Source organism: Larus michahellis, chromosome 5, assembly GCF_964199755.1.
Source record: "Larus michahellis chromosome 5, bLarMic1.1, whole genome shotgun sequence".
Taxonomy (NCBI): domain Eukaryota; kingdom Metazoa; phylum Chordata; class Aves; order Charadriiformes; family Laridae; genus Larus; species Larus michahellis.
In genome coordinates, this window is record NC_133900.1 from 11,667,167 (window position 1) to 11,950,446 (window position 283,280).

Below are 283,280 nucleotides of genomic sequence, written 5' to 3' on the forward strand. Positions count from 1 at the left end.
GTCACACAGCATCCCCGCATGGTTTCCATATGTCCAGTAATCTGCGGCATACCTTGTTTTCACAAACCTAAGCAATGCCCTACAATAGGAATATTACCTGTGGAAACATCGGCTATTGCAACTTGAGACACACGAGCACATATACAAATGAGGTCAAACGCATGTGATTTGAAGCCTGAAAAATCCTCGGGGCCAGGGGATCTCGGAAATATCTTGAAATCTCATCTCCCTACTCCTTATTTAGACCTGTTGGGTCTACTAACAGCTGTCACTCTTCCCACACGCCTTGCATTGCTGGTTCCGTTAGGGCAGCACAGTTGCAATAACATTATAAACCAAATATCGTTCAGGTATATGAAAAGAGCTAGTCACTACGCATGAGGACGCGAGCTGCCAGCTCGTGGCGGACACAACTGCGAGATAGGTATAGCACAAGCGTATGTGTGTATGGGGCAAACGTAGCTGACCGCTTCAGTGACTGCACTGTTACAATTTGAAATGCAATGGAGAGGTAACAAATATTTTTCTTTTTCTGGTAGTAGGAAAAGCAGGGCCAAAAAGGAACTGGAGGCTGTGGCTTCAGCTGGGTGAGGGTTTTCAAATTCAGATGGCCACCGTCAGTACCAGCTACCATATATAAACGCCTTATTTTGTTCTGCTTGTTTTAAAATGACTCCTCCTTGATACGTGAACCTGGTAAGTCTAGAGAACTTAACAAGGAGAGCGAACATCAACGAAACGCTGGCTTTTTGGTCCAGCAGGCTCCAAATGTCTCCCTCCGCTCCACAACACACACTTTAGTGCGCGGAATGATCTTGCCGTAAAGACATAGCCTTTTGGTCTCAGTGCCAAACTTTCAGCTCAAGGCTGCTGGGAGCCCTGCCTTGGCTATATAAACCTAACAGCTGTTCACATTAGTAAAGCAGGTTCAAATTTATACTTGAAAAAAAAATAGCGGCTCATAAAAAAGAATATGGAACAATGACAACCATGGGGAGAAGGTAATAATTTAAGTCATGAAAAATTAATCAGGGAGTAATACATTATTTTTTTTTTTTTAAGCAAAATGTGTTGCAGTAAGAAAAAAAAAAAGCCTGTGGTTTTAATTAATTCTGCTTAGCATTAATAGAATAAGGTCAGGCACACCAAAAACTGTTGAATAAAGCAAAAACGCGTGAAAGATATATTCTCTGATGTTACTCATAATGAAGGGTTATCTTGTGGTCAATACAGCACCATTATTTTTAAGTTAGAGGTACAACTGCTGAAAATATACAGTGGCCATAACAACTTACCTAACTAGATTGTGAAAAAGGGTTCACATAAAAAGCATTTTATGAAATGATACTCCCATTTAGATGATCAAAATTTATGGCTATTTTTAGTTCTTAAAAAATGCCGATTTTGTTCAGTTCAAAACAGGGAGCCTTCCTAGCATGGATGAACCATGCTGTGTCTTTGAAGTCAGGACAAAATGATGAGAATATATATTTTGGAATAATTTCTTGCTGAATGCCCATGCTCCAAAAAATGGCTCTCAGCGCAGCTGTTTTGTGGGTCCGCAAAAGTAGAAGCTGTTGGGCAAAACCTGTGAAAATATCGTTTATACTCAGAAACAACCTCACACGGTTTTCCTTATGGCGTTGCATGGGCCTTATGGAAACAGCAGCTTCCGGAAGAAGGAAAATGCTTTTAAAAACATACAGAGACATGTAAGAAACAAACAGGTTCTCAGACAGTTCAAGGTCCAGCTGTCTTCCTTGTTTGTTCCTGAGGCTGGACTAGCATTCTCTATAGCATACGTGTCACTGGGAGGGATTCATCTCTACAAAATTTAGATGTCCGTGCATCTCCTAGCTGTCCAGGTGCCTTTTAGTGTCAGTGAAGTGATGCTTTTAGATAGTGATTTTTTGGACGTGTTTTAAGTGACTGACTTCAGTTCCCCTCCAGCCTGGTAGGAGGAACTCACTTGAAGAACAGCTGACATTAATTTGATGGTTTGTGTCTGAGCAAAGCTCCGGCAGGTCCTGAGGACACCTGGAGCCTTAATTGCCCTGATCAGGCTCACCTGCCCTGACCTCATACTCTCTGCCCACAGGCTTGGGACCTTAGTTGCTGTCACCAGTCTGCTCTCTTCTCTTCTTTTGAGTGCCGTGGTCTTCTCCGTCTCCCGGACTGCCTGACCCTGGGGTGTGTGCAGCCTTGCTCCTGCTGCTCTAACAGGTACTGCCAAATATGTTGCTAACGTAATTTTCTGTTGAGTTAACAAAAGGTAAAAATATTTAGAATCTCATAGACTATATTCGTCATTGTTGAATTCCTGGAGCTTTTATGTTTTATTTAAGTGTGACAAAGGAGACAAATGTAAATAGCGTTCAAAACGTGTTTGAGGAGCTGCTACACAAAGACTCCGCAGCCACAGCTTCGGTTCAAGCGTCTCTGCTAGTTAATCTAGACTGAGCTTTTTCAGTCATGTGGAGGAATTCTCTCTAAGAGGCATTTCTCTCAAAGAACAGGGATGCACATGCCCATGACGCAAACGGGCAAGTAGGTCTGTGCCGTCAGCCGCCTTGGCCACGAAGGCTGCGACTCTTCAAGTTACTAAGAGAGCAGTCAGTTTTGGTATTGCGAGAGAGAGCAGTGGAAGCCACCCACTCCATTAAACAAACAATCTCCCTGTTGGGAAAGTGCCTGGATAGTTGAATTTTGTTGTTGGTTGGTTTTATTCCTGTAGCTTTAACTTTTTCCTTCTGCTTAGGAAGATCACAGTTGTGCATAGTGGGATCTTGCATAGGCAGAAAGTGTGGTATATAGAGAAACTGTATCTAGGATTTTGTTGCTTATACTGCTGGTTAGTTTGGATGAGTTTAACAGCGTATTATGTAGGGTCCCTTTACAGTTCAGTTACAACTTCAGATTTGATTTTGAAAAAGGGATTTTTTTTTTTTTTTTTAAATCCAAATATTGGTGACTCATTGCAAATTTTCTAATGCTGGATGTGTTCCATAATGCTGAAGTAACAAAGCGGATTTGAAAAGCAGTGTTAAACTCAGATTTCACTTATCAAAAAGTTACGACTATGTGAGTCTTGAGGAAAAGCTTTAAAGCTAAGTAATTGTAGTTTGGTTTTGTTTTGTTTTTTCCCCTAGGGTTTGAAAAATAGAAGATGAGAGAAATAAACTCTTTTTCTACTGTTTTAAACCTTCGTGCTTCTTTTTGGACAGATATTTCGTTTTTGAATGTTGCAGTTGAGTAATATTGAGAGCAATTTGAGACTGAATTATTAACTCTCATCTTTAAGTGACTTACTAGGAATCAAAGGGTTTACCTCTTGTGGAAGGGCTTGTGAACCGATGGGTTTTACAGCACAGCATACTTCTCCTTCAAATCCACTGCTTGTATTTTTGGCTAACTTATACTGATGTAGAGATTTTGGTTGATATACTTAAGGTGCTGAAAGGAATTTGCTGAATGACCTGTAACATGCTGGTTTTGCTCTTGCTGAGTGTACGTCCTAAACGTTTCAAAGGGTGTTTAAGAGTTATTAAGACATTACATTTGTGCAGTTTTTGGACAAAGTAGAAAAGAAACTTCTCGAACGGTATGTTAGAGAAATTAGTTTATCTGTTGGTAAATATGATGGCTGTGGCATCTTCTTTGGAAAAGGTAAGTGAGTGAGTGCAGGGGATGTCACTAGAAAGCAACTATGCTGAGTGTCGGACTTTGCTCCTGCACTCGGTGCAAGTGACACTTTGCTGCCATGAAGTATTTTGCTTCTTTCCCTGTCCCTAAATTCACGCAAGTTAAATTGCTGTATGTTGGGTGGATCTCAACCCAGTCTGCTCCGACACTGATGCAATGCTCTTCTCCTGTCTGTGTCTGAATAACCGATGTGCTTATTCTTCAAGGTATAAGATAAGGTTACCTGACCATCCAAGGGTATTTTTAATGCTTTCTAGCTTTATAAAGCAGTTTAAATATTTAGTGAAGAGTCAACTGAGGCAGTAATAACCAAATGAAAAAATTGTTACTAATCACAGGACAAGATATTAGGAAAACTTAATGATCCGCTCCATGAGAATTTAACTCACGGTGGGATGGTGGCTCTCCAAGGGGATATGTGCCATCCTAATGCCAAAGGTGCACAAGCACTGTGATTTGTGTAAACCCTGGGCTGCCGTGTGGATTCTCTTGTGCTTTTTTATTCTTAACTGTCCCTGCCACCTCTGCCCTCTGGATGTAACATTATCTCAATTCTTGCTTAGCACTGGCGAAATAAAGATTCGTTACTGCTGAGCTGACCCCTTTCTACAATATCCTCTTCATCAACAAAGTAATGCGCTAAGCCCGAGTTCACTGACTGCAGCCATGTTTATTATGAAGACACGCTGAATAATTGTGTGTTTACCAAGTCCAATTTAACCTCAAGGTTTGAGTCTTTCATCCTCGCAATTTGACTGTTTTTCTCTCTGCAAAGTGAATCACATGATTTTGCCGCTCCTATCGTGTTTCATTAGCACTGCAGTTGTTCCCTTGCTGAAAGCTGTTGTCTAAAACTGACGGCCATTGGGAAGGAGGCACGCTTCATGGGGGGCTTTTTCCAGTGTATTTCATGCTGACAACGGATGTCTTTATGCAAGGAGTAGGACAAGTGCATATACATCTTCTTATGTGCTTCAGAGGGGCACCGTTTCATAGTGTATATATTACCAGGGCTTTTTGTAGTGTTAATGGAAAGGAGGAAGACCTTTCCAGATAATGTTTTGTATCCAGATTCAGTTCTTCAAGCTGGGCTTTTTTTGCCCTTTCAGTTAGGGAATGGACCTTAAGTGTTTGCATGGGAACTGGAGCATCTAAAACCCGTAGTGTGTTGCTCTTTAAATGGGGGCTGTATTAGACTTTCTTCTCTCCTTTGCTTCATCAGTATGCTTTTCCGTTGCCACTGCCTCAGGTAGAGGGAAGCTGAATGAACTTTACTGCTAATATTTATTCCTCTGAAGGTCTGTGAATCCTGGTATAGCTTTCCAAAGTAGGTGGTAACATTGGCTTTTCTCTCCCAGCCTTCTCTCAGTAAGAAGCTGATAACTGAGACAACCAATTGAGCACTAACAAGCTTATTTTTTATTTCAGACCACTGGAAATGACCCTGGTGCTCATCAACATTTTTATTTACAGTGATCAGCTGCATCATCTTTGAATGTATCTATCTTCAGAAAGCAAAAGACTGTCTCCTGGGCAGTGTGTGTAGGTTTTGACCCTATTCAACTACAGGTGAACTGAACAAAACCTAATAGCTTCTCCTGCTGGTAAGGAGATCCCACCCTGACACAATGAACAGAAAGCAGTGCTGTGTGTGTAACTATGCTCTGTTTCTGCTTCTTAAAGCAATGGCAAAAGAACCTGTCCAAAATGGCTCTACTTAAAGTGAGGTCCTTATCTCATTCCATAGTAAATAGGTTGCCATTGGCTATGTGAGTAGGAGCGCTCTCGATGATATTCAGTGTGGTATTCTTCCCCCCCGCCTTCCCCGCCCCTGTTTAATTCATTCACTGAAGCCACAATTCAGTATTTCTGACGTCAGACTTAATTCCTATAGAGGCCGTTGTGGCCTCAAAAGCATTGAACTGTGGCCTTACTGAATGAATCAGGCAGGAGAAATAGGGATAGTCATCAAGGAGGAAAGTGTATATTTATACATGAATTGTTGTGATTGATAATAACTGAAAGGCAAATGCAGGAGAAATACATAAGGGTTTTAATGAGGATTTTGAGTAGCAGTTCTCTAACCACACTGCAGGAATAATTAATTACTCATCAGAGCTGTGACTGGGGAATTATCGTAACGCAGTTTTGTGAAAGTGAACAAGAACCCTTTAAAAAAAAAACCCCACTCCTTTAATCAGCGTTTCCCTTTGACAGCAGGTGCTTTAGCCCTGCCAAGACATTTTTACTATGAAGTCAGTTCAGCATCAAAGATCTAAATGATGCATAGGATTTCATGGCTAGCTCTGTGGTTTAAATGTTATGACTGATCAGAGCAGAAGAAATGTCTTTTCATTTCACTGTGATAGTACAGGAAAGTCTCATGTTGTGTGGAAAGAAACTACCTTTTTTTTTTTCTATACCCTTTCCTCTTCACCACACATCTAAAGTTTTTCCCCCTACTGTTAAAACAGTTCAGTCTAAACAATAAAGCGCCATAGGCAGGCTGTACAAAGATCAGCCCAGTTCCCGTGTTTATTAGCCTGAGAGGGCTGGGGTTTAATAATGGCCAAAGGACAGGCTTTCCTTGCAGAGAAGGGAGGCATCAGCAGCCTTCAGCCTTCAGGGGTCTGTCTACTCTAACAAATATCCCAGTGGTGGTATCCATCTGTGTGGTTTGAAACGTCGTCTGTCTTCTTGGACTAGCTGAAAGGAGCAGATGGCAGAAGCGCTGCTTTTCACATGAGCTAGGCCTCAAACCAAGCTAAAGCTTGGGCTTTAGACTGTGGGGCTTCGTGCCTTCTGGGCATGCAGAGGGGGCAGGGTCCAACCTTTAAGTACCCAAGGAGCGTTATGAACGCCTAGGACAAGAGCGAATTGCTTTGTGTGCTCTTGAGAAATAATGAAACTAGATAGAACAAGGGAAAACTTGAGTTGCTTACCCGGCACAAAACATTCCTGTATGATATATTAGATGAGAAGCTGTCTCTCTAGTGATGTAGCTCATCGCTTCCCCAACTCCGTAGATATCCTCATCTGGCTGGCATAGGGTTAGTCTATGATAGAGGCCAGTAGAGCAATTGGATTACCATGGGGATTGATTTTTTTGGTTTTTTTTTTTTCATCTTTTATTTCTGTAACTTCTAATAGGAATGCATGTGGTAGAGTGCTGTTTATGTGTGGGGCCTACAGTAAGAGGGATGTTTGTTTGAATTAGTCAAAGCAGGAAAGATTCATGTTTAAAATCAAACATCTGGGTATGACCGAGATGACATTTCCTAACAGAAGATTCAGTGTTAAAGGTATATATTTATAAATACTGGGGAAAATGGGACACGTGTAGATCTAGCTCTATTGGATATTTATGAAGTGCCATGGTTTTATTTGGACAAAAGTTTGGTAATTATCAACACTAGGGCCATTTATTAAGTTTGAAAGTAAATCAATAACAAATTGGAATTCCATTTATTTTGTGACCACTTTGGGGCTGCCTAACATGCCAACAAGGTGTAGCAGAACATACCTACAGGACTGTCACACGTACCAGATGTGAGGAGAGACATGCATATGCACACTTTCCACTGGTAGTTGGTTTCATGAAACAGACCGTGTTACAGTAAGGAATTTTCAGAGGAGAATGAGGAGGAAACTCCCAAGGTAAAGGAAAACCCAGTGCAACGTGTAGGGTTCAGCTGATGGATGCCAATGCTAATGGAAGCTCTGTGGTAAGGTGCTCATGTTATTGTGTGTTCTGCTTAGTAGTTAAATGCCTTGAAGCTTTTGCAAGTGTCATGAAAGACATTTGCTTCTCATCGTTTTGGGGGTTTTTTTTTTGGAAAGCTGCTAAATATGCAGAGTGCTACCCTAAACCAAGAAAAGCATTCTGCTCTTGACTTGCTGTCAATGATTGTGATCGTAATAAAAAGCACATCATAAAAAATGACACCAAAAATTGAAACCTGTATGTTTTTACTGGCAACACCAGTTAAATTTCTGATGATACAGGTAGAACGAAGAAAGTGATTAGAGAAGACGAACCTCTGAGGGCAGGTCTTGCTTGGGCACATTGCGATTCTTTGAGGATGGCTTGTCTCCTGATAGCAGTGTAAGTTTTGTGGGAGATTACTACTTTTGTGCTCAGTATAGGTGTATCTTTCTCCTCCTTTAGCTTTGCACAGTATCACCATGATGCTGTGATGGGCAAGAGTTGACGGTGTGGTTCCCCTGGAGATGGGAGCATGATCTTATCCCATCTTATGGACTTGGCTTCAGATAAGCTCACGTAATGCATGCTGTGCTTGTGAATGCACAAGAACTAACGCTCCTTGTTACGTACCAAAAAACAGAGAGAAAATAAAGCTATGCTACGCGCAGCTTGCAAACTGCTTTGGGTTTTGTGGCAACAGTATGAATGAAGATCTTGTGTGCAATGGAAGGATTCAGCACTTGAAGCCTGCCATTGGGCCTCTGCCTGAAGGGATTGAGCCAAAATCTGAGACCCTGATCTCTACTAATAGCAGTGTAGCATCCAAATACAAATCCCTTGGTGCAGATCCATCACTGTGCGAGTGTGCCCTGAGGAAGGTAGGAAATTTTTCATAGTCTTAATAATATTACTCTAATTAAAAACAAAACTGACGGAAAGAGTCCAGACACGGAGAAAAAACTAATTGCCTGGAAGCTGTTAAGAAAGCATAATGATCTTGAAACAATCAATCCATAAGAATTCGTGTTTTTTCAGATTTTCCTAAAGGTCCTTCAACCTTTGATCGTGCCTACTGCTGGTCAGCAGGTGGAACACACAGTGTCCTGTATTTGTGAGTTTTCAGGCCTGACTCTGTCGTTAGGATCTAGGAGCTGCCCAGATGAACTGCATTTTGTTGTACTGAGCTGCTTGAGGAGGAGTCTGGTATGCCGCATGTGACAATTCATGCCAAGGTGACAATTCGACATGAGAAAAGGCGGCCTGCCTTCTGCCTTGAGAACTTTATTGCATAGGAAGTGGAAGCTGTGGCTGATGTCACCGGTGTGATGACCCTTGTGCCTGATGGTCTGTCAGTGATACTGGATGAAAGGATCCAGATGTTACTAGCTAGATGTGGCTATTCCGTGGAAATGTATATGGCAGTGCCAATATACATGATTGGTGCCTGAACAGTCAGGTTCAGACTGTGTGTGTATTTGGGTGCGATTTGAATCTCATTAGTTAAGCAGGTTTTTCATTTAATCTAAGTGGCTTTGTAACTGTATCGTGATCACGAAGTGGCGTAGGGTTTGAATATCTCTAGAACAATATTACTGGGTACATGGAACAGCATATCCGATTTCCAGTGGAGAAGAAAATTCAGTCCTGTTAAGTGGGTGCTGCAGCAAGCAGTGAGAACTGCCTTCAGGACTGATGCTGTGATGTTTACTAACTTTTCCCTGTGCTCAGGGAGGCAGGCTCGGCCAAATCTTTACCTGGATGTAGAAAACAGCCTGGGGGTGTGGGTGTGGGGGGGCGGTGTCAGGAAAGCAAACTAGCAACCTGTTACCGATGGATTTGTCTTTTATGGTTGAGGCCCTGGCAAACTCGCTCATGCCCAAGAATTGATCTGATGGTTACATACCTCTTAAAAGCTGTGAACTTTATTTGACAGAGGATGCTGTCAGTCATGTAAGCAACATACTTGGGTAGCCTCAGTCTTGCCTGTCAAGGATTCTGTAGTTAAGTATTTTATCAAAGCACCCTCCCAGCTGTGAATATGTTGCCTTAATAAGCACCCTTCTGGTGGACAGGAGGGTGACAGCCCCGAACTTCACCTGAGGAATAAGCCAGTGTTTCTCAGCCAATGATCGCCAAGGCTTTAATGGGAATGTTGGCTCGTTGGGAAGTATGAGAGCCATGAGAGCTGTGATGAGGTGCCCCGTTAGCCTCACCCTTCCGCAAGCCAGAGTTTTATTTGTTAGAGGAGGAAGGAGTAAAAAGTTCTCTTTTCTGCCAAAGTTGCCATGTAGGAAGAGTACAGCAGATAGTGAAATATGAAAATACAAATAGCTTGGAGCCAACAAACCATTTAGTTGAAAAGGAATGAAAAATAAATGTTCTCCTGTAGAGCAAGCAGGATATGTTATGGACCTGTCTTTCCTGTGACCTACAGGATTTTAAGAGAAGAGCTTCAGAATTTTATTGGCATTGCCACTATTAGACGAACTTTTCTTTCTGTTCTCCCCAGACTGGGGTCAGCTTTAAAGAGAGCATTAAGTGAATGGCTAATGGAATTAAGGGTATAATAATAGAAGGATATAGTGAGACAATTGTATTAACAAGAAATAAATCATGTTGAGTGTAAGGTAAGTGTTTTTTAATTGATTGATGGGAAGGATGCTTCATAGGGGGTTTTTTTGAGGACTAACAGCCACTTGCCTTCACATCTACAGTAAAAAGCCAAAAGTGAGAGAGAGATAAGAAAATTATGCAGTGTGGAGATAAATTATTCAGAGAAGATAGCCATTTTGTGCTGACATCACTAATGTGAAAAAGCATTAAATCTTTGACACTAACTACATTCCTCAGAGGTTGTGGTGGCTGGAACGAGGTATTAGAGATTGCAGCTAGAACTTCAATATCCCTGGATGGCCTTAAGTGGCTTTTCAAGGTGATCTAGTAAGTAAGAGGTCACCTTTTACTAGAGGTCACCTTTTCCAAAGCAATCTAGTAAGCTCTTGCTCTCAGCAAGAGCTGTGGGTACCAAGCTCCTATGACTTTTTGTTTATTTGTATTATTCTAGTGACTTCATCTCTAGTGAAAACAGCTCTGATGTCCTACATAGTATGGCCTGAAGATACAGGCGGTGTATCTAGAGGTTGGTGAAAGCTGGTGGCTATTTTAAGTGTGGAGCTTAAATTTTGTGTGTACATAAATTAAATCTTGTGTGTCCCTCTGTACAAGAGGGACATTGAAGTGCTGGAGCGTGTCCAAAGGAGAGCTGACAGGCTGGGGAGGGGTCTGGAGACCAGGTCACATGAGGAGAGGCTGAGGGAGCTGGGCATGTTTAGCTTGGAGAAGAGGAGGCTGAGGGGAGACCTCATTGCCCTCTACAGCTACCTGAAAGGAGGTTGCAGAGAGGTGGGTGTTGGCCTCTTCTCCCAGGTGAAGAATGACAGGACCAGAGGAAATGGTCTGAAGTTGCGGCAGGGGAGGTCTAGATTAGATATTAGGAAGAATTACTTTCTGAAAGAGTGGTCAGGCACTGGAACAGCCTGCCCAGGGAGGTGGTTGAGTCACCATCCCTAGAGGTATTTAAGAAATGTCTAGATGTGGCACTTCAGGGCGTGCTCTAGTGGCAGAGATTGTAGGTTGTTGGGTTTTTTTGGTTGTTTTTTGTTTGTTTGTTTTGTTTTGGGTTTTTTGTTGTTTGTTTTTTTGTTTGTTTTTTTTTGTGTGTGTTTATGGTTGGACTCGATGATCTCAAAGGTACTTTCCAACCATGAAGATTCTATGATTTTATGATTCTATAACCCCACTGAAAAAGGGGAGATGGCAATGTTAAGTATGAAGTGAAAGCTTTTAGGGCCAAATCTTCATGCTCTGTAAATCATCTGATTTTTACAAATAGAGGCATAGCGCCAAGTTTGCACCTTCTCAGGATTTGGGTTTCTTCAGTCAGGGGGTGCAAAAATTAGGTCCAAGACATAAGCTGATAAGATACAACTGAAATGGAAACTTTGTGAAAAGGTAGTTAAGGGTAACTACCAAAGGTCTACAGAGTATGTGAGGAAAAGCAAAACAATGCGAAGGGAGAGAGTTTATTTCCTGGCTTTTTTAAGTTGAGAGCTGTTAAGCATTGCAATTAAAGTGCCTTTCATTGTCAATAATTCAGTAGAACCCTCCATGTGATGCACGACCTTAAATATATCCTCATTTTATTCCTCAAGGCTTTAATCAACTGTGCCCCCCATCAATTCCCCCACCTATTCTGTGCCTCTGCGTACAGCTTTTCCTGAGGTCTGAGTTGCAGCTGGCAGTCCGCACGGGGGGAGGTCACTTCTGTGGCCTAATTGCTTATGTGGCGTTCTCTCGTACTTTTCCACCAGAGAGGCTGTAGCGGCAGAGGAGGCCACTGCACAGACTGGTACTTGCTTCAGTAGAAAGAAAGAATTCAATAGGCTTTGAGAAAGACTTTTTTTTTTTTTTTTGAAGCCTTGATGCTGTGGAAACAATAGGAACCTGATGGGAATATGGGAGTACGTGAGTCACTGAATTTAGGCTCACTGTATTTTTACAGAGAGGCTTAGGGAGGTGTGATGACACACTGAACCTTTCAGAGACAGTCAGCATAAGAGGTTTTTTTACTTCAAATAGGGTAACCCCTAGCTTCCTATACCACTTAAACCCACAGATTTCACATACAACCCTTTAGTGGGTGTTAACAATTAGTTTAATGGGTCCATTAGAGTTCAAAACTCTGTATCAACCTCACTGGGCAACTTGAACATAACTGTGGTGTTGCTGGTTGCAGCCAATCTGAATTACATATGAATGTGCACTGTTTTTCAAATGAAGGAACAGAAGCTTGTGTAGTTTTTTGTTGTGTTTGTGTAGCTCTCCAATAAAGCAAAACAAAAACATTTCCAAACAGCATAAAATGCAACAAAACTAAAATTGAGAGCTCCAATTAATACCTTTTTTGAAAGGCGGCGCTTTGTTCTGTAGGTAATTTTCCAGCAAAATACACAAAACTTGCTAAATACACAGCTTTGGATGTTGCTGTTGTCCCTGAAGAGCACTTTGCTGTGGTGTTGCTGTTCTGCAGCTTCAGAACTCTCTAAATGCTTGTCTTTGCATTAGTGATGTCCTGTGGTCAGCCTGTCATTGACTTGTCAGTAGCCAATCGCACCAATTTTTGACCATACCGTGGTGTCATTTGCTGTAAATTTACTTTTGCCATTAACTACAGACAGTATGCGGTCAATTCAATTTTGTCCATTAAAGACAATAACCCTAGCCAAGCTCTTTGATGCTATTCTTAGTTCACCCCTTGGGACTACTCTACTTACATCTCCAGAGGTACTGGTAAATTTATATTATCGTTCCTTGTCTAATATTCGTGATTTGTTGGCTTTGCTTTAATACAGTTTACTCTGCGCAAGAGCCTTTGCATTTAGACTTATCTCAGGGATGTGAAAGTTCCGAGAGGACAAAGCCGAGTGCAATGGAAATGAATTGCAGGGTTATATCCTCTTGCATAAGGGAAGACTTAACTAAGCTGTATACACAGAATAAGGGACGTGCAAAGTTGGCGTGGGACTCCTGTCTGTCTCTGTGCTGTGGCTGCGGTGTATTTCTTTCCTAGCCCTCTGTAGGGTAAACACCCCAAAGCCTAGCCTGCTGTAGAAAGTGGATGTGATTGTGTATAGCAAATCTAATCCTTGTTGTCTGGTATGAAGAGTGGTCGTCTTTTGCGTCCTTATTCCCAGGCTGACAGAGATGACTTGTTTTATGACAAAGTACAGCAGAGTCTCCTAGGTTGCTCGACACAGTCTTAGAGTATCCCACAAGCTGTATATGTATTTAGATGCTCCACTGATGCAGGTCATACTGCAAATAACTTTGTAAACCCCTGATTTAAAGGAGAGTTATTATTAAAGTAATACAGGGAGATTTAGAGATGCATGCAGTTTGTGACTATTCCAATGGCTTTATCAGATATCGGAAAATCTGCTAATCTGTTTCCTTGGGCTCCTTTTATATGCAAAGACGTGTGGCAAAAAGGAGAAGGAAATAAAGAAAAGAAAACTTCTTTGTAACCTGTCCGTCTTCACTCATTTGGACTCGGGTTCTTGTATAAACCCTCGTATCCAGGTTCCCCACAAGTTGTTTCCTCGCTCTCCTGTGACATGATGTAAAAAGCGGTGTTACTGCTTATGTAGATGTGAGATGCTTGCTAGAGATGTGAGTATTACACACCTGTATTGTCTTTGTCCCTGACTTACCGTGAATGGCCAAGTGTTTAGTTTTGGTCTTACGAAGCAGCATCAGTGCCTTCTGTATATTAGCCGCTCACAGTGTGTATACGTAGTAGGTACTTTCAGAAGTCATGTTTTCTACTAGTGATTTAGAAAACTAGAAACCGTATCAAATAGTGCGTAATGTCTTGTGGTAGTGGGCTCACTTTTTCTTCTGCTTGTCCGGTGCAATGAAGAAATGGGTTTACTTCAGGCCTCGTTGTAACAAAGTTAGTTTTCTTTACAGGACCTTCTTATCTAAAAGGTGGATCGCACACTGGCTTGCTTAACGAAAGAGCTGGATTAAGTGGAAGGCAGTTGTGATTTTGCAGTCCAGCCTCTAAAAGAGAGGAAAATGCACAAGGAGTAGCATTTGTGGAGGACGCAGAGGAACTCTGTTCCTCCAAGAGCACATGCGTTCTGCTCCATGTGTGGTACAGAAACACTTCTTGCACTACTTCATTGCTATACTTTGGCTGTTTGCGTAGAATTAAAAGGTGGCACGAGGCATTATGCATTGGTAGTGCTGCACACTTTTGGACAGACTGAACAGAAAGATCTCGTTTTCCAGTTGTGAGCCTGCAGCATTCATGGGGTGGAGGAAAGCATCATAATGCTGGGGAACATGGCAAAGTCTGAACTATCAATCTCCGAAAAAGAGGAAAGCAAAACCTATTTATGTGATGCCTTGGCCAACAAGAGGAACAGAGGCTGCATGTTAATCATAGAAACTTGAACAAGCAAGAGACGATTGGAAAAATATCTCCATTTCTTTGGGTTAATGCAGTATGCTAGCCTTTCACCCCGTGAGACGGTAGGATCAATTCAGGTTTGGGTCACAAGTGGAAATGAGGTTAGTGAACTCAGGCTAATCTCCAGTGGACATTTGTCTACATTACAAAGTCACCGTGTGATATGGTACGAATGGCCAGCAGTGTTTTCAGAGAGGCTGGAGGAGATGCGACAGCCTTAGCAGTTGTACCTGGGGAAAAAACATTATCTTTGTTCTGCTTAAAGCTGCTTCCCAGGTATTTAGTCTTGCTGCTGTCAGAAAAACCCAAATGCATGCTTGAACTTGCAGTGAGGCCCCACTGTACTGCTGTCCAAAACAAAGCTTATCTTGAAATGACTGCTATAGCTGAAATCTGAATTTAATGTATGCGCTCTGCGAAGCGCTTAAGCAAGCGCTGGTGGACAGCAATTCTGGCTCTCAAAATATTGTGACTTCTACCTTCAAAGCATGGGGCTCTTGACAAACAGAAACGTGAAAACAATACTTTCTCTAGGGAACCGGTACCTAGGGTACAAAACCATAGTGGCAAGAAAGGAGTCGTGATGTTAGGACTTTGCCATGTCATGATGGTTAAAGGGGTGTTGCTCTAATTATATCAGCTGCTGAGGATGACGGTACCCTTTATGGAGCTGCACAAAAAGAGGGGCAGGAGCAAAATTACAGTGGGGAAATCAAGTTTTCATGCAGTGTTGTGGCAGGTGTGGGAGGTCATTTGAACGGTTGATACTTTTCGGTGAGTAGGACAGCCAAAAGAAGAGGCTGTGGAGGATAAGAGGAAAAATAATAACTTTGAATTTTAAGGAGAGGAAGTAGAGGTGTGAATGCTGCAAAAATGGGAAAGGGATGGATCAGAAGAGCAGTAAGTGACAATCTTTGAGTGATGGGCTCCAAATGATGGGGGTAGTGGTTGATGCTGGAGGATCTGAGGTGGAAAATAAATACCTTAATTTTGTATTCTAGCAATTGCCAATTCAGGATGGAAGCTGCAGGCAACTCAGGTAAACTTGCAAGTTAGTAGCTTGCTCAGTCTCCTGGTACAACTTTTTCTTACTTAAATGGTTAAAGCAAAATTACGTCAATGTTGCTGGCTCTGTTGCTCTTGGTTTGAAAGTGAACAAGCACAAAGTTGGAACGAAAAAGGGAGGGAAGAATAAGAATGTCAATGTTGTGCAGAGCTGAAGCTGTTTAAATGTCTCTCACTATAGCCTGCTCCATTTCTAAGCTTTAAATTCACCCATTCCTTAATTTAGCTACAGGAGTTGCTTCTTGTGCCTTGCCTCAAACACACCTGCTGCTATTGTGTCTTTCATGGGGCTTTTTCTTTGTTAACTACTTTGCAAAACCTTAGAAAGAAGTTGTCCTCCCAGGCTAAAGAGCCATGGTGCCTTGAAAATGTGTTTGCTGCTGTGTTAAATTACATACCTCCCGCCCTTTTAATTTCTCCAGCATGAGGACTGAAGTGGGAGCACAGTGGGCAGCCCAGCAGCGGGAGAGGATCAAACAGCGTATGGCGACTGTGCCTGTTTTTCTGCTAATTTTAGGGATTTTAAGCTCTTCCGGCCAGCCCACAGTTGGCCCTTGTGGTCACGTAGCCAACTCGCCATGGACTGACTCTGTAGGCGCAATCGCTATATGCAGCTGGCCAACAGCTGTCCGGCCCCTAGGTGGGAGGTAAAAATTAGGCTCAAAGTAGCTTTCCTGCACTATTTTGTACACTATTAATTTGCAACAGTTTGTGGTTGTTTTTTTTTTTCTTAATCTGGGAAACGTCCATTTTCTTTCAGACCGATAACAGTGATTACCTCTGAGCGTAGAGCAAAGACTGGATCCCCTGTGTTAAACACTTCAATGCCTGGAGCTTTGGGGAGTGTTACCACGGTGGGTGCACGTGGCCCCTCTTGCTGGCAGGAGCCCTGTGTTCAGTCAGTGTTTCTGAGCCCTGGTTTTGCAGCTTGACAGTGTTTGGGGTTATTGGCTTAATTGCAGGGTGTGGTCTGTATTGGGATTTAATTGTTTGACATTTGCGCATCCTGATGAGGAAGATATGCACACTGCAGGTGGAGGATGATGAGCTGCAATTCATCACGCTCCTTTCAGACGGTGAGTGGGATAGAAGGGAGATGTCGGAAGGGGAGCACAAGGGTATGCTCTGCTTTTTTGGTTGGACTCGATGATCTCAAAGGTCCCTTCCAACCATGAAGATTCTATGCTGTTGGCTCCTGTTAGGTGCTTAAGGCCCCTCTGTGTTGGCAAAAGATGGAAAGCCCTCGCTTTCTTCCACTGTTCTTTCCTCTCTTCCCGCTTTGATATCAGCATATATTCAGGCAGCTGACACCTGCCAGCCTCACTGCAGGCCTTAGTGAGCAAGGCGATTGTCTGTAAGCACCGGCTCAAAAGTAGTTCTAGAGATTCCCTTAGCTTCATCCAGTGCATAGAATGAGTGTGAATGTCAGGAATCAGACCTGTAAACTGCTAAGGCTATCTAACAGAAAACAGTTAGTGGAAGGGATTGGTATAATTGTTGTTACTGATGTGCACCTACAGGCTTTTGAATGGCCAAAATGGGATAAAACCAATGATCTCTGATCCCAGGGAGGAAAGCCTGCTTCTCAAGACTTCTTTCCTATATACCGCAATAATGGTAACTAATTTTCTAAATGCTAGGTCAATGAGGGTCATGAAAATTGTTGGTTGGCAAACGACTTCCAGTAAGTGCTTGTGTAAGATGTTTACTTGAAGGGTCTAAATCTCACTCCTTGGTAGTCTGTCCTATTAAATACAGAATAACCGCTTCCTGGTCCAGGAAATGACTAATCCAAACACTACCAGAAGCTGAGAGACTATTCCGGGGAGAAGCCCCAGCATACTTATACTTTTCACTTTCTTCGTGCTACTCCCTAGACCCTCTCCTACGGACTAGGATCCTGGGCGGATCCTCCTATGGAGGTCAGATCCCGGGCTACACAGGCCTGGATTGGATGCAGCAAGGCTGTTCTTGCAGTCCCTAGGCTGCTCAGAGCAGGCTTAACTGAGCAAAGCCTACCAGGTGCCTCTCATGAGGCCTGCTGTAATTCACTGCGGCTCTTGGTGATGTGGGTCTGCTCGCTGGAGTTCTTGCAGGCCATCTTCCCACAAGTCAAGCCCATGCACCCACGCTAAAAGGAGCAGGGGAACGTCAAGAGCTTTGAGCTGTGCCTTGGAAATGCGGGAAGCATTGTGTCCATTGAGGCCCGGGGGAGTCCTGCTAGAACAAGTCTGGGGCAGGGTTTAGACTGAAACTTGCCAGTTGAGTAGCCCTGTTAACCTTCCACAGGCTGCAGGGGGCCTTGCAAAGGCAGCAATGGCAGTGTGAGCCCTGCACCTTAAAAATAAATGCTGGGCTCAGACACTTTCTGCTTAAAACAATAGTATTTGAGCACTGAGCATTTGTCCAGAGCATTCAGTTATGCCACAAGTCATGGGGGTTTTCTGCACTTTCTTCCTGATATAATTTTTTGAATTGCATTTGTAGATATTGAGACTATGAAATGCCTTGAGTTTGTACATTAATATCCAACTCATACTAATTGTAATGACATGTTTGGTGTAATGGCCCTCCTGGTTTTCTCAGAGAAGGAGGTATTTGCGTTGAAAAGGGGCAGAGCTATTAATTGCATGGTTTGCTGCCCAAACTCAGAGCAGGCTTTCATCTAGACAACTGAGATAGATATGACACATCTATCTTCTCACTACTCATTTCTTTTTCACATATGTAGAGCCAAGAGCAAGAAAAAATATTCTTTTAAAAGCTGTGAAGTGCCATATTATGAACGAAGCATACGTTATAAAAAAATATGTTTTGGAAAGTAGCATCGCTGGTCTGAAAGGAAAGGGCACCCTGCTGAGAGGGAGCTAGCAAGGGCATATCACAGATACAATAACCAGACTGAGACATTTAAGCACATGTTGTCTCTCAAGCTGCCAGCGGAACTTTTGTCCTTGCTGCCTTCTCCCTTCATCTTGCAACCATGTGATGGCAGGTGAGCTATTCCTTCCCTGAAAGGCTGCAGTCTAAGCGATGGTTGCAATCAAATGCTCTGGAGTGTGCAGCTGGATGCCGGATCAGTGAGTGCTGCCGCACTGCTGGTGACCCACGGGCAGGTTCTGGGGTGGGTGTCTCGGTTCTGGCACTCAGGAGTCGTCTGCTTTTGCCGCAGCTCCTGCATGCTCTCAGAGGAGTCAATTTACTGCTTGGTTTACTTTCTCTGCCTATAAAGCAGAAGTGATAGTATGTATTTGATCCCTTGAGGAACTTGGTCTAGTGGGAGGTGTCCCTGCCCGCGGCAGGGGGGTTGGAACTAGATGATCTTTAAAGTCCCTTCCAACCCAAACCATTCTATGATTCTATTTTCCTATACTCTCAGAATCCACGTGCATAGGTGAGGGCCATGTAATTAAAAGAGGAGATGAAAAGAGGATCTGTTCTCTAGAAAGTCACAAAACCGCCAAGAAAAACTCCTGAAGACAATTTTTATCTTTATGCTTAGACCCAAAATAAACCTTTCCAGCTTTACCTCTAATTAATGGAAGTTCAGTTTAGACTTTGCCCTGATAGTATTTGGATACCAGAGAGAAAAGGAGAAACTCCTAGTCCAGTTGTGCAAATATTGCAGCCTGGATTCTGCTGATACTCTTTTATAGGTTGTCAGTGTTTTACCTGAAATACTGGGATGCTGGTCACAGACTCCCTGGCAATACAAAATTTCTACCTGCTGTTTCTTGGAGGCCAGCAGATGAAAATCCAGGAACCAAGATTACAGTATATTGAGGGAGATTCTAATAGTCTTTGAGTAAAATTAATGGACTGCAAAAAGTGGGGAAAATATTTTTGGGTTTTTTTCCTGAATTTTTACAGGTCCCTGTTGAGCTCTCCCTGGCCTCCTTGAAGCAAAACAAGTAACAATCAGCCTGTTGAGGCTCTGAGCTAAAATGACCACAAATTTTGTTGCTGTGAAAGCCGCTAACATGAAGCTTTAAAATATTGCCGGGAAAAATAGATAATCAAGACTTGTTTTAAAGAGTCGTTCAAACCCCAGGTGAATGGGTTGACTAGATCAGCTGAAAGTCGATAGTTGTCTCCACTGCGCTGCTGAATTAAGCTGTTGTATTGGCCCCTTCGTAAATCTTTTCTTTGACTCCTGTTGCAATCGGGTACTGGAAGTGTTGGGGAGAAGTACGTATGCCATTGCCCTACTGGAGTCTCCACTCCACTCTGCTCAGCCGTTGAAAGCTGCTTTGTGCAAACGGTTGTGGGCTTTTTGGCTGCCTGATCTTCCCGCAGGAGTAGCTGCCGCGCAACGCCGAGAATAAAATGCTTGGCTCAGGGGAGGGCTGAATTACGAATTGCTTTCCCAAACTGAGCAAATCGGGCAAGCAGGCTCCGGCCTCTTCTCTCACAAGCGGATGGTTGGCTTGACTCGGAGAAGTTTATCCCACAAAAGGCAGCTGCTTGCATACCACCTGCTTCCACGTCACCCCCTCGAGCACCTGTCTGAATATGTGAGTAAGTGTTTCTGGCAATTATCGTAAGCAATCCCTATATTAGAAGAGCTCGGGGTGCTGCTAATGTGAAGTAGTCGTGGGTGAGCAAGAGATGGGTTGCCCCCACCACTTTGTTTTTCAAGTTCCTCTGTGGGCCAGAGAAGTGTGAGGGAGTAGCTTTCCCAAACTGAAACAGCAGGAGAACAGATCTGCGCTTTATGGAGATGCAGCACCCGCATTCATGGTATCCGGGGTGAACTTTTTTTGGTCAGTGCCTCTTCCCGACTGGCTTCGCTCCTCCCCTCGCACTCATGCAGCCCCGTGCTCCCGTGATAATCATCCACTCGCAGCTATTATAAGCAGTACAAACAAATGACAAATCTCTGGGTGCAGGAAGGTAACAAGAGGCTGATCAGTAGCTTTAGTTATCTTTCCTTCATGTTTATTGCAGTCTGCTGCAGTTATTTCAAAGGCACTGACATTGATCGACAGCTTCTATTAAGGCCCATCCAAGGCAGCTGGATTGAACAGATACATTAAATAAAGCAGTTATTGCTTTTCATTGCCTTTCTGTAAAATATCACTGCTAAATAGCTTCTGCCATCAGATGCAGTTAGGTACATGGTTTTAATTTGAGGGACTGCTTTATAACACTGCACAATTGACACTGGTCTTTGTTTCCCCTACAATAATGATTGTGTACATCCTGGAGAATTGATGAGCTGTCTTCTGAGGGGAGAGGGGGGAGCCCGTGGCGGGGGGGTGGGGGGGCAGCCGCCTTTGTTGCTCTCGCTCTTTTTTTATCCTTGCCATGCTTGTCAGTTGTTTGCAGCACAGGCAGAAATAATGTCAAGCGGGGCCCCTTATCTCAGGATGTTGTAATGTAGCTGCTGTAAGCCCTCGCCTGGAGACGAGATAAGAGCAACCTTACAAGCTTGTGGGGGGAGTGAGGAGGGGGGGCCAGCAGTGCCATCGCTGGGACAACAATGGCAGAGCTGTCACTTGCACGTTATGACTCTTTCTGGTGCCAAGGAAAGATATGTATGCTGAGTGGTGAATAACAAGCATGAAAATAAAAGTCCCGAATGTTCATCTAATAATGATGTATTTGTTACAGGATTATACTGCCCAATGATATTCTTTCTTTATCTCCTCACTAAATGGTGGGGCAGCTGTGTGCTTTGGCACGGCACGATGTCCTTTCTTTTGTGTGCTGCATATTAATCCTTTATTGAAGTAATTAAATGTGTGCTTAATGGCAATGAGCTGGCAGAATGAACGTACAATTGAATTAGCAGTTATGATGGGGACCATGCTACAAGATGAACTAAATGCAATTACTGTAGGCATTTTTCTCCAAGTCGAATCTGGCTACATGACATGACTTAATTACAGGTTGTTAGACACACTCTCTGATCTCGTTGTGGTGCATGTGGAGGCACAGCTTCAGCTCTGTCATGTACCCGTAACACATGCACGGGCAACCATTTACGAAGAGATTTAGCCGGGCGAAAGGGTTGATGCAGATTCCTGACATTGCTGCAGGCAGCTCTTGGTTGTGGAGGGAAACACAGATTAAAAACCAGGCAAACAACAAAAGAGGAAGGCCAGTGTTCTTCTGCTGGGAATCTGGTGGGGTCTTTGACCAGCTCCTCGTTGTCCGGTGATCGCCCTCCTTAGGAGATCCCACTCTTCCTCGTGGACAAGGTGGACAAAGAGCAGGTAGAAGAGTCTTCTGTGGAGTCCTCTTGTCATGGGTGCCTCTGGTCAAACTGCTCTCAGCAGGACTACAGATCAACTTGCCTGACCCCAGCTGGATATCTCGAGAGTGGCAGGAACAGAGCTTGGGAGTTGATATTTGAAACCATTTTGGAAACAAAAAGGAAAAAGGCAAAACGATGTAGAGCTTTTGATTTGCGATGATAACTGGGCTCTACAACATGACCTACAGTTGCATCAGGACAAAGATAGTGCTGTGATTTAGGATGTGGTCAGCCGCTATGATTTCTGACGCTAGGGGGACTGTAACTACAGTGTTGCAAGGATGGATTTGACAGCTCTTTAGTGATCTAAACCATCAAATCCTGGGTTCCCAGAGGTGTTTCGTCACTGGTTCAAAATTGGACTAAGCTTCAGCTGTCATCAAGGAAAGATTAGGTCTGTTTTGATAACTATTAAGTCTGGATTGTTGCTAGCAGCACACAGACATCTCCACTGTCAGGGCCTGCCTTGCATTACTGACACACGAAAGACAAAAAAACTGCCTTGCCCCAAGCTCCTCCGTGCTCTTTGGTGCTACGTGCCTGTCGTAGTCAGCATTGCACGCCTTTGAAGAAGGCAAGCTCTGAGGTACGAAATCTCTTGGAGAAGGTTCCGAGACAGAAATGTGTTGTCTGGAGGCAGCACAAACCTTTCCGTACGCCAGTGAGTGCTCCCCTGTCAAGTCAGTGCATCCTAGAGCTTCCTGAGTCTCAAGCTGACAATCTCGTGTGGCCTTTCCAGGTGACACAAAACCTCGCAGGGTGCCTCTGAGTTCCTGTGGAGAGGGGCAGGTGATCAGTGTGGCGTTTCAGTGCCTCACTGCCTCGTTCGTGCCCTGTATTAACTTCTAAATCTGACACAGCAGCACAGAGGGAGAGTACGGTGACAGAAGCGGCAGTGAAACTGGCGGTACAATATGCAGCTGTTTATGAAACAAAAAATGCGGGTGTTTTATTTTAACGTAATAAGGCAAACCTTGGGTCACCCAGGCTCCCAAGGTTTATTTTATAGCCTTCATTCTCTTTGGGACCATAAATGAAACCCTTTCAGCCCTAATGACCACAATGACTTTCCTCGATCATGTTATTGCTACTTTGGCACATTTATTGCTTTCACACGCACTAATGGATGAGTTTGGATATGTTAACAATTTATATATCATTTGATCCTTAAAAAGAGCCCCCTCCCACCAACGAAACTAACTTAGCCCTGAGGATTGAGTAGCTTTTAAGGAGTATAAATGAATTTAATGCTTTAGAAAGAGCTTCTGTAAATTATGAACATGACACCTATTACATTAAGCTGCATTAAGCATTAATACATCTTCATTACTGGCAGGTTGCCCAAACCTCCAAGGTTGAAAAAGCTGCCTGAAATGCCCAATGTGGTAGTCACCTAAGCTGAGATTTATGACCTCTTTTTGGGAGGGTGGGACACCCTGACTCTCAGCCTGCTGCATTTGCCCATGAAGAAATGTCCTCGTGATACCTGTTGCACGGTGGCTTTTCTCCTAGGGTTCTGTTGGCCTGTCCGCATCAGAGCGTTAGACTCAGGTAAAAAGGTGCGATAAATCTTGTGGGGGCCGCTGCAGAAATAGAAACTAGTTTCGCTAACCTTTTTAAGCCACTGGTACTGGATTGCTTGACGGATTTTTCTAACTACTGGCCAAAAATTATCTCACTGAGCATGTAATAGTCATTTCTTATTGTAAATCCTTTCTGTGCTTTCGGCACCAAAGGCTGGAATTGCTGAATTAGTGTTTCCAATGGTTGCGGAGGAAGAAAGTCTAAAAAATAATCACAGTACATTAATGAGAGCCTGCTCTACACGGTCAAAGAAAGAAATAAAAGTGATTTTAGTGTCTTAAAAAGCAATATCCATTAGACTCAGATTTGGCTAAAAGTGGACTGAAAGGCTCTTATTTCAACAAGATGTACAGGCTCAGGGAAAAAAAACAAGCTAAATGCTTCTGACATTGTAATTGATTTTACGTGGTACATTTATGAGACTTTCAATTCATGTTCCATATGGGATTTAGCACTGAGGTGTTACCGCAACTTCCGAGACGGTTACGCTGTCGTTCTTGAATTTGGCAGTTCCTCTGTTCCCAGAACAAGTACTGACTTGGGCTCAATGTTTACACCTTGCAATGGAGGAATACTTAAACGAGGGACAGTTTTTTCACAGGTGGGAATATGCGGCTTGTTTTGTGAATCTGGGTGCCACAGGATGCTGTAATGAGGCTCACGTTGGCAGGGAGAGGGTAATCCACTGTCTCGGAAAGGCTGTAATATGAGATTGCAATCCAAGCATAAAGCAATGTGGTCAGTATATGAGATGGAGATTTAATGGATATTGTTCATGGTGTTGGAATATATGAAGCAATAAATTGCTTTTCTGGATGATTTGATGCTGAAGCAAGGTTGAAGACTTAGGTAACTGCGCATGGTTTACTGCAAATACACTAGCTTTACAGTGGTAAATGTATAACCTCTTAGACAGCAGAGGAGGGAAGGAAAAACAAGCAAGCCGCAAAGTCTTTTAATCAAAGCAATATTCCAAGGTTCAAAGTCAAGCTCTCGGAAGTTGAGAAATACCATATTTAAGGTAACCCAGCCTTTTAAATCACACACTCTGTGAATGTGCGTGTGTATCTGTGGGTGCACATTTTGATATGGGTTTCAATTATATAAAAGCATGTTTTTTTCTTCCAGATACTACCAGCTTCGGTGCACAGCATGAACCATGCACAAAGTGTGAAACAACTCTACAATACTTCTTCCTGTAGCGATGGCTCAATGCCAGGGGTTATGTAAACTCTGCAATAAATATGCATTTAATAATTTCCTGATGTTGTTCTTTGTGGCAACCATCACTGCTGTAGACAAACATTAATGAATTTATCTTTATTGCTTTCCTGTGAAACAGCCAACTAGCATACTTACATCATTGAGTATAATTTGCCAGAAGTCAGTGAGAAAGTTCGAGTGCTTTGAGTTAAGCATGCGCTTAAATCTCTGTGGGATCAGGACCTCGAATGCCTTTATGGGATTTGTGGCAATGTGAAAAGGAAAATAAGTAGTAAATGACATCAATGTGACTTCTTTGAAATGTGACGCTTACTAATGTATCCCGAAAAGCTCTTTAAAAGGCAATAATTAGACATGCAGAATTTAGATAGGCACTTATGTCTGACTGGAGCTGTGCTTGCTGTTCCTTGGCTCGTTTGTTTGGTTTTTTGGTTGTTTGCAAGCAAATGCAAGAGGTGTTAGTATCATCTGTTCTCTTAACTGAAACTTAATTTGAAAGGGCATTGAGTTTTAGGGAGATGATCCTGGTTCTATTGGTGTCTGTGGCAAAACTCCTATATTGAGAAGTGTGTTTCAGGATGTCCCTGAAAATGATATACCATAAAAAGCTCCCTTCTTGTGGTAAGGTGCCCTCAGAAAGGCTCTGTGCTTTTGTCACCCTCTAAGAAGTTTGGTGCCTCTGAAGAATGTACTTGTTTGTTTCATTATCTCATCTTGTGTAGATTGTCCAACCTACTGTATGTATCTCAAGAGAACAAATAAGATTTCTTTTAAAATATCTTTCCAATTTTTATAAAAGCTTCTTTCGTAAACAAAGTCACGTTAATTATTTGCCCAACCCTTGTCACAGGTTAAATGTTTACCAGAATAATTAAGTTTGCTTTATCATTTATCACGAGTTCCTACACACTGTAAGCTGTGCAAGAGAATATGGTCTTCAGCCTTTTTGGCTGTTGTTAAATCCTCTTGAAAAGCTGGCAGAAACTAGAGGTCACTATTAAAGTTATGCAAAAATCTTTGCATCTCCTTGCTTCAAAGGAATTGAAGAAAACTATCCTTAGAGCTTGAATAGAATAATTGAGCTTTTGAATCAACTCTAATATTTAAGCTAAGAATTTGCAAGTGTATTTAAGCATGGGAAGATCAAATACTTGAGGCTTCTCTGGAAATTGGAAAAGACTATGTGTATGAAGTTAGGATCTCTCTTAATTGAAGGCTTGTATGATAATTGCATCCAAAGACAAAAGATCATTGTTTTTTTTTTCTTGTACTAAGTGCTGTTCTGACTCTAAAAGATGTCATGGTATGTTACAGGAGGTAATGCTTCCTATTAGGCATAGGGATAGAAAATATGGATGTACTTTAAAGCATATGAACTGCTTTATTCTGGGTATAAAACTTGTATTTCGAGGTATTCTTCCAGGCTATAGTAAAGAGCATAGTCGATTCCTCTGCTTCACAAGAAAACTTGGTGAATGTACAACACATTCCCTGACTTAGTAAGTGCGCAGAAAGCATTTTGCAGGTTTCAAGGCCTTGAAATCCTTTCTTGCGGAACAAGTATGAGACGGATAACTATTTGTAATGCTAGAAACATGTACAGTAAATTGTGTGTGCGTGTGTATTATTTTATATATATATTATTTTTTTTTTCTATATACACAGACTCTAATAGAATAGCATGGATTAGGGTGGTAAACAGTTTTAATGTGACACTGTACCTTCTGTAAAAATATACAAGCATTGTAGTCAGCTTAATTTTCTATACCTGTCAGTGATTCATAGCGACGTTACATGGAAGAATTTCCTATATGGAAAATGTACGTATTTTAGAAACTGTGTAATTACCAAGTATTTATCAAACATGAAATACTGCGCTTCATGGGCATGAAGTGTCTAGGAGTGCATAGAGGTTGGGAATTCTAAAACCAGAAAGTTATCCATATTTAAGTTTAAGGACTTCTGGTTTTTCTTATCTCCCAAGTAAGTAGACGAGAAGATAAGATGTACGCATCTTAGCTGTTGCCGTTGTTAAGCCCAGCATCTCAATGCGTTTTCCTGTGTATCTGCAAGGAATGCAGAACGGCCCTTTGAGGGAGCTCACCTACATACTTAACTAAGTATAGATAAAGACCTCTGAAAACGTTAGCTCCTGTTGTTGCAGCTTCAGTCTTAACCAGTGGGATACCAAACGCATTGAAACCAAGTCATAGTTAAAACTGTATTATTTGATTGTTTTAATGCTGCTAGAGCACATGTTTGCTGGGGCAGGGACCAGCTTGATGTCTCTTTCACAGCGTGAAGTGGACATTGTTTTTCTGTTGAGTGAGTTAAGTAGGAAAATGTTCTGATATTATAAGTAAGAACTGCTTTTCCCCTGTGTAGCCATTGTTTGATGTACCTAAATATCAGAGGTGAGATTAGTTTAATGTAGTAAGGTGCTTGTAAGGCACATGGGACTCTGTTGGTTATAGTGCGTCTCTTGATGACCTGCTCAGTGTGTCCCGTTCAAAGCACAGGGCAGGGACTAACCTGATTACCGATTTCGGTGCTGTTCGGTTAGAAATGGACTGAGAATTGGGAGAAAGGTGCAGGAATGCACTCTTTGCATAACTGGTTTTGTTGCTGATAATGCCCAAGCCACTTCATCTTCAGGGCTTCAATGCTTGCTCAAGATGAACTAGCAGAGAAAGGAATACTTTTTTCTTCTCCAGTTCAAGAATAGTCGGCCCTCGATTTATACACATTACTCGGCACTGTATGCACATTTTTATTGCTGTGTGTGTACTTGCCCGTGGTCAGTTAGAGAAATACAGACGTTCTGTAGATGAATGTGCTTCAAGTAAGACCTCGGCATCCGAGGGCGTGAACTCCATCAGTTCCCTTTCGCTTCCAGGTTTTGGGAGGGAGAGGAGTCTGGCACTGAGCTGTGCATGGGACGCTTCTGCCGGTGTGAGCTCTGAGAGGAGGTATGGGCGAATATGGAATGGTTGTAGGCAGCGCTCTACCATGCCACGTGGATGTGTTTTACAAAGTCTGTTGTGTTTGACCATTTCCAGTGCTTTTGAATGGGAAGGAAGATATGAAGTCAGGAATGGTCTGCAGAGTTAGCTCCTAGATTTGTAGCTGTATTTTAATGGTTTATCAGACTCTAAGGTTGGAGACATTAGTTCTTTCAAATCCCAGAACGTACCAGCGGCTTTTGCGTTTGTCCCTGCCTGAACTTAGCCAGAATCTGCCCAGCTCAGGTATGCGGGATCCTCTTGCTGTTCCCATTAGACAATTTGTTGTCATGATTGCTATGAGTTTCCTGGATGATCTGACTGCTGAAAGTTTTAACGAGCCTAAGATTGCTTTTACAAATGAGCACTCAATATGCCATTAAAATTGTTCTCTCACTGGAAGGCATCACACTTGAGAGGCTGCTGGGGTAACCACAGGGTAAAATGGCTCGGGCACCAGCCAGTGAAGTCAGTAAATAAAAATAAATAAATGGAAATGCCAGGGGCTATGAGCGTGCACTTGATGCAGTTCAGAGCAATTACTGTTACCTGAAGGTGGGGAATCCATCATAGAAGCAGCCCTACCTGTGGGTGGAAAACCTGCTGAGATCAGCGTGGTTCCAGCCACAGCCTATCGGCGGCGGGCATTGCCTCTGAGGGCACCACTTGAAAGCTGAGCTTGACATTTTTCGAGGATTACAGTCATTTTTTTGGCTTGCTATTTTTGCACCGGCATCTCTCTCCCACTAGAAAGTGATCATCCCAACTTCTGTCCGGGAAGGACGTCATTTTCTTTTGGACCATTGAGAGCAAATGGGTCTCATGATGCTGCTCATTTGCAGGGGCCAAACATGTTCTGCATGTAAAAAATGACCAGTGAACATGTGTGTGTTGGTGTAGGGTACCTAAACTCTGCGATGGTGGAGACTTTAAACACTGTTGTGAATTAAAGTGGGATTCCTCCATGTATTTCCTTGTTTGGTATAAATGGTGGTATGAAATTCAGCCTAATTTCCCCAGAAGGAAAATCAGTTGACCCTCACATTCCTAAAAGCTGAACTAAAAATTTGGAGGCTCACATCAAAGCTCTGTAAATAAAGTGAGTAACACTTTGGACGCTTCTGGTGGGGACCGGGTGAGGGGGAAATTCCCTCTATAAAGAACACCCAAGTATTTAAAAAGAAATGGTTAGGTTTAAATATCTCACTGTTTTTCTTCTCCAGGGCTCCATGCTGAGGATTTTATTTTCCTTTGCAATGCTTAGGCTGCTAAGCCCTTTTCTCAGAGGTAGGCTGACGTTAGCACACTAAAGCGACTAGCAGGTTCACCAGAGCAAGTTTATTTGTAGTGTGGCCTGAGTTGTGTTTGAGGGTGCCATTACGATTCAGAAGGCTCCACAAGGTTTGAATATCAATGGCACTTCAAAGGGCTATAGCTGTGAATGAGCAGATGTGCTCCCTTGCAGGCCCCAGAACGGGGAGGGAGAGAGAGAGATGGGCTCGAAGGTAGGAAATGGGTAGCATTTGTTCAAGGGCACTAATAGTAAAGTAGGCACCCCAGGTCTTCATAAATGTGGTGGAGTCTCTCTGGGACCTGCAGACTGTGAGGGCTTGCAGCAGCCAGACTGCTCTCCTGGCTTCGCTGCCCTGTATGCCCCTTTAATCCAGCCAAGAATTGAGGAGAAAGAAATGCATTCGCTTTTCCCCTACAGCGATTTCTTTTTTTTTTTTTTTTTCCTGAGAGAGATATAAATGGAAACCATGTAATTTATCGTAGATTTTTCTCAGGTATCGTTTTAGATTTGGGGATTCTTTCCTAAGCCACCCAAAGCTCCTTCTTTCGCTTGGTCTGTCTAAGCAAAACTTAAACTTGGGGTAGTTCCTTTTTCTTAATCTTGTATTTTAAAGTAAGCTGAGCACTTAGTTTTATTACTGGGGGATGAGTGAGGAAGAGACCTATGGCAGTTTTTGGTCTTCACTGCTGATGCACTATTAAAAATTATGTTAGAGATTAGCGAAGCTGTGCAAAATCTAGGGCTTTTTGCTAGCATGATCAGAGTTACTTGCTTCTCTAAGAAGATCGCATCTTTATCAATAAGTCTGGTGGATATGGGAGAAGGCTAATATCCTTGTATTGGTGTTAAGTGACTTGACTAAGGTCATTCAAGCAAACAGTGGCGGGAACAAGAAATTGATGGCAAAACAATGTGATTTCATTCTGTAGTAATGAGCTACAGCAATAGCGTGGCCTTGGTACCTTTTAACTAAAGTAACTCTGTGCAGGCAGCTTGTTTCTATGTTTTTTCTGTCCATTTTATTATTTCCAATGGGATTTTACCTCCCTACCTTTCTCTCTGTAAATATGCTATATCAAAACTCGTATTGTAAACTTCATGAGGTAGGAAAAACCACCTGTGTGTCCATGTGGCAAGACATTGGCAAAACATACTTATGAATTTTATCCGGACCTGAACAGGCTTTCTGGTTACATCTGCCCTGTGTTGTGAGGAAGGCAGAATACTTTAACATCTACTGCTACAACCTCTTAGGAGATGGTTATTTTTCTCATGAGTGGTTAAAAAAAATCAATTGTGTCTCTTTCTGGTGGTGATGTAGGTGTTTTCTATGTAGAAGTGGCTGTCTCATAACTGGTGACCCTGCTGCGCTCGGTATTATCCCAGACTGTTGCTGAGATGCTTTGTGTGGTTGTGTGGTGTGCACGACAGCCCTGTGCTTAACAGCCCTCTGCTGCTGAGAGACCATGTGTCATGCTCGTGCTCTGAAAGGAAGGACTGGAACTGGACTTTCTGCCCTAACTTTGGCTGCGCCTCAGTTCAATGTGCTTAGACTTTGGAGAACCTCAGCAGTATCCTAGCAGTGTTTTCAAGGTAACTTTTCCAACTTCCAGACCTTAAATGCATGGACGGAGCACGCTGTAGGTTTGGACTGGCTGCATCACTCGCAAGTGCAGGGCTCTGGATGCGCTGCCCTGTAGATCTTGCCAAATGAGTGCCAATAACAGCTTCATATGGGCTACGCTTGAAGATCTCTAATGATTTCACGCCAGGTAGGCAACGCACTGATTTACTTAGTTGATAAAATGCTATGCCCTGGGTTCCACCAGGAAAGTTTTCTTCCCTTTGTGTTTATAAATATAATTAAATCGAACTTGAACATTTAAGCAGTTGGTTTGCAGAAATCAGCACATAATTTTGAGCACTGCTAGTCCATCTGCTTATGAAATGTTAGACTAAGTATGATACTGAAGTATGTGTACAGAATAGTATTCAGCAATGCTTTTAAGGCCAACAGCATTCTGGCTTGTATCAGGCATAGCGTGGCCAGCAGGAGCAGGGAAGTGACCGTGCCTCTGTACTCGGCACTGGTGAGGCCTCACCTCGAGTGCTGTGTCCAGTTCTGGGCCCCTCTGCACAGGAGGGACACTGAAGTGCTGGAGCGTGTCCAGAGGAGAGCTACCAGGCTGGTGAGGGGTCTGGAGACCAGGTCACACGAGGAGAGGCTGAGGGAGCTGGGCATGTTTAGCTTGGAGAAGAGGAGGCTGAGGGGAGACCTCATTGCCCTCTACAGCTACCTGAAAGGAGGTTGCAGAGAGGTGGGTGTTGGCCTCTTCTCCCAGGTGAAGAATGACAGGACCAGAGGAAATGGTCTGAAGTTGCGGCAGGGGAGGTCTAGATTAGATATTAGGAAGAATTACTTTACTGAAAGAGTGGTCAGGCACTGGAACAGCCTGCCCAGGGAGGTGGTTGAGTCACCATCCCTAGAGGTATTTAAGAAATGTCTAGATGTGGCACTTCAGGGCATGCTCTAGTGGCAGAGATTGTAGGTTGGGGTTTTTTTTGTGTGTGTATGGTTGGACTCGATGATCTCAAAGGTCCTTTCCAACCATGAAGATTCTATGATTCTAAGGTGCGCCCAAAAATCTATTAATAAAATGTGCCACACATCTGTGCTTCCTGCTCTGCGTAGTCAGAAGCTGAGGGTTCTCTCTTTCTTTGACCGACAAACCACAACGCTCCAAATGGCTGCTTAAGATTGGGTGTTAAATTTTTCTAACTGGCTTTGCATTAACCACAGTAGAAAAGGGGCTTAAGGACACCTAACCAAAAGGTACTTACAGACTGCATCTGCATCTAGATCCTTGTCATAATTTCTTGTGAATCCTTCCAAGGAGGAGATGACGATATGCATGAACTGCTGGGGACAGGTCCCAGTTTGCTGCTCTGCTGCAGGCTTTTTCTGTAGCCAGGAATGACATCCTAGCTGGCCACGTTAACTACGCTGATTTGGGGAGGGCAAGTATAATTCAATTTCAGCTAGACAAATGCGTTCTAATTTTAGCTTGTTTTATGCTAGCAGAAGGCTGCCTAGCTATGTGTATTTCTGTATGTAATTATTTTTGGAACTTTTATTTTTATTCATCTGTATCTGGTCTGAGACATATTTTCCTCTTTAGACTGATGGGCTGCACTTGTTCTATTCACAAGGAAGTTCTTCCTTCAGACCAAAGGCCCTATTTTATGTTAATATTCCAAATCAGTTTACCTTCAAAATTGTTGGAGCATGCTTTTGTGTTCTAACCTTTCTATATTTAATCTGACCTTGTTTGGTTTGGAGGAAACGTCTTTGTTAGCCATTGTTTGCTCAGGACTTTGATAATACGGGCACTTTGCTAATGTTAAGTATTTGGTTTTCTAGTATTTGGGGGTTTATTACACCAGACTAAGGCTCAAAGCGTATTACTCCTGGACAATGGCCTATGTAATACACAGGCACAGTTTTGCTATTGCTTTGGCTCCACTGATAGACCCTGTGTGAGAATCGCGGCTAGTTTTGGCCGCTCAAGAACAGTTGCCTGTCCTAGTGGTGCTATGCTGCTCGGTGGGGTGCATGGGACTGGAAACACACGCAGCACTTGGGGTTTGGGCTTGCTCTGTGCTGAAACCTGCGGAGCAGCCAGGGGAGGCTCTGCCCTAGCAGGGCAAATAAACATTTGGAGGACAGAGAAAGAGATACCAGGGGTGGGTGGAAGAAAGCTGGTGGTAAAAGCAGTTGTCGCAGCTGCTGAAGAGAGGCTGCAGATATGGAACGTGCCTCCAGCGTCAGTACAGATTTCTTGCCCCATCTTCTAAGCGCGCAAGGAACTGCCAAGAATCTGAGCATCACCAACGTGTTGAGATGGAAGAGAGTTCATATCTTCGGTACACGGGTTGTTGCTTTTGTCCTTCTTCTGAAGACCTCTCCTCCAGATTTTGTGCAGCATCTATTCACTTCTTTGTGGTGGAGGTGCGGAGAAGCTCCGAACATGCAGCAGATATCTGCACCCCAGTTGGTGGTGCAAAGCCACATGAGTCAGTCCGAACGTGTGCTTTGTCACTTCAAATATTCTCCTGTCTGGCGTGCCCGTCCCTGCCCCGCGCGAGGGCTGAGACCCTTCCAGCATGCCCATGCATGAAGCAGGAGTCTGTGACTTCACAGACTGCGTTCTGCACGTGCTTTGCTGGTGGTGTATTAGCGATTCAGCCATCGTACCAGCCTAATGACGCAGTATTGCCATTTTGTGAACTCCGCTGCGCAGACAGCAGCTTATTAGTTTCTGCAAGGATTTACTTTTTTCCCAGACCCATCACTTGTTTTATAAAGCTATCACGTACCATTTAAATACTTACCGCTGTTCTACAGTCGTCTTACAGTACTTTTTGCTCTGATATATTGCAAAATGGTCTATGTTAAACCCAGGGCAATAATGATTCAATATCAATCATTATTATAATTTTTTTCTTCAATGATACTTCATGAGATCTGACTAAGATAAAAGGAATTATTCTTTTAGAGATAGACTGTCATTATTTTTCATTATTTACTTTATTCTTGGAATAGTCTCATTGATTTTTTTTTTTTCAGATCATTTGCAGTGTTAGAATGAGTAAATAGGGTAAGAGTGAAAACATACTGTGTAGAAGAGCTCAAAGCTGGGAAAGCAAATCAAATATGATAAAATTTTTCTCTGTTACAGTGCATTTTCTATGGCATGTTTTTACTGCTCTTAGGTGGCTCAGGTTTCTCCGTGGCTCTAAATATACTTTTTACGTGCATGCATTATGAGAGTGCATTCTAGACTCGGTTGCTCGCATTTTCTACAGTGGCAAGTGGTTTTGTTCGGGTGTTTTTTTGAGGTCCATAACCATTCTTAACTTGGGCTTCCATTTTTATAAGTCTTAATTCTTTTTATTAAAATTCTTAGCACCTGTTTTCTAGTGGCCAAGTGATATGTTGCACCGCTTAGGATGAATGAGCTTTAATAACCATGATTATATCTGTCTGTAACATCTCTTCTGTGAGTGGATGGCTGCGTACAGTTGTTCTTCCATACTCAGCCATTACTGTTGACAGCATAACTGAGGGCATTTTCTGCACGGGTTTCTTTGGCAGTCCAAGTGGCTGCACAGATTATATCTCATCAGTCACAGGATACCACAAGAAAACATTCAACGCTTTGAGTTTAACCCATAACTCCAAGGTATTAAGTTACTAATTTGAAAACACGTCAATGAAAATTGATGTGTGACTTTCTGTCTGCAAAACAGGCCAGAAAGTACCATGGACTCTAGATCTTGAGCCACAGACACGGCCTGTAGGCCGTGCAGTTTCCTGCTCAAGAGGAAGGGGGCATTGGGTGCGAAACCATGGGAGTATCTTTCTGTTGTAGTTCTAGCGTCCGATGATAGCAGTGAGTAGGTGACCTCTGTTTACCCAGTTTCTTGCACTGGAAAAGCTTGCTTTGGGGATGCACCAGAAAAATGAAACCACCTACCAAATATGAGGCCAAATCATGGGGCTGACCAACTGATAGGAGCTTCTCCGCATAACGGGGTCGCTGGGACCCAAGTGGGACTGCTGGTCTACTATTTATCCTTTGAGACTGGCGCGTCAGAGGTGGGATATCTGGAACTCTCTGCATTGGAAAGGGACTGTAGGATGACACTCGTGTTGTATACGTGGCTAAAACAAGCAATGAAAGGCAAAGCCCTTCTGGAGATGATATTCCATTTTGGCAGTCATATTGGCAGACCGATTTTTTCAGGGGGGATTTTTCATGGCTCACTGTGGCGCAGGTAGGATCAAAATCAGTTTCCCCTTCTCTTGAAATGCTGCTGTGGGTCCCAGCGGAAGCAGGGTCAGGTGTGTGGTACAAAAGATGACCTCCTCTCCTTCATACTGATTTCACCCAGCTGCTTTGGCTGGGGTGAGCAGCAGGAGGAGCAGCACCAAGTGATGAGCGTTAGCCCCAAGAAGCTGTTGCTCGGGGGAACTAACGGTGTGAGAGTGAACAGCGGGCACACTGCGAGCTTGGAGGAGCTTGCTGGACTGAATGTGAAGCTTGAGTGAATAGTTCACCGCCACTTTTTGGTTTGGACACGTAGTCTACACAGCCCTATGGCTCAGAGAAACAAGCTCAGCAGAAAATAGGGTTTGTGTTCTAGCTTTGTGAGTATCAGAGGGGGGAAGATATGTTTCGTGCCAGAGACTAAGCAGCCAGCCCAGCCTTTTGTGCCAGAGATGACTGGAAAGTGCCTTGCCTCAAGCCGTGTCAGCAGAGAGGCTGCATGATGTACACACGCAACATAAGTAATACCCCAAATTTACTGGGGGGGGAAGGAGGAGAATGCTGCTAAGTAATCATTGATTCTATGATTATTCAGTGTTATCAATGAATAATTTTTTAGCTTAGTTTAGTTATGGCTTTCACATAATTAAGTCCCTGAGAATGAAATCTCGATATATTGTTTTTATTAGAGAAGTGTGTACAAGTTCCACAAACACATTTTTGCCAGGATAGCGAGTAGAGTGAGCGACCTTACAAACAAGAACAAGGTTATTCTGTAAGGTTGTGCGAAAAGGGGCAGCGCAAGGTGTGAGGAGCTCATCTGCTGTAACAGAGGGGAATAAGGGAGTAGCTGTAGAACAGAAAATCAGTTTTAAAAGGACTTGCTTGAATCGCATAATTAGATGGCAAATAATAACACAACTGTGTGACGCTGTCACACCTGGCAGCTGCTGATGTTTAACAGGAGATGTTCTGAATGTTTTAAAGCTTTGCTTCCTTTCTCATGTGATAAATAAAAGGAAAATCCTCTTTTAAATTAAGCTGGTAAAGTTCCTTTTGACTTGAATAAAATCAGGACCCAAATCTAGGAGTTGAATATACAATAGAGCTAAAAGTAGGAAGGAGCCATATTCTAAAGTACTTGAGGTGCTCTATTTTTTTATTTTTTTTAAGTCCTTTATTCAAAAAATCTTTGAGAATTCCTCCAGAGGCAACACACCAGTTCATTAGGTATTTTTCTTACCATAACCTTACCTTTCTAGTTGACAAAAAATTGCTGAACCTTTGATACGGGTTCAATGCCAAGAATAGTAATAGGGGAAAAAACCTTACAGTGTATTTATATGTTCACGTCATTCATTTACGTAAATGGTTGTAGAAGCTTCTTTGATTTATATGGCCAGCAGATGTTGGAACTTAAAGCACCTGCTAAGAAAAGCAGATTCTTTACAGCCGTGGCCTAGCCCTGTCTCTGTAGGTTTTTATTTTTCCCCTGGCCTCCTTGCTGTGGCCCAGCGGTATCTGTGCTATTAGTTCATCTGTGCAGGCAGCGTCTGTGGTGGGTCTTGGATGCTCTGTTCTGTGTGTCTGCCAGGCCCGCTTTGATAATGCAGCCAAGCCACTGCTGGTTGAAATGTGAAAAATGCCAGAAGCTTCTTTTTCTGTGTGTACAAAATCAGCCCAGGAGGCCTGTGACATGAGGAAAGCATAACTCCTTCTACTATACTGCTAAAAAAAAAAAAAAAAAAAAAAAAAAAAACAGCAAAAACCAAAATAAATAAAGGAGGCTTACTAGCAACACCTAGGCAGCACTGCAGCTCAAAAGCAGGCGCTTGTATTGTGTGAATTTGATACAATTGCCCTAGCTGGATAAAAAAAGTCCTATTAAGAAACTGCGGAGGAACTAAATTAATCCTAAGCAGACAAACTGTTTACTCTGCTGTTTGTCTTGCGCCCATCGGTGCGTCTGGAAATGTCTTGCCCGCTATTTCTAGGAGCTGATGTCCCAGCAGCATTGCCCAGAATTACAGTCAAAGCGCGCTGGTTTAGCCCGCGTGTATTTGGATACACAGCAGTAAAAACAATCTATTGTTCATAGCTGTTCTCTTCCCATCATAACCTCTATTGATCTTGCCTGTGCCATCCCTGGCTTGCAAAATAGATGCACAGCAGATGTAGAGCAAGCGGGCCAGCATTTCCAGTTTGATGCTAGGCATCAGTGAGCTGAGTGTTCCTGCAGACGATGGGAAATCTGCCTGTAAGGGTCTTTGTCTCCTTTTAGTGTAACTCTGCTGTATATGAAACTGAGAATGGGCGATGTATGCCTCGTCAATAGATGACCTGTTGTTGGGGAATTCGTAGGCTACGGGGTGAGGCTGATGTGGAAATTACTGCATGACGCTGGAAACAGCTGAAAACCTCAGATATCTGCACCAACACTCACACAGAAGGGTGATGTCCTCTTCCTTAAGTGAAGAGCAGGCTGTACCCCTTGAAGGGAAAAGGCAAACGCTGTAGATGTGGCACTCCTGGTAGACAGGCTGGAGTAGCCAGCCATCATCGCTGTGAGATGAGATTAATTGTTTTGGGCACATTAGGGTAACGGAGTAGCAGGTGACATTTGGAACAACAGTGAGATGTTTGCAATGACTGTGTTGCAACTCCTTCCCTGGTCAACGTCCATGCAGAAATGCGTGCTTGCCGATCTTCAGAGTGCAGTGAAGAGCTGTGCCTCATTGAAGTCTGGGTAAAGGACTATAATTTAAGTGAGCGTGGATGATGTACCTGAAACATGAAAATAAGGCTTGCTTACCGTAAAAAAAAAAAAAAAAAAAAAAAAAAAAATCACATCACAGTTAAAAATCCACCAATCATAAGGTTTTAAATTCAGTTATAAATCTCTAAATTATAGTTAGATCACAATTACTCCTTTTATAACACTTTTTGTAATGCTATGAACATTCTGCCAAGCACAGAAGCTTGAGTGTTAAAGGAATACATCACACCAATTAGTTAATGATACAGTTTTGTCTAGCCAAGTATTGTTTAAAAAAAAAAATAAATTTGGAGAGCACTAAAGGAAGTGACATAGTTTGGCATCTTGACTGATGCTGCGTGATCCTCGACCTCATTTATTTGAAGTAGTAACTGATCTGAAATACAGTATTTCTTTTAGCTCCTAATGACTTCTGTAATATCTGCTTGTAGAGTCAGTTCTCTGCCGTGGCTGTTTAATGCTTGCTTTTCAGTTCTCAGTAAGTCTTGACTTGTGCCCGATCCTGTGTTGCCAAAGTTGATGCCCTGCCATTTACCTCAACAGGTGCAGAATTAGCCCCTAGCACAGGGGGTGCCCTCCGAAATGTTGCTCTGCCCTGCTGTTACTGAAGGAAGGATGAGTTCAAGCCATTCCCCCAGGGATGGGGCAGTTACCTCTAGCTTCACCAACACATCCCACCGTTTGTATCAACAGTAGTTCTTTCACCTAGTCTGGAACCAAGTCCCTTCCAACTGAGAGCGCAGTTTCTCTTAGCCTTCACCTTGATCTGACACGCTTTACAGTTGTTACCTCCCCTCTTCTCTAGACAGCCTGCAAGTTAGAACCGAGGATTGCTGATGTTTGTTTGTCGGAACGTAACTTTGTCATTTTTCCTGCTGTCTGGCCTGCCAGATAGGGAGAAGTAGTAAAGACAGACTGTGAGTTACAGGGTGGAAATGAGAACGGGGCATTTGCGTTGTTCAGCAAGCTGGCATGCTATCCTGGCAGCAGCCAGCTCTTCAGATGACGTTCTTTGGCTTCGCTGCATCTCATTCACTAAAGCGCTCTCATTTGAACACTGACCCAACCCGATTCTTAGAGCTGAGCGTTTAATCTTGTGTTTGGCATTAAATTGCAGCTTTACTGTGAGAAATTTCAGAGAATAGCCTGCTACGTTGTAACGGACTCCACTGGGTGAGTTGGGATGGACTGTCTGAAGAGAGAGTTCCCAAGTGCGTTAAACGATTGCAAAGAAAATGAAGGAAGAAGTTAGACCTGCGGTCTGTAAATTAAGTCAGATGAAATGTTGTCTTAATTGGACGTGACAGTCATTTATGCTGCCCTAGTTTATTAGTGATAAGCTAATATAGGCTATCCATAGCTGATGGAATTGGCATACCATTCCTCATTGAAGTCGTTCCTACTTTAAGGCAGAGGTATCTACTCCTTGACTGAATGAATGTCTTGCTGACGTGAAGCAAGAGGCTCTCTGGCTTTAGGATTGCATACAGAAATAGGCCTGTTTGTGAGTGACAAACTCAGCTTGAAAAGGCAGCGTCAGGAATGTGAAAAAAGCAGAAGTGACTTGGGCATCGGCACAGCTCAAAATTGGTGTTCTGTATCATGATGTAAAAAGAAAAAAATCCCTTCAGGTAATTATACAGTATTGGCACAAACCTGTGCAAGGAGAGGCCAGTGCGTCACAGGCAAATCCCCTCGCTGAACTAGAGAAATAAATCCATTGCCTCAGCTGGCAGAGGGGACCAACACAAGTGAGCATCTCTGAGGCACCTTGTCTGGTGGAGAACGCGCGTCTGAGGACAGAAGATACAGATGACAAGTGTGTGGGATCCGGTGAAGATGAGGGAAGAGAGTCAGGTCCCCTCTGTGGAGAGATGATCCTATTGACTGGCCCTGTTTTGTTTCACCCAGATGGCTACTGAAGCAGAACACAAAAGTAACCGGGGAAACTTAGGTTGGAGGGGCTCTGGCATCCCGGTAGAGTCTTAGAAATATCCTACAGCTTCTTTCTGCTTGAAAGGGAAAGATAAGACACAGGGGCTTGATGAATAGAGGACGACTTATCTCTAGAAGAAATGATTAGTTATACTTAAAATTATTAGGTTGGAAATTCAAATCTCATCGCCTTAAAAAGAGTGAGGAGAGGTGAGGGGTGATCAGACTTGAAACAGTAAGGTGAATTTAATCACGTAGGTACAATACAGCTCTAAGGGACAAAATGCTGAGGAAGAAGGTTTAAGATATTATTTAACTTCTTTAATGATCTTGAAAGGTACTAGGCAGTACATTAATGAACTGATAATAAATTAGGAGGATCTTTGGATAGATAAATGATAAAAAAGGGGCATTGATTTCTTAATACAGAAAGAATAGCAAAATGATTTCCAAGCAATTGCCACTGAAGACAGCTGTGAATGCCAGAGAACTCTAATATTAAAGAATTACTTGTATAAAACAGTGGGTGTTCTGGCTGCATGATGTTTGAAACTAAAGTTTTTGCTCGAGCTTGTTCTTCTAGCAAGTGACAGAAACAACTCTTCTACGAATACTTCATAAATATTTAAATTTTGGTAGTTTATCCTTGATAACAGGTTTTCCAAAGCTATTTAAGTGTGAACCAGCAATACACCGCTAGTATGATATTGTAGGTGTGTTTCCAAAATATTCTTGAAAAATTAGCCATCCTTTTCCCATTCACATTTATATGTTCCCCTGCAGTTGGGCCATCAAACTAAGGGAAAAATTATCAATTTCAGAATTTTTCCTGCTACTTCTTTGACCGCAGCTGACAAATGTTGGGGGGCAGCATTGCACAAGATAATCTGTAATTCCCTCTCTCCGCACAAACGACAACAAAAAAATTAGTAGTGTCTTCAGTTAAATGTGAAAGGTACCTTAAAACTCGATGGCTAGCAGCATGACCCCCTTGGCCAGGCCAGTTGCAAGAGACGGTCCCTGAACGAAGGCAGTATATGTATAGTTGAATCACAGAAAAGGAACGGGAGCACCCCAGCTTCTGAGTACGTGCTGTGCCATGGGGAAATTACATGGTTTGTTTCAGGCTGCTGAGGTTGAATGTGGTGGGAAGCGTTCCCTTTGCTCACAGACAAGATGTTTTGGTTACAGGCCTAGAGATGAAGGCAGTTATCTATTAATAACATAAAGACTTTTTTTTTTTTATATTAAACTTCTGTCTAGGAACCCCGGCAATCATTTTGGTCAGAGACGGAGCAAATATTTGCTGATGGTCTAGACAAGCTAAAAACACATGACAATTTGGCTTTTTGTTATGCATTTATTGAAAAATAAGATACTTTTTACTAAGTACTGTAGAAACAAGATCAATCATAACACGAAATATAACTAATTTTAAATAGTAATTTAATAATTTAAGCAAAGCCCAAGGAAGGCTTGAAAAGATGTGTTGTCTTTTAGGGGTTGCTGTGTAGGTATCATCTAGTGGCACAAAATAGGGCCTGGAGGGTTTTTTCTGTCAAGAACCTGGCTTCCTCAAACTGCTAGAAACAGCAGCCCATAGCTCATGCGGTGTGTCTTATAGGCGTTTGCTCCTCCGTCTCTTATGTCCTTTACAAGTAGGACTGTAATTTTGCATTGCTTTTACCCGTCGTGTTATCTTGAACTTGCTTCATATTAGAACAAAGTTATCCAACCAGTATAAGCAGGAGAGGTTTCCAGTGAGGAGCTCTTGATGATCCTGGAGAGCTGGGTATTGCTTAGTGCTGGTCCTTCTCCCTCGCCCTGCAGACTGTGGCTTTTCGCTCACTGAGACGCCAGGTACAAAACCAAACTGTTGGCACATTAGCCCAGGCAAATATTCTGATATTCTCACTGAAGCATAGGCGCAAAGGGCTCACAGAAGAAGCTGTGTTTTTTTTTTTTTTTTTTAGAGGTCTCAGCTGCAGCTGTGGTTTCTGGAGGTAACATTTGACTAAATGCAAGCTGCTGCTCAGCGCAGCTTGTTGTACCATCCCCTGCTCTTTATGCTTGCAGCTCCCCTTGGCGGTGCCGAAGTAAGGAGTCTCTCATAGCAAGATGCATGCGTGCAGCAGGAAACAACGGCATTGCTGGTAACACGGACAGCTTCGGGAGCCCTCAGCTGCCAAAACACTGGAGCCGCCTCTCAGCGTTGTCCTGGGAGCTCACAGACAGATGTTGGAAAGCATCCTTTCCGTTAGCCAAAGATCATAGAATCGTAGGGTTGGCAGGGACCTCTGGAGATCATCTAGTCCAAGCCCCTGCCAGAGCAGGGTCACCTTAGAGCAGGTTACACAGGAACGCGTCCAGGCGGGTTTTGAATGTCTCCAGAGATGGAGACTCCACCACCTCTCTGGGCAGCCTGTGCCAGGGCTCTGCCCCCCTCAAAGTAAAGAAGTTCCTCCTAAGATGTATCTTCGCTATAGAGTTATCCTGAAAAAATGCATACTACTGAAATTAAGGTGACTGGGCGAGCCCGCTCTTGCGGGGGGAAGAGGCAGCAAAGCCCCGCTCCAGATGCCAAGTGCTAGGCAGGGACCCTATCTAAGGTATTCTCTACGCCCTTGCTAGGTATTGCTGAAATACAGTACGGAAAAAATGTTGCGGGAAACTTCTTGGGTGAAAACTATTGTCGCTGCTTTGGTCCATTTTACTAACTAAGTATTTAATTTTCACATGGTTTTTCATTTTACCTAAAACTGTGTGCTTGTTTAAGTTCTTTAGATTCAGTAACTTCAGCTTAGTGAAAATTCCAGTGTCCTGAAAAAAAGGGACCATTTTCTTAAAATGGAAACAAAACTTTGTCATTTGTTTGCTGGTAAATCTAAGTATCAAGCTATTTTTTTTTTCTTGATGTGCAAAGTAAATGACTTTATACAGAGTTAAACAATGTTATCTGCTGGGATTTTAGGTATGGTTGTGTGTGTAGTCTTGTTGTAAAAGTACATCTATTTATGAAGACAAGAAACCTTGTCAGTTAAACGCCAAATACAAGATAGAGGGTGATGTCTGTGATGAGTGAGCATTTAGAGGACTGAGCCAGGAATGGTAGCCAGGAGTTGGGGCATCAGAATCTCATCTTCCATATTCATTATTACTGGGGCAAAATAAGTGTAAAAAAAAAAATAATAATATATATATATATGTATATTCCATTGAACATCAGTGTTAAACTCATTTTTTCCCAAGCTTCCCTACAGTGAAAGGGGATTGCTTCTCGCTGCTGCTTGTTAGTTGGTCCCAGGGAAGTTCTGTCAATGTAATTATTTTGTAAATCTGTTGAGGTGGAGACTCTTAATTTTGTACAGTGTTCTGTTGGTATCCCTTGGGCATAGCCACTTACCGATTAACAACACAGATACAATACCTGTAATGCACAATACATAGTCCGTAGATATCGACATTGAAAGCTACAAATGTCAAGCGCAAACATGGCTCAAGGCGACTGTTAGCAGGGTCTATTTAGACATCGCTGGCACCCTCACCTACTAGGTCAGATCTTCAGTGAAAGATTTGGTTCCGAGTGCTTTTGCCTTATGAAACTGTCATTTTTTTTTTAATCCAGGCTTAATACTCTCCCTTCTGAATAAATTGGTTAAATGTGCCATGTTAATTTGAGGGAGAATGTAGCAGTAAGAGGCGATCACGTGCAATTGGAAAGAAATATTTACGGTCAGTTTAGCAGGATCAGCTATCAGATGACCTCTGACATCCACCATCATCTACTACAGAGCTAATTAGCTGTAAAAGTAGATGACAAGTCAATTGCATCAGCACAAAGAATTAATTTGTCTTTTTGGGTTTTGCTGATAATAAAGTCTGCCGGACAAAGGTAGGCAGAGAGCCACCGGTGTGTGAAAAGCAAACTTCCCTGAAGGAAGGTTAAAAGACGACGCAGCTGTAAACAGAAGCATAAAGGCAAGGTAAAGGTACAGAATGAGGGGATGCTTGTGGCAAAATGGGTGGAGGGGCTTCTAGCTACAATGAGGTAATGAAGTACAGGAGAAAATTCAGTCTGTGGACACTAGGTTTAACCCTATGCTAGTTTAGATTATCTTGATTTATTCCCCCTCGCCCCCCCCCCCCACAGCTGCTCATCCTCATTGCAGCTCTTGAGGATGCTGTTGGCTATATTCAATGGCATGTTTACCTGGGAATGAAGTAAAGGCAGCTTTCTCGCATGCCTGAACACCTGCTTCTCAGCACGCAGCTTTGTGCTTTCAAATACGCAGCCCGCTTATATTTGTGCACTAGTTTCCAGTGGGACTTGCTCCAGGCTCGTGCCTCAATCTTAACTTCCCCGTTTCTGTGCCTGTAGCCTTGAGACAATTTAAAGTCTCCTTCATGTTGGCACAAGTTGGAATTAGTTGTTCTGTGGCTTTGAAATCTGCTGCAGCTAACTGGAGGGAATGCTTGACCAGGTCAAGTGAAACTCCCTGTTTTGCCTTCTCGGCTCTTGTCTGCTCCTTGACATGTTTCTAACTGCTGCAAGCGGATACAGGGTGGTGGAGCTGTCGTATGGCAACAGCCTGTCTCTCATGGCAGTCTTGGTGGAACTAGTGCTCCTCCTCTCAACTCCTCAGCTGAGACCTTCTCAGCAGCTTTGAGAAGATCCGATGTGAGGGATGCTGCAGGGAGCTGTTTGGCCCTACACTGCACAGAAGACCTTCTGGTCCGTACTCATCCTTTTTTTCCTTTTGTGTTCCTTTTTCCTACAAAGCTCCCACCTGTGATTTAGTCTGTTTTTCTTCAGTCAGTCCCGTACCGTGCTGTTCTCCGCATAGCCATGTAACATGATGCACCAGTGGCTTTCCCCAGCAACAAGTCAGGGTTACCCCTTCCCTCCTGTTCCTTCTGAAATGCTGTTTGTCATTAGGACCGGTGTTTATGGCATAAAGCCATTTTATGACTGCTTCTGCTAAGAGCATTCTCTAGTGGCTTAAAAATAGTAGTTACTAGTTAAAAAAAAAAAACAAACAGTGAGGGGAAAAATGGGAAAAACTGCACTTTCTGGTATATAACACGGGCTCTGTGGGGTATAATAAAACTAGTTAGCAAAACTGATTCCCATTCCTACAGTAGCACAATTAACCACATTGACTATAAAACCATCTAATTTAGAGAACTAGAAAAGATGAGATAAGGAGCACTTACTTAACCCCTTTTGAAGGGGACCTGCAAGGAGTTATGCTCGCATGCAGAATACAGTTGGTGGTTTATGCCACTCTGGACCCGGCAAATGCTTCATCTGTGTTAGCAGGCGGGTAGGGGATGGTTGCCCCTATAATTTTTGTAGAGAAGACAACTGTGTAAGCAGCAGGCAGATGCTGAGTGTCTGGAGCGCTAGCCCTAGCCCAGGCCAGGTTGTTCTCAATTGTCTTCTGTTGTTGAAACGCTCTGACAGCTGTTACAATTGCGGCAGCTGTTTTGTCTTCATTATGTGATTTTAAAAAAAAAAAAAAAAAGACAACTCAGGCCAATTTCTAAGGTTCATATCTGGGCACAAATCTCCACTGAAGCTGAGGGGAGTTTATGTGATTGTTCCACAAAACTGGCTCAGTTTATAAACTGTAGCTGTAGGGAAGTCTCAAAACCCCTGAAAGCCCTTATTCCACGATGATTTAGCCCCACTGAACTTGGCGACTTCTGCACCACTGTGGAGTCTACTTAACTAGAGTACCTTTAAAAAGGCTTCCCGAGAGTGTGTGTGTATGTGCATGTGTGTGTGTAGAAGCCACCAGGAGCTTTGCCTAGCCTTCTTGCACCCGTTCTCTCATAGCTGAGCTACTTTGGGCATGACGTTAGCCCATTGTAATTGTACACCCTGCAACATATTTGTAAGCAGCAAGGGAGGCAACGTGGCCTACTCAGTTAAGGAGCAGCTTAAGATGCGAAGCTCTGAGTCTGTTTTCCATTGGTACTGCTCATTTGCTGTGGGACCTTCTCTGAGCCTAGTTCCACAATCTGTAGAAGGAAGATAATTACACTTGGAATTTATTAGGAAAATCAGGTAACAAGCTAGTTATTAGATAGGCAGCTACTTCCATTAGTGATGTTGAGATGTGGTGAGAACAGAGTTTGCTTTGGTTGAAATGATGTCCTCATAGCTTTGTGTTTCCCTTATTCATTGCCTGCCTCCTCCTGTTTTCTCTTCACTTGATGTACGTGTTGACATTTTTTGGAAAGGGAGTCTCTCCTCCTCCAAATGAAGAGCCAAGCAGTCCCGGCTGAGGGACAGATTCAGTTTTGGACAAAATGAGATGCTGTTTTGAAATGACTACATTGCTTTCTGGTAAAGCAAACCTGAGCTTTCCACGTAGGCTTGGACAAGTAACTATTGTCAGCAGCATGTCGTGTGTTGGCATTGCTGTATTGATATGTAGTGGATAGCTGAGGGCTCCAAGAGCCATGCAAGGTCTCAGCTGCCACCTGTTTCCACTGTGATGAAGAGTGTAAGCTGGTTTTGAGATACCTATGGGGGTTTTTTCTTCCACCATGTGTCCTAATGATCCAGGTGATAAATTCAAGGTAGCAATTTGGAAGGGAAGGATCAATCTCCTGTCTAGTCACATGCCAAACAGAAGTATCCCTGAGGCATTCAGCCAGGGACAAGAGTCACGTGGCAGAAAGTAGTACTCTAGTACTGTACTACGTGCTTTAATTTTTTTGGTAGAAATGCTTCAACAATAAAAAGAAATCAATACGAAACCAAACTAAAGTCCAGAGCAGATTGCATTTTTATAAATACGAATAATGCAAGTTTGGTTAGATTTATTTTATTATTTTTTTTTTAGTTTGAAGTCATTTGAGGATGTGGGGTACAGTACAGATCATCTATCAAAGTCTGCAATACTCAAGTGTTTGTGTTGCTTTTCATATTTTTAATAGAAATCTTTTTTAACTATTTTTTTAAATGATTTATTAAAAAGGAAAACACTTTCTTTTGCTGTTGTGCCCTTGTATTTTATTCAGACTCTTCTGTCGTGCCCACTTCTGTGATGCACGAACGCTTAGCTATATACCACTGCACTACGGCAGACCAGCGTGAAACGACATGAGAGACTATCGCATCAGTGAGAAGGCATGATTGAAGATTTTGAAGGGCTGTATAGGTCAGGGAGAGCACCTCCAAGCTAATGTGAAATTTGACTGGCAACCGGTGGATGATGGAGACAGAAGTGGAATGACGTGCTCACTCCACCTGGTGCCAGTCAGAATCTTGGCAGCAACATTTGGTACCGGCTGCAGCCTGTTCATGGTGTGTTCAGGGAGGCTGGCAAAAAGGGCATTACAGTGGTTCAAACTGAACGAAACAAAAGCAGGAGCAAAATAGCTCTGCTTCCGCAAGGGCAGGTTGCTGGCACAGTCGGGTGGCGTTTCTGAAGTAAAAGATGACGCATTGCTTGACAGAGAGCTTCAGCTGCATGTGTTTGATTTCAGGTGCAAGGAAAAGTCTGCCTCCTAAATTTCTTACTAAGGGAATAAATTGCAGGGATGTTTTCAAAAGATATAAATAAAAGGAATCGAAGGAAACATAACGTAGATGACTTTCGCAGTACAGTACTTATTTTTAAGTTTTAATTAAAGATCGCTTCAGATGCTTTGTCCAGGCTTTGGTATGGCAAGAAGGCAGCCTAGGTGGAAAAGAGGAGGTATGTAATAAGTATGAGCAGAATATCACAGTGGCGATGGTTTGGTTTGACTTGGGAATTGATGTGAAAACAAGATACCTAGGAAAAGTGTCAGAGTTCATGGATCTACAGCTCAATAGCGGCCAAATGGAGAAGTAATAGAAGTGGGACAGATTTGGACCTTTTTTTTATACCGGATAACATGTCAGAGGAGAGAAGTGCAGAGGGCCCAGTTCAGCTTTCTTATGTGCCTTACCTTCCCATGTAAGTGAGATACTTGTGCACCAGGAACCCAGAGTTCTAGTCTAAGCTGTTCTAAAATAAACGAGTTTCGGGAAGCAGTGTGTGACAAAGGCACACAAATCTTAAATGCCCGAGGCACAGCATATAATATCAAAATACCAGGAGGGCCATAAGAGATGAGTTTTAGCCGCACCTTCCTGTCCTGCTCATCACAAAGGGAGTTGGATGCTCTCTATATCATACACTGACAAAGCTCATGCACTTGGCTGTACGCTCGATGTACCTTCCTGGAACGCTTTGCCTTTCAAATCTGCAAGCAAACAGCTGACTCTGCATTGCAGTGTTTGCTCTACCTGTCCTCATCAGGTCTGTGCAAGCTGGAGGAAAGATGTTGACGAAAGTAATCGATAGAGTAAAGAATGATGAACCAATGGAAGGAATCTGACTGAAAGGCCACGATGGAGACCACAACAGTCATGACAGTATCATAATTATCATTTTGGGGGATGGCAAATTAAAGTGCTAGCACAGAAATAACGGGATCAATAATTTAAACCTTGTCAAGTGTAAGGTTATAGAAGAAAAGACCAAAAGCAGTAACTGTTGTGCACAAAAGAACACTTTCTCTACTATATAGTTTACCAGCATAATCATCAGTCGTGATGCGATCCCAGGCCTGTTTGCAGACTCCTTCAAGTGCTGATAATATGCCAAAGAACTGGAGAGTGTGGGGGGAAAAAATGTTTTGATTTGTAGCGATTCCAGAAGTCGGGTTTCTTCTGGGTTGTATTGCTATCAGCTGCTTGTGTGACCTTGAGCACAAGACAGTTCACTTCCTAATAACTCCTTTTTTCAACTAAAACTTAAATTTGTGTTTTGCGAGTACTTGGCTATACTTGCATGGAAGGCAACTGTAGATGTTCATGGGCAACTTCTAGATTTGCATTAGAATAGTGCGAGTTACTGTCAACTGTAGTAAAGCTGTGGCTTCAGATCTTGATTCACAAATTCTCCTAACGTTAATATTTGCTATGCTGGGAGTTTAGAGCAAGAATATGACTAAAGGTTTACGAGACTTGTGTAGCCGTGTGGGACAGTGTCCTTATGGATAAGCAAATTAGCTCTGTTTAAATCTGTGACAAAACTCCAGCATAGAAGCTGAGTTTTAATTTGCATGAGTTGAAAGCTCTGCTTTCATTTGTGAGAAGCTGAAAGACTGAAAAGAGAAGAAGGGTGGGGGACAGGGAGCCCAAAATTTAACAGGAAGAAAGGAAGCGCAAAACAAATACTGGAGGTGAAAGAAGTAAAAAGGAAAAATGGGGAAGGATATATAATAACTTTATTAGGCGCCTTGCGGAGCTGTATTTCTTAACATAAAATCAGAGTGGTTGAGGCTGGCAGGGACCTCCAGAAGTGGCCACTACAACCTCTGACCAAGCAGGCTCAGAGAGAACAGCTTGCCCAAGACCACGTCCAGTTGGGTTTTCAGTATCTGCATGGGTGGAGACTTTACAATTACTCTGGGCAAGGTGTCACAGTGTTCAACCACCTTCATTTTTTCTTGCCTTAAAAAGAAATTTCCTTCTATTTTGTTAGTACCAGTTGAATCTCGTCGTGTCGCCGAGCACTACTCAGAGCAGCCTGGCTCCCTCTGCTTTTTATACCCTTTTCTTCTCCCTGGCTGAACAGTCCCAGCTCTCAGATTTTCTTTGTGTGAGCAGTCCCTTCATCACCTTTCTGAGCCTTTGCTGGACTCAACACAATAAGTGAATGTCTGTCTTGTACTGGGAGCCCAGCACTGAGTCCTACACTCAAGATGCATCTCACGGGGGCTGAGTCCAGGGGAGTCATGTCTCTTGACGTGCTGGCAACCCTCTTCCTGATGCAGCAGTTCTCAGGGACTAATCTTTGCAAAAGATCAGCTCTTAAAAAAATAAATGAATAAATAATTTTTTGGGTGACCGTGCCAACAGAGACTCCCAAGAGCACTGTGTGGTCTTGAAACTGTGGTCACCAGCACGCTGGTTCCTCAGTGGGGGCAAGCCCACTGCCCACACTATTTGGTGTCTGAATCATTTGAGTTTGAGACTTGGATTTCTGAAGAAAGTGTTTATGTTGCATCTAAATGTTAAGATGTACTTCTGAATATTTTTCACACTTTTGTTTTTTTTCCAGCTTGTGTATTACATTGCGCAGAGCAATTGTACTAGCTCGGCTCAGTGCACGTTACAAGCTCTGTAGGTGCTCTGAAGGTGGAAAAGAATGCTATTTTGTCCTAAACCTAAAATTTTAGTTGGTGGGCAGGTTTTGGCTGCAGCCTTACTTTGACATCATGCCTAATCAGGGCAAGTAATTTTTAAAACAAAATTTAAAAGCAGTTCTCTCGGGGCTACCTGTGATCAAATCTTGCAGCTGTTCAGTCCCTACAGCAAACTTTGCATGGTCGTTGTTATTGACTCTTCTCCTGAAAAGATCAACAGGTGAATGTTAACGCAAAAATTTCAGTGAGTGTTCTTCCAGTGCAAAATTTAATTCCGTTGTTGCTAGTTTGCTGTGTCTCAGCTTGTCTTCCCCTAACACTTCTGTGACCAAAGAACTTGCAAAGAGCTGGGGAAAACGAATTTCAAAAAGATCTCCTTGGTTTCACTGAAGGATTGGGTTCAAACTCTTGCATGTACATATATGTATGAGGAAAAACACTGGATAACCAACTAATGCAAAGACTGACCATAAATGTATTAAGGGAGAATTCATTATAATTACATCAAAATGCCTAAACTTGTTCCAAGGAATTAGGTTTTTTTACTAAGTCTGCATTTGCTGTGAAAGGAACGAGCTTGTGTTCTTAAGTTCTTACCATTTTCTTACCCGATTCTGTACTTCAACTGCATCTTAGTGCAGAGTCTCCTATAACTTAGATTTTTCTGTACTCTTCTGCTTTGCTTGCATTAAACTCAGCTTATCCAAGGCTGAGTAACACCGTGTGACATGCACCAATAGCTTTTTGCAGATGCATTCCGCTTTAATTGCCATGTGTCAAATGTTTCCAACCAGCTTGTGGTCTGCAGAACAAATTAAACATCTCCATGAAGCAGTTAAAAAAAATAAAAAAAATCCAAAACTAGACTAAACTTGAACCATGAATATATTAATGAAAATCTCAATCTGTTCACGGACATTTTGTGAGCAACAAAAAGCAGCATTAATCAAGTCAATTACTCGCTTTGCGGTTTTCACTTGACGATAGGGAATGTCGCAGCATTTGTCCCTCTAAATTCTGGTAGTTACACAAGCAAGGGAACTTGATTTTCAGTTTTCTCTTCAATATGTCTATTTCTTATAACTTTTACTTGAGCACAGACCTTTCTACCTCTGTAGGTCATAAGGAAGAAAGTGTCTTTGTTAGCTTGGGCAGCGTTTGTGTTAGAAAAAGGAGCCTGGCCAGACAGTTAAAAGGCGTATTTCCCTGCTCCTTCTGGATGAAAACAAAGCCTGGCTCTGAAGCATGCATCCTGCCCATAATTCATGCTGAGGGTGTCAATCAGTAAGCTAAAATGTCCACAGGTATCTGCATCGGGGTGTGTAAGATAATATTGCTTTTCATTTTCTAGTGAAGGGCATTATTCTAGTAATGGCACCATTCCCAGTATCCTTGTGAGCTTGCCTAGGAGTACAGCGTAGCTCCTGAATATAGGTCAGAAAAGGACGCTGTTATAACTAGTGTCCTTGATGGAAACTGATATGTGCTGAATTTGCAAAAAGTCTTGAGTTCAGTGTCATCCGTTTTCAGTATTTCCCGAACAATTGATTTATTTCACATTATTAATGAACTTTGCAGCAGTTCCACTTGTCAGGCCTACTCTGCAGGGGTCAATAATGAGAGGAAACCTGATGTTAGTGGATCCAGCTTAAGTGATTCTGTCATGCTAACGATTCAATATATCAGGACAAATGTCAGCTCCTTCCAATATGTTAATTCCTCTGGTCCTATTTGCATAAACTACAGTCAATGAAATACAAGTTCCCCCTCTAGGATAGTTAATGGAGATTTGTAAAGGATTTTTAATTTTTTTTTTCCTGAGTTTCTAAGAAGACTGAGGAGAATGGGACCTCATTCCTGAGCTCCATATGTAGCCTGGAAGCAAAGATGTGGTGTTACTTGAACGCGAGCTCTTCAAGGAGCAGGGTTAGCTACCTGATTAGGTGACAGCAGAGATGAGGACTGGACAACCGCTGTACCTGATTTTGTAGGTCTCGGAAGGGATTGCTCGTGAACCAACCAAGCAGAGCTTGTTGACTTCTGCCCTCCTGTGCTCAGAATAGAGGATTAATAGAGGATTAACCCTTCAGATTAGTGTACGTGTGAGACTGTATTTTCCTAGCCTTTCCAGAAAAAATGTTGCCAAATTCTGTGTCCTCATAAAATGAAACTTGTTGTCAACAAAGTACCCTCAGTAGCTCTGCACTAGCAAGCTTTCAGAGCATGCACTTCTGGCTCTCCAGTGTCTTGTCCAAGTTCTCATTTGCTTCATCTGAAATTTTTTTCTGCATTTAGTGGCATGAAATTTTTACCTGTGGCACATTCCAAGTTCTTCAACATGGCCGAAGTGGGGCTCCCGTGGTTTGCACCTGAGTTTACCACAGGGATAACCTTATTTTCTCCTTATAGTGCTGGGGTTTTGTGCACCAGTTTGCCTTTAGGAATGAATAAATAATTTATGGACATTAGAAGTAGAAAAAAATTTCCCTATATAGTCGTGGAATAGATGTTACTTTTCATGCACTTTCTTGTGGCCCACACGCTGCCTTCCTTGGTACCTGAAGATGCTACAACATTTTAGTAACTGAAACATTTGTCTCCACAAGCCACTTTAAAGGCATGTATTTAAAACAAGGTTTCACTGAGGTTCTCTGTCATTACTTTGCTTCTACCTAGATTAAATTAAAAATTGAAGGGTTTTGTATTGTACTTCCTCTCTTCCTTGGATTTTTGAGATGATGCTCCAGTGTTTAGCAGCAGCAATATACATGTGGAATACTGATGGTTGCAAACACCACGAGGGGAAGCAGTCTTTCCCACAGAGTGTTAAAGTTTCTCAGGACAAAAAAAGATAAGTAGCTACTGCTTTGTTTTCTTCTACTTCCTCTGTATATGAAATCACTTTGATAGATCTGCAGGAAGAGATTTAGTTGCAGATGGCAGAGGTCAGTGTATTGTGTATTCAATGTAGTCAATAATAAAGTCAGGACTTATGCTAACTGAATGTTAATAAGGAATCACAAGGACCTTGGAAAGTCATTACGTCTGGTCATTTGCTTCACAATATTGCTCCAAACAGGCTCTGGAGGCCAATGCAAGGGGATTTAAAAAAAAGTCTGAAGGAATAAGGGAAAGCAGAAAGGCTAAAAATAGAAGGTTCATGTAATGTGCAGCAGACCATTGTAAAGACAATTTCAGAGTACAGTTGTTACACAGTGAAGAAAACCATATTACTTCATTAAATGACTTCAACATTGAGCCTCATCCTAGTCATCCTTTCTCCCCCCAAGGTTGCTGACCTGTTGTCCTAGGAGATCATGATGAATCTACGTGTCTTTCCCATAACAGCAGAAATCATAGCTATGGTTATAAAGTAGAAGTGACACAAACTACGTTCAATAGTCAAGATTACAGATGAAATAGACACAAAACAGAAGTGGGTTAATTCCTGTAGCTCTAGATACTTGGGCAAAAATTTTGTTTGCTGGGATTTTCATGTCTGAACAATTCAAGATTTATCCTAGGACATGTCTGAACAATTTTCATGTCTCAACAATTCAAGATTTATCCTAGCTTTTGTGTTGGACTCAAAAGGAAAAACCTTTAGGCTACAGCAACACTCAAGCCAATAGTCTTTCCTTCCTACAAACCAAATATTTAGCATCACTTACATTAAGTCATCATTACTTTGCTCCCCGACCTTGAAATGACCAAAACCGGAACAAAACCCCCAAATTGAATCATTTAGTCTCACCCAGACAGAGCTCTCTTTGGAGAAGTAATGTCACTGTACTTAATGTAGGATCTTGGCGTAGCTCCTCACCTTTATTTCCTGAGGCTGCTAATGAAGGAAATATCTTTCACGGCATTATCAATGTAGTCAGTGAGCACCCAGCGGATGTTGCTGCCCTGTGACATGTGGTTGCCCCACTTCTTGCTAGCTGTTCAGCTGAAGCTCCAGCCTTTATCATTTCAGTGAGCGATGACCAGTCCTGCAATATACCCAGTTCTACTACTTGGCTATGCATGATACTGTCTCTGTGCCACTGAGCTGGCCTCCACTAGTTAATTTATTGAAAATGCCTATAAAATGCATGCAAAAGGCAGATAGGTCTGTCGTAAATCTCAAAGAATTAGCTTAATGCTCTTATTGTTTGCTGGTTGGGTCCATGGGCATAATGCCTGCGTGTTCATTATAATTTGGTGCAAGGGTAAGAGTTCAGTAGACAAAATTGCTGGTTTTGCAGCAACATTCCAGTATATTTACAGTGGAAAGGACCAGTGAAGTTGTTAATATTGCATTGAATTCCATTAGTGGACAAGTTTCAAACCCTTTGCCTATAGGGCACCTTATTTTCCAGCGATTTTGCAGTAATGAGGAAGTTCAGCCTTTGTACAGAAAGTCAGTGTGGGATCGTAGGCTTCAGATGACTTGGGGTTAGGAAAAGTGATAGTCTCAGGTATGAATATGCTCTAGTCAATGAAGCTATGTCCACGGTTTAGATGAAGCAGATGGAATACCAGAAATGTGCAGCCTGGTGAGCGACAGGGATTCCGTTGGGATTAATTCATTTTGCTTGTCACGTAGAGTCAAGATTTGGGCAGAAGTCTTTGCTGCTGCCTTGTCTTCCTGAGCCATGAGGGACTTGCACACTTTAAAAAATGTTGCTTGTCATCCAAAATATTAGGACCTGCAAAGCATAGTATTTTATTTGAGGCATTTAACTTCCTCACTCTGCTTCTATGCAAAATTGAGATAAATACAATTCAGGCTGAGTTTGACCAATCCATCTTCTTATAGATGTGAAAACAGGGAGTGATTTAGCTCGTTATCCTGAAGACAGTGTGAATGTTGAGCCTTTCCTTTGAAAGCGTTGGGTATTTCTAGGGAGATCCACCATGTCGGATAGGTTAGAACAAGAAAATCTGTAAAACATCTCCCAAGGGCTCATCTTGTCAGTGCTCATCAAAGCAGATGGTAAATATAAATAACCTGTGGAGCAGTTTTTCTTTAACCTATGCCTTCCACTTTAATCTTCACTGGAGCGATGCTGGTCCATCACAATTTAATCCTCAAATACCACATCCTTGTTATACTGAAAAAGCCTTTGGGAAATATCCTGCATGCTGATCTACAGAGGGAGTAAATGAATAAAAAAAATTACTGAGTTGTCCCTCAAAAAGTTGATATTAACTTCTTTGACACCATTTGTTAGTGCTCAGAGGAACATGTCCAGAGTACTCAAGTATCGCAAGAGCTTAGTATTTTGGTTTATGCTGGAGTCTTGATCCGTCAAAATGTTTAGTGCCCTCAGCTTCTATACAATTTCCTCAGAGGAGAGAGCATGGAGGCTCTGGGTTGCAAAAAGCTTGTGTTTTCAGTGACGTTGTCTTCATTAAATTCTTACACGTAAATCCTGGATTGTATTGTGTGTGAAGGGCAGTGAGGGATGGAAGCTTTAATGAGCATGCACATCCTTTTCTTGCTTTTTTGCTCAGTGATCCTTCATTGGTTAAGGAATTGCAATGTTTCAGAGTTCCAATATGTAAAACTATGTGCATTTTTAACAAACTCGGAAGCACAGAGATTAACTGCCTCTTTCTGCTCAACCCCAGGCTAAACAACACATGCATGGTGATAAAATTAGAATGAAGTACAAGTTTCTATACTGCAATCAAGGTATAGAAAGGGTATTTAGCTTTTGTCACATCCTAATACTTATAATGAAAATGTGACCGCTCCGTTTCAGATACCCTCTATCTCGGCATAATATGTTGGCATACTAGAAAACTTTTCAGAAAGATCTTACTCTTTATATCTGTTTCCCCATAAGACTCTGGATGACAACATATTTAAGCTTTGGAGATGCAGCTGGACTTAAATCAGCATAGTTTCATTGATTCTTTTTTTATTATTATTATTATAATTATTTTTTTATGGGTCTGATTTCCATGCAGTGTGATACAAAACAGGTACCAGGCTTTGCATCTACCCTAACTTACTATGGAGAGCCTTCTGTCATTTGAGAGGAGAACTCAAATAGCCCTATAAACATTTTGCGAACATAGCTAATGAAAACTAAGTCTTCACCATCTCTCAGGTAAACTCCAGTTGTACAAGATTCCTTTTACTTTGGGGAATTTTCCCCTTCCACCCAAATTGACCCAATCACATAACCCTTTTCCTATTCCTTCAAAAAAAACAACACTGCATTGAGACGCTGCAGGATGTGAGAGGCCACTATTGGACGTCTCACTTCTGAGTCCCAAATTGTGAATGGACTGAACTGTCTGTGACTGTGGGTCAATGCAGCCTTGGGCAATCCTCCTTCTACAATTTACTAGTGGGAACTCTACAATTGTCTACTGTTCCTAAAACATGGAAATTATCTAGTACACTAAATATATGGCTCTGACATACTTTCATGCTATCCTGGTTAAAATAAATTTAACTGTTTCAAATATTAATGCTCTTCCTCTACCAATTATTAGAGTCAGTGGGACTTAGATGGGAACTCCTCACGGGATGCAGCTTCTTAACAAATGGAGACATGAATTGTGGCAGACTTCATGAGGAAGTGCAGCACCAAAAAAGCTGCACAAGCCTCCAAATGTGGCATGGTGTTCAGCAGCAGCAATTTGTGTATCAACACTCCCTGCACAAGATTGAAGAGCAAGTTTCAATTATAGTCCTTTTAAAAACATTTGGAAAATGCTGCTACTTCGTGCCTATTGATTTCCTTCTTGAAATCAATATTCATATAATGAGGTCTGACGCATTTCTGACCTGTGTAAATGCAGTGAATTCTTGGGGTGGGGAGTGGTGGGGGAGAAAACGCTGGTAATGGAAATTTAAGGATCTGTCTTAAACCTGCATGAGAGACAGGCACTTGAAAGATGCCTCTCATAAGGCAGAGTGCGCTATGTTGTACTTAGTCTTGACCTTGATTACGTAGGCATTTTTAGGTACGAGACAGGGTCTTTGCTTATGCAATCACCTAGCAATAATCAATAAAATATATTGAGGTCATATTTACTTTGCAAATCCTGAATGGTACAAAACTGGATAAATGCTTGGATGATACAGCTGGTCACCATCTCCACTGCTGAAAAAGTGAAAATGAGGACAGTGAATATAAGAGCCCAAGAACACGTTGCCCTAGAGGGATGAAGAGAACCTGAACATAGTCTGCAAAGCTGTGCAAGGTAAACTTGTGAAAAAATGAACCAAACCAAAATGTTTGGTTCAGAATATAGCAGGAGGTTCTCATGTGTACATGGATCAGGCTGTGGCTTGTTTGTGTCTTTTTTTTCTACTGTGGTCTTGTAAATAAAGCACTATAGAGAGATCTGGCGTATATGTTTGGCACTGTTACTGCCCTTCTGGACAGATTTGTTCTGTGCTGCTGTCTTCATCAGTAAAGATAGAAACACTCTCTTTGTAAAGCTCTGACAAATAAAAATTGTGGAGAGGAGTCAATTTTCACTTGTGGTCTACCTAATAATCATAGAATCATAGAATCGCCTAGGTTGGAAGGGACCTTTCAGATCATCTAGTCCAACCATCAACCCAACACTGACAAAAACCATCACTAAACCATATCGCTAAGCACTACCTCTACATGTCTTTCGAATGCCTCCAAGGATGGTGACTCAACCGCTTCCCTGGGCAGCCTGTCCCAATGCTTAATAACACTTTCAGTGTAAAAACTTTTCCTAATATCCAATATAAACCTCCCCTGGTGCAACTTGAGGCTGTTTTCTCTTGTCTTATCGCCTGTTACTTGGGAGAAGAGACTGACCCCCACCTCGCTACAACCTCCTTCCAGATAGGTGTAGAGAGCGTCCTTTTCTCTAGGCTGAACAACCCCAGCTTCTTAAACTTTATGCTTGTTTAATACCTCTTCCTCTTCCTTTCTTGTCTTGGGAACCAACAGTTGTCTTAGGATTCTTCTTAGTGGGTTTTGATGTTGACTGTGTTTACTGCTAGCCTGGCACGGCTACAGAAAATAACCACTAAAGGGCAGTTGCAAATGAGAGAGCTATAACGGAAAACGCTCACTTCCTTTTTTTGCCCATCAAGCATTTTAGCAAACCAAACAGCTAAAGTAAAAATGTGGGCCTAAATGAGACTTCTGGCCATACAAGAATGTGCAGGTCCTTCACTAGTTTAGGCACACCCATAAATCCTACATTAAGCCCAAGATTGTGTTGTTGATTTGCAGTTTCTCTTCTTAAGACAACCCAACTCTTATTTAAGAAAGTGACATTAACACAATCTGTCATTTCAAAGGAATTGGTTTTAGCGGTGCTTGGCCTCATTGCTAAGAATGTGAAGTTCATCAGTAGCATGAGTTTATCATGCTGCAGTGTATAGCAACCAAATTTTTTGGTTTTGACTAAAAGCTAAAAATTTACCCCAAACCTCTGTGTTCTCTTGGTAGGTGATGATATTACTCCTTATCCCATTTTACCCTGCTGCTAATTCCTCTTAGTCCTAAATCACTCGTATATGTTGAAAAGCATAATTCCAAAAATAGTTTTGGGAGTACCTGTATCTGTTTTCAACTTAAACAGCTGAAAGTATCTGCAAGGAATAAGTAGATCGGTGTCTTGCACTACGCATCCGGGGCTTCCTCTTTCCTGCTATTGGGGATATTTGCACTACCAAGATCTCCACGGAGGAAATATTCCAGCTTGCTTCTAAGAGATAGGTTTTAGTTAGGGAGTAGATGATACAATTATCTTTATCTGTAGGGCATATATAGATAGTCAGGAGACCCAGGAATCACATGAAAGAACAGAATCAACAGCTCCTTTAAAGCCTCGTTCGTAGGAGAAGTTACAGTGGGAATAAGATTGTTGGTTATTTCATGCAGTGAAATAACGATGCAGTGGTAAAATATTTATGCCATTTTTAAGTGTACATGGAGTCATAGGTCTCAGACAGTGCGTTGAGGGTGGGGCAATCATATATTTGATTTTATCCTGATAGAAAGTAGCTGATGAGGTAAAGGTGACTTGGTTATTTTTCTGCCTTAGTACTGAATGATTGGATAGCAGTAGGTGTAATGTCTCTATTTTCTGCTTGGTAGCAAGCAGCTTAAATTACGACGTTCTCAATTACAACAGCCTGAGCTGTTGATCTAGAAGTAGTTGAAGATGGAATGAAAAAGCTGAATGGGATCAAAATTGATATACGTTTATTAATGCCAAATTGTGACAGACTGACCCGACACCTGTCTGTAATAAGACAAGCTCACCGTTGAGCAGACAAAGGAAGTACAACAGGTTTCCCACGTGGGAAATTGTTAGTGAAGGCAGACAACCACAGCGGCGGGTAGAGATGCACGGTGGTCAAGAAAGCAGTTACGTGCCACAGATGAAAAGGCAGCGTAGCTATAAAGCTCAGAGGAAGGTTGCTCAGGGTTTTTTCCGTCTAGGATTGGTCTTTGGTGGCTCTTGCTCAAATTTGCATCAGCGACCATGTCGGCACGTTCACTTTTTTGTGCTGAAGCTGGGAAAAATGTGGGAGTTAACAGGAGAGCTGGGATATCACAAGGCAGAAGAGGAGGCTACTGAAGATTGGAATAAAAAGAAATAGGTGGCTTTACAACAACACAAAATGCACTCAGTGCCTTGTATACCAAGTACATCTATAATAAGGTGAGGAAAATATGATTTGTGGATGGCTGAATATAAGGAGGGAATGAATAATAGGATGGCTCTGGGCCATCCAACGTGAGATGGCTGTAGGAAAGATGACTGTTGCTCTTGCCAAGGTGTCAATTTGTGGAGGGGTGAGGTGATGCTGTTGTACCGGGCGCTTGGGAGAGCTCACGTGGAACACGTGGTACTGTTCAGGTATAGTGCAAAAAAGATGAACTCTCAGTGAATCAAACGCAAAAAAGAGACCTGGGAATAATTAAAGAACTGGTCTGACTAGCATCCTAGAACTGAAAGAGCATGGCTTGCTTAGCCTAGCAGTATTCAGAGGTGATATCATTGTTTCCTATAAATCTATCAGGAGAGTAAATTTCTGAAGGAGAGGCTAGTGTCAGCACAAACGCGTGGATATAAACTGTGAACCGATTTCAGCTGGGAACCAGGAGACTTTTTCATTGTGCTACTGCTCATTGGGATAACGAGGGCATTTCTCCTTTCAGCTCCTTACAGTTCTTACCTAGGGGTAGGACGGAGCTTGGCTGATGTGTGAGAGGCGTGTACCTGAACTACTGGGTCTGAACTCCATTGCCCAGTGGCAAACTTTAAAGGCATGTGAGGAAAATACCTTAAACTATTAAACTGTTTAAGAGCCCTTTACTGAGTGGTCAACTCTCTCCTCCCCAGCTCTTCAGATGAGGAAGAGCACAGTTCTAATTGAAAAACCAGCCTGGCTCAGAAAGGGACCTTGAAAGCAATTAGAAAAACATGGACATCACATGGAAGAAAGTGGAAAGCTGGTGGTAAATCACATAAATCAGAAGATAAGGATGGTAGAAAGTTGTCACAGAAGCAAAAAGGTGCAAGGAGAAATGTCTGGCTGGCATACTTAAGGTTAGTAAACGCATCTTTTTTAATTGTATTAGGAATGAAAGATATCTCAGGAATAGCATTGGTCTGTTGCTGGAGGGAGAATAAAACTGGAGATAAGAAAGCAGAGCTTATCAAGAAAAATATCTATTCTGTACTTGCAGTAAAGGTCAGATGATCATCATGTGATGTTGATCTGGCTTTCTGTTCCGGCAGCGTAAGGGTTGTAATACAGCAGCGTCGAGGGGGATGCTTCTTAATTGGTGGGGTAGGGGGTGTCAAAGCTCCACTAATTTGCTTTCCAAGAACAGTACAAGAATTGACTGATGACTTCGTTTGGTAATAGTCGTGAAATATATACTTAAATTATGGTGACACTCATGCTTGGTATTTGCATGAGAATTTAGAGAAACTAGGATGATGTGAAGTTAACGCGGCGCTTGGTATTTTGCTTGAAACACCGGTAAAATTTAAGTCTCGGGGGGTATTTCTGAGCAGCTGCTCGTTCCTGAGTAGTGAGGGAGTTGCCAGAAGGATCCATTGTGGTTGATTCTTGGCTCTGAGACATTTAACACTGGCAGGAAGAATGAGCCATGGCCCGTAAAATTTTCAGCAGGGGACAGAGAGAGACCTGAATCACAGGGGAGAACGTCACTATGTGGGACTGAATAAATGGGACCATGGGAGAAAATAGCTCTAGTAGCAATTCACCAAAACTGTTGTATTTTTTTTTCCACTCATGCTGTTTAAAATCAAAGCGTTTTCTTCAATTAAGCATGATTCAGACAGCAGTCATGTCTGCCTTTGTGGAACATATAAATAATAACTCTGAAATCATCTGCTGTGGGTTCAGCTTGTCTGTCACGTGCATCTCCTCCAGATGCTTGAATATCTCATGTCAGTTGAGAAACAAACTGCAAGGGTTGGTGTTGACCTGCTGTTAACACAGTAGCTATTTGGCTACCTAGAGGAGGGGCAAGCGTGCAAGCATTTGCCTTGCGTGACTATTAATGCTATAGATGTAAGGAAAAATGACTTTAAAACTCTTTCATGATGATACTAGTTAGCAGGGGGAAACAGTTTACTGAAGTGACAAAGACAAGACAATTTCTGATCTATTAATGTTGCTTTCAGTAATAAATGTTGAAAATCATTAATGCTCTCAAGGTAATTGGGATGTTTGTCTGTCCTGGCCTTATACGGTACTGCAAAATCATTTTTTTGGCGTCATAGACAGCAACTGATATAATGAGTCTCGGTCTGAAACCTGACTGGGACTGAGCTGGTTGGTCTCTGGCCAGTTCCCACGGAGTTGTGGGAATCAAAAAGCAATCCCAAAAAGCTAAGTTTGATAAATTTAAATTCTGCAAGGGGGAGATTTAAGCAGGGGGAAAAATAATCCAAATTTGATAAACTGAAAAAAATTGAAAAGCATCAGGGGGCTAGCGATTTGGTAGAAATCAGTATCTTTTAAGCAGAAGGCAGTTAACTGAGATACCTGGCATGGCCTTTCTTCTTGAATTGTATTTCCTATAGTATGGGGACTTCCTTTGCACAAAGCTGACTTAAACTGCTGTTTCTGAGCACGGTCAGCGGTACTGAAAAGGCACTTGAATGTATGACATTGGGGACTGTTGTAAAGACAGTCAGTTCTGTGGGACCTTGTACTGACAAACAAAGGTCTGGTTGGGGATGTGAAGGTCGGGGGTAGCCTTGGCTGCAGTGACCATGCAACAGTGGAGTTCAGGATCCTGCATGGAAGAAGCAGGGCAAAAAGTAGAATTACAGCCCTGAACTTCAGGAGCGCTGACTTTGGCCTCTTCAGAGACCTACTTCGAGGAATTTATTCCACGGGCTAATGCTCTAGAAGGAAGGGGGGTGCAAGTGAGCTGGTAAATATTTAAGCACCACTTCCTCCAAGCTCAAGATCAGCGCATCCCTAGGAGCAAGAAATCAGGCAAAGGAAGCACCTGCATGGATGAACAGGGAGCTTCTGGATAAACTCAGATGGTAGAAGGAAATTTATAGAATGTGGAAGAAAGGACTGGCCACTTGGTAGAAGTATTAGGGGTGCTGCCAGAGTATGCAGGGATGCAATGAGGAAGGTTAAGGCCTGCTTGGAATTAAACCTGGCAAGGGATATCAAGGACAATAAGAAGGGCTTCTTCAAGTAGATCAGCAGTAAAAGGAAGACTAGGGAAAACATGGGCCCGCTGCTGAATGAGGTAGGTGCTCTGGTGACGGAGGATGCAGAGAAGGCAGAGTTACTGAATGCCTTCTTTGCTTCAGTCTTTACTCCTAAGGCCAGCCCTCAGGAACCTCAGACCCTGGAGGTAGAAGAGAGAGCCTGGAGTAAGGAAGACCCTCCTTCAATTGAGGAGGATCAGGTTAGAGATTGTTTAAGCAAACCTGACACCCACAAATCCATGGGCCCTGATGGGATGCACCCGTGAGTGCTGAGGGAACTGGCAGATGTTATTGCGAAGTTGCTCTCCATCATCTTTGAAAAGTCATGGAGAACAGGAGAGGTGCCCGAGGGCTGGAGGAAAGCTAATGTCACACCAGTCTTCAAAAACAGGGCAAGAAGGAGGATCCAGGAGACTACAGGCTGGTCAGCCTCACCTCCATCCCTGGAAAGATGATGTAACAGCTCATCCTGGATGTCATCTCTAAGCATCTAGACGAAAAGGTCATTGGGAGTGGTCAGCATGGATTTGCCAAGGGGAAAACATGCTTGACCAATCTGATAGCCTTCTACGATGGCATGACTGGCTGGGTGGATGAGGGGAGGGCAGTGGATGTTGTCTACCTTGACTTCAGCAAGGTTTTTGATGCTGTATCCCATAACATCCTCATAGGTAAGTTTAGGAAGTGTGGGTTAGATGAGTGGACAGTGAGGTGGATTGAGAACTGGCTAAATGGCAGAGCTCAGAGGGTTGTGATCAGTGGTGCAGAGTCCAGTTGAAGGCCTGTAACTAGTGGTGCTCCCCAGAGGTCAGTACTGGGTCCGGTCTTGTTCAATACATTCATCAATGACCTGGATGAGGGCACAGCAAGTTTGCTGATGATACAAAACTGGGAGGGGTGGCTGACACACCAGAAGGCTGTGCTGCCATTCAGTGAGACCTAGACAGGCTTGAAAGTCGGGCAGTGAGAAACCTTATGAAATTCAACAAGGGCAAGTGTGGAGTCCTGCATCTAGGAAGGAATAACCCCATACACCAATACAGGTTGGGGGCTGACCTGCTGGAAAGCAGCTATGTAGAGAGAGACCTTGGAGTCCTGGTGGACAACAAATTGACCGTGAGCCAGAAATGTGCCCTCATGGCCAAGAAGGCCAATGGCGTCCTGGGGTGCATCAAGAAGAGCGTGGCCAGCAGGTCGAGGGAGGTCATCCTCCCCCTCTGCTCTGCCCTGGCGAGACTGCATCTGGAGTACTGTGTCCAGTTCTGGGCTCCCCGATTCAAGAAGGACAGGGAACTGCTGGAGAGGGTGCAGCAAAGGGCTACCAAGATGATGAGGGGACTGGAACACCTCTCTTATGAGGAAAGGCTGGGAGACCTGGGTCTGTTTAGCATGGAGATCAGAAGAGTGAGAGGGGATCTTATCGACACTTACAAATACTTACAGGGTGGGTGTCAGGAGGATGGGGTCAGGCTCTTTTCAGTGGTGCCTGGGGACAGGACAAGGGTCACCGGACACAAACTGGAACACGGGAAGTTCCATCTCAACATGAGGAGGAACTTCTTCACTTTGAGGGTGCCGGAGCACTGAACAGGCTGCCCAGAGAGGTGGTGGAGTCTCCTTCTCTGGAGATATTCAAAACGCACCTGGATGCGTTCCTGTCTAGCCTGGTCTAGGTGAACCTTCTTTGGCAGGGGGGTTGGACTAAGGTCCCTTCCAACCCCTACCATTCTGTGATTCTGTTAATGATACACAAAGCTAGGGTTGAAACTTGCACCCCAGTGGTTGCCATTCTACTCTTCCTTTTTCAAAATTTCGACTTGTGTTTGTAGCTAACATGTTCTTGCTTGGCTTCTAAAGTTCAGAGTTGTGGTTTTGATTTTCTGCCTTTTTTTTTTTTGGTTCTTCTTGAACAAAGTTGGTTGCAGAGCAACAGCTTTTTTGTTCTTACAACAAGGTTGGGTGCAGCTTCTGGGGACCTGTTCCCTGCAGCTACCCAGGAAACAGGGTCATACAGCTGGAGTAAAGCTTTGCATGGACACTAATTAACAAGCCAGCAAAATGCATCTTGTTTTTAAAAAGCTGTAAATGCTAAACATGGGGTCAATCTTTTAATTTCAGAAATTAAGGGATAAAACGTACCACAGTGCCCTTAGGTATTTTTGAATGGCTTGTGAACGCGGGTATAGGTGTTTAATCCCAGAATCCATTTAAAAGGGCTTAAATCCATACATATGTACAAATGATGAATTAAGTGGATCAATTTTGCCTTATGTGTATTCATCACCATACTGTTCATTAGCTGAACAAAGAAAATAGCTTCAAGATTTCAGATCAAGAGTCTATCAAGGTTTGGCAAGCTGAACAACTTATGCAGAAACTTGGCCTCATGGGACACAAATGCTCCGGAGTGACCTTGAAAGCGTGATTTTGCAGGACAGAATGGGCGGGAGTGTCATGGCTGTAGGGCTGTGTGTGTAGGTGGAGGGGCTTGGGTTTGTGAGCTGAACTGTGCAATCAGAAAATTCTCTGTGGTCAACCCCAGAGTATAAATGCCCTTACTCAAACAGAATACCAAAACAAAATGGGAAAAAAAAAAAAAACACCGCAAAACTCTATAGGCTTTTCAAAACATTTTGCAAATATTACATTTTACTGAACTGTGACACATAACAGGAATTTTAAAAGGTATTTCTATACGTAAGTTCACAGCTTGCTTCAGGAAAATAAGGTGAAAACGACATTATACCTGACTATGTTCCAGCCAGATGCCTAACTTTCTCGTGTGCACCTGCCTACAGCTGTAAGATAGCAGGTGGGGCTTAGGAACAGGCAACAAGGGATGATTTTTCTGAATGTTGAGTTTAGCAGAATGTGCAAATCAAATAAAATGGCATTATCGTGTAAATCTTCATTCAAATACAACTATATTCCATCATTGTTCAGTACTGGCAAAGGGAACTTGCATAACTTACCCTGTACCATTGCCTTTCGCTTCTGGTTTGGACCAGATGACTGTAAATGGCTCTGTGGCTTTGTCTAGACCGATTTGATATAGACTGTATAAAAAGTCTTATGAGAAATCATTCGGCTGGCATGGTGAATTAGGAAACAGTAGCGCGAGCAATTATTTCTATTAAAGTAGTAATAATGCCTACGGGATGCTTGAATTCAGTTTTTCGGGTACTACAGTAGAAGCGGAATTTCTGCTCTCAGTCTGGGTTGTGTAAGCTTGCTAGAGGGCAGCGGGGGGAGGAAATAACGGAAACCAGGGGTTGAAAGGAAGGATTACTATTGTTCTTGTGTTGATGGGAGTGGCACCCGAGAGTGCCACAGCATAGGATGAACTTTCATCCTGACTGCGGTTAGTTCTTGCCCTGCTTTTTGACCTTTGTCTCTTCAACTCTGTATTGTGTTCTACCCGGATCTGAAACGTGGAAAGGTTTGGGGGGAACCGTTCAATGATCTACAGGGGTTAAGGGTTGCTTAAATGGGAAGCCTTATTCTCACTGAAGCTCATCTGGTGCTGCCTAGGCTGAGAGACAAGAGTGGAAACCCTTCGACAGCGTTTGAGGAGCGTAACTTGAATATGCGTTGGCATGAAGTTTGGAAAACTTTCTCCTGGTATTTTCAAGCTTGTTTTCAGAACTAAACGATAGAAGTAGGTGTAGGTAACTGAAAACGGTCTGTCGAGCCGATAGAAGAATTTTCTGTGAAACTGGTGGATAAGCTCAGAAAGAACAGCACTATTCTTAATTGTTCCAATGAAGTGCTGCTACCAGGAGGCATTCAACTTGACCCACCAGCATCTATACTCTGTAGCGGTACTGCAACTCAACCAACGTCTCTCCATTTCATTGTGTAATTCATCCCACCATCATCACAAATCTAAACTACACTTGTAACCTCAATATGCTGAATTGGCGATAAAATCAAAGTGGGGGGAGAAATATTTTTTACAAAGAACAGACATTACTCCCTTTTGACAAGAGACAAATGTTTCATTCAAATGCTGCATTTCGCATATTGGAAACAGTAATGAATTCTTGTGCACCTTTCTCCCTAGTTCACAATGTCAGCCCCAGGCGTAGAGGCACTTCAGGCTTTTCTTACAAAATTAAATTTAATGTTACACCCTCCAGTGGAATGATGCATAAATCAAGTGTTTGATTTGCATGGACTCTAGTGAACAGCCCCATTCTGTGCAAATATAAACCCAGTCTTGAATATTATGTCAGGGACAGGAACAAAGCAATCTAGGGTTTCCAATGAGAGTCTGGTACCAAGTGTAATTCAGGCTGGTATTATGTTGCTCTCATGTCAAGGCTGTTATTAAAATTCTTAGGTTTTGCCTCCTTTTTTTCATCTCAAAAGAAAATGTTTTTTCTGACCTTCTTGTATTTTGGCAAACCAGTATACACCAGTGCTATTTATACACTGTCTGTGAGGAGCTGAGATAGAATTGTTGGAGGTTTTTAGTTTCCCCTTAGATAAGCAGTGAGGCTAGCAGGGTAGAGGGGTAATGAAAGAAGGCAAAGCAAAGATGATCATGGAATAAAAATGCAAACGGGAAGCAAAAGATTAGGTAGCTTTGCACCCTTTTGGGAAAATAGGCCACCTTCCATGTGAGTATTCAGAGCCTGGACTAGGTCGGCAAAGTTAAGGGACTAGAAGGCAATAGATACGTTCTGCTTCAACATGCAAATGCATTTGTGTTCAACACAATAGAAATCCCTCGGCAGGGCTCTCTCGTGGAGCCAGGCTGTTAGGTACTGCGCTGCCATATGTTTGTTACAGATGGGTGTTCTGAAGTTCTTCATAATGGCGGTTGTTTTAGTCCTGTGAATTGTAAATACCGTTCCTCACAAACTCGGCTGAAATTTTGATTGCTTTGTGAGCCTGAAGTTTGTCGGTGGGAAGCTGAGCTTCTGTATGACGAATAAAGTGTTTCCACGGTACACGTGCGCTGGGATGGGGTTTCTTTATGTGCCTAAATAAGTCAGAGTCTCACGCATTCACCTTTCCCCACCTCCCCCAACTTCAGTTAAGTCTAGGAGCTCATCGTTTTTCTTAGCAGATGCAGCCTGGGGGTACCCTACGGGAATTCATTGTGTGGGTACTAGTTTGTACTTGGCAAGGATCTGCCTCCTAGAGTTGCAGGACTCTAGGTTATGATAATGAGAGTGCAAGCAATAACTCTTATGATAAAAAAGAAAATCTACAATTCCATTGGTGATCTATTTTTCAGCCTCGGTTCCAACTGAACGATGCCTTCCCCTCCAATCTGTGGGTAATATAGTAAGTGGTGGCATGTGTCATAACTTATTAAACCTTCTTCCCTTTAGCTTCAGCAATTAGGCTTTCTTGCATTTACTCACTTGTGCAGTAATCTTACCTTAGACAAAATCTTATCACGGTGTTAAAACATAATACTGGATTACTAATATAATTTCTATTTTAACAGTAGGTATATAATTCTTAGCAACTTAATCTTTAGTTTAAGATTTACCTTTAGTTTTACCTTTGTTTCCAAACAAGCAGTGCACAGGTTTTTTTGGATCAATCACAAACTACCAAGAAACCAAACCTGAACTTTTTTCAATTGTTCTTCAATAATGGAGGTCATCTGCTCAATCTGCTTGCCCATAACCGAGATCTGGTTGGGGCTATGGTAGTCAATGGCAGTGTTGGCTGCACTGACATGAGTTTGTGGAGTTTAAGATCCAAAGGGTGGTGAGGCAGGCTAACAGCTGGATGAAGCTCTGATTGCAAGAGAGTAAGCATTGGCTTTCCAAGGATCTGCTTGGCAGCATCCCATGGGAGGCTGATCTGTAGAGCAAATGAGTCTTGGAAAAACTATCTGGCCTTCAATGACAGTCTTCTCAAAGCACAGTCAGCTTGGGTCCTGCCGTGATAGAAAAATGGCAGTGAAGGAAGGTGGCCAGCCAGGTGGATGCAATGGGGAAATCTTGTCTGAGCTGAAATAAAAAAAAAAAAAGAAAAAAAAAAATCCACACATGGGAGATAGAAGTAGGGACTAGCTACTGAAATGTACAGAAGCATCATCCGTAACATTGGGAATGGATAACTGGGCTAAAATTATAATTAGGATAAAACTAGGAATGGTAAAATTCAGTTGATTTTAAACTGGTGTGGGATGTGAAGGAAGAAGAAACAGCAAGAAAAGCATGGTCTCCCAGCTGAATGGGGTGGGCAAGAAGGTGGAGAAGGGTACAGAAAAGGCCGGGGTGTCTGACGCTGTCTTGGCATAGTCCTTGCTGGCAAGGTTGGGCTGCAGGGCTGGTTTAGGAAGAAAGAGATTACCTGCTTTAGAGAATTGTATAATGAGCTATTAACTGGATGAAGACAAGCTTCCGGGAGGGGATAGGATAGGATGTGCCTGTGGGTGCTGAGGGAGCAGGTTGATGTCACTGCAGTTACTGTCTAAAATGTCAGAAAGATTATAGCGATTAAGGGAGGCCCCTGATGGTGGAAAAGGCAAATGCCTATTTTAAAGAAGGAAAAATAAAGCAAGGACTAGTGTCTCGCCTAATTAGAAGCTTGTCAGCTTTATGTTGGGCCAAAAATGGCCTTTTTGTGCATCCCATGAATTAAGGGTCCTTCTGACTGCTACAAACTGGTTTAAATTCATATTATAACTTGCCCTGTTGATCTTTGTGTACAGGTTTTATAACTTGATCTCAGATCTTAGGAGTCTGTACATCTTAACTTAAAATACATTCAGAAGCTTTTTTCTGTTTATCTGTGAAAAAACGCCCCTTTTTTACCTTGCTGTATATATATCTCTTGTTATATGATTTCTAGCAGTATTCATTGCTCTCTTATTACCTGTACTGTTAAAGGAAGGCACTGTGAGATGGCTGTGGTAATACCATGCGGGTTACCTGTTATGCAGTGTAGATGTAATATTTTAGGCAGAGGAAATACAGCTGATGCCAACTTGTTAAGGCAAGATTGGGATTTCTGACGCTAACTGGGAAGATAAATCAGTCCTTCCTTGCTTGTATGCCAGCTAGGGTTCAAAGGTATCCGAATGGGAGTACAACCACTGTGGTTATTAGTGACATGAGAGATTTGTGGATGATTAAAGGCAACAGGGGAGTAAAATTCTTTTTCTGCCCCAGACAGGCTAACGTAAGGTCTGGATGCGCAACTCTGGTCAGAATTTGTTCTGGAAACCTCGGGCACTCAAACTCCTCCCAACCCCATATATCTCATGTGATACATCTCATGTATTTAGAATCCCCTTTTCTTGTGCCATTATGGTGCTAAATGATAATCTTTCCTGACAGTGTTAAAGCTCTTGTTCTGTGACTGGTATCAGCTTGTTCTTCATAGGACCTTTCACAAAAAGAAATATCTAGTTAGTTTGTTTGTATAGATCTTACCTTTTCATCTGAAAATGGAGTGCTGGATAAAGCACACTGTTGAGGGTCTGTCTGCTGGGCAGAACTGGAAAGACGAACATGAGTGCCACTGTAAGTGTTGAGGAGGGAAGCATAAGGCCAGATCTCACTAGGAGGCCTGAAATCCATTATCAGTTATTCCTGATGAAAGATGAAGAGCTCTCTTGGAGGGAGGGACTTAGACTCACCAGTGAAAAAGTGTATTTATGGCCATCTGGGTGTTTTAGAAGATACTGGATTCCTAGGAGCTTTTAAAGTGCTGTTGGGAACTATGCTATCAAATGCTGAACATCTGCGAGCGTACCTGCTTTCAGTGCTTAAACAATACTTACTTTTATGGGAAAATGCATAGGACACTTGTGAGGATTGTCTTTCACCCCCATACTGACTTCAAAGTCTGCTTTCTTTGACATAAGGACTGTTAAACTGAGGTATGGGTGAATACAGTGTATTATTATTATTTAAACAAGCATAAAAATAATTTTATTAGCCTAGGACATTAACAGTTGAATAAGGAAAAAAAATAAGATCCAACCCGGAGTATGGCACATACCTAGCATTATAAAATGGCAACAGGCTTTTGAGACTTGCTAATGCACTGAAGGGTGAATTTCCAAATCACTTGAAGCATTTTGCCTTATTTCTCCCGCTTTGTACAATGGATAATACAATGGAGTGCGTGATGTTTTCCTGCTGCCACATGGGCAGTTACACATTTAACTCACTGTTTCCAAAGCCCTTCATTGGGCAGTTACTATACAGGCATAAAGTAGCGCTACTGTTAGCCACCTACATTTTCCTTCGGTTAGCATTTTCGCTGTGAAACGTACTGAAAACATTCTAGAAGGATAGGGCTTCCACAGTATGACCTTGATACAGCAACTCACTTTTACTTAATTATCCTCTACGGATGTTTATGGAAGTTAACAGGACGTACTCATTTTCCCGTATTAAGTACAAGTTAAGTGTTTCGATGGGTTGGAATGCTTTTAATTGTGTATTTTAAGTTACATACCTGCTGAAGTGCTTTGCCAAATTGGAGCCTAGGCAACTTGCTGTTTTGATTGTCATAATCTGTGATGGAACTTGGAACGTTAACTGGATATTCTCAAGCAGGTGGGTGATATCAGGTGCTTATTCTCTTTGTCTTCAGGGTTTTTTTTACAACTATTTTAACCTCAAGTTCTTAGCTTACTGAAGTAGTTGCTGTAGTTGGCAGAGATTGCATCTGCAAGAGGGATGTGATCTGAGCAATGAGGAATAAGATGAGGGCGTAGGTTAATCTTTGGACTAATAGATGATTCATGATATGAAAAGGTTTGAGATCGCAAGTGCCAGGACTTGTGGAAAATAAGGGCAGCTCTGTTGCTTCATATCGGTGAGAAGGTTACGTTGCAATGGGGTTTGGTTTTGATTAGGGAGATGTTTTTCTTGCTACAGCTGTACAATTGGTGCTAACCAAAGTAAAAGCTTGATGGTTATCTGTCACCTTGTTTTATTACAGAATTGAGAGTGGCATTGGTATGATAGTAGTGTGTAGTGAACTGTCTTCATGTCTCTTGCCTGGCAGAAAGAGGTGTGCTATACTGGCTTCCTTGAACTCTTTCGAGTTGATCTGCTTAGACTGATGAAAATCTGTGCTTTTTTTGGCCTAGCAATCATGGCTGCAAGGTTAGGATGGGGGATCTTTCGGGAAAGACACTGGACTGCTTCACCATGAAAGGCAACTGAGTTTGTACGTCTGCCACAGACCTTCTGTAGAACTTTTTGGGAACTTCCTACATAGTTATGTCCGTATGTGAAATAGGCAGGTAATCATTTTGTCACCTTTGATCTGTTAACTAGGCGTACGCATCTTTGGATGATGACTTTGTGTCATGCCACACTTAATAGGGCTTCAGCATTTTGGGTCGGGGTCCCAAAGTGCTTTTTATGTAGATAAAGAGAGAAATAGACTGTCAGTCTCTATGGAGACCAAGATTTTAACTTTTAAGTTTTCTATCTGTCCATGAGTGCCTTTCAGGTAGACTTAAAGCATGCTGGAAATGTCCTGTCAAATTTTTCAAGGGCTCTTTTGGGGAGGACTTAGATACAGCAGAGTTGGCTCTAGGCAGTGCTCACTCTTTTGTTGTTGAAAAAAATTCATTGCTCTAGCACTAGGAAGGATGTATTACTTGGAAACTGTGTGTTTGTAGTCCATTTGTAGTCCCAATATGGCATGTAGTCATCCTGTTTTTAACCCCTTCCCCTTCAAACAGCTGGCAGCAGTTTGACACAGATTTAGACTAACATCTGGCTCAATAGAGTATGGTCATGCTTTAATAAAGGTCATCTAGCTCCCCACTGAGATCAAGCGGTCACCTTGAAAGACTTTATAAGCTTATCAAAAAAAGTGTGGTTCTTTATTTTATAGGAAATATTGTTGAGAAACATCCAAAACTTTATGGCTTACAGAACCACTTAACAGTAAATAAAACTTCAGTTGTTTTAGGATTTTTTTAAACATGTCATCTAGTTAATAACTGTGATAACACGAACATACCTAGGTCTGTAATGCACTTTCAGAGATTGACAGATCTACCTGTTTTGGTAGTCTTGTATGCAATTATGAGCGTTCTGCAAATTTTGACTTGTACAAAGGACATGACTGTTTCGATTACTGGGAGTGTGTAACCACAGGAACGGTCATATTGGAAAATCAACTTCATCAAATGCTTTGAAATTCTTCCATAAGCTGGCCATGTGTATACATTTCCAGGCTCCTGCTCTTAGCTCACATCTCTCTTCTCTGCTGGGTTTTTGCTACTGTTTTAAAAGGCAAGAGTTTGGCATCTGCACTTTGAGAAGAGGTCATCTGGTTGAAGATGAAGAAGAATTGGCACCCTTCTGTCAGGGCCAACAAGACAACTGTTCCTCAACGGAGATTAAAGATTTTCATTTTGAAGAAATCAAAGCTCGATGTAGGATTTTGTAGCGCACTTGGAAATCAGGACCACGTCAGATTTCTGTTGTCATCATCGTGATGAAGGGAGGATGTGAACAGTGACCCTTGTCTGGATTGAATACATAATAAATAATGTTGAGGGTGGGAATGAGGGTGGGGGAAAATTTAATCTTAAAAAGTTAATGTAGAAAAAATCCTCTGTTTTTATCCACTCTACCTAGTAATGTAATATCATAAAGTAGCGAAGGATCTCGTTCTTAATACAAATGGGGAGAATCCAATTTACTTCAAAGAACAACCTTAATAACATCCTTGGAAGGCCTGACTTGCTTTCAAATTTTCTCATATGAATGACGATGTAGTTTAGGAACGTCATCTCTAATAAGTTTGCTTTAAGTTGGGAATCTTAAACCTCAAAAAAAGTAAAATCAATTTAAAAAAACCCAAACCCTCCCATCAGCGTCACCGTGCAGGTCTAATCAATCCATGCAAGTGCTGGTGCAGCTGGCTGAATTGCATCCCCTGTAACCAAGTTTCTTCCTGCAGACAGAGAGTACTGTCCTTCCAGCTTTTTAAAGGGGTCTTTAGCGTATGTGGTCTTTAAAGTGGTCTTTAGCAGTGAATCAGAGAGTCCTGGCTTTTAGAGCTTAGAAAGAACTTGGCTCGGACTACGTAATGATTTTTGCCTCAGCAGTTTTCTTATTAAATTCTTGTGGAAAACAACTGCAAGGTTATTCAGTGAAACAAGCACAAAATATACCTACCCTGCTAGCTCTGTGCTCTTGTATTCAGTCATGAAGACTAATGAACAGGAGACAATTGCTGTGGTAAAAACCAAACGTAGATATTTGCTGTCCTTGCTAATGGGAGAAAAATATAGTATACCATTGGCCTACAGGCTCCAGCTGTGATTCCTTTGTAACTTGGAGTGCATTAAAAAAGCTTCAGTCAGCAAGATAAGTTAATTTTTTATGACCTTTATAAACTGTTTTAGCCTGGAACTTCGGAACATCTCTTTAAGATTAAATGCTTAAATCCTTTTAGCTCCGGATGGCTAAGGATCTTGAGGTCTCCTTTGTTTCAGAATAAACCTCCAAAATCTATATAGAAATTCTGTTTGTGACAATTATTGTCAAAGGGACGATTAGCTAACGTGGAACTCTAAGGTTTTTAATGGTCTCATTGCTACAATACCAACCTAATAGAGGACAGCTGTTTTCTCTTAATGTAGGACTTCTCAGGGTGTGCATGGTCACCAGTTGCTGTTCCCTACACTTGCAAACAGTTGGAGGAACAAATTGACTTGTCACCAAGAGTCATTTTGTCCTGCCACAGCCAAAGAAATTGAAGAAAAGGACATCCTTCTCTTCTGTGAAAGTGCGCAAGTGTAAAACATTGGGCTGCTTTGAGAAATTGCCCTGGAACCAAGCTCACAGCACATCAAATGAAACAGGTGAGAAAACGTGACTAAGACTTCAGGTGGGCTACTTGGCGGTCGCAGCTCAGCTCCTCTCTAGTGCTTTATGTTCAAAGTGGGCTTTATACGTATCTGCATTTCTTTAGTTGTACCAGAGGACGGATTATGTCTGTGATAACAGTACCGCTGGAACAGCCTACTGCGTTTCAGCGAAGCTAGCCTCCTATGTATAAAAAGCTATTGGCCTCTTGGTGTGTGGGTTGGTTAGTTTTTAAACTAAGCTATTTCCGTTTTGTTTTGATGCTTAATGCTGAAAATGACAAAGGCACAATGGCAGCAGTAGAATATTGGTGAATTAGGCAGGTATTGTGTGTTGCCCCTATTTAGGGGATAGGTTCAGCTAAAGATTCACTCTCCGGAGCTGGATGCTGACACTGTAATCCCCTGGGTACTTTTCCAGATCTGACTGGATGAGTTTTGTAACTTGAAATAGTATCTTTAATCAATCGACAGCTCTAAGTGGGAAAAATAACAGTGATGGGGAGAAGGTGGCTTTTCCTTGCCTAATTGAAATCTGAGATACGGATGAGTATATTAAAGTCTAATATTTTTCTCTCAACTACATCAGTTAGTCTAATGAAAGATATCATTCCACCTAAAAACCTTGCCTTGTCTTATTCTCTGCGCTGACCGTCAAAGTGGGCTGGCTTAAATAGAAACGTTTCTTTTTTTGCCATGTCAAGCTAGAAGAGGTGGATTCACCTGTTCTTTACGGTGTCTAGAATGTTGAGCAGCTATCCTGGATTGTATTCCATGGGATCACAGGCAAATAGTTTAGGATTTTGCTTTTAACTTAGCTGTATTAACTTCTTGGTTTCTGAGGTTGATGTTTTACTATCAATTGCAAAGTCAAGAAATGTGTATATTAATCATCTATTGGAAAGCCTGGTGGTTACAATACTGACCTCAAAGTAATTTAATTTTTCTTGCTGGTACTCTGAGATTCCTTCTTATTATGTTGGTGGGGTTTTTTTTTTGTTGTGGGTTTGTTGGTTTGGGGTGTTTTTTTTTTGAAGGCTATAAAGAGTATCCCATGGTTGCTATTTAATTCATTTGTAGTTTACAACTTGATATCTTTGGTCTAAATTGAAAAACCTACTTCAAGACTGAATGCCAAAAAGGACACTAAGGTTTTGTACCACACTAGCAACAAATGGTTGTGCATATTTTTGTGGAAATCTGCTTTTAATTTACATACGAGAAGCATCTCTAAATATAATTGATCTAACCAGGCACGACTGCTGCTTATACTTTCCAGGAGTGTTCTTTAGAGGACTGAAGACTGACTAGAAATGTACGGCTGCATCATTTTGTGCAGAAATTTGTACCTTCTGCACACTGCTGAACGATACAAAATGTGTTATTGATCATATACATGATTGGATGGAGGTTAGTGGAGGGAATACCCTCTGTAAATTTCCTTTGATCCTGCTAAATGTTGTTACCAGTGTGCTACAGGAAATAAGTGAGTGTAATGATTTTAGAGTGGTGATATTGTTGGCTATATCAAAGATGAAACACTGCCTGTGTTCCCTTAGCAGACTTTACAGTAGTGCCACCATGAAAGATCTGAAGATCATTATTTACTGGAAATAAAAGAACAAGGCAGAAATCGATTACTACGACACTAGATTTATGTCTCCATTGCACTCTATATACATCTCCTATTTGTTCTAACTTCATGGAAGGATATTTAATACATAATGGAAAGAGGCTTTTGCTTTTGATTTATTTTTTGTTTATTATTTTTGGCATTCCTTGGAGAAATTCTGGAAATCAATACTTGGATGTAAGTGTGCCTTGGATGTAGGTAGTGGGAGGTAGTGGCAATTGATGTATCTGTGCATTTTTGCACTGACGCGAGTATTTGGCTTACGCAGTCTTCTGTTGTCGCAGTAGAATGTGCTCAGCCTAAGAGGGGAGAAAGTCATATTTCTTCCATCATCTGTTTACATAAAATGATCCAAGAAGCATAGGTAAATTTGGGTATTTAACTTAAAGCTTGGAAATCAGTCCCACTGAAGTATTTAATTGCAAGTGTAAATATTTAGGGCATCAAGATGATAGGGGAAGACAAATGTTCTTGATGATGAAAAACTGCGAGCACAGATTGTCTTAAAATGAGGCAGGGAATGGGAGGGATGCCAAGTGCTGAGAAATTTCAAACGGAGTCACAAATTGCATGAAAATAGATGTGGTTTTTATTTCTTTACTGTCTTTTGACCTGTCAGGTGGCGCTTAGTTGACTTTTGCCTTTGCCCCGATTTCAGTTGAGCATCGTAGATGTTATAGGTCCTGCAGGTAAAGGAAAATGCAAAACACTGCTTTTCTTAAGCTAAAATAGTGGGATTTGTTTTAAAAATTCTAAAGTTGGTCACATGCTGCAGCAGAAGTTGCTATTGAATTAGACCTTATAGAGGTCTGAATGCAAAGTCAGCCTGTTGTCCCCTGAATACCTTTTGGTAAGGTATAACAGGTGAACTGTGGGCGAGATAAGGACAGGGTCAACTGTCCAGCTAGCTAGTGCATGGTAAGGCACAGACCAAAGGCAGTGGTGCAAGGTGTCACAACTCAGAGGGCCACACAAAGTATCCAAGAAAGACCACAACATGACCTCTAGATCCCCTCTCAACAATGCTGTGCTATCACAGGCTGCAAAACATGAGGTTCTTCACAAAAACAACCCTCTTCCCCAAACAAGCATGTGCTTTGAAGCTTGTTGTTAACCCCTTTTTTTTTTCTCTTAATGTCTCATTTGTAGAAGGGCCTGTTAAAGCTTGACTTGTCTGTATGTAGTCTGCATAAGATATGATCTTTAATAGTGTTCAAGGCCCTTGCGGGGGCTGTTGCTTCCCTCTGGCAGAGAAGATTTTACTGTTGAGGACCTGCAAAACCAGTGGCTGGACCAGTCACTGAGGTGTGGTAAGACCGAGTCTGATAATAGTCCCATTCCTGCTCACTGCGTGGTATGCAAGGTGGAAGGAAGGGAAAAAGCTTTCTTGACATCTTCACCCTACCCCAGTTTAAAATAAGGAACCTGAATGTTGTTGGTTCAAATTACGATAACAGCGAATGTAACCTGTGGATGACTTCTGACCGTTCAAGCTGTCAAGGACGGTTGGTTATGTGAAACAGCACTGGGCTTCACCCAGAAAAATATCTACTTTTCCAATTCAAGGGCAACTCAGAAACTTCGTACTTGCACAGCAATGTAAAGCACTAAAATGCTTCCCCTTCTGCACAGACTAGTTTGTGACAAGGGGAGAAAAAAATCATGCTGATTCCCAGGTTGATATGTTTATTTGCTTTATTCCTTGTTGGGTTTTAGTCATGAATATGAGCAGCAGATGGCCAACAGCAACAGTTTGGTGTTTTTCCTGTTAAGCACTGACAAGCGATTGCTCAGATTCTGGCTGTCCTCTGTGGTTGTGCAGTTCTGAAAACACCACTACCTTGCTAAAACATCTATCAATAACAATTTTTAGCTGATGTATATAGCTTTATGAAAAAGAGCATCAGCTGGGGTCTAACAATGTGTCTCCACCAGGGCTTCCTACAGCAGCGCGATCAATATCCTCAGTGAAGTTTATGAGGATGCTGTGGAACCCTCTCAATGCGGTGGCATTTTCTCCAACCTTTCTTGTTAGCCCATCAATTGCAGGTTAAAACGTCAGTCTTGCTGTAGGAAAAGTCTGTCTTCAGTAAAGATTTTTTTTTTTTTCTGCTTTTCATGCTGGGGGGTAGGAGGAGATGGTTTGTTTTGGCAGGAGCCATTCCTTTGTAGCCAGCCTTGCCAAAAGAGCCTATTTCTGAATCCTCTCTGGTAAGTCAGGGCTATTTTGAAGCTGGTGATTATCCGCTCCAAGTAGTGAAACAGCCCATGGTGATGCACAATCTGTACTCAGCTGGCAGGGGATAAAGGGAGCTCAAAAAGTAGGTGCCACATTACACTGTGAACAATTTTCTGCTTCTAAAATGATTCCAATTTTCCCTGAAGAACTCCACGAGGTTATGAAGCCAACTGTGAAGAGACCGCCTGTCTTGTATGTGCCTTAATGTTCTCTACGGTCCGTGAGTATGCAAAGCTGCTCACGTATTTGGTTGTCTGAATGCAGGCAAAGAAACAGCCCTGGTGTACGTGGCTTGATGTTTCTCTACTCCAGCCTTAGCTAGGCCAGGGGCGTGTCTCAGCCTCTTTGGAGCAGAGCTTTTGGAAACCCATTTCATTAATGGTCAGTTATTTTGAAAATTGTCAGCATTGGCGTAGCTCCATTCAGCCTGGTTCTCTGACTGCAAGTAGGAACAGTTTGCCCATCGCTGAGCGGTTTTGAATACAGCACTCTTAATGTTTTATTGAAAAACTGTCACCAAATGCATATGCCTTCATGTATATTCATAACTTGCAAAGTTCAGCAAATAACAAAGGGGATGGAAGGAGAGGAGGAAATACTAAGTATTTCCTCAAAAAAAAAACCAGTGGCAGTGTCAAATTACTCAAAAAAAAAAAAAAAAAAAACCAAACAAAACACAAACCAGGGACAGTGAGTAAATACGTTTTTAAAAAAAATGTGAGTAATTCAAAAGTAACAACTTTAGTACCGTCTTTAAAAAAAAAAAAAGGCAGTTTATAACCCTGAACTCTAAATGAAAGCTTTCTGGGCAGAGTCAAATCTCACCTTGGGGAAAAACTGGAGGAACCCTCCATGTTAGGCTAGATGTGAGTGCAGTGGTGATGTTCCTTCACTTTATTTTACACCCTTCCCCCCCCCCCCCCCCCACCCCACCCCCCGCAAAATAAATGGTTTTGTCCTGTACAACAGCTTTTAGTACTGTGACAATTTACCTGCTGTACCTGGAGAGTTCTGAGGCCCATCTTCCACCCTACACTCAGGGTAGTTGTCGGGTAGAGACATAACCAAAGAGATGGTCAAGATGGATCAAGTGCATACTTTTCATCTCTTCTTTTTTTCAGGCTGTACCCTTAGAGTCAGCAGCTGCCGGTGGGTTGCTGGCATTGCGCTGCAGGTAGGATTTCATTTGGGTAGCTTAAAAAATACAAGGGGAATGTATTGAAGGAAGGGATTTATGTAACTAGGACGTGTGTTGATGGTAATTTCGTATGAGATCTTATTGTATGTTAGGTTAAGTGGAAGCCGCTGTTTGTTAATGGCTTGCCAGCCTCATGATTCCACGAATGGATTTATTACAACTTTACTAGGCTGAGGACAAGTGCCCCGTTAGATTTGCTTCACAGTTCCTCTACTCGGGGAAACCAGGCATCAAACATGATGCCAAAACCAATTGGAGCTATCCCCAGGGCAGGCAAACAACTGTGCCATCTCTTCTGTGGGTGCCTCCCAGGAAACCTGCCACAGCAGCACAGCCGGACCTCTGCCCTTCACGCTTGTGCTGTTGCAGCAGCCTTCCTGTCTCGCAGAGTTTGCATTTTTGCAGAAATAAGCCACAGGCAATTGGATTCCAAACAATCCTAGCCTTGAGGTATCTCTAAGGAACAGATTTTAGCAGTTCATTCTCACTCAGGGGATGTCGGTACAAGAATATGAGGCGTTGGATGGGGGTATTGGCCCAACCAGCAGATAGGAACTGTGAAAGGACTGGGAGAGAAGGCTGTGGAGAAGCTCCTCCACCTCCTTCATTTTGCCTGTCACTGTGGCCAACTCATTGCACCCTTCCTGGGTGCTTACGCTTCAGAGAAGAAGCACATTTGCATTGCAACTGTCCTGCCTTGCGTGACAGTGATTAAATGTCCTTTTGGGGTCAGGCTGGAATGAGAGCTGGACACACATCATATGACCGGGTCAGGGAAAAAAGGTAGCCTGTTATTGTGCCCCATCAACCAGGGATGGGGCTACCACCCAACCTCAAGAGGGGAGGGTGCAGAAGTCCCTCCAGAAAGGTGTTGGGTTCTGGGTTGGTGTTTGTTGTTTTGGGCTTTTTTTGTTTCCTTTAACTAAATGCAGAATTTAGTTCTAGAGAAGCCTCAAATGACTTTACTTCAGTTTACCAGTTTTAAGGCAAGCGATAAAATATTTCGGCTCTATCATAGAATCATAGAATCGCTGAGGTTGGAAGGGACCTTTAAGATCATCAAGTCCAACCTTTAACCTACCCTGACAAAAGCCACTTCTAAACCATGTCCCTAAGTGCCCCATCTACCCTTTTTTTAAACACCTCCAGGGATGGTGAATCCACCACCTCCCTGGGCAGCCTATTCCAATGTTTAATAACCCTTTCAGTGAAAAAATGTTTCCTAATATCCAATCTAAACCTCCCCTGACATAACTTGAACCCGTTTCCCCTCGTCTTATCACTTGTCACCAGGGAGAAGAGGTCAGCCCCCATCTCTCTACAGCCTCCTCTCAGGTAGTTGTAGAGGGTGATAAGGTCTCCCCTCAGCCTCCTCTTCTCCAGGCTAAACAACCCCAGCTCCCTCAGTCGTTCTTCACAAGGCTTGTCCTCCAGACCCCTGTCAGCTTAGAGGTGACTGTAAACAGGTGAAAATGTAGGATAAAATAGAAAATTAATTGTAACCATTGTAAATTTTGCTGATACATCTCAAGTGCTATATCTGTGTGAATATCTCTGTGTATGGGCCTGTATGTTTTCCCCCATCTACACTATCGTCTTGCAGATGAGCAAATTCAGTTCAGTTCCAGGAGGGAATACATTACTGCCTCTAGATCATCCTCTGTGTTAGAAGCCTGGCACAGTTCCAACTTGGATTACTTTTGTCTATTTTGCTTTTTGGTGGGAGGAAAGATCCTTCTCTTGGAAGTACTGCCGTTCACGTGAGGGGAGACGCAGGCCTTGTGAGGCCCATGGCGGGAGGCAGGCTGTTACGTGGCAAAACATGGCTGCTAGGCATCTCCACGTGGTTTAATGAACTCTTGTATGAATGCGTTTGAAAAATCACTAGGTGGGTACGCTATTTGGCTGAAAGTCCTCTGAAGCATCCAGTCAGAAAGCGGAAATCACACAGTGCCTCAGGGAACCCATCGTGTGACATGGTGGCTGCTTTTGTAAGTGAATGAGTTGTGAATTAGTCATGCCCTACATGTTAGTTGTTTATAAGTACTTAAAGCTACTAATCTGAATAATTGCTATATTCTGTTTTTCAGAAGTCAGAATTCATTTTCTGGTCACATGAAGCAGTAATTGAAAACGAACACTGTATGTATTTTTCATAATATTTTACATTTGTAAGCTGCAGGCAAAAGCAGTTGCTCTCATAAAGGCTAAATTGTCCCTGCGTGGTCTCACAGCTGGGATGGCAGCAAGCGCTGGCTAAGCAGATCTCACTTGTTTGAAGTGCATCTGCCTCTTCATGTGGGTCACGTCTTTAAAATGAGAGATAGGAGAGCTTTGTCGGTGACGGAGTCCTCCTCTGTGTTGAACTTTTACCTGTAATGAATGACTTGACTGAGATGAGCAATGCTAAACCCTTGGAGCGAAAAGCAGCGGACTGTGCCAGCATGGAGCCCAGTGGCTTCAGCAGGTCCTTTACTAGGTATCACTGTACTCCTGCGTAGGTGTCAGTGCACACGGAGGTCTTTAAACATACTTGTGAAATGACAGTGAGGATGTAGTTTTAAAATACAATAGGCAGAAAGCACCACAATTTGAGGTGTAGATGAGTGGCACGCCATTTTCAGTACGCAAATGTTTGTGAGAGGAACTAATAGCAACTGGCTTCCTGTGATATGGTCCCAAACAGGACAAAGACATCCTCTGCTCTGGAGAATAACTAAAGTACCATTTTCCCCCAGCAGCTCCGGCAAGCAAGAAAAAAAATACCGCCGTAGCAGCCCCTTAATTCTGTCACTGCCTAAAGGCAGCAGGATTTGCTGGAGGATAGTTTGTTAAGGAAGGATTTCTGACAGTGTAAATGAAGGTAACTCTTCCCTGGCTCCCTCTGCTTGCAGGCATCCAGTTCAGGATGGACTGTCTGTGATACCATGGTCATAATTCAAAGCCTTTTCTAAATAAATTATAAATAAAGCCAGTGAAGAGTTAAATGCAGCATATATTAGATTTCAGTGATGAAGCCTCTGATTAATATAATGAAAAGCCTGGTTTAATTGCATTACCTTCCATTAGCTCCCCTCTTCCTTTTTTTATAATTGTTTCTAAGGCTCTGTGTACCTCATCCCTACTGGGACTTTCATCCCACGTTTAGTCAAGTGAGATTTCTGCTTTCAAAACTGCACCTTTCATCAATCTCCTATTAATTAGCCAAATGCTGCATCATATTATACATTGATGCATTTTGTCGAGCGTCTGCCATAATGAGAGGAGAGCCCGTGGTCCATCCAGGCTCCTCTCAGGAGCTGGTCATTGGTATTCCAGGATAAGTCAGCTTACTGTAATTTGAAATTGGTCTGCCGTCCCATTAGGAATCCGCCCGATCAATACCAAGTGAATTAGAGTTTCAGTGATCTGATTAACTCCCCATTATTTTCTACCCTGGCTGATTTAGAATGCATGATGAGACAATATTCCAGTTTCTTTGCTTTATCCCAGTTTAAATGAAATATAGACATCTGAGGAAGCAGTGGCTGTGCATTTGATTTGGCTGCGCTGTAATAAAGTCAAACACTGTAAGTGTCTGCCTCGCCGTGACAGCCGGGAGCGAGGGCTGCCATGCCGCACGGAGGCATGGCGGGTGGCCAGAGGGGACAGGGCTTTTCCTCTGCGCTGCCTCTCCTTTCTAGCTCGTCCGCTCTGTGCCTTGGTTGAGCCTAGCTGGCTAGATGGTACTCAGATAGCTACGCATTGAGTGGGGAGATGGCCATACCCCTCGTGGTCCTGTGCGAGTAATGCTCTGTGTGCGGGTATGTGCTTTCCTGAGTAGTAACCCAGGGTTCAGAGGTGGGAAGCTCTGTGTGCAGTCCCAAATTTTGTGTGAGCCTGAGACAGGGCCCAGGCCTGGAAGATACGCAATGGAAATGGGAGGTATGCTCTGAATTCATGCACGTTCATGGGATCTCTGCCGTCATGAAAGAGCAAAGTTAGGAAATCTCATCAAATTTTGTTAGGTTATACGTACTTTATCGTCAGGGCATGGATGATTATTTTGTGCAGCTTGTCGATGCAATCCCTATTTTGCATTTTATTGCTATTTTATTGCAAGTATATAACAGCATGAAACAGGGCCAGGAAAAAAGGCTTCATTTTGTGAGTCTGGAAGGTAGCTTTTAAGGAGAAAGATTGCTGGCTTTGGTTCATCTGCTAATTTTGAAGTGCTGTTAGTAAGTCCTACTTATCATCTCTTTTTTTTTTTTTTTTTTAATTCTTAAATTTAAATTTCCAATATAAAAAGACTCAGTGTTTTTACTGCCAACTTCCTTGGCAGTGCATGTTAAAATTGGCCTGGGGAAACAGTGGCGAAAGAGCAATCCTGGTTTGCTGTAAAGAGCTGAACAACTTGATAACCTTAATGCCTACTCTGTCTCAGTGTTCACTGCTCATTGGTCATGGAAAAGAAGACAGTCAGAAAAGATTTGCCTGTGTGATAGCCAGAGATGTTTCAACAAGTTATTCCTACCTAAAGATCTCGCCCCTAAAAAAATCAGGCCTTGCCAGCCACATATACGAAAGACAAAAAAGGGCAAGGTTTCTAATTATGCTTTGATACTCCAAAAGAGGATTTGAACCCAAAGCAGAAGATGCTCTGTGTTAAAATGTACAGTTTTAATGTACCAGTAGACCAGAATTACAAAATACTTGAAAAATCAGAAAACGATTTAGAGAAAGCTGTGGATGCGTTTATTTTAGGAGACAAAATCTTTTTTGCATTCCCCTTCAAGGTGTCATAGAGTCCTAGCCCCTTTAATGTATTTCAGGGCATAAAATAATGAGCGGTGTTGCACATTTTGTGTGCTAATAGGCAAAAAATGGGTCATAATCTGCTTAATATGTGCAATGAGTATATTAATATTAATTTATATCTTTTACAAATTAATATAGATTTGCTGAGTAGTACCTGTGTAATACATAAATACATACATAAAAGTTTAATGGGGGCATACTCTTGTACCTCCTGCCAGTATTCATTGATGTGATTTTAGTGTTTCTTTATTGCTGATTCATAGACAGTTTATAGGTTTGTTGGTTTGTGTTTGTTTTGTTTTGTTTTTTTTTCAAATAAGAAGAGAAAATAGAAAAGAGAAGACTTGCAAGTGCTGAGAATTTGAGTCATCTGTGGGCAGCGAACCTGGAAACGTTGACTCTCAAGGTTAAGCCTCTGTTAGTGCTCTTCAGAGGTCCTGGGGCAGGACACCACCGATGGGATAGTAAAGCTCTGCACGTAGCCCACTAGAGGGTGACAAAGCCTAATGTTAGGAACATGGAGGTGACATGCTCCCCTGGGCATCGGGGGTCTAGAGCCCCTGGCATCCTACTTGCTTGCCTGGGGTGCACCCTTGTGGTCCACCTGCCAGGCTTAAAATGCCTGCGTCTAATGGTATAAACCATCCCTGCCTGAGAAACATGAACTGGACCTTCAGCTCATGGGTAGTAACAACCTCATGAATCTCCTTGTAGCATCATGAGATGGAGAAAATAATTCACGCTCTACTTGTGCTAAAAGTTATGGGAAAAATATTAGAGCAAATGCACGACCTGATTCACAGTGCCATGCGCAAGGACTGAGGGCTGTGCATTGGAGGGTCAGTTTTGCCAGCAGATGAGACAAGGTGGTATGGAGAAGTGGCCTTAAACTACTTTGGTGAGGCAATAACCAACTGGGCTATTCCAAACCCACTGAAGCTGGTGGAAAGGTGAGCTGTTGACTTGGCTAGGCTTTCAAACATGACCGCAGCAGAAAGACACATCACAGCGTCCCAGCAAACCTAGTTGTCCCTTGGGCTGGAAAGAGACCCTGCACTGAGCTTTGGCTGTAGTGCTCTCAAGCATGTTGCCTCTGCAGAGAAATGCCATTTTACAGCATGATGCGTGACAGCTCTGTGAGAGACACCTTGCCCTGCAATATGCCTCTTAAACTAGAAAACTACACGTGTTGGTAGTTGCTACCATGTCTATGCAAGTATGATGACTAAATCCCACGTTTGCAACCTCTGTCTGATGCTCAGAGTAGGAAACTCCAAAATCTTCAGAGCAGCGGTGCTGAACTGGTCCAGTTCATACACCCCATGTGGGCTTCCACGTGTGAATGGGAGGATACCACATTTCTGGTGGAGAAACTGGAAAAGCAAGGTCTCTGCTAGATCGGAGGTGGAAGGAGGCACCACGGGAAGCTGGTAACTACCCAGGAACCAGGGGCTGAAGTGAAGCCTCACCTGACTTGCATTGAAAGCACCAGCAGGCTGTTAGGTGCCTTCCTCAGATGTCCTTTGTTGCCTGCTTATGCACTAGGCTTGCAGAGAGCAGCTGTGCCCACCCTGTAGGCTTTCATTGAACAGGTACTTAGTTGAGTGTTTCAGATGTCATTCTTAGGCTGAGGTTTCTTTAGTGTTTGCAGCATCATTCAGTGATTCGGGGGGTTGCAGGGCTTAGGTTGATGAATGTGAAAATAACAAATTTCCAGGAAAAATGTTGTGAGGTCTGGGCTGTGTGTAACTTACGTTCAAGTGCTATGGACCGCATCAGTATCTCTCAGGGACTGAGGAAAGAGAACTGGAAGGGGAGAGAAAAAAGTGTTGGTGAATATTCATGGAAAATGTTGTCTTGAACTAACAATAAAACAACATTATAATCTAAAAGGAAAGTGTTGCAGTAGCATGAAATTGCATCTCAAAAGGGCTAGCCATCTTTGGAACTGTGGAAATTGTGAAATCCTAAATAAAAAAATTTGTAGGACTTGAAATAAGTTTGTGATGGATTTCAGGCGTGATTTACTACTTCAATGTTTTATTATTATTTCTGAGAAACCCATATAGAACTCTATTAATTAAAACTCAGACCGACACTTTGGATCCATAAGATTTAGGAATTAGTGTGATTTTATCTCATTAGTGCATTTATTGCAGTGTTCGTCCTTTTAATTAAGCATTAAGTCCCTCCAAGGTGAGTTTTATCATCCCATAATGCATCTGGACTTTCACTACTTGCCTAAATATGCATTAGGGGATGACAGCCACTTTGGAGAAACCTTAATTGTGAAATTTGATTCTTTCATTTATCTATTTTTGGGTGATAGGTTTTAATTTCTTTACGGCCTGCTGCAAGTATGCAGGAAACATGCTGCGATGGCAGTTGTGTCTAATGTCAGTGTTGCCCTATGTGCGTAGGAAGGCTGCATTCAAGGGACTTGAGAGGGACCCGAGCCAAAGGCCAAGGAGGTCTTCTCACTGGTTGTGGCGGCCTTTGGAAGGGATCTAGGACATGGCGATGGGCTGAGAGCTGCTCGTCCTGCTTGCTTACTGTCCCAGGGAGAGGGCACACACAGCAAAGGGTGCTGGCACACCTCCTGTCACACTTGGGCTTTCCAGCCAGCGGGTGAGGCTGGTGGGAGGCTTCATCTGACAAAGGTTCGGGTTAAGGAGACCATAAAGCTCACATCTACTGAGATCTTCAGGCCACTGCTTTCCATGTAAAATATTGAGGGATGTGTCCAGGCTTCTGTGGTGACAGTCAGTTGTCATTTTCATGGAAATGGAGTAGGTGTCTTGTGTGTATATACATACATGTCTGTGTATATAATGTATCTGTATATGCATCTAAAAGAACAGACCATTTTTTTCCCAAAGAATTTGCAGGGTTAGCACTTGAAGGACACCAGGTGAGCACACGAAGTGATGTGTGGTGACCAAAAAGCACATTATAATGAAGCTATATCTACAGATACACTCAGCTGCAAATACAGTCCTATTTAAATAGTAGTTTTTGCAGTAGGGATGTGTATATTTATAGCAGGAGCAGAGGTGATATCGTCAGCCTATTTCAATAAGCCATTTTGCTGTCACCAAATGGCAATGTAACAATATTTCGTCATTATTTTGCCTAGATACGTCACTGCCAACTTGTGGTACTCGGTGTTTCTCTATAAACCCTCACTAAGGGAGTTATGGGTTGGTTTTTGTTTTTTTTTAAATCCATTTTTTTTGTTTCCATTTTACTTTGTTGCTAACTTCTTTATTTAAATAAACAGTTTCCTGAGCGCAGGAATTAAGAAATAAATTTTTTTGTGGGAGTGACCCTTGCAGGTCCAAATCTCCCAGGTCAAATAGAGAACCTCATGATTTATTGTCGTGACTGTTGTTGCTATTAGCATTAATACGTGAATTATTTATTTTTGGTAAATGCATTATGACCGCGAAGTGGAGGAGTTGGGCAGTGATACAGATTTTTCTCAGTAAACAGAAAAGGCTGAAAAAGGGCAATTTGTTGATACAAGTCAGACTAAGCACTCAGAAATGAGGCAAAAATATTGCTATTTGCCTGAGTTGTGTTACTTCTCGCTTAGTGAGAATTGTGTGTGATTTAATAAAATGAAATTTGGGGAGCTTGGGTAACATCTAGAAAATCTCAGCAAAAAGAGCTTCATTATTACTATGAAGCTTGGATATCCTGCGTTTTACTATCTAAAAAGAAAAAAAACTTATTAAAAAAAATCATTCCTTTGTATTTTTCTTAACCCTAGTACAAAACGTACCTTTAAAATAACCAGCACTAGTGAAAACTAAACAAGTATAGCAGTGTCAAAGTAGTATGTCTTCCATGTATAGACATAAACTACATGTGTATAATTTTTGTATAAAACCCTCTTCCCTTCTTTTTGTGGCTGGCTGACACTGAAGGACTTAACAGTTGTCTTATCTGCTTTCCATTGGTTTTTATGTTATGCTTCTGCCATTGCTTTGAAGGGATTTTTAACTGTTTCTTCTAGAAAGTCATTTCAAGTCTGAGGATGTAAAGATAAGAAAACTAAAAGCACAGTTAATTACCACGTGTAAAATCTCCTTATAAGAAAAATATCTTTTCACAGTCGGGTAAATTACACAAAAAAGAATTGTGCCTCTCGGAACTGTTTTGTCCAAGCAGGCTCATAGTTTACTAAAACCTTCTCAGGCTGGCCAGGACGTGTGCTCCTGAAGACCAACAGCGACCCATCCAAGAGTTGAACCCATCGTGCATCTCCACCTTTTCCCCCAGACTCTCCTTAGGGAGAGTGTGTCAGGGTGTCCAGAAGGCAGTGAGCAGGCACCCGAGCAAAGGTCCTTAGCTAGAAGCAGACCTGCTTATGATAAACCCAAATCTTAAGTTGAGCTTCAGTAACGAGGCCAGGTGTTGAGCGGAAACATGGCTGTCCCAAAGAACGGATTTCTCTTCCCATTCCGGAGACTTAAAAAAAAAAAAAAACCGAGAGTGAGCTGTGGGGAATATCTGTGAGGTGGGAGCATGGTGCCAGCTTTGTACGTCACCCAGCATGGTCAGCAGGAAGTCTGGGGAGCCACCTCTTCTGGGCTCTGTGCCACTTCACTTGATGTGAACCAATATTATGTTCACTATTGTGCACTGCTTGTAGCTGTGAATTGGGTGATTGGTTTCTGTCCAGAAAAAAATGAATTAAAAAATCACCCCTGTGATTGTGGCTCACACTCTCTTCTGAACAACTACAACCTGTACTTCCAGCACAGTTGGAAAGGCTCGTAACCGGTGTTGGTGAGCCTGGCAAGCCTGGGAGCCACAGCAGAGGTTAGTTGTGGGCGAGTGGTTTTAGGGATGTACCACATAAGTGGTTCGATTAAAGAATTTCAGTGGCATTTGGGTGCCTGATGTTGCAAACTGTTTAAAAGACACAGATGGAGGTGTTTGTTTATATCTTAAATTGCCCCTCTTGTTTTACACGTCATCTGAGGGTTGGGTTCAGTTTTGTCTTTTTTGGACAGATTATCGTACTGTATGTGAGGGTGCCGATCCCAGTCACCTGGTTCTTGGCCGGTCCTGGCATTTTGAGACAATCTAGTCAGAAAGTCTGATGCTCTTCTATGCAGGTAGAAATCAGAAGATGTTCTCCTATCTAGAACTGAGTTGAACATCGCTTGCATGAAAGTGCCCTGAGGAGAGACTAAGGCACGTATAGCAACACATATTAAGCAATATGGGGCATTTGTGATTTTGTGCTTCCAAATTCATTTCCCTAAATTTCAGTTTTCTCCTGCGTAGGCAATCCTAGTGCTGTCCTCTGTGACAGTGATAGGATTACTCTGTACAATTGCAGTGAAGCTGTAGTAGAGGTCCAGGTGTAGGGACTCGCCCCCTCCTATATAAAAAGATTAACAATTCTGAATATAATCTGAGGAAAAGTTATCTTGCCCTGCTTCAGTAATGAAAAGTCACCTATTTTTCCAACAAATTACAAGGAAAGGTTTTTTATTGTATGAGAAATCCACCCTACCACTCTGCAGCAGGGTCCAGGAATCACCTTTTGATTCCAAATATGGATGCTCAAATTTTTAAATTTAATAAAAAAGATAAAAAAACCTGTGGCAGTGCTTATACCAGAAGCAATAAACTCTGATTAGATCTCCCTATCTTTGTATCAGAGTCTCTTTGGCTTGCACAGAGGTGAGAGCTTTGGATGAGATAATAGCTTCAGACAAATGCTAGAGCATATGAAGTTTAAAGGCCCATTCAGATCTTGCACTGTTTAGGAAATTAAAATAATCAAGTATGTTTTCTATCATTGTCCCACATGTGCCTAACTGCCTGTGCCCCTCCATCATTCATCCTCGCAGAATGGAGGATATGTTGATACTTCTTCTATGGCACAACCTGGGTGTCTGCGTGCTATGAATATCTCCATCAGCACATCTTTATTAACCTACAAAACGGTGAAGAGTTCGAACCAAACAATCGAGTACCATCAACACATCAGAGATGCTTCTGGCATTTGTGTCGTATTGTTGTCACTTACAACTGAGTAAAATGAAAGTTTAAGAAGCGCGACAGCATTCTCCCCTCATGTATGATTGTCATGCATTTATCTTAGTGCAAGCAATTAAGCAATTGTGTGCCACCCAATCCAACTGTTACCTGTGTTTCTTCAGGTGGGCTTCATGAGCTTTAATTGATAAGAAAATGCAAGCTATCATTGTGCAAAGGTGACTGATGACTAATTGAACCTTGAACCGAAGACCTGGGTCAGCAACTTTCATAGAATCATGGAATGGTTTGGGTTGGAAGGGGCCTTAAAGATCATCTAGTTCCAACCCCACTGCCATGGCCAGGGACACCTTCCATTAGACCAGGCTGCTCAGAACTCCATCCAACCTGGCCTTGAACGCTTTGAAGGATGGGGCATCCACAGCTTCTCTGGGCAACCTGTTCCAGTGCCTCACCACCCTCACAGTAAAGAATTTCTTCCTAATATCTAATGTAAATCTCTACGCTCTTTCCATTTAAAACCTTTACCTCTCGTCCTATCGCTACACTGCCTGATAAAGAGTCCCTTCTCATCTCTCCTGTAGGTCCCCTTTAGGTACTGGAAGGCTGCTACAAGGTCTCCCCGGAGTCTTCTCTTCTCCAGGCTGAACAACCCCAACTCTTTCAGCCTGTCCTCATAGGAGAGGTGCTCCAGCCCTCTGATCATCTTTGTGACCCTCCTCTGGACTCTCTCCAACAAGTCCAGGTCCTCCTTATGCTGGGGGCCCCAGATTTGGATGCAGTACTCCAGGTGGGGTCTTGCCAGAGTGGAGTAAAGGGTCAGAATGACCTCCCTTGACCTGCTCCCACACTTCTTTTGATGCCGCCCAGGATGCGGTTGGCTTTCTGGGCCGTGAGCGCACATTGCCAGCTCATGTTGAGCCTCTATCAACCAACACTCCCAAGTCCTTCTCCTCACTGTTGCTCTCAGTCCAATCTGTGCCCAGCCTGTATTTATGCTTTCACTCAATCATTGTCATTGGTGAAACAGTGCCTGGACAGATTGCACCTCATCTTCTCACTAAGAAGCTCCTCAATATGCATAAGGGTGAGTGAAACAGAGCTTTGAAAGTCTATGGGGTTTTTTTTAAAGGCAGCGAAATGTTCTTTATTCAGTTTGAAATTTGAAAGAAGATGCATGATAGCTAATAAATACCTTTGCAGGGAATTTTCTTAGACTTCAGTTGGGATTTTGGACCAAAAAAAATTCCTCCTGCTCGCCTCTTCCCATTGTGCCAAGTTGATGAATTGGCAGAATATTAGCGGAATTTTTTTTTTTTTATTTCTATGCTATTAAAAAAAGTTAAAAAATCAGCAAGTGTGTGGAATCCCTTCAGTCCTGGGCTTATGTATTGCAAAGCCACTTCCTGGCTGAAAGGCTTGCTTATGTTGAGCTGAGTGCTGGAAGCTTTGGGTGCTTCTGCACAGCATGCTTCGAACCCTTTTGACAGTCACTTGTTTTCACTGCAGTTGGGCAGCTGCTTGTTGCAGAACGGCGATTTCTCTGTTTTGCCCGATAAAATCAAAATAATACAAGTTTATACTTAGTACATTTCCTCCGATGTTCCCCGGGCTCTGATGGTTCTGCCTGTTCATGAAGGCAAGTGAGCACCAAGTTCTGTTTTTCCAATCCGTGAAATCGTCACCCTCAGCAGTTTTGCCACCAAGCCGTTGATGTAGTGGGGAGCCCTGCTATGTCTAATGGGAGGGTGAAGCAGACTGGAGAGTGAGAATGGCTAGGCTTGAAATGATTTTGCTCATACTGGTAAGCCAGGCGCCTCCCAAACGCCTAGGACCACGTGAAACCCCATGCAGAGCTTTTAGATATTTCAAGATGTACGTTGTAAGTACTTGCAAAATTATTACCGGGTGAAGGTCTGCCTTGGGTAAACTTGTATGTTCGAAAGTATAGATATAACCTGAATGTTAGGCCATGTCATGTTGAGCTGAGGGAAAATGGGGGGGGCGGGGGCACACAACTGTAATAGCAATTCCTCAAGCCTTTAAAATGGTCTTCTTTTTCTAAGTGAAACGACTATAAAGCTTACCTTTCTTCTAACTCAAAAATACCTACTTTTTTTTTTTTTTCTAAATTGGAAGTAGAAATCTGTCTCAGCAAACTAATGTTCTGGATTTTCATTTCTTTCCTGTAAATGAAGTTTTTCTAACATGAAATTTGTCCTTTAAAATGAAATACATAAATCTAAGCCCCTGTGCTGGCCGCCGCTTGGACAAGGTGTAGTCTTGCGACAGCTTGGACTACTGTTTGAGCTAGAATAGTGTTAAATCCCAGAGCTTCAAGTGGCAAATCCCCCTCATCTACAGTGCTTGGAGAAGCAAAAGTCTCAGGGATGTTATAAGGGGATATATGTGTGAAGGAGGATTGTCCTTATGCAGCTTTTGGAGAGGTCTATTTGCAGCAGCAAGGATGGTGCCTTAAACTGGAGCAGGGGAGCGTATGCAGTCTTGTTTCGTAGACAGCATCAATTCAGTAGGGGGGAAAAAAGTGTATTACTGTTTAAGTGCAAAAATAATCACAAAACAAGAAACGCTTGTCTGGGAGGATAACGATATAAAGCGAGTCTGAAAGTCACTCATAAAGGACAGGATATTAAAGCCAGGGGTAGGGGAGGGGGCAGACTATTAATCTATGTGTCTGCGATGTCAAAGACACATGCCAAATGGTTCTTCTGCAATTTGGATACCTTCCAGCAGGGATGTTCACCAGGCAAAGTGCAGAGCTTGGCCTGTCTTCCCCCCAGCTCTCTGCTTTCTGGGGAAAGGGCAATAAATATTTTACAAGAAAGTGTAACTGGAGTAAACAGAATTGAACTCTGGAGCAGTTCAGGAAACACAGGGTGTGACAAACCCTCCTGTTCATGAGAGAACCGTGCTCTAAAAGACAGACTATAGGAGAAGCCTATATCCAGGCTACAACTGCATGACGGTCTGCCCATAAATGTTTTTTCTCCAAGCTTGATGCTGTCGGTCTCAGAAAGGGGCAGGTAGTTGAAGCTGCTGAGTGGGAGAGGTGGAGCCCTGCATTGCCTGGTGCTGTCTGGAGGGCTGGTGGAGGGGAGGTGGCAGGCATGATGGTAACACCTCTGCTAGGTACCATACACACTTAAAAGGAGAAGTGAGTAAAGAAATGGCCTTTGCCAGTAAATTATATGTTTTTTTCCCTTTGCACAGATTGCTTGGTACCATGGGGTGTATCTCAACGTGGAGCCTGAAGGCAACTCTCGAAATATTTTCTCTTCCCTCCTGACAACTTTCTCTGTAGGTTTTTGCTGATGTAGGAACAGCTTGATATTTGTATTGGAGCAGCAAACAGTTCACCTGTGGGGTGGTAGATTTACTCTGCCAGTTGTTAAGCGTACGTGAAGTAAGATGGATTCCTGCTTACAGCCTGCATGGGCAGGCAGGGCTATGGTTATGGCAGCAGCGCTGTTGGCTTTTAAAGACACCTATGAATGACTTGGGCAAGGTCACCGTGGAGGTATCTGCTGGAATCAAAAGGTGTTTTTAGCTAACCTGGCTCCTTGTCTGCCTCAAATGACAGGGGGTTGAGCTATCGGGCAGACAAAATCCCAGTTCCCTTGAATGGAGACTTTGCAAGTAGTCAGAGACTGCAAGGATCTTGCTTGATGCCGTTACCCCTCTTTCCTAGTTTCTTTGCATTTTTCCTTGTTTCCTTTGTTAGTTTTCAGGCATTTTGTTTCTGCCTTAAACTTGACAGACGCAGAGAAAGGAGAAATTAACATTTTGATGGCAATGCTTCTAAGGTATTTTAGGTTTTTTAATTTCAGAAATCAGCAAAGATGCATCTCATTACAGGTGCTAAAAATAATCACGGTCCTGCTAAGTGAATATTTTTTCTTACCCAGGTAACCAAGTTGGTGTTGCCTTAATCTGTGTCCTTCTAAAGCTGTTTAGAATTACCTCATCCTGAATATCTCAGAGACTGTAGGCAGAATTCATGGCAGACGCTGGTTATTTTCTCATAAATTTGAGGGAAATCTGGCCACGTTCTCAGGTCGTGCCAATGGACTCTGCTTGCTTGAAGTTAATGATGCAACGACACTGGGAGTCAGGTTGGAACCTGAACTGTTTGGCTGGAACCTGATCTGTGCCGTGTTCTTGCCTCTCGTTTACATCAGAGAGAGGCAGAGGTTTCACTTCACCTCGGAAGGAACAGAGAGATGTCTTTGCCCTTCCAGAGAAAGACACTTGCCAAATTTGCTTTTGCAACTTTTGAATAAAAAGGTACGGGAAAGTGAGAAGATGGGCTCCTGCGCAAACTAGGTTTTTATTCAATTTTTGGTTGCTCAGACTCCTGTTCGATGGAGAAAGTGGAGCCCGTGTGAACCTGTTCGAGTTAGCCGATGGGGCCTGGAGACTGCAAGGATGTAGCTGCGGCATCGTGCTGCTCGCCCCGGTGTTTCTGCTCTCCGAACAAACTGGGGGAGCTGTGTCGATGTGGCGTACTGCAGTGTAGATACACGCACAGCTGGGGCTTGTGCTTCACTTCCTGCCCCTTCCTATTAGGGACCGTATAAAAAGATCCTTTGTAAAGCAAGTTTATAAATAATTTAATGGCAGATATAAAATGCTTTTACTTTTTTTTTTTTTTAAACTGGCACTTTTCTGTAAATCTGTCTATATGAAAAATATTCCTAGCAAAGTTCACACAGAGAAGGCGTAAAGTTATTATTAGGCGTATAAATTGACTGCTTTCTCGTTTATATGCAGGGAAATTTCTTTAATTTATTAATCTGATTTGCATAGAAAATTACGGCCCTCATTGTCACTGAGAAGTCTTATTTAAGGAAGGTTTTATAAATGCTATAACTAAACAGAAATAGAAGAAAATACCTAAGTATTTTTCATTTTTTTCCCTTTCCAAAAATATTTTTGTTTAGATGGAACAAAAAATTCCAAAAATGTACCTATTGCAAGTGTCTGGAACTTGCTTGAAAATTGCTTAACCAATACGTATTTTGTTTTCTTATATTTAAATCAGGACAGACGAAAAAGATGATTGAACTTAAGTTTTAAAGTTCACTAGGGGGAAAAATAGCTTAGAGGAACTGTTCTGTGGTAACGTAGGAAGACACTTAATTAACTTGGGCTTCGTTTAAAACTGTGGTGTAAATCTTTTCAAAATGAATCAAAGTCTCTGCTGAATTATATCTTAGCCAAGTTTTACAGTCGAAAGGATCTTAAATCAGTAAGACCTGTCACAGTGAGAGCTGTGGTAGTGTTTTCACATTCTCTGCAAGCTCATCCGCTCTTGGACTTGAAAGTCTTTTCCCTGGGTCCATTTGCTCTAGCAACAGCTGGCTTTTTGAGGTGGCACATTAGCAGCTCACAATTAAACAGTATTCCAGCTAATTTGAGCTCAGGCAGATGAAGAACATCAATGACAGTGAGTTTCCTCCCTCCCACCCTCTGCTTGTTCAATTTAAAAAAAAAAAAATCTTTATTTTACTTTAATCACTCTGTGGAGACATGGTTGCTGGAATTCTCTCTTCATCGTGGTGTCCAGCTGAGAAATTGTTCTCCCATCTTGCTGAGGCGACGGGAGAGAGCATCAGCCCACACATGTTGCAGATGTGCAAGGGGGTAAACTGGGGGAAGCAATGGCAATTAAAGAGCATATGGTCAAAAATAAATCTGTACAGTAATGCCAGTCCATATTAATCACAGGATTAAGAATAATAGCGTATCCGTACAAGTAGCATGCTAAATCTCCTATTACATTTACTAGCCTTCATATATCTGTATCTGTATGTCTATCAGGGTGTCCTGTATGATATACTATATGAAGTGAGGGAGGATTTATAGTACATTTCGTGTAAATGGACCTGATAAGAACTGCAAAAAAGGCAAAATAAAACATTAACATCTGGAAAGACGTATGTCACTGGAATAAGACACACCAAATACGCCTATGAATGTATGAAAGAACAATAGAATTAAAGCTTTGTCTTAGCAGAACTATAGTATGCCAAGCTTTTTACAAATCCGTGTTAAAATGTCGTCTGAAAGTTTTCATCTCAAGCTCAGCATTGTGAGGAGGCTCCGTGCCATATCATCATTAACATGTTACTTTGTGAGACCTTGGCGTTTTGTTTGTAGGATTTATTTTAGAAATAACTTCATCCCTTTTTGAGATGGGTCTGTTTTGCTCTGAGGGTGCGCGCCTTGGAGGGACTGAGGAACGGGCAGAACTAAACTGGGAGAGTTGTTCAGCGTGCACGAGGCTTTATCAACCAAAGCAATGCTTTCAACAGGTCTGCTTGTATTACTTGTGTCCTGCGAGGATGGGTGGGGAGGGGATGGGGGCACCAACTGTAGCATTACCTTTGCAGCTGTGTCCCTATTGGGAGTACGTGGTCTGGATTGAGAACTGGTACTCTGCGTTCAGGTATGAATGTAAATTTTGGGAAGGGGATAGCACTGTCTCAGGCCTTAGGCTTTGAAAAAGTCTTTCCGGAGTGGCTGTTCTTCCATCATCTGGAACGGAGCAGATCTCTAAGAAGTCAATTATCTGTTAAAAAGTTGTCCAGTGTGAGACTGTGCTGTAAAAATTAAGCACTTAAGTGTCTTCAACCATGAAAAATTACAAGGGATTCTTCCTATCGGCACTTCCATGAAGCTGTGAAGCTGCTGTTACACAGTTTTCACAGAGAGGACATGGAAGTGGGTGATTCCTCCTGGAGATGGATGGTGCCCTGGGTGGAAGCGGGGAACAGAAGTGGGGGGACGGATAGGAGCGATACTGGGTTGGAGTAGTAGCAGCAACACCAGGCAGAGCTCTGTGTGTTGCAGCTATCAAAGCCTGTTGGGTCTTACTCAGCCTGAAGTCTGAACCAAAGGAAAACCCTGCTTTAGAGGAGGAGCTCTGTCAGGCTACGTGGTTTTCTCTGAAATTCTATGGATTTTTATTATCTTATTTTTTTTTAAAGGATGCAAAAGTTTCCATTACTCCATTAGTAGTGGCTTCAAAGAACCATCACAAGTTTCAGGCTAAGCCATAAAAGCAGGTGCTCTACATTAACTCAGAGACTCACTAGTGTATACCTAAGTCAGATACCTGCCTTTAATACCTTGCTGAATTATATCGGTATACCCATTTCTGCCCAGCAAAGCACTGAAATGTGTATATAAAGCACCGTTGAAAGTACTTAACCATGGTTAACCAGACAATTATAGTATTTCTATCTTATACAGTGTTTTAAGATGAATTAATTTTCCCAAAGAATATGAACGTATGTTTGAGTGTCAGAGACACTGTACCATATAGTGGTATTAGGGGCTCCTGATATTTCGCTTTCCGATGTTAATGAGAGAATGCCTTCATCCTGACAGAGGTGAGCAACGAGGCCCTTTGGAAGTATGAATGTACACCATGAACAATCAGACAGCTTTTCTTCCTCTGGGCCTTACTTTTTGTCTTCATCACCTGCTGCTCAGAGTTTCCAAGCGTGCCTCTGTCTGCGTTTCTCATTTGCAGAAATAACGTTATCTGGAAAGAAACATAATGCGTATGCAAAATATTATCAGAAGTACAGGGTGTCCTTGTGCCTGTCACAGGCAATAGTTGCACCCCATTTATAAGCTTGTCTCTGTGTAGTGGTACGTGCCAGGGCTGGTTTGCACAGGATAGGAATGGGGCTGCTTCAGAAGCAGGAAGAATGCTAGTAAGGTGCCTGCTGGAGACACACTTCATCCGACAGGAAAGATAATAGAATTGCTATTTTAAAGTCAGCTCCTAAAATAGAGAACTTTTTGACTTGATATTTCAATAGATATGGAATTATTTATCAGCCTTGCAATTCACACCATCTCACGGATCCATCACGCAAGAAATACCACAACTGTGCCTCTGCCAGTGTTTGCTCCTGTTCTGCCACTGATTGCCATCTTTTATCTCTAACCTTATTAAGTAACTGGAGTAAGAGAGGATAAGAAATAGAAATTCTCTCTGCTCAACCCCTGTTCAGTTGAGCATCTCGGCTGGCGTATGGTCTTGTGCCAGATTTTTGACCGCAAAGGGGATGCAACTTTCCTTGAATGCAAGCCTTATCTTTTAAACTTTTGCAGGTAAAAGCACCTGCGGGGAACTTTTTAGATAGTCTGAGAGACACTTCTCTTCTGTTGTTCTTGGCAGCGTCAAAATACTTCTGTAAACCTCCTAACTGAGAGTGAATGTGCTGCATGGTTGGGCTGCGTTGTGATTGTCGACGGGTTTGAGTACGAAGAGGCTGGCTAACGTGGGCTGAGCCACATTACTAAATTCCTCAAAACAGAAAGCAGTCATGATACTGCTGAAGCTTTCTGAGGTGGACAGTAACTTCCTGCGTGTCAGCATCTCATTTTTTGTGCCAAGTCTTCCATTCTTTCCGGCTTCCTCCCAACGACATGATACGTGTGCAGCAGCCCTCCTAGATTTACTGTTTTGCATCTGAACGAGGAAGCAGCTGCTGATGCTGTGATGATGCATGCAATCTAAGGCTGCTGGGCTTTTATTCCTGTCTATGGGGGTTTTCTTTGGCTTATACCAGGAAGCTTATTGGCCGTGGTCAGAGTTTTAGGATGGGCTGGGGACACAGTTAAAATACAGTTAATGGCATGCCTAGGTACTTGGAGATGCGCAAGTGCTTTAAATGTCCTAAACAACGACCTGATGTGGGTAGGAGGGATTTTTTCTGGATGACTGACCTCACAGAAATGTTTTTTAACAAGTTGCTTTGCTTTGTGCGATAGTTTCTGAAGAAGTGATCTTTTAAGATTAGAGTGTCAGTTTATGCATTTGAACAGCACAGAGGCTAAAGTCAAAAGGTGGCTTTGGTGGATGCCTCGATTTTTACGGCAGATGGCACAGAACTTGATCCTGATGAGGAAAATACAATTTTGTTAATTAGTGGACTGGGAACCAAAAACTGATTTTTTATTTTTCTATATTTTTTTTTTCTCCCTTGCTCTGTTCCTGTCACACCTTTTTGACCTGAACATTGCTACGGAGTAAGTGCAATTCGGCGTGGTTATGCTCCTTGTGCCTATGCTGGGCAAAGGCTGCCTTGCTGTGAAGGCAGCCCTTCTTGCTGTTCCTGTGCCCAGGCTGAAATCTGCCTCAGTAAGGATGAAAATACCCCAAGAGTGTCCCTTCCTCAATATATGTGCAACGCATGAGTTTTCTGTATTAATCACAGCTCTGAGGATGAGTTTGAGGCTTCTGTCTGGCTAAGGGCTGTCAAATTGAGTTTATTTGGGGTGATGATCGTTTAATGAAGCTGAAAAAGGACTCTAAATGCTGCGGAGCGCGACAGGATAAAAGAAAAATGCAAAACTTCTGTGATTGTTTTCAATTAAATAACAAATTATTTTTTTCCTAAAAACAATTGGTACACAAATGCTAAAAGAAGTACATGTTTAAATAGCTAAAAAGGTCACTTCTAGCCAGAGCATTGATCTGTCTGCTTGTTTCTCTAGACATAGATGGAATAACCTCCACGTTATTGTATTTAGCCAGGGTTCTGTGTTCCATCTACAGCCTTAAGCAATATCCAGAGCTGTTTTGACTGCTCGGTCTCCTTTTTGGTACCTGTTTATTCACACCAGCTGATAGTCTGCATTTCTCATCAGTCTTTCTCATGTTGAACGTAGCTCTTAAACTGTTCTACCCACTGTGGGCTATTTGCAGGCCACTGCAGACAGTTATGCTGCATGTCATCGTGGAGAGAGAGAATCAGAAAAATCGGAAATTCACAGATTGCAAACAAAGAAATAAATCTAAAAAAAAAAAATTAACTCTATGTTTATGGATGGAGTCCACTGCGCTGGGCAGGAGCAAGCAGGTCCTGGTTGCTTTTCGATGTATTTATGTATCTACTGTGCTGTATGCTTCGGCGCGGGTAAGCATGCTCATTAAGAATCCTGGGCTACTCCAGAATCTTAACACATCATTAGCATGCAAAGGTGCAGATATCTGTCTGTTGTTTCCATAATGCTATTCCATTTATATAGTTAGCACTTGAGGGATATGAACGACTCCATTCCCAGCTACAGCAACATCCTAAATAAAACCACCAAGTTTCTGCGGAAGTAATCAGACAGCTTGCAGGAGTTCAGATTCAGATCTCTCTCTGTCAACCAGCCTTTGAGTCCATCTCAAATGTCTGTGTGCTCTGGCACCTCATGTACCTCATTTGCTTTGTGTGAGATTTGGGTGTTTTTACTTAATACTTCCTGATGCAAGAGTCAAGGGATCTTTAAGCTTGATGTGCCAATACTGGTGAATAAAGGCAAACTTTATTTCTCTGGGTTGATTGAATTGATGGGTGGATATGTGTACTTAAAATTTGTGTGTTGTTGGTTGAATGTGTCAGGCTAATGGTTTCAGGGGCCATCTCTGTTGTTGACATGGAAAAGATGAAAACATGGGTCAAAGTAAGGTACCCTAAGAGTCCTCTTTCTTCTCTGACAGTCCAGATCCCACTAAATTTAATGGAAAGTACTGTGCCCAGTTCTGGGCTCCCCAGTTCAAGGAGGATGGGGAACTGCTGGAGAGGGTGCAGCAAAGGGCTACCAAGATGACAAGGGGACTGGAACACCTCTCTTATGAAGAAAGGCTGAGGGATTTGGGTCTCTTCAGTTTGGAAAAAAGACGGCTGAGGGGCGACCTTATCAACACTTATAAATACTTAAAGGGTGGGTGTCAGGAGGATGGGGCCAGGCTCTTTTCAGTGGTGCCCAGTGACAGGACAAGAGGTTACGGGCACAAACTTGAGCGTAGGAAGTTCCACCAAACATGAGGAAGAATTTCTTTACCTTGAGGGTGGCAGAGCCCTGGCACAGGCTGCCCAGAGAGGTGGTGGAGTCTCCCTCTCTGGAGACATTCCAAACCCGCCTGGACATGTTCCTGTGTAACCTGCTCTAGGTGACCCTGCTCTGGCAGGGGGTTGGACGAGATGATCTCCAAAGGTCCCTTCCAACCCTATGATTCTATGATCCAGCAGCAATGCTTTGGCCACCTGTGGTTCTGTTGTCAATAAAGGTTTAGAAATAACAAGGCAGTCTGCTGCAATTGTAATGGACATCAGTGGAGAAGGGTTTACAGCACATAGACGTCACAGACCCCCACCTCGTTTTAATTTTGAGCCTAGGCACATGAGCAGTAGTTTTGAATCTTAGTGTGGAAGTCTAGAATAAAATAATTTTGTAAAATAATAACACTAATAGGCATGATAGCTCATTGTGATCAGTGTAATGGAATATCATTTTACCACTGAAAATATTTCTCGTGTGTTGTGAAGTTTCTTAGAGATGCACTTAAGGGTAGGAAATTTTGAGCTATGCCAAGTCAGCCATCAGGCAGATTTGCTGCAGAGGAAAAGGTACTGCTTGAAAGTAGTGTAAGTATGACAAATACGAGACCTTTTCTTTATATTTGTACCTAAGCACACCCCAAAGTAGTGGAGGAGAAAATCAGAAAGGAATAATATGCTAACTTTGTTCTGAAGAAGGCACCCTGTGCTTAGAACAGGCTCCATCGGCTTATCTGTTTATTAGCGTTTGTTTAAGTCCTGTCTTGCTTCATTTTTTGAAGGCGGTTTCTTTGCAAATGCAAGGATCTCATAAAGGGGGAAAAAAATACTTGTTTCCTCGTCTCTACAAGCGATTCAGTCTCTTCTGAGATGTACCGAGAGGATTGTAGCTTATTCTGAAACAGTTGGCCGTCACATTAAATAGTTCACCCCCCTGTGCAGCAAAGAAAATAGGTGTCAGCCTCGCATGAGGCAGGAGTAACGTCCTGTTGTGTAAATCCGTGCTCAAAGTTAATCCCATGTTTAAATGCGCTGCTGTAATGCCTACTGAAGTTGGTGATGCCTGGACAAGGCCAACAAAGTGTCATCGGTACAGAAGAAAAATGGAGTGCTGATTCTTGTCATTGCGTTAGAGTAATTTCTTGGTTCCAGTGATAACTGTGAAAAATCAATAAATGCTCTATAATGGGCTATATTAAACAAAAATACACAAAACCCAAACAAACCGAAAAATAATCATTTCTTTAAAAAAACCCAACAAACCCAAACCAAAATAAAACCCCTAACAAAACATAAACAAACCTGTGGGAGGGTTCATAGGTACCCATTTTCCAGAAGGACTAATTGAAGCACAGGAAAGGTGAGCAATCTACAGTCGCCTTGTGAACCAGAACAAATTCACATGCAACCCGGAAACGTGCCTTTAGGCTCTTTTACTCGAGGAGTAAGACAGCTTGCTGTGAAAGAAGGTGTCTGGCTTCCTGCTTGGAAAGAAATTAAATTAGCATGGCGGTATGTGCTTTGTACATCTGCTGTGTAATCTGCTTTGCAAAATGCAGACATCCAGAGCAAGGATGCAGATGCTTCACTACTTGCAGAAGTTAATGACAATTATCCCAGTCTTTGATGGCAAACGAAGTCATGAGGCTCTCATTTCCACAATCCATCATGCCACCGAAGGCTTGCTGAGTGATGCTTCATGACGGGCTGGTGAGAAAAATATACAAACTCATATGCCGGTGTTGCAAATCAATTCTGCAGCAAAGTGGAAATAACTCTTGTACCAATAAGCAGCAAGGCCTATGAAAAAATACCCGTTTTCTGAATTTTCAACTTGCAGATAGCAGGAGAACCCATCAATCATGTTAGAGAGCTTCCATTCCAGCGATGTTGTTCTTAAAGACACACCAGATGAAATCGGACAAGACCAGAATATGCAAAGCCTCCCCTCCCGCCCCCCCCCCGGCCTTTTTTTTCCTTTGCTCCTTTCTAGAGGGTCGGGTATGAGAAGGGACCTTTTTTCTTTTTTCTTTTTTCTTTTTCTACTTTTTAAAAGCAAACCTGTAGCTGGAAAAAGCATGTATATTGGTTAAGTTTACTGTCGAAATGACTAATTAATTGCTTCACAAATGGCTATTAATCATACATTAATGAGATATTCTCTTTGCTTTGGTGAATACAGATTCTGTGGCGGTTCTCTCTCCTTGGTACCCCAAGCAGGCTAAAAGCATGCACAACTCAATTAATCTTGCAGCACCATGGGGTGTTCGAAACTGCTCACCAGCTGAAGAAAAGCAAATAGCTGGGACGTTTTAACTGTCCATATTTCACTGTGTAAATTCAGAAGCACTTAATCATTCCTTCAAGCTTGCTTTTGTTCCCTTTCTTTCTGCCTTGTTATGTGTGTTTGAAGCATATCCCGGACCACAAGAAAAAGGCTCCGATACATCCTGTTCCAAGCACACTCGGATAAACATGTGCCGCCTGTTGTCTTGCAAAAATGATGATCACCTTGCGTATAGTGAATAAAAATTGAAACGTGGTAGTCATGCTCTCAGTGTCCCTTGAAATCCACCTGTGTTGTTGCTGTATGCAGTGAACAAAAGTAAAAGGGTATCATGCATTGGGTTACTGTTTCATATTTATCCAAAGACACTTCAAAAAGTTAAGGTGGGTACACTACTCACTCTGTAATTATAGCATGTGGGTTGAGGGAAGTCCTGGTTGCGTGCTGTGCTGTCAGGAGCTACTGTGAAACACAGTTTCTGTATTCAGAGGTGTTGCTGGGATATATTAAAAACCATTGACCAATTGTGTTGACAATTAGTCATGAATTAAGATTAGATTTTTGGAAATGCATCAAAATCTGCATACTGAGGGGCGTAAGTCAGCCTCTTCGGGTTGGAATTGTAGTAGGAAGTTCTCCTAAGATTTATTATTTCTTCGTAGGTTTTCTTTCAGTTTGATCTGAGATGGATAAAACAGCCTTAGTCTCAGCAGGATAGGTAGGGATCAAGCCTTCTCCTTCACGTACCTTGATGTGTGACACTATTAAGTGTAATGTCTGCTAGTTACTAAGGTTTAGGTAGAGTAAGAACTGATGGATAGCTTCTTAAATTGCTCCTACTTCGAGACAGAAAGGCTTGGCCAGCTGAAAACACACACTCATGTGCATACACTCTTAGGCTTTCAACATGGTTCAAAACTGCCTGCAAACTGGCCAAATGAACAAACTGATAGCTATGGAGAGATGGTTTTTTGGAAGTCACTGTCAGTTGATGAACAATATGAAAGCCAAAGAAGAGCTCTGTATTTCCAATGGTTTTTGCCGCTGGCACTTCATGTGACCTTCTTTGGTTAGTTCAAGAGGCAAGTTCAAATATATCAGGAAATGGACAGATACAGCTGTCAGATGAAACTCACTGTCCAGTTGATGAAATTTTAATTTACTTTTCTCTTGTCCTTTCCCAACGGTTACCTTTCAGTTTTCCTCACACCGGGATTCTATAGATGTTCATTTTCTGAGAAAAATGTATTTGTTCTCTAAAGGGTACCACAGTGTGTTTTCTTTTGGCAACAGGCTGATGAAAACAATAAATTATTCAACCCAAGAATATCTAAAATGCTGACTCACTGCTGGTTCCTATTTTTTAGCCCTTGTTTTCATTAACTTCTACATTAATAGTCCAAATGTGCAGTTGGATTGAAACGTCCTGTGAAATTGCCCAGCTATCCTCAAATTCGGAAGCCTGCAGCCTCTAGTAACTGTTGTGATGTGTTGTTCCTCGTTCTGTGAAATAAAATATGGTCCAGATTTGACAAGAAAAGATTAATCTGTAAGCCATGGTCGCCACACCTCCCTCCAAAACAAAACAAAAAAAGCGCTGCTGCTACAGCTGCAGTAAAGGTAGGCGTTGTTATTAAAGAAAGCGTCAAAATGACCTTCTCCCAACTGTTGAGCTTTCTCCGCTTCACCTCTTTCATAATGAAAGCCAAGAAGTAAGTTCAGAGGACACATGCACCAAGTACACTCTTGAGTAATTTTAGCTTTCTCATTCATAAGGGAAAACTAACACTGCAGGTTATCACCATAAAAATAAATTTGTTTTCACTTTGCATAAACTAGACAGTGTAAATTATTGTTTCTCTGTGTGTTGAAATCAAATACTGTGGTACATGAAAACAGATATTCATTGTACTGATGGGAGTCTTCTGAGCTGCGCATGTGAGTCAAAGCCTCTGAGCACTGTTCACAGGAGAAATTTTCACTCCTTTGAGTAAACCCGTTTATTTCAAAATATTTCTTTGGAGAAGAGATGGTAAGTGCCCATTTGATATGCAAATTCTGGGTTTGTAATTGCATGGTATGTGGCCAGTGAGTAAACTAATGGTATGTGACCAGCATATTTAAAACACTCTGGCTGCACAAGCTTTAAACCATTGTAGTTTAAGCCATCTCAGCCCAGGAAGGACATGGACCTGTTGGAGTGGGTCCAGAGGAGGGCCATGAAGATGATCCGAGGGCTGGAGCACCTCTGCTATGAAGACAGGCTGGGAGAGTTGGGGTTGTTCAGCCTGGAGGAGAGAAGGCTCTGGGGAGACCTTATAGCGGCCTTCCAGTTACCTGAAGGGGGCCTACAGGAGAGATGGGGAGGGACTCTTTATCAGGCAGTGTAGCAATAGGTTGAGGGGTAATTGTTTTAAACTGAAAGAGGGGAGATTTACATTAGATATTGGGAAGGAATTCTTTACTCTGAGGGTGGTAAGCCACTGGAACGGGTTGCCCAGAGAATTTGTGGCTGCCCCATCCCTGGAAGTGTTCAAGGCCAGGCTGGATGAGGCTTTGAGCAGCCTGGTCTAGTGGGAGGTGTCCCTGCCCAGGGCAGGGGGGTTGGAACTAGATGATCTTTAAGGCCCCTTCCAACCCAAACCATTCTATGATTCTATGTGTCTAACGCAGGCCAGCTGCGCAGGCTGGGGGGGACCTTTGCCAGGGGCAGCAGGGCCCTGGTGGGAGAGGACTCCCATCTGCTCTTAGGTCTTTGTGTATATTTTAACTTGTAGGTAGTAAAACTCAGTGTAAAGCATAACTAGACTGGTAGCAGTCGTGGCTACTGCAGAGGGCTGTTACTTCTAACCTAGCTTCTCAAGGTGAATGTAAGAAACAGTCTACATCCTTTCGCTTTTGTTTTTCCTGATTAAGGAAGAGTTGAAAGGACTTCAGGGAATTATGTGTTGATTTTTGTTCTCTTTAAAAACTTCATAATAACGAAGTTTTCAGGTAAGAGGCCTTTTCTGGATTCCCAGGAAAGGTGGTTCCAGCCAGTGGGGTGGGGCAGGCCCGGCGAGGGTGTGAGGGGAGACAGAGGAGGAGACCACCTAGAAGAACTACGGTGGTGTTCTGTAGTTCTTCTGGGAGGAGGCACAGACTGGGGGGACCCGTGCCACCGCAGGGAGAAGGGTAAGCCACCTGGGGAAAGGTTCTTGCCTGCCCACGGGGCCAGCTCTGCCCTGCCATGGCCGTGTCCCCAGAGGTTAGGGGCTTCTGCCATCTCACCTGGCATCTGAATTGCCCTGCGTATTGGGCTTGTGGGATGGTATTCTTAACATCTCTAATATTTTGAGTTTTGTGCGTTTCAAGACCCAAGTAAAGATCGTGTTTAGTGGGATAGCTACCATTGTAGGCAACTGATGTTTTCAAGTATTCATCACATGTTGTCTAGCTTCCTTTGACTTTTTTTGGTTTTGGTGTTTTGATTGTTTGTGTGGGGGGAAGTGTTTCTGTTTCTGGGTGGGTTTTTTTTTGTTTCAGTTCGATAAAATCATTAAAATAAAAATAGGTCTGCAAGGGACCCACGTAGATGTAGCCAAAATGCCAGCGCCGAGGCAGATCCTTTACAAGTGCCTGCCTAACCTGCTGCACAGGACTGCCAGCGATGGCAGCCTGCTCTTGTTTGGAAACTTTTTGCTCATATCTGATGTGAGTCTTCCTTGCTATGGTCTAATCCCGTTGGGTTTGATCCCATTAACAACGACTACTGGAGCAGATGATTCCTTTCGCAAAAGCTCTTCCCTGTTGTTAGACTTCTCCCTTTCCCTCAGTCCCTTTAGGTTAAAACAACCCAATGGTTTCACTCTTAATAGACGGATTTCCTAGACTTGCATAATCTTAGCTGTTTTTGGAGTATTTTCCAATTCTTTCACGGCTATCTTTTGATGTGCTTGAAATGGGTCTCTGTATACTAAGGATAGCACTACCAGGATGATGTAGAGTGTAAGGAACATCCTCATGGGGACATGTAAACTAAATTAAGATACCCCGCATGGCAGTTTACTGTTTTGCAGCAGCGTCATCTTGATATTAGTGATCCTTATCTTAGGTCCTTTCTTGAAGACCCAATGCCTAACCAGCCATTCCCCAATAAGCATTTCTGCATCTCGCCTCACTAATACCTTTTTTGAATGTCAGCTTCCTTTTCTAGACCCTTTATCCAATAAGTCTGGATTATTGTGAAATCCTATGCTGTCCCTGAATACATGGTCCCTTTCACTGTTGTAGAATCCCCAGACTTAATTGCAAATGGAAATTGAATTTCCAAGTTTTTTAATAGCTAGAGAGCATCAAGCAATACCAGACACTTGTAAAACTACATAAAATAGGTCCCTTCATCTCAGTACTGAGCTGCTGGTTGTTACACCATATCGATAGCTAACCAACTTGTTGAAAAAAGGTGAAGTTGGGTCCTGTCTGAAAGCAGCTCAAAATCTTTATGTTAAGATATCATGAGGTGGAAAACACGATTGCCTTGAAATTAGGGCAAAGACTAGACAGACTAGTTGTTTTTAAAATGGCTCCAGACTGGCATTTGCTTATGTGGCTAAAATTTGCCAATTGAAAAATCTTTGGAACTGATAAGGAGTGTTTCTTTTATAATAAGCTTTTTAAAAAAGATTTATGTAAAAGATTTTTAAAAATATATATAGCTCGAGAAATTTTCTAAAAGATCATTTAAACATGTTATCAAGTTTTTCTAGGAGTTGTTTGCAGTTTGATCAGTTTCTGGTATTTTCCTGTGATTTTCAGTCCGTGCCCTGACCCCTGTTTCTTTGTCATCGACTTGAGTATTTCAGCAGCGGACTACTACGAGGTCTCCCGATGTTTTGCATTTGTCAAAACATTTATAAAACATGCCTTTGTTGTTCATCTCAGTCGGATTGACTTGTCATTTTCAAAATGAGTTTCATGCAGCTCCTATATTGTAGCAGATGAAACCTTGCATTTTTCTGAACAGTGCTTTGCTTAAATATATCCTTTTCATCTACTGTCACTATTTTTAACTAATGCTTTAAAAAAACCAGCTAATTTTTATACTACGTCTTAATCTCAGACCTTACCTCAGATTATGCCAAACGCATTTTGGGTTTACCTGTTTGTTTTGCCTTGAAGAGATTTGGGCTATTCTGAGCTGAGCCCCGCTGAAGATCTGTACTGGCTAAAGGCATGCAGACACGCATTTCATGTTGTGGCCAGAAGGGTACTTAAAGCCGTTGGCTGCTCCTTCATGCATAGGAGCCAAGAGGGATAAACATCCATGAGCTTTTGGGTTGGGGTTTTATTCCCATGCTTGGTAACAGAAAATACGGAGGTGACGTTCCCCAAATTCCTCCTTAGCATCTCCTTTGGTTGTGGAGTTTACAAAAAGAAGACAGGTTTCCTCTGTGTTTAATCTGGTTTGTGCTGCAGATGCTTCCTAGGAGTCGTCTTGTACGCTCTTTTTATCTGGGCTCTGTGTTTCTTAATTCTCCTCCGCAACGATTGCGTTCTTTTTCTAACACAGCTAAACATGGAAACATTTCCATATATTTAGTGGGTCCTGGGAATTTTCCTTTCAGATTTGAGAAAACAACAAGCTGACAAGCTTCTTCTTGGCATGACACAGCATGTGTTAATCTCTGTCGTTTCCAGGCTACTTTGTTCATAGTTAATTTGTTAAATTCTTTGTGAGAACAGGCATGTTCCCCACTGAGCCATCGGCACAGCTGCAAGGAGAGCCAGTGGCCAAACAGAGCCCACTGTGCGCCGTGTATTCAGAGCTGGGATGTGAAGTCAGACCGGGGGCAGCGTCCTCAGAAGAACACACAACTGCTTCGGGGTCGCCTTTGTACCCGATAACGCCAGCCACTGCACCCAGAGTTGCGTAAAAGGGAGAAAAGAATGGTGCTTTCAGTCACCTTTTTTTTTTTTGCTTCTCAAGATCTGCGATGTTAGTTTCATGCTTTTTACGCGATTTCAGCTCATGCTGCATACGGCACTGCGTGCTTTCTCTGAAGTGCTGGATTTGTAGCGTACTCCCCAAAAGAATAAAACGTCGCTGGTGAAGAACAGATCGAATGGTGTTAACTTAGCCAAAAAAAAAAAAAAAAAAGAAAAGAAAAAAAAAAGAGAGATAAATTGTCTCATAGCTCTAACTTAACCTTATTGTTCTCAAGCAACATGTTCCTATAGACTATCCCTTAAGGTGGCAGTATCGTAAGATCCCTCAAAATATTACGAAAAAGAACCCTGCAGATCCTAGCCACTAATCCTAGAAGCCTCAGCTGATCTGTCTCAATTTTGTGAGGGTCTGAATTTTAACTCTTCTGTCACTGAAAATCGGGTCTTCTCAAAATACCCCAGGCTACGTATCAACCACTTGTGTAAATGCTGGGGGAAGCAAGAGAGATTAAGCCCTTTGTGTTTACCCCTGTTTTTATGGAAGGCCTTTCAAAGGCCATTGATATGAAAATGGCACTTGACAAAGAGCCTGTGGACACTTCGTGACTTGTGCATCCCCATGCATTTCTGTGAAAGATTAGCAGGAACACACCACTGCAAATTCCTTTACAAGTAGGGCATGCTGTCCAATTTACTTCTGTGATGCTCATTAATCTAGTGTTGGACTCGGGTGTCTGTTTATGCGTAAGAAATTAAAAATTGTTTCTTTGTTTTCCGTTTCAGAAGCCTTGTCCGGTTGCAAGTATCTGAAGAGTCTTTTAGTCCAGCTTTTGAAGCTCTAACGGAGTCTGCAAGGTAAGGAGCGCCCTCTTTAATAAGTGCTAGAGGGTCAGCTGTCCAATGCAGTGCTGGATTTTGAGGAAGCACCTTTCCCTGTACTCCTGTTGGTTGCATTAGTGGCAGTCCCTGTGATTCAGAGCTGAACATGGACAGTCCTGTTTCAGTGTCGCTACCAGTAAGACGCATAGCTAACAGAGTCCTGGAGAAACCAGCTGTCTGAACAGGTATTAGCATTTAAAGAGATATTTAGACGTCCCACATCAGCGGATTTAATTTCAGCTTGTCAGCTGTTTTTCTACACCTTCGTTGTGTTCAGGGAGACTGGTTGAACACGAGGTGACCTGCAGGACACTTTTTTTCTTTAAACTTTATTACACAGCTGCACGAGCGTATTGCCTGCGAGTTTATGAAACTGGTTCTGACAACAGGAAAAGAATAAGATAAGGTCCAAACCATGTGAAGTTGGCTGTGCCCCATGGAAGTAAATAAACGGTTGAACGAACAAGGAAGGAGGAGCAGATCAAATTTTCTGGAGGGTTCAGTTCCTGCTCCCCCCAGCCCCCGCCTCCAGTTTACATGGAGAATACAGAGAGCTCTTGGGAGTCAAGCTTTCTTAAAAAGCTGTCCTCTTAAGTTAGAAATGGGAGAATTTTTTGATGATATTAATGCTATCTTGTGTTGCTCGGGGTAAACAGAGGAAGGAAGAATGACGTGCTCAACTTTTTAACCTTTTGTGATTTGCTTGAGTGCTATATGCGTAGCCGGCTTCTTATGGCATGGTGGCATTCACCACTGCCCTTCCTGAAGTTATTTCACACAGGCAATCCTTGTTAACCAGGGAACCTTTCAGGACCCAGCATTGAGAGTGGGAACAGATCTCTTGGGCTGCCCGCTCCATGCTTGGTTCCCGTGAATGCTTGACGGTAGCCCTTTGCATCTGCATGCCTGTCTGCTTGTAGGCTGTCAAAGGCTGTGACCTGACTTTTGAAATGCAAGTGACGTACCAGGCTAAAACACCACTGTTAAAGAATGGTTTGGGGGGGATTTTCTTGTTTGTTTTGTTTTAGTATTTTATTTTATTTTGTTTTGTTTTACCACATGAGGCATTGCCTTTTCTGTAAGTAGAAATGGGATTGTCAAGTACATGCTAAACGCCGATCTGAACCACAGCTTGCTGTTTCCTCAGAAACCTGATTGCAATGATTTATTTGGGTTATCAGCGCTAGAACTGTAACACTTATTAATTTCAACAGCAACCATTTTGAACTACTCTATATCAGGCAAGGTCCTCCATCTGGAGAAAAACAGCTAAGTTGTACTATATTATGTTCCCCTTGGCCTTGATGGGCCTCGAAGTCTTCCTTTTGAATGGGACTGGCTCTCTGGAAGATGGCATTCAGGGATCAGAATGACAAAGCTCATTTGTCATTTATTTCCCAGTGTGACTACAGGGAGCTTGATAGAGGAGGAGTAGCTTTTTACCCGTCTCTAAGGGTAGCGTGGTCTCCTTCGGAGTCTGCGTTGATTGAGAACACACCATATTTGTATGGAGAATTTGGTGAATGTCAGATTAACTACTGACTAGGGAGGAAAGGGATACAGCCTGCCTGATTTACAGCTCCTTCAGCATGAAATCATTCAATCTTATGACAGAATTTTGATATCTAAAGCCTGCCCAGTGATGCTAGTAACTTAGAGACATGTGTTGCTTGGCCCAAGCATTTCTGGCAAGCTATCTGCACCTTCTGCAAGCTCAAAAGTGAAAGCCGGGCTCCCTTAGTGGAGACAGGCATTGAGTAAACAGCTGTCAGCCTATAGTCTAGCCACATCTGCATTCCTGAGAAAGCCAGAGAGAGAGAAATAAGTGTATACTCATTTGATAATAACCACAATAATGCACTGAGATTACCTGGGCTTTCTTTTCTTTTTCTCCCCCCCCCGCCTCCTGTCTTTCTGGCTGGGGGGAGAAGGGGGAGTTTGTTATAAAAAGGTCAAACACATAACTTTGCCGCTTTCAGCCGTCTCTATTCTTTTCTTTTGCAATTCTTCTCTCTGATTAAACTTCCAGATAAGTCTAGGCACTGTTGCCCAGCCCTTCACATTTAATGATTTTATGCATCACTTGCTCTTGGCACTGCTCACAGGCCTGCCATCTCCACTGCAGCCTGTGATCTTCTCCTCTAAATGTTTGACATCCACCAGCATTTCTCTTTTGCTCCAAGATGCCTTTTTTTTTCTTGTGAGGTCTGGAGAGGGAAAATGATGGCGGACAACCCTGAGACGAATTACCTAATACCCAAGGATTTTCCTTCTCAGCTCTCCTAATGGAAGGAAATTCTTTCCTTCCTATCTTCCTTTTTATTATAAAAAGGCAAACAAAAAACCCCAAACCTACAATTTCTCCTAGATCCAGATCCCTGCCCCACAGCTGAATCTCTTTAAATGATTACAAAAATGAACATGTAGCCATCCTCAGAGGATACTATATGGGGAGCGAGCTGGTTAGGCCTACGAGGATTTTTCTCCTGTTTTTTCGTTGGTGTTTTTTTAAAAAAAGTTTGGTTGTTTTTTGGGGTTTTTTTCTCAATGTAAAACTGAATATAGAGTTTCTATCCTGGTATTCAGTGGCTTTTTTCAGAGAGATATGTAGAGTCAAGAATGGAGTGAGGAAGGCAAAGAGAGCACTGTTTATCATGTCACCTGAGGAAATTGAACTGAGAGCAAGACTTGGGTCTCTGAGTGGATGTGGTTTTTAAAAAAGAAAGAAAAAAAATTATGCATGTTTACCTTTTTGAACTCATCTATTGAATTCTGCTGGTGTAAAACAATAAATGTATCAAAGTGTTTAGACAAAATAATCAAGGGCCACTCACAGATTTTACATGCAGAATAGTAACCTCCATTTTAGGAAGCTGTTAAGACACAGTTGGTTGGTGTCTGCGTGTGCAAAATAATTCAATACTTCTGTTTTCTTTACTCTTCCCTTAATCTTGTGCTGTTGGCTGCTGTGGAAGACAGGGTACTGGACTACGTGAGACTTGGAGTCTGATATAGTACATCCGTTCCTATAATCTAACCAGAAGAAACTGTATTTCTTGTGTGCCCAGAGACAGCAAAATGAGGATTTTCTATATAAAATTGCAATTCCAGTGTCAGCGCAGTGGGAATGATGGAATGTTTGCTTACTGAATTTGACCTGTAAGAAATTCAAATGGCAGTTAGCAACAAGGCAGCCTACAACAGGAGCATTAAGCCTGACAGGTGCTGTCTTATATCTTCTCATAATGCTTAAGATGGACCATAGCTCCACCTGTATGTGGTAAAGTACTAGGTACAGTAAAGAATTTAGCAGGTTAAATGGAACAAAGTGGGTTATGCCAAATGATGGGTTTTGCATGGTTCTGATAATGAAAACAGCTTTCACCTGGGTACTAGAAATAGGCTTGAGGACTTTAATTGGAGGATCAGATGCTCACAAGATATATTCATTGTCTCTTAACCACGCTAGTTGGATTTTAGGGTTCCAGCTAATTTCTTCCATGTGCTGTTGAGTCGGCAGTGGGGCAGGCACATCTGAAGTTTGCCAAAAGGAGCTATTACCACTAATGCCACTATAACAAAAACAAAAAAAAAAATGCATGCTGGACACGGAGGAATCCACAATGTAAGATGCTTTCAAAGTCATCCAGTTTCTTGGCCCCATTATCTGTGTCTGCACATATACATGAATAGCATCGAAGGAAATGTAGGCAGGTACTTGTAAAACATTTGAGGAATCTTTTAAATCACTGAGGGTCACGATTTATTCTACCTATCATGCTTTGCGTTTACCTCCCTTTCTGATGTTCATGTCACCCATACTACTCATGGTAGCTCTTACATCTATAAGCTAAAAAGAATACACTGCAGTAATATTTTATTGTTGGAGAAGACTTTATAGGGTGGATTATGTGCCATAGACCTTCCCTAGCCACACGCTGCTGGCTGCTACAGGGACAGAATAAGAGTAAATGCTGTTACCTTTGGGGAATGTGCTGTTAATCACTAAAGGTACACAAACTGTTAATTGCCTGGGTAATGAAATGTTGGTTTCTCCATTAAAGAGATTATGTTTGAAAAGCACTATCACCTTCATTACCTGCATTCCAGTACTTGTATTCAGGGTCCCACTTGGGTCTCCTAACAACCAGTGATATCATGCACGTGCAACTCTCTAGCCTTCGCCCTTTTGGGTAGCTGTGATGTCTTTTACTGCAGCAACAGCAGAATATGAAACTTGGACCATGGCAAATAAAGAAAGACAAAATTGACCTTGCGTTTTTTAAAATAGTGTTTAAAATGTATGGAAATGTGTTTTATGGAAGAAAGGCTAGAGGCTATCCAGTCGAGGTCTTAAATAGTTGCTATGATGATACGATTTGCATAGAAAGAGATTTCTACCACTTAGATATAATTAACATTTACTAAATAATATCAGAATTAAGAGTATGACTTTCAGAGGGCAACAGTTCATCAACATTATGCACTCTGCCTTCTCTGTGGAGTTTGTAATAGCAATTACTACAGTAGTTCATTGCCCTTTGTAATATAATCTTTTTCTGTCTCTGTGGGGATTGCAGCAGCTATGAGTGTAGAAGTATCCCATTCATAGATGCTGTGAACTCTACGGGCTGCTCTCTGGAGCCTACAATAGCGATGAGCATAGAAATAGCTTCTTCAGAACCACCACCAATTCATTTTGTCCTTGTTTTGTCTGTTTGGTCTGACCTCTGAAATGTGACTTTTGTAAGGGTTGTAAACTTGAAGAGGGCCAGCAGCCTGGGTGTCTCATCTCATACCTTTTGCGTTAGCCTTACAAGCAGTAAGGGGAATGTTGAAATACCCCAAAGCTGAATGAGGTCTTCAGAATTAAGCTGGATGGTGAGAAAATAACGAGTGTTAAAATCTTCCTCTCCAGGACTGCCATCAGTTTTCCAGCTATTGCATGTCAGGTTGTAAGCCCCTCTCCCTCACTAGTTACCTTCTATTCAATTTGCATCGTCAGCTTTACGCGTGCAAGCTATTGCTTAGCAGCACAAAAAGTAAGCCCAGGCATCTAAAGTACATTACATGCAGTCCCTTTAACTAAATGAGTCTCTTTAACTGAATTAGTTAACTAAAATTAGTTTAACTAATTCAGTTAGTTAAACTTAAGAACTAAAGTTGACTTAACGTTTCATTTGACAAAATTTACAAGGCTTGACTTTTTTTTATCTATAATGGCGATTTTAATCTAAGGACTTGCTTAATACACTCTTAACTGTTTTGGGGATTTTTTGTGGGTTTGTTTGTTTGTTTTGTTGTGTTGTTTTTTAATTGTAAAATCCCAGTTTTATTCATTGTGCAAGGACTATTGAGAACCATCTGATTTGGAGAGGCCAACTTCTAGGAAACAGATGGTATTTAAAAAGGTTTCAAATCTTGCTGTGGCATCTTTCAGAAATACACGTGTAACTTCTGCCAAAGCTTGGAGATTCATTTTTCTTTTGCCTCCCGAGAGACGGTCACTTTTTCTTGGAATAGATCCCATCTCCCAGACATGTATTGAAGGCATATTTAAACATTTAGCTTTGGGCTGCAGATCAGCCTTTTGTAAGTCCCCTGTTGTGCTAGGATAATGGTCCATGTAGCTAGAATTGTGGAAACTCTACATGTGTATTTTGCCCTTGTGATTATAGATCAGATTATGAAGTTCTAAAGGATTAAAGCTATTTTCTTTGGCCCTTTGCCAAGTAAGTTAATTAGCTGATCTTCTTGAGATCATGACCTGTCACAGAACTATACTGCCCAGTTGTTAAATTTTTGATCTGGTAAATGAATCCCTCCGTTTTCATTTCCCGTTGCATTTTCATGAATCATATGATATGTGAACCTCCTTTTTTTGTTGTTTTTTTTTTTCTTCCCCATCACAAGGCGGGGGAAAAATAAAGCAATAGTTTTGCATTTATGTAATAGTTTAGAGAGGGACTGGAGCACCTCTCTTATGAGGGAAGGCTGAGACACCTGGGTCTGTTTAGCCTGGAGAAGAGTGAGAGGGGATCTCATCAATGCTTATAAATATCTAAAGGGTGGGTGGCAAGAGGATGGGGTCAGGCTCTTTTCAGTGGTGCCCAGTTACAGGACAAGGGTCAACGGACACAAACTGGAACATGGGAAGTTCCATCTCAACATGAGGAGGAACTTCTTCACTTTGAGGGTGCCGGAGCACTGAACAGGCTGCCCAGAGAGGTGGTGGAGTCTCCTTCTCTGGAGATATTCAAAACCCGCCTGGACGCGTTCCTGTGCAACCTGCTCTGGGTGACCCTGCTCTGGCAGGGGCTCGGACTAGATGATCTCCAGAGGTCCCTTCCAACCCCTGCCATTCTGTGATTCCTTCTCTGGGATCTATATAGATGTAAAATTTCAAATCAATGCAATGTAAACAGGACGTGTACTTTGAACAGAAGGTTGAACAGAAGGAAAGGAAACATATTGTGACTTTTGCAAAAGTTACCTGTACACCGTGTCACACGTCACCATTTAACAAATAGAGAGCTTTAAACCTTGCCTTGAACTCAAGTTTAATGTCTCTTACTCCCTGAAGAGCTTTATTCTAATAAGTGGCCATTCTAGTACAACGATGATTCATTGAAAAGTGAGTAAAAGATGGATTTGACATACGTGAGAAGGTAAAAACTGTGTTCTTTAATGTTGGGACCTTGAGCCTGGCTTTAATCATTGCAGGTAACACTGGCAAAATTTGCTGACCGATGTTCCCTAAAATTGGTGTAGTGTTTTCTGTTTGCAGGTAAGATTTTTTTTTTTTTTTCAAATGTGAGAGCAGTTCATATGTACTGTGAAGGCATTTTCATCCCCTCATAACTGTATCATAAACAATATTATGTAGATGGCAAGCGTCTCTTCTTTGTGTTCAGTCCCCTGACCTTCTACGTATTACTTTGAAGCATAGTAGAAGTTGTGATTAACCAATTAACTAATTTCTAGCCTAGCTAGAAATATCACTCATTAAAAGAAGGCATATTTCTTCATTCTTGATTTATTTTCATTGACACAGAAGACTAAAACAGTATTGTGTTATGCTTTTAAGTGTGTACTCTTAATCCTCACTTAAGCATGTTGCTGCTTAAATAAAATACAACGTGGCTGATAAGAGGGCTTTCTATTGTACCTCCTTCGACTGGTCTTAATGGCAATTTTACCAAATGCCTTGTAAAAAGCAATTTGTAGTGCTTTCTACTGAGGTGGTAAACAACCAGAGAAAAGGGACCTTTTATTTTTACAGTCCAGGCTGCAGGAAGTAAGTCTCCATTGATTATTTTTTTATTATTATTTATTTATATTTTTTTTCCTTTGAAGGTTACGGCTACTTTAAGCAACGTGTGAAATGCTTATGCTACTGAAATGAAAAGTTTTACTAAAATTGGGACTAAAAGACTGTCTGGCTTTAGCAGAGGTGCAGTGCAACGTGATATCTCATACTAAAAAGCTGACCTTCCTTTTACTGGTTTCATAAGTCACGTGATACTGTTCGTATTTTGTAAATGGAGAAACCAAAGTGCTAAAATTCAGCTTCTCATTCAAATTCTCAGTGAAAATAAATTTTAAGTTAATCTTTCGTTTATGAGAGAAGGTGTAAAACCTGACTTTGTGGGGTTTTGTTGAAACAAACCGAAAAGAATGTAAGTATGGCTGCAATAGCATTTTTTAATTTAAGCCTATATGAATAATTGTGGGAAGTATTTTGAATTATTTACCTGGCCGTAGCTCAAAGACATATTTCTGGATTTCCACCTTTGTGCATACGAAATAAGAGAAGATTAGGCACTCTTTTCAACCAAGTAACTTTTGTTGCAGCAGATAAAGTACTGGGTGGCTGAAAACCTTTATTGCCCTTGGCTTGAATTACTCTGTAGCCCTTTTCAATAAATGCCGTATCTAATAAATGCCATCATAGTTTTAGTGAAGAAATACAAACCTGTCCTCAAAACCTCAATGACTCTTTCAAGCACTGGCAGGTTTTGTTCACCATTTGAAGCCTGTAAGAGGGCTTCAGACCAATTCTGCAGTTGCTTGGTTTTAGTGGTTTCAGCCCAGCCTCTCGGCTGACGCAGGTGTAAGCAGAGAATCGAATTTGATTTTCACATTGCAGTTATCTGGGTGGTCTTTCTTTAATGGAGCAAAGTCCATGTAATATTTAATTTAGGTTAAATTCCCTGCTAGCAGTGTCCATCAGCTGACTCTTGCCACTTGGCTGAGGCAAGGCTAGTGCCATCAGATCCAGAACACCTGGCAAGTTGCCACATACAGATGCGAGGTCTTGGTGAGCAGGGCTTTAACAAGGGAGTGGAGAGCGCTGAAGTTCCCTCCTAAGGAGAAGCTATAACTGGAGAAGTTAAGAACACATTAGAATTAAATGTTTGGGTTCTGATTTGGCTATTAAACAGGATCTCCTTCCTAGGGTGTATTTTCTTACACATACAGATGCGTATTTACATAAGTAACCTTTGTCTTTTCCAAGTTTACTTTTATGGGTGAAATGTTTCAAATGAGCGTTTCTTGTTACTTTTTTAGCTTTTTCATAACCAATGCAGAGTAGATCCTTATACTTTAGGAATAGCATTTCATAAGAAACCTGAAAAGCAGGTTTTCCTCCGCTAAAAATAAGCCCATCCAAACAATATCGGAGCTGATTATTCCACTTGCTGTGGTGCGCAGTTGTGTGACTTTGCATCCTGACTCATGCAAAGATGCCCCAGAATGAAATGAACAGAAGCGCTTCTCTTTTTCTTCCTTATTGTTCCCCACTGAATGAAGCTCTGGCAAAAAATAAGGCTTTTTCCCAGAGGTGGTAAGAATGGTGATTTTTCAGTGTGCTCTGCAGCGTAGAAGAAATTATACAGGAGAACAGAGGCTTTTGTCTTTAGTAGATCACGTGAAAATATTTACTGGAGATGATAATGTTACCCAGGGGAAGCTGACAACGACTTGAACATGAAATGCAGCGATTGGGAGATCCCAGATTGTCACGTTATGCTGACAACATGAAAGCTTCAATCACGCTGTTTGAGAGAACTAGATTTTGAATTGAACTCGATCGTCAGAAGACTCCCTCTGACCTCGGCTGTTTATAACCAGACTGAACTGCTTGCTGACACTGGTAATTTAATTGCCAGTGGCAAATGAGCACGCCTCTTCAAACAGCCCTTTGTGTATACCTTAATATCAAAGCAAGATTTGCAGAGAGGGATTATCGGTTATTAGTTGGAGTGATAGAGTTAATTATGTGTACTTGGATCCTCATGGCTACAGTGACCGGGTCAAGCAAGTCTAGCAAAAAAGGTGCTACTTCTCTCCAGAAGCTTTTTCTCTCGGGGTAGCTCAACCACTTCAGTTTGCCTGTCCCGCCTGCTCATTGGTCCCGTGGGAGAGGTAGAGGTAGATGGTGGCTAGTGCAGCAGCCGCAGCGACTACTCACTGGGGGTGAAAGCAGGTTTTCCGAAGCAACGGCAGTGTTCTCAGCTCTGGATAACACATACAGGTCGAGCTAGTCTATTACGGTTTGTGTAATTCTTGAATGGGGGATCCTGTGGTGGCTGGGCATAATCCCTCTTCACGCTTTGCTGAGGGACACCGTATTTCTCATTTTTGTTGGTTTCGTCAAGAGAGCTACTGCCTAACTGTTAATTCAGATTAGGAAACTTTTCACCCTATGTCGTTGTGGCTAGATGCGGGATTATTTTATTGACCCGTTTTTCTTGTGATAGCCTCACAATTAGGACTAAAAACTTGAGCTGGGCACGTAGTTTTGAGTAATCAAATCAATTATTTTCTTCTGCGAAGAAAGAACTTTATTTTCTTTGATGAATGTAAAAATGGCCTGAGGCTTAAGCTTCACAATTTGCTTAATATTATTTATTTCCATAGATATATAGAATATGGCAGACTCTGCAATGGCTTGAAACACAAAAAACCAACCACTTTAATTCGATTCCCTTTGTCCTAAAAACACTTTTTGGAGCCAAATTCAGCTTTCAAGCTCTGTAAATCTTAGAGCGTGTAAATCAGATCATATATAAAAACCAAGTAGCACTTAAAACTTTGGCATGGTTTTGGAGCTTGAACCTCCCGAAGGTTGGGATTCACTAAACCTGAGGGCTGGATTAAGACCCTCTCTGCTTTTTTCACGCATGTTCATTGTAAGGACAAATTTACAATGTGAGTTTAACCAAAGGGGGTTGAACCCAGCACTTGAGGAAGCAGACTTCAACACCCAACATTCGTTAAAAATACATTTTCATAGATAGCCCTTTTTCTGTAGCAACTTTCATCCAACAACCGTTACTCCTCTCTCACTACTGCTACAGCAGCTTGGAGATAAACTGTGCTGTCTCTGCTGCTTTTCCCAGTACACACACTGCAAATAAAAGGTGGTAATCAGCATCACAAAAACATATTCTGTGTCCATTAGCTAAAATCACATGAACAACATTGCATTTAACTCAAGTTATGGCCAAAAATGAGAGGTGGGGGCACTTTTCATGGTCACTTTGTCATTGAAAAGGGAAAATGATTACCGGAAAAATAATATTTTCACTGACAGTACAGGGTAATTAGTTTCCCAGGGAGAAGATGTTGGTAGCAAGGGGCTTTACACAGGGAGCCTTTGTCATTTTATGGATGCTCATCTATCAACTGTCAGGTTGTTTCAAAAGAACTCTGGTCATAATGTTTTCCCTTTGCTCCTCTCCCATCATGGTGGCCCAAATTTGCCTGAATAACCATTAGTCTTCCTGTTTGCCTAGTCTGGGCATTCACAATGAGTCAGGAGGTAGCAGTGTTGCTGTGGCTGCACAGCGTGGGGGTTTTGTCGGGGAGAGCATCTAGTGTGTTATCGAGGCTTTGATGCAGAGGATGGACTGGCTGGTTCCACACGTGACTTTTTCAGGCAAGGCAGGCTTAGCAAATGGGGTGGGACTTCCATGGCTGGAAAAAGTAGGGGAAGGCCTGAACTTGTTCTTGCGGGGGAGAATGTCCTCCTCAATTTGAATGTGTTGATTAAAGATGTACACATTTTTATTAGTCTTTCCCACATCACATTTTGGGGCTTCTTTCCTAAGACACAATTATTCTTTAGCTGTGACATTGGAATTAGTGCAAAGAAACATTAAATTTCCAGATCTAGATGCCTCCAAGGATGGAGGTGCCTTGACACTGACAGATGTAAAAATGTTATTTTCTTCTCGTAGATTTGGCCTCGCCTGTAAAGCAACAAAGAAAGGGATTTTGGCTAAAACCTGAGGAAGTTTGATGGCACGGAAGCAACAGCTGGAGGTTTGGCATTCCTCCCCTGCTTTGCCTTCCACTGTAAGCTCTTGCCTGGCAGAGCGTGGCTCCCCTGCACCCCTGGTCCTGGGGCAGCTGCTGAGTGCAGACGGTGGTCATGATGCAGACGAGAGAGAATTTTTCAACTGCATGTTTACCTATTTTCAGGATTGTACCGTGGTTGCTTGCTAGAGCCCTCCTTCAGGACAAGATTGGTTTTGTTTGTTTTTAGAACAAAATAGTTCTACAGTGTTCCTGCTTTGTCATGTGCAGTCTATTTTGTAGGTAGTAGCCCGGGGTGAGAACTGCACAAGAAATAACTGGGTTGTACTGAACACCAGACACGTGCCACTGTCATGAGGAGCCTTTTGAACTTTACCTTTTCCGGAAAAAAAAAGCAGGGAGGTGATTGGAGACAAGTCTTAGCAAAACATGAGCACCCAAGCACACATGTCCGCACAGGGAGTGCAGGCACGAGCACAGTGCAAGTACCTGTGTAAGTCCTTGGATAGCTTACATACCCTTCCTCATCTAGCCTGGGAAATCTTTCTTCCCGACATATTTTTTTTTAGAGATTTGAAGTAGACTTTCATCCTTTTCGTACCTGAAATGCTCCAACCTCCCTTTTGCTTTTATTTTTTTTTTCTCTGATTTCTGGTTTACCAAAAACCTTATCTCTGCAGAGGGTAGGCTGCTATTTTGAGGACTGTAGGTGGTGTCTTGCAAAGAAAATAGCTTGCTTTTAGGTAGGTGTATAAATACAGCCGTTGACGGTTAAGGAAATGTTCATGAGCGTTTAGTGTTTCATGTTAAGGATAAACCTCTTGTCCTTAATATTAAGGACATAGTATGTATTGTCAAGGCCAGGTTTAGCACACACCTCCTTTCTTCCTTTCTGTTTTTGGGACAACTCATTTTAGTTCGTGATATATTTATAAGGAACCTGCATCTGGGCTTCAAGTAATGCTATGAGAATTCACTGACAGCTGCAACAAAAATGGTGAAAATGTGACTCGAAAATCTTTGTGGAGAAGGAGGGGGAATCTCAACCAAAACGATTTGTCCTAAATAGCAGTAATATTACTGGCTTTCTTTAGCAAGGCAAATAGTTTTATAGTTTGGATTGCTTGTGTATGCAGCCTCTAATATTTTTTCAGTTCAGTAAATGAATTGGCTGTACAAAGATCCCAAAATGACAAACATTAATTTCTAACGCTTTTACTGGGTGTGACTAAGTAAATGTAAGGAATGAGGGACAGAGAGCTCTAGCTCTTTTCAGTTTCGACTTGTGTTGCTCAGTGACGCTTAAGAGTAGCCACAAATACTCCCTTGATGGAGTCGGATTGCTTCTTTATTAATTCCATTCATAAATACACACTGGGTGTCCAGTGGAGCACTTAAGACCCTGATAATCAAAAGCTTATTGTGTGTTTGAGAAGCTTGAAAGGGAAACTGAAGTAAATACCAAGGGAGAATAGAATAAAGTTAGAGTTTTTCTTTCTAAGCCAGCAGGAGGTCGTCTAAAGTATAATGTTATGCACAAGTTTTACCATCGAGGCTGTGAGAGGGGGAGATGAATATGTGCGCAATTACAGTAGTAAAATCGGTGTGCCATGCATAATTAATCCAGCCCCCCACAGATGGCAGAATCCTAGTGCAGCATTAACAGCTATCTGATCGCCTCTGCGTGTGTGAGACATAGAGGACTTGTACCTTTATTTCCTCTCTGTATTTATCTCTGCCCCACTCAAATAGCACACGGCACAATTCATGGGAAAGCAATAAAAATAGAGGATATTTCTTTCTTCAGCTGTGTCTTTCTCTAAAGTGAAAATGTTGACTTTGAAAAACATTTCAGGGAGGGGGGAGGGATTTAGTTACTAGTACACTGCTTTATTAAGGGTGTCTTATTGGTAGGGAGTGTGTATGAAGAATGGAAAGGTGACATTTGTGCTCCAGTGAAGTTGGGTTGGTTGAATTAATCTGGTTATGTCTACACAAGCTGCACTCCTTTTTGCTATAGGGCAGAGTTATGGGGAGATAGAGAGCAACTCTTTCTTCCAGAGTTGCTAATTGACTAGATTCTCCATGCCTTCTGTAAAGCACCTTCAGTTCTCATCAGCTTGCGCAAGCTGTCGGCCTACAGCTTTGAAATAGCAATTTTTCTTTTGAATTCGTATTACTTCTGCTTAACCGTATACAGACTTTTACCTAGGTGAGGAGTGTGCCCTGAGGCGTGGGCCCTGTGTGATGCTTTGATCTCTTTTTGGGTCTTCACTTAAGTCTTAGACCAGGCAAGCAATAAGAAACTAGTTGCGACATGGTAGGGATGATGGTAGGCTGAAGTCCATGTGTCTGTGATGTAGACGGGTGCATCCTGTGAAGAAAATGATCTGATTCTTCAGCACCTCCTGTTATTTTATGGAATCATTCCATGACGGCATGGCAGCAGAGGATCTCGCATGAAGGAGCCATGAGAAGTACTGAGAACTGGAAAGAAATACTTCTCTGACATAAACAATAACATTGATCTTGGCCGAGCATAACACAAAATTTCTCCCAAGACCCCCCTGTCAGGTCCTTTGAAACCTCGAGGCCTAAGCAGGTCCCTTTCTGGGCAGAATTGCTTAGTCGCTTTTCTTTGGAGAAATACAAAACTATACTTGATTTTTTTTTATTTTTTTTTAATCCTCTGCCGATAACTGCAAATGATGGCAATGTGAGTGCTTTCTATTCTACTCTCCTTATTCAAACCACAAAGAAATAGAAAGAACTGAAAGTCCCAGATCACTGGAGTAATAATAACAACGTTGACTTTTCAGGAGGAATGCATGTAGGAACAAAGCAAAGGAGTATGCTACTCCGAGCATATCCATAGTAGATAGATTGAGAAGTTGTCTCATCTAAAATGATTCAGTAACAGGAAAAACAAAACACCACCACTACAACAGAATCAAACTAAGTTAAATATGAGGGAGCAGATAGTAGGGTAACAAAATCAGTGGTTTAACCACCAAATCTTATTGCAGATAGGACTCTGTTAAAAGGTAGATTTTCTTTACTCTATTCTGCAGTTCACTTTTGCAACAGCGAAGGACTTTTTCACCTGCGTAGCTCATGAAAGGTATGTGATCTCACTCTGCCTACTGCATACACAGGGATGGCTCTCAAAAACTGCTCCTAGTCAAGAGGAGGAAAAGTGGGCACAACAGCTGTCCCCACTTGTGCAAAACAGTGTTTCCATCTCAGTTTTCACTGCAATGCAGTGTTGGAATCATCTTTATGTTTCTGAGAATTGTGTGGCCTGTTTTCTATGTTCTCTCCCAGGCAAATATCCCCCCCCCCCCCCGCCAAACAGAAGAGTAGGGCTTTTATACTGCTAGTGGCTGTCAGAAAGGACCCAGAGGCAACTAGCGGGATGGAAACAAAGCTTGTATTTTGATGGTGATTAGGAGGGGTCGACAAAATACAAGATAAATGAAACCAATGGGATTCCAGTGTGAACGAAGAGACCTAGCAAAAGAGAGACCTAGAGAGTTGGTTTCTGCCTGATGCTTTCGTCGAGAGCAAGAGCCCTGCATTGATGTGGGGCTCTGGTGTAACCACTGACCTTGACAAGGGTTGCCTGGACTATGGAGTACAAAGGACATCTGGAGCTGCCATTCATTACAGCACTGATGGGAAGTGATAGTGGCCCATGACTGACGCACCAAGGCGGGAAGGAAGACATGCACAGGGATGTATGCTGGCAAATAGTTAGCTTTTACTACACTACTTTTTGCTACCAATCCTCTTTTGTGTGTGTTGAGTGTTGGGTTTTGCGTGTTGGTTAGTTTTAAAACAGTCTTCTATATTCTCCAGCATCTGCAGACAAGTGCATAGGAGCCAAACTGTTTATCAGGCTGGGGTTCCTCTTTGCATGGCAGAACTTTTTCATGACGTATGATTTTTTTTAACTGAAAAAAAATGGGGAGAGGCAGCAAATCACTTTGGTTCAGAAAGGAAGGGGGGAAAAAAATCCCACCTAAACAATAGATATTTAAGTAGAAAGTGTTCCAGCTCCTTCTGACAAAGAGCCTCCAGAGGATTACAATGCAGTCAATGTTGCTTTAATTAAATTTAATGCTGTGTGAAATGCACTCTGAGAAACTTTGATGAATGACTGGGGCAATTCATGTGGCTCACTAAAGGGCATCCAGCCCTTGCAGGGGTGTCAAGCCACGATGAATTGGTTAGTACAGGCATGTTTATAGACTGCCTAAGGAACCTTGTATCTGTGTGGTAATGTCAGAGATAATGTTATGATTCTCTGGACCTTGGGGGGCTTTGGTGACATGGTTAATGAGATAGCCCAGGGAGTGTCCCAGTAGGTTACTTGCAGACCTCCCACATCAAAAGGAGCAGCTTTGCCCCTTCAGAGCCTGCCGTCCTCTAGATCTCTCAGCTGGCCCTCGCTTTCCATAGGACCACTTTTTTTCTTCCTCCTCCCCCTTCTTTTTTCGTTCTTAGTCAACATTAACTTTGGCTGCTGAAATTCAAAAGTTGTTAGTTTTTAATTTGGTTTCTCTTTGACCTGCCTACACAATGGCTTTCAAAGATTTTATAGGAACAGCAACCACCACGGTTACCTTCCTCCCAAAGCCTCAAAACGACAACAACAAAGCTTAAGCCGAGGAGGGAAAATGAGGGGAGAAAAAAACTTAACTCTCCCTCTCTCTGTTCCCTCTCTCCCCATCACAAAAACAGAGGAATGTTTCTCTCATGCAGCGTTTGATTACAAAGCAATGGGCTATGGTAGCACCACCGGGTCTTTTATCTGCTGCACCCAAGGAAGTGACGGGGAAAAAATAACCCCCCAAAACAGTGGATCAATTGATAAATGAAAGTCTGTTATTCAAGTTTGATTTAAAGGGTTGATTATAGGCCTGTAGAAAAGGTTGTTTAAAATTTCTCTTGGTAGGCTGAAAAACTCGCTGTAAGTTTGGTTTAAGTGAGGTTAGATGGCAAGTAAACATTCTTGTAATAATAGCGATCTTTGCAAAATTTCTGGATGAGGAAGTAGATGTTCAGTATTGAAGGAAGCATACATCAAAGTTAATACAAGGCTACCTCAAATGATCCTTCTAAAATATAATAACCCTAAAGTTTTTATTGAACTTTTGAAATTCTGTAAGAAAGAAAAGGGGGAGGGCTGATGATGGATCATAAATTTGATAAACTTCATATCTCACAGATCTGATAACAGTTGCAAGGGTTTTCCTTTGGATGACTCTGTATGTTAAGGCTTGTGATCTTGAGCAGAGAAATAAACGCTTATGAGAAACCAAGGTGGGATCTTCTGAAATAGCATAAGCAGGATGCTAACTGGTCTTGCCCGTGAACATCCTGAACCCTATTGTCCCTGAAAGGGTCTGCATCTGGTATTTGAAAATGTGCCATGAACTTTGAGCATTCATCTCATTCTGTTCGATTATGTCAGAATTTAAGTATCTGTTCATTGCAAACAACACCGAACAAATGGTAAATATAAATGTTTATACATCTTGTTCAACATACATATGTGTACACTTAGGTTGAGTCAAATGTTCTTGGTCTCACTACTGTTTTCTTTCAAATCTCTTTGTAAAGCATATCTACTCCTCAAAGTTAAAAAAAAAAAAAAAACAAACAAAAAACAAAACTTAAACAACAACAACAAAAAAACCCGAACAAAAAAACCAATCCTGTCTAGCTGAGTTATCTCTGGCCACCTCATTGAAATAACTGGAAACAGTCACCTGCTTTCTGCAAACCTCATTTGTGTTCAACAGTTCTGCTGGGAGTAGCTTCCCACAGGAGAGGTGGGGGAGAAGGTGGTGGTGGTGGTCATTTTTGTAGTTAATGGTCACTGTAGCAGGTACTAAGTCTCCTGGCATTTTATGAACAAAAATGAAGGTCCTAGTCATGCTTTTGTATGTTCACTAAATGTTCAGCTATTCTTTAAATGCTGTTGGAGCCACATCAAGAGGTGCTATCAAGAGCAGGCCATTCCCAGAAGCCTGTAGTGGTATCATGGTTATGGCTACTCTTGTTTTTTTAAGCACCTGAGGTGGAACATTTATTTCAGAAAGTTGGGTTTTTTTCTTCTTCCAGTGAAAAAATCTAAAAAAGAAAAAAGAAAAATCTATGCTCCTTAGCAGCAAACCAGCACCATTCTTCTGGTGACACGCTCTAAGTGTCAAACTATCTATACTGAGTCTTTTGCCCTCTTCCTTCCACAGGGAGGACAACTCCCTGGATGCTGCTGCCAAACTTGTGAGGGGAAATAAAATACCTTAAAACAGTTTTAGGGGTTGAAAGCTGTGTTTGTTGAGAAAGTTAAAAAAAAAATATAAAATCTTTTACGAAATGACCCCTGTCAAAATGCACAGGAGCAAGCTTGTGTAATTAGATAGAATGAAGATGTTTTGGTGATTGTTGTAAAGAGCTGGTGTGGTCTTGAAAGAGCGACGTGAGTTCTTCTCTTGTTGCAGCACTGGAAGATGCTGCTCACGCTTGCCTGGCTAGCTGGAATGGCCTGCCCGGCTCCGCTGCCGCAAAGGAAGGCAGAAAGTGGGCAGAGCCAGGCCAGCCCCTCCCTTCTCTCTATCTCTCTGTTATCTGAATCAACTATCCAGGTAGAAGCACTTAAATGGCATTTATTTAATAAGTTACTTGCTGCTGGCCAATATTGCTATAATGAAGTTGTAACTAGATCAGGGAGGAAGCAAATGCCAAGTTTGGTTTGGTAACTTGTCTTGCAGGGAAGAAGGGGAAAAAGGCAGAATAAGCTGAGTGGTTTCCAAGACCCTAATCTATTTTTAAATAGGTCTCTCTGAAACTGTAGCAGCAACAACAATCTTTGCTGTAGTTAATGGGCTGTCAGTGTATCCTTTATTTGAATGACTGTTTTCTGAATCGGAAGTTAAAGACATCGTGTCGTTGTCACTGGGTCAATGGCAGTAAGTCTAACAAAGGACCTTGAAGCCACTGTGAGCAGCAGCCTCTGATGGCTTCAAAGTAACAGCAAGGTCAGGGAAAAGGCAAACACAGCTAACAGTATCCCAGTCTCACCGGGGTGGCCATGCAGGGTGTTTATGGCAGCCAAGTCTTGAGCCTAAATCCCTTCCCCTCCCCAGTGCATTACACGTGACCCTAGAGCAGGTTTTTTGTTGCTTATTGCCTTTAAAGGGTAGAATGGTGCAATAATTCGTAAATCTGGTTGTGAGAGAGAGTTGTTACGAAAGTGTGACTTGAAGAGCCAGAGCTATACGTGATCCTGGGGGTGGACTGGTGTGAAGTTCTGAGTGCTGCCACCGGGCTCAGAGGGAAGTCCTAGTGCAGGAAGGCTTCCTCCTGGGGCGGTCAGGACCTAGAACTCTCATTGACTCCTGTGGATGTTCCACGTCTTGAGGCCCAGCAGTCTTTAGTGGTTGGAGGAGAGCAGGATGGCATTTGTCTTCTTGACAACATCAAACAGTGGAACGGGGTTGAAATAGGGAGGTGCTATGACAGTACACGAAAGCTTCTGTGCTGGGCTACCGAGCTTATCGAGAGCTTGGAGTCCACTCACCCTCTCAATATAGCATGTTCTTTTTCCAATGATCCTTAGAAGATAATGAAGATCTCCCTCTTTGGGCTTTTGAGGTCTTGGGGGAGTTAACTGGATGAAATTAGATTTGACTGGGTGATAAGTGCATTTGTGGCAGTGGGGATAGGCAGGCAGATATAGAAATGGAAGAATGCAAAGGAGGGAGCACATGGTAGACGCAATGTATGCTTTAAACAGTGCTAAAGGAACACAATGTCCAAGTGTCTATTTTTCTACAGGCAATGTTACCTCCAATGGGGAAGCTGACCCGTTCCTGCTGGGCCTGCGGGTCATCCCCTACCAAGAGACAGTTTAACTTCACCATGTGGGTTGCAGCGGCTGGGTCTGACAAGGTGGGCTGAAGCTGAAGTTCTTACTTTCAGTTGAGCACTTCTTGCTTTGGCACGTTATAATCGGACTTTTAACATTATTTTAACATAGGGGGTTTTTGCATTCAGTCTCTTTGCGTGGTTTAAAATTCATTTCCAGGCTGTGATCTAATGGCAGCAATTACCTCAGAAGTGCGTACAGTACAAGATAGGTTTATTTTTGTTTCAACCAAGGCAAATGATTACAGGTCTTGGCTTCACTTCAGGGAGAGCCAAAAATACTTTGGGAGAGCCAAAAACAACATCTACCTTTGCAATCTGGCAAGCAGGTCCTAAATACCTTACACGAATGTTTGATTTAATGATATGAAGGGTGGCGAGAGCAGGAGAGCAAAGCTCTTTGAGTCTTGATGTTGCAGTGGATCGCTGGAGTGCAAATTACTTACTAACTGTATGTTGTGGAGTGACCCAGCTTTGTCTATAATGACTACCACTCCCTATGATCACATGGTAATTTGCTCACTAATTCTCTTGAGTTTCTTCAGTGCCTTGTGAGCAGTTTGGCTAACGTTGGCAACAGCGTGAAAGGCACAAGTAACAAAGTACCTGTAAGATTTGTCCGCACGTAGGTTTCAGTAGCTACAGGAATAATTCGGTCTGTTACAGACAAAAATGAGTTCACGTAATTGTATGCTTGGAGGTCATGTCACATGCGCAAGCATAGCTATTCCTCCTTCAAGTATTTCCTGGCAGAAGTATCTAATGAGAGCGCAGTGGATGAGCAGGGAGAACAATCTACTTTATTCTCACTGAACAGCGTGTGGTGATAAAGCCCACCTTGCCTACTCTCTCCGTATAGGGTTGACGGAAAAGTTCATGCTTTGGTGCCTCTGTGAGGTGCAGAGGATTTAACTTAATTCTTCTGCTTAAAGAATTGCGACATAAAAGTCAAGTCCTTAACTACGTCTCTAAGGAGCAGAGAGGAAGTTTTCATCCTTCCCTCAGTTTAATTTCTTTGTGATATGTACTGAAATGCAGCTGGATATTTTGGGTCAGCAGTTGGCTGCACATCCAAAACACATGAAAGAATGTTGTGGATCTTAGCTATATCTATAGAAAGGAAACGTGCCCTTTTAATATCTGACAGCTTTGGGGGATTTCTTTGTAAGCACAACTAATGGGACGTCCCGATTTCTCCTGTCCTTTTTTACTTTATAACTCCTGGGAAGAACAAGCAGTTACAGATAAAAGTGGAGAACACCCCTCCTAGTAGGTACCTGAGTAGAGAAGTGAGATGATGGCAATTACCTTGGAGCTACCACAAGTTTTCTGCAGGAACCACAAGTACTCAGCACATCTTAAGTTCATGAAAGGAGGATTAGGTCTACTTTAAACATTTTTTTCATGATAGCTATGACTATTAAACTTTGACAGTCCATCTGGATTCAAGAGACCTACAAATGCTCAAAGCCACTGAAAAGAGATCCTCTCAGTCAAATCTATGTTAGGAATTTAAAAGCAATATATATTTAAACGTAAAGCAACACGGTTGAGTGTGTGCTCACGGGCAAAAGTACATTTGGAGGGGTGTACGCATACAAATACAGTTTCAGTAAGTGAGAGAAGGGGAGATGATACAGTGGAGATGAGTGAGATGGTGAATTATATTTCCAGGAATTCTGAATTGTTTCATGAATGGTGAAATTGTAAGAAGCGATGTTAGAATGTACAGAACTACTGAAATTATGACAAGAACATAATTTCCGTTTGAAATTGGGTGTGTATAGTCCTTTGCCGGGGTCTCCTGCTCTTTATTGTTCATCATTTCAGATGAAAGTGAGTGGCTAATAATGTCTGTGACTAATAACTGTTTATTTTGACCTTTGGAAAAGATGGATGTGCTAAGAGATAGCATATAACCTAAAAAAAAAAAAAAAAAAAAAGCATCTTTATTAAAAGCGTGAAGTGAAGAGGTTCTTCAACGTTGGGGGAGTCTACTTTGCTTTGGAGTAAGTGTTTATAGGAACGGAAAAATACAAACCCAACTGGTTTTCATCCCAGATCTTGAGGTAATCATGTATGTCTCTAGAGATATTCATATTGCTTCCACTTCATTGATTAACGTAGCCCTTCCTATCAACTTGAATGAAGCAGTAATACCCTTTCCTTCCTTTTTCCCTTCTTCTATGCAACTGCAGAAGTAGATGAACTCATTTACCAAAGTCTTTGTATATGTATATAATTTATTGAAGGCTGTCAAACTTCAGGAGGAGCTTTGCATTTATTATTGAAAACAATGCAGACTAGCATTATTTTGAAGGGGATGGAGAAGAATGAAGTATTTGAGTTAGATCCTTTTTCTGTGAGAATTCCTCTGATCCTATCCCAAATGCTGACAAAGCTCTCTTTATTTGTCAGCTGCATGACGACTGCAGTAGAACGTGGCTGTGAAACACTGCTCAGTGAGACATGACTGCAGAGTAGGAAGATGGACATTAAAACTGGACGCCGTATGGGGTTGGGAAGCCAGTGCAAAGAGTGGAGCTCCCAGCTCTTGTGTTCGTAACAATTTGAATTATTGTTGCTTTAAATTCCGTGGGTTGCAGTCTTTCCAGATTGTGTTGCTGGAGTCTTAGATAGAATTAATTTCAGATAGTGCTACCTGTGGTTATATTAATGCTGGCTGCTTGTGGGAAATGGTCAAACACAACTACAGGCACCCAGCTGAAATCCCTGCTTGATTTGAACAGCAACAGGGAGGCTAAAAAAACCCAGAACTTCTTATGCTTTCATGAGATCAGAAGTAATACCTTTAAAATGGTAGTGTAGACAGTCTGTTAAATCATGTGCACTGCTCGTAAAACCATGAACTATTTTGTAGGCTTGTGAAATTGAGGACCAGTGGAAGATCTGAGAGCTACTGAAAGAGGGAGCCCTGTGGGACCAAGCTGGAGCTTCATGCCTTCCATTTCATCTCAGAGGCAATGCTCCATAAGGTTCACAAACCTTGCACGTGTTTCTCCCAAATATTTTGAAACCACAGAACATGAGAAGCTGTTGCACTCTTCTAGAGAGAAATTGCTGTATTTGCTTCACTGTCGTTAACTGTTGCATTAAGTGGCAGCTAGTATAAAACCGAAAGTAAAAGAAAATGTTAGTGGATCTGTAAAGGTGTCTCAAAATGACTCCATCCCTGATAAAAACGAAAATCTAAAAACTTGCACAAACATGTATATGTAGCTATACTGTTATTTCCTTCAGATTCCAAGATATTAAAGAACTGGGTTACTCAATACTGAAGGAAAACACAACAGAAATGGCCAAAAAAAGCACTTGTAGTCCCGTAATTGTTAAAAAAGTAAAGTAAAACTCTGAATGACCTTCAGATATTAAAGAGATTGAGGTTAAGGATCTTTTTTACCTATGTAATACTGTTTTATACGTATGTTTATCTATAATATGCCTAGATATAGGTATCTATATTATTTTATAATATCTGATGAGAAAAAAAAAGCAAGTCTTTGAAACGCGATTTTCTTCAGCAAAATCATTAAATGAAAAAATAAGCTTTTGAAAAAGGAAATATGCTGTGTTGCAGTGATCCTCAGGCTTTTTCTATTACTGTTTTTTGCAGAAGTAATTAAAAAAAAAAATACTATTGGCCTACGTATGAAAAAGTTACTCCTTCCTTCAAAATCTGTACTTTACGAAATGTATAACTTTGTGTGAAGCTTACTCTTAGTCAGATTTTTTCAGGCATCCTGAGAATGTTACTGCTTAGTCTTAATATGAATATATATAGAGAGAGGAGACTGCAAGGTGCTTTGCTTTGGGAGAAAGTAGAACAACACACCCTGAGGGAGGTTAGCACTTACGAGGGAGCAGTAACTTTTCTTAGATGTGAGGGTTTTTTGTTTTTATTTGAACTAGCGTGTTTGGAGGAACAGGCAAGCTTTTGAAGGCTCACATGCTCCTTCAGCATGAAATCGAAGCAGCAAACTTCACTTGAGAGAAGAATAGTTGCTCACAACTTAATTACGTTGATCAATGAGATGATTTAGAGTTAGGAGGGATGTATGCAGAAAAGGTCAGAATCTGGGAAGAGCTCAAGCCAGTTTAATGTGCTCCTTTCCCCAACTCTTGCTTCCCAATAGCTTCCACAGAGATCATTAAAGCTGGTGAATGCTGCGATCTTCAAAACATTATGGACATCTGTAAACTTCTTTATCTAGAAAAAAAATTACATGTTTTTTCTTTACATCTACCGGTAGCTGAGCCAAGTTTGTTTCGAGCAAGGAAGACTTGTAATGTCAAAGATTTACTTAATTTTCATTGCTGCACATAAAACATCTGACAGTATTTGCCGAGAAGACCAAAATGCCTCTCTTTGTTTGTACAAGCCAAAGGAAAAGTACAGTGTATCCGTCTGCAAACGAACATCAAAGCACTTTTGCAAAATCAGGAATGGTGACATATATTTGGAGAAACAGTATGAGAGCCGCCTGTTACACAGTCATGGGGGTCTCTGCACTTACCAAGCATAATCCTGATTGGAGCCACATCTTTTCTTTTTTCTTTTTATTATCACTTCGTGGTTAACATTTGTTGATGAGTAGGATTAACAGCACATTTTCAGTGACATTTAGCTCTTTTAACAAGCTCTCTCCAGTCAAAGGTGGCTGGCCTGAAAAAAAAAAGAGAAAAGTCATTAAGCAAACAAATCTTTGCCAAGAGTTGATGCTAAACATGCCATCACCCTGTGTGAGTTATTCACTGTATATGAAATTTATTCCACAAGACTCTGACCTCGATGTTGATTAACCAGAAATCCCTTCTTCTCTTGTCATTATTAACAGCTTTAGGTGCCTCAAGTGGCCCCTCTCTCTTTCTTTTTCTTTTTCTTTTTTTTTTTTTTTAAAGCATCCATTAAGGAAGATTTTCTCAATCTATCATTTCTTTCATAGTGCTGCTCATTGGCGTAACCTCTTGAGGCACGATCGCTCGTTTCCATGATGCTGCCAGGATGGCGGCGGGCCGTTCGTGCCGTCGGCCTGCCCCTCTCCGCTCAGCGCGCCTGCTGTGGTGTGAACCATTACTGACACATAACGAAAGGCAAACCGGCCCCGTGAGGAGTTCAGAGTATTCCTTCAGCATGGTGATGCGTCTGAATAGTCTTATAGATGCCTCCGAGCCCTAGGGATCTCAGGGGAGGCTTTTATTTTTTTCAGGCAATTCAGTCCATTATCTAAAAAGCGTGGAAGGGGAGATGGGATTTTTCCCTCTGCTCATTCCTGTTTCCCAGGCCTGTCAGTCCCAGCCGCTTTGTGGCTCTCTGGGCAGACACAGGGCAGAGATACTACCCGTATACAGGACCGAGTTTCTGCACTAGTTCTTGTGAGGTGGAGAAGGGAGCATGTTATGGCTGTTCTTTACTTGCTCAAGGCTCAGAGAGGGCCTCTCTGCAGCCAGAGGAGATGGAGCATCAGTAGATTGCCCTTAGGTCACTCAGCTTTGAGTAGACCCCAAATATGGAAGATGGTTTAAATCCACCTCCAGCTCAGTATAAACACAGGATCAGAGCAAGAACTGAACCTTTTTGGTGCCTGCTGCTAAGCGTGAAACCGTTTATGGAACAGAAACACTGCAAGCATTCACTCATGCTGGCAATTTCTGGAAGGGGGAAAAAAAATCAAGGGAAAAGAACTACACCCAAAAAAAAGCTAGACGTGGTTTTTTTTTTATTCTATTTGGGTGAGGTCACATGGTGATAAATGGAATAGACTGGGAGAAATGAAAACTGAACTTGCTGTAAAGCCTGATTAGAGTGGATTGCATTACAGAGTATAGCTGGCACCTCTTGCTATGAAAAAAAGCTTGGCTGCCACAGACTTTGTGGCCGTTGGCATGGATTCATTCAGTGCTTTGCGATTTTGCTGTCTAACACTCACCTTTGGCAGGCTCTTGGCATGCTCTCTTGTGGTGGAATATGGCGTTTATCACCACAGCTGTATGAGATTGTACCTGGTCTGAAAGCTTTCAGGACCAATTACTGACAGCCTATATCTCCCTTTCTTTTCCACCGGCTATACCGCTGAGTGCGTCATTCATGCTTTGCTGTTCCTTCCATAGCTTATAAGCAAACCTGCAAAACCAAACGTGCAAAAAGCCCCAGCATCATTAAGATAATTTACATAATCTTAATTCTGCTCCTTCGTGCAAATACTGTATATGTATATATACACGACTTTGGCATGGCCATTGTGTAGGCTGTATGTAACCTGAGTGACTGCTGCTGCACTCCAAAGCCCGTGGGATGCAAGCCCAAGTCCTTGGCCACATCTGGATCCCACAGTGAGATGGATGGTGCAAAGCAACCGCCTCTCCATTGTACCTCAGTCGCAAAGGGGAAGAGAGCTGCTGCATGGAACTATTAGGAGTTGAGCTGTGCTCTGCAGACCCCCAGCCTAGGCGCTCAGTGAGACCCTGGCTGTGGGCTGTGCCCTCAGGCACATTTGCAAGGCGGCGTAGGTGCAGCATCATCTGTTCTTCAAGGAACCGGCAATTCTGTGCGTTCTGCAGGCAAGGCAGGGTGTGTTAACTGTGGAGTGATTGTCTTGAGCCTTGAGACGCAGCTTCTTGGTAAATGTCCAGTAAAGACCAATATGGAGCTATTAATTCCTTAAGGGCATTACTAGGATGCTGTTGACAGCGGTATCGCTATGATACGTGTAACGTTGTTAGAGATAGGAGATGTATTAGTCCTGGCAAACTGCTGCATTTCTAGAGAGCGTTAATGCTCGAGTGGGGATGGTGGGACAGTGGGGTGGGGAAAGTGAGTGGACACAGCTGAAAACCACTGTCTGGTTCTAATTGACAGCACAAACACACACACACTTACCTTTTCAGCAAGTGTAGGCAAAACAGCGTACCTAACCGGGAATGCGAACAGCTCTTACAGTTACATCCACAAGAGAAATCAGTGAGCCAAATACAAGATGATGAGATGAGAAATACACAAGCAAAAAGAGGAAATGACGTTTGAGATTTGAAAACTGAATATTCTCAAAGCATTGGCTTTTGTCATTGTTGCTTTGCTTTTGACAAAAATGCATTTTTTTTTCATGAAACTGCCTAAGTGAGAAACTTCTGATCAGCTTTGATCCAGATAGATACAGTCAGTTAACGTTTCCATGAATTGGTGTGTACACTAATTTGCCAAAAGTTTTTAAATTAATATACTAACAGTATTTTTCCAGTTTGGGCACTGGTTTGTTTCAGGCTTTGTTTTTCATTGGCTTCTCACACAGAAGCTAATCTGTGCAATCTGTTATTATTTCTTTCTTTAGCTTTGAAAAACTCCATTTATCCAGTTTTCTCTGACTTCTGTGTTACGTGCAATGTCATTGTGTTATTTGTAGTATCGCAGCACCCAATAATCATACTAATGTGACAGGAGCTCTTTAAAGGGGGGAGAGGAGTTGTTTCGCTGGAAAAGGTACTGCAGGGACTCCAGCCAATACAAGTTGGTCACCTCTGCTATTTCTTCTTTTCTGTTGTCAAACAGGAGTGCAACATTTCTGCTGATATTTTCCTCTGCGTGTCCACAGGTCAGACTTAAAAGCAACTGTTGTTTTCTCAGTAGCGGTCTGGGCATTGAAGAGCGTGACCCGCTACTCCATTAAGAAATCTGCAAAAACTGAGCTGATTCTCTCCTTCTGTTGAAGAGTTTCTTCATTGGTTTTTAAGAACACACTCAGTTCACTCAGTTGCTTCGTTTTTTCACGTTTTCTATACCTCTGGAGAGATCCTAGGTTGCTGTTGTTTTCCTTTGTTATATGACACATGTAAATCTTTAGACTGAAATGCAAACCTTGAATTTAGCACTGGCGATTGATGCTGTGGGCTTTGGGCTCTGATGACCCATGCTACAATGCCATGGGATATTTGCATGGCAGCAGCATATTCAGTAACAGATTATTTGGCATCTTCCCCCAGATCATCTTTCATATGTGTGTGCTCCCATGTTTTATTTGATTTCTTTATGTTAACTACAGAGGAAAAATGAGTTGATAGAATGTCGACCTTTTTTATGAGTCTTTCTATGTTTCACAGTTTTCCCCAGACACCTGGCAAGGCCCGTTGTCAATAGTACAATATCACAGGCTGGCAATGTGCTGGCTGCCTCTTACCACCACTAGCAGCACCACAGATGAGGGTCCTGTTTGAACGTTGCCAAAAGGCAGACTCTGTCATGGCCGGCTCTTCCTGATGATCTTGCCATTGGCACTGAGATTTTTACAACACTTGAGACTCTGGTAGCAATAGGATGTTACAATTCACTGTTAAATGACTAATTTGGTATGGTTATCATCTGGTATTCTCCCTTCCTAGAGACATTCCCCTCCAACCTTTCTTTTGCAATGGATGGTGAGGACGGAGGGAACTTAGGAAGGCAGATGGAAAGGGAAGTAGAACTGCCTTTAGTGCGGTCAGTGAACGATGTGTAGTGCAGTGTAGCCACAAAAGCAAATTAAAACTTCTGGTACCAGAAGCTTAAGAGTTTGCCTCTCTCCAAAAGATGCATAGGGTGTACTGCCTGACTCCATCTGTTGTACTTGAATGACAAGGTTCTCCAATCATTAATGTGTCATGTCTGCCAGCATAGTATAGGCATCTTTGCTATCTTAAATGGTGCTAGATGTCATCATTTAGGCAACTGAATTGTACCCGGATAAACTTAAAATCTCCCCTCAATCTGCCTTATGGGGACCTAAAAGATCGTATGATCATAGAATACCACGTTGGAAGGGACCTCAAGGTCTAACCTTTCTTGGCAAAAGCACAGTCTAGACAAGATGGCCCAGCACCCTGTCCAGCCGAATCGTAAGTGTTCAATGTTGGGGAATCCATCACTTCCCTGGGGAGATTATTCCAATAGCTGATTGTTCTCATTGTGAAAAATTTTCCTCTTGCGTCCAATCGGAGTCTGCCCAGGACTAATTTTTACCCATTACCCCTCATCTTTTCCATGCGACTCCTTGTAAAAAGGGAGTCTCCATCTCTGTAGCCACCCTTTAAATTCTGGAACACGGTGATAAGGTCTCACCTGAGTTGTCTTTTCTCAAGGCTGAACAAACCCAGTTCTCTCAGCCTTTCTCAGCCCTTTGATCATCTTGGTGGCCCTCCTCTGGACCCTCTCCAGCCTCTCAACATCTCTTTTGTATGGCAGGGACCAAAACTGAACACAGTATTCCAGGTGTGGCCTGAGAAGCGCCGAGTAGAGTGGGACAATGACTTCTTTATTTCTGCTGGTGATACCCCTCTTGATGCATCCCAGCATCCTGTTGGCTTGCTTTGATGCAGGAGCAGACTGATCATTCATATTGAGCTTCTTGTCCACCAGGGACCCCCGGGTACCTGGAGGGACCTAAAAGATATGCAGAGTTCTAGTCTAAAAATTAAGCACAGTGGTTTGTACAAGACCTTTGTTAGCAACCTTTTCTGTATCTTGACTCTAGAGAAGCCTGTATTGTTAATTGTGTGTCGCTGAGAAAGGTTCCTTGTCATGTCATCTAAGGTTAGAAACCCTACAGCCATCAGTCTTATTGTTTTGCATTTAATATCTAGGTTCATTATACTGCTGAAGATGGTCTGAAAGCAATTCAGGACTGCAGCGCACATCTGAGTCAGGAGTCCTTTGAATGCGTATTGTAAACCAGATCTTCTAGCAACAACTCCACAGCAGAGATGGTCCTCACAATTACTTCCAAACCTGCTAATTTCCTTGCAGGAAGGTAAGGACTGGGAAAATGAGCACATGTAGTTTAAATTTTCACAGGGGGTTGTAGAATAGCATAAAATGTACCTAGCGGGTAGTTTCAGATGCTTTGAAAAGTCACCCTGAATATTTTTCTTAAATAAATTTGTCTGTGGGAAAGGGGAGTAAGACATCGTCTGTTCATCTCATTAAACATATGCTTAAAAAAATTAAAATAATTATGCAACCTAGTTGAATTATATAATGTCAGCTTTTATTTAGCAGCACGTTAGTTGAACAGTCTTCCAGTTCCTGCATGGTAAGCAAAGATAATTTAAGAAAAATATTGACCAAACTATTTTAACATAATACAGGGCTGAGAAACTAAGTGTATGTGAACTAGGACAAGCTGAGACAACTGTGGAAGTCCTTGTAGGTTTCTAATAGGAAGGTTTGCCCTCGTGTTTGTGGTTCTTAAACCTACAATATTACAGATGGACATCCTGTGCTTAGTCGTCTTCTTCCGTGCTTTCATAAAGAAAGAGGAAAGAAGTGCAAGATGACCGGGGGGGGGAAAAAAAGTGCTGCTGCTCCTACTTGAATATTTTCATAACAAGTTGTTTTTCAGAATATGCAATTTCAAACCAGCAATGGCCATTGTAGCTTTAGCTGTGACAAGAAAATGAGTTGGGGACCTCTGCACTCAAAGCTGCGCTGTGTGCTGCTGTGTTAATAGTGCAGGAGGCCTGTAATAAAGAGTTGCTGCTTTAAAAAAAAATCCATCTAAGCCCTGCTTAGCTTTTAATGTGTATTAAACTGGGCAAACTCAAGTAGAAGTGGATCTCTGCCACAAAGTTGTGTAACTGTACCGGAGGATGTACTGTCCAGTGGTGAAAGCAGTAGAGTATGGTCTCAGGTTGGGTCTACGGAGGGGCCTCAGGTTTGCTGTTTGACCTTAGACAAATCACTTGGGCTGTGTCCGTAGTGTTGGACCAAGGAGAAGCGCAATGTTGGAATGGGTCGCATAGACACTGCATCTCTGACCTCTCATTTCCATGGAAGGAGAACTTGGATGTGTGGACCAGAAGAGAGCTGGGGCATGATCTAGTGTGTCATCTGGTCTGTGCATGCAAAGGTGAAGGAGTTCTTATGTCTGCTGTGCGACCTGGACGGGCGTCTCCTGTTTTTCAGCAGTATCACAAAATCTATGGGGATTGTATTTACCAGTCTTTTTAGGGAGCTGAGATAAACTGCAGCACTTGAATATATCACTAGGATGGGTTGTTAAAATGTTAAAGTATTAAAGTTATAGAGAGGGTCTAATATATACATGGTATAGATTTTGGACATATCTATGAAAACCCAGCTTGGAAATATCGGAGATGAGTATTTTGCTATTGATTTCTGACTCAATGATGAGCATTCAGATGTTTTCCCCTTTCTGAGGGAAGGGTGTTGGGGGTCCAAAGTTCAGTTGTGACTGCTGGCAGCAGCAGGCTTGCGTGCGTGCACCTAAGGCAAGAATTGGCCAAAATGTTACTAGACAAGACGTGATGATTTCTCAGACCTTCTTTCCATTAGCTATGAAAGAATGAGCTGTGCTGCATCTCATTCAGAATTAGCAGTACTGCTGATATGCTTGATGTTTTTAGCGCCCTGCTGTGGCTTGGTATAATTGGCTTTTTTGGTGTGTGTGAGTGAGGAGGCTTGCGGGCTGCACAGAACACAGCCTGTGTGGCATCGGCTCCCCTGTTGATTTAGTTTCATTTTCTGTTTTTCTGCCTTGCTCAACTGCCTGTAACGACATTAAAGTATTCTTCTGATCTTTGTTTCCATGTGTTCACAAAATGCAGTTTTTGAAAGCCTTTATGCCAAAGGGACATTCAAAGCCAGAGGCAGCTCTCAGATTTCTTTCAAAAGCCATAGGCAATTTACATACTTGATTGAGCCTTGTTTATAGTAACTTCTACTGAGAGAGCCTTCACATCGGTATTCGATTAGATTAAACAGGGAAGGGTCGAATTAAAGCTCCCAGAAATTATTTGCTGGTGGTATTCACATGCTGCCTTGAAGGAGGAGGTAATGAAACGTATCATGAGAACGTCTGTAGTCCCAAGAAGCGTGTTTAGATTTTTCCCTCTTCCACCTCTACGCTGCATTGGAAGAGCCTTAATTCGGTGGTTTGGAGTATGCCATATAATCACTCATAATGAAAGTATGACGTCCCATGGAAAGTCTTATTGGTCTCCAACTTCTTCACTGAACTTCAGGGCTCCTGGCCAACTTTACCCTGCTCATTCCCACTGCATCTGACTTCCCTAGTAATACTCTGTGCCTTAAGTTTTGCCTCCTGTTATTGCTGAGTTGCACGATCAGACACCTGGGGAACTGGGGATCCATTTATGTCCCAGTTCTCAGCAACTTCATGTGTGCTTGCTGGGAACTTAATACAGAAACTCTGGTCAGGCAAATCCATTCAGTACCAAGTACACATGAGTCCTACCTTGGATTGCAGGTACAAATAAGCACCTGTTGTTACCATCCATACTGTGCCACCAGAGTCTAAGCACTTTTCTGAATACTTCCTGCCCAGAATTGTGTTCAAAGGTACAGACAGCGACAACTCGGTACATATTGCAAAGGAGTTGTGGGGAATCACAGAATCTGGCAACCAGAGAAGTACGTGGCTGTGCTTCCCTTAGGTACTGAAGAACTAAATTTGCAGGAAAAGGCATTAGACTGGAACAGGTTGATGTCTCTACAGGAAGAGTGTCAAGATAAATACGTCCTCTGGCCTCCTACTCATTCACTGTTAAACTCCTTGTCTATGCCAAGATCTTGCCTATCAGACTAAAATAATCTCTCTCCCTCCACAGCTTGTCACATTGTCCCCTGCCATCTGCCAAAACATTCTTGCCAAAATAGACTTCCTTTCCCACAGCTCATGATAATTCACTTTCCCAGCCCTCCATTCCCTTCCTGGCTTCATGAGCCTTACCAAAACTTTATCATCATCTTCCAAATCAGAAATAATCTTACTGCTTCAACTGCTTTCACTTAATTCCTCCTCTCGTTTCCTTACCGTTCTTGCTGTTTCCAATCAGTATGCATGTTTATGTGGTTCTAGCTGAATGAGAGTGAGTGGTGGTCACTTCATACATGGGAATGAGTGGAGAAGTGGACAAGATGATCTGGAATAAGATGCCAGCTCTTAAAGAATTTTATTTTTCTATGGTTTTATAACTGAATAAGAGTTAAAACTCACTCAAGTTAGAGGACAGTACTTTGTCATTGAGGAAAAAAATCACTACTAGTGACAAGGAGCAGCAGCGTATTTGCTCCCCCCAGAGCACCAACAAATTGCATCAGTGAAGTCTGATCTGAGCTGACTTCCAGACCGAGTGATTTTGGGGGAGAAGAAATGAATTGAATTACATTTCATCAGGCTGGATTGGGTAGCGAGGATTGGCCACGCGTACCAACTGCTGTCCTCTGGATGTGCCAACTGTTACTTAATTCAAGCTACAAGTTAAAATGAACTGTGGCTGTTGCAAGCTTCTAGGTGTTTGGGGTTAAGTGCCACTTACTGATGTTGTCTTGGGCACCCAAAGTGTAACTGGTGAACAGCTTTTTGGAGACTCATTTGAGAGGACAATTCAGCCCCTTCCCCCTACTCCCTCATTGTCCCGTTCTCCTGTCCCATTTTTACTGGAAAAGTTGTGAGAGTTTCATGGGTATAAATGTTCATTGAACGATTCATTTGTCTCCGGAAGGGACAGTCTGCATGCCTACCACCAATCACAAAGTAAGGATATAAAGCATTGACCTTTCCTATGTCAGTAAAACCAAATTCTTTTCAAAGTCATCAGAAGCGCTTGAAGCAAGAAATACATGCGCTGGTATTGTACGCTGAACACGAACTGAAGATGAATGGCTTACAGTGCAGACAGACTTTTAAGCACAGGATTGGCGAACATGGTGTACAAAGCAGTCATCAAAATGATGGGCTTAATGCTCAAGAAAATGGCTTGCCGTAGTTTGTCGTCGTCTTCCACTGTGTAAGAAGGAAGCATTATACAGACTGCTTCATTATTTCAGCCTCATTCTTATAGAAACTGGGGGGACTTCATGAACTCTCAGCCCAAAGCCAGGCAGCGGTTTGGTCATTTGAGTTTTCTGTGTTTGGTTTAATGCTTTGCTAGAAAGCAGCCATTTACCGTGTTGAGCGTGGCTGTTTGTGTTGGAAGGGACCTCCAAGGCAGCAAGATTACCATAGGGTTTCTCCTTGCCCTGTCAGTTCTTTTTGCCTTTTTACTCTGTATTGCACATGTTTGAAGAAAAATATTGAGCAGTCCGCAATGGACAGTGTCCATGCAGATACTGCCACTTCCCAACAGCCTGAAAGGCAGGAAGAGTTTGGGATTTTGGAGGTGGGAAGACAAGAGTGAATTTATCTTTTGTTGTGAACCATGTCAGTGACTAATTTCTTTCAGGATCAGGAGGCCAACAAACATAGCTTGAAGTTATCTTTGGCCCTCATTTCTAGCCATTGGTGAACCAGAGACGGCAACTGCTTGGTTCTAACCTTCTGAGTGGTCCCCAGCCGATCCATAGTGCCTATGTGAAAAGAAAAAGCCAGCAGTCTACAGAAGCTGTCATATACAAGCTAGAGGGCACTTTTTTTAAACCTCCTTACAAATTGCCTCGGATTTCCTGAGGGAAGAGAACCAGGAAGGGCAGTTCCACATCTGTCATCACTGTTTTACTCACAGATCCTCTGGTTTGACAGCATCTCAGAAACAAATTGCCTGCACTTGCCATGCAAGTTCCAAAATGTTCATAAAAATCATCCTGCCTTGGTAATAAAGCTGGAAGAAAATTTCCTGCCTCCGGCAAGTATTTGTTCACCTTTGAAATGGTTTTGCTTTTATTTTCTGTTCAGGGAAAGTCTCTAAGAAGGAATGTGTCTAATTGTCACTTAGTGACTTAGGGACCTGTTACAATCCTGGAACTTCAATGTCATGCCGAATTTGTGGATTCAGTTTTTCCATCAATCCGGTTGTGTCTCTTCTCCATTGTTTGTGCATTGTTGATAGATAGGACTGCATCTCTGAAAACACCTCCACTGAAGTTATGTCTTTCAGAGCCAGTAGTATATTCCTTGCCTGTTTTGCAGTTTTTGCAGCACTTGGACCAAATCCTTTCAAATCAATAGTGTTGTGCTGTGGTGCAGAATTTCAGCCACTCTATTTAGCAGGCACACGCAGTTACTTGATCTTAGCTCTCTCAGTGGCAATGAATCTCCCACTTTCTTCATAAATTGAATTCAATTACCACTTCTTTACCCTGTCTTCACAAGCAAGTTTAGACATCTCGCTTTCCATCTTGCATTTTAAGTAGAAGAAACAACAGTAGCAATCGCTTTTGCATTTTTATGGTGTGAGAGATGGCCTAGTGAATTAATAAAATTTGCAGCTGCAAAGGAATTTTGTTTAAGTTTGTCTAACATGCTTTTACAAACTCCTCTTAAGCCCCCATGAGATGCCCTGAATTCAACCTGGCGCTATTTGTCTTAGGCTGACAAATGAGTTACATAAAGGCTATGAGACCTGTTGAAAGTTGCTTAAGTCAGTGTTAGCGTTAGGAAGAGGGCATCAGTATGCTTGGTTAAGTATTCCTCATCCTGTTACCAAAGCACATAGCCTGTGCACTAGCTGTTTCAGCTGACAGTGAACGGTTAACCAATGTACCGGGTTAAATCAAAAGGATATTCCGCAGGTAATGAAAAACTGATTAAACTTTTGCTGTTGTTACTGTGGTTATAACAGAGTGTTCTTTCCTTCCATTGAGGGAATCTCAGCAGTCTGAGGCCATACATTGTTCCACCTTGATAGTGGCGTAACTGTCTGGGAGATTGCACAAGCTTCCTTTACACTGGCAGCATAAACTGCCACATTCACTTCATCAGGCCTAAGTGTTAACTACTCCCCATTAACTCAAATGTTCCCAGGTTCAGGATCAAGAGAACCTGCTTAAGCAAAGCATCTGTCTGAGTTCCTCTCAAGTTAATGTTCCGTACAGCACGCTTCTGAAAGGCTGGCAAGGGAAGAGGGGAAAGCCTTGGCATTTCTGTTTCTTCCACTGTTTAGGAGGGCAGGGAAAGAAAAGAAAAAAAAAAAAAGAAAAAGAAAAACAAGAAAAGGAGCTTATTGCATGTCTTTTCCTTATAATTCTGGAAGTTTGGGTCATTGTTATGAGCTCTGATACTTTGAACTGTGGGAGAAGGAGAGCTCTGTAGTCCAGTTAACAGTCAGGAATTTGCAAGCCTGAGGCCCTTAACCCCAGCATGTGAATCCACCAAGTGCAGGGCAGAACTGGGAAGCATATGGGTGGCTCTTGTCCAGAGGAACAACGCTAACACTGTACAGGTGATGCAATATTTCAGATGTCCATTTCACAACATGTACAAGAGGGGAAAAAATCTGAATAACCTCTCTGTCTGGGAAGAGGGCTAAGTGGAGCTAGATGCAGAGACACATTTCAGTCACGAATGAATATTACATCTGCACAGTGAGCTCACCTTTTACTGACCACAGGATGTTTGAATCAGAGGAACACATCAGTTAATGCAAACCTAATGCCTTCATCTCATTAGAGCTGGCTTCTACTCTAGAAACATGAATGATCTGTAGTTTTCCTTATGCAACTCTGCTACGGAAGGCAACCTTGGTTCCACTCTTGTTTCTGTGTGTATCTAAAGATACGTCATGTACCAGAGGCAAATTCAAGCTGGAAAGCCATAACCATGCGCCACAAACGTATGGTGTATATGTTAACTCAAGAAGAGTCAAAATAAATAAAAAGGGCAAGCATGGATGTGACAGCACCCTACAGTAGTCTCACATCCTTTGTTCAGTAAAGAGATTTCACAGAACCCCTGCTTGTTTGTCTGTCGACTAACTTCCAGTTATTCCAGATCTTATGCAGAGCTCTTGCATCCACATTGTCCTCTGTCCAGGAGTTCCTCATGTTTCCAGCTTACTGTGTGGAGACCCATTTCTTTTTGTCTGATTTGAATTTGACTTCTACCTTAATCTTTCAGTCCTAAGTTCTTGTATTGGAAGAAATGGTTGATTCCTACACACCTTCTCCAGACTGCTTTCTCATAGTTGTCAGCCTTGCCACATGCCTGCTTCGTCTCTTTTCCAGGCCAAACAGTTCCAGTCTGTTCAGGCCTTCATTGTGCTCCTAGGCTCCACAGATGTAACTCCTTCGACCAAATTGGTACCTTGAACACCACCATGAAAATCATTAAGGCAAACAAATAAAAAGAAAAAAAACATCTTGATTGGTGGAAGATTTCTGCTCTGGAGCCATGATATGAGGAGGGATATGCATGTGCAGGTAATGTGGAAGAATGACCAAAGAGACCATCAGTGCCAGTATCTAAAATGTAAGGACAACACACAGAAAGAAGCCATCTTTTTTCAGGGATTTCTAGGAGCCTTAGGAATTCTAAAGGATTTGTTCCTAAAACATGACAAAATTGTCCTTAATCATGGGAAGAAATCTAAGAACTTGGAGCAATTGAAAGCAAACAAACAAAAGGAGACCCCACCTGGAGTACCTCATTCAGCTCTGGAGGCCTCAGTACAGGAAAAACATGGACCTGTTGGACCGGGTCCAGAGGGATGGAACACCTCTCCTATGAGGACAGGCTGAGAGAGTTGGGATTGTTTAGCCTGGAGAAAAGGCGGCTCCAGGGAGACCTTATTCCAATATTTAAAGGGGGCTTATAAACGGGGACAGACCTTTTAGTAGGGCCTATAGCGATAGGACCTGGGGTAGTGGCTTTAAACTAAAAGAGGGTAGATTGAGACTAGACAGAAGGAAGACCTTTTTCACAATGAGAGTGATGAAACACTGGAGCAGATTGCCCAGGGAGGTGGCGCCTCATCCCTGGAAACATCAGTTTGGACACGGGTCTGAGCAATGGGATCTAGTTGAAGATGTCCCTGCTTAATGCAGGAGGGGCTGGACTAGGTGACCTTTAAAGGTCCTTTCCAACCCAAACCGTTCTCTGGTTCTGTGGCAAAGTAGTACTAGCTTAGAATAGATTGTCATTACCAGTATGATCTCATTGTACTGAATGGGATTTTTTGCGTTACGCTAATTCCTCTAGTATGCACGCTCTCTCTGATAAGGGCACTGACACCTCCATGTTTTCCTGGTATGCGTTCCCTCCTATGTACCCATCATGCGTTTTCAAAAATACCCCAAGCCCTCCACTGTGATGGAGTTATGTCCTTGTCTCTCTGAACTTTCATATTGCTGTAGTTCCCTTCTCGTGTCACCTGGTGGCTGCTGAGCCCTTCTGCAACTCAGAAGGTGTCGCCTGTTCCTGGGAGCACCAGAGAGCTCAGCAGCAGTCCCAGGAGATTTGTGATAAGGACACGTTGGTCACAATTTTTTTATTCCTAGTTATGGAATCTGACACCACAATCTTTCTGTGAGCAAAATCACCAGTGTTTTTCATGGAAAAGGAGAAAGAACAGGCATAAATACTCTAATTTTGAGTTACCTCCTGCTGTTTACATGTAATTTGTCTTGATACTTTGAAGTGGTAATCCATTGGTTTCCTTTAGTGGAGGAAAATACATGATTCTTTATTAACATTCTCTTCTTCACAGTTGCATCCGTAAGCAAATTGACTAGGTCCAGGATGAGCTAGGTAATTATGTTTAACAGTGTTCATCCTGATCTTCACCCCGAACTGGGGACAGTTCAAAGCAGAATATTGAGCAGAAACCCCTCAGCAATAAACCTAGTGTCAGTAATTGTTTAGTTTCTTTTCAAACTGTCAAGTGGGATCGCTGTCCCGTATGCATAACTGGGGGAACCGTTTTCTCCCTGTGACAAAGAGGGATTTTGTTTGCCAATGTGGGGCGAATTTCCTAGAAAAGTGTGAGTAATCATCTTTATTAATCTTGGAGTTTTTAGGGTGGTGGTTTTGCTTCACGTTTAGTTCTTGGTGTATTCTTCTATTCCACTAAATACATTCACAGGATCCTTATTTCCTCTTTGCCCAGCAGCGTTGTTAGAAGGGGGTGTTGTGGTGATATATCTTGTTGAATAAGAGCAGGTGGTTTTCACCATTCTGTCGTCAGCCCAAGTTAACCGCCTGGTTTACGATGAAAGGTGTGAAAAAGGCACACTTTTCCCACAGGGCAAGCACACGTTTGGGTGAAGGCTTGTGTTTAAAGGGCAGATAATTAATAGCTGTAGAGAGTCCATTCCTCTAAACATAGCAAGGTGGTGATTTTCACTTGAACAAGTACTACTAGGGGAGAACTTTTTACCAAAAAAAAAAAACTAAAGGAAAAAAGAAAAAAATCTGCTCAGGAATTTAAGTTCAGTAGCCCTGTTCAGAGCCAGGAAGATTTGTCCTCTTACCTCTTTCAGGTATTTCTATGCATCTGTTTTTGAGTATCTTTGGAGGGATGTCTGACTTGTCTTATTTGGGGGGGGGTAGGGGATGGGTGTGGGGTGTACGAGCACTCAGCCCCCCTCGATGAAAGTCTGGCAGAGTCACAGCTGGCACAAGAAGGGCCTTTGATCTGTTTCCCTGAGACAAAAGACGGTGCAGAAGTGGTAGCCAGGACGTGACCCTGGAGACCTGGTGGCAGGGGAGGACACCTGGCCAGTAGGGGACATGTAAGCCCCTCTCTATGGACATGGTGTTTCAGGACCCTTGAGACCTCCAGAAGCAGAGCCCACCCCCAGGGCACACAGACCTTGTGTGGCTCTTTCTGCGGGCTGCCTCTGACTGGGAGCCTTGACATGGGAATCCCAGCAAAGGCACTGAGGTCTGTGAGGGAGGAAAGGCTACTCCTTGTGAAACACGGCTCGTTGCCAAAAAGGCACAGAGAAAAGCGGGTAGAAATAAAAGCCTGACCACTTTTTAATGATCCTCCTGAACCTCTATTGGAGACGTACCCTCCCTGCAAAGGGTCTGCCTCCTGACATCAGGGCCAACCGAGATCCCTCTTATTTCAGATAAACAAAAGGGTGTTGCATTCCTGTTGCTCAGGAGAGAATATCTCCTTTCTAGTTGCCCTTCAAGACCCTGCTGGATTTGAGGACTCGCTGTAAGTCCCCCTGCCTCTCCAGTACTGAAAAACGGGAGCTGCTCTCCTGTGTTTACAGGTGCTCACACAGCGAGCTGTGGTACAAGAGAGCACTTCTCTTTCTGCTCTGCTAAAACAGAGCAGCGCTCCCCAGAAGTCTGACAGGGATGAAGATGCTCCAACCAGTGCTTCGGTCCTGACTCGTCCTCAATGGTGAGCCCAGTAAGGGCTTGGGTTTCTCCTTCAGCCAGTTTTCTGCAGTGCTAGGGAGTGGAAGGGAGAGGGGCACTGCCCTTGCCCGCAGCAGGCCAAGGTGAAGGCTGGAAGGGCCAAGACTTGGGGGGCTGGCTCAGCTGGGGCAGGTCTGCAGGACAGATCTGGTGCCTGTGGTTCCTCTGGGAGACCACCAGAGCACCTCTGGTTTTAGATGTGTTCCCAGTTCTGCTCAGACCTCTCATGACCTGGCTTTCAAGTCCTCCTTTTCCACTGCTTCTGTTTCATTTATAACACGTGACTTTCACGCCGCTCTTGGAGCGAGCAGCGAAGGCTCTTTCTGTGATCATGAGGACGGTGTTCCTCCTCCTTCAGTCTTTCTTTCACATCTGTGTAGTTTTCTAAGCAGCATTTATACTGCCTTCCACTCCCACCCCCTTAATTCCTTCCCAAAATTACACTTCATTTTCTGTGCTGCTGGCAGCCGCAGAGACAGCCAACTGCTCCGCTTGAGGTTGTACAATGGTGGGAATGGATAAAAAAGAGAGGTGAGACCTGAACTGAGATGTGCGTGTGGGAGGGAGGGGGGCGTAGGGGGACGGGGAGTATTCACAGAGCCCCGCATGGAGGGAATAGCAGTCTGTGTGTCACAAAAACACTTTAAACTCGCAACAGGGGAACTCTCAACGGGCTGAAACGTATCAAAGGGAGAGCCTGCTAGCTACAAAAAACAAATTTTTAAATAACATGGAGAGCAATGAGGAACAGTCTGAGCTGCTTGGTCACAGGAAGAAAGCAGGCTTCACTCAGCCTGCTTTGTAAAGCGACGAAATCCCACCGGCTTCAGGGACGTCGCAAGGGCTTATGCTATGGAAGAATTTAGCCTACTGGGTCCAACAGTCTTACTTAGGCTGAATAATTCTTTTGTCCTGCCTCTGCATCACGGTTGCAGCAATAGGCACCAAAATGTGTGTTGGTTTTCGTTCCAGTGAGGCAAGTTTTACCAGGCTTGTGTGAGAGATCCTTGTTAAAACTGCACTGCTGAACTGTAGGGAAAGTTTCTTCAGCTTTCCTAAAAATTCTCTTTTTGGGCAGACTTCAAGCTTGGAAAATGTCAGCCTGAGAGGTGAAACTTAAGGAAAATTATAAGCAATAGAGGACAAGCAGTTATAATGGAAATTCTTTGCCAGGGTTGAAAATAGCCATTAATAGTAGCCTGCCAGGAAATTCTCTTTTAAAAAAAAAAAAAAAATATATACTTTGCGATTAATCAAAGGAGCTTATTGCTTCAGAATATCAGGGCAAACCCTGCGTTGCAGAATGTACGTTAAATACACGACAGCCTTAGCTCCTATGTTTGTGTGCCTATGAATACTTGTTCGTTTTTGAAGAAATTTTTCATGTCCGTGTTGGCATTATCACTTACCTGGTAGACCCATGACTGCGTGGGAGGGAGCTTGACGTTATTAATTTATGAGGGGAGAGCAGGAGCAGGGTGATTGGGATGGTGTGTACCTGAGGGGCTTTGCTGCGCGAGGGGGCTCAGCAGCGCTGGGTGCTGCCGCTGCCGGGGCCCGAATACGCCTGGGATAAGCGTCCGCCTGAGCTGCGGTGTTTCACAGGGGTCGGACCCTTCACAAGGAGCCCTTTGCTCTGAGGGCGAGATCTCGGCCACGCAGCCTCAGGAGAGCTGTGGGTGAGGTGATCGCCCCAAACCCGGGATAGAGAGAGGCGAGAGAACAGGAGTGGAGGGTCCCGGGTTTCTTTAATCTTTCTTTCTTCTTAAAGTATATTGAGTTTGCTACTCAAAGTTAGTTGGATCCTTTATACTGGTACTTTTGCCGTAGTTCGTCTGGCCTCATCTTGCACCCTACACCTTCTTGGCACAGAAACCGAGAGCGTCTGGTCAGTCCTTGCTGCTTCTAGGGTGGGGACTGCATGCTTCTGCTTCTCCAGCTGACCTTTAAAATAGTGTCCCTTGAGCTGCTGATATGATGCAGATAGTGAGAAAAACACACAAGCATTAGAAAGCCCAGTATCTCTGTAGGGACCAAGATTTGCCTGATCTCTTTTTTTTTTCTTTTCTTTTTTTTTCTTTTTTTTTTTTTTTTTTTTACACCCCGGTAAGATTTATAATACCTTTATAATTCCTTCATTCCAGGAAGACAGGACTTGGTTTTGGTTTTTTACCTTCGATGCATGCGTATGATTTCAAATACCTTCCTCAGACTCCAATACATAGTTCCTCAGAAATGTAACGGGCAGGTAGGCATGGAAAGGAATTTGATTATACTTGAAAAGAAAGACAAAATAGATCTGAATGGTAAAACTATCCAGCATGTTTTTGGTTTCTCTCTGTAGTTTAGGTAGGAAGGATTGTTCTTTTGCCAGTGTAAATATATAAACTTTAAAAGAGATGTCAAGGACTGCTTAACATACAGACGAAAAAAGGTTTCACACATCTGCCCTTATAATGGCCCTGTGTGTTTGCATTCTACTTATTTATGCATTCGCATTTAGTTTATTTAGGAGATCTTTGCCCAGAAATGATTTAGGAGATCTTTGCCCAGAAATGTTCCCCTATTAGCTCTATATGGTTCTATATCGTAACTAACATATCACTGTGATATTCCATCTGTTATTATTTCTCCAGCATTTGCACCTATGAGCCCCAACCAAGATCGGAGTCTCATTCGGATCAGAGGATCAAAGCCCCTTTTGTAGTAGGGGCTCCATATATGCATAGAGAGTATCTGAGGCTTTTAGTCTAAACACAGAAACTAGGCAAGTGTCAGTGAACGGACGGGTGCTGGCCCTCGGCGTCTCACTGACTAATCCACCGAGCATTATTGAGTGAAATGTAGTAGTTGTGGAAGTCGGGCTCGGATCCCCTACTGTCAGCTTCACCATGCTGTCTTACCTCAGCGCTGTGGCACCTCCACAGTATTTTCTCTCCAAAATGAAAGGCATGATACGATTGTGATTTACTTGCTGCGTTTAGGCTGTATAAATCACCTGCCCAAGGCCATAGAAAGAGGTGCAAGAGTCGCATCCAAGGCTGTGGTCTTTTTGCTCAGAAAATGGAATAACAGAGGAATATTTAGCAGGCTTAACAACAAGGATACCCTAACTTGAGTCGTGTTTCTGTGAGATTTCATGCACCTGCTGGGAGCGGTGAGAGCTGAAGTCTACAGCCTCCTCTGTAGTAAGCTGGAAAATGCAGGAGATGGCCGCTCTCCTGCCCTATAGCGGCGATAGCGCAAAAGATGCTTAAAGCCTAGCTGTGGTTAGGGTAGGAAGCTGGTAATCACGGTTCACACACACAGAGGTGTAAGGAGGAGGGAGGAAAGGAAGCGATAGCGTCCGTGTGGTTATGGTTTATGAACCCAAAGCTAAATTAAACATAAATAACCTGTGAAGTATGTGGGAATAGAAGGAACGTTTTAATTCAGCATTGCAGATTGTGAGCAAGTGATTCAGGCAGGCCAGGGTAATGTTTTAACTATTATGGTGATAGTGTTATTGCTGTGTGCTCTGGAAGTAGAAAGCAGACTATCTTTTGTTGGAATGCTGATGTGTTAATAATTATAAAATATGTTGCTCCAAACTGCTATCCAATGAAAGCAGTCTTCATAAGCAGTGTGGCGTTCATGCTGTCAGGCGCTCATTATTTCTGCTCAGTGGTGGCAGAAAGGCACCAGCTTAACTGTAAGTGTTGAAAGCAACTGAGAAATCTTCTGTTGGAGGGAAAAAAAGTAAGCACAAGTGGTTGAGAATCTGACTTTACAGTTCCTTAATGGTAGAAACAGGCGAGGACATTTAGGATATCCAGAAAATGCTAAAGGAAACATGAAATGAAACAGTCTCAATAGGAGTGCTGGGAATGAAATCTTCCTACCTGCAGCTATATTAAAATATTTTCCTTCTCATCTTCCTCCTTGGAGAAATAGACTTTTGGGGGGAAATCGTAATTTTCCATATTTAAGATATGAAGATCAAGATATGTTTATTACTCTGGCATGTACTCTAGGGGTTCCTCATGCTTCCACTCTGCTGCTTGGTGTACATCTTTCCATCTAAACCCAAGAGCTATCTTTCTGCAGGAAGGGGATGACGGAAGATGCCATACTGTGCTCTACAACATCATTTGTTTTGATGGTGTATTAATTGCAAAGAACCCTATGAGCCCAGGCGTGTTGATACCTGGGGGATGCTCTGAGGGGAACGCTCTCCCAAAGCCATGGTGAAGGACAGCTTTCGAAAACAGAACGGGAACGGCAATTTCATAAAGTTTTCCTGCGGATCCCATGAATAATCTAAACCAACAAAAAAATCCAGAACTGGATTCAAGCAGTTACCTCAGAGGCCATTCATCTGTCTCTCTCAGTCCCAAAGAACCCAAACACACCTTATTTCCAAAAGAAACATCCAAAGGAATAAACTTCCAACTTATCTGCCTGTATTTGTGTTGCTGGGAGATTTTTGGCTGTAGGTACGCTCCATGCTGTGCAGAGGTCCAGCCCCAGGGTTGCGTACCCCTGGTACTGTGGGTACAGAAACAAGTTTGCCGTTCTTGCATTGCGGCCTGGCTTGGAGTGAGCTGACGCCAAAGGCTCTCCTCGGTCACCATTAATTTTTACTTTTCTTCTTTTTCTTTTACTGAATTTACATGTGCCTAGACATCCTACTTGCATGCCAATTTAAGGGCCTAACACAAGTGCAATGTGCCAGGACTGGGAACAGCATTTTTTGTTTGAAGTTACTTAAGTTATCTTAAAAGACATTTTCTCTTGGCCTCTACTTTTTTTAGTAGGTTTTTGCATAAAATGCAACTTCAAATACATTCAGACAAAATTTCCTAATTTAATAAAAGTTTTTAAAGTTATCATTATGAAAGTAGGAAAAAAGGCGCTTTCATTGACAGAGGTATCTTGGTTTATTTTTCAGTTTACTGGTAGCTATAAACATTTAAAGTAATTCTTCAGACTTCTGGCTGGGGATTTCTTATGTTCTTGTATAAATAAACCACAAAGCCACAAATAAGCTCTTGCCACTTCGAATGGTTTTTTGAGAGCTAACTGCAGTGGCACAGTTAAACTTCCGAAAGCGTACTTACAAGCAAGGATTTGCAAAGCCATACTGACGCACCGCAAGTTAAACTCCGACAAGCTTGGTAAAGCATCACTGTAACTTTAGCCTATGTCGTTAGAAAGGACTCTTAATGCTGATGCCTCAAACATATCACCTTATTACTGCCTGTATCCTGCAGTTTGAGAACTGCCATTCAAAGGAAATTGCAGGACTCGGAGCACATGACTAGTAATGGGAAACATTCCACTTCACTATTCAGTCAGCTTCGTCTTAAGTCTTTGTGGTGACCCAGTCAGGGACTGGATTGAAGAGCTCGTTTTAAAAGGTGGTTTCTTCCTCAACGTCTCCGACTCCGCCAGGGTGAGGGACATAAGTAGTAAGAATATGATGCTACCTCATAACAGCAACGTGGAAAGGTTAGCTCAGAGATGCTCATCTCTGCAGCTTTGTCACCTCTACAGTTGGTGTAAAATTAAATTGCCTGAGCTGCATGAAGCCAGTTTGATATCGTGCTCATCTTCCTAGTATTTTCATCTTCCCACCAGCAATGTCAGCTGATTTAAGCCAAATAACATAAATAAATAACGTAAAGCTTAATGAAGTTAGCTACCTGGCGATATCTGTGCGTATCTCTTTCCAGAAAGTGCTCGTATCTATCCAGAAATGAGACCCACAGAACAAACCAGCAGCAGGCAGCTGTGAGGTGTAGGTCTCAGCCTGACGCTGAAATGGTGACAGAGCACTGCAAAGCGCTGGATTTCCAAAGAAAAGAAAATGTGAACCAGAGGCTGAAGAAGGGCAAATTCGAGGTAAATATCATTTGCTGTACCAAAAACTAACAAATCTCTTTTATGAGAAGCGAGGCTCCCCAGGAGGGAACGCCAGTGTGCATGTTAGTGAGCTGAACCATCTGCTTTTGCGTAGCACCAACATCGGGCTCAGTGCACCGCACGTAGCAGCTCTCCCAAGGAACCAAGGCAGTCTCTAAGGGATACAATAAGAAGAAATAGGCTATTCTAGCTTGGGACCGACATAAGCACTAACAGAAATAGATTGCATGGAAATAGACCGCGTGCAATATCAGAACTGAATCTCTTCTTTCTTTATGAAAAGCACATCTGATTTGAGGATCGGCAGGTGATGTACAGTGCTAGGTAATAATGGCAGGGCACTGAGGCAGGGAGATGTCATGGGAGGATGAAGGCCTGACTCTACAACCCTGTTGGAAATGTGGAGTGAATCCAGAGTGCTGACTCCAGCGCAGTTACAATGACGTAAACCAAGTGTCAGTCAGACCTGGATCTTTCCAGAGGTTTCACGCTGTGGTCACGGATGAGCATTAGAACCATGTTGTTCCAGTCCTAGGCCCCTTCTCTAACTACTCTGCAGTGATATATATTTTTACCAGCCAGTTAGACTTTGCCCTGTGCTTTTTAAAAATGTGATAGTGTGTTTGTGGATATGGTCTGTCCCTAGCTGTGTGTCTCTGGGGTCAGGGAGAAGGCAGGGTCTTACATATATATGAAGGTATGATATACAGTAATGGACGAGGATGTACATTTCAATTGGCCAAGGCCGTATGGGCATCACTCCAAAAAGGCTATAAAGCTGTGAGGGTGCTTGCGTTTTGCTTTATGGGGAGGGACGGAAGAGGTGGAAAGTGAAAAATACTTCTGCCCAAATGGTTCTTGTCTTGCAAAAAGAATTTGGACCTAATTTTTCTTAAATGCTGTGCAAATACTCAGGGTAAACATTCTGCTTAAACTTCCCTGGCTGTTCCACCAGGCAAGATATAATTGTCTCCGTTACTACTTAGAATGGTCTTTTGGTCCAGACGCAACTTTATTTCTTTATCACTGTGATGAAGTATGTTTTACTAAACTTTATTTTATTGCAGCTTCCCAGAAATGCATGTTTTAATATACCAGACATGCATAAGCAATGAGCTCATATGCAGAAAAGGGTCTGTTTTATAGTTATTGAATATACATGCTCTGTGTTTACTATGAGTTTAATATGTATGTCATGCATTTTACCAAACAATTCAAGCATAAATGGAAAAGTTTGGTAATATTGGAAAGAATCTAAAGCTTTTGAATGGAAAAGGGCTTGATGGAAAGGCAGGTAGGAAGCAAGAGCTTTGATTATGCTGTTTACACTTGTTTTTAATGGTAAGCTCCCCAACAGCTGTGATGATGAAAGGGCATTTTTTGAAGCTCATTGATAACAGCACAAGTATATCAACTAGCTGGTACACCTGACACAAGAAAAGATTCTCATTTTATTGGAAGCTGAAAACAGAAAAGCCATAGATTTTGTAATTCTAATACGCAGACAGGAAAGCAAAATCCTGCGTGCTTAGCATTCCAGGTTGAACTCCAAAAAGCAACTTTAAAAATAGTACTATGGCTTTTGTGGCCCACCTCTTCCAGCAATTTCTTATCAAAGGTGCTTAGCTACAAGCAATCTGGTGGTTTTCCTCGCTGTCAGTAGCACACAGTCTCCCTGGAAGCTGAAAGTCAGACGGTGTTGCTTTTGGCTCACACAACAATAAAAATGGGACTGTTAGAAGCTACAGCATGATCTATTAGTCTGTCCGTGGACTTCAGAGGGTATTCTTTCAGACCCCTTGCGTTTAAGAGCCTGGCCTTTTTCAGTAGTTGTTGTTTGTGGTGGTGTTTAGTGTGTTGCATCTTTGGACCTGTTGGTATCCTTCTGAGCTTGGACATCTCAAGCCCTTTTCTCTAGGGTGACTGAATGCAGAGGAGACAGCACGCTCTGTTTTTACCCCTTTTCAGAGAAGAAAAATTGGCCCCAGCTGAAGAAAAGCAGAACAGATAAGCTGACTGTCATCAGCATTGAAACCCAACAGTGGCGTGATGTTCCCAGAACTGCAGAATCCCTCCTAAAGGGCTATCTGGAATATCTTTTTTCATCCAAATTGAAAGGTCCAAAAATGATTCAAATAAAATATTTTACTGATAAATAGTTAGAAAAGGGCTTGCAATCAGGCCTTGTTTGGACATTTTTTTCCCTTCATCCAGCGTACTGTTGATGAAATGGACAGGCTTTTAGACACTTGGATTCGGGCATAGCACTGCTGTGGTGGGAAAGCACAAAGGCCTTGTCACTGTTGCACTCACCAGCGGGGTGTACCCGGTCCTCCTCACTGACGGCAGGGCAGAGCAAAATCTACAAATGCAAGAGGCAAATAGCTCTCCTACACATCAGCTGTGCAGCTGCAGAAAAGCTCTGGTGCCAGGTGATGAGCTGGCATAGTTCAATTCCCTGCACCTCACCCTCTTGATTAAAGGCAGGCATTTGCCCATGTTCTCTAAATTACTTGGGATCATTTACAGTTGTAAAAATATGCTGTTACAAAAGCTTTGTCATTCACCTTCAGGGATGAACATGTTCAGCTCTGACAATGTTATCTAGAGAGAACAGCAGCTCCAATCATCTCAAACATGCTTGCAATATAACATGGCTTCAGGCGAAGCTCGCTGACACCAGTGCTGCAAAAGAAAGGAATGAAAATTAAGTGACCATTACAATGAGAAATGTGAGGCAGATGACACACAATTTTTCTTGAACAACCAAATTTAAATAACAGAAAATTGCACTGCCTGTCTTTTTTTTTTTTTTTTTCTTTTCTAGTTCTCTGGAGGTCTTGTTTCTGTAGCAGTGAATTATTCCTGGGCTTTAACGTAAAACAGCATGTATCCCCAAAAGCTGTAGCACTGTCTGTCCAAACAGAGCGAAAAGACTTCTGAAACACTGCCGTCTCGTGGCACCACTGCAGCTGCTGTAGCACGTACAGCCCCGCCAGAGATCACAGGCAGATGTCACAGGCGTTTAGCGGTAGGCAGGATACACAGTGGAAACTTCCTCAAATTTCACAGATGAAGATAGAGAGTTGGTTTTGTGCAAAAAAAAAAAAAAAAAAAAAGAAAATGAATCAGATGAGACAGGTGCCCAGTCAGATGATGACAAAGTAACTGAACCGCTGCCAAGTGAAAGGCAGCCCTGGATTCCCTTGATGGGTTTCTGTGCTTTCATGAGCCTCATAGCAGCCCTGAATTCAGTCACCTTGCTGGAGCAGTTCAGCGTCTACATTGACAGAGAGTCAGGAAGGTTTACAGCTCGGGAAGGCAGATGACCTGGGATGCCTTTCTCAGAAAGGGAGCTCTCTGCTTTTCCAAGCCAAACTTGCTGTACATCCTGTTACACGCACTCAGCACAAAATGTTACAGTAATTTTGCAGTAAATACCAGATGAAGGCATCCAAAATAACATGAATCTTTTTTTTTCTTTTTTTTTTTTTTTTCCCCATGAGCATTAAGTCAGGGAGGTTTTTTGCCGTGGCTTGCTTTAGCACTCATCACTTAAAAACAATCATTATCTCTGTGTATAAATTACCGCCATTCAGAGTATTTTAGAGCGTATTCTACAGTGTGCTTTTAAAAGCAAATCAATGTCTGTCTTAATTTTTGATGTATGAATTATTTCCTAGGATTATAGTCTTTAACATTGGGCAAATGAGAGTGACTTTTTTCCAGTCTGTGGCTTTTAAACACCATGGTTTTTTTCAGAAGAGTTATTTTGTGCAGGGTGGAAGACCTGCTTAGATGCAAGCCTGACCTGTGCATCTGGCAGTCTACATGGGGCCTTATCCAGAGCCCATTAAAGTCACTAGGTGGATTTCCACTGACCTGTGATGAAGAATCTTTTTATCCTATGCCAAATGCGTTGACCTCCTGTCCTGTAGTACACGCCGGAGTTTGTATGAATCTTCTGTATATTGCAGTCTGCCCAGAGGTATTGCTAGAAAGAAATCTTTGCCAGACTGCAAGCACAGGGTCTGGGGAGGGTGTCTGTTTAATAGGATAGCGCCTTAGATAATGTCTGTTTTTTAGTAAAGCTTATAAAGACTTTTCCGTGCCTCACCCAAATGATCTGAGCCTAAGCACAGTCAGTGTCTACTTTGATAAATGGAGATGTCCATAGCAAACGACAGGTAGCTATAGAATCTCACGGTATTATATTCAGTATATACATCGCATATTTGCTACTAATTTACTTCCATATAAATTTTACTAATTCACTTTATAAAAAGCAACTTGAGTACAGCTTTGTGCAATTGTTGATACTTTCAGTAATACTGCCTTCCCCCGCCTGCCCCCCCTTTCCCCAAAGGAAGATTTAGCGACTAAACCGGTTCCATTACATCCCACCATTTTTAATTGTAACAGGGTGAGAATTTGGAGTTTCACTATCTGGATGCGAGGACACTTCAAGGATTACTGGATAACTTTCCTAAAGGCCTAGCACATGTTTCGCCAGCATGTGCCTGAAGGATAGGCACCTCTGCTTTTAAAAAATTTCTGAGCAAGCAAAAGCCATCACTACTGAAGTTAGTGGTAGCTCGGGGGTTTTGAAGCTCTGCTTTGTTATCTATAACGCATTTATGCTGTGGAGGCAACGTTCCCTAGCCCTGGTCCAGACTAGCTCTGGAGTAGGCATCCAATATGGTGCATGTCGGTAGAGTATCTACATCTGCTGTGCAGGAGATAGCAGGGCTGCGAGCTGAAGTTAGTTGTGCCTGTTGTTCTTACAGGGATGGGGTGGAAACCAGGCCAGCCAGAACCTGCATCCCCTTACAAACAAAGAGCCAGCTCATGCCAGGGAAGAGCCAGAGTCATGAGCAAGGCCTAGGCAATATGGGTGACCAGGGAGTAGAGATGCCCACGGGGGTTCAAACCCAGAGCTTTTGCGATAGTCCGACGTGCTTAGTTACCTCCTCCTTCAGTAGTAGAGCCCTGCTGGGGCCAGAATGCTTGCTGCCTTGTGAGACTAAGCCCCTTGATGCAAAATATCACTCTGATGTATTTAAAATTAGCGGCTTTAGCAGCAACGCACCAGCCTGCGATAAAAATCCTGAAGAAGCAAAAGGTACTGAGTGCAAATACAGCTGTGATAATATTGCCTTCATAAGGGATTGATATAGCTACTGGCACCAGTACAGATTTGCAAAGCTAGGTAGTGGTGTAATTTGATGCCTTTCTTGCCTTAGTCACTCAAATGTATATAATTTTATTTTATGTACCCACACCTTATAACCCTTGGCTTTACATGTCTGCTGCTGTAAAATACAAGCCTGTCATTTTCTCAGAGATTTCCAACCTTTTTCTCTTCTGTTCGTAATTGACTTTTTTTTTTTCTCCCTTAAATTCACCTAGTTTTCCTTAGTGACGCAATGCAGTTGCCGGGGTGTTTTTTGTAAGGTAGGGGGCATGTTGTCTTTCTGTTGTAGACAAATATTTACTCTCACGGCTCAAATTTGCTCAAATTTTTTATCAGCTTTTGTTTTCCTAACTCCTCCCCCTGGTGTGTCTTCAGGTGAACCCAAGGACTGTCTGTAAACCCTCTCTTTGATCTTGACATAAGCTGCAGCTCACTAAACTGCCCTTCATGTTTGTTTTTTATATTTGATCTGTTTGGACATCCCTAAAAGTGGAGCGACTCTGAGGCAGCGATAAGGTGCCGATCAGTTTATTAAGTCATCCTTGTACAGAAGTGACAAGCTTCATCTGCTCTTGGAGCCTGACTAAATAACAGCCGAGAAGAAACATGGGGAAAGCCATTAATCTGATTTTTATTTTTCTTAAACTCTGAGGTCAGCTGGTATCTAGCTTGCAGTGCCCAAAAACACATATAAATCTGATTTTGTGTACGCACATTTAGGGTGAAAAGGGAGGTTTGTTCTTTGAGAGCTGGGCCCTTGTCTGCTATAAGCCGTGGTAGCTCCAATACCCACGTTCAGGCCCAGATACTGGTTTTACCTGGTCAAGGGACCTGCCAGAAATCAGATAGATGTTAGGGACACAGGCTTCATAGGCCTACGGTGACAAGATGGCCCTGATTATAGAATCATAGAATCGCTGAGGTTGGAAGGGACCTTTAAGATCATCAAGTCCAACCTTTAACCTACCCTGACCAAAGCCACTTCTAAACCAAGTCCCTAAGTGCCCCATCTACCCTTTTTTTAAACACCTCCAGGGATGGTGAATCCACCACCTCCCTGGGCAGCCTATTCCAATGTTTAATAACCCTTAATAATCCTCTGCAGCAGGCCTCGGAGAATTTGTTGTACAGTCTAATGCCAGTGGAGTCCTAGTAAAGCTTTGCCACGTCTGCAGGGGATCCCAGCAATAAAGTGGCAGCCACGATAACTTGTTCTGTTGACGAGTTCTTCTCTGTTTGGATAAATCAGTGTCCTGCTAGCATCTTTGCACACTGGAGTCCCCTTGCATTGGAGCAGAAGCTTGAAGAACCCCTTCATTCAGCCCGGTAATTTCTGATGAAGGACAAATGAATGCCTGCTGATGATCTTCTACTTGCTTGTTCTTGCTCCTTTCCCTGGGAAAGCCTTGTCACCTCATACCTCCCACTCAGAGTTTGTCTAGCCAGTCCCTAAGTCTGATCTCAAAAAGCACACCGAAAAAAGCAGCTAAGCCAGAGCTGCTAGCTGCGATGACAAAATAATTTGTATAACTGTGACCTCTCCCTCTTTCTTGGAGGCACAAGAGCTGAGTACGGTTCCCAAGCAATTCTCTGCTACTGACTTGATGAATTTGAAAGAATTCTTTCCTTTCTTTGGGCCTCAGTTTCCCAATCTGTGAGAAAATAATCTCTTGTAATGTACTCTAAGTTCTTTGGCTGGAAAATGTTCTTACAGTATCTAAGTACTGCTGTGTATTACAGCAAATCAGTATATGTTAAATTCTCTGATTATTTTTTTTTCTTTTTATTTGATTGAGGGCTTCCCTATACCTCTCTCCATATTTGCCTAGAACTACGCATATATGCCTGTTACTCGTCTGTCTCCCTAATTGATTACTTAATCTCGAGTTGAATTGACTTGATTTTACTTGATGTCAATTAAGCACATCACAGAGGTAGAAAACCAAGGTAAAGCAATGCTGACAGCCCTATTTTAAAGTTGGCTTTTCTTTCTCTTCCAATATTTTATATAGTAACATATAAAAGTATAAAATGCTTGAAAGAAAGAAAAAGACAAGAGGGAGGTCTGTTTTCTGCTGCCAAGACAATGAAAATGAAGTGCGAATGATATAATAATGGATGACTACGTTACTGCAGATCAACTGCGTTAAATCCTTCTGGTAATGAAAATATCTATTTGATAGAGCTGAGTGAATACTGCACAATAATTAAAAAATGATCAGAGTCACCCAATTCATCTACTTACAATGGCTTCCCTGTGAACAAACATGTAACATTTCATGCTCTGTTTCTATGAAAACGGTAGCAAAAGGGTTTATAGGGAGGAATACCAATACACAACTTGCAGGAATGCTCATAAAAAACATATTTTGTATTTGTTGCACGTTTTGCATGGGCAGCCCAGTTCTGGCTCTAGTTCAGAGAAGCACTTGTGTTTCTGCCTAATTTTAAGCCTACCTTTAAGTCACATCAAGTTTTGTTCTATATCGAGAAAATAAAAGCTTTGCCACTCGTTTTGATGACAGCAGGTATGGGCATGTCATCCGTGCAATCCAGATGGTGTTTCCATCCCTAATTTATCAGCTTCTGAATGTAAACAAAATGCTGTGGGCCACGGAGCAGTCAGCAGGCAATGGGAGTCTCCAAGGGGTGTGTTTGGGCTGTCAGTGCTCTTAACCTCACCAGACAACAACGCTGGGAAGGCAAAAAAAGTATGTTTCTCAGGCAGGAGGGATACGTTGTTCCTCCTCCGGCACACCATTGGGAAGGTGGACCCTGGCAGTGAAATCTCCCTGTGGGCCCAGCTTTACGAAGGTCAGGAAGGGTGAGAGGTAAGGACATAGGCTGACCTCAGCCAATGTGCCATGGCAGCACGTACTTCACTAGCCGGCACACAGCCCCCTCTCCCCTTCGGGCTTTTGCTGCTACCATCTTCTGGGCATTTATGTTTATCACACTGTTAGAGCTTTCTTCTTCCAGTGAGTCCACTTTGCAGTGACATACAGATGCCCCTTCTACTAGAGGACTGACACCCCCAAGTCTTCCTGCCTGGGCTGGGCTGGGGCAGCAGGCTCTCCGGTGGTGCTCCTTGTGGCAGAGCCTTCTTGTGGAGCTGCTGGGATGAGGGGAAACGGCGGTGGTGCTGCGCAGCAAGGCTAGTGAATCGATGAGCCTGTAAAGAGATCTGGAGGCTTCTTGGGAAGTGTGTTGTTAATGCTATTAAATATTACTTAGGCCCACAGCAAGCTGCATGTTCAACAGTTTAAGCTGTAATTGCTAGCTGATGCAGAAATAAGACTGAATGTATGTAAATCCTGTTGAAAGCTAATATCATTTTGGCTTCTTAGACGGATTAGCAGCCTCTACAATTAGTGGTGTGTGCAGCTGACGATGTTAGTGGAGAATCTATCATACAGTGCTGTAGGATGCATTCAAATTTGAATACAGTAGATGTGCCGCTTTTTCCAACCTTAGGAGTATTGCCAGACAATGCAGAGCCCATGCTGTGTCCCTGGTGGGGGGAAGGGGCTAGGAGCACAGAAACGTGTGACTGACTTCCAGTAACCTTGACTCTTTCTCCCTTTTCTCATTACGTTCATGGTTTATGGTTCCAGCTGAGAAGCCAATGCCTCATCCATTTTTTGCCTGCCCTGCTCTTTTCCTGTGACATGGCAATGTTTGGGGGCTGGGAAAGGAAGAGAAATCTCCCTCCTGTGGCCAAAGCAGTTATGCCCAGCTCATGCCATCTAAAGTCCTTTTATCAGGACGTGTTTTCATGGACTTTTTTGCATGTGCGTACCACTCTATGTATCTATTTAGAAAAGAGTGAGAGAGAGAGGCACACACACATAAAGTCCAACAGATGTCTTTCCAACCATCCATAAAGTTTAATATTTGCAGCAAGCTTTTGAAGAGTAGATAAATTGGGTTCTAGGACCCATGCTGGATGAAAGAGAAGTGCAGGTGCACTGTAATTGCCTAAAAGCTGACTTTTTTTAAAATGCATTTGGGAGCAAAGATGCAAATGTCCCACCTGCTTGTTGTTTTGAAGTTCTAAGATTTGGCTTTTTACTCTGTCCTTCAACAAATGACCAATCAGTTTTCACTTTTCCATGGCTCAGTATATACGGTTTCTAGCACCTAACGACCTTTAACAGTTACATCATACCTGGCTGTGGACACCATACATCCCATCGCAGGCCTCTTGTTTTGAAATTTTTCATGCAGAATTTTAAGAGAAATGCACTGATAATGATTTCCCCCTCAAATATGGAAGCATTAAAGAAAACATTTCCTAGTGGTGCTCAACATAAATAAATTTTCTTTGCGTCTACGAATCTGAGAACACCTTAGACTTTGTGTATAGAGGCTACTAGTGTGTGATGGCTTCTGGGCTTAAATTATCGTTACCTCCATTCTGCTAAGAGCCTTTTGGCAGGAAAGGTTTTTTGCTTCGTGTTTGTACAGTAACTGTTACGGTGGGTGGCGGGCACTAGGAAAGCACTGAAGACCTCAAAAGCCTCTGAGAAGTCTTAGTTACAGCACAGTTATTTTAGCTGGAGCCATCCCTACAGGCAGGGGGGTGGTGGAAGGTTCACTTACTGCGGGATACTCCAGGTATTGTGTAGGGACACAATCGGTACCATTCAGCACTCTCTTCGGATAACTCTTTTATTGCAGCGAACACTTTGCTTGCACCCTGTCCAGATCCGCTCTTACCTTATTTTTCTGTCGTTTAAATGATTTTTCACGAGAGAAGGGTGAGACTGTAATAGCAATACTATCTGTATGTTTTCTAAGGCCGTGCCACATCGTGTCAAGCTTCCCTTCTCGCTGCTTCCCTTCTTTTCAGAACTTCAGGCAACGCGTTGTCATTGACAGAGCTGGAGTGGCGTGGGGGAGCGCTGTCATGGTCGTTTGCCAGGAGTGTAGATAAAATCCTCATTGCAGTGAAGCCAACAAGATCTTTGTCGCTGTTGTTAGCTGAGAGTTTACTCTGTTTCTAAATGGTGCTGAGGAAAAGGACAAGTAGAATACAATGAAAAGAACCTGATTGCTTGATGGAGGAGAAAAAAAAACACCTCTCTTTTCTGCAATTCCTGCCAAAGTAAAACGGCTATTCCCCACTATAGTCCACCGCTGCTCTTGATCAAGCCTTGGAAATTGCATATGTGATTTGTAGGTAGAAGTCCCTGCCTGCAGTGCCATTCTTATTTGGGTTTTCTTCTCCAGCAGCTCCACTGAGAAGGTCAGTTTTCAAAACGGTTTGTGGAAATATGCAGGCGAACGCTCACTGCTTTGAAAATCCCAAAGAAAGTTTAAATCCACGTGCAGCATCGTGTACGCAGAGGTTTGCAAAAGTAACCCTGCATGTAGGGCTGTGCCAGCATCTCCGACACAGATGACCCAGCAGCTTGGCTGTGTGTGGCCCCCTACACGAATGGGTCAAACAGTGGGAAGAAGAATCAAGCTCTGGAGATGCATCTGGGGAAGGGAGAGTTTCTATTCTTTCATGGTGGAAAGATAATTTTAGACTCACTGTGGGGGATATTGCTGCCCTGTTGTTTTAAAGTTTTTTAAAGGACTTATCTCCTTCCGCTCACACACACTCTCTTCAGAAATGTTAATCTCGCTATTGTTCTTAATTGTTTCAGGAAAGCGGGAGGTATTGTTCCATAAAGGATTTTAAGTTACTAAGAAGTGTTCGCTAAGAAATGGGATGTACTTTTCCCCCCCCGCCCCGCAGCTGAGAGTGTTAGCCAAAAGTGAAGTAAAAAGGGAGGGCTTTATTGTAAAAGTTCTTTAAATAATGTTACTATGCTTCTTGGCTATCCTCTTTAAAGCCATTTTAATAGCAAGCCCACTCAAGCCGTCTGACAGCTCACAAATGTGCCGGCGCAGCGGGAGGGAGAACTTCGCTTCTTGGATCTGGCTATGCCTGAGCTGGGAGCCCTGCAGGCAGGCACCTTCTTGCCTTTAGGGAAGGGAGTTACCTGTGTCAGCCTTGTATGAGCTTTGCATGAGCCTTGTATGAGCTCCCAGGTTGCAAGGCCGCTTCAGGGGTCCTTTCTGCTTCCCTGGGAGCTGCCCAGCAAAGCCACCGTGGAAACTTCTGTGAACTGAGTTGGTTTTTCGGTGGTTTATGTTACAAAACTTCGTCCCACGTTCGCCTAGCTCAAATGTGGTCGAGCCAAATGCAAAGGAACTTTCAGATGGTGGTGGTGGTCGCTGCTGCTGCTGGTTTTGTAATTTTGGTTTGTTTATGCTCAACTTCTAAAGCAAACCGCCTCCCCAAGAACAAAGAGCCTCAGCAAACCCCAGTGACTCAAGTCTCTCCAGCATGTCGCTAAAAGACCCAGAGGCAAAATTTAGCTCAGCAGATTTTATCTGCCCAGGCTCCACGTGTACAATGACAAGCCACCCTGGCATGTTTCAAAGAGGAGGCACAGATTATCGGGTGTATGTCTGTCGCGTGTGCAATATTGTTTCAGCCATGGGAACTGGACAACAGCCTATTCCAGAACCAAACAGCTCAAGCAGAGTAAACAGCCCTGATTTGCACCCGGACTTTTGAAAACTGGCATGCACCTCAGTCTGCTTCCTCATGGTTCTGTGTGGTTGCTGTCATGCCCACCTTCACTCGTGGTCAGAAGGTCACTTTTAGGTGACCTCCATAAAAGGAGAAGAGGGTTGCTGGAACAAGCGACTCTTCAGGCCTTTGCCATCTGTCCCTCCTTCCTTCTCCCCGCCAAAAGGCGAGTAACTGCTGTCACTAAGACAATGATACGTATTCTCTGGCTCCCCTGGACATTTTAAAACACTTTGTGCCCTGAATTAGGCTAGGAAGACAACCGTATGGTTTTTCCTGGGTGCTTCTTCAAATTGACTCTTCAGGATTCAATACCGACATTATAATACCGATATCTGGCAGTGAAAGGACTTTTTTGTCATTCCCTGTGAGTGAACAAGGCCTCGTGACTGAGAATGAGAAGGAAATGTATGCTGCCTGAAAGGGTTCTGTGACTGCCCTGAAGAGCAGGATGAGCCTGAGCTACATGCACGTGCCAGCCTGCGTGGTTTTCTTTATGTTTCAAGTTCAAGGAGTATTAGGAGGCAAAAGGGGAAACATTTAAGCACTTCTCAGAGATGTGAATTAATTAGCAGAAGCCTGATGACAGACAAAAAATTATCATCTTCACAGGGGGGAGCTAAGGCACAGAGAGGTTATGTGCTAAAACACCACTGTGGTCCTAAAGTACATCACCACCTTAGCAAAACCTGCAGCACCTGGGATGGGAGAGCCCTGCCGTATGGAAACACTGTGCTGTATGTATCCAAGTGGGTGGAGACAGAAAAACATATATCGCAATAAAGATTATACCTGGGAATGCACAGAAAGGGGAGCAGAGTCAACAAAACATACCTGGAGAAGACTGTCTCTTTGCATAATCCAATTAAACATGAGGAAACATGTTTTGTTCTGCTCGCTGGATGGTAGCCATTGTGTATCAGGAGGCTGTACATTTGTGTTCACCTCTCTGTTCCTGGGCTGTGAGAGCAGGCTGGGCGCATCTGCAAGGCTGGTTTTATGCAACGTTTGTATGCAACAGCGACAGCCATCCTGCAGGGAAGAGGCACCTGCCCTCATCTGGTTTCCAGTTGTTCATCCCTGCCCTCCTATCGGTGGGTACTGCATCCTCAAGTCCGCCTCTCCCCCCTGTAAAATCACTGCTTTCCCCCTAAATAGCGAAGGACCATTACCGAAAGTCCTTTGTAGTAGTTGGCAGAGAGCTGTGGCAGTGGCAGCTCAGCAGGAGGTGGTGGAGGAGCAGTAACTTCCTTGGTCAGGGCAACCACAACTGAGAAGGGACTTGTGGCCAATGCTGTGGTCCTTAAGGTCTCACCTGCTGTTGTGGCAGCATGCCCAACTCTAGGCTGGGCTAGAGGAGGGCCTTAGAGTTAACAGGAATGACTAGCCTGTACTTCTGTTGGTCTGCGCCAGAGGTCTTTTGCAAGTCCTGCTTGTTAGTGTCCATCTAAGTCCAGGGCTTATCTGACCTGTTACTGCGCTTGGACTTCTGAGAAAGAGAGCTCTGTTGCTGATATCAAGTCGCTCATCTTCTACCCATATGTGACACCTCGACAAACACCTGGGCAGCAAAGAAACAGAGGCATTAGCAACCTCAGAGGTGTCACCTATGCTTTTTAATTAATTTCTTTGTAGGTAACTCAGACCATAATGTGTCCTGGTTGTTTTGTGGTGGTGCTGTAGATGATGATGATGATGAGCTTTTAATGAGCTAATACATTCATTATTCACTACTCCAGCATGTAGGGCAATTACTTCTGTTCATTCAGAAACTAAAAGGGTTTTTTTTTCAGGACAGGCTGGCAAACATCCCTTAGCCAAGGATCCAAGGGCATCGTTCTCTCTCAGCTGCACAGCTTCTCATTATTATTTGAAAAGGTTTGCTGCAAAATTTAGGGTTGGAGTGTAGTATTTTATGCAGTTATTTCAAAATTCATAGATTCCTAGGTTTTTCAGGCCAGAAGGGACTATTACGCGCACCTTCTCTGACCCCCTGTATAATCTAGGGTACATTTGTTTAAAGTTTCAATTTGTTTTCCTCAGCAAACTTGTATTTATTATATGTAGTTTGGTTCAGAAGAGTAGCTAGTGAAAAGGTTGAAACCCATAAATATTATATCAAACCACCTGGTGCTCTGAAGCTTGCTTCTGAATGATGGCCATTCAAAATGAAGAGCATCTTGAGAGATAGGGAGATATAATAATGTGACTATTGCAAAGAGCAAATGAATGGCTCCACGTTAGGGAAAGTTGTTTCTGGGAGCCCGGCTTCAGTTCAAGCGTTGTTTTTATCTTTGGCAAACAAATGCTCTTTCAGTCAGAATAACCTTTATTTTAGAAATAGGGAAGCAAGAAGGGAGACAAATGTTTCTGTAGGAGATCACGCTATATCTGAATAACTCAGTAATGAAAAGCCATCTCAAACTGACAAGGGAATGCCCCTTACCAAAGGGCAAAATTTACACTTAAAGGTGCAGCATGCAGAAAATACCCTGATACCAACGTAACTACAGTCACTCTAGTGTAAGGATTCATCCGAATAGTGGAGAAATATATTTTGTATTTACTGACATCCTGTTGTGTGATTGAAGATGTGTTGAATGGCTCAGGAGAGATGTTTCTGTCTTAGCATCTCTTTTAAACAAAGATGAAAAGGAAGGGCCATAGGAGTCTGACTGAGCAGCTGTCTCTGTGACACTAGCCTGGGCTTTGATGATCTTGCTTTCACTCAGTCTATTGCTCACACTAGAAGCCTACAGAAGTCCTTTGCAGCTCAGCACAGGCCCACCATGTAAAAACTACAGGTTCTGTCTTGATGATTAACGTTAGCTGTTTGAAATAATCCAAATGCTGCTCTCTGATCTGATAAAAAGAATAAATACATTGGGTGTGAATGATGGGAGCTTGGGGAGGAACTGAGAGAGGAGGAGGATGGGAGTTTTTGCCAGGCTTAGTTTTCTGAGAATTAAACAGCTTTCAAGTCGGGGGGGAGGGAATATTATTATTTTGATTTTGATTTTCTCTTTCTTCTCCAGATGTTTCTGTGCTGGGGGCTTGGCCCTGATCTGGAGACAACGTTTTACTGGAGTGCTCTGGAGGCTGCCAGGCGTGGGATTGCGAAGAGATTCTCCCAGCAAACAGCAGCAGGAATGCTCAGGAGGAGTTCTGCTCGTGGTACATCCACAGGTGAGTTAACAAGGGGAAGTACGTCAGGTCTCCACACGTACAAAATCCAGCAGGAGAGTTCAGCAAATCATGAGGTACTGACTGCCGCCAGGCTTTCTCAAATCTTGCCTGGCTCTTTTAGCCTTCTGTAGGTATTGCTAGGCTGTATTTGGTCTCCGCACACCCCATTTTACTCCAGTGAAGACCAGATATCTAAAGATGAGAGTATCAGTTATATGAACACATACTTGTTTGTGTGCAAAGACACTACTGTCTCCGTAGAAGCTGATTATGAGCGAACCCAGAAAATGAGTGAACCATTCTACAGCAACATCTAATAAATACAAGAAGTCAGAAAAAGGCATGGTACGCAATAATAAGAGAAATGAATTTAATTGCATCTCTGCAATGTGCAAAGGTATTCTCCTACAGAGGTAGAGATTTTCATTTGATTCATCATTTCACTGTTTCAGTTTATGATGATATAACTTAGTTTTTTGTCAATACAGGTCTTTTGCCACTCCTGCTGTTAAAAACCCATCATTAAGTTCTTTTTCTATTGACATTTTAGGAGATGTTATAAGCATCCTGTAATCATGTTCTAATCATTATTTCTGATTACATCAGCTGCTTTCATCAGGCTTTAAGGTTCTGCTCCTACTTCACGCCTTTTAATACACTTTAATAATCTTTCTATTTAAAACTGCTGTTTCCTGGATGTGGCACAAGTATCATATTAGACCTATATATTGTTATAACATGTGTTGATTTTAGTTATATATTGAAGAAGAGGGAAACTGCTGGCTCTGTGGAAGAGATCTGGTGACACAAGGACTGTTCAAGCAAAACACAATTAAGGCAACAGCCAAACTGCATGAAAAAAGTGGAACAAAAATTAGGAGCCACTCACAACAATGTTTTGCCATTTTCTACACGTGCTGGCTTGACAGACTGTGGTTATGTGAGCGTGGAGGAGTGGTGAGTGCTGTAAGTTCTGTTTTTTCTATGGAGTCCTCTGAGCATCCGTTCTGGATGTAACAAAAGATCTTTGTACACTGAATCACGAGAAATTCAAGGGTCCACTCCTGAGCTTCTTGAACAATAGGATTTTTTTTTTATTTTTTTTTTTTACCTATGAAGGTTTTGCAGTGTGGTGACCTACTGGCAAATAACTTGGTGGCAGGTTAACAGCTTAACAAGTATCATCTCAAGCATGGTGCTTGGCCTGGAGAACCAGAGCAGGGGTGCTGTGTGCGGGTTGGACTGAGCTTGGTGCTCCTTTTCTCATGCTGGGGATTTGTGTGTGCAAAGGCTAAGTTATTCAGGGAAGAACTGCGTTGCATGACGGTATGGTTGGGTAGCTTTCTAACATCTGCCACCCAGGCTCTTGTTTGGACATCAAACGCTTAACCATCTTAAATTTGGGTGAGATAATCCAACCTCAACTGTCACTGCAGAGCTCCAGTTTCTTAAAAGAACTGCTGGGAGCTGCTCAGGTATATAAAATAATAATTTAAATCTCTAATTTTGAAACAAATTGATTCATGCTTTGGTCTGTTTAGAAATTAAGCTTTGTATCAGTAGTTGCTCACAGCATACGAGGAGCTTGTGTGTCGGGTTCTGGCAGCACTTGTTTTTAGCAGTGCTGTAACTCTGATCAGTGAAGGAGTAGCAAACGTAACAACTGGCAGAAAAAAGGCTGGATACCAACTGCTAGCAAGAAGCTGCACCTGCTCTTCTGCTCTGCCATTTCCTTTTTAAACAGTCCTTGGCTCTCCAGGCAAGAGATTTTCCCACCCGTATATGAAGGGCGCCTCTATTCAGACCCAGGCAGGATGTAGCCCTAGTCTTAGAGACATTCAGTCTCTGGAAATGCTCAGTCTTTTTTGTTTGTTTGTTTGTTTACTTTTGTATTTTATTTTTTGTTATTATTTATTTGCCCCCAGCAGAGACTTAGGCTTAGGGACTAAGCAGAGCCCACCCGTGCAGCTCAGCCAGCAGCGGGAGCGACTTGTCATCGCTCCAAGGTGCACGCGTTCAGATCAGTGTTGTGGGATTGAGTGACAGGCCGGTGTCAGCCGTCTCGGGGCTCACAGCCTCTGTCTCCAACATTACAGGGAGATACCTGTGCTCTCTTTATTCACTGAAGGGCAACTTTTAGACAGTAAAAATACCACATTATCATCTTTAGTAACCTCCCAAGGATATGGAGACAGTATGATTCACAGTACTAAACTACTCAGAGCCTTGATGATCATTTGTATTATCATTCTCATTATGTATTGTGTCAAGTAGTTGGACACTTGTAAAGGAATAAGGCTTCTCTCTGGAATTACTCGTTACACACACGAAAATAACAAAATAGGAAAGAACAGCACTTTGCTAAATTATATTGTTGTGAGCTTTATCAAACAGCTATCAATATATCCAGAACTATATCTCCCACGTGCTGTGACCTGTCTCTTGGTGCTTTTCCCTGGCAAGAGCTGTACAGGGTTTTCTGTAAAGTCCTTGCACAAAGACACTTAAGAGTGCACGTACAAAAACCAGTGAAGGAGCTCGAGGGTCTCTCCCGGACCTGTTCAGTTCTGCAGTACGGATGCTTTCAAAGCAGGTTTTAGGGAGAAGTTTTCCATGAATGTGGACCAGGCGCAGTAAGTTTTGAGAAACAGGAAGATAGATCCCCCATTTGTGAAGTAGTGGGGCAGGGCACAAAAGAAAGGGCAGCTTCTCCATGCACTCCTCTTTTAAACTCTGAGTTTGCCTTAGCAGAAAAACCTTGAATGTCACATGAACTTGCCCCTCCTCTTCGCTGGGTTAAGTGCATTAGCAATACCCAGGTAGCACTTGTCAGCCATCTAGGATGATTCTTTTGCTTCCTTTTCCAAATCACTTTAGCTCAGAGAGTTGTTTTGTGGTTTGGTTTTGTCGGGTTTTTTTTTTCCTCTGGTCTTTTCTCCTGCCTGAGTTAAACCATTGGTCTATTAATTTGTTATTTTTTTCCTGATAGAGTAGCATGCGATGATAATTTGTTACTGTGAAGCCCGTAATGACTTTTAATTGTGGCTCCTAATGCCACACGCTGTCATTTAAATCTCAATGGCTGTCACTTCCTCGTTCTCTCCCAGAGAAAATACGGCTCTTTCCCCCTTCAAACATCTGCATTAGCGCACAGTTTATGCCTGCCTCAGTTGGGCTAAGTGAGTCACAAAATGCCAGCTCCTCAAATTATTAGCTTCTCTGACTTCGCCCTCGTGGAAAAAAAAAAACCAAACCATAACCTATTTGTTACTTTCAGTGGACACTCTGGATATGAAAGAAACATTGTGGATTCAAACAACATGTCCTTGCAGATATGCTGGTGTAGTCTCATTTGTTTGGAGTAGCCCAGCCTTGTGGTTCTTGCTGTCTTTTTTAGGAAGAAACAAAATCATCCAAGCGATTATTTTTCTGGGTGCTTTCCCAAGCAGGGTGAGATGGTGTGCTGCAATGAAGTCACTGGAATTCTTCCTCCTCGTTTCAGTGGCATTGAATTCCATGCCCAGAACTTGGTACTAAGCAGTTTTTACCACCTTCTACATATAGGATGGAATGGAGGAGGAGAGATTTCTGGGCAAATTCCAGCAAAAGCGCAGTATATAATTGCAGTAAAGTTCTCGCTGAAGTCATGTGCTTCATTTGAAATGGAATGAATTTGATTGTATTTTTAAAGAGCTGGGGGGACAGTGTCTGCAGCGTGTAGGTCAGCCAGATCTGGAGATAGCCACATGGTTTCCCTTGATAAGAAACCTCCCAGCAAGGTGGGAGGGCAGACAGGAGAACAGGGGCGAGTAAGCCTCACAGTCTCCCCCTGTGCTTCTTCCACAAGGTGCCACAAGGCAATAGCTGTGGAGATTGTGCAGGTACAGCAACGGGAAACAGTAATAGTCTTTATCTTTCCATTAGGACCCAGCACAGCAGGAAGCATTCTTGCTCAGCGCTGACTCTTTCACCTGTATGCATGCCCAAAGGCTAATTAGCGTGATGCCAGCTGGGACTATCATGTAGTTTCGTAAGGTTGCTCATCCTTGGGAAATAACTCTGGGACTTCTGTATTGGGAAACATCCCGGCTTGAGCTACCCAGTCGCTTCACTTAGCTTGTCAACAGCCATAGACTTGTAAGCTCTTACATGAACTAGGCAGAAAGGAATAAAACCACAAATGGCTGGCATAGTTATATGTGGCCAGTCACCTCTGCTGCAAAAATGCACCCAAAGGAACAGACAGAGGAAACTGCTAGCAGAAGGTACTCAACTATGTGTTGATGAAAGGAGGCAATATCATTCTCCATTTAGTCTGTTCTTTTTTTCCTAAAGCTTGATCTGACACCTAAAACAATCTCATTAGTAACTGTGGTTAAACAGAACAATGACCCAGCATTCGTCTCAATGGAAGCTGAGATTTTCAGAGGAGCCTGAGGGGGCTGAGCGTTGGTCTCTGAGCAGAAGAGAACTGCAGTTAGCTCCCAGTGTTTTCCAGGTCTGACTCCCTGTGCTTTCCTTCATGAGCTCATTCACATTGTGTAGTGGAGATAATGTCTACACAAATATTAAGATATGTCGAAGTCTGTATTGATCTTTGATTTTGTTTTCAGTTCTTTCTACATCTTGACTCATTTAATCCTTCTTAAGTTGCACATTATCATTAGCCAGAGAACAGGGTCAGGGCAGCAGTTTGTACAAGCTGCTCTCCGCCGTCGGATTTTTCATATGTCCTTATTACAGAAGAATGAAACCTTTTTTCTTCACTGAGCTATCAAAGACATACTATCTGTATGAGTGTCATGGAGCAAAGTGACAGTGGTCCTCCTCATCTCACAGCTTAAAAAGCTGTTTAATATAGAGGGAGCTTATCAGGCTGTATACTCACTGCGTTTCCAGTGCAGGCTTAGTTGTGCTTTCTGGTGTTTTGGCTTTCATTAATAGGAATGAGGATAGGAGTGATGTATTGTACACAGTGATAAACTATTTTACTAAAAACTGTGGTGGTTTCTGGCTTTGACAGTAATGCAGTCTGCTTTTACAGGGAAGTGGGTACTATCTGTGGAAGCTGACAGGGAGATGAGCTGACTCTTCTGTAACCAGCAACCTTCATCCTTCCCTTCTTCAGCTGCATTTCCCCTGGTACCAACAAGCTGAGGGAATCTTCTAACAGCAATTCCTTCCTGTCAGCGCAGTAGTGCAGGTCCCTTCTGAGCTGCCCTGGGCTTGCCCTCTTAGTGGCTGGGCCAGGAAGAGAGCTGGTATGAAATGTGGTGAGACTCAGGGCCATGTCCTGCCTCAACCACCATGGAAAGCTGACATCTCTTCCCTACCAGTGAAACGGCACGGGAAATGCTTTAGCTATTTCTCGAAGACTTGCTGACATGGTGGGTAGAAACATGTGGAACTGTCAGTGGGTACAAGTCTTGCAGTTGTAGCTCATTAATTTAGAAGTTTTGGCGCTTTGCGATTCTCCTGCACTCTGTATGAAGGATTAACTGGTAAACTCAGCACAGTCTAAGTGAAGTACGTGTCTTAGTAGCAGCAGCTTCATTTGGCGGCTCAGGGCTAAATGAATGTCCTTAGCTCTGAAGGTGGGGATGCTCAGGTGACGTCTGTGGTAGGCTGGTGGTATAGAGCTGTGCTTCCAGAGCCCGTTGCACAGATGCACAGACAGCCACAGTGATGGGCCCTGTCAGCACAGCCGACTCCTTAAGCTCAATCTGTTCAGTCTTGCAGCTCTGCGTTTTCGAGGGGAGGCGGGGATGCTTAAATTGGCAGCTGGAAAAGATGCCATAGGTTAGCTTCTGTGATCTAAGATGGCCCAGCAGAGATCAGTGCAACAGCTGCTTTGCTTGTCTAGTGCATACCTACATATTCATGCACAGCTTTCTGAGCTCTCAAGAGACGGCTAAGCATATAGGAAGAAGAGTTCTAGTGAGCTGTAAACCTCCCGCTTTAGCTGATGGGAGGTGAAACATCGTTTCTCTGTCATATTTTCGTCTCCAAAGAATTTTTCAGGCTTATGGGAAAAGACAGATCTTTTAGAGGGCGCCTGCCTCCTCACCTGTTTCCTGATAAATGCAAAGAGCAATAGGAAATTACCAAAAATAAGCATGTACTGAGAACTGGGATATCTAGTGAATAATGCATCTTTGTACAGTCCCCATGAGCTAATGCCATGTGAGTAAACTAAGTGCGAGGGAGTGACGTGCAGTCCTGGCAGGACGTGGGCGGCCCCGCAGTGAAGAAAGGTTCCCAACACATCCAGCAAGGAGTGTGGAATGTGCTCTTCGCTGGAGCCGGGCCCTTCTCTCTAATGCTGGCTGAATGAAAGCAAATCAATGGATGGTATGTTAGAACTGTCGGAGAAGTGGATCCCATGCGACTACCAGCTTCCCAGAGCAAGGATAAAGCACAGCTCCTCAGACCTGCCAGGGTGGTCCTTGGAGCTCATCACTCACAAGCCGCACATTGCAAGAAGCCTGAATTTGATGTATTTGTGCATGTACTGCACGACATGCTGCGGTGCTTGTTCTTGCAGAGCAGGAGAGGGTGAAGGAAGCTCTTTACAGTGACCATTGCACATCCCTTTCTCCAGGTTTGTTTTAACAAATCCTTGTCTAGATGGGAGGATCTTGCTCAAGTTTGCTCGATATTCTGAGTGCACCAACATTACAAACATCTGGGCTACTCTCAGTCAAATTCATCTTAAAAGAACTTGTTGTTTTGACGTCGAAGATCACACCTCTTTGCTCCAGTCCTCAAGAAAAATCACAGAAGTACACTTTGGGTACATCCCAGATTTACTCTGCACCTGAGAAAGGAGTAACCTTTTTCCTCTGTTTTCTTCCTCTCTCTTCCTTCCTTCCAACAGGTGGCTTAAAATAATCATCTACATTTACCATCTCCTTCAATATTTGACCACTGATTTCCGTCCTCCTGGCAGTGTTGGCGTGGTGAGAGTGTGCTGTTCTTAGGTGGTCTTTGACTTTCTTAAATCTCATCTTGTCCCTTGGATGGGGCTGTGGGAAGACAAAACACCTTGGAAAGATGCTGGGTGTTTGACACACATGCTGCTGGCAGGAAATTTTGTCTTTTTGTGTTCTCTGCCACCCTGCTGCTCTAAAGATAATCAACATGCATTTTCAAACCAGTGTGCAACTCGCTGCTCTCTCCACTCTTGAAACCTCCCAGGTACTCCCTTCTGAGTTTTGACATTTGTGTTCTGGTAAAATAAAGCAGAGTGATTTTTAAAATGGGTCTGAGCACCAAATAGCTTGGAAAAAAGTAAAGAGACAGTCTTCATTTGTAATGATCTGGCAGGATAGAATTTGGTGGTCTTCTCTTTTTCACTGCTCGCTTGCACACAAACTGGTGTACATACTGTTTTACAACAGCACCTAGACACTCTAATGCGGGACAGATGCAGAGAGGAACAAACTGTTGCTTGAAAAGGCTGCGCTCAGTGGTCCAAAAGTTGTGAAGAGATATAAACAGATATAAAAGAGCCTGTTTGTTAACTGGAACACATGTTTTTCAGATTTCTTTGTTTGGATTGAAAGGGTTGTTTCTTTTTTCTTCATGTTTAGAGTAACCGTTCTCCTTTTTTTTCCACACTTCAACGGGTAGAGATATCAGTGGAGCACTTTCATAGGAGTTAGAGTGTTAACTGGAGATTTCAGGCTTAAACTTTTCACGACGTTGTCATCCCTTCTTGATAAGGTCGCTCTCGCTTATTCTAACTTGTTTGCGTTTCAGTGCTTTGTGTGATGCATTTGGTGCTAGAGCAGCTCTGCACAGAAAAATGACCTTTCTTCCTTAAGAGTCTCTTCAGAGCAAAGCAATCATAAGTTCTTAAACTGAAGGATTCACAGCAACATCTTAGAGCAAACTTATGGCCACCATCGCTCAGGGTGTAAAGCGCGTACCAACCAGGTAGGCAGGGCAAATCTCCGTTGCAACAACCAGAGATGCTAAGTACCTCACTTGGGAAACACAAGCGGATGAGCAAACCACTCAATCCAGGCCTGTAACTGAAATAATGACAGCCCAGGAGTTTGTGCCAGTTTGTGTCACCCTATTTGTAATCCAGGCACAGTGCATGTGTTACTGCTTTTCTTTATTTCCTTTTATGGCCTTATTTGGGGTCATCTCAGTCGCCATCTAATCTCTCCTTAGCTTCTGCTTGTTCTTCACTGATGAAGAAATCTTCGATACTAACAAGAGGATACTTGTCAAAGAAAGCCATGGAGAAAAAAGGCATTTCTTCTTTAGGCATGGGAACATCTCAATACCATATGGGAGAGTTGCAGCGTACAGCCACGGGGGAGCCTGTAAACAGTGGTGGCGGAGCTCACACAGGACCTGTGCCGCCATGCTCAGACCTCCCCGTGACCCTTTGCCCCGCGGGGAATTTCACTCTGAGGGAGAGCTTTGGAAAAACTGAGCACTCATTTAATCACCAAAGTAAGGTCTTGATCCATTTCCAGTTGAAATCAAAGGAATAATTCACACCAGTTTCTGGAGCACTGGCCAGAGGCCTGAAGAAGTCAACAAGTCTGGGGGCTGCCCCACTTTGAACCTCCACTAACAAATACATGGGAACTGCAGAGCAGCAAGCATCCAGAGCTGTGTTTGCAAGGGCTAATGTTTAACACCAGGAACATAAATACTTTTTAAAATGTTTAACACAAATGATTGTTGCCATAAAGCTGGAATTGTGCAGGGGCTTCATGCATCTTAGAAATGTTTTGACATAACAGCCTAAACTAGGATTTAATAAAATTCTTGTACTCTAAAAAGTACTCATAATTTTTGCTTAATTTCTACATGTTTTCTCCCCCTTTAATTGTAGTTCAACAAAGCAGAGGGACTAATCTCAGATAAAAGTAGAAACACCAAGATTAAAGTGCACTTCTGTTTATTTTTAAGGGCAGTGGGTTAATATGAGCACTCTATTGTTGATGTCAGCATCACAAGCCAAAGATAAACACAACTTTTCTGCACTTACATCACATTTTCAGGGCATTATTCTTCATTAACGAGTACTTTCTTCTGCAGTGGAAAAGAATGACTTGGTCATAAGCTTATTGGCTACCAATCGTGACCGTTTTGTGGCTGTTCTGTAAAATATTTGCTCCTTTTTATCATGATCTTTGCATTTATTTCAGCATCATTTTTATTTCCTTAAGTCCTGACTCTTTTTTACAAGGGGCTTATTCCTCTTTTAAAAAAACAAAATTATTTAATTCTTTAAACGCACGTATTTTCTCTTTCCTGTACCGTTGTTATCATTACCTCAAGTAAGATATTAGAAACTTGATGCTCTTGCTATCATAAAAGTTCCTAATGTCGTGTGGGGAAGAGTTGATAATTTATATTTACAAGGTTGTTCTCTGTTTCTGTTTTCTTTCTCTTGCTCAATTTATTGTTGGAGACTTTAGTTGTTTTATGAGTAAAGTTCTCGTAGTAGTTTGTTTAGAAAGACTGGGAGATAATCTCTACCTAAGTAGTTACAAGGACACTAATCATTGCAATCTTTCTTCTTGTCCATCTTTTAAAACGTCCCTTTAAGAAACCTATCAGCTGCACCCAGGTACTCCCGTAAAAAATTTCACCATGTGATCAGTGAATCGTGTGGTTTTCTAAAAGATATGGAGAGGTTTCAGAGCCACAGAGAGGCATCTTTGTTCCTCATTTGCGGGGCCTTTCTGCAGGCCACCAAGCAGCACATCCTACAGCTGCCAACCCTTATACGCTTCTGATGAGGTATGTAGAAAGCCATGCAACATAAAGCTCTGCCATGGGAAATAACATGGGCACCTTGTAATTTAAAATCAGTTCTTGCTATCGTCTTATTTTGACCCGTATGTCTTGCAGGACATTCTCTGAAATGTATCTGCCCTTGTTTATCTATGTTAAAATCATATCTCCTGCATCTTACTCATCTGCAGGGGTACGTGCAGATTATAGCAAATATCCTTCCTCTTTTGCTCCTACTGAGCTTTGAAGGAGAAGTTGGAACAAACGTTTAGTTTTTCCATGCTTAGGAAGTAAATTTAGGTAATATTACTTATTGAGGCCAAAATTTCACTGGACTGCCCTGACCTAATTCTCACCTACTAATTTCCTATGTAGAAATTTATAAATATATGGACATATATCTTGAAATCCTTCTGAAACATTTTCCTTTCTTCGTGTGACTCTACCTCACAGAAGAACCTACTCAAAAGAGCTACAACGGTTCAGAAGGAGACTAGGAACAAGGTGATGTGATCTAAAGGACCAACTGCATTTTACCAAATGCTGCTTGCATAACATGTTCTAGTCACCGATGTTCAAGAGATAATTTCATCAACTAATTTTGAACCATCAGAAAAACTCACCATGCAGTCACAAGAAGAAAAAAAGCAAATTAGAAGAGTTTATTTATTGTGAAATAATTGTTGTCATTTAAGTATCATCTAGCCTATTCTTCCTGGCACAAATATAGTCCTGGTGAAAGAAGCTGAAGACAGCTAATTGTAGTATTGATAGGGTATGATGACAGGGTATCCCACTGAAGCAATCAGTACTGAATGGTTCCTGGTTGATGGGATAAGAGGTACTAAAAATGCCAACATATAGTCCTAAGATGATTTCCTTTGACTACATTTGATATGCTTAGCCACACTTGTATTTTGGTGAACACCACGTAGGAAATAAGAGCACTAGAAATCAGCTTGCTATAATTAAGCGTGCTAAACTACACGCTGTTATACTGTCTGGTTTATATACTCGTGTAACCATCTTTATACTTGCAAGCCCTGTATTTGCGTGCATATAAATGGCTCGCAGATTAGGATACAAAAAGAGACCATCGTGATCATCTAGTCAGGCCTTCAGCCGGAAAAGCTTGTTTGTGTCAAGTGTTTGTACTCGTCGGTCTATTTGTCTGTCCAGCCATCCCTCAGTTGTTAAATTTTCTGAGCAAAAGTTCATGCTTCCTCAAATTTTTCTATCCGCCCACTTAACTTTGAACATCTCCCCCTTCCTGGGAAAAACTGATCTGAATTCCTTGATCTTCCAAATTCTTGTAGGACAGCAGACATCCTACTTGGTCTGTGCGTGTTTGCATTTGCATGAGAATAACTTTCCTTCTTCCTACGTATGTTTGGGAAGGAAAGCAGAGCAATGACATAGTTCTCAGTAACGTTTCCTTATTGTACACATGCTGTAGTAACAAAAGTTCAAAATGTATTTGACTGTAGTTTCTGCAAGCTGATATCTGAAATGGTCTCAAGATTTCTTGTGTCAGAGGCAGGAGAAATTGCAGCCTAAAAAAACTTACACTGTTAGTCTGCACTGGTTTGTCTGTTTTCATCTGTGCCTGTCACGAAAGCACACCGAAGAACCTCACTCTTAATTCAAGGCCAGCTAAGGGGGTAATTTGTAAATCATCCGTCAATGTCGAGCCCTTAGGCCACACCTGTCTCTCTTTTTAAAACATTATTAATAATTCTGTTGTATGACCTTCAGGAGTGAGGGCCGAAACAACATGCAGTAAGAGCCCTTACATGCTATTGCATCCAAGTTATGGCTGTTACAGGTTACACATCCAATAGTCCTAGTCATACTTTCATCAAGCTCTCATGTAAAACAAATTAGTTAATTAGATGCCAGTCTGCCTCACAGAAGGTTGCCCCAGAGCCATGCTCTTCTGATAGTTAGAATCTTGCTTCTGTGTTTCCAACCTGAATGACAACCTGCCCTGAGCGTACACACAGGCACTGTCGTACCAAATGCCAGCTTCAGCTGAAACGCTGCTCCGCTTTTTCTGTAATTGTAGCTATCACATTGCTGGGCCATGCAAGAAGTGAGCACCTTTTTTATCTTCTCCATAATCCTCCTCTGATCTCTGGGCTATTGTCTTCGCTACAGTTGACTCCGTCGGCAGAGAGGTCCAAAGAGTGGAGTTACTCTTCAGCATGAACAACAATGCATGTTAGGAGAAAACATTTACAGCTCTGCTAAGATAAGAGAAAGATGTCTCAGCCTAAAACAGGTTGGGACACTAGGCTTCAAAACCAATTAAAGGGAGTTTTTCCTGCCTCATTTATGCTTATTGAGAAAGCTGATATAGTAGGTGTATGTTCTAGACTAATCAGATTACAATATAATTCAATTGAGTAGCTCATCTTCAGCACCAATTTATAAAGAGCAAAGCTTAAATTTGACCAAAGTCATATTGCTTTTCTCTGGCATAATTTGCAATTATTCAAATAGCAATACTACAGATAATGAATTCCAAGTTAATCAAATTGTTGTAGCAATGAGCTTGGTAGTTCATCTTCAATTTCAAGTTCATAAGATGGTCAGCTGCTTGGAAAAGAAAGTCTTATCTTCATCAAAATTGTAGTCTAGTTAGTTTTTGTGATTTGTGTCAAGATGAGATTTAGTGGAGAGAACCACACAGAAATTGAAGTTGAATGATGAAATTCATACTCAGTGAAGAAACAGACCCGTCTAAAGGAGCCTATGTGCTTTCTGATGCCTTTAAAAAAGTACATGAAACTTTTACCTTTAGTGAAATACAATTTTACTGTTATTCTTTACAGACTCAATGCATTAACCATTTGTTTCACTAACAGGTAAAAAAGACAACATGACCATACCTGCTTTGAATTTTTGTGAGACTGTGTAAAATGTGACATGAAATCATCTGCTCAACTGGAATATGAGGGAAAGTCATCATGAATATACATTTAAATGTTTGTGCAAAATTATAGACAATCTTCACAGAAGCTCAGATCATTTTCTTTTCATCTACAGTGCAGGAGCCTGCTAAGCATTGATGAGAGCTTTGTCTGTTCCTGATTCTTTCCTCTGGGTACTTTGAGTTTAAATATCTGCTTCCCATCAAGGTCACTACATGCTTTGAAGGATTTTCAGTGAAGCCTCCCCAGTGAAATATTTCTAGCCAGTAGAAAGTTTGTTATCAAACATTATGTAGGAGACCCAAATCGAGTTGATTGACAGATTTGATCCAAGTAGCTTGAACTCTAAAAGACACCATAGGGTGATAAAGGTCCAGAACTTGGTCTCCTCTGTAGTGCCGATGTGAGGGACAGGATCCAGTCACCCACTTCAGTTAGTGGAAAAATAATCCTCTGCTTTGATGGACACAGGATCAGCCCCAGTGTGACTGATGTCCATAGCAAACAACAGCATTTGTAATGTGCATACACCCTAGGGGAAAGTACGTGGTGCCACACCACAAACACAGACATATGGGCTGGAACAGAAAAGGTCAGTTTTTACAGTCGGCTTTTCTAGTGCCTGAACACGAGCTTGTACCCGCCGCATCAGATCATTCACTGGAGTGGGCAAGGGGGGTAGAAAATTGACCCGGGTGATGGATCTATGGCCTGCTGGTGTGTACGCTCATGTGCTGGAACCATCTGAGTGTTAACACATGGTCTCCCTATCAAAGGTCTGTATATGAAACTCAGCTGCTGGAGTGACAGAAGATTTTGTGTTGTTAGCGCACACTTCATTAAAATACCAGCTGAAATCCAAGTCTGAAATCCCACAGTTTGTGTTAGTTGATAAAACTCAATTGCCTCTAATTACTGTTAGTATGGCTTTAAAATAATATTTTGTTGTAAGTAAAGGTCCCCTTGTGATGAGGAATAGCTGGTATTCACAACTGGAAATCTGGGCAAGAGTCTAAATGCGTGGCAGGGTGGGGAATATAATCAAGACTGCTTTTACCACTGTATTCTACGTCTTCCAGCAACAGTGCAGTAAAAAACTCAAATCAGGGATGCAATACTGAACAAGGGAAAGATTAAATGGTTTTGCCTCCAGAAGTTAAATGGACTTGCTATGAAATAAAGCAAACAATTGCAAGTCCTCTTTGAATACAAGAGACAGTTTCACAATCTGGAGAGGAGAACCTGTCACTACTTTATATCATTTGAGTAGACCTTAATCCTGCAAAGCACTTGTGCGAAGACGAGACTTTTTCTCTCTTTAATCCCCAGGTCTCATTCCTGTGCTTAGCATTCAGCTCGTGGTCAAGAGTTTTGCGGGAGCAGGACCTTGCTAGCTGTGCTGAAACATCTGCTATTGGACACTACCGTAGGTGCTTCCTTTGCCTGCACGCAGGTGTGTTCTCAGTTAAAACGGGCTCAGTGCCTCAAAACACAATTGTGGTGGAGACAGGCACAGTCGGGGTTTTTTTCAGAGCAGCTTGACTGTTCAGCAGGCAACCTTGTGCCTGAGATTGACCTTCATACCGGGATAAAAACCTTGTTGCCCATAGTTTTTTAAAGAAGGATAAACATGTTTGACTCTCCTGCGAAGAAAGTAGAGTCTTGGGTTTATTCTAAGATAGAAAGAAGAAATGTGATCAGCTTCCTCAAATTTGTATTTCTAAGCCACATAGTAGTACTGTTACGAATATTCATATAAGGTGTTCACAAAAAATCACATCGATGCATTTGTATATTGCTCTAGCTACAGGCTTCCATTCATGACAAACCATTTTAAAAATATCATTGGATACCTTATGAAAGTTTAATAAGACTTTTTATTGACACAGTAGGAAATCTTTTCAGAAGATTTTGTTTTAAATCAAAACTCTTTGGACTTCTTGCTGAGAAGTGCAAGTGACCCCACCGTCTTAGCTGATCTCCACCAGTCATGGAAGCGATTGCAGAGACAATGGGAAAATCAGTGATGGACAAAAACCTATAGGAAGAGGAGGCGGCAAAGAAACAGTCAGTGAGTGCTTAGGCATTCATCGTTTTATTTTTATTCTGTTGGTTCTGGTCAGAGCTTCAGACTTGAGATTGCGTGCCAGAGTGCGAAAATGCCAGCAACCACCAGAATTACTTGGTCCTAAATAATGGCCCTATTATGGAGCCTGCTGGATTCAGGAAGGATGCTGAACTGCCTTTTGCCTTTCGGTACCTATAACCCTCCACAAGGCGCTTTCTCTTTGGCCACGATGCCTGGCAAAGGTGACCAGCCTGAGAATAGGTCCCGTAAAAGACAGCAGGCTGAGCAGGCACCAGTGTGCTAACTGGGAGGAGGTGCCAAGGGGCTTGATGCCTTTAGGCCCCTTGCTTTTCTGAGGGTGACTCTGAGCGGGAAAAGAATGTCTCTTCCTGTTCTTGTTTCACTAGCACTCAATTCAAATGACAGAAGTGGTGGGGTTTTGGCTTGCTCCACGTTCTCCCCACCAAACACAAGTAGAAGTATTTTGGCTGTTTGCAAAAACAGTAGAAGTTTGCTTTTCGCTTGTAGGTCGGCCATGGGAATCTCGGGCTGGTATATATTTTTGCCCGATTTAATACGGAGACCTGAATCAAGGCAATTAATGAGAATTAATGCAGAATGTGCATCTGCATCAGATACACGGGACATTCTAAATAATCTCAGGTGCTCATGAGTTTGTTAGAAAGGTCTCCCAGGACTTTGGGATTTTCTGATTCTGTCGAGCTGGAAACATTACAGGCGCAGTCTTTGTTGCAGTATTTGAACGTTTCCCCCTGCTGAACCCAGACGTGCACGGCAACAAAAAACAAAAGGAACTTTTCGCACCTCAAAATAGATTTAATTTGGGTTCAGTCAGAGTTTGGGGCAAAGGTTTGTGATCTTTCTCATTTTAATCAAAGAAGTTGGCTCCTGCCCTCAAAACTTTCATTGTCAGAGTAAGATCAGCAGAATTCGCTTGCAGGTCCATTAAGCAAACAAAACCACATTCCCTGCTGTCACCTCAGTTCATGCTTTGGCAATTTTTAGAAGCTCCTTTTAAAAATAACTTTCTCTGGGTTCCAGGACCACTATTACTGCAGCCTGAGTGGTTATACGTGTTTATATAAACACGAAACACGACATAGTGAAGTGCATACATCTATCTTTTACTGCCACAATCCTTACTCTGAAACAAAAAAAAAAAGAGATAAAACTGCATTTTGATATCCTTTAAATCAGTATTGAAACCCTTCCAGAATGTGAAAGTTATTCTGGCATCTTGCTGAAGGTTAACTTTAGCATTCTGGAAGGATTTCAATAGTAATGAAAAGGACAGTAAAGAGAGTAAAGCTATTTCAGAAGCATTCCTGAAGGATAATGCTGGCATGCTAGAGAGATTTCAGCAGTAGGCTAGAGGGCAGCAAAATTATTTCTGAAGTATTCCTGAAGGAGAACTTTAATAATCTAGTAGTATTTAAAATAGTTCTGCTGTGGTGGTAAAACTATATGGCAAATGTCCCTGACAGGTAATTTCATTCTTTGAAATAACAAGGCAAAACCTCAAAAGTATGAAGCCCACTGCTCAGATACTACGTCTGTAAGAAACGGAGAGGTGAAGCAGTTGCTCTGGAGGCTGGCAAGTGTCCCTGACAGAAGTCACAGGGGTTGAAAGGTGACATTCAGCCCTGTGCAAAAGCGTTCGTTCAAGAGCTGTGCACAACGTCAGTTGGAAGGCCTCACACAGGACTGCGAGACAAATCCAGGAGCCAAGCCGTCCTCTTTGTGCACCGTTGTGTTCAGTTCTGTCAGGGACTCAGACCTGCAGCATCCCCGGCAGGTCCCTCCCCCTGCACCTCTCTTCTGAGAAAGCAGGCACCTAGCATGGGGTCACCTCCGCTGGCCCCCTTTGGGTCGGGGACCTTTAGGCTCAGGTGTCAAGTTCTTCTTTTCATTTCAGCTAAGGATCTATGAATCTGGAACCTCCTCAGTCTGGATGGAAAGCCAGTGGGAAATCTCACCCAAAGGATTTTCTGAAGGTCTGGATGCTACCTACTTTTGAGTCAGATGGGAATACCACAAGAGCAAGCTTTCTTATAATGTCTCACTTCTTAGTCCAGCTGACTCAGAGAAACACACAGGCATGTGCAAATTAAATACAGACATAATTTAGCCGACCAAATATGCAACCCAGCATTAAATTTGTTTGAGTTGGAACAGATTTTGGCTAGTAGTTCTAGCTCCTTCTTATATATCGTACCCTAACTGGTGTGCTGCATTAAGCTACATTACATATTAGAGGTAACCATGACTCAGTCGATGAGGAGTGATTAACTTGTGCCCCCATCTTTTCCACCTTCCCCCTTCTTCTTTGTTGAGAGAAATAAAGGCAAAAGATGTTTTATGCCCTGTCTGTACAAAGAGCAGTTTCAACGGCAAGCAAGGCATGATTTGTGACAGGGAGACTATCTTTATTTTTTATTCTTTCCTAGGAACAACTGACACATTTGGAAAAACAATGACAAATTTCAGTCACACTTGGAAAAGATATTACATTTTGCTACCTTCACCTCATTTACATGCTTGGACCACCGTTGTGACAATAGTACTACTTAGCCTTTAGCACATGCTGCTATTTACCAGAGATGACCAAGTTCACCTAGTTTGTCTGCTTTTTGCAGATTATACTGAACTCTTACATTTGAAAAAGCCTTCCCAACACAAAAACAACAGTGTGCTGGAGCTACATTTTCCCCTTAAGCACATCCATGTGGACGTGTATAGAAAACAAGAATTAAATTAATACAAGCTTCTTAAAATACAATCCCATGAACTTGTCGAGAGCAAAATTATGACTTTGCAAATGGATGTTTGGTAAAGATCGGTGTGCTTTTGCAGCCATCAAAAGCAGATTTTGTGGAAAGCTTGTTCAGAGTCTGGAGAAGAGGGTGCCAGTAAAGGACGAAAGTTTCCCGAGGGAAACTGCAGACTTGCTCTCCACAAATCTTTCAGTGGGATACTGTCAAGTCTAGCTATAACCAAGCTTCCGAGAAACTGTAGAGACCAGAGGTTGTTCACAGGAACTGCATGGCGGATCATTCTGATGGGCAATTACTGTCCAAGAAAATCATAATTTCCTTGAGAATTGGAGGGTGGGGGCAGGAAATAGAGAATCTGCCTCATTTGTTTAACACAGAATACTCTTCTAGATCTTGCAGTAACAGCTATCAAATATGGAGGCACTGCCTATGTAAAATGTGTGGGTTTGCTCGTGTTCCCCAGAAATGCTCCCCAGTTCGTCCTCATCCTAAAGACAATGTCCTGAAAATTCCAGGTTCCCGCTTGTGTTTTCGTTCTCTATCAGCTGATACGAAGTGTGCTGTATCGTTCTTCAAAGGTGTAGTGTTTCACATCACTACTGTTGGCTTATAGGAACCTTTTTTTGTCTTAGAAGGATTATTGTTGTGTCCACTGGAGTCTCTAAGTCTCTTCCAGCAGCTTTTCACACTTATGAAGTTCGCACATTCCAATAGTGTCATCATTTGCATAGCCTGAGGAGGAGAGATTAGATTTATCAGCATTTTCTTTAAATGGACGTCCTCCAAGGACAACCCCCAGAAAGCAGAGGTCAGTGCAGTAAAGGTAGCGGCATTAATCATGTTCACCATTTGAAATAAGGAAAAATAAATAAATAAACATCTTAGCATCATGATCATGTATCAGGGGGGTTCTTCAGGTCACGTACACATTAAACGTAATCCCAAACATGTCAGGACCAATGTTACGAATGTTTTTGCGAACGCAGTTTCATGAACGATGAGGTAGAGCTTTCCATTAGGCTATGTCATAACGTTAGCAATAATAACAGGGTGTATATTGTGGCAGTGCAATGAGTTTGTCCTGTGCATGAACCTTTCTGTAACTACAAGTGTTAGGGCTTTCATGCTTTGGTTTGGAGCGAGTGATGGGGAATGCTGACACAGCGACATCCATGGGTTGTCTCTCTCATCCTGCGGGCTAGTCTGTGGGCAGTTCATACGGAGTGAAAGAAGTCCTGGCATCAATACAAGAAGGAATATCATTAGGAGGACATATTGAGGAGCATTGTAAATTAACTAAATACTAGAGAAGAAAAATCTACCTCCCACTAAGGAGGATGAGGTGGTGGGACATGGGGCTGAGGAAGAGGTAGAAGGCTGCATGAATGTCTGATGATGCCTGGAGTGAAGGAACTGGCATCCCGAGAAGCAACTAGATCACCAGGGCCACGGTCCCCACATAATTCTACTATTTTTAAATGTGAACCGTCTGCACCTGGGTTAGCTACAGTGCTGTTGTTTTGCGGATGTGGAAAACACATATGCAATTCTGGCAAAGTTCCTTCTGTACATTGAGATTTAGCAATTTCAGTACTTGGGATTCGTAGCTATTGCTTACAGAAAAAGGAATCGACAATAATTTCTCAAAAACCTGTCCAAGTGCATAACTTTGCACACCAGAGTAGCATCAATTTAATAGGACTGAAAGTGTGGATACACACATATTGCCTGAGTAGAAGCATACAGCAATTTTTTATAGTGACTGAAAATAATTATTTTCTAAATACGCGGGAGAGTGTCAATATCTTTCAAATAAAACAGTACTTTGTAATTATTGAGAAAAAGCTTTTTAATCATATTAGTCAAAATCCTTATCAAGATATTCAGTTCACTGAAATTCTGTAATAGGAAACCAGCCTCTAATAAAAAAAATGATGAAAAATATAGAAATTATCTGAAATTCAAAATAAAAGTCCATTTCTGTCCTTACATAGGAAAACAACTTCAAAGTGACAAAATTGTCCATGAAATAATTCCCAATTCTGATACATACTGAGAAAAATTATTAACTGCTTCTCAATGGACATTTTTTCATATTTATCAGTATGAAAGCATCCTGAATGCTTTCTGGTACAGTTTGTTACTAGCATCTCTGTTCTTTTCAACACCTTTTTAAATAGTCAGAATTTTAAAAATCCATTTAACTTTATAAAAAGCTAATTTGATTTATTTGGGTTATTTTTATTTATTAACCGGTTTGCTTCTGGGTTGATTTTCTTAAGTGCCAAGCTTCATAATGGAAATGCTGACACAACTTTAAGTATAGGAGCAAATGCTATTCTAATAATTCAGCTGAATAAATACCAGCCAGCATTTAGTTATTTTCCCAGGAACTGGATAAACAGCCACTTCCTTTTTAGTGTCTCTTTGTAAAGTAAAAGTTCCACAGCCTGCTAATCATCACTATGAAATTTTCTATTAAAAAACCTCCAACCTTTCTTTTGTTTATTCCGCAAGATCTTTTTAGTTCCATATTAGTCATGTTAAAAAAAAAAAAAATCAAAACAAATATACTGACTTGGCAATTTGACCTATTCAAAAAGCACCATTTCTGAACACTGGGGCTTTTATAGATGAGAACAAGAGAATGAGCTCAGCCAAATAATTCAGACACTGATCCATGTTTTAATTTTCCAGGACTATTCTGGTACGGAGATTTCTTTTTGACCGTTGTTTCGGAATTTGCAGTGAAGCTGGTTTGCAATACAGCAGCCGCTCACCTGTGGAAGGGTGCGCTTGGATGTTCCCTAAGATATCACGCCCACATTGGCAAGGTGATCTGTTGTTTCAAGCTTGTCGCGGTCTTAGAACTGATGTGGGTTTGCTTTGTAAGCCGAACGGGTGGACTAAATTAATGCGGCACTTGGATTAAATTAATACAGCACCATCTGGTTTAGTGAACTAAAATTCTTCACAAGGGCTGATAGATAACGTGCTCCTAGGGTGATGTGGTGTGACAGCCTGTCTGCGCGATTTTATCTGGTGTGTCAAACTATCACAGTGGTGTAGTTCTCGCGTTATGTCACGACAGGGCAGGGTTCGTAGGAGCGGTTCTACACCACAAGCCTGCATTATGCTAGTGAAAAGTAAAAAGTACTTTTGCGCTGAAAAACCTGGAACAGTTTCAGTTTGGAATTTTTTTTGGCAAGGTGGGAATTACTTTTTCCCAAAAGTTCTGCTAAGGAAAGGGCAGTTTCTCATGGAAAGCTTCAACTATGAATTTTTTAGGAGAGATGATGGCCGTTCCCGAGGTAAGCACCAGTACTCACGGAGCGATCCTTAACCCACAGATTACCGACAGGTGCTTTTAACTCAGTTTTGTCTGGAAATAGAGAGAAAGGTTGAGAAAAAGAGGTTAATCTTATGACTCTTCAGTGACGCAAAGCTTAACTGTCAAACAGCATAACTCGCCCACCCTCTGGTACCGCTGGTGCAGCAGACAGTCCCCCTGCCAGCGCCTCTGGATTGCCCTGTCGGCGGCTGAGAGAGGCAGGCTCTGTGTGGACACAAACCTGGCGCAAAACCGTAGTGGAAAAGCAGGCACGAGGCCGGCTCCCTTGCCAGTGGGAATATCCGTCAGGCTCTGTCGCGTGCCACCGCTCGCAAAAGTTGAATTATTCAGATCACACGGCCCCTGTTTTGCATGCCGGGCCTTCCCTGTTTCCATTTCACTAATAGCTACCCCACTGGGTGGATGGTGTGACAGCTCCTGAGTTTATACATCCTTAAACTGTACTAATTACTGGCTTTTAAGTAACTATGAGTTTTTATGGAGTCTTCATTAGGGTAATAAGTGGGTGGATACGCACGTCAATCAAGTGAAATGGTAGATGAATTGCGCGTGGTATTTCAGTTAATTTGTCCTGTTAATTTCCTTGTGATATTTGCAGCTGTTGAAAAGACAGCCTCCTTTGTGGCAATGAGACCAGCTCGATGTCGCCCTGCTTCCTCCCCGGCTCGAGCAGTTACGTGGTTTTTGTAGTATGCGTGGAGCTGTCGGAGAAATATACCCCGCATGCTGACATGTGGGTATGAGAAAGAGAAAGGGAGGTGCTGTGGGAAAGAGGTGGCTTATGAGGACTGGAAAGCTGGTCAGAAGCCCGTGTTCTCATCACATTTGTAGCTAAGGCGTCAATATTTTGAAATTAAAAATCATGCCGTCTTTGAGCTCTCAAGTACGGGCCTCTTAACGTATGCCAAGGAGATAAACCTCAGAGGAGGACAACTGTCAAGGGGCAGTTACTGACTTTGACAGAGGTGTCTGATCTGATCCTGTTGTGGGTGCTAGCAGTTTAAGCAGCAGTTCCGGCTTTTTTCTGAAGACTTTTATCTGATTAGGTAGAATCTGAGTTGGAATAAGGGAAAATCATGCCAAGCAGTCAGGTCCTGGTTTTGGTGTGCTTCCAGGAGCTTTTTAAAGTGGATGTAATGACTGATTTGGAAACCTAAAATAATAGAAGAAAAAAGTGTAAACAGTTGAAAATGGGGCAAAAGATGTGCCGCCCTGACCAGCTGCGTGTATTTTCCTGCCTTCCTCTCCTGATGATAGCCCTGAGAAGTAAGAAAGTGGGGCAGCCCTTGGGAAAGGCTGGGGTGGGCTTGTCAGGGCTCCGATGGCCTCCTGCAAAAAGAGGTTGTGAAAGCCCTGTAGCAAGAGGAGGAGGAACGATCTCTGGGAATGGACACGGACCCAAGATAAAAATAGTGAACTGAAAGAATTTATTTATTCAGCTGAGCAATGGTAATGTTAGTTGAGGAGGGGAAGGCTGCGTTCTGCGGAGCGGCCCATGTCACAGAAGGAGCATTGCCCAGGTGACGGAGCAAAGGCGTTAGGAAGCATTTGCTTGGCTTGGAGGTTTTGTTTGATTTGACGTGTGTATTTTATTGCCATGGATATTCATGCAAGCACTTTTTTTAAAACGAGAGTGTGTGGAAAAAGTATGAACTCCTAAACTTGCTGAACCCAGCAGGACTTTTGCTGTCTAAAAGCATTAGCAAAATGTGCAACCATGAAAGATGGAATAGAAACTTCCAGGTTGTCCCAGCCTATACTTCAAAACGTGTGAGTTTACTGTACAGTTCAGCTGCTCTAAAGGAAAACACCAACCTTTGCAACACGCTGTAAAAATAAGGGAGTTTCTTGTCAGTAAAGCTGCACTGAGCTTTGTCTGCCTTTCTGCTGCGTGGTTCACGAGCTCGCGCTCAGCAGTTTGGCGCTGCGTAGGACCCCCGCCTCTGCCCTCCTGGGCATCTTCCAGGACGCGGCTGCACCCAAGGCGTGTGTGCACCTCTGCTTGCCTGGGGAGAGCCAGGCTGGCAAACCCCCAGCCCCGGCGCCTCTAACCAACAAACCTTTGGATGCCTCAAACTGACGGGGTGAAAAGTACTAAGTCCTACTAGCAAAACAGATTTATGTTTTTTAACGGCACACGTGCCGTCCTAGTCACGTGAATTATGGGGCACAGTTTGTACTTCTAACAGACTTGGTTATATCAACAAGGTGAGTAAATAGAGCACAAAGCTAATTAATTATGATCCTTCTCAGCTTTCCCATGATGCAGAGATCATACGAGGGTGGTTGGCAGTGCTGAGAGAACTATATGAAGAGCATCTTACCATTCCTGTGAGTGTTTTATCGCAATGTCAGTAACGTTATATACTCCGTTTTTATGGACTGAGTTTTAAAGTTATATTTCTCACAGGAATGTGTCATTTTGATTACTCTCGACAAGGAATTTTACAATGCAACCAGATAAGCCACTTCTGATTAAAATGGAAAATTTTGTTTTGAAAACTTTCAATAGATTGGGCTTTGGGTTTTCCCTTTTGTCTCCCTTTTTGACATTGCAGGCAGTTGAATGGAAAACGGCTTCTCCATGCAACATTTTCTCTTCAACAATTTAACCCAAACGTATATAATTTTCACAACTGCTTCAACTTTCAAAACTTGACCATAGAAGAATTACAGTTTGTTTTCTTTTTTTATCCACACTAACTCTTTAAATGTCAAGATAGTTTTGAAAAACAAAAAGAATTTGAGAGAGAGAGAGGGGGAAAAAAAGAAATAAAAATTAGGTGTGCATGGTGATAAGAGACCCAGGATAGATTTTATCCTTTCAAGTCAGTAGAAGCAAACGTTCAGGAATAATTTACAGATACTAAAAAAAAAAAAAAGTGAAGACCCTTGGAACAGAAGCACACGTGGAATTTTTTAATTATTGAGACAGTTGGATATCCACTTTTTAGAAGGACATGTTGCAGGCACGTCATGTAAATGTTCATCTCTAGCTCTCTAGGGCATTGAGGTTTCTGGAAAGTATCAAGAGAAATTTGCAGGAAATAGGAAGTGCATGAAATTCCCACAAACCCATGGAAAGGTGGTAAGATTCTTTTACGCTTGGTCCAAGTGGCCAGTGCATCACATCAAATTTATTAAGCTAAAATCCTTTAATCTGAGAATCCAGAAGCAGTGGCCAGCTATTTTTGAGCAGAAAGACAGCATCCAGTTCTAAAATTACAGGCCAGGGAGCCAAATGACCTAGATCCTGTCATTGACTCGGAGCAGAGACGTGAGCCCGGCTCCCCGTGCCTCGGAAGCTGCAACTGCTCTGGCACACAGCATGGCATCTGTTTAGTGGTGCCGAGAGGTGCTGCCCTGCAGGTTGCGAGACAAAGGGAAGCCACGTCTTTCTGCTCTGCAGACGAGACAGGGAAATTTAGGTAGGCCAAAGGTAATTTGCCAAATCATTTTTGAGGTGAAAAGCTGCTGTCTTCATTTTTTATTTAAAACCAATCTCTTTAAAGCAGAGGGGGGAAAACCACCATGTAAGCATGATTCTATTCCGGCTTTATATTGCAGTCTCCTCCGCAGCCTGGTTACTGCTTTGATATTATAATGGTGTTATTTCTTGTAACATGGGGCTACTATGGGACTCATTAGTCATAAACCTTACCCTTGGAAAATGTAAAAGTCAACATCAACCGTCACTAATAATGTATTTCACCTACTGTTATTGTAAGTATGTGAACACAGTCAGAATCTGCTCAGTGCCTGCTCATGTCGTCCTTTGGAAATATCCTTTTGCAGTCTCTTCCTCTGCTAAGCACAGGGTCTGTTGAACATATTTATTTCGCATTTTCAAGTATTTTTCTACTTATAAAATGAAGCAGTTGATCTAGGGGATTGCTGTAAGATTTTTTTCCTTAGGAGGAAAGAAAATTTGGGTGTGGACCTGAGGGGAGATACCCACTCCACATTTCATCTCAGCCCACCCCACTATTCCTTGTGAATTTTAAAAAAGTCTTTGTGTTTCAAAGTGCAGGATCTGTTAAATGGAGCGTATTCTTTTCAGAGATTTATATATTTAACAGATTAGCTGGAAAGCAGCTTCAACCCCACATCAGTGCTGTTTGCGATGTGTAGCTTGTCAACTTCTTTGGAAAAACTCATCTTTTCCCTCATCACAAAGGTGATCTGATTCCACTGCAGATGATGTCTTCCCTTCTCCCCCACCTGTAAGCCAGTTCATTAAAACCCATTGCAGCATTACGCTGAATGACCAGGTGAAGCAGCATTGAGGGCCCTGGTGCTTCTGTATGGGTGGCTTATTGACTTTCAAAGAGATTTGAGGGAAAAATAAAAGAATACTGTGTTATACCTCCAAGCTTGCCCAGAAGTAGACCCTGACAGGAACAAAAAAAACCCCAACCTTATCCAACCCTGTTAGTAGAAGTACTCAAAACATGGATTAGCACCACCTGCAGTGCAAGCCTTGCGTGTAATCCCATGTGTGATGAAGCAGCTGGCTTTTGCTCCTGACAAGGAGCAAAGCAGAAGTCTAGATCTGGCCACCGTTAACGTGGCCGCGGGAAGAGAAGATGACAAAATCTAGATATCTTGGTGTCCAGTTGCTCATGCTTGCCTTACATTTTATTTTAACTAGTGCAGTAATCGCTGTGGCTAGGGTTGGCCAAACATTTTCACGCTGTTGTTGGTGTAATTAAGTAACACAAAAAACATCAGCCAGTGAGTTTCTGTGCTAAATCCAATTAATATGAAAATATGCTATAGCTCCTACATGCTGTATTGCATCGAGAGAGAAATACGTCTTTCAACCACATGTCCCCTTGTTACTGGTCGTTTAACTTTAGTTTTCAATGTATAGATATATATTTTTAAATCTTCTAGTTTGAAATAGTTGTGGATAGATTGATTGTGAACTGATTTATGATCCATATTGCACCAGAGAAGTAATTTTATGCATATAACTTCTTTCACAATTACCTCCACAATGATTTCAAAGGATTTCACTGCTTGTGGGAGGCCGCCAATAAGTGGCACTTGCATATTCATCCATTTCAATCTGAGATTTTTAAAGACCTGAGGGAATAGAACAGAGCTACTGGAAATTAATTTTTTCAGCAAGTTTGCTTTTTTCATTTTTTTAGGGATAACCATGCTTCAGTGAAAGCTTTTTTAAAATGAAAGTATTTCTAAATTCACAAATGCTGAAAGCTAAAGATTTCCACCAAAATGTAGCAATTCTTTTCAGTATCCTTTGTCATTCAGTTGAATGTAAATCTTGCATCTGGGCTTTTGTAGATATTTCTTTTCTATTAAATATGCACTATTCCCAAGTGAATGAAACTACTCAGAAATGAGTTTGTTCTTTGACTAGAAAATCAGCTTTCCCAATTTCTTGGATTATTTATTTAACAGAACTGTGCTTTTAAAATTGCCAGCTTAAAGCTCTCATTCCTGAAGCAATGGAGTATCTCCGTTGGAGTATCTCCAAACACGGATCGGTTTCCCCACCATCTTTACTTCTCTCCTTTGTGCTCAGAAGGCCAAATTCTGCTCCCGTCTGACAACAAGCGAGCAGAGAAACAAACCTGCTCTCCTTCCTGGGACAGATGGTAACACCCAGTGCCTGCTGCTACATTAGCAGGTTAGTATCACCGAGCTGCAAGGAAACACGCAGATTTCCAGCAAGTTGTTGTAGGCAACAAATGTTCTGGGAGCATCACGTGCGGGATGTCTATGCCATGCAGTCACATGCACTGTTGAGCTCCTGAAAGAGTTTAGTAGTGCATCACCATGTGGAGGTACTTGCTCAGGTCTCATTAGCAGAGCAATTACATTAATGTTCAGGATGCTCAGGCTAATAGTTCCTGCCTTTAAGCCAACTGTACTAGTTTAGGCATCACACGTATTTGGTATGCTGCTCCCAGTTCTGCAGTTGCTTTGGCTACTGGCAAATTACTGCAGTTCATCGCATGATGGCACCTTAGCTGTGTGCAGCATGCTGGTATTTCACCGGTGTGATGGGAACCAGTTGAGGTGAACCACCAGTTGTTTTGAGTTGTTCAAATGCGTCCTGCTGACTTCTTTCATAAATATTTCTGTTCCCCACTCAAACACAGCAAATGCTGTCCAGACGTTAACCACAGAATCACAGAATGATAGGGGCTGGAAGGGACCTTCAGAGATCCTCTAGTCAGTCCAACCCCCCTGCCAAAGCAGGTTCACCTGGAGCGGGCTGGACAGGAACGCGTCCAGGTGGGTTTTGAATATCTCCAGAGAAGGAGACTCCACAACCTCTCTCCATTCCAATGCCAATCATTCATGGCATTTGTTTTAATGTGAGAAGAACACCGTCTTTGAGAAGCCATAATATCCACTCCTCCATGCCAACACCAATACCCCAGCCCTTAGGGTGAATCACTAGAAGGGAGGAAAGATTTCGGGAGGGAACCTTTGTTCAGATATTGACTGCACATCACCACGGTTTTGCAGTCTCAAGCTATATGTAAATACTAGAAAGAGCTGAAAAAAAATATACTTCCAAAATTCCTTTTTAATTTGTAATAAATCCATTTTGGAATTTACTGAGGCCAATGCCAGATGGCCTCGAGCATGTTCTCATTCATATTTCAAAACAGAAAAACCTTTCTCAGAATCTGCAAGCTACGTCTTTTTCATGGGGATGATTTCTGTTGAGCAAGGAAAACTCAGGTTAATTAGGCCAAATAAGCTGATGCAGTCAGAGGCAGAGACGCAGAGGTTGCAAGATTGAAATCCATCAAGACACTGTGTCGACAGATGCCCTCTTAACTTGTTTGTTATTTGCTAGGGGGGGGTGGCCACATAATTATATAGAAATATATTGCTTTTTTGTAACAATAAATGCACCGATGTAAAAGGTCTTCATTCAGTAGAGTTACAAGATGCAGCCAAGCAAAACTGCACCTTATGAAGACTACAAGGAAACTACGCTAAGGTGATGGGGATATTGAAAAGTTCCATCTCTGTCGCGTAGACTGCTGTACAAATGTCCTCGACTATACGGAAATGAACACTTTAGGTGGTTTTTGCAGAACTAAAAGGGAGGTCCGGAGCAGAGGAGCCCCCAGGGTTCCTTCCCAGCTGCCCACATGCCTATAATTCTGTGATTTGAACTCTGAGAGTCAGGGAGAGGTGGACGCCAAACTGGGAAGAAGTACTTTAGAAGATGAAATGGAGCAACATGCTGTACCAAGAGGCGGGACCTTAGGCTGAGACTTTGACCGTCTGAGAGAAAGACGTGGTGAATGCTGGTATCTGGCACTCTTATGGGCATGCCTAAACTGTGGGTTTAGCTGCGCTCCTCACAGGCACAGTGGAGGTCTGTCCTGTGCTGACCCACCCCCTGTGGCGGGCGGGGATGTTGTGGAGCAGCCCCAGTGTGACCCCTACGAGCAGGGTCTGCGAGGACATCACTGATGAGCTGAGAATCGATGCCAGTCTAGTGGTTATCTCTTTCAAGCCAATTAGGCAGGTTAAGGATCCATTTCCAAAATGTTTTTCTAGTACTGGACGTGTGAAGTGTTCTTTCCTTTCCTAAAGGATTGAAACCCTTTTTTCTTTTTTCTTTTCTTTCATCCTGACATCCTTTCTGAACGTCTACTTCACGCAGATAGACAGCCCTCTTACGAAGTCCCTGAAATAAACAAAATCCCCCAAACTGATTATGGCCCCTGGACTTTGCACCCATGTGATTTGTACCTTCAGCTTGTAAGGAACAGAAAAGCGGGACTCGAAAGAGGCCAACATGCTCATCTCGCACACTGCCTTCATCTGCGTGCTGCGGAGCCAACGTCCACCCCCTAGCATGAGCTGCGTCAAAAAAGAATGCTGTAGGCTGCTCTCTCTAGTTTCAGGATGTTTAACTGCTAATGGAGAGCAAGCATTCACCCAAAGAATAGGCAGATTCCAGTATCTGCAGAGAAAGAGAAAGATTTAAACCTAAGCTCTCCAGGTTATTGGGGTCCAGCTGCTTAGGACTTAAGTCACTTCTCACTGTCCTCACTGCCTGCACCTTTAGGAGCCTTCAGCTCTCGGGATGTTTTCCTCGAACCCCGGGTGTTTTATAACCTCTGAAAGTAAATGGAGAGAGAGACAGCCGGAAAGATTTAGAATTGCCTTAAATCTGACCAGCAATTCATCTTTTCCAGTGGTAGCAGCAGCCAGCACCAGGTATTTTTAAGGAAGAAGCAAGACTTTCAGCAAGCTCTACAGACCATCATTGTACTGCAAATAGGATTTTGCCCCAACTTTTTGTAGCTTTTGGGAAACAGGTACCTGCACGTTTCACAGCTATCACCAGGGGCCAAGTTCGGACAGCAAATTTTTCTAAACGTCGTCTTACACAGGCTGGAGGCAGAAAGAGAAATCTTCTTTGTCCAGGTTGGTTCTGTCATTGTGGGATGCAGTGCTGAGACGTCGTTTCTCTGCCTGACAGCAGTCTGTCCGTGTCAGTGTCCCATATAGGTTAATCTGGGCCCCACAGCCATCCCAGGCCTTTTCAGAAGCGTTTGTCAGGAAGGTTTGGCTGTAGTCAGAGCAAGGATGGATGTCTGCCTCCCATGGCTCTCTGGGGCCTCACTGCCACCCTCGGTCACTCTAAGAGTGCGCCAGCTCCATCGACAAATTCCATCACTGGCAACGTGTGTGTCAAACGTAGATCTTCGCTGTTTCTGATTGAGTTATCGATCTGCCTTCAGGGAGCGTGACCTGGATTTATCCCTACACGCTGTGCAGGTCTCTGGGCCAGAGAAAATGAAAGTTAATCAGAGGAGGATCCTAGCCAGTTTCAAGAAATAAACAGCATCTAACTCAGGCATAGCACAGGGCTGAGTAGTTCTTTGAAAAAAACATCTCCCACCACGGTGCTCTTGAACTGCATTAAGTGCAGTAGTTCCCCATGTCTGCCTTCACTCAAAGATGAGGCACATCCAAAATCCAGTACTGCCTCTGTAAAATAAGTCCAAAATTATGTCTTCCATTTTGGCTGTGTTGTTGCTCCTTGCTCCCATCTGTGGAAGGGAAGGAGAAGCAGGAGGGTGCTGAGTTGACGGCACTGGGTTGAGACTTGGGGGAAAGACTCTGGCCACAGGCTGCATTCACCACTTTGGATAAATCAGGAATTTCTTTGTGCCTCGGTTTAGATACATGTGGACAAGTCTTGATGCTTCTACACATCTGGATCTTCCTTTCCACGGTGCTCAGCCTTTGCTGTTTGGAAGGGAAGTGCCTGCATGCTGCCCAGCACAGTGGGCAACCAGCCTCCAGGGAATACTGTTGTACTTAGGTGGTGCTGCTGCTCATAAAGCTAAGTAGTAGTATTGTACAAAATATGAATAACTTCTCTGTCTTCCCCAGACTTCCCCACTGCTTCCCCCAGCTAAGCAGTGACTTAGCTTTGTTAGAAGGCACCTAACAGAACCTGATTTGTTCTTAAAGTATCTTGATGCATCTGTGCAGAAGATACTTCGGAGTCCTAACAAAAAATGCCTTTACCGTATGTTTAGTATTTCAGAGGGATCGTGGCCAGGACACTGGAAATTCGAGGTTTTATATTCAGCCTGGCCACAGGCTTGCCAAGTGAGGAGGTGGCTTCATCGTGCTGCCCCACTTCCCTGTATTTCTTTTTCTCCCCTTGTGTTTGCTTAGGTGGTGGCTCCTTGGGGCAGCAACAGACGCCAGAGCCCTAGGCACACTCAGCTCTCCCACGTGTCTGGGTGGCCTTGGGCTGCATTTGCTGCTGGTAAAAATAATACAAGCAAGAAGTGAAGGCTATTACTCCATTCTGGGCTCACTGCTAGACCTCCCTCCCGCCGTCAGAAGTACATTGACAAGGCGACGCTCACGGACAGTGTGGTGCACACACGTGCGTTCTGACACGCTCATGTGTGTGTGCTGGCTCGCTCTCCCTCTGTGTTTAATGTCTGCTCAGTGCCGATGGAGTCTCTTTTGAAGAAGTGCTCATACTGTGCTCTTGTAAAGGGGCAGAAAGGCTAGAATGCAAGAGGGACTGATCTTTGTTTATTTTTCTTTGGCAATTTTGTGGTGAGTGCTGTGGTTGGCATGTAGACTAAGATGTTACAGGGTGGGAGAAGTTTAAATATAATTATAAGTCCCTTCTGTCTGCAGCCAGCTCTGTAGCTTATACAGGGGATGGAGAGAGCATTTTTCCCATGGTGTTAGGGGAGCACAGAGGATGCCCCGTTTGCTGAAGATTTGTACAGATCCGAGAGGCAGGGAGTGCTGTTTGGGAGTGGGAAATAGCCTTCAGGGAGCAGGAAGAAAGCAGAAAAATAGACCGGCTGCAGAGCTCCTCACACGTTAACAAATCTAATAGGAAATTGCTGTCTTCTACAAGAGAGGGATATTTGGAAAAGGCCGCTTAAACTTCATAATCCAGAGTCCGTCTATTTTCGGTAGAGCTGGGGTGGATACATTTTAATTTTTGGAGGAGTGGAAATACTATGGAAATCTTTTCCCCTGTTCCTAGCAATGTCTTCCCCAATTTGTTGAAGACCATTGGTCTCTATAGTGTGCTCTGCCTTCTCACCTGGAGCGGCAGAGAGGCATTCGGAGGCATGAACATTCTTTCCGGCTGCTCTGCTCTCAGTGCTGAGACTTTCTTTTAGTTTTACCATTTACAGCCTTTGATGCACATTATTGCACCTTGTGGATATTTCTGTCTCAACCTCACTGCAGAGAACGCTACTTTTGGTGCCCGCAGGGCTTGCAGAATTATTTATTTATTTAAAAAAAAAACAAAGAGCAGAGGTGAAAGCATTCATTTGTAATTAAGGTCCGGGATGTATTGGAAAGGAAGGCATAAAGTGCACAGTAAAGGACGCGTACATTCTAGTACTTTAAAGAAAATGCTTGTAATTTTGGAATTAGTTTGGTAATGTTGGCCTGCTTGGTGTGTACAGTCTTCCAGGCTTGTAAGCTTCTTCCCAGGAAGTCAGTTATATTTTGGAAAAAGCAGGCAAACTTTCAGGCACAAAAGTTCTTCTTCAGCTCATCCTCAAACCTTTTGTGAGCAAAGGCTTTTTTTTTCTGTTTCGTTTTATTTGTTTCCCACAAGTACATCTGTTTGGATTCCTACAAACCTTGCCTCGTGTATTGAAGGAAGACAGCACCATGACTCCCTTGTTATTTACTTAGTGGTCTTACACACATATAAGGAGAAGATATTCTCTCTCTGCAGATGATTTTGTGTTAAGGATGTGTTATGGTCAACATTTTTTTTTTAAATTCTGGCTATGAGAAGTTTTGTTCCTGAAGCACGGAGTTGCAAACGCTCGAGTGTTAGGTGGTTAGTTCCAATAGTGAGGGAGTATTTATCACCACGGTTGCATTCATGTTTTTTTGAAACAACCACAAAATCACATCCAGGTACTAAATAAAGAAGCTGGTTTTCCACTGAGCTGAATTCTTGAAACTCCTGACAACCAAGAGTTATTTATATTAAATTAAAGTAAATGGGGATGCTTTTCTTTAGAGGCTTGAACCTGCTTGGAATCTCGCTTTGGTTATTTTTGTAAGAAAATGCTGGCCCAAGGTTTCATTTCTGCTCAGGCTGCTATGTTTCACAGGGGAAAAATGAAGATAAATTAGATGGGGTCAAAACTCTCTTCTCACATATGCCTGGTAAATCTGAAATAATCTCACACTACTTTCAGTTCAGCTGAGGTAAACCTGGGATCACAGCAGTGAAGCTACCAGGCTGGCTGTACTCATACCGCTGCGACAAGGTGCCGAGATACCACAGTGCTGAGTGCTACAGAAAAAGCTTCAGGTTAATTTAAAAAAAGAAAAAAAAAAACAAAAAAACAGCGAGCGTGTGCTGTCATTTAAAACTCTGATAGGTTCCAGCGCGTCTCTAGAAACAGAGGGAGAGAGAAGCAGTACTTCCAGATGGGAAGCTGCATTAGAAGTGTGGAGTGTCTATCTGAAAAGAGACACCTGGGTGAGTGAAGATACTAATAAATAAGCATCCTGGGCTTTGAGTCTTGTGAGTGCTTGTGAGAGAACAGTTGGAAAGCCTTAAGTGAGGGTGTCTTTCTCGTACGCAGCTGACCAAGTGTGTTGCTTACAGTTACCATGTGTCAAGATGTTTCTTGCTCATTAGTTTTACGCTGATGGAAAGCAACTTTAAATCACTCTTTAGAGGAATCCACCGTGAGGCATGCCAGCTGTGTGCCAGATGAAGGAGTTGTAAAGTCATGTTGGACAGGCAAAAATATACCAGAGAGAGAGATTTAAAGTCATGAGAAAGATAATTACTTTGCACTCAGAGATTAGCCAGAGGAAAGGAAAGGGAAGGGAAGAATTATACTCTGCATTTGTTAGAAGGTTTCCTGCTCTCTCTCTGTCCCACTCACACATGCACACACATGCACACAGCTGAATTTACTGTCACGGTGTCAGGTTAGCCAGGACTGCCAGCGCGGGAGAAATCCTTCTGGGAAGATTTCTCAGCTAGAGTGGACTCACTCGTTTCTTTCTTGTTCTTTTTGCTTTTACGCCCCAGACTGTAGAAGTTGTGGCCCCAGCCAAAATAGATTTAGAAGCTTTGCTTGTTATGATGGTTTGAAAACATTCCCCCTCTCTCATGACTATTTCTAAAAGGTAGGACTGGAGCTGAGGCAGGCGGTGGGCAGCATGTCTCTGGAGGTGGCGAGGAAGGCGATGGTGCAGGGACCTGCTGAGGCCAGAAGAAAACATGACCGAGCAACCGAGAATGGACCAGGTCATCCCAATCACGTGCTTGGGGCAAGTCCAGCGACACCAACAGCTCTTTGCATTTCTGCACCAGTCTACCTTACCAGCTCTGGCAAGGCAGAGGTACTAAGCCATCCTCTCCTTCAGGGACTTCTTTAAATGTCTCATGGCTATTGTCAAAAATGCTCTGCCCTTTCAGAGCAGAGTCCAGTGCTCTCTCCCTTCACAACTGCCTCCTCTTCCTTCCTGGTCCTTCCAGCTAATGTTCTCCTTATCCTCCCTTTTCAGTGCTGTTATCCTTTCTTTCAGACCGAATAATTAATCTTTTAAGGCACTAGCATTGTGCTTGCAGGGGTTTGGGGGCACGTTGGCTGTGTGGGAAGTTATGAACTGGGGCGCTGGGGAGGTTCTCTGGCTCCCAGGGCAGAGCTGACACGCTGCAATCCCTGGCCTTACGGAGCACGTCCCTCAGCTTGCACCGCCGGAAATTTTGGAATTGATCAGATGTTGCCCAGTAAACAGAGAGACGACCTAGAAGGTTCTCAGCCGTGGTCACTGTTTATATTACAGTAGCACCTTTGGGCACTGTTTCAGGCGACTGCTGTCAAAAGAGTAAAAAAGAAACAAAATTGCTTTTAATGTCCAAAAGGTCTATACATACCAATAGGTTATACATAACCAAAAGGTTATACATACCATCTAATCTTCTCTTAAGTGACACAGGCACCCCGAGTATGTTCACTAGATATATTAGGAAAATGCTATCAATTAAATGTTTCTGCTTAAAATAATAGGACTTTTTTTTTTTTTCCTAATGGAAATTTTTTGAACCCCGTCTAAAAGGCCACCAGCAGATGCCCTGATGTTAACACCCTCCTCCCAGAAACGCAGCAGATGAGATGTAGGGTTCGCACGGCTTGTAATCACCCTTAGTGTAATGAAACTCTCCTTTTTGTCATTGATTCGGGTTTGGTTTTTTAAGTCATTGTATCTAAATGGAAGTATCTTTACAGGAAATGTCTTTCTGCCCATTTGTCAGGGTTTTAACCACTGCAGCTGCAAACATCGCTGCTGCCTGCAGATGGGAATTACAGCTCTATGAAGTCTCTATAACATGACCCTATTACCTTGCCCCCCTTCTTCCCCTTTATCAAGCTTTGTGCATGGATGGGCCTTTTGGAAAGTTATAATTTGGATGTGAAACAATTATCCTAAAACAGTTAGCCAGAGCAGAGTGGACACACAAATTTATCTTCTCTCTCTCTCTGTTGGTGAAGAACATCTATCTTCCATGACCTCTTGATTACTGAAGCCTTCAAAATATATTCTTTGGTCTGTGACACTGTGCTCGGTGCAGGGCTGAGCATTAAATATCACCCTCTGTGATTAATTGGAAGTTAATTAAATCTATCACTGAAACAATGAGAAGGCAATGATCTATGTAATCATTGAAATAGTAAATGAAATGATGTAAGGGCCCTCCATTTCACTTATTGACAGTGATGGAGGGGTGCCTAAGCCCTGCTGCTCAGCTGTGTTTTCTGCCTGACCACACAGGCCTGCTCAGGCAGACACAAACTTTCCAATGAACCAAGCGGCAAAGCAGAGCTAATGGTGGTCTACGAGATGCTCGTACTCTTTTTCCTTTGCCGCCTTCAGATTTTGCTCAAAAGGCATCTAAGGTAACTCTAGTATTTTGGGTGTGTGGTGCAAGCGGTGTACCTGAAATGGCAATCCCAAGGGACAAAGCCTTTCAGTACATCTTGTTCTTTTCAGCGTGAATGAAAACATTGCTGCTCTGATTGTCTGGAAAACAATAACATGAAATGTATTATTTTACATTTTAAAAGTACTTCTTACGTGAATCTATAGTTTTTTGATAGCTCTGAAACTGACGCTGTTCATCCCATCCTGGCAAGAGATGTTGAGCACATGCTGATTTTCCTCTTGTTTCTCACTGACTGTTACAACAGCCTAAGCACCGAAGAATCCTAGAATACGTGAAAGTATGGCTGGAAAGGTGCCATATGTCATAGCCAGTACCCGACAAATTTCTCTAGGTGTATTTGGGGGCAGAATAAAAATATTATTTGCCTCCTTCTTAAATGACATTGCGACAGATTTTCCTTTTGGATGCTCTTCCACAGCATGAAAATAGGACTTGTTTTTTAATGTAATGGGAAATGGTTTGTAATATTAGTTCCGTATTTCAGATGCGCGATGATAACACCTCAGATACACCCTCAGACACCAGTCTTAATATATCCTCTCTCACTCTGGAAAAAAAAAAGAATGGCAACCTTGAACGAAAAGTCAGGAACTCATCCATTCCCTTTCTTTTCTTCCTCCCGCCTCGCTTTTTTCCTGAGGCTATCCCTTGGGCACAGGTGCACCCCTGGAAGGACACAAGCCCGTGTGTTCCCATTTGACAGGATGGGCTCCATCCTTTGCCTTGGCTCCACGGGCTTTCAAAGTGCACCTGAAAGCTCAAAGGACTCACATAATTGAAGGCCCATCAGTTCAGTTGTAATGCATTCTTTAACTAGGAGACGTTATCACTTCTTCATGTACTACTTACTCTCCCATGCCTGCCTTTCTTCTCCTCATCTCTAATTCCACTCCTCCTGTAGCAGGAATGGTTCTCATCTCATCTGGGCCAGCTCTGAGGGCAGTGGAGTAACCCGTGGCTTTACCATGGCAGGCTTCAGTCTTTCAGAAGCAGCAAGGAGCTCCCCACAGAGGGCCAGCTCCGTTAAGCTGTAAAACATAGTACAGAGAAATCATTTGCTATCCAAAGAGTTTGCGAGCAAAGTAGCGTAAGCTTCCATCTACCCCAGAAGAGCTTAAGACCACCTGTGTCTCACTCTGAGCCCCAGCCCTCATCTCTTTCATGGGTAGAATGTTTTATTCTCTCTGGCAATGTTTTCCACAGCAAACAACTGTGGCAGTGCATGTCATGACGGGTGAAAAGGCCTTTCCAAAGACCCATGACTCCTTTGGGAAGGAAACTATATCATAATTTTCTTTCCTCACGCTCCTGACTCTGCACCATCCAGTTTCTGTGTTCTTTTCTTACAGATAACCAGAGGTGATGTCCAATTTGTTTAATTAAATGAAAACTAAACCTGCCACTAAGCAATAGTTACTGACTAAGCAGGAGGGACCCGTTATTTATCATGAGAGCTGTAAGAGAGCCCTTTCTGTGTGGCCTCGCTAACAGCAATAAATTACTTAACCTCGTGGTATCCTGATAACTAAATGAGGTTCCAGGCACCCACTCAAACCACTGTGGTCAGGAGATAGTACTTCTGTGTTTTATTTCTGTCTGTCTTTAACCAATACAGGAATTTTTTTCTGAGATGATCAAAGGGAAATAATCTCTGTTCCAGGAACATTTTAAATACTTGGTCCTCACTTGAGAAACTCATGGTCTTTTTTCTCTGCAGCTGATTAAGGAGTATGAGATCTGGGGTTTACACTGCAAATCCGCTTTACTAATTTTATTTGCTTGCCAGAACGTGTCAGATTGCTTTGGCCCAGGGATCTGAGAGCCATCTTGTGGGAAGCTGCGTTTTCTGCCCAAAGCGAGCTCACCTGTAAGGCACCTGCGGTCCAAAAAGGTAGCTGGGGACTCTGTGGGTGAGGTGGTCAGCGGTGGACTGTCTGAGCTGGCATGCCCTGCCAGCCGCTGGGACAGGCTGTGCTGTCCGCCCGCTTCTGTCAGCAAAGAAAAAAGCTGGGACTCAACGTCAGACCCAGCTCAGACAGAAGACAGTGCTACCTCCGCTTTTCTTGTCACAGCTGCGCCTCTGTCCCCGAGACAAAGCTTCTGGGGAAAATGAACCCGAATTCCTGGGTGAGGAATCATTCAGATCACGTTTAATATTCAAGGTCAAGTTCCTACCATTTATTATTTATTGAGCTCTGTGAGCTTGCTCAGCAGCGCACAATACATAAAGACACAGACTCTATCATAATGGATTTGCAATCTAAATTTCACAGGGTAAGATAGATATTGGTACGTATTATACCTGGTGGCTAGGTCACAGTCCGGTCTTGGAACAATGCGGTGATTTTTTTTTAAAAGCTTCTTCCATTAGTAGTCCATTAGAGTGGCATAAACTTTTTAGATTTGAACAATTAATCCCCCTAAAATATTCAAATGGATACATTGAATATTTTAAATACGTTTTGTACATGTGGAAAGTGCTGACCTGACATAACTACGCATCTGTGTCCTCCTAGCCGCAGAACAGTAACAGCCGGGAGTCTAAAGAAGTGGTTTCACATTTTCTGTAGCGGTGCAAGCGGTTTAAAACCATCGGCACACACCATTCCCAGCCCCTGCTTCAGTAGGGTGCCGGAGCCAGAGCAAGGGTTTAGGATAAGAGGCTGGTGCCACTGGCCCAGGGCAAATAGGCTTTGTGGGGCTCTCTGGGAGGCCAGCTTTGCGCGTGCCTCACAGGCACGTGTTTCCAGAAGAAATCAGTGTGTGATGTCGCAGGTCACTGCGCTCATGAGGGAACCCCAAAGGTAACACCCCACCCCCCCCAGCCCCTGTAAATCTGACCATCTCCACAAAAAGCGCGGCAATGCGGGGCGGTGAAGGGAGCCGTGCTGGTAGCTCTCCGGATCTGCTCTCTTGGTAGGATGAGGAAGCAAAGAGAAGCTTGGTTTAGCAAAGCAGCTGCCATCGGTTAGCCCAGGAAGCCACAAATGGCAAAAAGTCCTGGAGACCTGAATTGCAGCCCTGGCAGGAGAAACCTGCCGTAAGACTTTCTTGAAGAGCAAAATGAAGCAACCCAGGTGTGTGGGGAAAAGAAATCATCATCTGCAAAATGAGAAAACATGGAGAGAATGCTTTTGAAATCACAGTAAAATCTGTAATACCACCAGATGTGGTTTATCTGTACGGGAAGCAGTCAGAATTAGGCCCTGTCACCATGCAAGGGACTCTTCCGAACGCTACGCAGTGCACGCGCAGCCTCAGGGAGCTCCCTCATTTATCCTTTCACAGAATAACAGACGCGAATGCTTTATCCTACTGTTATTTCTCTGGGTAAATAGACTGTTACTTAATTTTCAGTTCCAAGAGCAAGCTTTTGATCTCTTCTTCTGCCATTAGTGTCTGTTAGAGCTGCGCGCTTTGCAAGGGGTGTGTTTCTGCGCTTACTTCTGTGCAAGCCTGCATCTGAGGAACAGGTACGCGCCTCTGTGCTAGTGAAGCTGTGGTTTGTTTTCCCTTTTTCATCCCCAACAGTGCCCTGAAGATTGCCCATGGAAGCTGTTCCTACTAAGTCAGAACCCAAATCACAATGGGGAAGCTCGGTGTTTTCTAATTTGCACTTTGCACTTTTTGGGTAGCAGATTTATTTCTTAATTTCCCCCCCAGTCCTTCTGCCTGCAGAGCTCCCTTTGTGCTGTTTCAAGAAGCCAGTGCCATTAGGGACATTGCTGGTAAGCTCACAGAATAGACGCATGGGGGCTGGGGACAGAATAAGAGCTGAAGGTGTCACTTCTACTCTGCGAGGAGCCTGGACGCGATTTCTCAGTGCTGGATTTTTTCCAATAAGTTAGCTTCCTAATGACTTTATAGAGGAACACTGAGTATGTACCCTTCATACTTACTTCAAGTTGAGGTATGGGTTTGGTAGGAGCTATGTTTTCATTTTCTCTTGGAGGCATGTTCTGTTCTCCATGCTGAGCACTGCTCAGCTGCACTCTTGGTCCCTCCAAAGGCAGAGAGGTTTCAGTGGGGCTTGAGTTTGTGGATAAAAAAAAAGTTTCTAGGAGGCTTTCATAAATATGAGTGATATTTGGGGAGTTCCAGGAGTGTCTTGGGATACTTCCAGGACATCAGACGGAAATTTGGAACTCTCTTATTTAAACTAGGTGAGAGTGAGTTACTTTAACGCAGCAATAGAAGCATGCAGCTATTTCTTAATACATAGATAAATAGGCAAAAACACTGAAACCCAGCTCTGCATTTAGTGGTATTTCTGTTCGAAGCTACATGCCCTCAGCTTATCTTCTCAGTTATACACCACATGAGACAAAGACTTTCTGCTCTCTAGGGTTTTCTGTGTGTTTGAAGGGCTTTTTGTGTAGAGAGCAACCCCATGGGGATATTTCCCACCTCGCTAGCAGTGGGAGCTACCACAACCGCTAAGAAACATCTTAGCAGCAGTACCGTTCCCTTGACAACAAAACACTATGGCGAGAATTTACTACAATTAAGCTGCTTCGGTAGAAGAAACTTGAAACATTTAAGGAAGAGATGAGAAAGCAGAGCACAATTTTGCCTTTTGCGCCTCCCCCGCTGCCTGGAAGTGTTTTGTGAATTTTTCTGAAGATATATCCATCACCAGCCCTGAGGATCTGCTGAATACTTTGTGGGCTTAGAAAAAAAAAAGACCTCACGATTCCCATAGGCCCTCCAACCCTTTCTTGTTTCTAATTTCAAAGGCCCTTTTGAGTGGGAAACAAAAGGTTAATTTTCTCCAGCTTGCCCAGGCTGACTTAATGTAACAGAAGGCAGCAAATTGTATTGATTTAGTGACATGCAACTGTCCAGAAAGAGCTATTTATACATTATTCAGGACAAACACTGTCATAATGGACAAACAGCAGCAGCATCTGGGATGTTAATGTCTACAAATAAGATTATTCTTTGAAAGGATTAGGACGAAGCATTTTGTGTAATTAGATTTCTCAGTTTCAGGAATGAATTGCCTTTTAGCAGTAAAAGCTGTCACTGAGGGAGCCATTAGCTCCTTATAACTGAATTAAATGCATAATTAGTGACATGATCGCATTAGGATTTGTTTCATTTTTAACTAATCCGGGGTGCGGGGGGGTGGTCTTTCCAGGTCGCCGCGGCCCACCTCGGCGGGGACCGGCCTCAGCTGGCATGCTGGAGTCGGTAAAAGTCAGGCGCGTGTGAACGGGAGCCGGGGCCTCGCCACGGCGCTCGCGGGGCTATTCATCACTGGGTGGTGGGTGACAGTGACTGATGGGCTCGGCCCGGGCCTGGCACTTCACCAGTGCAAGAATCATACGAGCCAGGGAGCAGAATGACAGCTGGAGCGCCGTGTCAAGTGGTGTAGAGACCAGAGCTATTAATAATCTGTGCCACATGATCTGCGCCGCCAGAAAACAATGATTTAGACATTGGTTAGAATAAAGATTTCACATTTAGTATGGGGGGGACTAACCTAGCACCAGAGGAATAAATCGCTATTCAATCAGCATGTATGAAAATAAGGCAATGAATATATTAAGGGTTAGCAAAAAGGAGGGGAGTGCCTAAGCCCCGGTCCAGGATGAATACTGTTAATCAGTATTTCCTCAGGCTTCAGTGAAGCCTGTGAGTGATGGCATTAAGTGGTGCTGGAAGAGCCACTCTTAAAGCTCTCTGGCCTATTGCAAGTAGAAACAGCAAGGAAATCACGTCGGTCCCAAAATTTAGTGCCCTGTCCTCCTGGGCCTGATAAGCCCTCACACGTACTGCAGCTGTGTCAGATCATAGCCTTCTGTCTCAAAAAGCACAGCAGACACCTTTGGCCAAGGAAACCTTTCCTGCACCCATTCTCCTGGAGAAACTGGCTGATGATGACTTGAATGGCTGTACTCTTCACTGGGTAAAAAGCTGGCTGGATGGCCAGCCCCAAAGAGTTGTGGTGAATGGAGTGAAATCCAGTTGGTGGCCGGTCACCAGTGATGTTCCCCAGGGCTCAGTACTGGGGCCAGTTCTGTTGAATATCTTTATGAATGAAGGAGGGGATCGAGTGCACCCTCAGTCAGCTTGCTGACACCAAGTTGGTGGGAGTGTTGATCTCCTTGAGGGTAGGACGGCTCTACAGAGGGATCTGGACAGGCTGGATCAATGGGAGGAGGCCAATGGTATGAGGTGCAACAAGGCCAAGTGCCGGGTCCTGCACTTGGGTCACAACAACCCCGTGCAGCGCTACAGGCTTGGGGAAGAGTGGCTGGAGAGCTGCCTGGGGGAAAAGGACCTGGGGGTGCTGGTCGACTGCCGGCTGAATATGGGCCAGCAGTGTGCCCAGGTGGCCAAGAAGGCCAACAGCATCCTGGCCTGTATCAGGAACAGTGTGGCCAGCAGGACTAGGGAAGTGATCATCTCCTTGTTCTCAGCACTGGTCAGGCCCCATCTTGAGTACTGTGTCCAGTTTTGAGCCCCTCACTACAAGGAAAATATTGAGGTGCTGGAGCGGGTCCAGAGAAGGGCAACGAAGCTGGTGAGGGGTCTGGAGCACAAGTCATATGAGGAGAGGCTGAGGGAACTGGGATTTTTTAGTCTGGAGAAAAGGAGGCTGAGGGGAGACCTTATTGCTCTCTACAACTACCTGAAAGGAAGTTGTAGCAAGGTGGGGGTCGGTCTCTTCTCCCAGGTAACAAGACAAGAGGAAACAGCCTCAAGTTGCACTTGGGAAGGTTTGGTTAAGGAGAAAGGATCATCACAGAAAGGATTATCAAGCATTGGAACGGGCTGCCCAGGGAAGTGGTTGAGTCACCATCCCTGGAGGTATTTAAAAGATGTGTAGATGTGGCACTTAGGGACATGGTTTAGTGGTGGACTTGGCAGTGTTAGGTTTACGGTGTGACTCGATGATGTTAGAGGTCCTTTCCAACCTACATGAATCTATGATTCTATGACCTTCCTGGTACAACTACATCTTTTCCAGCCTCTACTATGTCAAAGGGAAAAAAAAAAAATAATGTCCACCAGCATATGCCAGCCCCAATGACCATGTGGACCTGGGAGGGCCTGTGACTCACTCTCCAGAAAAGGTGTGCTGGGCAAATTCACCCTTAGCCTCTCCAGAGCGCGTAGCGTAAGAGTTCTGCTTCAGTGCCTTTTGTAATAGTTCCAACTGTGGTATAAAGCACAGTTTCTGAATGGCATTTCTGGTGGTTTTGTCCTCAGTTCTGGCTCTCCTCTGTCATTTAAATACCAATAGCGAGGCTGTTTTACCCATTGTACATTTTAACTGTGCACTTTGATTTTCACACGCTTCTTCCAAACGCTAGGTTTTGCCAGGATAATGTAGGTATTCCTCATTACTTGATAGTCACATTATGGATAGCTTAGATTGGCAGAATGGGAATCAGAGCTCAAATACCCAGAGAAGTTCTGGTGCTGAGATACGGTTGCTTCTTTCAGAGAGATGTGCTTTCGCAATTTAACTTTACTTGCATGTGATCTGATCTGATTTGGCTCAGCTAATCATCCTCTGAATTCCTATGTCACGTTGCGTTTGTGAGTTGTGTTATCACTGGTGTCTGATAAGGTCTTACTGAGGACCAGGTTTCGGCTATCCCAGGCGCTGACTGCTGAAGAAAGATGGTCCCTGCTGCAAAGAATAGAGCACCTTCTTCCCTTGTGTACCGTATCGTTTGCCAGGGAGTGTAATTGTGGGGGTGTAATGCACATATGAAAATTGGTGGAGTGTAAACAAGAATCAGTCCCGCGGTGGGAAAACGGGAGGTCAGAGTAAGCCTCAAAGTGCGAAGTAGCTGAGGTGTAGCAGAGGAGCGCTTGGGAAGGCTGGCGGGTGGAGGGGCACCTCAGCTGCTCCTGCTCCCCACGTTCGACTGTCACTAAGGACCTTTTAGTGTCCCATATGCTTTGGCTTCTCCTTCTTTTTTTTTTTTCTTTTTTTTTTTTTCCCCTGTTTTCTTGCTACTGCTTTCACCACCCCTGAATCAAACGCTTAAGTGAGTGATAATAACTCATCCTTTGTGGGGTAGTTTTTTGCTGTTTGTGTTTTGTACAATTATAAATTGTATAATCTGAGCTCTCACAGCCAGAGCTTAATATATTTGACTTTATTGCTTTTCGTTTTATGGAAATAAATTACTGCTCACATTCTGACATTTAAATTAAAGGATCTGCACTAAATCTTGTGTGCCACAATAAGAAATTCAGAGAGCTCTCCTCGCTAAACAAGCAGAGGTAGAAGCTCTAGTCTGTCGAGCACTCTGTCCGTTTAAACCAGTTTACAAAGGGGACAACACGTCCAGTCCATTCTGCACTTCAACACCAGTCGGCAGACATTGCTACCCCAGGCAGACTGGGCCCTGGATGTCTAAGGAGATGAACTTTCCCAGCCCAGAGGACGTCAGCCGGGGGGGGCTTACTGTGTCCTCTAGGATGTGCCGCATCGATTTCTGGGGGGGCTTAAGTTCCTACTAGCTTGTGAACAGGTTCACGAACAGAAATATTCGCATAATTCCTTTGTAAAGTGACATGATGAGGGTCCGTTTGGATCTGCAGCTCCAAGCCCTGCACAAGCAGACACCAAAGCAAAATGAAGCTGGTTTAGAAATGGAAAGCTTTTCAGGAATCACAAACTGGGAAGTGGAGAAAGGGTGTTTTGATTTCAAAGCTGTTACTGTGCATGGGGGCAGTGATTTCAAGCTTCTCTGTGCTGCATGAAGGACTGAGATGTTCTGTTTTGTTCTTCCACAGAAAACCTGAGGCATTTGCACAGTCCAGCCTCCGCTGTAATATTTCATTAACTAGAGTATTTCATTAAACTCGCAGTAAAACATTGAGGACTGGCAGGGCTGCAGTTCCAGTAACATTAAATGGCACTTTTTCTTTTTTTTTCCTTCTTTTTTTTTCCTTACACATTTTAACCTGTATGCTTTATTTTACACCAGCCAGGGCATTTTTTTACCTAAAGAAGAGCAGCAATATTAGACAGTTCATTTCCAAAAGTGGGCTTCATTGGCTACAGGCAAATCCCAGCTGTTGGAGAGAAATCCTGGAAGGAGTAGGGCCATTGTAAAGGCTCTCAGGACCAGCTTTTTCTCTGCACCCACCTGCCCTAAAGCAGCTTTTCTGTGTTAGATGCCCGAATACTGTGTGTTCAACAAAAGCAGATTGTATATTTCTAAGGCAAAGATCAGTAAAAAAATATATTTTATGCAGTTAATAGAAAATCAGATTTCATTGCGGTATCTGGCCTTCCTGGGCTTGAATCCAAGACTAAATCTGAATGAAACTAAGAGCCAAGCTTTCCCTTTACTTGCTATTCCCACCTGAGCACAGCAACCTGGAGCAGGTAATGTACATCCCCGATGCATTTGGTGCCTTCAGTGCCCGGTGACCTGTGTGAGGAAGGGATGAGGGAAGGAGCAGACAGAAACTAGAAGCTGGAAGGGAAGAGACTGAGGCTGCAAGAAGGAGCAAGAGGAGGAGGTCGGTAGCAGGACCACGCATGAACTGCTCAGGCAAGAGAGTGAGTGGGAGCTGGATCAGGGAGGTGGACAGTGGGTTCCTGGGAGCCACCAAGAAAAAAAAAAAAAGAAAGAGGAGAAGGGAAAGGAAAACGGAAAGGGAAAGGGAAGAGAAGACGGAAAAGAAAAAGAAAAAAGAGAAAGAGAAGAAAGAGAAAAAAGAGGAAGAGGAAGAGGAGAAAGAGAAGAAAGAGAAAGAGAAAAAAGAGAAAGAGGAAGAGGAGAAAGAGAAGAAAGAGAAAGAGAAAAAAGAGAAAGAGAGAGAAAGGGGAACTGGGGCCTGAGGTGGGATGTAATGCTTCTGATAGAATTGCCCTACAGTGAGTTCAAGAGCTGAAGTCAACAGGGAACCGTACTTTGAATGTACACAGGGCTAAAACGGGACCATTTTAACACCTGGAAAAAGCAAGCAGAAATATTTCAAATTGATGCAAAAACGAAAGGGTGAGTATTCTTCATCTGAATCTCCCAGTGCCTGTTCCCCATGTATGAAATAAGGGCCTTCCACAAGGACCTTACAGAAGTGAATTTAGTAATGCTGGTGAAGGGCTCAGGTAGTGATGATGGTTAAAGGTTGTTTCAGAATTTGTCTGTTCAGCTTTAAAACCAAAATTTCCTCTCAGGAATGACAGACTTTGCAGCCTCTACTTTTGTGCCTGTTATGTAATAAATTGTATTGCAATTTGATATAAAACAAGCAGTGCAATGTCATTAAAGTTTGATGCCAAGCAACGGCTATAATTTCAGAGTCCCAGGGGAAACCAGACCTTTGGGTTACACAAGATGACACGATTAAACATACCCCAGAGTCTTCCCAGGCACAGAGGCCAGTGATGAGGAACAGCTTGCAGCTTTGCTTATAAATCCTCTTAGCTTCCAGGGCAGGGTGAAGCACACACATTTCTTATTGCGAGTGATCCCAGGTATGGGGACCTGCACCCTCTGGAATTGTGCCTGGGCATCTTTTAAGAAGGTGCTGCTTGGCATGGGCCAAAACGGTGTTCCGGAAAGTCACAGCTGTTTGCTGGGGCAGACAACTGCATTCTCATGCCCAGGACTGTGTCCTCTCGCTGCTTAATGCACTCATCTTGATGAAACCTTGATGTCTAATTGACCCAAGTCCTGGTGGTCTGGCCAGGCAGTCATCCTTTAGCTTCAGTGAAGATGTTACATTTCTTTGGTTGACTTAGTTAGTTTAAAGTTATTGTCCGGAAAGTTCTTTCCATGTGCTTATGTGGCTTCTATTAATGCAAATTAGTGTCACAGGGCAAAATATAAAATAGGCATTAAAAGTCATACTGGACTTGAGATAACTGTGTCAGGTAATTAGCACAACCAAATAGCTTTGATATATTCTCATAAGCGTATGAGTAGTTTATGTTGACGCATTTCAAGTAATGGTACGTAGCTACAGGTACTCAGTTCACCTCCTTGTTTTTACCCCACAGCAAATTCTGACCTCTTGAGATAGTTTGATCTCCTCCTCCTTCCTAAGGGGGAAAGAAAAACCCAGTATACCTTAATAATGAATACCTGTGACTGGAAAAAAAGCATGCCTGGAATTAAACTTTTTCCTCCCTGGTCATTCCTGTAGAGCAGTCTGAAGAAGGACTTTGCCGACCTGCCTGCCTCTCCTGCCCCATCCACCACGGCTACTTAAGGACGCCCTTGGTGCGACCATCAAACCTGGCGGCAGTACTGCCTCAGCCGCTGGAGGACATCAGACAGAATCACAACATCAAAGCGGGTCCAGGGGTGTCCGTGTGTGTGCAGGGCCAAAGGCAGGCTCCGCGGGGAGGGCTGGGGCCGGGCTGCCCTACAGCTGGCCGAGAGGGGAACGGGGTGTTTCCTTGTATCCCTCTCACTGTATTATTGTCTCATGGAGGACTACAAATTCCAAATCAAATTCACAACATAAATGGATTTTAGGGAGGTAATTCTCTTGTTTCCAAACAGAAAATACAGGAAAAAGTTTTAAGAATTTGGGTGTACTTTCAAATGTTAATATACTTTACCAGTAACAACGTTTAAAATCTGAGTTATAAAGTGAAAACAGAATCAAAAAGGCAGTGTGTTTCCTCCCCAACCATATGCTTTTGAACACTTAGAAAAAGCTTTCGTTATGAGTTTCTCCTTCAACCACATTTGTAGATTGAAGCCAATTTCTATGGCTGTGAAACCTCGGCCAGGGACGCGCTGACCTTAGAGCGTGCTCCCCCCGCCAAGGGTGATTCCCCCGAGCGCTGGCTGGCAGGGGCAGACCCAAACCACTGCAACAGCTAACGATCCGCAGCCAGAGCACAGCCCTTGGGTCTGGCATCTCAGTGGCCAGCCTGCCAGCCCACCTCCCCGAGCAGCGGTGGCTGTAGCCGGCCCCGCATCCAGGGCTTGGAGTGCACTCGGGGCCTCCGCAACAGCGCAAAGCCAAGGAACCGAGAGTGGCATTAGTGGTGGTAATCCCGCGTCCCTGTGGAGAAAGAAAGAGAGCAGAGGGAGGGGCTGGGGACTTTGTGAGTTTCTCATACCAGGATACAATATTTTTTCTCTTTCCGAGACCGCAGGAGATCGTTGGGATTTTTTTTAGGAATAAGAAGTCTAGGTTTAGTAATTGATGCTGTGTTGAAAAGAATAGAAAGTTGAGGCATGCTACATCTTTTCTTCAGAGCAAGTGATCTAGATCTAATCCCTTCTGTTTCATCTGAAAAAACCCACTTACATATCCGAACATAAGAGTAAATTAGCATGTGCCTATGAATACTAATGCCGCATAAACTCTACTTTAAGCCTCTAAAAATGAATAGTACCAAGATAACTAAATGGGAAGAGGCAAATTCAGAAAGAGCATTAGCATTGTCCTTAGGTGCTTTGAAGAAAAATGTTTAACTTTGTATGAAAAATATTAAAATAAGCGGCTTTGCAAGCTGGAAAGTAACTAGAAAAGCCTTTATGTCTTGGTTGCTAGTTCAAGACCCAAGTTTTTTATGCCAGAAAGTAGATACCAAAGATGCAATTGCATGTGCAACTATGTATGGAGGTAAATATTTTATGCTATTTACCCTAATCGAGCCAGAGAAAGGTTTGGCTTTTTTTTAAAGAGAAGTAGAAAGGGGTGGAGAGGAAGCTTTCAAATATAGTGAGTACTGCTTTCGCTTTTTTTTGCAGATCTCTTTTGGGAGGGCTCGTGGCCATGCAGGAATCCAGTATATATAGGAAACAAGCTTTCACCTCCTGCTTTTCAAAACAGATCTGGAGGTGGAGGAGACACTGTGAGAGGGGCCTAGGGCAGAAAAGCACTGATTTAGTCACGGAATCATGGTGCTACCTCCAGGCCCTAAAAGTAGCGATCCCTGTTTATCATCTGGAGAGCTGCTTACGTAGAATTAGAGCAATGGTTTTGTTCCCAATGTGAATCATGACTACAGAGAAGTTTCAGAGCAAATAGGGAGATAGAGCAGCATGGGAAATGACAGCGTCTCACAATCCCGAGAGGAAGAATAGCTAGAAATACCTGAATTGGGATGGAATTCTTGTCGGGCACGTAGAATCCGTACTCTTACCAAGACTGACTGCCCTTGCACTTTAAGTAGAGAAAGAATAGGGAGGGCAAGAGGGGAATGGGAGCACAGAGAAGCGATGTCCCTTTTCTGAAGTCGCCTTACAAGTCAATAGCACAGGTAGGAATTAAAGGTGGATGTTTCATTTGCACTGCTTTAAGACTGAGTGAGACTACGTCCAACCCACATGGGTGTCCCTTCATCTTTTGCTTGAGTTGGTTGACACTCAGGGCTGTCACGATTGTCGTGATCCAGCGTGAGGGGAGGTGACACTCCCGTTGCCGCATGATGCTGCGTGTATTTTTCTTCCCCTCCCTTCTCCCCATGCTTTGCGTTCCTTGGACAATCCATGTGGTTAGAAGTTTGCCATTTTGTGTAGGGTCCCGCAAGAAAATTCACCTTGGGCCCTGGCGAGTATATCACCAAATGCTTTATGGTTCGACAAAGAGGGCAGTTTGTTCTGTGAAAGCCTGGGAGGGGGCTGGCATTATCAGAGGCTGTTTATGGGCAGAGAGAAAGGCATGTTGGCTGTGCGAGCAGCTGGCCTCCTGTGCTGCCCGCCCACACCAGGCACAGGTCAGGATTTTGCAATTAGTGCCATTTCTCTCAGCGCAAGGAGAAGCCGTGCCTGCTGCTGCTTGCTGGATTCCTCAGGGCTGTAACCCTGCTGGAGGCATCCTCGGAGCAGCATCCTCTGGCGCTGGCCTTCTCGCAGCGTTCACTTTCTTACCCAGTCTGGAAACAAGTATCTTGTGAGTAAGTGAGGCTTTCACCTCCTCTGGGCTGGTCCCACCACCACCACCCCACACACACACTTACATGCTGGGGTCCCCCGATCCTGTACGTGGCGTTCAGTGTCTGTGTGGGCTTATGTGACTGAAGAAAAATCAACCCCACCAGTCCTTTTAGCTGGATGTCATCGTTAACCAAGGAGAATGGCAGCATCTCTGTTACTGCGGAGGGGAATTGCACATCTCTGAGGTCAGGAGCCATGTGAGTCGAATTTCAATGATCTCTAGTAAATGCCAAAATAGATGAAGAAGCCCATTCAGAAAACTGCAGTGTAAACAGCTGGGTTTTCAAAGGTATTGTAGGAAAGGAGGAAAAGAACGAATGTGTGTAGGAGCACGGAATGGTGGCATGGCAAGCTGCAGCGTTTCGTGCTCTGTCGGTACCTGTGACATGAAGCAGCCTTACTGGCAGCGTTTATTACTGGGGCCTGATTGCCCACACTGAGAAAATCTGCCCTTAGAAGGAAAGGAGAGGAGAGGTCTCTTTTTTCCTCTCCTTCCCGAGGGCTTCACAAACGAGTCTAACAAGATCAGTCCCCCTCCAATAACGCCAGTCCTCGTCGATACGCCGGCTTGCCTGTCTTAAACTGCCCCTGAGACACTTAACCTGCTGGATTGCCTTTCTGCAGACACCTGCCTGAGCAGCAGACTAAACAAACAGGGATTCTCAACTGCACAAAACTTGGCCCCTTTCAGCAGGGCTCCCATCTGTTAAAAAGCCATTGTCTGAGCAAGTGTTCAGCTAGCTGGGGAGGCAACGCTCCTGCATATTGAGCTGCCCCCGTCCCCCATAAAAGTCCTCTTTAGCATTTTCTTTTCTCCCCTGTTTCCATCGCCTGATTTATTCATTGGTTTCACCTCTTCTCCCCTCCCCCTGTGGTTCATAAGGAGGGCCTCGTTGTCTTCTGTACCTCGGGGGTCATGTCTTTTCAGTCACTGGGACAATACCCGCTGCTGGCATCTGCTTCCAGATCCAATCAGCCATATTGTGATCACATCCTGCCAGAGAATTGTTCCTTCTTTTGCTCGGCTTTGTTGCCAATTTCATGCCATGTATTGCTCCATGTTTTGTGCTTCATGAAGCTGTCACTGGCATAAAAGTGGCCTGACCAGGGTCGTAGTAAAAGGGGTGGGAATGAAACATCCACCAAAATGTTGAGCAGGCCACCCACCGGCCACACGCACGCACGCACACACACGCACGCAGGCATGCAGGCATGCAGACATACAGAAACACACACGGCACCCCACAGCGCTTAATTGGCGTCCCGCTGAGCTGCTTTATGCTGTGTTGAAGGAGCGAAAACTTTGACAGGGAGCTGTGGGCATTTGTTTCCCCTAGTAAAGATCAAAAGCACATCGTTTTCTTGACGTTTCTGGAGGATCTCGACTGCCTTATATCAGATAAGCTTTGCTTAGCCCCGAGCGTGAAAGATGGAACTGGTTGCTCAGACAATTGAAAATAAGTCTGAGTGGCTGGTGGGTGTCAGAGGGTAAAAAAAATACCCGTTAAAAAGAAACCTCATGGTCAAATTGCATCAGTGACACCTGTCACTCCAGCTTCTTGGTTCCTATTCTGAAATCCCTTCTAGAAGTTACACCAAGGTCTGCTGTGAATCACCACCATCCTTTCTGGTGTGGACTTGGGCGTAGTTTGATGGAGACTGAGCTTTGTCCTGCTTTTAACGTCCGTAAGGCAGGGCCACAGGCCCAAATGACTGAGTGGAAGAAGTTGGGTCACCTCTACAAAAACGGAAGTATGCTTGTCTGACGGCAGAGGATTTGGCCCAATATTCCCTGTAGCAGAATTATTGCTTTCCTTGCAAAATACCTTGAAGTTATTTCAGGAGGAGTGAAACAGGAGTGAATCCCATGTTTGTTTAGATGTAAAAATGGGGAGCAGAAGCCTCTCTGTTGTGTTCTTGGATTGTTTTGTTTTATTCTTTTTTCACAAGTTCGTTTGTTGTGGGTATTTTTTGTGATGCGACAGACTCATCTGATGCTCTCCTGTGTCCCCCCGAAGCCTCCATTTGCTGAGCACTGGGAAGGTTTCTCATGGTTTATGACCTGCCTCTCCGAGCAGCCAGTAAACCTTGGGGAAAGGGCTCGGCCATTCCAGAATACAAAGTAAGTCCAAGAAGAGTTAGGGGACTTCTTGCCTCTCCTTCTGAGGGGAGCCAGTTCCCCATTTCCTTTCTTTTGGCTCACTGCTGTCACTTGCATTCACGCTGGGTACCACCTTCCCATGCTAATAACCCGATGGCAATCAATAGAGCTGTTCATGGAAGGCAGAGAAAGGAGAGGGATATGCTCACCCCCCTCTCGCTTTATGCCACGCTGCTTGACAAGCGGGCTGGGGAGCAGGGACAGACCCATGCTTCCCAGGCAGGGACGTCAGGCACCGGGCGGTGTGAACTCCTCTCTGCGTGCCCAAAACTGAGTTCTTCTCTGAGAGTCTGGTTCTTTTGGCCCGGTTTATACAGGCAGTGATTTCACCGAGGGCACACCCCGTTCTCCTCAGAGGAGGAACGCCTCACGTGAAGATTTTGTAGACTCCGTGATCCTAATCCTCTGCCATGGAAGTCAATGGACGATTAGGTACCAGGTGCAACAGCAGGAAGATCACACCCCGTGAGTCTCTCCTCTGGAAGTGGGGCTCCCGAGGTAAAACCCTGGCGGTTTTGAAAACCCAAGGCAAACTTCAACATCTTGGGGCTCTCGCCCCCAAGCTTCCCGTCCGCAGGAGACCTGTAAGGAGGGAGTGTGGGGGAGAGGAGAGGGAGAGAAGATGGACAAGAGAGGGAGAGGAGAGGACCTAACCCCCTTTCTACACACTCAGAAGAGCTGGCTTCATGATTCTCACAACCTCTCTGGAAAGTTTGCTGTCAGAGCACGATTCCTGCAGCGACCTCTGGTCCTCACCATGCACTCACAATTTCTTCTGCAGTACCCAGGTTTAATTTATATTTAAAACTGACATTGACCGCGCAGTAAGAGATGCAGGAGAGAGTAGGAGGGCAAGAGACAGCTTTGTGAGAGAGAGAGTGTGTGTGTGTGCGGTGTGTGCATGCGTGCGTGTGTTAAACAATTTCATGGACATCTGTCATGCACAGTTAACTTTGCATTGCTGCATTTTAAGTTGTAGGCCTAGGCTTGGCCCGTCAGTGATAAAGTAGCTGGCAGTTTTCAAAAAGCCGCTAGATAACAGAGCATGAATCATAAAACACACTACTGTGTAGCAATATCCAAGTTCATTCAATGCAATGAAACCATGCAGAGGACCTTTATTCCCAGCTAATTATGTGGAAACGCCTAAGACAATAAAGCATCTGGTGGTCTTTCTTCCCCATTTCAATTTTTCTCAATATTGTGACAGGGGAAAGCATTGTGCCTTTCCCAGGGTAGTTGCTGTGAAGAGGAGTAAAAGCAAGGGTCAGGGAAGAGCAAATAGATGAATTTATAACTTTCTTTTTATTTATTCCTTTCCCATTGTTTCTCTGGAGACTCTTCCTTCAGGGCTGTATTTTCAAACCACTATTCTCACTACACTCGGCCTGAATACTTTTTTTTTTTAATACCACCCAAACTGCCAGGCCCCTCTGTGTTCTCCTTTTTTTTTTTTTCTCTCCCTTCTCTTCCCCAGATGCATCCAAGAGTTGAAATCCAAGTCTGTGATCTCCACTGAAAGCCTAGGTATTAAAAAAAAAAAAAAAGTAGACGCCTAGAAATAAGTAGTGTTTCACTGAATGGGGAGAGAAAGGGTTTGGTTTGGAGGCAGTTTCCAGTTGGCTTGGGGGGTTTCTTGTAACAAAGGCTCCACAACTCTGTCAGGCTCATTTTCTGTATATGAAATGTAAATAAATTTGCTAATTCAACAGTGAACACCCAGCAACCTTAAAATAACCTCATAGCAAATGATTTCTGCATCGCAGATTATTTCTAGGCCATTGAATGACAACACTCTTTGAACTATTTCTCCGTTGGCTCTCAGGCTACAGTTCTCATAAGTGAGTATTTTAAAAACCTCTCCTAATTCTTTCTTTCAGAACAAAGCGCACGAGCTTGATTTTCACTGGAACACCCTCCTTGATCAGACTATAGAATATTCTTTTTCCTTCCTCGCCTGAGGCCGTGAGGACAAAAGAGAGCAAATGAACCAAGTTCAGAGTATGTTAAGCAGCAGAAAGGAGGGGGGTGTAGATTTTGGGAAAAGAGTAAAAGAATTATTTCCCTAGTTGCTAATGAGGTGTCTGCTTAAAAGTAATACCTTTTAAGTGTTAAAATAGGCTTTGTTTGGTTTGAATGCTGCTAATTATTGTCCTCCTGTGACAAAAGCTGCAGGAAGAGCCTGAGTTGAATCTTTCCTCTGCTAAGACTTCACCTGCCTTCGCCAGACGTGGTGAGGCTACCTGGAGCTCCCTACCTATGGATTGTCTGCTCTAAAATACTTCATCAACGCTAACAAGGAGGTGCTTCTAGGAGGTAGCTTGTCCCATACCAAGATAAGTCTTCCAAACAGGTGAAGAATGACGAAAACTCAGCTTAGACTCACCTCTTTCTTTTTTCTCAATTTTTTTTTTTTCATTTTGGTATTGTAAAGAAACAACAAGCCAGTGTTAAACAAGTGTAAAGGAAAGAAATAATGAAATCGGAATGAGAGAAAGGTGAACTGTTTCCCAAATTGGTTAATACCTGGGATCTTTCTTCAACAGTAAATATTTAACATGGTTTTAGACATGTTAAATGCCCTCTGTTTTGGGCATTCTCAACTGCCATCGTGGTATTTGAGGACTGTGCAGCAACCAGCAGTTTAGCCTCAAAATACACACAGAAGTATTTTTTTTATCCTCATGCTTTAAGTAGTTGCAATCTGTACAGCACAGAATAAGCTCCACTTCCCTGGGAGGAAATCAACACTAGGGAAGGAAGGAATTGTGCTCGCAGAGACCAAAGATACTACAAGACGCAGACCCGAGAATAGTTGGACTAGGAAGATTTGTACATACCATGGTGGAAGTGTCAAAGAGGAACTCCCGATAGACCACGTGCGTGGCAATATGTGGAGTAAGCAGGAGGACGCAGGCATGAGTAAGAGGCAGCGTACTTGATGGGTGCAGCTCAAGGCTAAATTTCAGCCACTGCCACGGTTAAGGAAAAATTCCCATGCTGGTCGTGTATTCTTAACTCCTGAAAGGACCTGACTACATCAAAACTCATGCCTCTGGGAAACATTTTAAGCAGTATCTAAATTTTAAATAGGAACCTCGAGTCAGGGAGGGGCTGCGGTGTAGCTAGAATTGCCGTTTAATTGAGCACTGCGCTCAAATTTCTACCACTTGATCCTCTGCATCAAGTGTAGGTCAAATCACTCCGTCCTTTCCTACTTTTTAAGTCTCCAGTAAACGAAATAATAATTATGGCCCCAGCTTTGACATCTAATGGTGGATGTTATCATTAATTTGCTTGTAATATTTCAGTTGCTTTGTTCAGTGAAAGAGTTTGTGATTGATAAATATGCAGTCCCGTTATTAGCCTGGCTCTCCTTCACACATAGCACCCAACCAAAGCAAGACTTGAAACATGAAGCAGAGAGAAAACTTAAAAAATAAAAAAGGGCAAGGAAAATAGGCAGAAATAATCAGGTGAAGTCCAGCTCTGCAGGCAAATCAGGCTTCTTTTTTTCCTCTCAGGAATCCACGTAAACATCAACATTTCATCCGCTCCCCTTAGCTCTTCAGAGTGACACTAGTGGGTTTTTGATAAGGCCACAGGTTCACGTGACATCTGTCTTTTATTTGTTAGTGAGGGCAAGCGCTCGCACAGGAATAAAGTTCTGTAGTTTACCAAAAGGCAAAAATTGAACACGCTGTCTTCAATAAAATATTCAGTATTGCCTTTCACCGCAAGGTTTACAGGCACCTGAAGGTGTGGTGAATGTTTTACGGCCTTGAGCGCATGTAAAGCTGTACAGAGCATAATCTAGAATCGTCTGGGAACAGAAAGTTGGGGGGGAAAAAAAAAAAAGAAAATTTGTTGAGAGCTGAGCATATGCAGATAAGAATGGAAAAGAATGGAAAGGTAAACAGCTACCTACACAAATATTCAATATTAAATCGGTACGGTAATGTCCTGGAATTGCTAGAATTTCACAGCTGGCCGCAGTGTGGTGGAATGTGTATATCTGAAAAGGTCACATTTCCCAGTTGCGCTGTGGAAAAATATTCACAAATATCTATGTGACATTACAGGCATTTCGGCGTTTCCAGACTGCGCAGCAGATGCACGCTCAGAAATGTTTTTGTGGCATGCCAGAATTAGGAACAGGGTAGCGGGAGGCTGCGAGTGCAAGAGACGATTGTGCACTGAAACAGGCAGGTGCACCGGGTTCTGTATGTTTTCAGCAGCGTGCCGAGTGGGAGTGCGTTTCTGCGAACAAACCCGTTACAGCCTCCCTTGAGAACTGAATGCGAAACGTGTTTCTGTTTCTGCCCTTGTCCTCCCACCGCCCTCTCTGAATGGTTAAAGGATTCGATTCATTCATCCCCTCCCTTTGTCTCCCGATCCACATCCTTCCCGGTGAGCAATTACTGTTTGTTACTGTATAATTTTTTGCCACGCGTAGTTATCCTAATCGCAGTCCCTGCCTGGGACACTGGGGTGTAAGAATCGGTTTGTCTGCTGGAGTTACCCTCAGGCGATCGTTTCAGTGCAATGTATTTATAAGGCTTTTTGAAGCTGCACCAAAGGGAAATGAAAACTCCCCAAACCTGTAGCCAAATGACATTCTCTTCTTTCAGTGGGCTGAAGAAGGCACGTTAGTCTTAATTATTTATGACTGAATGTGTAGACTACCTCTCTGGTGATTATACATGTCTCATTTCCACAAACAACCCAGTGACGGGCAGTACCACGTGGAGTCTCGTTTACAGTGACATGGCACCATATTCACCTACAGCACGTTACGTGGCAAAGATTCACATTGGAGTTAACTCCTCCATAACGCCGGGCAAATAAATAACAAAAGACTGGTGGGAAACCTGATGAACGTCCGCACCTTTTGACATAAAACAGGCTGAGGTTTCCTGCAGATAGGGTGGTCCCACTCTTAGTAGCACTTGTTTTCTCTTGTGCCGTTGTGTTGGAGCAACATTCAGGACAGCCGAGACACCAAGTGTCTGCTTCAAAGCTCGTTGCAGCCCCTGGAAAGCCTCCAGACCGAAACCACTTTGGCTTCCCTTTTGCTCTTTATATTTTTGAATGCCGGATAGCATTGAAAGGTAACGGAGCTGGTATCTTTTGTAGAAGTAGAAAGGCCCGTACGACAAAACTATTATTCGTAATCAGCGAAACCTGTGCAACAACACGACCCACCAGGCAACCACGGAGAAGGTACGCTAAACATGCAAACGCCTCTCTGTGATCCCGATCTCCTGCCTGAGGTGGAGGTGCCACCAGTGACTGCAAAACAAGCGTGGAGTGCACGGCGCGGCAGCCCCCGCCGAGTAAGAGTCCCTGCCCAGCCCACTCGTGGCACTACAGTGCAGAGAGCTGATCCGCTCTCCACAGCCGTCGGTTCTAAAGAACCAATTCAGGTGCAACTCGGAAGACAGTAAGTCTCCCGTAAATTCAGTGTGGGGAAAAAAAAAAGGGGGATCTTCCAGGGGCAACCGAGGGCCCAAGAATTTCCATATTGACCAATACTCCCAAGTATAGAGTACAAGATGCTGAAAAGACAGGTTACTTAGCATACGCCGAGCTCTGGCCTTTGCCACTATTTTGCTTCCAGTCTCCAGACGAGAGTTCTTTACAGAGCTGGTTTGGGGGTCAGTAAAATATGGTAAACGCTGACAGCGCGCTTCCCATCTACCCTCTGATTGGGAAACGCTTGCATTATGCCCGATGTTATGAAGTCTACAAACGTTCAATTTTATTGATCACTGATTTTGGCACCGTGCGCAGCCTGAGTAGCCTTCCAGTAATCTGCGGAAACCCACCCTTTTCTGGAGGCCGCTGAAACAGGACTGTCAGATTACCGACATCGTGTTTCAACTATTTTGTTAACCTCAGGTCACAAGCTAAACTTACAGGAGGGGTTTCAGATCTGCAAAGTTTATAACGGCACTACCAGAGGGCAGCATCTCCTGCAGCCCTACAGACAACGGGGAGTGGGCATTTTTAAAAGCAAAGTATTTTTCAAGTAAATTTCTCTAATTGAAGATTTTTGGATAACTTACGTACTTAGTCCTTCGAGATGTTTTCCAGAAGGAAACTAAGGCATCCGAAATGTCTTGTTCATGGTCCCCTGCTGTATAAGCATATTTTGGTAAAAAAAATAAGGTTAAACTGCTATAAACTGGACATAGTGTTTTTGAGACAGAGGAATTAGAACTGTAAGAGGGTCCTATGCCTTCAGAAGGCTTCCTGGTATGCTGGAAAGGCACTCTTATGTTAGCGTAACATCCAGATGCTTCATAAATGCACTGTGGAAAATAGCATCATGAATTATTAGGTGTTTGAAGTTATTTGACCGAGATTTCTCTTAACTTTTTTTAAGGCTACAAAAGTCTGGTAGTTCCTTCTTCCTTTGGGGGGACTTCTGCTGAAGTACCTATGCAAAACCAGCACAGCTGTAGGAGTTTTGAAGGAAGCTTGCTATCATCTCAGCAGACAGGCTGCTGGCATGGATGAATTAGCACAGCTGCTGCCTACAACGTGATCTAGTTCACATGGCCATCAAAAAAGAACAGTTTCAGTTTGTTAACATATTATGGGAACAAGTGACTAAAAAGGCATAATGATGTTTAAACAGCGAACAGTTTCCCAGATTCTGATTTTTTTTATAAGCAATTCATTATTTTCATTATTGCTTTTGTATTCTTGCCCTGTGTTAACTTGCTTGATTCCACCTTAATGGTTTGTTTTTATCTAGGCTTCAACAACTCTGCTGGATGCTACTCTTCTGTTTAGAAATGGGATTCCATACTACATCAACCCTGTGATCCTGCTGCTCATGTGCTACTTGCGAGTGGAGACACAAACGTGCTTTCAATCCAGCATTTTATTTACAAGGAAATTGGGCCAAATTCCTCTGCTGTGAACTGAAGAAAAAAAAAAAAAAAATCCCTCTAAACTGTTTAGGGATAAAAGAGTGAAAAAAGGCTGCATGTTTTTTACATTGCTGTACCTTTTGCTCCCAGGTCTGGAAAAAAAGCAATCCCTGCCTCATGAAATCAAAGCAAGGGGTAAAAAGAAACCACTCTAGTATCTTTGCTTTCCAGCAATGAGAAATCTCCGTCCTCACCCCCAGGCGGCACGTTGTATGCACAGATGGATGGCCCAATAGCATGGTCCTTTGTAAAGCAAGAACTCTGCCATATCCTGGGCCAAAAATCCCCCACAGGGTACCCAATGAGGCAAACTTCCAACAGCAAGCAGTAAGAACGAAGGCAACAAAGACCTTGGCAGGGCCGGGTACTAGCCACTCCTGGTGGCTCTTCCAGAGCTGCTCAGTTTGCCAGTACAGTGCCAGGAGGGGCAACTGATGCCACACAGATCAGTGCTGGCCCATGCTGGCAGGCTCTAAGCACTCACCCATGCCGTGCAAACAGCAGCCTGCCTCCAGGGTCACAGAAGAGCAGTGACAGTGAGACATAATGGCAGTGATGTTTCGCCCTGCTTTTCAACCCAGCTGTGAAATGAGGAGCTGAGGTGAGCGTATCTGCTGCTGCTGCCCATGGCTCTGGCTGCTCCAGAGGTCAGACAGGAGTATTTTTATGGGGTGACTGAGGAGGGTTCGTTCGCAGTGCTGTCAAGCAAGGTGGTCCAAACCCAGGTACTCCCTGTACCCACAGAGGGATGACGGCTGGGGCTCGCGAAGCAGAACCGCCCTAAGAAAGAAGGTAACTCCAGCAGAGGCCTCGCTTTCATTTAGATTATCCGCATCCGCCGTGTCCATGTCACACATCCTCTAGTTTGTATAACAGCTGAGCGAGCATGGGAATCAAAGCCAAGTGCTTTTGCTTTATCTTATTACCTGGTGTGAACCCTCTTGTATTATTAACGCAGCAGAAACAATGCCAATGTCAACAAACCAGGGGAGGGTTTAAATGACCCTCACTTTAGAACTGTGCTTATAACAAACTCCTGGAAACAAGAACCGATTCCTCCATTCTGATTTACAGAAGCAACACCAGAAACACCCAAACCAAGCCCTGATCTGCTGGGGAAGCGTTTAAACACAGGGTCTTTTCTGTAGTGGTAGACCTGTGTCAGCCAAGTCTGGAAACTTAGATATCATCGAATCATAGAATCGCCTGGGTTGGAAGGGACCTTTCAGACCATCTAGTCCAACCATCAACCTAACTCTGACAAAACCCATCACTAAACCATATCGCTAAGCACTACATCTACTTGTCTTTTAAACACCTCCAGGGACGGTACCTCAACCACTTCCCTGGGCAGCCTGTCCCAATGCTTAATAACCCTTTCGGTGTAAAAATTTTTCCTAATATGCAGTCTAAACCTTCCCTAAATATCCCCAGCCAGTGTAAGCAAGATGCTGCTGTGCTGCAACACCCCCTTTGAATCAGGCTCACAGCAGCGTTGGGTTTTGCCTGTTCTCCTAGAAATTCCTCCCGCTCTTTTTTGTGCAGTCTCTTCCCCAAAAGTGCTACTTTGGCCTGCAAGTGAAATTTGGGGCAGCAAAAATGGCACGGGCACTCATCAGAGAAGGCCAGACAGCCCCGCCCCTGGGCTGGCATGCTCTACTTGGTAGTTAGTGGTACCCAGCCAATGCTCCCACACCAGGGGACGAGGATACAAGCCGCAGCTGTGCCTTGTGCTGGGGGCCGGCCCCCCTCTCCCCTGGTCACAGCTGGGGGTCCGTTGCTGCCTCGCTGGCTCATCACAGGCACCTGGCCCAGCTGGCATTCCCTGAGAGCCAGGGCTTGGTTGGGGCTGGTCTTGGAGGTTACTTCACCAGTGCTCCAGGAGCAGGAGGGCTTTGGGTGGTAAGGTGAGGGGGCCTGACCCGTCTGCCAGAGGACTCGGGCTTCTGGCAGGTGAGAAGGGTCCCCTGGGCAAGATGGGGCTCCTCAGCAAGAGATGCGTCTGCGTCCAGGCTTCCTTTTCTTCCCCAGCAAGACTACAAACCGTAATTGCAGGTGGTGAGTGAGCAGGGGGGTGAGATCAGGTGATGGAGGTGCCCGAAGGCCGTGTTGGCAATGCTTTGCTCTGGTGCGTCTGATGTGCAAGCGTGGTTTGCTTAAGCACGTGCTGTGTTGCTCCTGTATCGTTTTGAACATGGGTTTGCTTTGCACTTTTGGGCTGGCTTGTCTACCCTGGGCAGCACAGCCTCCTTTGCCGTGTTTCTGGGTGGCAGCTGGAGTTGTTGGTGGTATTGTTCAAGAGTTTGGGGAGAAGGGGGGTGGAAGAGGCGCTAGATGTGCGACGCTAACCCCGTACCCTGGCAGACGAGTGCAGGGCTTGATCAGGGCCCGCTGTAGCGTCTCTGGGGCTGCAGAGACGCCCCCTCCCCTCATAGAGCCTTGGGGCTGGGGCTATCCCGCACTCTGCAGCGGCCGATGCATCGCTTCTGCCTTCAGTCAAGGGGATAATCCAAAGTGAAACATGACAACGTTGCAGTTGGAGGGGAGGCGATTGTATGGTGGAGAGAAGAGCATACAGATGAGGGTGTGTAATTTGGTGGGAAAGTTTTCAGCAGTAGTCTGCAACGTTAATATATTTGTTCGTGTCGCTATTGCTGCTAAAATGTACCTCCCCAAAGTATCTCAGCTGACATAACAGTCTTTGTGTAATTGTGAGGCATTGCTCTCGCATTTCTCTTGTGTCTTCATTCTCTGCTGCTTAACCTCTTCACCCTCACCCTCATCCTCGCCTTCTTCAGGCTCGTCTCCTGCTGTGTTGCTGCTAGAAATCACTCTGCTCTCACTCTGTCAGCTACTTACTTATTTCTAAATCACTTCCTTTATTTTACTTCTCAGATTCCTCCACTCGTACAGTAATATATCTGTCTGTGTGTGCTCTTTTGTTACATTTTCCCTCCTGCTGGTTCTCTGACAATATTGCTGTCAGAGGCTTACGGATTATTTTATTGCATGTTCTGTGTTATCTCCTGTAACAGATTTTGCACGGTCCTTTTCAGTTGTGTATGCGTCGTCTTTGCTGCCCTTCTCCTCTGTCACATTTTGCCACCTTGATGAGGCTTTCCAAGAACAGCTCTCAATCCGAAGAAAATTTTCACAGAAGCCACAGAAGAAGTTATTGAAATACTTAGTTCTTGCTGACCTGCGGCTGAGCGCAGAGGCTGCTCCCAACTCCCCTTCTCTTGGTGACTGTTCCTGCGTTGCTAGTCCTGCGCTGGCACTGAGAGCAGGGGTGGTGAGGACACCAGAAATGCTTGGAGAGATGAGGCTGGCTGATGTGGCACAATACTGAAAGCATTTGCTGCTAGCGTTGGGAGATTTAGGAGGATCGCAGCCGTGCTGGGTCCTCTATTAGAAATGTAAAGAAAAATGCCACGTAAGTTGCCAACCTTTACTCTGGAGTGATTTTCTCTGCTCAGTGTGATGACAGAGATCCAAGTTGGAGCCCACGTGTCCTTTTAGTGCCTCACCATGGGAGATGCTTCAGCAGGAGGCAGTTTGCCTGTAGCAGTGGGAGAAGCGAGGGAGATATTCCCAGAGCAGGGGCTTGGACCTGAGGGAAGTAAGTCCCTACACTAGTGGAGTGAGCACACGGGGTTGAGGTGAGGCATGGGAAGCTGCCAGCTCCCTCAAAGGAGGGCTGGTGTGAAGGAGTGCCTGATGAGCTGCTGAGGGGAGGGATGCCCAGCTACCATCTCACACCTGACTCCAGTTGGCACTTCACGTCTTCATTCCTACCTTGGTTGCAGAGAAGGCTCAGAAGATTTGAGTTCTCTGCCACTCAAAGGTAGAGCAGGACAGGAGTGGAGCAGCAGAAAATTGTAGACATACGTGTACTGAATTGATCTTTAGACACTGGAACCTGTGCTCTGTTCCCTTTTCCCCAGTGGCGTCTGGATGAGCAATGCTTTAGTAGTACCTAGAGCCTGAGCTCCGGTTGGAATCGGGTTGCGTTAAACGATAGGAAAACCTTCAGTGAGAGGCAGTCTCTGTCCTCAGAAACCGAGGATCTGGCTCTGTGCATGTGTTTGGATGCCCTTGAGGAGGCAAAACCTTAGCTGGAGGGGGCTGTTTTCAACCACTTCGAGGGTGCAAGCGTGTAGCTTGGAATGTGTGAAAGTACGGAGCTGGATACGGCTTCCATGCAGGCCTGCGCCAGGTGGGGCCCGAAACACAGCCAACCCCTGAGACCGGAGCTCCCCATCTTTGGGAGATGGTCGACCCTCAGGGCCAGAGGGGTCCTGCCCCCACCTCTCGTCGCCGGACCCTGTTCTCTTGGACTCGGTGTCAGCGGCGTTGGGGCAGGAAGGGAGACTGGCCGGGGCGGGGAAGGAAGCTGAGAAATGAAATGAGGCACGAAGGCTGCACCGAGAGTCTTTTATCAGGTACATCTTCGTTTTTCGAGTGCCTATCATATCACGCAAACCGCTCTTGAAGAGCCCTCCATTTACCCTCTCCCCTAATTAAATGTGCACTTCATTAATGTAAATTGGGGGTTTAATGCTCTTGTTGAAATTCTGAAGAAAGTGCTATGGCCTTGCGAAATGCTTAAGCATCATTGCAAATTAGATTAGGGACCAAGAAAGGCAGTAAAATTAGAATGATAATGGTTGATGTGGCTTCCTGACAGGCGTGACTATTCAGGGATCAATGGGATGGAGAACAGTTTCCCCCAGCCTAAAGCGAAAGGCAGGGACAGACGTCAGCCTACAGATGTGGCTTTTGGAAGCTCTTTCAATTAGTTTAATTTGGTAAATGGTGGGGATTTAGAGGCTCTTAGCCAGTCACACAAGACAAGAATACATTGAAATGTTTTTCCCTTTTTAACATAAAATAGGATTGGCCGCATTTGCATTTCTTAACGCCGGGGTGGGGAGGCGGAGGGGGAGGAGGGGGCTGGGGGGGTGTGTGTGTGTGTATGTGTGTGTTTAACCAACTTGGGGCTTTAAAATGGAAATGCCGGCGCTGGAGCTCGCTGGGAGCCGTGTCGCCGCCGCCCCGCGCGGGGGCTCGCCCGGAGCCGGGCCCCGCCGCCTCCCCCGGCAGCCCCGAGCCCCCAGCGGGGGGACGCCGCGGACCACCGGGAAGGTCCCCGTCCCCCCCCCGCGAAGCACAGCTTGGGTAGCGCTGGAGGGGTGGAGGTGGGGAGCAAAACAGGTCCTTAAACACGGGGGGTGACGGGGGCCTGCTCCGGGGCCCCCCGAATGCAGCTGAGGACCCCCATCTCTCTCCCGAGGGGGTCTGAATCCAGACTGAATCCAGATCGAATGCAAGGACTTGGCTTCGACTCCCCTGCCTTTCCCTCCTGCGGTCTCCTCCCCGTACCGCTTTAACTGCGCGCTTTTGCTCTGCAAAGTCGGTAGCGAAAAGGCAGCTGGACTATGGAAATAGCGCTCCTCTTTGTGCCTCTGCCGGAGCCAGGCGTTGGAGCTTGTGTTTTAAATCCCCTTCCTGGGTAGGTAATTGTAGTTAATGATGTGGAAAACAAGTTCAACAGATACCAAGTGGCGCTGAGACTTGGCTGAGTTCGTGCGAGAAAGACGTAAGAGGAGGGTCCTCCGGACTGAGGATTTCTTCGCTATTAAATGCGCAAATAAAGAAACGGGAACATAAGCTTTTATGGAAGGCTAATGCCTCAGAAACAAATGAAATCGCGCAAAGATGTGCAGCGGTGCATAGGGTGACTCTGAGCGCGCTGACAGCCCAGTACTGGCTGCGTGCAGCAGACCTCTTGAAGTAGGGAGGACCTAAGCTGCAAAGCTGCCTGGCAGTTAACTGGTTTCAAATAACATTCCCTAATCCTCTCTTGACATAAATTAATTCCCATGCTATGAGGGCGTTTGCCAGAGGGAGAGACTCCGCTCGCCAGGAGAGAGCTGTTTGGGATCAGTAGGGTTTGGCTTGGAGGTGCTGCCTGCTGAGATTGGGCAGTTTTTGGGTAGGGTTGGGCAGAGCCACCGGAGGAGCTGGAGCAGCACCGTAAATGGGGTGGCTTCCCTCGTGGGCTTGAGGTACTTGCTCAGCCTCAGGAAGGCATCCCGGTGGAAGCTCAGCAGTTCATAAGTTAGTTCTTGGATGTCGACCGAAGCCTTGCTGGTGGACTCATCTCCACCCCTTTGCAGAAATGCGAGACCAGAAATGCAGTACCAGCTCCAGCTGTCAAACGCCGGAGCGCCAGGCTCTTTTCAGTGGTGCCCGGGGACAGGACAAGAGGCAATGGGCACAAACTTGAACATAGGAAGTTCCACCTAAACATGAGGAGGAACTTCTTTACCCTGAGGGTGACAGAGCACTGGAACAGGCTGCCCAGAGAGGTGGTGGAGTCTCCAACTCTGGAGACATTCAAAACCCGCCTGGACGTGTTCCTGTGTAACCTGCTCTAGGTGACCCTGCTCTGGCAGGGGGGTTGGACTAGATGATCTCCAGAGGTCCCTTCCAACCCTATGATTCTATGATTCTATGACAGATCTGGTAACTCCTCCTCTACTGTGACTCCAAATAGTGTAACGTGTAACTTTGCTCAGTGCTGGGCGGTTTACCTTAAGTAGCCTGTTAAATGACCAGGTTTCTCTTGCTGTGCGTTCCAAAAGCAATCCTAGCTGACTGTCCAAAGGGGTGAGGCCTGGGACGCGAGCAATGACTTTTATACAGCTCAGGATCTAGATGCCCTGTCAGCAGCAGAGGGGAAGCTCCTGCAGAGCCTGGCAGGCCAGTGCCGTGCACGAGCTATTGCTACTGGTCTTTCAATTTCATTAGCACTAAATTCACCTTTACAAAAATTGAATTTTTAAAAACTGCTCGACTTGGCAAGGGCACCAGCTGAAAGATCAAGTTACTGTTTGTAAATGCCAGACATGAATTAATTTAGCAGTGCACTCATCCTGACTTTATGAAAACATATCCCAAATATTGACTTTTTCTTTCTTCAGTCGAACCTTTTTTTCCTTTGACGGCTGAGGCCTCTGTCTGGTACAGTGAGCTGGTATTGAGTCACTGAAGTTTTTTCTTCAGCGTGCTGCTCATTTGGAAGTGTGGACGTGAAGTTGCTAGGTCTCTGCTGCCGCCTGGAGAGTTACGTAAGAGAATTTAATAGCTGCTTTTGGGGAGCTGGGTACTTCCAGTACACTTAGGGCAAGCCTGCAAAAGTCAGAGCTGCGTTACCTTTTAAGTAGAGAGAGGGTAGCATCGTCAACTTTGAAAGAAAACTGTGAATCAAGTCTGGCTGCCAGTTAGCCCAAAACTCCTTGCTGTGGAAGAGGGGACTGGACAGTTGTGCCTTGTTAACCTTAAATGGAAAAAAGGTGGTTAAAAAGAGATGTGTCATTTAAAAAAAAATAAAAATATATATATATATAAGGAAGGCAGATGAACTCCTTGCAAGTCAGAGGCGGGAAGTATCTGAGGGTGCTTTTTCTGTATACCAGTTCACGTCCTGAAAGCTGCAGCTACAGATCCAGAAAGAAGCCTGACAAGCACAAAGTAGGTGAAGGTAAGAGAGCAACCAGCAGGCAGAGCAAGATGGAAGAATAACAGGAAAGGGCCGAGTTAACCGCTTCTTTAGGCAGTCGGTAAGTAATTTGCTCTTGCAGGTCTCACTGCGCCCCCGTGGACAGCCAGCTCTGGGAAGCAGAGGTCTTCCCTGCTGTAAGGGCACGATTAGGTGTGGCCTTGTGGATCACTCTCACTTATTCAGCTGTTAAAGCAGCTTAAACCCTTATAAGAACATTAACATTTGGGTGCCAATACCAGCTTGACCTTTATTCATAAAGTGCAAAGAGTTGGAAGTAGAACAGATTGGTTGCCAGCGATTGCCTTTTATGTGCAGTTTAGAGGCTTTGATTTCTCTCCCCTTTCTTCCTCTAATCTGACATCACTGGCTTGAATATGTTTGTGCTCTAAGTAAACAGGGCCAGTGCAGGCCCCCCTTTTTGAAGAACTCTGTGTGTGTGAGAGAGTGAGGTGGGGGGTGAGGTGACCTTAAAAAAAAAAAAAAAAAAAAAAAAAAGTTTGCCTTTGGAATTAGAGGGTTTAAGAATAGATGGAGGACACCAGGGCTGAATGGAGCTGTGCACAGATCTCCAAGTTGAGCTCCACATCAGTCCTGAGGAGCCCCAGCTATTGATTCCAAATAGCCGGGTACATGGGGAATGAGAATGTCAGGATTTATATTAACTCTCCTGGACTTTTCACTTCATGACATACACAAGAGAGAAACTTGGAGTGAAGCACAACAAGGGTGAAGTGTCTCAAATAGTCACACTGCCTTGTCTGTCAGCCATCTGGGAGCCCCTTGTGTCCTTGTGTTAACCCCAAGGTAGAAGAGGTGCCCGAGACCGGGTATGGTGTTCTTCCTTCTGGTGGTATATTTGCTTTTGAGATCTGCATTTTTCTGTTCTTTACCCATTCTGCATGGCAATGGAGCCAAACCATGGCCAACCCTTTTCCAGAAACATGGCAGGGAACCTGAGAGGAGGAAAGTAGTTGCAGTGTAGAGGGAAATTATGTCTAATGTCTCAGCACAACCAACCAACAGCATTATTGGCTGACACTGTCAAAGCCATTGTACAATGGGGACACCGTGACGCTAATCTCTCAGAGGTATCAGCTTCCTTATAGCTTCGGTAAACCTAGACCTCAGTGCCTACGGGTTCCAGCATTGTCTGGATGTGTGGCTCTTTCTTTGACACTCCCTTTTAAGTCTTTAATACTGATTACAATAGCTTTTCGGTGGTTTTGTTGTAAGACATTTGTCTTTCATAGATCTTGCAGCCTTTTGTTAAAATACGCTTCATCAGGACAGCCATTTTCCAATCACTCTGTTTATGTGTAATATATGGTACAGCCTCCAGAATACATAAAAAAAATAAAAACAACAAAAAAACCACAACAAACAAACAACCAACCCCCACACACACACACGGGACGGCCATTAAAGGTCATCCAGCTATGTCTGCAGTGAGCCTGATAACTTGGCTTTCGTGGGAACATCTTCTAAATCCAGGTTGTCCTTCCATCTTGATGTGAAAGCATCAAGAGATGGAGACTGCCTTGGCTTATTGCTGAGACTGACATTGCGGCAAAGCAATCTTTTTTCTGTGCCGCTTCCCCCAGCATGGGGTTAGTCTTGATTTCTCCAGATATTTGTGTGTCTCGGATACTGTGTAACTGTCATCAGGCGCTATTCCTAATTTAAACCCGGAGTCCTGCCCAGTCCCCTTGTCCTGCACGTCAGCTTACCTCAGGCTTTCTTGCCTTCTGCAGGATTTCAACCGAACCACCGCCCAAAGCATTAATTTCATTAAAAGTGCTTTTTTTGTGCTGACAAAATGTATCTGTATCGGAGGGGGAGGGCTTGAATTTGAACATTTCGAGTCTTACCTGTCACAAGCTATTAGCTGAATTACTTGAAGAAATCCCCTGACAAGTGTAATTGCTGGTTTTGTGTTACAGAGCCTCATGATATTGCCCACAAGAAGGAATTCTTTTACAAAAGCCCCTTCTGTTTAATAGAGTAATTTGTTCCAGTAACAGTGATAATAAAATTGCTGAAATGAAACAGGATTGTTCAATGAGGACCTGAATCCAATTTGCTGTACTAGTACGATTACACTTTTATCTCGGTGTTTACTCATTTGTAGAATTGCCACCAGACTTTTTATACGCAATTAATAGGATTAACGGTTCCCAGGACAGGCAAGACAGCACCCAGGAGCATAGCACCTTATTTTGTGTGTCAGTGACGCATCAGCCTTACGTGGGGCGTCGCCTTAGGGTGCAACGCAGAGGAACAGGCTGGTTGCCTCTCTGTTCTCTGCGACAGGTGGGGGGATCTCATGATATTGGGGTTGTTGGCCCAAAGCACGGTTAACTACTACATCTGTACTGCTGTAAGGTCAGAAGAGTCGCTTCTGGCTTGCTGCTAAGAACAGAAGTTTACTTATGTTTCCTGCGGTGCACGGGGTGGAGGGGGACCCCGGTCCTTTGAATTGAAAACAACTGTGAAACCATTGTTTATTAATGCTTTTTTTTCCTCTTTGCATGACTTATGCAAGGCTTGTGAGCCACAGAAAGGCATAATCTCTGCTTCGTGGTGACTGAGGGAACGTCTGTACAGACACATGTGGATTTCTAACAGAGAAAACTTTGGAGAGGAAAGACGAAGGAGAAGTTCCATAGCATATCGGTGCCTCTGAACCCAGTGTTGCATGATCTCTCTAACTTCAGCTAAGAAAGATCAAATCACCCCGATTTGAAGCTTGCAGGCTCATTAGCTTCACAGCTCACAAATGCAAATAGATGAACAGAAGTTGGCACGTGTTGTTTTCTGGCACGCTCTGGCCAATTCCAAAGCTACAGGGCTGATATTTGGGCTTCTAAAACTGGCGATGTTGGGTGCGTGAGTAGAGAAAGTGACCAGTGATAAAGTGAGCAGAGAAATGATAGTTTACTAACTCCTTAAAGCTTGCCACGAGATGACGTTAGGTGCGAGGCTCAAATGCTCCATCTGTCACTTGAATTCAAGCACAAACATATTTAGCTCCTAATGAGGGAATGCAGGCACACTCTGTGTAGTTATTAATATTCGCTTGCGTCCTGGTGGCACCAGTGCCGCGCTCGCTGCTGCCCACACACATAGCCCGAACAAGCACCGCTCCAAAGAGCTGACAGTGTAAGCAAAAGCATATATAGCCTAAGGATTTGCAATCCTGGAGACAAACCGAAAGCCCCTCTGATATATTATTAACTCAGGGATATAAGCGTATTTCACTAAAAGCTTGACAGATTAACTTGCTAGACGTGATTAAATGCCTAGACTGGGGGAAGGACTCACAAGCTTCCTTTTGGGCACCCCAGTCAGGGCAGGATTTTTTTCAAGGGCCAGCAGGCAGCTCCCAGCTCTGGGGCTGTGAGGGGCTGGCTTGTGCTGAGCGTTCACAGACGATGGGAGCCAAGCGAGTCTGCGGCACGCGTTGGGCTATTTGGAAGAGCCTGCTTTTTCAGAAGGTGGGCGCACCCTGCTCTGGTTAGATGCTTCTGCATGTGGTAAGGGAGTCGGACCTCAGAATCAAACGCTGGCATGCAAAAAGGGTGGTTATAATCAGGCAACTTCTAAACCACTCGTATCTTAACGCAGAAAAAAACAAATGTAGAAATGGTCTGATGGTGCAGTAGTGGAAAACACCAAGGAAGCAGGGAAATCATTTACAGGGTGCCTATTTTGTTGCAAATTTGATCAGGTGAACTTTTAGAGTCTTCACTTGCTGACTTTTTCACTTGGCGGAGATTTGAGGCCCTTTAAAACCAGTAGGAGCCTATAGCTACAGGGGCTGCCTGGAATGCTTGTTGGTGCCCGGGCCATATTACAAGGGTGTGCTACAGGAGAAAGATGTTTATATTTAGTCCAAGGGTGAATAAAGAGATCAGAAGTAATATTAACCAAACGAGGTTGGGGAAAAAAGTCAGGAAGTTATTAGAGGACAGACAGAGGCTAAAAGAAAGGAGGGAAAGAAACAGAAGATCATTCTTTCCACTTCAGCTCAGAAGTATTGTGTTCTCAAAGACGTTCCCTTCTTCCCTTCCAGCTGCAGGTTGGCCACTCTGGCTCTACTGATATAAACAGACTTTTATCACTTGGCCAACCAGTAAAGTATAAATGTTTTACTTGCATGAAAGCTAAAAAAAGAAAAAGACACCGAGGTGGTTGATGTAATGTTCTGAAACAGCCAGAAAGTAACATGTGCTGGTAAACAAAATACGTTACTCTACCACTAAGAAAAATCATTTCCTCTGTACACTTTCCTTTTAAATGTAAGAGGACAAGATGCATAGGCTTGTGAATTTAAGTGTATGTCTGTAGGTCTAAGATACTTATGTCCTGTTCAGTAATTCTTTTTCACGTAGAGGAAGAGTGGGACTATATTTAATGCACAGAACGACAACTCAGAATTACCCGTATTAAGTTTTCACATCTCTTGTGTTCCTGTGTGGCACTGGGCAATAGTCTCTGGACCTTATTTCTCTGCGTAAAAATGGAAATACTTCAATGCCAGCTGGGTTTATCTATACTTTTCATCTGCCAAGACCCTCACTCAGCCTCCTGGGGGTTCTGTGCGTGTTACCAGTGCCAGGCTCTGAGTTCAGCGGTTAAGCCCTAGGGAATGGGGAGGATTATCCTGCCAGTACGGTAACCCAGTTTCCAATCTGTTAATCGTGGCTCGGGGTTGGGAGCTGTTCAAGTTAGCTTTGAGTTAGAGCGTCACCGGTATTTATTGGGGTAAATGAGGAACCTCGGCCTGAAACTTTGGGTGGTGGGTAGAAGAACTGGGGATGTTGTTGTTGCTGGCAGAGGCTTTGACCTGTGAGTAGGGTATCTGGAGTGGAAATGCTGAGTTTTCTTGTCGCTTCTGTTGAGTCGTATCTCTGGTGGAGGTCAGAGCTGGCTTGTGGCAGGTGGTGGGGGAACACTGTCCTCTGCAGGGGACAGCTGCGCCTGCCAGGTGAGGGAGCCTGAGGGGGGGAGTCTGTAGGTGGCTTGAGTAACATCTGCTCCAGTCCCACAGAGTTTTCCCCAGTGCAGTTATTAAATGTGCTGCGTTACGCCAGGGACAGTCCTTGGACACTGAAGAGTGGACTGCCTGGAGATGTCTGTCAGTTGCCAGATTTCTTGATTCACTGCGCTAAGCGTTTGGCAGCAGTTATCAAATACACACACTGTCAAGAATCCTTTCAGCATCTTATGAACTTTGTCGTGTGGACACAAACATCTACTTTCTCTTCCCAAAACCTCAAGCTGCCTTTTCCTCTTGGGGTCAAGCTGAGGAGGGTGAGCAGTGACAGGGATGGTCTGTGGCTCTTAACCTCCTCCTGTACCCCAAGGATGGTCCTCTGATGTGTGGAACAGTTCTCCAGCGCAGAGGGATAGGTACCTCTTCTGAACCACCAGGGATTTCCAGTTTCCACAGCATTATGCCATTCTGCTCTTTACGTGAGAGCTCTCTATCTCCCCAGAAGTCCTTACCGTCTTGCAAAGAGCTTTGGGAACTGATTAAGCAAGCTGATAATAGAATAAATAATAAATGCTAGCCTAGTTCTCAGCTGCCAGCCTTCTTGACCGTCTCTGTTGGACTGCAGTCAGCGTATAAACCCTAGAGCAATAGATTATTCACCATAAAACGTAAAGTCTTCTGCACCTTGGCACTTCGTAAGAACTCTTGCACAGCCTGTCTCAGTCGCTTTCAGTGTCCTGATCAAAGATGATTTCTAGCTTATTAGAGCTAACTACCAATATTTTTTCCTCTAGTACTGTAGCAGTGTCAACTTTGAGTGTTGATACAATGCTGGTCTGTTTGCCAATGTGCTCATATATCATGCGGCTTCACCATTGAAATAAGGTGAATTTAGTCTTTACGGGACTGTTGAGTTTTACATATGGCCTAATCCAGAACCCCGCAGTGTTTTAAAAGAGAGAGGGTCAGGGGGAGGAGAGGTTTTGTGGATTTCTATGCCCTGTGAATTCAGACATCTAAAAGGTCGGGACTGTTAGTGATACTGCTGATAGGCATTTTGCAGTTCCCAGACCTCTGTGCCCTATGCTGACAGCTCAAAACACACGCACACACACCCAAAATTGAGACGTTTCTGGCAGTGGAGCAAGACCCAGCAGAAAGCAAGCTGGCAGAAGGCAGCCACCACCTCTGGGAGGACCACACAAGGCTTGAGGTTTAGACCAGTCTTTATTAATCTTGGTTTCCATAGGTATCACCCTCAGCAGGAACTTGAGTCCTTTTGTAGGTGACATGGGGTATGTAAGAGGTCCTGGCTGTCTCTTCAGCCATGGTGTGGCTACCTTTATACTTCAGGTAGCTTCCTAACCATATTTGCTGTACTTACAGAACGAACTACATGCTAAGTCTCCCTGAAGAGAGGGAGGTGGGTTTGGTCCTGATATTGTGTGAGGGTGCCAGGGTTGGGAAAGGGGTGCGCACTGAAAAGCTTCTGTAAAGGAACATCAGGCCCACTCTTGGGAGAAGAGCGTGGTTAGGACAGAGGGCACTAGGCTGGGCACTTGCTAACTGGTTTATTCTCTCCACGATCACAATAAAATAAGGTTATGCTGTACCTATTGCTGTTTGCGTTGAGTGTGCAGAGGCTCTAACAGATACCAGGGCTCTGCTGTGCTCGGAGCTCTGTTAAAACGTGGTAATATAGGTTTGGAGTTTTTTGAGGATATTTATGCCCTTTTTAAATAAGATCAGATAACTGGTGAGATGAGAAACGGAGCTGAGGAGGGGATACATCCACTGTCAGGCAACAGCTCGATGGCAGAAAAGCGCGTAGCTATGAACTCTCTTGATCCCAGCCCCAGTTTTATACACACTGCACCACACATCCTTCACGGTGAATGGGATTAACAGGCATAACACCCCTCTACAGTGATATTTCTTCTTCACTGGTGTATTGACGCTGTCAAAATGACTTTGAGGTTAAAAAGAGGTGGAAGCTAGAAGTCACTGGACCTTTGCACATCAAATCAGGAGGGCTTTGCCTCTGTTGTTAAGCAAGCAAGCAAGTTCTGGTTGTATACTGAGCTTCAGCAAGCACGTGCGTTCGTACTCAAGGCCAAAATACCAGTGTCAGGGCTCGTTCCTGCTGCACCCAGACTGGGCTTTCTCTTGGCTGCCTTATGTGAAATCCTCTGTCGCCCTCGGGCACCTTGAAGAGCAAGACATGGTGGTATGCTAGAGACGTGAATCAGGCTATAGCGCTGAGCTACATTAGGGAGCTGGAGCCTGTTGCCAAGAATGAAGAGCATTTATTTTGAATATTTTTTTGCCTCACTTGCTCCCCCCCCATACCCAAGCTGTTGGTGACCCTGCTCGGCCCCTTTAAGACCCCCCTCACCATGGAGCTCCTGGTCCCTTTGGCCAGACGTGGCAGGAATGGATGGGCCGTGCGCGGCGGGATCAATTGTAAAAAGTGGAATTAGTCATTCTAAATCATGCAGCTGTGGTCGAAGGGAGCTCTTCTAAAAATCATTAAACAATCATGTATTCCTATTGATTTATTCAAAATACCTTGAGGGAAAGCAGATTAAACACAAGGTAAAAGTAAACTAATGCAGATTAAATGGATGAAGGATGGGCCGATAGTTCCCTAGGTAGTTTTTGTACTAATGAGAGGAAAATTATATGTACACTATTACCAGGATAAAAGGGTCTATTAGAGGTCTTTTGCTTGACATATTTATGTATTTCAAATACTAAGTAGCACAGTGAATTAGGTTTACTCTGGACATTTGTTATTTTTATTGCATCTCCAAGTGATAAACAGGGCTTTCTGTTGAGGGCAGCATGCTGCTTTGCTCAGAAGGCACAACCCTATCTGCATAGCAAAATGCTGAGATGACAATTGCATTTTGGATGCCTTTTATTAGCGATCCAAGTGCAGTTTTACACCCGCTTCTGAGAATTGCAGCCAGCGTTCAAAACGAGGGGTACAGGTATATGTGAGTATTTGTAGCCGCCATCACCCCACCATCTTCCCGTGCTACTCATCTCAAGTGCCGTTCATCCAAAAGCCATGCGACGGCCGTGTGATACACTCGCTATGCCATTTATCCCCTGTCCGTCATGCATGTGCAGCAGCACCCTGAGCACAGCGTGCTGCAGGGAAGATGACATCGTTAAAATACAGTGGAGTTGTCATCTCAGATGCGCTTGCCCTAACTGCGGCTTGTGTTCAAGACGGGCGGGTTCAGACCTTGGAGATGGCCGTATCAAACACAATTGGAAACAGGCCAGCCGTATTTGATGCAATCAAATTCCAGCTTTAATTTAGGCAAGTATCCTCGCTTCTGGTTTATAAAAGTGTCTGAATGTGGTAGAATCAACCACAAGGATATTAAATGCCAGGAGGCATTTTATAATTTTGCAGAAACTCTGAGTCGGAAGCCGTAAAGCTGCAGATAAGGATGTGGCTGCTGACTACAGCCTCATTGCGTTACAGAACCTGTTTCTGCAAAGGCTCCACTAAGTATGTTGTTAGGAAAAAAAAAAAAAAAAAGAAAATACATTACCTTTATTAAAGTGTATAGTAGATCAAGTATTTGCCTATATATATGCAGAATGGTATATGAAGCAATCATAATTTTACGTGGATCAGTTGTCTACCTCATCTACTCTTCTAATTATTGCTTTTCTTGAATCACGTATCTAAAGTAACGCACAAAGCTAAACCTTGTTGTGATAGCCGGATGAAAAGTTCAAAAACCACACTGATGGGTAATTTTGTTATATGTTACGCTTGATTAAAATATAGCTAATAAGCTGCAGATGCTATTTACAGAACTTAAGGGTTTAATATGTAATTTGTTACGTGTACATATACCACAAGTTATAGACCCTGTTATGGCCTTGTCAGTATAGAAAGAGTACGATACAAGAAGGCCTGAATCTAGGACACACAAAGGTCAACTCACTTAAGGAGTGGAAACATTTTAGGCAACAAAGATTTCATTAAGTATAAATTACTCACCAAGTTACTCACCAGCGCTTCTCTAATAACGTGGTGGTACAGATGGTGGCATTTGCGTGCTTGGGAAGGGTCTCTGCCTTGGATGAACTGGTTAGCCTGGCTATGGTGCGCAGCAAAATCCTGGGCTATGGAAGTCCATGGGGATCCCGTGAGTATTTCTCTGCCCTTTGGCAAGTGTCGCCCTGTGTAGTTGGACATCTGGTCTTGTGAGAAAAGAGTCTGTGATTTTTGGTGAGACACCTCGTGGAAAGCTTTCACAATTGGAGATACGTTTGCACACGTTGTTTGTAGGATTTGATTTTGTGTCGAAATGTGATTATATTTTGCAAGCTTGTCTTCAAAGCAAATATTTTTGGCTTTGAACAAAGAGTGTCTGCTTCATAGTAAATATTGTTTTCCTAAGTCAAATATAGATATTGGAGTCAAACATTGCTAAGGATGTATAGTAAGTTGGTGGGTTCCTAGGAGTGCGTGGCAATGGAGAAACAACATGACACTGATACTCAACCCAGCAGCAAGAGAGGAGTTGTCTCCACTTACCCATCCTGTGAGTTCTGCTTCTGTTGAGGGGTACCTGTGCACACAAGGCAGTGTGGTGACATCAGGGTACAGCAGCCCTTGCTGGTCTCCATGCTATTCATGGCTTGCATTCTTCCCGCATCTGGTATTTTGAGTATCGCTGCTATGTCCCCATACCAGCGCCCATGAGTGCCGGGAGGTCTAGCCTCTGCTCAGCCATGTCAGATAAGGCGAAACACAGGTGTGTCAGCGGAAAAGATGTCCTTGCCAGTCCTAGCTGGTCGCACCTGCTGAGTTTGGCTCCGCAGCTAAGCTGCGACTTCCGCATGCGTTTGTGGACAAAGAGAGCCTCTGCGTGCAGCTGAATTTCTTCCTGGCTGCACAGAGGAATGGGAGAAGAAAAAAGGTTTCCCTTTCACCATCCTGCACCGTCTCTGAGCTCGGTGTGGGGAAGAAGTGCTGGCCATTTTATGTTGGTCTCTTGGGGCAAGCAGGGAGGAGGTGCTAGGGGCATTATTGGGTGCTGGCATAGAAGATCCCCAGCTTTGACTTAGATTGCTTCACAGTATGGTCTCAGGCATAACCTGCCACATCTTCTGGTTGCAGAGCAGAAGGGCAGGCAAGGAGAACATGTCATTTGGAGCTCTCACATGCCTGTGATCCTGGATTAAACTCAAGTGGTTCAAATGCTTCTACCCACAAGGGGAGGGAGAGGTTGCCACCACATGGCAGGGGTCTGAGCTGCTGGGGAAGTGGCTTCTGAGCTGCTGCAACTCATAGGCCATTGTGTTATGCCAAAGCCATGCTGACCACTCAAAACTTGAAGATAAAACCGGACACTTAGGCGCCATTTCAGGAGTATTTGATAACTTTTGTTGTGTAGGGTGATGCTTTGTCAGACAGTCTGACACCCAGTTTAGTCAACTAATTTTAATCTGTGCATGTCATTTATTAGGTCCTCCCTCGCTTCCTGGTGCAGCATAGCCAAGTCCTCCTCCTTAGTCAGGGCAGACTGAAGGGTGAATTTAGGTCTCTTGTTTATTATTTTTTCACTCTGAAAATACTTTTCAAAATCACGTTGTTCATAAGGAGATCTGTACCTTGGTTAACAACATGGAGGTTTCATTTCTGTTAGTTTCCAAGTGTAAGGCTTATCTAGCAGCAGTACCTAGAAGCACATACAGAAAAACGGTTTTTGTTTATGCATGCAAATGTTTGGTGTTTCTGGACATTTAATGGACTGCAGAACATAATGAGTCTCTCTTTCCTTGTACCCGTGAGTGCCTGCGGCAGAACTCGGTATGGGAGGGGGAGCGGTGGCGGCAGTGGGATGTAATGCCAAAATACCTCAGGGTTTAAAATGAGCTCTCAGATGACTACGGGTATTGCCAGATGACAGAAACAGAAGGGTAACAGCAATACTCTGCAACTGCAAGCAGTGAGCTGGCCAGTAGGCTCTAGGGTCCGCCCTGTTTTGAAGGAAAAAAACCCTAGTCGAGTGCCTGCGTGGAGGTCCGGGTTTTCAGCCGGGTGCAGCCCTCCCTTTCAGCCCGCAGAGAATCAGCCCCATTCACCACTGTTCCTTTTCAGAGCTCTACTGTTCACCTTCCCATGGAAGATCTCGGAGTTGAAGAATGAGCTCTTTCAAATTTCTTTTCTTAGAGTTGATCCAACATTACCTTGGAGAGAGGGGGAAAAAAAAAATATTAACTTTCTAGGCCCCTGTGTTCAGAACAGCAGAACTTAGTTCAAAATGTTTTCAGGTTTTGCTAGGTCGCTTTCCATCAAGTCCTTTCAGTAGGATCTTGACCTCTTAAGCTCCATACATATCACTTGGTGTATTCTTTTTTTTAATTAAGAGCTATGTATGGGGGAATTGAGACAGTGGACTGCAGGAACTCGCTCAGCTACAAGAAGATGTGATTCCCTGAAGAAGGCAGGACAAGCATTGGTGAGAATGGGCATCGCAGTCGTCCACAGTAGAGCCCCTGAACCTGGTTCAAGCTGTGCTCAGCCCAGCAAGGAGGGAAAGGAGTGGCCTTTCGAAGGCGTCAATAGCACCTAAAGTATAGTGGCAGGCAGAAAGAGAAAGGGAGAGTTCGGTGAACAGCCTCATCAAAAGTGTGAAAAACCTGGCTTTCCCAGTAGAGAGGGAAGGGGTTCCTGACATTGTAACTCGCGGCCAGACAAAAAGCAGTTGCAACTGGCATGGGAAAGTCTGCGTGTGAGCCAAAGTAAATAGCAGAATACTTCAGATGATTGACTTAATTACTTCTTGAAAAATATGAATATAGCCTGATATTTATTTTTTTTTTACAATAATTTATTGATGTGTCAATAACTGGATATTTGTTTCCCTTGGCTGTTTCAGGGACCTGTCCTGACTGCCAGTGCCAGTTCAGCCTGGGTCTCTGTTCTGCAGGAAGATAAAACTGTAGGAATTGTCAGACTTGATCAGAGCAGGCAGTGCATCTGATCAACTATCCTGTCACCAGTTTACTTATAATATAAAGGAAGGGGTTGTTTGCTTTTGTTTTTTTTTTTCTTCTTGCTGCTCTTTAGCAACTTCAAAACCTCCCTGCTCTACATCTCTGACCTTGCTGTTCAGGCTGCCTCTAGCCAGAGCAGAGGGAGAGAAGTGTCTCCAAAAAACCCGGTTCATCCCACCTTTGTTAAACATCTGTTCCTGGATGGGAATTCAGTCCCAAAGTCTGGCTTCAGAAGCATGACTTCAAACGATAGTTGCATTAGAGGAATCCAGGAGTAAATGTAATGAGAGCTTGCCAAATAACACCAAACAGAAAAGAAATACCAATTTGAGGGACAAGAGGGGAAAAAAGTTTCTACAGTCAGAGCTTTGTATCTTGTACAGTGGTCTGTCTTGGATGATTTCTGTGTAGGTATTGTATGGATATGAGGAAATATAACCTGTCGCCCTGCCTGACCCAGAATCTGTCTTTCTATTCACCCATCCATTGCAGGGGAAAAAGACCTGCATTTTTTTCCCCCTCTCCCTATGTATATGGGGTGCTATTTTTGTTGGCATGGCGGTAATGCAGCCTCTAAACAAAGCCATCTATCAGCCTGTGAAGAGACGGAAAATCCCCTCTGTAAGTGAAGCTGTTGCAAGGCAGTTCCCAACAGGTATGTACTGAAAGTAGAGAGGAGCTTGAGGAATTGCAAGCAGTACAAACGCTTCCCTACTTAGCTTCGCGACCGAGGAAGACACAGAGGAGTAGGATGGCTTTTTTTAATGAGTTGATAGTAAACCATGGGGATTATGTGATGTGCACGCTTTCACAAGGCATCGTGAGAAGCATCGAGAAAAAAGTGAACCCATCAAACACCTGCTGCTGCCTGGAGAGCAACTGCTGCTAATCCTGTGCTTGCTACAAGTCCCAGAGGACCTTCATGAACTTCAGAAGGCCTCAGAGCCCTGCACTTTTTTATGCATAAGATGGTGTCTTTTGCATTGTAACAAGCTGTGATGCTCTGCTGCGTCGTACTGAAGTTCTCAACTCTTGGCGCAGTGGTAGGAAAATAATAGGCAGAGTTAGGTGGAGACTGACTGTCCAAGTGCCCCTTTGGACCATTCTTTGTTTGGTTGCAGGGCCTGTTATGAATCAAGATCTTAACAGCTGTTGGGTATCCACATAAAAAAAAAACAAAAGAAACATTTAATATGATCAGTATCAGATGTGATTTTATGCCAAGCAGTTCCAAGTGCTACTGATGGCTTCTCTGGCTTAGCATACAGTCATTGGAAAAAACATCGTTATATGGTGAATGATTAGGGTACCTGGAACGTGAGACTTGATTTGTGAGGGCTTATGTTATTCAACATTAAGCAAGCAATAATTCTGTATGCCCATAAGCTGTCAGCCCAGGTCCTTCCCCGGAAAAGTGTCAAGCAAAGCTCAGATTCATGTTTTGATGACATGAAATGTTTTGTGCCTTTTTGCCTGAGGCCCGATATTTGTCACAGCCTAGACAGCAGTGACAAAAAACATGAGGCATGGGATCTTTATAAAGAATGGTGGTATTTGTCAGTCTCTTGGATCCAGAATATTTTTACTGGGTTTAACCCTGCCCAGTTGATGTCCTAGGGCAGGTTAGTTTGATGCTTTTAAACAATTAAGCATCGATGAATAATGGCAAATATTTTCTTGCAAAATCTGATAGGTTTATCTAACTCAGTTTTTCAAGTCAGGCATCTTGGTATTAAGCAGAGAGATGTAGGTCATTATTTTCCCTATCGGAATTATTGCCTCTTTAAATTTTGTTACGGCCAAGCAATGACTTTTTGTTTTTTATAAGGAACAAGCAGACTTGTGTACAATAACCATTGTCAATGGGCTGTATCATCTGGCAACACTGAACGTACTCAGTGGATTAAAAACTAAAAGGCTGTCACGATCTGTATGACTGTGGTGATATCTCACTTCCTTCTCTTGGCTCCTCTCGATGTGCAAGAAATCCCAGTACTATGCTAGATCGTTCTTCCAGCTGGAAAACTGTCCTGCAACATCAGTGCCGAAGAGCTGTGTTTGGCAGACACTGTTCAGCGCTCCACCTTCCTTTGGGGGCAAAAAAAGATGAAACAAAACGCAAGATCTGTTAGCCACAGAATTTGTAAAATAAGACTCATTAACACAAATCATGGCCCAGAACCCTTGAATGTGCAAGTATGTTCTCAACTGATTTCAGTGGGTTTTGGATAAGGCCATCATGAGATGTATGATTGTACCTGTGCTGCCAGTTATCATGTATATATTTGTGTTTACGTAGGATTTTTTTCCCTTCCATGCAGTCCTATCTTTCTATCCTGCTCTGAGGTTCCCGTTCATTTTATAGTTTAAGAATAACGCCACGTGTATACAGTTAAGGGTCTCACTTGAATTGTAAGCCACAAAACAAAATCTGACCTGCGTGAAAAACAAAGCTTGTATTCAGACACAAAACCCTTCAACAATGACAAAGGAAATACTGAAAAATTACTGGTGAAGCAAATTGTTTCTTGGATGAAGTGCCCTTATTGAGAATTTGTCCTGGCACGAAAACCCTTTTCCAAATTCATCTCATGCCTCATGTCTGAAGCAAGGACAAGCATGGAAAAGGTGTTCCTATTTGACAGAGACAGAATTCTTGATGCTCTCCTTCAGTTCTCATATCTTTAATTTTCTGCCTTTCACATTAATTCAGCTTTCAAAATTCTTCGTGCAGATCCAATATGAACCACTGCAGCAGAGACTGAGCAAAAGCTCCGGTCAGAACCAAGTTACATTCCTAGTACCGAGTAGAAAAACTGTACAGAAAAACCCTGTAAAGCCACTCTCGTGCTGCCAGGTGAGCTATCACAGATCTGATTTCATCAGCTGAAGCTGTCAGTGCCCTTTCACCAGGAGCATCTGTGCCAGTTCAGTTACTAGAAGCAGGCTTGAGCCCCGACCCATGCTCTGGGGGACAGGATTCAGGGAGGTCAAGGTGGGTCATGCTAGAATGCCTGACTGTGGAGCTGGGCTTGTGTTGGGCTCTAGCTGAGCTTCATGTGGAGCTGCAACCCCTTCCAGGAGGTAGCAACAAATGGTTGCAAGGGCAGCCAGAAGCTGCAGCTGTTTGCTCTGTGGACAGGCAGAGCAAGGGAAAGGGCGGAGTGATATTCTTCAAGGTTGGATGTTGGTGTGGTTGTGGTGGTGGTACATCTGTTGGTGGTACCAGCAGATGATACCAGTTAACTACTGGTAGCTGATAAGACAAGGGAGGTAGGGGGTTCTGTGCAACTATGAGGTCTACAGCCTCAGCATGTAGTCTGAATGTCACATAGGCCCTGGCCCACCTCTCGTTAATCTGGGCATGGGAACTTCAGGTACTGGCCCTGATTTAGCAGACAGCCTGGATGGTCTGCATATTGATAAAATCATAGAATATCTCAAGTTGGAAGGGACTGATAAGGATCATCAAGTCCAATGTTCTACTCCTTGCACAACTACCTAAAATTAAACCATATGACTAACAGAGTCATTCAGATGCTCCTTGAACTCTGACAGGCTTGGTGCTGTGACCACATCCCTGGAGAGCCTGTTCCAGTGACCAGCCACCCTTTCAGTGAAGAACCTTTTCCTCATGTCCAATCTGAACTTCCCCTGATGCAGCTTCGTTCCGTTTCCTCGTGTCCTATCACTGGTCATCAGAGAGAGGATATCAGCCACCTGCCCTTCTGCTGCCTGCCATGAGGAAGTTGTAGACTGTGATGAGGTCACATCTCAGCCTTCTCTTCTCCAAGCTGAACGAACTAAGTGACCCCAGCTGCTCCTCATAAGTCTTGCCCTTAAGACATTTCAGTATCTTGGTTGCCCTCCTCTGGACACGCTCTGAGAGTCTGATGTCCTCCTTATATTGAGGTGCCCAAAACTGCACGCAGTACTCAAAGTGGGGCTACACCAGTAGCGTAGAGTGGGACAATCACCTCCCTTCACCTGTGCTGTTCTTGTTGCGCCCCAGGACATGGTTGGGCCTTTTGGCCGTCAAGGTACACTGTTGACTCATGTTCAACTTGCCATTAGCCCAAACCCCTGGATCTCTATCAGCAGGGCTGCTCTCCAGCCTCTCATCCCCCAGTTTGTGTAAACTGGATTACCCTGTCCCAGGTGGAGAATCTGTATCTTGCTCAGTAAAATACTCATCGCTGCAGCTGTTGCTTCTGAAGGTCCAAATGGTGGCTTTGCCTGATGCTTTGAAGGGCAATAGCCATACAGAGGTGTTTAGAGAATCTCAGTGGTTTATCTCTTCTTACAGTGGAAAAGAGTACAAATTTGGCTCATTTATTTCTCCTGCTACTACTTATTAGTACCGATTTCCCGGTTGATGCAGTGGGACTGGTGGAGATAAAGCTCTGTTCATTCTGCCTTTTCTCTGTCCACATGCAGGCTGTTCCCCTGAGCACAGAGCCAAGGGATATTTGAAGAGAGGAGCACCTCACATCTCTTTATTCTCCTTTGTGTTACTTTGCTGGCCAACTCCTCTCCTTAAAAGTCAAGACAAGTAATCGCTATAAGCTGTCACAGGCTGTTTCCTCACCTATGTCGTATTCAAACAAGGGAACAACTTTCATCGTCTTTCAAGTACAGGAAATATATTATGGATGTTTCCGAGTAATTAAAAGTCGGAAGAGGGAATGCTGAGGACTGTAGCGAGCTCAAGAAAATTCAGCTCTGTTAAAGAAAGGCTATATATTTTTATGTTCATGAAGTTTTAACATCTCCCAGTCTCACCTCAGCAGATTTCATTTTCTTGGAATAAATTGTTAGCATTTGTATAACATTGACGTGATTATTTTGGAGGCTCTTTGAGAGGAGGTTTTGCTTCAGAGCTCAAACAAGAGTGTTTGAGTGAATGTTTGGCTCCAACATGATTATTTTTTTTTTTTTTCAATGTACCTGTGAAGACCTCTGGCTTCCTGTACAAAACTAAAATGATGAGACAGACTAGCTTTCCAAATCTGCAGTATCCTCACCGTCCCCCAACTGACACTCCTGAGAAGGGGTGTCTGATCACTGCATATTCCCATGCACGAAAACAACCTGAAGAAGAAAACTGGACAAAGCTCAGGTAGTTCTTCACTAAAAAAGTGTTGTCATCTTATTTCTCTGTCTCCTGCCCTTACCAACCTTTCTTTGTTAGTTGATCTGGATGTTAGCTTGAGTGCTTCATCTGAATGCTCTTCTAGTGATAGCGGTGGAAAGTGCTTGGCTTTGGAAAAGCCCACACACTACATCCGTTAGAGCTTTTCCAAGCAAAATCCATGATCATTTGTCCATGGAAATGATGTAGGAGACACGATTATTTTTTGCTGTGAGAGAAGGAGAAGCCATGTTCTTTGCTACACGTGAATTTAGTTCCTTGAGCCATGGAGAAGGTGGCTCTTTGGATCTGTACGGTGATTCATCAAAACATATGCCTCTGTGGGATGTTATAGGAAATGAAACGACACTTTCCATTTGCTATTGGAATGGAACCGACACCAACAGCGTTTCTCCTGGGTGATCACCCTAGAGAGGTCAAAGATGGGAAGAAAGCACCACAACTCACTCCAGATTGATACCTACATGTTGTCCACACACAAAAAAAAAAAAAAAGAACAGAGGAGAGATAAGATGGTATGAATAAACTGTCATGTCTGCTAGGCCTGCAGATAAACGGTGACAAACTGAAAACACAACGGAAATGAGTTGGATCTGACTGTAAATGCAGCAGTACCGCTGATGCTGAGCAAGTACCTCTAGAATGAAAGTGCGTCCTGAAATGGCTTGTTGAACGGTGTTGCTTGAAGCCAGGGTGATAGGCGATGCTTTAGATACTCCATGCTGTCAGGGGCTTTGGGGCTTTGTTGTTTGCTGCTTACACTGATTACCCACTCGTGCTTTTCCTTGTTCTGGTGATGGCGTGTCATTACTTGCCTCCTGCACCGAGAAACACTTTCAGATGCCTTTCTTCCAGCCGGTGCGCAAGCCTTTGTCCTGCCTTCTCTCCCGGGCTCAGCTCCCTGCAGGTCTGGGACAAGCTGCTTGCAGACCAAGGTAATACAGCGTTCCTGGTATCAGGAAACCTCAAAGCTACGCGTTTGGCTCTCTTCCTTGCCTTTCATTTCTCCCTCTGTTTTATATGTATATAAAAAGTCTTTTAGCTCTTTGTGACAAGGATTAGGTATAACAATACCTGCAAAGTGTTTAACAGTACGCTAGAAGAACGGGACACAGTGTCGGGGTCCTTCAACTACACAAAGAGAATGCTGATTAGTAGTAGTGACTTAATTGCCTTAATTTGGGTTTGCGTTTCTTGACACTGATATATGAAAAATCATTTAAGGGCACTGTGGTGGTTTTATTAGTAGTATTATTTTTATTATATGGCATATATAATATTTTATTATAGACTGTTCCCTAGGATTTTTAGGTACCTAGCCAAAATCTAGCTGTGTTCTCAATGGAACCAAGAGTTCTCCCGCCCTTATAACCAAGTCAGTTTTGGATGTGGTGCTCCCAGTAGGGACGTTAACCATTTAAAAAGTCAGTGGCAGGTCGAAGTTGGACTTCTCTTCATGAACCGGGATCCTTAACCGTGTGTGTGTGTGTTTAATAGCCTAAGCCGTATGCAATGAGCAGCTCACTTTGCCTAACTGGCTGAAATGGCAGCAACTCCAACTTGAGGAGGAGCAAAAATAGCACGAAGTTAGCAGAGTGCGCTTTAGGATGTCGTCTGATGGCTTCTCTGAGCAGCAGCTCTGTTGCCCTTGTGTGTGTGTCTACCTGGAACTGTATTGCTACCAGATGGATGCGAGGTGAGGTGAAACGAGTCTGGGTGTGCACTCTGACTGTGTGCATATAAGAAAAGCAGAAGAACCATGTGACAAAAAGCTGAAGTTACTAATACAGTCATAATTTCTCAACGGAAAACATATTCTTTAAAACTGTTTTCACAGACAAAAATTGAAAATATTGTGCGACTGTCCACAGTAGCTAGAAATGTGAATGCTTATTGGAATAAAAGGAGCTTGACAAGCTACAAAATTCCTGCTCATGCATTCAGTACAGTTACGGTCCTAGCACACACACTTACACACGCATCTGCAAGCAGAAAAGATGCGATACGTCAGAGAAGCTCTCGCTGTTTGCCAGAGGTCTTAAGGGGATCTTCTATTTCATTCGGTAGTAATGCCCTTTTTGTTGACAAAAGTAAATTGATGACAGGCAAGAGGGAAGCATTTGGTGGAAAAATTCTGTTGACCCTTCTCAGATTGAATTTGACCACAGAACAGGATACCAGCAGTTGCAGAAATGATAGATTATTGTAATGACCGGCAGAGTGGCCTTTTGGCATGTTTAAATGGCAATAAATTTCACTAGGAAGAGGGCAATTTAACTACTTTAGGGCAGTGAGGATACTCTTTGTTTGAGGTGTAAATAAATTGCGGTTCATTAACAGTGCACATATTACGCTAACGGTGCAACTCTAAAGCAGGGGATGTTAATATTTAATTTAATTTAAGCAGGTATGCTTTGCCTGTTTGAGGTTTGGGTTTGGGTTTTTTTTTTTTGGGGGGGGGGTGGGGTGTTTTTTTGTTTGTTTTAACTCCAGACTTTGGTAAATTTGGGTGACAATTTTTGAGAAGCCCTTTAACTTCCTAAGGCCCATGCGTGCACAGCTCCAGTAATCCCAAATAAACCAGGCTGCACAACAGAGGATATCTGCTTGGGTTGACTTTTCCAGCCAGTATAAATAACTGTGCCAGTTGGTACCACTTTACACCAGCAAAACCTCCAGCTTTTGGTATGTGGTGTTAAATATTAATTGAGTAGTCGTAGAAACGCGTGGAGCCAAAGCCTTATCGGTTACATGGGTGCAAAACCAAGGAAAGGCACTGAATTTAGCAGGTGGCAGCAGAACCACAGAGACGTTACTGCTGGCAGAATGTATTTCTCATCTTTTACCTTGACTCTGAAATTCCCTCTCTCCCTCGCTCATTATTTTGGCACAGTTCCTTGCTGAACTCTGCTGTTCGGGGAAGAGAAGCAGGGGTAGGGAGGAGACGTACCCGATGCAGTTTGACATTTCCTCAGAAAGATTGTATTAAAATCCACTTACATTTAGAGCGCACTCTCATTTTGGAATGCTAATAAGGCATCGTTTCATCAAGGTAAAGGGAGCAAAATCTAATCAAACCAAAGACCAGCTCGCCTTGCTGTTGACTGTGTTCCTGAAACATCATTTTAAAAGGTTGCTTTTAAGCGTAGCTAAAAATGACAGACTTAACAAAAGTTTATAAATAACCGAGTCACTTGGCTACTTACCTCTGTCTGTAATAAGTGAGCCTTATTTCTTTTTTAAAGATTTTTGGGGCTGGCTATGAGCTCATATCCATGCTGCTGTTTACACCAGCAGGCAACCATTCCCCCAGGATCATGTTCAAGTGACGGGAAGGCAAGGTTTCTCCAATGCTTGGCCACTATCTCAAATAACGGGAGCTTGGCCATGACTTCTCTTCTGGCTTTGAAAAACCAAACCTCAATGGAGGAGTCATTTAAAAATCTAGTTGCTGTAAAGCCAGACAAATCAAGGAGAAGTGGTCCCTAATAAACGTCATTCCAGAGCCAGGTTTATAAAGAAATGACTAAGGAGTTGTTTAGGGGGGGGCGGGGGGGGAAGTCTTGAGATAGTTTGGACAATCCTTTCAACAACGCATGTAAAATAAAAAAGGTACTTCCAAAATTGAATGATAAAAGTAAAGTATTCAACCCCAGGCAGCTCAGGGATTGCTGTGGAAGAAATCGGGGGTGTAACGGTAGGTGTGTGTGACAGGCAGACCAGCACGCTGGTATCTTGAGATGGCAACTTGGTGAGGAAATAGGGCAGGGCTATGCACAGGACGTGGAAAGTGAAGACAAGGGATGCAAGAAGGGAAGTGCCAAAAAAAGATGTGTAGGACTCATAGCTGGTTGAAGCTAGTGTGACTGGAATTCCTACTATTCTGCAGAGAGTATTTTTTTTTAACACAGCTCCCAGGTGCCTTCTAGCACTGCATGAAACGGTGTGACTGATGGGCTGCTGGCTGCTCTACCTGCCCCTGGTGTGGGAAAGACTGCTAGCAAAGAGGGAAAGGGGCACCGTAGCAGAATCTGCTACTGGCCCTCCTAAACAGGGCAGTTCTCATCTGAATTTAGTCATGGTCCTGATTAGTAGGCTTTGAGTAGCTACTTTAGACAAGGCATCTCCCTGAGAAAGTCTCCATCTGCGCCGCAGCCTCCCAACAACCATCTACTGTTCACAAACACGTTCGGGTTGGTAGGGGGACCAGAAGATTGACCAAGATAACAAATGGGTTCAAAGGCCCAGGGATAATGGGGTAATTAAGGTATGGCCTTTGGGTGTGACGCAGCGGGTTCCTTAGATAAGATAAATCCAGAAGACTGAGGGATCCCGTGATCAGGGAGCGAATGTGAATTCCTTGATGGGAGTATTCCACGTTTTGCTACTGTACGGGTACCTGCGCGGTCTTAGGGCAATCGTTCAAGCTCTCCAGCACTTCCCCGAGTGTCTTGCGGATGGCTTGTCAAGATGCCCAGTTAATACTGAGCACCGGTTTAAGGAGTGAACGCCTCTAGAAAGTTTCCCAAGCGCGATGCTGGTTTCTGTGCACGCTAAGGGTGAGAGAGTTTTCTGGGGGAGGGTGTTAGATCGGTCCCCTCAGGTTACAGCGGTGAAGCTGGCTTTTTGCCACTGTGATCCAGCAAGGCGCAACTGCTGCTGGGCGCAACGTTTCTGCTGGGTTTTTCTGTCTTCATCGATGCGGAATAGTTTCTTATTAAAGCTTGTAACAGAGAGAGAAAAGACGGGCATTGGGAGTTTGCTGTTCCTGCTGTACTGCTGGAAAGGAGATTTGGAGAGTTGAGTGACTTTTCCCTCTCTCGTGTAAGCCACATACCAAACCCAGGGGGTGCATCTGCACCTCTTATGTCCCCATCCAGCTCAGGCTGTTAGCCACAGGAACGTTTTTATATCTTGTTTTCTTTCTTTGTTTTCACTTAGGAAGATTTCTCAACCAATGAAACTATTTTAGCTTCCCCCCCCCCGCAGTGATTAAAGTCGGAGGCTGAAGATTGCATTTAAGCAAACCATGATTACAGATGGTTCACGCAAGCTCCTTCCTTTCAGTTCCAGGGAAGAAAATACCATTATTGGCAATACATTCTTCTGATTCATTCCTTTTGTGCCCATGGCCCATTTAAGGTTTGTACCCTCTAGAAGGTCAAGGTTGCTCTTTTTTATTACAGTAGCATATTGTTGTAATGCTACCAATGCATGTCGAAAGAGAAAGAAGCACACCATACAGCATTGTTCTGGTTTTGGTAGCAGAGAATAACAATATCGGCTCTGAAAGCTTTTTGAGGAATGAGGAGTAGCAAAAAAAAAACCCCATTTCGTAGTTGATGCCTGTCCTGATTCTATCACATCACCCTCCTGAGCTTAGATTTTATTACTTATTATTTGTATTAATGATTATTTATATTCACTGTCATTTATACTTATTGTTTATTTATGGTTATAACACACTCATCATACAATATTAACCAACCTATAACACTGTCATTGATGGCTGTTTTTTCATTATCCTTCATGAATATTTTAGTGTAGTCTGCCCAATTCTTCTATTTTAGAAAAATGTTCGGATGCGCTATGTTGTGAAGTCGTGTGAATACTGAGCTATATGTCCAAATGCTGTTCATTACCTCTCCTCAGCCTTATTTAGATTTGGGTTATGACAAACGTGTACTGATAGGAAGAATCAGCCGTACATGTATAATGATGGTGTTATTGAGTAGCCTATGCTATAATTACCTCTTACTTGTGAAATTAAAATAAGAGTTGAAGTTCGCCCCCTTTTTTTTTTTTTAAATTTTAGGAAAAAGACAGAAGCTTTGATTTTAGAATTGAATTTCCTAGACGGTTCCATATCTTAAATTATCTGGTGTTCATTATTGCACTTCCTTCACCCTCAGGGACAGAAGAAGGGCTTTGCTGGATCAAACTTACTGAGTGTAGTATCTTGACAATGCAAGAAGACAGGAAAAAACTATGCACTGCAGTGCAATGCTGCTTTATCAAGCTATCGGTTATCAAAATAGCTCGTTAACCAAAAGGCTGTTGGTTTAGCCAGTAGTTGGAGGAGGAGGAAGAAACCTTTTTTAAAAGGTTTCTTCTCCCTCCCTGAAACCACTCCTGCGCCTACTGCGACATAAAGAACCCCCTAAATTATCCAAACTTCTCCCAGCTAGAAATCCTTTTCCTTGCTGCTCTCACATAGAGCTCTTGCCCCACAAGGTGTGAATTTTTGAGCAGGGACCATGGTCAAGACAGGCTCAGTCCCCTTGAGGGTTTTCCAGCCCTAAACCTGGGGTATCCTTTTCTGATGCTACTTACCCTGCGTGGGGAATTTTCCCTTCTTCTCTGAGGATACCTACTGAGAGCTGTTGCAGCCCTCGTAAGGATTAAGCCTCTCTCTCCAGTAAAATACTGTGCTTCCATTATCACGGCACCATAAGCTAACCACCGGGGATGGGATCCTGTGGGGAGCCGGGCTCTGTCCTCCTGCTGTTCACATCGATGCTCGGATGGACTTTGCTGGGAGGAGGCTTTCGGCTGCTGTGGAAACGAAGGGGAGGAGCGCAGCACCATTCTCAAGGCCCTTTTGAAAACACGCCATGGTTGAAGCGTGCCAGGCGGATCGGCACGATAGACCAGATGTGTGTTTTGCAAATTAATGAAATGCCTTTTGAAATGCTTTTAAGTAAATGAGAGTTAAATTCACCCTAATTGCATTAGCCTCTATGGAGAACAGTGTCTATTCAGGGTCACGTCAGTCTGGTTTTCAGACGCGTTCGGCACCTTGCAAACCAGGCTCCTCTGTACAGGGAGGGGAAGGAGGATGGACGCAAGGGTGCCCAAGCAGCGCCCTGATCCTGCAAGGTGCAGAGGGACAGTGCTGGGCACCCAGTGGAATAAATGAGAGGTCATGATTTGCCTGCCGGGAGCTTTGAGTCATGTGGGAGTCGAGCGGGGGCCAGGGTCAGCCCCACGGGATGCTCAGTGTGCTCTTGGGGGCCCAGCGGGGCTCCCCAGCCATGGGTGCAGGCGCCACCCGGGTGGTGCTGAGCATCCTCCAGGATCCGCCGCCTGCAGACCTCCTGGGGACAGGAGAGGTGGACAGGGAGCGTGACGGCAAAGTGCTAGACGGCTTCTCCATCACCAGGGCCACCGCCTTCATCTTCGTCGTGGTCCGCTCTCTTTTTTTCAGATGGCACTTTGACAGAAGATTAATTCAAGTCAGCTGCTGAAAATAATTATTGCATTATGGGAGCAGTAATCATTATTTAGAACATGATTAAATATGTCTGCGTCTATTGACTCTGCCTATGATTTATGTATTTGTTTAGTCAATAGTCTAATGTAAATGATGTAATTAATTATAGATGGTGGTGTCAGGTCATTGGTAAAAACAATCTGATGAGAACAAGGGCTCTGTTTTTTCCTGACAGATGCAGAGGGAGGGCGGGAGGGACGGGCAGAGTTGAGGGAATTCCAGGGGAACTTTTTCATGTGTGAATGGCGGCTGGGATCTCAATTTGCATGTTGTCTTTCTCTTGTTCAGCATTCGTTTAGAAATTGAAATAACTTGTTAAGCAAAGGGGAAGGGAACACATGATTGCAAAGAGGACACCTGGGAGTAGTGACGGCGAACAGCTAAAGAGCCAGCTGCTCCCTAACACGAGAGAGCGTGCCACTATCATTTACCGCTTCATAAAATTAAATGTTTTCCAAATTAAATCAGTAGGCAGCATGCAGGAAGACCTACTATCTCTAATAACAATTTTTCAATCAATATCGGGGGCCCGGCTGATCTGGAATCGGAGCGGAGGAGTCTGGGATTGGCTGGGGGGCGGCGGGGAGACAGGGAGAGGAGGAGGTGGGGGATGCTTGAGTACCACAGCTTTCAATCAAAGCAAAAGTTAAAAAAAATATATATGCATGGTGGATTCTCCATCACTGTGAGTCTATTCCCCATAGATTTTTCTCTTAACTGATAATTCGGTCAGTCACATTCCTCAGAGGGAGGTCACGGGTCACCCCAGCCCCTGTCAGGCCTCAGAGAAACCATTTCCATTTTAATGCCACAGCTATAATCTATCAAAGATGTGATGTACAAGATACAATGAATTTAAGTGGTCTTCATATATCACTGAGCTTTCATGCCTTCACCTGGGTAATAGTCTGAATTACTCTCCCTACCTCACAATCTGTCACCCCCAGTAAAATAACTGCCACGCGGGTGTTAATGGCAGGTTTGTCCAAATTGAGGCCGTGGTAGCCCAAGGCATTACACATCATAAACTTTCGCATTCAGTGCTTAGCTTGGCGGTGTCAGCAATTGAAAATTATTCTGTAAATACTTCCGCGGCGCTGTTCTGCTCGTGTTTTTATTTATGGCAGCTCAAATAAGCCTAGCGGGACGGCACGGAGCCCGGCTGCTGGTGCAACGGCACACCTCCCCGCGCAGCTCGCCCTGCCTGCGTGCGCGCACACAGCCCGCCCCAAAGCTGTGGCTTCCCAACACTAGTGAAATTTTGTGGCTGCACCCGCTGAGCACTGATGGACCTAGGTGTAGGTGGGCTGATAGTTGCTGTAGCAGTTAGACCAGTAGTGCTTCTACTGACGGCAAAGTTGGCTTATTTACCGGTGCCCAGCGGCAGAGTTGTCTGTTTCTGTATCAGCTGATGCCTAATCAGGTTAATTGGGACGTATCTGATTGCCCTTTCATAGGGAAATACTTTGAGTGCAACCCTGGAACTCCTGGGTTGCCCATTCTCCTCCATAACTGCGCACAAAATCACAAGCCCAAATCTGTTCTTGTGTTTCCCGGGTCTCAGGGAGGTCTCCTGAGCCACAACTGCTGTAAGGATTGTAATTGCTGGTGTAATTACGCCTGTAGGAATATGGATTTCTTGCTTTGCTTTAAATGAGCTCCTGTGCTAAAGCATGGTTCCAGCTTAGCAAGCTTATTTCACCACCCCAGATTGCACACAGACTGTTTGGTCGAACGTCAGGTGACACCTACTCACAGACAATAAAAAAAAATAAATAAATTCCATCCTATTACATCATATGAGGCCAAACTAGGCCTATGAATCAGAGCAGTCGTGAGGGAAGGAGTGGGGGAGGAGGTCTGTGCAGTGTCCTAGAGAGGTCTCCCAAAGTTGCTCTGCTGCTAAAGCCGTCCTGCGGTGAAAGCTTTGATGGTACTTCATTTAGGGAGGGAACAGTTAGAAGAAGAGGCCCACCTGGGGCTGGGCAGGAGGTGGTGCAGGTCCCCGACAGCTGGGGAAATGGCTCTGCCACGTCTCTGGGCAAACACCTTGCTTGGTTCACCTCTCTAGCAAAGCCAGGGTCAGGCACAAGTCCCATCACATGAGAGCATCCACTTTGCAGGAGGCAGGTATGGCTAATTTTTTTTTTTAATCTTGCTTTGTAGCTTTCTGTTGTATAAAGCTCAGAAACTAGCGTAGGGAAGCAATTTGCGTGTTAGATGAGTGAATTACTGCAGTGGTGCACTCATCTGGTCTGTACCGTGGATACGGGCTGTTCTCTGACGTGCTGCAGGGGAAGATGCAGTCACGTGTGATCCTTCCTTGCCAATCGAAGCCTGGTGCAGATATTTCCTCTCCTATCCTATTCAGCTCCATGGCTGTCAAGCAGTCTTTAACAGAGGGTATATTATTTGGAGGAGATCCTGCTGTGATAGGGAGGCAGTAGCCAATGGCTGTGTATGAGAATCACAGAATCATTTGGGTTGGAAAAGACCTTTAAGATCATCAAGCCTGACCGTTATTGATCCAACTGACTTGAAAAATCAGTGGGTGTGAATCACGCCCTTTGCTGCTGCCACAGAGACAGTGAAAAAAAATTTGTAGAGTTTTAAAATATTTTTTTTGTATGCTGTGGGAAGCTGCTGTCGGTCAGTCATTTCCGTGCTTTTTTATCTCTTTATCACCTTCATCCGCTGACCACGTCCTCCTGGAAAACACAACCCTGCAGCTCAGAGTCTTGCCCGATAAGAGAAGGCTACCCGCAACTTGTTTTGTTTCTTGAAATCCAATGTCAAATTATGTTTTCCGTCCTGGGCTTCGGTACTACGTAGAGCTAGAAGAATTATTTCCTACTTCAGTTATCTTCTTATTGTAAATTAAAATAATTTCGCTGCTTGCTGATAGACTGTTATGAATTCCTGGTCCTGATGCAGTTATATCAAATACTATTTATTTCTATGGGAGATGTAGCTGGTTTGGTAAATGCAGTTAGCAATAGGCTCCCTTTAAATTATAGCTGCTGTCCATAGGCTTATCATTGTATTTGTTTACAAAGAGCAGGTTAAAAGTTACTGTGTGCTCTTGGTAGCTGTTGTCTTTAGTTGGAGACCTTCACCAAAGTCTTCCACGCCTTCAGTCCCCTAGCAAATATGAAAAATAGCTGAAGTGATACAACACACAGTTTGTGAAGAATGCGCTCTTCATTTTCCGCAGTAAATACCCAGGTTGACAAAGACGACGTGCGCAGTGATGAAGTGTGAACCTTCCTGGCAGAATTTTTCCTGTGGGAAAAACCCCTTACCTTGTAAAAACTAACACAATGACCACGGTTCTTCTGTGACCCCGGTGTTTGCTCAGTTCAGAAGGCACAAAGCTCTCCTCAACCTTTCAGGGTCAACTCGGGCAATAAAAACCCGGCTACATGCTGGGGTTTCAGCCCCGCTCCTCGTGCGTGTTGCAGCCCTACAACCCATCTCCTGCTATCCTGGTGTTAATGTAGCCCAGAAAATATTTGCAAAGTTGCATTTTGTCCTAGATATTTCCAGAATATCTTACAAGGAGGGTAAAATGCTATGCTGTCTCCGTTAATGTAACATGCATAGCGCTAAGTGCAACACCAAAGAAGTGTCTAAATAAAAGATATTTTTTGTAATCTCTTTAATGGAAGAAAACAATTTTATCCTTTAGCTTCAGAAGGACTTAAGTACATGCTTGATTTTTAAGCACACCTTGGAGTGCTTTCCTAAATCAGGATCTTGATTTCTAGCATTGTGCTTTTTTCTAAACTTGGATAGCATTTACAATAAATCGAACTCTTTTCTCTTTTGACATATTATGCTGATCTATGGCTTGGCTTTCATTTTGTCCTGTTAACTAGAAACCTACTTCATCATGAAATATGCCCCTCATACTTTCTCCTACATAGTGAGAAAAACATTGATAAACATCAAGTGCCAGCCATTTCTCAAAAGCTTCGTACAGATCTCAGAGAAGGAGAAGGAAAATAAACACTTAGCAAGCGCTACTTGTTAAATTTTAAGCTGAGTGTAGGAAGGAGTAGATGGGAGTGGACATTAGAGGGGACAGACTGCGGCAAGCCATGCCTCTGCCTGTCTTACATCCAGCACGTAGGAGGCCGTGGAAAAAAAATCGTTTGACTTCAGTTTAGGTGGAGATGGAATAAAGCGCTGATGTCTGTCACATCTAACCATATTACATTGTTTAAAGTGTAGGGCCTTCAGATGAAATGCTACAAGTGGTAATGAACTTTCCCCAGCGCTCCTCCTGAGGGGGAAGCAATGGGCTCGTTAGAGTAAGTAGTCTCATGTTGCGCTAACATCAAACTTAAAATTTCCCCCAGAATTTCAGGTGAAATGTCTTTCCTCGGAGGCTTTCAGGAAGTACAGCTAGGCTAGCTTTAGTCAAGTGATGAGGCAGCATCTGGTAATGTGGGCTAACAGTCATAACAGTACAGCAAACCAGGTCTGGTTCTGTAACCTCCCAGACTGCTGCAGTTGGCCTCTGCCTAATCCTTATGCGTCCCAAACACTGGGTTCAGAAACACTGAAATTTGCTGCCCGTTGTGCAATGGAGAAGCTGTTTGAGCTGAAGAACAATATTGGCAGAGGAACAAATGGCTTTGAACTGACCGTGAATAAATTTAAGCAATTACATTATTTCTAACCAGCAGAGGAGCGAGATTCTGGAAGAGCCTTCTAATAGGAAAAGAAGGAACTGAGCCCTGGCCAGCTTTAAGATGAAGCTTAATGGGTTTATGAAGATAATTATATGACAGAGTCCTCCATAGCCCCCTTGATAACTGCAGGCTGGGTTCATGGGCCCGGCTGTCTCTTCCAGCCCAAAGCGTGCCCACAGGGAAAGTTTGTTTTGGTGGAGTCTGTAGGTGAGGTATGAAATTCCTGTTGGTGCTCCAGGGGCTCTCACAGGAGGGCTGCAGGAAAGCTTCGCAGGTGTTCCCCGTTTCTCTCAGCCCTGCTTTCCTTTTCCCATTTCTTGCTCAGGAGATGAACCTCTTGGATTCCTTGGAGACATTCTGCACGTAGCCACAGGCATCAGTGGACAAACACATGGGCAGCTGTGGCTTCTGAGCATGGTCCTGGTAATCCAGGACCCTCGTCTCTGCCATCGTCGGCAGATGGGGAGACGCCTACTGCTCTGGCCACGCAACATGACCCTGACGCTGTGATTTCTGACAAAGTGGGGAAAAGACTCTGGGGTCCCTTCTCACAGCAATTGAAAAATCTTGCCGGAGGAGGAGGCAGGTGGGCAGGGATGCCGGAGGTCCTTCCCCAGGCTCCTGCCCCAGGTAGGGCCAGTCGGGGGCCCGGCCAGATGGGTTTGTACTGCTGTGAGAGGCAGGGTTCGCTCTTCTGGGACTCAAACTTTGAGTCAAGGTGGCGTTATTCCCCTCTGCTTTAATTCATCCCAGCCTTCATTTGTTGGGCGAGCGGGGTCACTTGTGTGTTCTGAAAGAGCGACAGCCATGCTGGAAGCAGGAGTGTGTAGTTTGGGGTTGCACTCGCAATCATGTGCCTGGAGGCTGAGGGGCCCCTGCTGCCATCCCTGGCAGCAATGGCGAGGGGTCAGTCCATGCCTTCATTTTTATCCCTAACGATCGAATGTTTGGTAACTTGGGAGAGATCCGTGAGACAGCATCACTACAGGGAGTGAATAGGTGATGGCAGCACTACGACTTTCCCCCAGGTATTGAGCACCCCAAATTCTGGGTTCGTGCATTAAATCTGTGCTAGGAAGGATTTGCCTTGGGGGTGCTACGGTTCCCACTCCTCATCACAACACGTGTTTTACAGCGTGTGCACACAACCGTGGGGCTCCAAAGGCCCGTGCTTTACAAAAGCAAATGCACGCTGCGAGCGGCAGAAGTCACGGTTGCCTTTCTCCCAGCCTGGCTCTGCCGAGATGCGTGTCAGCAGCACGGAGGAAGCCTGGGAGCGATGAGAAATGATGAGGCAGCAAAAATATAAGTATGGAAAAATTAGACCGAGCTACTGATAAAGAAACAAATTTAGTTTTCCCCAAGTCCAAGACATTTTTATTAGGAGTTTAGTACTTGGGTATGGTGCAGATATACAGCGTATATGCTCTTTCCCAGAATTTCACCCTCAGTTCAGATGAGAATTTGCCCATAAAGCTCCAGTAATGTTTTTCTTTTAGTAGTGACACTTAACAAAATAATTAGGCAATTAATTGCCTAACTCCACAAGGAGCAGCAATTATTTCTTTTACTTAAAACATGTAAAAAGCTGTGTCATTTATTGATAGAGAGTCGCATAATATTCCATGGCAGAACAGCCCTCTGGAGACATTACTCTATATGCTGTGAATGCATTTTGAGAATAATAAACAAAACTCAGCTAAATCTTAAATGGGCTCATTCCTGTATTTAAAAAATACTGCCATTCATTACAATTATTTATTGTTTATCAGTGCACAGACGACTGCAGCCCGGCAAGAACGACCCAGCCTGTACCCCCAGGAATTTACAGCCGCAAACTCGGTTCTCATACCAATACCTGAGCAGCTGCCCTCACATGAGCTCTGATTCAGTAAAGGGCGTGAGCACGTGCCTGGCTTTTGGGAGGGCAGCGTGCTCCCAGAAGCCTAAGCTTAGAGCAGGCACGCGTTTCAAGAAGCTCGCTGAGTCTGAGCCTTGAATTCCTCTTCTCCAGGTACAGATGAGGGAATAGGTAGACAGCAGTCCTCCTGGCCAGTAACGGCGGTCACAGGTGCCTAACTTGTGATAAAGAGCTTCAATTACACTATTAGTGCTCATTTTCAGATCAAGAGTTTGGCAAAGATGGAAGTGAAGGTGGTGCCAGCATCCATTAGTTTGCTTATCTTCACGTGATGTATCTGACTGCTAGGGAGAGGCAGGTGTGAAGTCTTCGTTTACACAGCAGATGCTGTCCTGGTTTTCTTGTTGCAAGGAGATGGGCATAAATTCCTTGCAAACCTCCTGTACCAATGTAAAGCCCCTGCAAGACCAAATGTAATATTTCAATGGTACGTTCTCTGTTTTTTGCTGCTTAATTTAGTCTGTAGGGTCTTCACCCTTGCAGTAGCTGAGCATCAAACCTTTTGGGTTAAGCTAGTGCCGTTATCAATATATTCGAGACACTGTATGGATGGGCAAACTCATCCAAGATCAAATGAAAGCAATACGATCTGAAAAAGACTTGGACTTACCACTTCCCAGAAGGGGAGAAATGCCATCGCTGTGGGTCTGCTTGTGTTCCTGAGGTACCAGATGCACATGTAAGAGAGAGAGAAAATCCCAAACTCCCAGCTGGTGTCAAATCTGAAAACTGGAGCTGGTGGAAGCAGCACTGCAGTGGAAGTGTTGCTGCTGAGCTGTGCAGCTCGCAGGCTTGGAAGCAATTTAATTATGGGCTGATTTCTACTTTGCAAGAAAACCACCAGAAAGCCCAGCGTTGTCATAACGTGCCGCTGCGATGATCTTCACGTGCTGCGTTTTCATTTTTCATTTTTGAAATTAAACTCTTGGGGTTTCTTATTTTATCTTAACATGCTTTATAATATGATACCGAGCTTTTAAAATGCGAGTTGGAACGTTACTCAGCATGCTGATCGAAACGTCAGTTTGTCAGAAATGAAACATTTTGATTAGATCATCCTTAAAATAATTATTCTGTAGCTTTATTTTGCAAAGAATTTGGCAGCACTTCCTCCTACGTGAAGCAAAACCGAATATTGAAACCCCAGAGCCTTTGCAAACTGTACATCTGTCTCCATACAACTCCAACAGATACACAGCTATTCTTTTTCCTTTCTCACCAGATAAAGAGGAATTTTACTTTAAGTGCGGGGTTTTTTAATGCCTGAGAAAATAGGGCAGTCACAGAGCCATGGCTTTAAACAAACTTTATTTGGGCGCTTGACTGACTGGCAATTGTGGGCAATCATTTTAGCTGTCACAAGGCCCAGAGAAATGTGGGAGAGCTCTTCCATGAAATGTTTATATTTCATAAACAAAATGATGTGCTTAACAGTCAGAGTGATGGGAGGGTTCCGGCTAATGCATTTTCCAATGTGTGAGGCAGATTATTAATGCGCTCCAGTAGCTGTTAATTTCAGTTTGCCGGAATGATTTATGGGGAGGTAAAGGAGAGAGACATAATCTAATTGAGATCAGAATCGCTGTTCTAGTAGAGGAGCACCTGCATGGACCCCGGCCGCAGCAGAATGATTAATATCTAATAAGCAAATAATCCGTTAAATTATTATAAACATTACTTTCGACAACTCTTTTGTTGCTGGGGGAGAAAGCAAAACAAGCAAACGAGGTTAACAAAACCCTAGGTAACTTTTTGTGGTATTTTTCTTCCGTTACACAAAGATAAAGGTTGGATGCCGAGGAGAAAGAAAACACCGGGTTAGGAGGGAGCATACGCCCTGATCAATTGTAAGCCAGCGGAGGAAGCATTGATGCTGTAATATGAACAACAATTGAACGATCAGAAGGAAATCAATCTTGAAAAGGAAGAGAGAGACAGGGGAAACTCCCGCGTTGTCGACGTGATCCACGGCTCTGTTTGCAGCCGGCGGCTCCCTGGTCATTACTGCCCTCGTTAGTATGTCCTGCCTGCGCCCCTGCCTGTGCTGCCCTTTGTCTTAGCGACAGGGGGGGATGCGAGCACTCGGCGTCTCTTTATGGCATGTTCCCAAAAGGGGTGGATGGCCGTGCTAATCTTGCTTTTCCCCAGCACCCTGCCGTGATTTTTGCATTTTTCAGGTGGTTTGCATTTAGTTTTCTTTACCCAGCAAGTGACTTGGATTTAACCCTTTACCAGCCACGCGTAGGAAGCCGGCGTAAATTATTTTGGCCATGCAAAAGGTGTTGGTGGTGCGTATGTGGGTATGTGCGGGTACGCCTGCAGGCAGCTCAAGTTCGCGTTAAAAAATAATTCAAGGAAACCCAATGAATCTGACATCGCACAACACAAAGCTTTGGGAAAAATACTTCTCTCTTAGGTTTCTCTTCCAGAAGGGCTGTTTGCAGGATTAAATATTGTAGGTAAACTAGGCACCTAGCCTTCCTTCAATTTCACTGCACTGTAGAGTATTAAAAGCGTATTTTTGGATTAGTCAAAACCAAAGGTACTCTATTTTTCAGCAGATGAGAAAAGAGCCATCAAAAGTCTTGTGGGATTGAACAGAATGTTTTTCTTGACCAAAAATTAAATATTTCATTCATTATCAGACTTTTTGTAATCAAATGAAATATATTTTAAAGAAATAACGATTTCCAATTAAAAAAAAAAAAATGTGATTGTGTTGAAAAATATTAACAAATGTTAACCAAAATTTTTCTGCGAGCTTGACATGGATTCAGGAGAGGTTTGGCTGGAATGAGGGAACAGTTCAGCCAAAGGGATCTTTGGGAGTCATCCAGGCGAGCCCTGTGCTCAGAGTGGGGCTACTGTCAAAGTCAGGCTGAGCTGCTCGGGGCCCCATCCTGCCCAGGAGCCTCTCCACAGGTGGAGATCCCACAGCTTCTCTGGGCCTATCTTCCCGCTTTTGACCCCAGCCATCATGAAGCATTTTCTCCTTATCCCTAATAGGCATTGCCCTTGCTGCTGCTCGTGTCTGTCCCTTCTCATCCGTTCCTGGGGGCTGCACAAAATCTGCTTTGGTCTAGTGAAGGAAATTCCTCTCGGATGTCTGTCTGACTCTGGCTCAGGAGCTGCTCTCTCTGTGCGAGCCCTCGCTGGGTCTCCTCCGCTTCTCCATCTGCCTGGGGAAGACCAAGGTCCTAGACTCGGGCCTAGGACTTGGGTTGTAGACCAAGTTCCCCACCAATGTGGTGAGTCAACATAGCTTGGCTGTACTCCTCAACACTGCAGCACCTTGCACTAGGGCAGGGTCCAGCTCTCTGTTTTCACACTTAGAGAATTCTTCTGATTCCTCTAATTCAGGACGGACATCGATTTCAATGGGATTTGGCTTTATTTGGATATCTTTTCCTTTTCTGCTTCATCTTGCCCTGCTTTCCCGTGGCCTTGGAAAAGAGAGCATAGATCTGGAGAGCACGTGAACAGAGTTGGCAAACCTGCATCCAGGGTTGTGGGCTCTGCTCTCCAACACAGGAGGTGAGCCCTGGGAGGAGCGGAGGAGGATGCAGCATGCGGGCAGTTGAAATCTGTGAAGTGTTTCCCCCTCCACCACATCACAGGGCAGTTTTTTAAAAAAATCAGATACACCATCCTGTTGAGTGTTTTCTGTGGAGTCCTTTAAAGTCCTTCTGTGACTCTGCTGGCCGCATCCAGATGAAATCACACAGGGCTTTCCATGAGGGCTAACAAGCCCAATATAGAAGCAAATACTGTTTGTGTCTAATACGGTCGGGAAAACTATTTAAGAACGGTTTGCCTGTTGAAAGTATGGCCCTTGCAGTTCTGCCAAGATCAGGGAGTGCTAGGAGGTGATCGGGCAACTGTCTGAGCGATGGCCACCGAAATTAAAATTTCTTTTCAGGCTGGTAAAATTTGTCCATTGGAATAACCACTAGTGGAGCAGAGGTGTACCTCTCCTCAGTATAGGTAAGGGAGTGACTGGAGCAATTTTACCTTATACCCTAATGTTGTGGACCTGGGAGACTTTCAGAGGTGAGCCTTGTGCTACTGGGAATTGTCGTTGCTCCTCTACAGAAATACAGCAGTTTAACCATTGCAGGACTTGTCCAATAGAGCCGTGCATCCTACCCTAGTATGGACTTCTGAGAGGAAGCGGTCTTACATGACTTGTTTGTTTGTTTATATCATGCAAAAGCCCCAAAATAGGATCTGGAGTAAGATCAGTAAAGAACCTAAAACAATCCGTGAAAGAGCAAGTAACATGATTTCAGTGCCAGAAAAAAAGACCTAATCCCCAAATAAAGCATAACAACATAAGCACCAAAACTTTGGCTTTTGGCTCATACTTTTCTAAACAAAAGTCTGCTTTACATTAACTGGATGAATACATCCAAAGAATGAGCCACAGGCTTTGAACTGGAGTGCAGGAATTCTTGGTTTGAGTTGATGTTATTAATCTCATTTGCAAGGAACTTCCTTTCCTTTGTTAATCCCCCCATTCTCGCTGTTAATGATTATAAAATAATAATTATTATAATGATTATTAACGATTATAAACTAACCATTACGATTATAAAACCCATGCAAAGTCTTTCAGCTGGCTTGGAGAGACAAAAACACAGCATCTCATTTTCTTGCTCGAAAGGAAGCCTCTCTGAGATGAACCCGCAAACAGAAACTGGTGTGGCATCCATCAGACGCACCAAGAAATCTCCTGTTGACACAACACCTCCGCTGTCTCTTCCCTGTGCCCCAAATCAAGCACCTCTGAAGAGGAGGACAGGAGGATTGAAAAGGGTCTTTCTAGACGTGCTTGGTTTTCTGTCCAGCTTCCTCTTCTTGGCAAAAGCCTTTCATTACAACGAAATATAATTTCTTCTCATGTTCTTACTATCTGGCAAGCAGAACTACGGCTGAACTTTTTAGGGCTGTAGGTCAAAGCGCCAGTGTAGGGACCCAGCTGCACCCATCCTCCTTCTCCAGCCAGACCCTGCAGCGTCGCAGGTAATCCTCTAACGGTGCTCTTTCCTGGAGGCTGACACTGTAAGCGTGGGGTAGTGAGGAAGCAGCACCTTTGTCATCAAACGGGGCTGATACAGAGTCCACCAGAGTCAATGGAGAGACTGGCTCTCCCCGTTGCCTCAAGGTTTAAACTCTTTAATGAGCAACACTGTTAAACACGCAAAAATAACACTATAGATGGCAAGAACATACGGTCTTTTCCCGCGAATAGCAGGGGCAGTCAGGCATTGAAAAAGTCACTTAAGATCCTACCCCATTCTTTCTGGGTTAATTCAGCCTGTGACCCAGTATGCTGCTCATCCTAATATTAACTCTGAGAAACTTCTCTTTTAATCATGTGGAATCTCTGTTTGTTATTCTGACTGTTGCACTTGGCTCCGTCGGCCGCCTCGCGGGATCCTGGCGGTTAGCAGCAGAGCGCACCCATGTAAACACCCAGTCACCCCTCCCCACAGCCAGAAGGGGTTTGCAGGGTTTGTTCTGCTTCAGCTTTTAAACTCCTGTCTGAGCTGTGCTGCAGGCTAAAGGCAATGGAGGGATTTCTCAGTCAGCTGCGGAAATGGTTAAGCGTGTGGAAGTCATTCTCACAAAGCGTTTTCCTCTGCTGTGGGTCAGTGAGACGCGGTTCAGGCTGCTGTCAAAACTTAGTGTGGTGCCCCATGGCAAAGGAGTTGGGTGCTGCGTGAAGAGTGACACGCGTTCGTAAAAACAAAACCAGAACAACAGGCAAGTACAAAACAAGCGGCACTGTCACTGGTTTTGTATTTTCTAGCGCATAAATTGTGAGGTCGGGTTACCCTCCCAGCCCTGTGATAGTCACCACAAAGCTCAGCAGCGTTGTGCGTTCACAGCCCCAGCTGGCTTGTGGGTGAGCCTTACTGAAGGCAAGGGAACTGTAGACGTCCGCAATTTCAATCTGGCCCTAAAGGTTTGGGTGCCCTGAATCTTGGCACCGCCTGCCATAAACCCCGTACAAGTGATGTTAAGCTGGAATTTTCCCTAATGAGGTCATAATTCTCCTGTGCAAGCCAGTGACGTTAGCAAACGCTCTGATCGCGCCTCTGTGCATCTGGCCAGAACTGTCCAAACTGATGGAAAACGCCGCAGGAGGTTGGGTTCAGACCTAAGCTGGGGTGAGCCACAAAGTGCAGGCACTGATCCCAACCTCCTGCAAGATTTCCAGTGCTTTTGAGCCTACCACATAAGGCTAAAAATCCTCAGGTGCTCCTCAGCCCTCCTTGGCAGGACTTCATCTTCTTCCCAACCCATCTCCAGAAATAGCCGCGCGAAGAAGTTGTTTAAACAACCAGCTGCTTCAGGGAACACCAAAGCCTGGCCTCGATCCACTGCTGCGCGTGACAGGTCTTTCGGGAGGACACAGGCATCTTATCTTCCGCGTTAAAAATCCTGGAACGAAAAGCTGTGTAGAAACAGGTTGGTGTGTTAGGTAACTTGGGATTGTCGGGTTTTCGTTGCCAGCCCCTGAAACTCTCCCAGGTTTCGTTTCCTAGGTGGAGAGTATTGGCCTTCGGTCCTGCGAAAGGTGCATTCTTCTCTTATCTTCTTTTCAATATTCCCCGCGGTGTATGTGACACCAGGAAAAAGAATGTGTGAAGTAATGGCACCCTTTAGGTTATCAGACCTGGGAACAGAGGCCAGTTTATTTGCAGTGCAGGGCATTTAACTTTCTAACGCTGAGGCTGAGGAAAGCACGTCCGAAACATGCACGAAGTATTAACGCGTGACCCTCCAGCATGAATTCCTGATACGACGACACATGCAAATAATGTTTTAGCTTCAAGGGCATCAGGGAATTAAATGCTGTTTAATATTTGACCCAATATATTGAGGAAGGCTCTGTCAACAAATTAATCTGTCGGTTGTGAAGCTAAGCTGTGTTGCATGGATTTATTTCGGCACATACACACAAACAATATTTAAACAGAAGCAATACAAAGTATATATTGTTTTAGCTTAGTATCCCAGAAATTAACCACTAAACACAGCTTGGTTTAATAGTTGGGAAATGAGTATTTGTTTACGTTGTGTAGACAGCAGAGGAATACCCAGTATTTCCAGCAAGGCCTCTGACTTGCCTCCACCTGTGAGCGGGGCTTGAAGAGCAGGTTTGAAGCGTGTACCTTCATGTGCACACCTTTGAAGGCATTGTGTTTAATCTCATTTCATCCACCTGCATCTATCTAAACCACACTGTAATACCAGTTACCTATTGCAGTACGTGTGTTTACAGTTAATAGCTGATATTTGCAAAGTGCCTTGGAATCTGAGTCTGACCTTGTATCTCAGTTTGGGATCAGCACGGTGACGTTGCACGTGGCGCTTTTATGTGTTCGACCAGCTATTTCTACTGCACTTGATCATAATTTCATGAAATGTTCTCCCTTTGTTTCTTGTGCGTATATGTGTGTCGGTATGCATATATGAATGTAGATCTCTTTGTTAGCATACAAATGCACGTATGCATAAGCACACACATACAGCTTCTGCTGTACATAAGATACGTTTCATTATTTCTTTGCATTTATGGGAAAACACATGTCAGAATAATGAAATGCGGTAATTAGTGCATATGTTTTTTCACAAGAGTGCAGTACCTATATCACATCTGGGTGGAATTTCAGTTATATCCAGGATAGATTAACTGGCAGGTCACCGAAAAATCGCTACGCTGTTTTTGCGGGGGCCACCTGAGCGGTGCTGGGCGACGAAGCCTCTGCACTGGGGTCCAACCGGACTGTCTGCGAGCGCCTTTCTGGCCCATGTGTCCAGTTCCTTCCTCTGGAAATGGCAGTGCAGGGAGCGATGCCGCATGCTGGACCCTCACACCCTGGCCTGGAGTCCGGAGCTGGGCAGAGGGCTTTCAGCTACGCTGAAGAATTGGGGAGGCTGTAGTTTACATCAAGACCTGGGTGTTCTTAAAAATATTTCCCTTAGCTCCTGTCAAAGTAAAAGTTAAAAGAAGCTTTGCTTGTTTGCAGTCGCTCGCTGTCTCTGAACTGAAGGGTGCTTACTCAAGCCTCTGCAAGTTTGTTCTCACAGAAAGTGGCGCGTTTGAAACTTAGGTTGGCTAGAGATCGACACTCTTTCCTGTTACCATTCCTCTGGTATGCCCCGAATGCTCGCCTTGCAGCGAAGCAGCAGAAGCAGCTAAGCAGATGCTGAACTCCAGTAGGATTTAGATGTAGGCGTTAGTGTTTTTCTGAAAGGAAACTTCGTTGGATTGGTGCCGTGGGAATTCAGACCGATTTTAGGAGCAAAAGTGAAGACAGGCGCACAGATTTAACAATACGTTTCTGATTTGGCCCAGGGAAAATACCTGTTCCTACGCTAAGGATCTTGTGTCCCGTAAGTCATTCTTGCAGTAAGAGGTGGAACTCACGGCTGTACGCATCAGCACACAGAATCATTTTCGGACCATTAGGGTCTCTAAGAACCTTAGTGGAAGCTGGATTTGACCTTTAAAACACAGAAATGCAGTTCCTACAAGTATAATTCTTCTTGTTCTTAAACTGTTCCCGTTGTAAATTATGGGGCTAACAGCTGGCTTCCAATGAAGTCAACTATTAATTGTGTGTTCACTACCCTGCCTTGTGTAAATCAATACGAGAAATGAGCAATCTCCTACTATACAGCACAGACGCAGACAGTCCACACGGGGAAGTAATTTAAGGGTGGATGTCAGCTTGCTTGGTAAGTCTTCTTTGCTGCAAACAAGGCGATGAAAAACCCTTACTCTAGGGAAAGCTCCCCTTAGTCCCTGTCGGTGCTGACAGGAAAGTCCTGCGACTCTGGCAGTGAAACACGACTGGTGCCGTCATTCTTGCACAAATGTCAGTATCAAGATAAATTATTGTCTAAACAAGCTGACTTTGTTGCCAGAGGTGACACTACAGGTGATGTGCTGTGAGCAGATTATACCCTTGAATCAAGGCTTTATGTTTGCAAGGATTTTACATTTTGGGTTTTTTTTCCTCGTTTGGACTCCCGTTACACTAGCGAAGTCAGTGGGTTGACTTCAGTTTTCACCCCACGTGGCTCAAGTCAGGATGGAACGCACTCTGTGCTTGAATATGTCCTAGAAAGTGGAATATGTCCTAGAAATCATTGGCCCTGCTGCCAGCTGTCTTACCGCAGAGCTGAGCATCCAGTCCTGGGTTGCTAGCGTGCTGTAGCTATTTCTCATCTGCATTAGCCATGAAAAGAACTATCCATTAATGGAATGGCAAAAACGATATTTCGGGCTTTTTTTCCTGAATGAGCAAAAACCAGGAGTCACGATTCTGGTTGTGTTTGGTTGGTTCTTCAGCGGGAACGTTACCTGGAGCGAGGGGACCCTGGCTGTCAGCCCCCTGAACTGTTCCTGTGCCACCCCAGGGCACAGCAGTGGGACTTGTTGCTCTGCCCTGCCCTCGGGGATGGGTGGCGATCTCACAAGCCGACCCCCTGTTTTCCCTAAATTTAATCCACAGCCCCCACGTAAAACCTCGGAAAGCTAATGCGCAGGAGCCAACAGTTATTTCCATCAGCTGGGACCTGCCCAATCCACTTTGTCAGTTCAAGTAGAAAGAAAATATGAGAAAACTATCAAGTTTTAAGTGAAGCATTGTGAAGTAACGGAGCATAACTGCACAAACCTTGTTTTCAGCAGTAGATTGGATTATCTGTATATTGTGCTATAAATGGGTTAGGAGTACAAGTAGGAGATGCCCTGATCTTCTTTTTTTTATCTTTCTTTCTCTGCCTTTTCTTTTTTTTTTTTTTTTTTTTGGTGGAATTCATGTGTCAGGAAATCTTTGACAAACATTATTTCCATACTTAAATTGAGCAATGAATTGAAACTGGCAAAGGAAAAGGGGAAGAGAATATATTCTATAGCTGTGTCTTTTAAATTGCTTTATCTATTGATAGTTTTGTCCCATGCTAAATGCAATTTCAACAATATAGAAAGCACAGACTGGAAAACTGAGCTCTAATTAAATCAGTAACGTTTCATTATTTCATGTGAACAATGCGAGTCTAAAGTGATCTTTCCACAGAAAAATTAAATCAAGCTCCATGTGAAAGTCGGCCATTTCAAATGTGTTTCACATCCAGTGTTCGTAACAGGTTTGGGTTGCACAGAAGAGGACCATTAGCTGTGAGAAGTCCCCCCGAAATAGCCTTCCCACCTCCCCTTCTCACCGGCATCCACCGTGGAGCTCAGGAGCTCCTCAGGCTTTCCAAACGCAGTACCAGCATAACATCTCATGGATACAAGAGTGATTTCCCTGTAAGAGATGTAATTACAGTCTCTGCTAAGTTAACGAATAGGTCTCTTTGGATGTGTAGTTAGAGTGGAATGTATTTAAAAGCTGCTCGCTTATTGTGAAATTCAGCTGCAGGCGCGTGTGCCCAGGGAGTGGGTTTCCGTACTACAGTGTGCTTGAATGACGGTACTGCTGGAGACACTCGGCATGAGGCAGGGGCTGGTGTGTCTTGCAAACACGTTGCCCACTCTGACCCGCAGTGTTTGGCTTACAGCATCCAAACCTACCCTCAGGCTGCAGAGAGACCCACACCTCAAGCTCTGTTGCAGTTTGCAAAGACAAACTGTCCCAGGAGCTGTGACCTGCGGATGTCGCCCCGTAAGTGTCAGACACCTTGCTGGCGGATCAGAGAAGACCTTTCAGGATCATGTCCCAGCTTCGAGCGCTGGCAGCACCAGCTGGTGCCAGGCTCTCGGGATGGGCCAGTCACAGATGTGCAGTGCCGAGGGCAGAGGGGTGTGCAACAACCGGTGGCCTGCGTGGTTCCCAAGCTCTCGTTCCAGTCAGGATCTCCTCTGTCATTAACATCACGTTGCATACAGGTTGACATAATCGCCCTCATCTGACGCAACCTCTCTGTGTGCTCTTACAATGTGTTCTTTTTCACTGCTGTTTTATGCAATCCTAGAGTGAAGCGGAATAACGTCTCCCATTGCTTCGGGTAGCTTTCGTTTCAGATCACATCCCTCGCATGGCATCCTACCACCCGTATAGCGACCGGTGGCCAGTATGGACATCTACGCCTGCCGAGGCTGCATGGTGGCGGTGCCAAGTGAGCTCCAAGGAGCCCAGCAATGGCCCTCTAAAGGCTGCCTCCTTTTCCACAGCAGCTGCCGACTTTGCAACTGGCCTGTACCCAACCAGCAACCCAAGGCCCGTACTCAACCTTGAAGGCCGGGGGGGGACGGATTGCTCCCATTAAGCTGACACCGTTTTTGACAGCAGCTTCGGAGATTTGTAGTAGCTGGCAGGGGAAGGGAGGAAGACCTTGCTGTGGGTGGGTTCTGCTAATCCCGCTACGCTCTTACACAGGGCACATTTGCGTTTATGCTGGGTCGCAACAATTTCTGTTCTTTAGTACCTTCCATCCGAAAATTGGAACCGCCTGTGCCCGTTGCGTTTAATCCTTTTTGTTATGGGCAAGGAAACGGAGCCGCAGTGGTGAGGCTGGTTGGCCGGGATGGCAGAGCCCTGCGGCTGCCCTGCTTCTCACTCCACCATTAATGGAGCGCGCACATACAAATGCCAGGCGAGGGGAAAAACTACGGTGAAAAATAAGAGAGGTACGTTAACAAACTTCGGTGGTCAGGTCCCAAAGTCACCCAAGCACACTTGCTTTGCTAATCCACAATTTGTGATTCTGAAGAAAAAGACGACGACGACACCGGTGAAGAAGGGGGAGTTCACAATTCACAAACCAATTTGTGTTGTTTCTGCAACACTGCAAAAGTGCGACTCATGAATATGCTAATGAAATTGCAATGAGAGTTTTGGCACCATTTCATCACCTCAACTAGATTAGGGAGCAATCACACTATGGGTTTACATGTCTTTGGGAACTGCTGGGGAGGGAGGGAAAAATAGATCTGCAATATTTATAATTCCACAAAAATTGCACTGCCTGTACTATAAAATAACAATAATGACTGCGAATTGATAAGAAATGGCTTCTGGGTTAGCCAAAGGGCTCGCTGTTGGAACCGCTTTCCATGCCACTACCTTGGCCCAAAGGTCTCCTCCCACAGAGGAGAAGTCTGTGCCCAGAGGTGCGTGGTGTTGTGCCCCCGTGTTCAGTCCCATCCCAGAGCAAGCGAGCGAGAAGCGCGCGCGCAAGAGTGCCGAGAGAGCAGAACCATGGGATGGTCCGGCTCTCCTCATCTTTCTCTTGGATAAGGGCAACCGAGGGAAGGTTTGTATCCCCTTCAGCTGGGGCAGGGGAGAAGCAGCCAGGCAGGGGTGGGGAGTAAGATCCAGTGGAGTGGTTTGGACATTGGCCCCTCAAGAAGTTTTTAGGTTAGATTTTCACTGCCCCTGATTTGCGCAGGGCAGTACAAGATCTCTGGATTGGGAGAGATCTGGTAAATTGGACGCTGGGCTTCTTTCAGGAAACAAAAGACAGTGACAAACAAAAATGACTTATCTCACAGGCCAGTTTTATACATGGCGTGTCCCAAGAGAGGAGTACACGTGCATCTTTTAAGTCCTTTCAGGAGGTGAAAGCCATGAGCTTCAGGAAAATAGTCATCTCTTGATAAATGGTCTACATGGGAGAGTACAACTTCTGCCCTGTTATTACTCGGCCTCTTTCGGATCCTGTATGATGCACTCATGTAAAAAAACAAACAAACAAACAAAAAAACTACCTAGGCAAAGATTAGGCTTCGTTATTTGTATTTAAGATCCATAATTAAATACAGAAATAAACATTGCAGATACTGTAATATAGCTCAGGCACATCACACCCACACGTAATGTCTGTTTAGCAACTGAAGCAGTAATAATCCTATGGTTGACCTCGGTAGGAGCAAAAGGAGTCTCAGAAGGAAGAGTATAGAAATAAGCCTGCAGATCGGATCTTCCTCATTTGCTCCCGTGAGTAGTCCCCCTGGGCTGAAATCTTTCCTTGTGCCATTTCGGGTGAAATGGGAAACACAGAAGTTGCATTTCCCACAGCAGCCTTCTGGAGTTTTATGCTAGCTTCTACTTAGCCCCTCCTCTTGCTTTTTTATGGGCAGTCATAAACTTTCAGTGGAGCTGATCCCGTAATTAGCTTAACTCTTTTATTTCTGTGGCATGCGTGAGCCAGGTAAGGAAGACTTGGACTTTGGCCCACCTTTTTAAAACTTAGTGCCTGCAGCTGTCACTGTGATTAGAGAACGTGCAGAATGGAATGAGGATTTTGTCCCAGCAGCTTCTCCAGAGGCACTTTCAGAAGTGGTGGCTAGTTGAAATAAAAGTTCAGAAATGGGGAGGCACAGAACCCTTGGCCACTCGTGGAAATTTGCATCTAGTTTTTAAGGTTATCTGTGCGCCGATTTGTTCAGGGTTTTACACGTGCAGCCTGGCGCTATAAAAACAAATGGCATTGCATCGAACACGCTGATGTCATATGGGAAGAGGGGAAAGAAATTCCTCAAAACTGGTATAGAAGAAGATATCAATGGGTGCAATGGGGTGCGAGGTAGCGTAATTCATCCCGAGAGTCGTTTACCTGTTTGATACCTGGTAGGTATCTGGGACATCTAGTAGTATCACCCTTGCTGGTTTATTTACTAACCATCATAGTTATTCTTTTCATTACCTCCACAGTGTAATGGTTATTTTATGAAGGCTCATTAAATTTAATGAGACACCACCAGATTTTATTGCCTTCTAATAAAATGGGTAGGGGGAGCTGTTTTCTTTCTGATTCATGCAGCTCCAGAGTACCTTAAATAGTCAGGTATTCGGCTGGGTTATGAGCAGGGCCCCTGACATTCTTTCTGGTGGCCTCCTTGGGGAATGTCAGCGATTAACAGCTATTCAAATAAAGATGTGCACAGGGATATGCCTAGATAGGTAAAGGTTTATTTTACATACGTGTTTATTTTTTATATATATCTATCAGACCTCGGCATTTTTCTTCGAATGGAAGAGCCAGTTCTGCCAGAATTAGAAAGATATTGTGAGAGTATCTGGTTAGGAGCTCGACAGTCTGAGGGAGGACACTTGCCAAAGTCCTCAGCAGGTGACCTGACAGAGCAAGAGAATCTCCTAGCAGAGAATCAGGTTCACGGCTGCTCAGCTTATTCATTTATTTATAGCACAATTGTCCATTACAAGTATTAATTTTATCAATTTTTTTTTTTTTGAAGTATGGGAGTTAGTGAGATTTTGGAAAACCTTGTGCTGTGAAGAAACTGCTTAAAACCAAGAGAGAAACCAAGCAAGAGCAAGTGCCTCCTCAGGGTGTGAGAAAGAAGATGGGCCATGGAGCTCCTCTTCCAGAGGGCCATTGCCTAGGAACATCATGTGAACTTCTTGATAAGCTAAGGCCACTGAGGAGGGAACATCCAGCGAAGGTGCCATTTGTGGCTTGTGTCTGAATCACCTGCACTATGAGGGAAGTAGGAAGTGAGGCAAGTGGGGCTTGTTCAAATTAGTCCTGATGGAAGTACTGGGGAAGAAGGCGGCTGGGTCAGCACAGGGTCTGCACACAGACAGTTGCAGGCTGTGCGGGCAGTCTCGGGGTGAGATCCAACGGGTGGTTGTGGGAGGAGAGCGCAAGGAAACAGCGATGCTGCGTGCAGTGGTAGCAGGAGGCCAGCAGCCTCTGTCAAGAATAAGACTGTTTTAATAAAGCAATACATTTTAAAATACGGGGCAAACCCCCAGAATGCTACAAGAGCCATTTTCTCTCCTGTTGATGTTTTGTGCTGTGGTCTGGAAGCGGTGAGTGGCTGAAATCACTGTATCCACGCACACACACACACAAAAAAAAAAAAGATATAAACATCTTCGAACTTGGTGATTGCATTGTAACTTCAGTAGCACAACAACCAAATTTAGGAAGTGAAGGCTCTCTTAAAAATGTGTGGTGATGCAGCCTCACTGACTCCCAAGTGAACAGCCCGAGCAAGGGAAACTCTTCCATATAAAACTGGTTGAATTATTCATTATAAATAAATTATCCAATAAATACAGCCCTTTCGCTGATCATAAATAGCCAACAATCCAATCCTGGTTTCAGTAGATGTCTCTGGTACCCAGAAGTACGTGAGGAAGGGGCCGTTTTCAGGCTGTTGCTTTTGCGGGTACCTCACTAGGTATTGTTGTGCCCTTCACGGTCCCTGCTGTTAAGTGGAAAATAACGTTAGTGACAGGGTGCTGCGAACCGGGAATTCACATTTTCCATTGTTCTGACTGGCACATAAGCTCTCCAGCTCCCTCTTCTTCACTCCTTTCCCTTCGGTGACTTGCCTGGCGTGCTGACACCTTGCTGTATCTCTGTATCTCTCAGCCTTGGGATGGCTCCCCTGTCCTGGTGACTGCAGACACGCTCCCCTGGCAAGTCAGAGTGGGGGATTTAGAGCACGTCCATCCCTGGAGGTCTTTGGCAATTGTTCTGGGGGACGGGTAGTGTTGGGAATGTAAGTCAGAGCATTATCCCTGCCTGTCAGTGATGCATCCGATACCCGTAGTCTAATAGTCAATACGAACCCTTATTTCTAGCCTGATGTTGTGGCATGATTTTAAATATGGACGTTGAACCGATTAGGCATTTTCCTTAAAAAGACAGATTTTTGCTGGGAAAATATCTGTCTGTCAAACCACATTTTTCCCCTAGAAACCATAATTTGTATTAAGTTCTCCCCTATAAAGTTTCTCTAAAGGAGATCGGAATTATGCATCCAATTCGGGAAGAGATGAGAGGCAAGAGTCGTGTTTAGCTAGAGGCCCGGCAGGGAGGGTATTTACCTAAAAAGAAGGGAGGTCTGGCCTCTCTGCTCAGCTCTGATGTAGTCACTGACTCAAAGCTGAACAGCTCCATCCAGAGAGAAGTCCACACCAGAGCAACCTGCAGCCCAGCGGCAGGGCGTTTGCTTGGGAGGAAGGAGACACAGGTCTTTACTTTTCCTCAGGAGG

General features: G+C 43.6%; 1 long non-coding RNA gene across 1 annotated transcript; it reads left to right on the forward strand.

Annotated features, from left to right (window-relative positions):
• The first annotated feature begins 2,107 nt into the window (after positions 1-2,107).
• On the forward strand, positions 2,108-204,475 carry LOC141743810 (uncharacterized). Its single transcript, XR_012587204.1, has 5 exons — positions 2,108-2,223; positions 109,907-109,978; positions 138,890-139,056; positions 170,099-170,249; positions 203,838-204,475. It is a non-coding gene; the product is annotated as an uncharacterized LOC141743810 (long non-coding RNA).
• Positions 204,476-283,280: the final 78,805 nt, after the last annotated feature.